Consider the following 205,208-nt stretch of genomic DNA (forward strand, 5'->3'; position numbering starts at 1 on the left):
GTGAAGTGTATAATGGTGCCTTGAATTTGGTTTCTGTTACTGTTTTTTCATGAGTCAACGCCTTCAGGACTTGAGGTGAACTTTACTTGGTCCTCATGTCTAATTATTTTTGTGGTTAATAGCCTTCACACACTGGACCTTGAAGTATTGTGCACATACGTGTACAGTCGGCCTGCATGGAAAACAGACATACTTAGGCAAAGTACAACTGTATTTGAGATCCACATTTGGTCTTAAACAACTGGTGGGTCAGACTGTCCCAGTTTATTATCTCATTCACTTTTATGGAAATTAACTTTGCATTACCATAATCAACTGCTCAGTAAACTTAGTTGTGTTGTTATCATTTTATTTATTATATATTGTTAATTAATGTATTTTGAGAAATTCCTATTTTTCAAGCTTTAGCAGTAGATAATTACCATTCAAAAGAAGACTGAGTGACTGTCCTCACATGTTCTTTTCACTCTGATTTTCCGGCCCAACAGCAGGTCTCCGCTATTATCCCAGTCTTCACTAGTACTCAATATGGCTTTTCCAGTTACCTGCTCCATTTTACACTCCGACAGTAAAGTGTTCAAGAAAATTACATTTGGCGACCCGTAAGGTGGGCCCTGATTGATTTTCATGTGATTATTGGAGTGTTTCCTGCTACTCTACAGTGCGAAGAAAGCCTGAGGTGTATTTATTTTTTTCTCCAGCCATCTGGAGTTTTTTTTTTCTGTCCTCCCTGGCCATCGGACCTTACTTTTATTCTATGTTAATCAGTGTTCCCTTATTTTAATTCTTATTTATTTTGTCTTTTTTCTCTTTCTTTATCATGTAAAGGACTTTGAGCTACATTATTCGTATGAAAATGTGCTATATAAGTAAATGTTGCTGTTGTCAAAAGCAGCTGTGTTTGGCCATGAAAAAGCAGATGTTTTCTCCACAGCCCCAGCACGTGACCATTTGGTGGGGCAAGGAAACCTTGGTTTTGCAAAACTGGCAGTTGGCACTCTTTTGTTGTGATGTAGTATTCTTGAGGCTCTGTGTCTGGGTGATTAAGGCTTGCAGCTCATTCTTTATGGCATCATTGGGAGCACGGGCAATGTCTATAACCTCAATCCTTTTAGGGTCCCAAACACAATCCTCCTCCAGACCACTAGGTACTGCTCTCATACCGCAATTTGGTGGTACCCAGGCAGTATCGTAGCCATTGCTGTGCCAGGTTTTCTGCATTGCGTTGTTATCAGTGTCGATTTTTTTTACTTTCCCCACATCAACCTTCAGCTTTAGGGACACTCTGTCAGTTGGTGGATTATTAATAGGATATCTGTCAGCTTTCTTCTGGTCACGGCTTATGTAGACACCAGGGCCAAGCATGCCATCCCTGGACTGATTAAACCCATTTCTGATGATGTGTCTTGCATTATTGACAGAGGTGCCATGGTACATTGTGTAGAGCCGTCCAGCCGTGGGCTCCTGTTCAGCGGTCAGATGCTGATCGTCATCGTATGAAACTTCCCAGCCATAGAAGTCCACTGATGTGCTATTACTCATCTAGTAATAAAAGGAAAAAGTGGTTAGTGGGAGGAAGAGGGAAAGTCCTTAGCCCTGTTAAGAAGTTTCAGTAGCATGTTTACATTACATTAATTTACTAATACATCACATAATTTATTTTTTCAGCATCTCCTGCCCAACTTAAGCTGTGCCCCTATAACCTTAAAAGGATGAAGCGGCCAGATGGTCTCATTCTGTCAATGGGCTCTTCCCTCCATCAAGGCCACTCCCACCAATCCAAAAGACGACAGATCATGCATCACAGTGGGAGCTCTTTATAATTTTAGAATGTTTATTTCATACACATGACTATTAAATTCTGTTACCCCATATGATATAAAGTAGCGACGTCTTTAAAGTGTCCCACATCTAATTAATTGTGTTGCTATCCAAAAAAGTAAAGCAAAACAAAAAATCCACAAAGATCTGTCGTCTGTGTTTCGCACAAATAAACATTTCAAATGATACAAATGTGAAACCGAATTGCTGTCCTAGTGTGATGTATGGAGAGGGGAGTTGTGTCCCCAGTGTTAAGGACCCCATGGGGTGGTAAGCGCCCAGAGACAAGGCAAGGCAAGAGAAAAAAAGAATGAAAGATAAAAAGAAGAGGGCAAAATTTGTGGCCAGAGATCAAGCAAAAAGTTACAAAACTACATTCCTAGCTTAGTAAAAATATGTATGTAAGCCAAAAATCCTCATGCTAGTTGTTTGGCCATTTTAAGGATAGGCAGCATTTATTTTTTTAAAAGGCAAAAGGTCAGGGACTCATTTATAAAACTTTGTGTGAATTTCAGCATAAAAATATGTTCATGCTGAAAAAAACTGGAAAATGTACAGCGGGGCTACATAGCAATGGCGTTTTCAATGTTTGTACTGAGTGCGTTTTGTTTCCATCGTCCCGTTTGCTGTTTATAATGTGTGCATCAGTGAATGTCGTCCCCGTAAATACAGGGGGATGGATGATGGAGAAAGACCGCAGCCCCAAGATGGAAAGCACCTGTTTACAATCAATCAATTACATCTGGCTCACTACTATATAAACAATCAGGAGGGAACAGAGGAATGAGAAAGGTGGAGATTACATTTCACCAAAACGAACCAATGTTACCTACCGTATTCCACATCACGCTTTTGATACCAGTTTGTTTTTCATTTTGACGGACTTGCATCAATTCAGTCATCGCCAGAGACCCCGGGGTTGGACAACATTATCTACCACATTCACGGTGAGGTTGCTTCATTTTTTCCAGGAAATTCAAACACATCACTTATCTGTTAACCAGTCATCCGTATTCAGGACAGTTGTATAATCGGACTCAAGTTCACTATCATTGACATTTTCCGTATTCATTCATTATTTGTGTTTTGTGTTTAGTATATGTTACTGGGACAACGGAGGGTTTGATATTGTATATATGGTGTTGTCACGTTGTTGCTTTGGTGGTGGTATATACGTATATATTTTCTACATGTGAAATTTGCATTTTTTGTTATTTTTTCATTTAATATGTTTATCCACCTATGTTTACATATCTGCTTTTGTGTGCTTATGTTTAAACCGTCGATGGTGGGGTGGGGAAATTTTTTTTTGTTAGAGGTACGGCTTAGTATTTTTGGATTAATCTCAGTAAGTTTATCCAGGCCACAGGTCTTGGAGGTGTAGCTGAGGCTGGGTAAGGGGTTGGCCGTTACAAATGTGTACACCAAAAAAAAATCAGATTTATAAAACCTGGCTACACACATTTCTACGTAATTCACCCTTTACAAATCACAAACACCTTGTAAATATATGTGAATGTGCCTCGAATGCCACCCTGAAACATCCATATATGGATTATGTTAATCAACCTCATACATATGCATTCACGATGACACAGAATTTCATTGGCTGGTACAGCAGCCTTGCCCTTAATTCATCGAGACTCCGCCACTTGCTTTCAAGAGCATTTGTGACTGAGAATGCAAGATCATCTGCAGCATTCTAGCCCCTCTCCTCTGCATCCTGGGGGTAAAGGTGTAAGGTGTCAGCATCTGAGCAGATAGCCACTATCACCTGGCACCTGTAATGTTGTGATTGCTGTTACAATAAATAGTACAGAACAATGAAAAACTGAAGATTCAGCGAGTCACCTTACCAACAAGCCAGCTGCCACATACAGGACCATCATGTCATTCTCTTTTTTTAAATCCCAATGTTTGCGTGGAAAGCTGCATGTGTTCATTTTGAGCCCTAATTTGTACATTTGCAAGCTTTATGAATGAGGCCCCCGGTGCTGAAAGTGACAGAAACTGTAGTCAAATGGGCTGAAGTCAAAACCAGGAAGACGATTAGCACCCAAAAATAACCAAAGCCCACCACATTAGTCAAAAGTCAAAGTCTGAGAAAATGTGCAAAGTTCTGAGCGCTAAGAAATTCTTTATATCTGCTGACAACACTTAAGGTTGTGTTACACTGCACAACTTCTTCAGCAATTTTTGAGCTACAGTCTTCATCTCCATGATATTAGCGGGGCAGGCACAGTTGTGTAGTTTTACATCCTCAGTGACAAACATCGACCAGTTTGCAACTCACCCTTTTGCCTTAAATTATGGGGTAGAATCTGTGTGTGTGTGTGTAAGTGAGAGAGAGAACTGACAACCAAACAGTGCTCAAATCAGACATACAATGCATATAATGCAGCTATGTGAAATAAGGAACACGGGTGTTTGGACCTCACAAACGGAGCAGAGGCTCCTCTGTTTAATATCTTGTGTTTTATATACCACGAATAAACGGAAAAGAGAAAAAATGTTCAGTATTACAGCTGAACTCATCGTAAACAGAAATTCGTACAGCACCAAAGTGGTCAGGCAGCACATCGAGGGGTGTCAGAAGAAGGAGTGAGCTTGCAATACAGTAAAACCTCGATTATCCGTCACTCGATTAACCATTAGTCTCCGTTATCCGTCAGGGCCAAAAAAAAAACACATCTCGTCGCCGCACTGTACGCTGCGAGCTCTGCACATTGGAAAAACTCTCCCTTGTGCTAACGTTTAGTGTTTTTTCTCCAGCACGAGGTGTCATGCCACATTTTGAAATCACAGTATCAGTTACAAATCTACAATTGTAATACAATCCCGTATATTTCTCTTTTGTTATAATTAAACTAATATGCATTGTTATTGGCGATAAATATATGCCTGTGATGCTGCAATTGTCACAAAAAAATGTAAACGTTTACACAAGGGCGAAAGTGCTTTAAGTATTGCTTCAATTTACGGAGTAGGAAGAACAACAGGGAACGATTCAAATGCCGACAAAATTGAAAAACGTGTCGAAAATGGAAAAGACTAACGGTGTCGTTATTTTGTATTAATGTTCCTCTGTACTGTAATTTTTTTAAATTCTGTTATATTCTTTTGTTGTTAATATATTGTGACATGCACGCAGCTTGTGAGGCGCTATGCGGGAGCAGAAAGGGCGGAATGTGGTATTGTGTCGTTCGCGAACGAGCCGGCTCGGGGACAGCCGAATCTTTAGCCGCTCCTGCTGTTGTTCTGCTGAGAATCCATGCAGGCAGGTGCGAGATTTTATTTTCAGTCTACCCATCCCTGGTTACGGTAACGGTAGGAAGACTCTGCATTGTCGCAACATCGGTCCCCTCAGAGAGAGTCTTCTCTGAAACAGGACAAATAATCACGGAGAGGAGAAATTCTTAAACTGATGTCCTCTTCACTGGGAGGAGGCGTTTGCAGCGATTGCCACACGGAATACAATCACTTTATGATATTCTTGCCCTCTGAACATTTAGAATGCAAAGATAAATACTTGATATCATTTTCATGATTAAATTCATTAAATCATGTATTAAACATGAAGGGGTGCACGGTGACGTGGCGGTAGTGCTGCTCCCTCGCAGTAACAGATCCCCAGGTGTACGTTCAGTGTACAGAACCTTTATGGCAGGTGTGACGAGGCTCCAAAAAGCTTAATGAATGAATGGGCATCGCACTGGCTTGACTGAAATATTATGTAAAGTTTGGTTTCGTGAGCTTGTGGTCGGTGACACGAACACAGAATTCAATGGATGCTCTTCTGAGCGGACTGTCTTTACTGCAGGAGTGCTGTCTCTGTCAGTCGTACCAAACCCAGTGCGATACCCATTCATAACCCAGCGCCACCGTGCTGCCCCCAATAAATCATTAAACAGTAAAGAAACCAAAATTAAACATCAATAAATCTTTATTTGTAATATATTATAATATAAACGGAAGTGAAGTCCCTTCTCTTAAAATAAGACTAGGATTTGAAAACTTTATAAACGCAGCACTTGAGCTGTCAGACCTCCTCGTAACCATTAAGTCTAAACTTTAGTTTTATGTGAAAGAAAAGATAATTCGCCGCTTTGTTTGGCCGCAGGACAGTAAACGATGTTCTTCCTCAAATCTCTCAGTATGAAGAACGTGAAAAATATTGTTTGAGCCAGTAATATTAATGTGAAAGAAACTCGCACGGGATACGTGGCAAGCTGACCCATGAACTGTCCATCTAAAACGCTTTCATTTTTGACACGTATAGTTAATAAAAATACAAAATTTTATACCTTGAGCTCGTGTCGTTTTTCCCGTTCTCTCGGCCGCGATCAGGTGTCTGAGCTGCTGTGCTTTCGCTTTCTTTTCTGCTTTGTGAGAACTGATGACGTACGGGCCTCATCAGGCTGACAAATTGGTGGTATATGAATATATTTGTATACATAGGAGAGATTGTACGTGACCGATCTGCCGCCTTATATGGATTGTGGAAGGAGCGCGACTCGAACTCGTGGTTGTGCGTTTAAAACGGGGACTTTGGAGTGCTGCTATGCGTAGAATTTAAATGTATTTGTTTTTTATCTGTAAGCAGCAGTTCATGTCATGAAATTCCAGTAAAGTTACTTGATAGATTATTTAAGGGAGGAGAAATGTGGTGGGTGGAGTAGGGAGTTAGAGGGAAAAAAAGAGAAGTGTTCTTGTGTAGCTCAGTGCTGTATCTCCACTGTTGTATTATTAAAGAAATAAATATAACGGGCAAATAGTCCACAAAACTTAATCAACCGCCGCTGCCACCAGTGTAAGAGTGGGTGTAAAGAGTCTGCTACTCTCCTTACCAGAATTTGGCGTCGGTTCTTCTTGGCTTGCAGGTGACCTCGGTAGCGTAGCCGACTGAGTCTTCGATGTGTTGAAAGGCACAAAGATGGCCACCCCAGTTTCGTGGACTATTTGCCAGTTATATTTATTTCTTTAATAATACAACAGTGGAGATACAGCACTGAGCTACACAAGAACACTGCTCTTTTTTATCTCCCTACTCCACCCACCAAATTTTTTCTCCCTTAAATAATCTATCAGTTAACTTTATTGGAATTTCCTGACATGAACTCCTGCTTACATATCTTTCAGATTTTTCTAAAAAGGTCACCCTATACAAAATTTGACATATTTGACAATCCCACCTCAACAAATTAAAAGCGGTACAGGAATACATTTAAAAAAGAAAAGAGGAAGCCATGCTGGTGTGTGTGATTTCCCCTTCATTCCCTTATCCCCCAATGTGTGTAACGGCACACTTCGCTTCCCGATCAATCCACCTGGCGCTCCATGACACCCGAGTCACGTCCGCTTAATTCTTCATCAGAATTCATATTCTCGACCAGAGTCGTCAAGGACCATTGAAAATTGGTAATTAAGGACAATCTTTAAAATATGTTGATTATAAGAAAGATATATATATATACAGTACAATAGCTAGGATACGCATGTGAAGACAATGTGTTGGCAATATATATGGCAAGTTGGCGCACCGAGCTGCGCTGCTGCCTCAAGAATCTGTCATTATGGGTTCAAATTGGCCCCGTGCAATTGATTTGTCACTTATTAGGTGCTTAGCATCTCTTTTAATTCCGTACGTCGAAGGTGGATCAGGATACCCAATGAAGTTTCAACGAGTTGCCCATACGTTTTAGAAAATAGCGGAGAAAAAGGGTGAGGGTTAGGTTCTCGAAGGTCAGGAGCTGGACGCCTGAGATCAGGCTCTAAATCCCTACAAGACCCCAAACACGACGCCACTAGTCCTGCGTAGATATTTGCGGAATGGGCGATGCGATGGACTGAGTAGGTATGTCAGAAATTCCACTAATACATCACCTTTTACAAGCGCGTCCAGTTATGGAAAAGTAAACACTGATTGCTGGACGCATCTTTCAAAGCGAACACACATAATTCGAATATGATTCAGAAATTGTTTGGTGAATGCTGTTATTTCGTGAACTCTTTTAACTCATCGTATTGCCGATCAAATCCCATATGTAGCCCTCAGCGGGGATCTGGTCGGTCTCGGCGCGGCCGAGATTGAAAGGCGCCCTTCCGTATCCATCATGTGCATTCATTATTATTAGACGTCGAGTACGGTTTTGAGGTTTCCCTTCGGAGTTCGGAGCACACTCCCCACGAGTTATCAAAACGGCGCCCCTCGGTGTCTAAAGCGCTTTGGGGTGTGGGGAATTTCCAGGGCACGCGCACGACACTTTCGTTACATAAACTGCGCCTCTCAGTGTCCCGAGCGCGCACCGCCTAACCTTCATAAACTGCGCCTTGGGTGGCCGCCTACGTCTGGCTCTGACACATCGACTTCTAAATTCACGTCCAACGCTTTACATAATAGTCCAGATTACCGTATTATAAGACATACAAAGAAGTAGCAAATTAATATTATGGGATATACAGTACTGTATTTAAAATTGCTGCCTTACAAAGGAGTCTGAATGTGACCCTGTAGTGCGCCGACTGCCTTTACGCTTTAATCCAAGTCGCATCGACACCGAATTTGAAAATCTTTTACTTTGGCCTTCAATTACAGTACATTACAATTACAATTACAATTGTGTTGAGTAGGAACAACCACACCTTTCTTTTCTGTTGGCGGGCGTTGTTACTAAAGGAGTGAAAAACGTAACATTTTAAACGCTTGTTGTGATCACCACCTAGTGGAAAGACGAGGAACAGAATTCAAATGGTGTGCAGGACTTTGAATGGCAGTCACGGGTGTTATTTCAAAAGCAGTTGGATCTTTCATTATTTCTTTCTTTTACGCATTATCATAAAACAGTAAATCTGAGCAACCTGATGATTTACAGTTAGTCATTAAGAGCGAGACAAGGTGTGTAAAAATGCTATTAGAGTTTTAGAAATATAATCTATATTATGTATGCACAGCAGGGGTGTCCACACTTTTTCGGCTTGCGAGCTACTTTTAAAATGACCAAGTCGAAATGATCTACCTACTTTAAAAATGTTATATATATACTGAGTATACTTTATACATAAAATATATGTTGTCGTACCTTGAGCAACATGGCACAATAACAATTCAATACATTTATGGTTACTATAGTACAGTATTTGGATTTAATAATCTTCATATGGGAAAAGGCTGACTCGCATAAATAAGTAGAGCCGAATAATGCAGTCAAGGAGGTAGGTTAGCTCTTGGAAGGACTTCTTATGCTTAATGATCGAGTGACTCACCCGGAACGATGCTTCAGTGTGTCTGCCTTTGCTTTTGAATTCAGCCGAGTGAAAATGACGGCTGTCCGATTAAATGCGATTTTAGTTCCCTCTCCTTTCTCTTTCTCTAGTTTTTATGAACAGTTCGAAAGTGCCTCTCCACATTTTCCTTCTTTGGAATAGCAATGATAGATTGACAGATCAGACAAACGCACTTCGATTGTGACATTGCGAGAAAAAAAATCCAATTCCACATCCAGCCCATACCCTCCCCAAACAATTTTTTAAGTCCCTTCTTTAGTCGATATAAATTGGAAGGCTAACTAGATCACAGCCGGAGTTTTGCAGTAACTTGCGCGTTTTATCGTGAGTGCGGGATGACCAGTGTGTTAGAAGAAAAGAGATCTTAGACTGGCCGCCCTGTATGTCAATCAAGTGGCAAATGCCATAGAGAGGATATATGATAGACTAACTTTTTTTTTTTTTAATTTTTAATGCAACGCGATCTACCTGCACTACCTTTCCGATCTACCGGTCGATCGCGATCGACGCATTGGGCACCCCTGATGTAAAGTATGTCTTAAAGGTGGTTTCAGGTGACCATATATAAAGACAATTATTATGTGCTCTTTAAAATACTTTGCCCAGTAAATTTTTTTTAAACCTAGCGTGCCAATCTGTCCATTTTTAAAACCTGTTTTTGAGGCTATTCCAATAGAGGTCAGTTGAAAGGATGGATAGCCATTTCAGAACAGGGAATACGCAGGGACACTCAATACAAATGGGTCAATCAAGAATCGACAGCTAAACTGCCCCGCACATCTTTGACACATTGCAGGATGCCAAAACCTGCATGGACAGTCAACAAGCTAGGATCTGAATCCCTGTCTCTGGAGCTGTGAGGCAGCAGTGCTAACTGGTATGCTACCCAAACTGTGGTTTACAGTACTGCATAACCGCTTGGTCAAGTAGCAGGGCCTGCTTAAGTATTTTTGCTGCCCTACAGCACCAAATCCACCCCAGCCAATCATATATCATAAGGGTTTAATGAAGCTCATATGTCATATAATGTATAGGATTGCTGATGTTTTTTTCCATTGATATATTGCCTATGTAAAATTTGTAATCTTGTAGCTTAAATACATTATAAACTTATTTATACATCCATATTGTGTTTATATACTAAAGGTATATATAAATTGTAATGAACGTCACAATTCTTGGTAAATGATGTGTGAACTGTGGACAGATCAGAGCAAGGCAGCAGGAATTATTTCGGTACCAACCCAGTTGCCCCGCTGAATAAGTAACAAAGAAAAAGGCAAAAAGTGTGCACATTGGCACAAGTGAAAAGACAGCTAACCAAAATCAGCCCACAAAGTTTTTTCTTGCGTTTTTTTATTTTCTTGAATCTCATATGGGAGCTTATTCAGCTTCAACTCCTGGTTGAGAATGAGATACCCCCTCCTGGAGCCATCCAATTTTCTAGCATTTTGACCAAAAAGGATGTAGTTTCATTTCATAAACAGAATACCAGTTGTAAAAATAAAATAATATGTTTATTTTAAATTCTTTATAGTTATATAAACACAAACTACTGAAACTCAAAAGTGCTTTTTTCTTGATTTAATCATTGAAAGCTTTGGAGCAATTTCATTGTTTAGGTGAGTTTGCTTTCTATTGATAAGGTTGCTGAGAGTCACATACTGTTAGTGATCATAGTGCTGCCAGCTGAGTATGGGTCATAAGAAAATAAAGAAAATTGTCTCACAGAAACAATAACAAAACATTAATTAAAATGACAACAGCGCACACATTGTTTTAAACACGACATAACATTCCAAAGGGTTCAATGCCCAATCACAGACTGGATTAAAGGGCTTCAAGAATATTGGATTATGAAAGATCTCATTTATTAACATTCAGTTAACAAACAATATCAGGGACGTATTGATGAATTCCTGAAATCCTCGCTGGATTCTTTGCTCTGGCTGGAAGGGCACGTTCCATAAATCTTCTTTCCAAAGAGGGTTTGGAATGACAGAATTCTCATCTTTCACATCCAGACTAATCAAATGATCCATGCTAGTACTGACTTCATTTTGGGGCTCACATCTTTAAGACTCGATAGGCGGTATGTTGTCATCTGTGGCTCTGATTAAGTCCTACATTTGTGTTTACTTTGGAAAGGGCAGATTGTATCGTCGCAGTTCCAGCATTTCTGCACTGGATGTAGTGTGTCCATCTCCTTTCCACACTTATGACATTTATTTGAAGAGTTTCCATGATTTGAATTTTGCCTCATCTTTTTAATCAGCCTCCTTAAACCATGTCTAGTTGCATCGTCTATGCAGAGTGCCACGTCCACCACTTTTATTCTCTTGGGGTCCCACACACAGTCTTCCTCCCTGCCAGATTTGATGGATGTAATATTACTATTTGGGGGAACCCATGCACAGTCGTAGCCATTCTGGTGCCAGGTCTTCTGAAGCGGATGACTGTCAGTGTCAATCTTTTTAACTTTTCCAACATTGACTCTGAGCTTCAGTACTACCTTATCATTTTTGTCTGTCTTTTGGGGATAACATTTGGCTTTTTCTATGTTGCGGCTCACATAGACACCAGGTCCTAACAAACCATCATTGGACCTCTGAAACCCATTCTTTATAATTTCTGCTGCATTACTGATGTGGGTGCCGTGGTACATTGTATAACCAGCAGCAGCCATTGGCTCCTGACCAGAATCCAAATGGCCCTGGCTACTTTTGATTGCCTCCCAGCCACAAAATTCAACTGACATCTTGGTTTACTTTTTAGGCAACAATTCACTCTGCAAAGACAAAAAATAATATGATTTTTTAAAAATCTTACACTTACCTGCCATCTTAAAAAGCCAGCTTTGAGATCAACTCTTTGAAAATGTTTACTTTTACTGGTTATATATATATATATATATATATATATATATATATATATATATATATATATATATATATATATATATGCTTTCATATTAATCTGTTTCATTAGCCAATAAAATGTGTCATTTTGTTGTTTACATCCGCAATGGCTACCACGGTACAGCGCCCAACTACCTTTGCTATTAAAGACTACTAAATAATCAGGTTGCCCTGATGTGCTACAGTATTACAGTGCGCGAAAGAAAGAAAGAAAGAAAGAAGTGCTGTGTTTTATATGAAAGTATACGGTTGATTTCGGTTCGTTAATAACACGGTGTTACTGCTGGGCTCGCATGCAGAAAAAATATTTTGAATCAGGATCACTAAACATCGCATTACATATTGACGTTACGTGTTTTTTTTTTTTTTTTTAAATGTTCTGAAGCCGAAATTACTTACTTTGCTCCTCACGTCCCGTGATCGGTGCTCGCAGACAACAGTTTAGTAATCGCAACATTCAACAGGAGAGGCACCGGTTTCCAAGTTTCGATTCTTGAATTCTTACGTCACAGTGCCGTTTAAAGAAGAAGATCACATAACACCCTTTTTGCATTTCCCGAAAGCAACCTTTGGCTAAACGAATATAAATGTACACTTATTATTTTATCAAAAACGAAATTATGTAAATAATGTAACTTAAATATCGCCCGCATGATTACGTGCAAATCCAATCCAAATCAGTCCCCCAAACCATAAAAGATTGTACTGTATATTCTAGTCTGAGGTTCAAAGCGCGTAATTTGTCGCATTGAGTGCATGGATTTTTTTTCCTCCATTTAGCAGTCGGCGTCTGTTTTGGTATAACTGAATAAAATTATATCTAAAAAGAAAACAAAACGGTTCATCTTCATGGCAGTTGTCTAATATTTTCCTTCGGTATTACATTTGGATTAGCCTGTCAAAAGAATTATTGTAACGACACTGAGTTCGTTTCCCGGGTCCTCCCTGCGTGGAGTTTGCATGTTCTCCCCGTGTCTACGTGGGTTTCCTCCGGGTGCTCCGGTTTCCTCCCACAGTCCAGTGACATGCAGGTTAGGTGTGTGGGCGTGTGTTGGCTGGGATGGCCTCCAGCAAACCCCCGTGACCCTGTGTTAGGATATAGCGGGTTGGGTAATGACACTGGTCTTTCAAGAAAATATGCAGGTGGAGCCAGACCTGCTGGAGTATCGTGAAGGATTGGGAAAGTGAGATAAAGGGCCGAGGGACATCGAGACTACCGGGAGTCACCCAAGGCTAACAGTAGAATGTGTCACGGACGGTGCCCGTCACAAACGAGCTGAAAAAAACGCCCCTTCCAAGGACCAACGGCTGCTCGTGTCTGTGTGTCAGTCTTTCCTCCACCACATTAGTATTTAAAGTATTTACAACGTAGAGCAGTGAATAACTTTATTGCCTGTGATGGACACAGTCAGACGTCCACGGGCCATCGTAACATTGAAAAAAACCTCTTAATCCTAGTCAGGGTCGGAGAAAGTCAGTACTATGGACGGACATCAGCCCACCAACCACACGCTCACATCGGCAATTAATAGAAAACGTACGTCTTTCAACACAGGGCGGACGTGCCAGCTTAGCACAATGAGAACAAACGCGAAATTTGAATCCAGAACGCTGAATACCTGTCAATCCATTCAATCCACCCCAATTATTTGACAAGCAGAAGAATAAGAATTTCTGTCAGTCATTTTCTAACCCGCTTAGTTTTGAACCAGATCGCGGGTTTAACGGAGCCTATCGGGCTCGGGTCAGGACGCTGATCAGTGCCTGACGTACGCAAATTTAATATATGATTGGCTGAAGTCGAAAATGATATTCACGCCAATTTTACTCCGGTCTGCAGCAATATCTACTTGGGACCATTGACACAGAATTACTAGACGCCGCATGACCAGCAGCATCGTACGTCAACGTCGCCGCCATATTGCGAGTGGCACTTCTGTGGAGTGCAGTAATGGATAAAGATTCCGCACGCATGTGTTGCTTGGGATTGTACAAACCGCTGCACGCTACAAACCAGATCCCGGGGGTTTACATTTCATAGGTAAGGCTGAGCAATTGTTTTGGTTATATTTGTCCATCAGAGAATCCCGTTTTATAATCTTAACTTTAGCTACGCTAGGCTAAGCTAGCAAAGCTATGCATTTATGTGCTCAAGTGAGCCTCCAAACAACGTTTTGGCTAAACGTATTTAGTCACTAACTATGTAGATTGTTGTTAGCTGGTAATGTATCTCAAACTTTGAATGTTTCCCAAAGAAACCCACCTCAGGAAGCAGTGGGAGGTAGCCCTTAGACGGGATTTTGAGAAAGCTGTCCTGATTCCTTCTGAGGGTACATTTTATTACAATCCATACAAAGCAATCGAGTTTTTACAAAAAGAAAAATTGAGTTAAGAACAGATCGATCCCCACCCCTGAGAGAGAGAGCAAGCCAAGCCGCGTTAAATTTTAAGGATTGTAAACATACCTAAATTAATAAATTCTCTGTGCTTTATAAACTTATTTTAAAATATTACTGATTAGATCCTGCCATGTTTTGAAAAAAGTCTGTACGGATCCTCTAACTGAGTATTTGATTTTTTCCAATTTCAAATTATATAACACATCGGTTTCCCACTGACTTAAAAGAGGAGAGTTTGGGTTCTTCCAGTTTAACAGAATAAGTCTGCGTGCCAACAGTGTAGTGAATGCAATCACAATTTGTTTGTCTTTCTCCACTTTAAGCCCCTCTGGAAGAACACCAAACACAGCTGTTAATGGGTTAGGAGGGATTGTGAGTCCAAGACTGTCTGAGAGGTAATTAAAAATTTTTGTCCAGAATAATGTTAATTTGGTGCAGGCCCAGAACATGTGACCCAGTGAGGCTGGGACTTGGTTGCAACGTTTGCAGGTTGGATCTCATCCTGGAAACATTGTGGAGAGTTTTAGTCGAGACAGATGTGCTCGATATATAATTTTGAGTTGTATAATTGTATGCTTTGCGCATATGGAGCTTGAGTGAATTCTCTGCATTGCTACTTTCCACTCCTTTTCTGATATATTAATTGAGAGATCTTTTTCCCAGTGTCCTCTTGGATCTTTGAAAGGGAGGGATTGTAAAATGATTTTATATATTGTAGAGATGGAGTCTAAGTCCTTGAGATTGAGCAATATTTTTTCCAGCATGGATGAGGGTGCAAGATGAGGAAAATCTGGAAGGTTCTGTTTAGCAAAGTTCCTGATTTGAAGATAGTGAAAGAAATTTATAGCTGGAATGTTAAATTTGGAATGTAATTGTTCATAGGGGGCGGCACGGTGGCGCAGTGGTAGCACTGCTGCCTCGCAGTTAGGAGACCTGTGTTCGCTTCCCGGGTCCTTCCTGCGTGGAGTCTGCATGTTCTCCCCGTGTCTGCGTGGGTTTCCTCCGGGTGCTCCGGTTTCCTCCCACAATCCAAAGACCTGCAGGTTAGGTGGATTGGCGATTCTAAATTGGCCTGGGTGTGTTTGTGTGTGTCCTGCGGTGGGTTGGCACCCTGCCCAGGATTGGTTCCTGCCTTGTGCCCTGTGTTGGCTGGGATTGGCTCCAGTATACCCCCGTGACCCTGTATTCGGATTCAGCGGGTTTGAAAATGGATGGATGGATTAAAAACTGCATATGTTTGTGAAGGTTGAAAGAGGTGGTTCTCTTGCAGGGGTGCCACAGATAGAACCTTCTCCGTCTTAAAATGCTTTCTACATTGGTTCCAGATTCTAAGTGAGTGGAGCACAATTGGGTTATTAGTGTATTGCCGATAACGTGTGTTTATTGGAGCGCAGAGCAGGGAATACAAAGAAGTACTGCAAGATTTTACTTCTATTGCGGTCCAAGCCTGTTTATGTTCTTCTATTTGTGTACAGGTTCTTATCGCCTGTATATTTGCCGCCCAGTAATAAAACTGGAAGTTAGGTAGAGTCATGCCGCCTTCTGCCTTTTGTCTTTGTAGGGTCGCTCTTTTGATGCGTCGATGTTTTGAATTCCAAATAAATTAAGTTATTGTTGAATCTAATTGCTTAATGTATATTGGGGTGTTTTGAAATAAAAAAAGGAGCTTAGGAAGAATATTCATTTTAACAGTGTTAATTCTTCCAGCTGCGGTGGGTTGGCACCCTGCCCAGGATTGGTTCCTGCCTTGTGCCCTTTGTTGGCTGGGATTGGCTCCAGCAGACCCCCGTGACCCTGTGTTTGGATTCAGCGGGTTATAAAATGGATGGATGGATAATTCTTCCAGCTAGTGTGTGATGAAGGGTTGACCATCTATGCAAGTCTTGTTTAATTTTTTCCATGCAGACGGCAAAATTTTGCTGATTAAGAGCTTTATGTTTACTTGTTATTAGTGTATCTTTGATCAATCAGTTTGTTCGGGCTGAGATTGGTTCAGATGATGTGTTTTTTCTCAAGGAGCACATTGAGAAAACACAGTTTGAAATTGACAACCATATGTTCATGTACTTTAGTTGTGTCTGTCTTCCACAAACTAAAGCTGCACCATATTGCCAGACTGAATACTCTCAAATTACAGGATCTGAGTGAGCGAGAGGGAGTGTAAGTCTGTAGGAGATCAGTGAGCTAGTGGGGAGCAAAATTGTGGAGAGCTTTAAATGTTAAGAGCGGTATTTTGTATTGTATTCAGTAGTGAACAGGGAGCCAGTGAAGTAGAGAGAGAATAGGTGTAATATGTTCAGTGGATTTAGAACAGGTTATTATCCTGGCAACAGAATTTTGAAGAAGTTGTAAGCGATGAATACATTTTTGTGGGATGCCAGATAGAATAGCGTTACAATAATCTATACGTGATGTGACTAGGGCATTAACCAATACTTCAGTACAATGTTTAAGAACAGGACAAAGTCGGAAATGTTTCGGAGATGGAAGAAGGCAGTCTGAGAAATGTTACTTATATGGGAGTAATTATTTAATAATAATAATAATAATAATAATTATTATTATTATTATTATTATTATTATTATTATTATTATTATTTAATTGCCATTATTAGTATATAAATGGATATAAATAATTGCATTTAAACGATTCGCCAAAATCTGTTGTATGTAAACGATACTGTTTTAAACATTATTGTTTTTTCATCATAAAACCTGGTTTCCACATCTACCTGTATTAGTTTAAATCACACTTTTGCCACTCGCAATATGGCGGATGCGCTGATGCATCATGTCGACTGGGCAACACAGTGAATGCAGCATCTATCTATATATGCCTATGCTTGGGATGCCAGTTCATCAAGACCTTGTGATGACGCCATTCAGCTCGCTCTGCCCCATCCTTTGAGTTCAGGCATGCGCAATAGCAAACACCGGTTTGTGCTTTCAAATCGGGATGTGGATCGCGTCCATGGGCCGTGGGGAAGATGATAAATATGAACCTCCCAGCGGGAAACTTGAAGAGAACGACTTGCCAAGTGGTAACTCCATTTAGGATAAGTTTTCAAAAAATCATTTAAATTAATGCCTTTATTTTAATAATTAATAAATACAATGTTAGAGGAGAACTGAATGGGGATGGGGGGCAGTTGTTTCCTCAAACATCTGAAAAAACATCGTTCAGGATATAAGTAATTAAGATGACCTCTTACAAGTATATTATTTTATTACTACCGTCAGTATAGTATACATTGTTTTAAACATCTCATTTCATTTTTGTTTTCTTTGTATAACCTGCTGTGTGCTCCACCCCAATGCAGGACACATTTCAAGGTAGAGGAGCTTTTCATCTGTTGCACCTATAAAAGATGATCACTTTTCAACGTTCCCAGACCTTATTGGTGTTTAACTTATTGAAAATGCTAGGGATAAAGATATGTAGAGATCTTTATATGGACAATGTATTTGCAACTTATGCAATTATGCTCCAAATTTACCTTTTCAGCGCTACACATTTTTTTCCTTTTTTGCAAATTAAAATTTTGTTAAAAAAACCTACCAAACTTTCCCGAACTCACACTCATGTCAATCTCAGATGCCACACTGGTTAGTCTTGATAAAGAAATTGGAAGGCTCTTTGACAATTTACATAAAAATGTCTCAAGGAATTTACCCTTCAAAGATCCTTGGGAGTGGTGCAAAAGGGACCTTTCATTTGGCTTCTTAGGAAAGGACTTGAACTCAGCCATACGTAGATGCACTCCAGTTGTATCTGTCAAGCATTCCTCAGTTCAACTAAAGGTTTTTATTGATCACATTTAGTTTGTTCAAATTTTTCCAAAACGTTCCCAGACCCAACCTGCGAGCACTGCCATTTAGCTCCAGCTTCACTTGGCCATATGTTTTGGGAATGCACCAAATGAAGATAATTTTGGATAAAATCTTTACACATTTCTGAAACAGCCTCAATGTTACAACCACTTGTCATCCATTGATGGTGATATCTGGAGGTATTAAAGTGCATAGGGTTAAATCGATTATAATAGCCTTTACCGCACTGTTATCACAGACGTATTTTGCTCAACTGGAAGAATCCCAAACTACCTTCTATAACTTAGTGAGTAAGCAACCTTCTATATTATCTCAAACTAAAAAAAAAAAAAAAGTCTAATTCTCTCTTAGAGGATATGTCCAATAGTTTTTAAAAACATGGCAAGAATTTATTAATATTACTTCAGAATAATAAAATGCTGAGCCTGTGATAAACTCTCTTATGTTATTATACATTTTATCTCCTTTACTTGGTGTGATGGACGTCCCTCAACAGAGGAAAGGAGCCTTTGCAGGACACTATATCACCCGGGGCGCTAGATGGCAGCTCCCCTGGATGGAAATGATTCCTCAGATTCCCGGATTATGGGACATGGAGTCTGTCTCTTCAGCCCTGTTGGGTGCCATAGGCGCTGCCAGGGGGAGCTCACCAAGAACCCAGGGAATATTACCGTGACACTAACTCGGAAGTACTTTCGGAGTCACGAGGATGGAAACCTGCAGTACTTCCAGGATATTTGAAGAAGGCGTTTGACGCGGAGGAGGAATACTTCTTGGTCAAAGACTTTAAAAGGATTGTGGGAAACCCAGCCGATTGAGCCGGAGTTGGGTGGTAGAGGAACGGAGCTGCTGGGAGTGGAGGATTGGTTATTGTGATTATTGCTATTATTGTTTATTGGAGAATTGTGGAGTGTAATCAAAAGAATTATTAAATATTATTCTTGGTGCTTTTAAACGTGTCCTGGACGTTTGTCTGGTGGGTTCAACGAGGCAACAGCGCCTCTAGCGTCCACAATTGGCGTAGTCGACAGAATTCTGGCCATCTGTTTGGTCAGAAAACCTTTGGGAATTAACGTGGACAGAACCCCCAGACAGCGACACACAAAACCGCCAGCCCCGTTTCAACAGTTTGTCATAGGGAAAAAATAAGACGACTAGACCGACCAACAGTGCTGAGAGAAGTCTGATGCAAGACAGCCCCTGCATCCATAAGGAACAACTGATCGACACTGTCATACTGGAAGACATTTTTCCAGGAACCGATAACAAAGACGAGGTATATCCCGGGGGAGGGATTGAAAACATATTTAAAATAAGCCATTTTGTCCCCTGCTCATATCTCGTAGACTGTGCGCACCCAGAGGTCATAATAAAAATGGCAAGTCATCCCAAAGACGGTTGTGCACTCTCTGAGGGGAACAAAAGCATGGAAGACTTCTGCATGAGGTCGGACAGCCACAAACACGTGACCAGCCCCGAAGCATCACGGGAAGGAGAAGGTCAACCGCGGTCCATAGGCTGGAGTCAGGACAACCAGACAGATGCGGATTTTCTGAAAAGGGAGGGTAAGGAGGATGAAGCATCACACGCCACAGTTAAAGGTAAGGAGTTTTGGGGAGTGATCAATCGATCTACCAAGAAATTGAGTCAGGCGTATGGCTCGCGGCTGGAGGGCTGGGTGTTTGAAAGTCCAAGCTTGCCTCCAGCCGATCAAGAAGGGGACTTTAATGTGCGGGAGCTGGAAAAACTATTACAGCCTGTACAAAGCTTTTTTTCAGGTCATCACTTCAATAAGAAAAGTAATAGAGGAATTAGGAGCAACGACCGAGGCACCTCTAAGGCGTGTGGAGGAATATTTACGCCACTGCGGACGGAAGCTTCCACAGATGACCGTTTCGGCAGTACAGGTGAGCGTATCTGGTACCGTACATGAAGTCGGGACTCAGATTACAAGGGCAGCGTGATTTTCTAGAATCGGCTGCCAAGTAATCTTAAGTCCCACAGTTGATGTAGGCATGATGACCAAGGAGATAATGCTGGCTTACGAGTGATCCCGAACCTTAAGACATCAATATTGGTCTTACTTAAAACTAAAGGGGTGCAGACAGTAAAGGGTCTATCTCTCATCCATAGGGAGACCCAAACTGTAAGCAAGCCCCAAAAGGAAAAGGAGAACCTGCAAGAAAAGCAAGGGACTCCTAACAAAGCTTATGTGGAGGGGACGCTCTCTGCAAGATATTAGAAAATGGGAGGAGGCTATGCTATGAACGTCCCTCAACAGAGGAAAGCAGCCTTTGCAGGACACTACATCCCCCCGGGACACTAGATGGCAGCTCCCCTGGATGGAAATGGTTCCTCTGATTCCCGCAGGGCAGTATGGGACATGGAGTCTCTTTAGCTCTGTTGGGTGCCATTGGTGCCGCCAGGGGGAGGTCACCAAGAACCCTGGGAACCCAGAAGTACTTCGGAGTCACGAGAACAGAAACCCACAGTACTTCCGGGATACTTGAAGAAAGCGTTTGACCCGGAGGAGGAATACTTCCAGGTCATAGACTTTAAAAGGATTGTGGGAAACCCAGCAGATTGAACCGGAGCTGCTGGGAGTGGAGGATTGGTTATCGTGATTATTGATATTATTGTTTATTGGAGAATCATGGAAGGTGCGGTGCTTTGTACACTTTATTCAAAAGAATTATTAAATATTATTCTTTGTGCTTTTAAACGTGTGTCCTGGACGTCTGTCTGGTGGGTTCAACTGGGCAACAGCGCCTCTAGCGTCCACACTTGGGTAGGGGTTGAATTTGTTTTTTTTGTCATTTATTTCAAAGTAAATGGTTAATATATGTTTTGACATAGTATGTTTGAGTAGTATGTCTTTATAATATTCTGGTTTGTGAAAATACATTAAAATTATAAATTAATAAATACATATTGTACATTCATAAATAAATCTCATTTCAGTTACACAACAGTGGAAACTTGGTGCCTGAGTGATACCAAAGAGCAAAGAAACAGAGTGGCTTCCTTTATGCTGTGTATTCACCCCAGACTTCTTCAGATTACCTGGTATTGCAGATACTCCATTTCGAAGAAACAGAACCTTTGAAAGGTTGTTTCATCAGAATCAGAATCACTTTTATTCGCCATTTCTTAATGTACAGGAATTTGACTTGGTAGATTTGGAGCTACTTATAATGATATATAAAATCACATGCAAATAACCTAAATAGCATAAGTTAAAAAGAAAAACTTCAAAGAAGGCTGCAGAATAGCATAATTATGATGATGTGTTTAGTGTGTATGCACACACATATATTTACATACACTGTGGTTGACGCCCAGCAGCTCACCCCGGCCAGGACACCCCTATAATGGAAGAATGGGGAGAGGCAGCTTTTTCAGGACAATGCCTCTCCCAAAATGCTAGGTGGCAGTTTCCCTGGGATCTGGCGGTGCCTTGGATTCCCGCAGGGCATCCTGGGACTTGGAGTTCGGTTGCACAGCCCTGTTGAGTGCCGCCAGGGGGAGCTGTAAAGGAACAGAAGGACTCATGCCATAGTTCATAGCCCGGAAGTACTCCCAGATCACAAGGATGGGAGTCTCGAAGTACTTCCGGGTAGAAGAAAAATCCATTTCTCCATCTGACCTGGAAGTGCTAACAAGTCACGCGAGTGGAAGAGCGAAAGAACTTCCAGGTCAATGACTATATCAAGGAATATTGGAGACCCAGCAAGTGAGCTGGAGTCAGGAGGATTTGGACAGAGCTTGCTGGGAGGAGTGGAGGAGAAATTATTGTGATTATTATTATTATTATTGATATGGGAGGGAAACAAGAGTCTGTACTGCGGCTGATGGCAGTGAATCGGACATTGGCATATACTAATATCTTTTATTTTTTGGTAAAGGCGTCTTTCACAAGTACCTGACAACCTTGGACATTACATTTATGAATGACAGGAGCCTTCTGTCAAAATGGACTCGGGTTTGGGGTTTTGGGGGTTTGGAATCCCATGGCCTCAGCAGCGAAAAAAAGACATTAAATAACAGAATTAATAAAAGTATTTACTGTTACATTCTTTTAGAGTTCACATACATATATACAGAAAATGTGACATTCATAAAGTCATTTTTGATATTTACAGAGCATAATCTATCAGTTTTATTAATCAACATTTTTAAAATTGATACATTATATACAGTCAGAAAGAAAGCTTTAGGGCTTTATTGGCAACCACTTGACACCTTTTTGGCAGTGTGAACCTTCACTGAAGGCAAAATAAAAATAAACCATTCCTCACACAATATCACATTATCTGAGAACCATTACTATAAAAATTACCAAATGCATTTGTTTGTAATTTAAAAAATTTAAGACTACCAAATAAAAGTGCTGGCACATTCACATATGGAAAGGTTTTGGCACAGAATTAGTAAAACGTTTTTGTTAGCTGATACTGTGTCTTTTTTAAGACATATCTGGCTTTGATTAATAGTGGTAATGATGGAAAAATATAAAGGAAATTACCACTTTAGATTTGTCATGGGATAAACAAAGCTTCATTTAAAGTCTTGTAAGTTACAGGGCAGCAGTAATTTACAAATAACAACTGGCGCAGAAAATAACAGATGTCCACTTTGTAGCCATTGTTTGAAATGCTACATCTAAACCAATACTTCCATTAGTTAGTTATTAGGCCAATGTTCCATCTTGTATTCGGTTCTCTAGTTTTTCTTTGGGTGGCTTCAGCTGAATGTCCTGTTTCCATTACTATCGACTATCCCCATGATCATCCTCTACCCATGCCACAATCTTTCCTTCCCAGCCTGGGATGATATCTTCATCATGAAAAACCTGGAACACAAAGAGCATAATGTTGTAAGAAAGCATATTCTTCTTGGGTGCAGTCTGTTTTGGAAGCATTCAATTCAAGTTCAAGCACTTTATTGTCATTGTGTAACACAATGAAATTATTTTTTGTGACAGCCCCAAGGTGCATTTAAAGAAAAGTCAAATAATTCCAAATATTTCGTATACGGTGTTAAGTGATCAAGTAACCAAAGCAAATTATTATTGCTCAAAGTACAGCAGCATAAATTGTTATTGTACCTGTTAATGAATAGTACATCACATATTCTATATTGTAATACATTAATATATTGCACATTACCAATATAGCTTATCACACATGTTCAATTAAAACTGATCTCAGACTGAGAAGATTCAGAATTCAGAAAGTTTGTGGCAGATGGGGAAAAAGCTATTTTTTAGTCTGTTTGTGCGTTCCTGACGGGAGGAGAATTTCCAGGATGAGTTTTGTCCTTGAGAATGTTTTTGCCCTTCTCACACAGCGAGTCTTATACAAGAGTTCGAGTGATGGCAGTTCAGTCCCAGTAATGGCCTCTGCTGTTTTTACGACCCACTGCAGGGCTTCTTTAGCAGCCTTGGTGCAGCTGTTGTACCTGCAGGCCATCATGCAGTTAGTTAAGATCTTCTCTATAGTGCATCTATAGAAATTAACCAGCAGCTTCTGGGGGAGGTCAGCTCTCATTAGCTTCCTGAGGAAATAGAGGTGTTGTTGTGCTTTGCCTATTATAGCCAAGTTGTTGTCAGCCAAGGACAGGTCCTCTGAGATGGTGACTCCTAGAAACTTAAAGCTGGAAACTCTCTCCATAGCATCTGCATTGATTGTTATCAGACTGTGACTGGTCTTTTTAGTGGTCCTAAAGTCCAGAATAACTTCTTTGGTCTTTTTAGTATTTAAGACCAGGTTGTTGGTGTTGCTGTCAGATTCTGAACCTCTTCCCTATATGCAAGGCCAAAGACAGTCGTATCATCCTCAGATTTAACAATAATGTTTGATTGGTGGATGGGTTGACAGTCATGGATGAAGAGTGCATAGGGAAGGGGACTTAGTACACATCCTTACGGCACACCAGTGCTCAGGGTAAGGGTGGAGGATGTGTGTTTGCCCATCCTGACAGACTGGGGGCGGTTGGTGAGAAAATCCAGTAACCAGTTGCATATGGACGGAGCAATTCCTAGTGCATAGAGTTTTTGGATCAGCTGGTTAGGTATGATGGTATTAAATGCAGAGCTGTAGTCAATGAAGAGCATCCTAACATAGGTGTTGGGCTTTTCCAGGTATGAGAGGACAGCATGTAGAGCCACACAGATGCCGTCCTCAGTTGATCTCTGTTTGACCAATAAGCAAACTGGTGTTGGTCTAGATCAGCTGGGATGGAGACTTTGATGTGGATGATTACCGGTCGTTCAAAGCACTTTGCGATGACAGGGGTGAGAGCGACTGGTCGATAGTTATTAAGACAGGTTATCCTCGGTTTTTTGAAAACAGGTACAATGGTTGTGGATTTCAGGCACAAGGGGACTACACCTGAGGAGAGAGAGAGGTTCAATATGTGTGTAAACACCTCCGCTATTTGGTCAGTGCAGGCCTGGAGCGCACGTCCTTGCACATTATCAGGACCTGCTGCCTTCGTTGTATTGATGTTTTCGAGTGCCCGCCGCACATCACGTATGTGTATGACCAAAGGCTGTGAGTCTCGGTCAGCTCGAAGCTGACTGGAGGCTGGTTATTGTCCTTGTTAAACTGTGCAAAGAAACTGTTAAGTTCCTCTGCTAGGTTGGCATTGTTATTGGCCAGTGTGTACTGTACGCCATTTTTCTTTTTGCAATCCATGATTAATCAGATGCTTTACCACCTCCGGTGTGAGTCTGAGTTACTGTCAAAGTCCTCCTCTATCTGTTGTTTGTACATTAGTTTAGCAGACTTGATGCCCTTCTTGAGGTTAGCTCTGGCACAACAACCATTAAAGGACAAATGAAGCAATACAACATTAATGACAGCATATGTTACAATTATAAAAGAAAGTAACGTGTAATTGACTCTTGAAAACATTAACACGTTGGCTGATTTTTGTGCAGTTATGTGTTAACCTATGGAGTACGCAAAACTGCTGTCTGTTGGTTGTAGGCTGAAACTGAAAAGAGGGTCACAAAACCTACTGTTTGCTAATATTTCATATTATTATTATTTTTTTCATTGCATATTTATATAAAACCTTGTCAGTGTTTTCTTCTTTTAGTAAGGCTATTTTAGTTCATTTTTTTTTAATCTGTTTTTATTTTTATACTGGTTTATCTGTTATTTAATTTTTATTTCGCTTTCAGATTTATGAGCTTTTGACCATTTATATTTTAGCGTTTTTGGAGGCATAACTTAGATTTTATTTAAGAGAATCATTTCTGATTAGGTTTTGTTTTAGCTAAAAAAAACTGGCTATCCAATAAAGATCAACAAATGCACGCTGTGCCTGCTTAGCAAAGGGTTTGTAGTAACATACAGACATGTCCAGTGAAGCTCTTTGGCTCCAGCCATCTCTACGGTTCATTTTCTGATTATTTCAATATCTAACCATGTAGCAATATTTATCTGTTGGCAGCATATTCAACGTTTGGATTAAATACTTCACAGCACCTTATCAAGGAGGGTGAATGTGCACACTTTCTTTTTGTGTTGATTGAACTGAATTAATCAGGCAACAGCTTTTTGCAGAGACAAAGTTAAAGTTTGTTGACCAGTGTGTGGTATGGCGGGTAAACGGCTTAACAGCAGGTGGCCAATTTTAAATGAATAATCACACCCAGAGAAGATGCAGTCTTCAGTCGGGTGGTGGTGTGCATGAGTGACCTTCACAGTTAACTGACGTACTGGCTGACCGCGCCACATACATGTGTAGTGGCAGGCCGATCAGTCGGGCATCTCGATGATGCCATGGAGGGCGAAGCTCCTTGCACCTACCAGTTATTTTATTTTTTTGTAGGTTTGTACTTTTTTTTTGCATGTCACACTCCTGAGCCTCTTTATACACTTCTTTATTAATGCAGTTAAATACATTTTTAAATTAATCAGATTCATTCCCTCTAAATGAGTTCCATAAACCTGGCTGCCATGTATGTAATTGAAGCACATGTTGTTCTTACAGTGAATGTCATGCTTGTAGTACGCCCAGACAATGCTGTGTGCCCATGTTCAGAAATATGTTTTGTCTAGGCAGCTGTCAGCTGTAATGCTCATTTGGTTGTAGCGGGGCCACATAAGTAGTGTTGTTGTTTATTGTGTTTGCACTCTTGTCGCGTCTTGTCACATGACCCGTTTAAACTAGTATATGTTTGTTTAAATGTCGTCCCCGTAAGAAGAAATGGGGAAGACTGTTGTGGGGAGGCAGTTAACACCTTGAAACATTAGAACGGGAGGTTTTTCCATTACATCCGGCTCATTATTATTTAAACGGAAAGGAGGAAAAGAAGAAAGAGGAGACAGAAGGAGATTCACCTAACCGCAGCTGATCATCAGTTTCTGCCTTCATTCACACTGTGTCATTTTTCCAGTTTGCTTCTCACTCGGCCGGATTAATGCAATGCATTCATCGCCAGAAACCCCGGGGCTGGACATTATTTTCCACCATCGCCGAGGAATCATGGTGAGATTGTTCCAGTATTTCATTCGGGAGAATCAAACACAAACATTTTGGGACAGCTATCAGTAATTTGGACAGTTATTTACCTGGACTTATTTTCACACTCATTATCATTTCAGTATTCAGTCGGTGTCATTATTTGTATTGTGTGTTTGTTATTCGTGTGCAGGGACAAGGGAGGATTTATTATTGTATATATATTGCCTTTCACTTTGGTGGTCTGGTGGAGGATATATATATATTGTGATGGATGGCCGGGGCCCATGCCTGGCCAGGACGCCCCTTCACCACATATACCGGGGGACAAGGGTGGGAAGCCCAGCATCTCCCCCTGGACGCTAAATGGCAGCCTCCCTGGGTTGCAGCGGTGCCTCGGACTCCCCCAGGGCTTAATGGGGGTTGGAGTTCTGTGCAGCTCTGTGGGGTTCTACAGGCGCTGCCAGGGGGTGATGCAACAGGAGCTGCTGGCCCCTTTTGGGCTCGGTTTCGACTTACCCGGAAGTGCAGCCGTATGTTGGCAATCAACCACCGGGAGCACTTCTGGTTACCCAATGAAAGGGGGCCAGCGACCACCACTCAGTGACCAGAGTCGGGCAGTGGAGGACAAAGATTGCTCAGGAGGAGTGGTGGTGAGAGAAGAAGGTGCTTGGTGATTGTACTGTGCTTTGGGACTGTGTTGTGGCTGGAAGGATTAAGGGGAAGATGTGGCCTCCAGCTGAAGAAAAATAAGTCTTTTTATTTTATACGTGCCTCTCATGTCAAGTCTGTGTCGGGTCATATATTATGCTGGGATTTTGTATTATTGTATTTTACATTTTATTTCATCTAATATAATTACTCCACTTGATTTACATTTGGATAATGTTTGCTTGTATTTAACCTTTGATTGGGGGAAAATATTATTTGTCAGAGGTACAGCTTGGTAGATTTAGGTTTACCTCAGTAATTTATCCAGGCCACGGGACCTGGTAGTGTGGCTGCCGGCTGGGTAAGGGGTCAGCCGTTACATGGTTATATAGCCATATAGTGCAAAAAAAAAAAAGGTTGGCAAAACTTGCCAGTTACTAGAGTTTTACTAGGTAGGTATGTAAGTGATAATCCATGAGCGAGTTTTGCTGGGCAGGTAAGCTAAGTATTCCAGTTCTTCTTCTACAAAATGTTTTACTGAGTAGGTAAGTAACAATCAATGTAAGAGTTTTACAGGGTAGATAAGTTAGCACTCTATTATACTCACATATAAGTCGGGTCTTGAAACCCAAAAAATCGATCATAAAATCAGACCCCGACTTATATGCCCGTTCAAAAATGCGACACTTAATTTTTTAATTATTTTTACGTCTTCTTGCCTCCTCCAATCTCACATCAGTTTCTCAGACGCATCGAATTTTGTTGCAGCAGTGCAGTTACCAATTTGTTTCGCTACTTCAATGACATTTAATTTAAAACCATTATTCATATTTTCTTCTGATCTAACGCTCTGTTGTAGATAAGGGATTCTCTTACGATAAAGATGTATTAGGGTGTGAGATACAAAAAACACAAATCAGTGCAAATGTTGCTTCAGAATAGTTTGGGTATTACCATGTGGTCATGTATGCACCAAGGTTATTATAGTCAGCGAAAACTAAAATCAAAACTGAAACTATTAATAAAAAAACATTTTCGCAAATCTGAAATAAAATAATTAACAAAACCGAAATGAAAAACTAAAACTAAACGAAACTATTAAAGTAGTTGGAAAGACTAACTGAAATAAAATAATAATTTACTAAAATATTTTTAGTTTTCGTTTTTGAATGAATATTCTTGCCGTTAGTCTTTAACCCTTGTAAGTTTTAACTTTAAAATAGAAAGTCATCCACCATGAGCTGCCCGCACATATTCAACCAGTGAACACCAGCTGGTGACGGAGGGCGGCTGTTCAACACAGCATTTGCGGTGACAGAGCGAGCTGAATGCGGGTGCGTAAAGTGTGTGAAATAGAAAGCGATTTACATGCCAGCTTTCTTTGTGCTTATTGTATATCAAGATGTAATTCAAATAGCTGACATCAGAATGTGCTGGTCAACAAAACGTTTACCATATGGACAGAAAAATCACAAGTGAGTAACGTTTTAGTTTATTTCTAGGGTGACTGCTTTTTGTTGACAGCAATTAACCTGCCACTTTGCACAGGAGAAATCGTTTTGACTTTCTCATATACGAAGTATAGAGAAAGTATAGTAATCGTGAAAAAATTTGACCTCGATAATTTGATGAATCTTGATGTTATAGACCTCCCAGAGTCCAAAAATAACTTTTTTTGGAATTGTGTGTGGGTGTGTGTGTGAATGAGTGTGTATAAACACGATAACTCAAAAACGCAACTAGATAGATGGATGAAATTCAGAATGTGGTAGTTACACCAGAATTGTACATCTGTATTAACTTTTGGGCCAAATTCATCACCCGAAAGTGGTTCTTTACCTGAACACATACTCAGTTTTTTTTTTATTTGTGCAGCTGCAGAGTCCGATTTATTCAACTTTACTTTTATAATAATTGTTCAATATATTATTCATTTGATTTGATTTGTTGTTGATGGTTCCTTAATGTACATAATATAAAAATATAATTCATTGTCTTGCAGTTTACTCCTCAAATATCCATCCCCATATCTGAATATAAAAGAAAGTCAGGGGAGACCACTCCCGGTTTTAGAAAATAAAACTGCACTGATCAAGAGACTGACTAGGTCATCATACAAAATCAGCATATTGTTACTGACAAATCACTTTTGCTTTAAAAACATTGTTTAACAATGAAGCGATACAAACAAAAGTAGGTAGGCCAAGTGATGAAAAACTAAACATACTAATAGGTTTTTGTATTTATTCTATATTTATTAATTAATCTTTTTTAGTTCATATTCACAACTCTAAATACCTGATATTGTGAAAGTAATCCATTAGCAGAATTATATTTTAAAATATTTGTCTCCCTTTTTTCAATATTTTTTTCTCTCTGTCAAAATAGATAGTTGAAATCATCATATTCTTTTTGTTCTTAACATCAGCTTTATCATACATATTGCATATCAGGAATTTTTCCTGCCTTACATCCAAACCTGCTTGGGTAGGCTCCAGGTTTCCTGCGATCCTACTCTGGATAAACAGGTTTAGATAATGTATATATTGTTCTTAATTTCAGATGCTGTCTGTTTTATGCCTGTCCGTACTCCTATTACCTGCTCTTGCTCTGATCATTATGGGTTTACTGTCCTTTATGTTGGGGTATTCAAGCCTCACTGACCCTAACCTCGACACTACATGCTTGTTTTATTTTGCTTCCCTCAATACAGCTAAGTGGGGTCTGCACACTGATTCAAGTCTAACAGCCCTGTTCTTCCTAAACCCCCGTGATTTTCATGAGAAAATATTTTAAAAAGTATACAATTGTGTAAAATTGTTCATATTCAGTATCTAGTTTTGATTATATATACAAAAATAATACAAGAAACTGAAAAAAATACTGCACCAACACCACCATTTAGATGTCTTCAAAAAAACAAAGATAGACGGCAGGAATAAGAAAATGTTTAGGCCTACAGCAAACTGAGTCTGATCCAGGGCCTGGGTGTTAAACAGTGAGATGATCTGTTTATCTTGATCCAGTCTGCTTCATGGTTCATCCCATTTAACATGCTTTGCATGCCAGCGCATGTTTGCACATTATATACAAAGTGGCTTTTTCTGATATGCATATTTAGTTACGTTTTTCATTTAATTTCTAATAAAAACTGTTTTTAATTGTTACAAATGTTGCCCACTTGCTGATGGACATAATACATCATAAACCACCTTCTTTGTAGCTCTGATTTACTGGCTTGAGATCAGACCAGACAGCAGGGCCTTCTTCTTCAAATCGGAGTTACCTGCTGAAATATTTGCTCAGTGAGCTTTACTTTTCTGTGCTTCACAAACCAGTTACTTCAAATCAAATTACTGACAAACTGTTTGGTCATTTTAATGTCAGTTTTCACAGGATTTGCCTGCAGGCTTTCCATGCTAAGTTTTAAAAATAGATTACTGGGTGGAGCATCTTGTGCTGTCCCTCCTTTGTAAACTTTCCACAGGGTGATTTACTAATCTTGCAGCTTTGTATACTACTAGAAAATGGTGTGTGCTAAACCCTAAGTTGTGAGCCTGCATTTACACATATATACCTCAAAGGAAATATTAATTAGCAGCAGGCTATTGGCAATTGGCTAATTAAAAAACATGTAACAACAGATTTTCATTTCCACCCTTTTTAAATTTATTTCATTTAGTGTTTAAATGTGCTGTATTCACTTTAAATTTTTATATTATACCCAGCTTTCAGTTTTGTTTTCATTTAATTAAACATAATGCTTTTTATCTCTTATATATATTTCTCTTCTGGTTTGTCCAGCTTCCTCTTCAAACCTGGTCCTGCCCACACGGCATTTCTCGATTCCTATTCATCCTCTTCCAAATCTTTCCCCACGCTGCCGGTGGCCTCCCATATACCCCAACGCTGCTTTTCTTGATTCCTATTCCTCGTTCGGACTACCGTGTTCCCCGCTCCTCTCTTATGACCCCATTGGTGATATCTAGCCTGACCGCATGACTTTTCACTTCAGCCATGACTGCACCTGGGAGTCTTTTCTGTAGCCTGCTACAGGAAGGTACTGTCTCGACCATTGCCATTGGTTTCGCTCCTTGCTATAAGTTTTGCTCCTTGCTATTTTCGTTATACTGCAACGGTTGTTTCCTAAGCCTTTGTTATGATAAGATAATGAACGACATTATCTTCTCTGTCGACAAGTTTTTGTACAACGTCATCTGTATTCCAGGATCCAGCAACTGCCTGTTCCTATCAGTGGGTTATTTCTTGACACAAACGGTTGACGAAGGCAATGCACTCTCACTACAACATAGGGCAGTAGATTTTGTTGCATCACAGTGGGACAGATTTGGAGACATTCTTCCTGTTATTCTTTTCAACGCAAGTCCAGTTATTACAACAAGTCACAAGTACTATCAATACATGGCAACATCTACAGTTTATGGTGGTGAAGCTGAAATTCAAGGTCTTTCCAAAATTAGATCTTTTGGCTCATTATCTGTCGTCTCCAGCAAAACACCTATTCACAACTACGTCTTTCAAGAAGTATTTCTTTCTTCTTGATTTCTGAATTCTTTTCTCACCGCTTTCCGTTCCTGTTCTTACACCATTATATGCTACGGCGGGCGTCCACTAGTATAGTGAAAGGCAACCTTTTTCAAGTTGCGGCGCACTAAGTCCAAAAATTTTCTTTTGCGGCGCACCAGAGGGACTGCCCATAAATAAAGTCGTGACGACACAATCTATGGACAATCGCCAATAAAAACAGTTCATTTTACAAGTTTGAAAGACATTTTATTAATAAAAGAATCAAAGGATACATCTTAAATTTAATTATTGTGAACGTTAAGATTGTTTTTCAGCACATATGAGATTGATGCGAGAATCAATTTTCGAAAGACAGACGTGCATTTTTTTGTCGATTATTTGAAGTCTCTCGTGTTTCTTAGACTTCCGTAAGAGTTCCATTATCTGTTTTTACAACATAATTTTTTTTTAAACATTATCTTTTTAATCAACCAAAAGTTCAAAAACAGTAGCAATTTGAAATATTTTACAAAGGTTTCCGTGTTACCCCTAGAAAATGCACCGGTTGCCCGACAATGCACTAGTATACAGTATTACAGTTACAATATTTTCTTTAACCATAATAACTTTGGTTACCAGGCACTCCAGTGCAGTAAATGATAAATCCATTACTTTTTCGTTCCAAAAAAAATAATAAACTTACTGTTTTAAAAAAATTGCAGTTTTGGTTATAGATACAGTATAGCTAAAGGGTTATATGTACCTTTTAATGGTTTGAGCCTATTTTTGGTTAAAAATGAAAAAATAAATTTAGATACTGTAGTATAACTCATTGTTTCCATAAAAAGTACAGTAAAAAAGCCAAAACTTTTAAACTAGAAAGCTAACATTTTTCTTTCAAATTTAGCAGACATTTCCTGTTGCAGGAGTAGTATGGACAAGTATCCTTCATGCAGTTTTCTAATGTATCTATGACAAGACAACTTATACTGAGTAGGATAAAAAATCAAAGTAAAATAAATGAGAAAACAAAGAAAAAAACAGATCCATACCTCCTCTTTGACTGTACCAAACTCGGGATCAAGTGCCTTGAAATGGTACCTGAAGTTACCTTCTCGGTCAATTGCTGCCTTGAAATCTTTCAGTGTTACCTCCCCAAGCCTACAACAAGCAGTGCAAAAACTATATGCTTAGTATTTGTAACACACATTACATTTTCAGTTATTCTTCGTCTTAGGGCTGTAAACATGTCAATAATTAGTATCTTTTCCAGGGACAACTGAACAGTTTTAGTGAATCATTTTCCAGAATATTAGACACACACAAACCATTACTTAATTTACTTGAGAGAAACTTGCTATAAATTTCAAAGTACTGTACCACAAAATATCACTAGCACAATATAAGTGTATACGTAGCTAGGTGAAACAGAAAGGAGAGACAAGCTAAAGGAGAGTTAAACATGATTGTAAAGAAATGTTACTTTTTCATTTAAAAAAATATCTAAATCAATAAAATAATTTAAAAAATAAAACCCACTTCTAACAATTACAAACATAATAAACCATGCTCAAAATATTTTAAGACTTGAGTCCAGTAACCTTTTTCTGATTATCTGGGCTCATCAAACTATCAGTTAATATATGGAGTCAGTCAGTGACTGGATAAGTTTGTATGATAATGAGGGGGTAATAGATGAAGACTGAAGTGTGAGCTTGAAAATGTAAAAGCTGCTGTGATCTAAGCTGGGTAAGGGGGTAAAGCTAGGAAAGATGAAAGGACTAACAGACAACAGTGGGTGCCAAAGACAGCCATTAGAGAAGACAAAGATAATGAATAAAAGGTTAACTGATTACTTAATGCAGGAAGCATACACAAGTGATGAAGCAGCTCCTGTTGTAATGGGTATGGGGAGTGTTTGTGTGAGGAAGTGACTACAGGTGGACAAAACTGTAGATAAGACAAGTGTGCATATGTTAGGTAGGTGTCCACTCTTCATGGAGTGAAACTGCAAACTTCTGTTGTGCCTATGGTGAAATTAAATGAGCCCACCAAACTGCAGTTATGATTGAACCTTTGAAAATAATACAGTTACAATATACAGTGTATGGTGTAAATTTCTTCAGCTTTGATGAGGTTTAAATAAAAAAATATAAATAAAAGAATAACAAAGATAAGGAAAAAGGACAAAGCACTATAGGAACAATAGGGCACCAGTAGTTTCAGTGGATAGTTACCATAGTTTAACTATTCCAAAATATGTAGCAAAAATGTCCTTGTTTCACACATAGCAAATTGTTTTCTTGTTTTCTGATTTTGGTTCCTATTTATTTCTAAAATATATTTTAAAGCAGTTAGTTGTCACAAAATTACAAATGACACTATATTGGCTTTGGGAGCGGCACAGTGGCGCAGTGGTAGTGCTGCTGCCTTGCAGTTAGGACACCTGGGTTTGCTTCCAAGGTCCTCCCTGCGTGGAGTTTGCATGTTCTCCCCGTGTCTGCGTGGGTTTCCTCCCACTGTCCAAAGACATGCAGGTTAGGTGCATTGGCGATTCTAAATTGTCCTTAGTGTGTGCTTGGTGTGTGGGTGTATGTGTGTGTGTGTGTCCTGCAGTGTACTGGTGCCCTGCCCGGGGTTTGTTTCCTGCCTTGCGCCCTGTGTTGGCTGGGATTGGCTCCAGCAGACCCCCTGTGACCCTGTAGTTAGGATACTGTCGGTTGGATATTGGATGGATGGACTATATTGGCTTCTACTCTTCATTATATACAGTATTTTATTTGTAGCTATGTGTATATTTTTAACTACAAGGGAGCAATATTTAGAAGATAATTAAGAAAAGAAGACAATAAAAATTAGGAAGACTGAATAGAGTCAAATATGCTAGACATCAGGAACACAAAATGATGCAGTTCTACTCTAATGCTGTCTTATTGAGTGTGTTACATATGCTTTAATAACCCACTTATTAACATAAACCTGGATTAAAAAATGCTATGTACACCCTTATTCCGGTTAGAGAAACCCAGATATTGGTCTCTGAGAAACCTGGTTAAGATACATATATTTCTTTGTGAGTAACCCAGTAATTTGGCCAGGTAAACCCTTATCAGAGTTACACTTAAGGATTTTGTAGTCTGCACATGTCCTTCGCACTCTGTTAGCCTCTACATGTCAGTGGGGAAAAAGTCTTTGCTTCGCACATACATCCACCACCCACAGGTAGAAAACAGTGGAAATATCCTCAAAGATGAATTTCCTGAGGTAAATACTTGGGCAATCACATTAGCCCTTCTCCGAGTTGTAATAACCTGTTTAAATATTTCAGAAACCACTAAATTTATATTGATAAGCTGAATGTACAATGCTAAACTCAGCAGAACAATCTCAGTAGCAGCATTGGTGGTAACATGCTAAAAGTAAAGTGTGTTATATAGTACAGTTACTTTTTAAAATAATGAGTAATTTACTACAATACATATTTTATTGAAATAAAAATATCTGCATTATTATTATCCCAACAGCACTGGGAGTAAAGCAAGAAGCAAACATACTGGTACGCCACTCCTTTGCAGGGCTCAATCACATAGCCCAACAGAGAAGAGTGTGCTGCATGCAATCCATTAACAGAAACATATTAATAAAGTATTAATTTAGTTTTAATAAAGCTATTTTGTAAGGTTATGTTGAAAAACATTATATTTTATAATAAGTAACTATATAACATATTTAGGCACTTATTTTAGTAAGTAATGAGTTATGTAATTAACTCATTTTTAGAAGTAACTCTTGCTCTGCTCAGGAGACACAGGCTGCATCGCTGTTTTTGGGTTTATGGCAGCAATTGATTATGTTTAATATTTTTAGTGCATTATTATAACACTGAAGAGCATTGCCAAATGAAAACTCTATAGGTGAACTCATACCAGTAAACAAAGATTTTTAAGAAAGCAGGGGAGTCATTTATAAAACTTAAATATGAAAATATGAGCACTCTACCTACGTGAACATGCCTCAAATCTTATCCTATTGTCACCCTGAAGCAGCCATATATGGTCCATGCCAATGAACCTCATACATATACAATCATGATGTAGATCTTCATTGGTTGGTAAAGCAGCCTCCCACCTGATGCATCCAACAAATGGGAGCTGTATTTAAGGAGTCCTATGGTGAGCTCCACACGGCATTGAAATGTCTCTTGTCTGCATTTTGGGGGTCAGGGAAAGGCATAAGGCTCCTGAGCAGGTAGCCATTATTACCTGGCACATGTAATGACATGATTGCTGTTACAATGAATAGTACAGGCTATTTGAAACACTGAGGGCTCAGCCAGTTGCCTTAATAAGAAGCCACCCTCCCATACAAGAAGTTGATTGATTAACGTTACTTTGCCTTAAAATAAATTAATCATGTTTTGAACCAGGCCACTGAGCCACAATGTTAGTCAGTCTCATAGTATTACAGATTACATGTGTATTAACAGAATGTAAATGCTTACAATTACCAAAAGCAGAGCCATTCTTCCTAGGTGCCCTTATTGCAATGGGAGTGCTGTCAATTGCCACACTTACGTTAGGAAAACCTAACACTGCTGCAGATTTCCTTTTTATGTTGGCATTTACAACAAACCATAAGGAAACTGAGTGTAGAGCCTCGTCAGTTTTTTATGGCTTCAAGCACAGCAGGCATGATGGTGCCGAAGATTGGCTGAGATATTTCTGATCAATTAGCCAGTTCCCTCTGGTAGGTGTATGTGGCCAGAAAGCCAAGCATTTTTAAAACCAGAATAGGTGAAGGTAGTGCCCAATTTCAGGCAATCTGCCTTTCCAATGCTGGGGCCAAATCAGCACATACTGTCATTTTTGAGGGAATGGTACTTAAAATTCTTAGGTGTTATTACCAACTTTCTCGGAAATTTTGCATAGAAATGGGACAGAGTTGTTGTAAAGTTGTTGCAAGATTTCCCATCAAGTGTTCTGTTATAAATCTGAACTATTGTATGGAAAGCTGCATATGCACATTTTGAGCCTCTTTTTGTGCTTACACAAGTTTTATAAACCTGACCTCTGGTTTCTGCTTTAACTGGGTTACTTATCCTGGATTTGTGTGGGCATGTAAATGCAATCAATAATGACACAATTGAATTAGTAGCAAGAAATGGCCATAGTGTTAGAATTCTCTAAGACTAACATGTATAGAGTGCAAATATGAGAGAGATTACACTCTGCTTCTCACAAGTATGATTATAGATAATTACTTTTAATTTTCTAAATTCATTTTTCAAAACTGAGCCAAAATCAATTTCTTACCTTTTTGGAATGGTGACCATGAAGGGAGTCAGAGACCGATCTGTGAAGTAAAGCACTTTGGTGGAAGCAGCAGTACTTAGTGTGGGGTTACTATGTGAGTGAGGCAGCTCTGTAATAAACAACACATATTTGTTTTAAGAAGACAATCACAGCAAAATCATCTGAATGTTGGCAGATGTTGGGAATGAGAACACAATCACAGTTTAGGTGTTGTTATCATATAAAAAAAAATTAAGGTATGATTTACCTTAAGCAATGAAATACATAGCATTCATCATTTCTAGCCCTTAATTTTATGCAGTTATCGATCTGAACCACATTGATATGACTTTTATTACAATTTATCTAGTATATTCTTACATCAGAATTTAAATGCATGTGACCTTACAGTTGGACTTATAGGGTATGTAAATAAATGGATGTATAATAATCAATTCTAAAGTGGATCTAACCCTGATTTTAGAATAATCTTTGAGAATGTACCATATACGTGAAACCTTGGTTACGATGACATTATAATGCTTATGTATGGCTTGCATACGCTCAATTTTGTTTGCTAGCAATAGCAATAAATGTAAGTTATGCTATGTTCTGCATGTAGCAAATAAGAACAATAAACTTACTTGCACTTGGGGGCCAAGAGTCCCGTTCTGTGGGCAAAGCTCTACGTCTGGGAGACTTTCCTCGAGGCTGTAGGTATATTAAAAACAAGTTACTAATAATCAGGTAACAGACAACCTTCAGAAGTAAACCTCATGATATTTACTATTGTCCTCAAAAAAGATCTTTGTAAAATGTCATAGAAAGCAACTACATATAATGGAATGAAGTGAGTGACATATTTCTTGAAATTCTACTAAGGTCCATTCCACAAACAGACACAGTTTATCAGTAAAGCAAAAGGCATATTAGCTCTTTATATCTCATTGATGGATACATTTCTTTCTGAATTCATCTAACCTATTAAATAGCACCTGAACAATGGCCAGAAGAATACATGTGAGTGCCCATATCCAGCTTCACCTGTCATCTAATTCCTCAACTGTCAGAGCCTACATCTAGGGCAGATGTATAATCTTACATTATAAAGGAAACAACTATGACATTTTGTGGAATATCTTTTGACATCTGTGTGACATAAATAACACTAATTTGTTACAAAGTTTAAACTAGCATAAAAGTACCTATCATAAATAGTAGAACTTTTTACTGAAGAGCAGGTTTGTATTACCTTTATTTCATCTTGGAGGTTGTTTTATTAAATGTCCCAAAGGCTAGAGATGCAGCCCAATTTATTCAACAATATTCGGTATTAATTTCTACTAGTATAGTCCAACATTTGCCAGAATATTAACCCTGAAATACTGAGGGTATTTAAATTGCCAAGAACCAACACTGAATGTGGCTTTTACCTATCATTCTGTTTAACAAAAAAAGAAAACAAATTACCCTCTTGTCATGCTTCTTTTGTGTTTCCACCAAGTGTAGTCGCTCCATAAGACTGGAGATACTCTGTTCCAGAGTATCAATGGTGTGATGTTGTGGATCATGCCCACTAAAACTGTTTCTCAGACTACGAAGAGCATCACGCACCAGCTGTAAATCATCAGGCTAAAATAAAATCAACCAAACATTAAGATTAAGCCAAATGAAATTTCTGACATGATGGAAATTCTTCTGATTGAGTGACTACCCAATCATGAGAGACAATCAGGCATCACAGCCACTCTCCTACTGAACATGAAATGATGGCTGATGAAGCTGAAATTTGGGGCAACTCGGAAAATCAGTCAGGAGACTGAACATCAGGTTTAAAATTGTGTCAGAATCGCACAGTGTGTGTATGTTGGATGTTTAAGACATCTATGCTGTGTGCATGTCTAATGTAGATGGATGAATATGTGATAAGCATTTTCAGTTGTTTTAGTGTGGAGGAAAATGCTTTCAGAAATGATGTGAAAATGCTAGAGTGGACAGAGATTGTTTTCATTTAAAACTGTTATTTGTAAATGAAAACTTAATAGTGTGGATGTTGCCTAAGAAGGGGTCAGGATTGAGAGAGAATTGGAAAGACAGAAGGGAGACTGACAAAGCAGCACTTTCAAGCTGGCTAAGTTTGTGAGCCACCACATTAGACAGACAAGTCCTCAAGACTGTATAGGGGAAGGCCCAGTGGGTCAGCCAATTCTTCTTTGGTTTGCCTGTCCTATGTTGTTTTTTTTAATAAAATATTGGCATGAAGAATTTTGGCTGTTAAATAAAAAGAACTAAGGAAATTAGTTGAATTGTAACTAACAATTTCTATCTGCAATTCATTATCCAAAATTCAATGTTGATTGTAAGCTTATTGTAGAAGATGATCTTTAAGTAATAGATTATTCACAGCATAAGAATAATATTTACTCTTAAATTAACTAAATTTATTAATGTATTGAAACATACCCCTCTGTGTGAAGATGAAACATTTCCTTTTATTACAGGGTGGGTATAACCATTGTTCTGAGAGCAGCTGGAAGCAGCAGACTGCAAACAAAGACAAAAAACAAAGTTTTAAAACAGGAAAATAATGTGCAGCCCTTGAACATTAAAGGTAAATGAGCAAATACTGTTTTCAGACATATATCTTTGTAAAAGGGCCTTGAGATGACAGGTGCTTTATAAAACATTTAATTTTTTGATATATTTAAGTCTAGTGTAAAAAAAGTATTTCTTAATGACTATAAACCTTTGTCATCAACAATCTAGTAGTATGTTTTTCCACTGCAGGAGAAAAAAAATGAACTCTGAGGGAGATCTATGTGAGTCCAAGTGGAACAAAAAAAAAACACCCAATAGTGAAACATGCAATACGTGACATCAATTGCAATAACTGCATCCCTGTAGACATTTGTATCATATTACATGTGTGTCCAATATTACAGAGTTTAACCAATCATTGAGAAAATTGATTTTTAATATTTCAGAATATGACTGTGAGTACAATAATTCTGAATATTGCTATTTTCAATTATGTTACACTCTCCTTTTAATAATGTAGATACTGTTTTCTCGTAAATTGAATTTTTCCACAGATTTTACTGTAAAGACTTTAATATTCATAAAAACTGTAATGATTAACAAATGGTATGGCAGTGCACCAGTTTGAGCTACTTCTGGTCTCTGAGAGACTGCATTTAAAATACCGCCAAGTCACTGTCTATGTACAGTTTGCATAATCTCTCCATCTATGTAGATTTTCTTATCCATGTATGCAAGTTGTCTTCATATAGTCTAAAGAAGTGCAAATTAAGTTAAATGGCAACTATAAACTTGACCAATATTTATGAACATGAATATGTATATAAATTTGCCATGTCCCATCCAAAGATTGTTCATCTGTAACATCCAAAGCTGCAGGAATGAACATACTGTATTTCCTCAGGAGCCTCATACTAGATTAAAATGGTTAATGAAATAGATGGACAAATGAATGAGATGTGTGATTAAAAAATGCCCAATCCCAAAGGATTTAGCAACTATGTTTTTATTCTGTTTATTGTAATTTGCAACATTGACTTTTTATATTCTCTTCCAATATTCATAGTTATGTTTGTAATCATTGACATTGATCTATCTATCACAGGGAGCAATGGACAAAAGTGAGAAACTAGCAGTGGACAGGATGCTAGCCCATCAGACAGCAAATGTAAACACACACACAATAACTTTGCACCTCAGTCAGTCTAACAGCATATTTTTTCAGTGGGTGGAAACTGTACTTATAGTAGGAAATGCACAGAATTTCAGATCAAAATATGAGATGCTGGGAATCAAACTGGCATTCAAATCATGAAAAGTCAACCTACTACCTAACATTGCCCCACAATTTTTTAGAATACTGGATTTGACCATGAAAAAAATAATTTACATAATTTGTAATTATATTTGTGAAAAATAATCCATTCTGAATGGAAATCTCCATACGATGAAAATTGTATTAGTTAATTCTACTTCACATACCTCATTAAGCTCTCTGTTCATTAAATCTTCAATAAGACTGCTTTTGTGATCTAGCTCTCTCTGGAGGTCAGCCTAAAAAAGGAAATCAAATTAAAAAAAGAACACTAGAAAAATGCATACAAGTAAACTTTTAATCCTAAATTGTTCAAATCACATTGACTATTTCCATTATGAGGGAAAAATGTATGCAGTAGGAAACAACCTTTTTATCTCATAATATATATACTAAGGCTCCTGTTTACAGGATTGTAAAACTTTTTTTTAAGAATTCTTTAACTTGAAATAACATGTTCTGCGGTGGGTTGGCACCCTGCCCAGGATTGGTTCCTGCCTTGTGCCCTGTGTTGGCTGGGATTGGCTCCAACAGACCCCCGTGACCCTATTCGGATTCAGCGGGTTAGAAAATGGATGGATGGATGGATGGATGGATAACATGTTTTCCTGGATAGAATTGATTTTGTGAAATTTGTCTTACAAACCACCAAAACAATTAGTCAGTTGACTTTCATCTTCTAAACATTAGCACAACCCTCAAGTAAATTTATTACAAAACTAAGCTGAAGAAATAAAGGACAATTTTAGACAGGGAGGATACGTTTTCCAAAAAAGGTCAGAGTGAATGAATCTGTAAAGATGGTATTTATTCGTAGCTGAAAAAAATCCCAAAAAACTCTCTTTTAAAAACCTTTAGCTACTATAGTCCAGGGGCCTCATGCATAATGCCGTGCGTAGAATTCACACTTTAACATGGCGTGCGGACAAAGGCGGAAATGTGCATACGCACAACAAAATCCAGATGTACAAATCTGTGCGAATGCCAACTTCCACGTTCTTCTGCTCCGTAAATCCTGGTCAGTGTGAAAAGTAACGCACGTGCACGCGCCTGCTGTCCCGCCCCAACTCCTCCCAGAATTATGCCTATTTGAATATGCAAATCAATATAAATAGCCCTTAAGCTCAGCCTTCTGTGAAAAGGCAATGACAAAAGCACGAGGGAAAATAGAAGAATTTCAGCGAATACCAAGTGGAGTCAAGGAAAAACATACTATTTGTTGGTTTAAACAGTGGTATAAACAACAAAAAGAAGTTGATTGAGTTACATAGCATGTCGGAGAAACTCGAAAGCTCAAGTTCACAAAGTCACACAGTGCACGAAATAAAAAAGAAGTTGTCACATATTAAAGTTGCTGTGAAAAGGCGAGTCGTAGCCCACCGTCTGAGTGTCATATGAAAGCTTATTAGGGTACAGAGAACAAAAAAGGCACACAGTGTGGAAAAAAGCATGAAATGTCAACTGTAATCTCTAAATTTCCACTTTAATCATGTAGTTTATTTTGTCATTAAAGTAGAATATCATAAACTTCATCTTAAAATTGTTTAATTTACTAGTTTCTCAAATCCCATCGTAACTAAAGTAGCACGTTAAATGCTTTGTTTTGTATTTGATCTTCTATGTGCTCTATGTGTGTAAATCACTACTACGGGCTTTCTCTTCTTCCAACAGGACACAGAATCCATTACATTCATGATATCACAGCTCTTTGAATAATTAAAATATTGATGATGATAGGAGTTAAAGCATGTTATTAAACATGGGAACACGGTGGTGCAGTGATTGTTCATGTCATGCGCGACCTTTGATTAAATCCTTTATTGCAGCAATACTGTCTCTTTCAAACGTACTAATCCCCAATTTCTGTCCTTACTTTTCTTTCTCCAAATACCCAATCGCCACACAATCAGCTCTGTAATAGACGTTAATCCATCTGTAAGCTTAGAACGTAGATTCTTCAAAACATTTAAGGAACATTGAAATATCTTCGTAGTACCTGTTTAATTATTCTATCCATCTATCCTTCCAGTGTCGCGCCAGCTCCAACAAGAATACAGCGCGAGGCAGGAACAATCCGTGAATGGAGTGCCAGCTCCTCACTAGCACTGTGGCACAGTGTCCTCACATGTTTAATTATTAACAATATAGATTAATTTAATAAAGTTAGTTTTATCTGTATAATATAATAAACATATTTTGCTGCATTTCATCTTAAAAATGATATTGTCATTATATGTAAATATGCGCTTCAGAAAGTGTCTCAGGTTGTGCAATATTATAACTGTATCGCAAGTTTACAATGAGGTAATTGTACTTATAAGTACAAACAGTTCTACAAGGAGCTCTTTATGGACATATTGTGTGCATTTATAGTTCTTGGGATGAAACTGTTTCTGAGCCGCGAGGAAAGGCTCTGAAGCGTTTGCCGTATGAGAGCAGTTCAATAGACACCACGGCTGAGGCAGCGTGTGCTTGATGCTTTATACCGATAATTCTCTTTCCGATCAGCTGCTGTACAGCTGTGATTCACACTCAGATACAGTGATATTAGTACTCCGAGTGGTGCAATGAGAGTAACAACGCTAAAGAAGCTATTGTATTTAAAATAGTTTGACCATTCTGTGGACCATTATATTGTTACAGGTTAATTACAATCAGATGCATTAAACTAATAAACAATATGCGGTTAATTTCAGTGTATTTATAAAGCCACGTCAGGGATGTGGATGTAAAAAAGAAAGGGACACAGGAACAGTAGCACTGCTCTAACGCTGGGTGCCGCCAGTTTGCAAAACCGAGCGCAGAACTTGCATATACCAGGGTATGAGCTACCGTGGAAATGTGTGTGGCTTTACACCAAGTTTAGGTTTTATACATTGCAATTTGAATGTGGAAACGTTCTTATGCAACATTTTTGTGCATACGCACCATTTATACATGAGGCCCTAGGAGTCCAAACATTGTATATGAATTTATCCTACCTTATCATTTAAGTTAAGTATTTGCAACCCTCTCCACAAAATTACATTTCTTTGAGCTAGCAAAGTTCAAAGAACAAAAATGAAAGTAATAAGTATAAATACCAAAATGATGTAATACTGCACTGCATTACGGCCACATTTACAGTACATGGTCTTGATGCTGAAATTTGAAATGGTAAAGAAATCCGATCCAATGTTTGTGATATTTACATTACATGGTATAGAAGAGCTTATGTGGACTCTATACACTGCACATGCACTGTGACGCAGGTAAGACTTAAACATGGATCCCTGCATATTTTTTATTTTTTTTACCTAGACTCTTCAATTTGCTAAAATTAGAAGTATAGCTCATTTTCAAAATATGGTAAGTAAGTGCAGAAGGGCTATGGCTTTTCATGCTTTAGTATAGTCTGCTGTGGTTTCCTCCACCTCCATTCATAGAAGATTCTGCACAGCAAATTGCCAGTCTTAAATGAACTGTTGTAGTGTAATTTAACACTGGCTTTTTTGCTGTATGGATGCATATGAGCAGTGTGGGACAGTATTGTTAGCTGCTTTAACTCCCAGTGGCCAGAAAACGTGCCAGTTAGATGAATAATGTGAAATTGTCTTTCTCTGCAGCCAGACACCCACTATCTCTTCCTAATCAAGCCACATCACTGAGAAAAAACTTTCTGTCAGTATTTAAACTCAGATGGGATATAGGCAATCTAAATTTACTTAGAATTTAGCAACACATACAACATAAGATATAATGTTTTTTAGGGTGTTTACACCAAAATCCAATCTGTATCAGATATGTAAATAAATCTAAATCAGTTCACATCAGGATGGCAGTGTAAATGCAAGATTGTGTCCTGTTCAGCATTGCGTTGAGTACCTTTAAGCGAGTGACATCGGTCAGCCTGCGTGCTGTCTCATCCAACCTGGTCTGCTGTTGTTGTAGCAGGCGATCCTTCTGAACTAGTTCTTTCTAGAAAACAGAAATTAATTGATAACAGATCAGAGAGAACTTCTTGTCTGTACTACAAGTTAAGTAAAAATAGATTTCCGTTTAACAAGTTTTAATCTTTTTACGGAATTCCAGAAAAATCATTTATCTTTTCATCCTGTTATTTACAAAATATGAATATTTCACTTCAGTTATCAATCTGTTTTATCTATTTTTGTCAAACAATAAACAGTCAACATCAAAGAGGAGTTAAAGTAATAAGTAATGTGACACAAACACATGCTGAACAAAAATAATCACAGAGCTAACAGCCATTGTTTGGGTTTATTGAGGTTGGCTGGGTAATGTTTAAATTGTCTTCCTCCTTTTTTCATGATGTTGGACATCCTTAGAGGTGAGAACCATTTTCCATATCCAATTTCACATATCTGTTATTCCTGTCTACAGATTCTCACTCCTCATTATATTCCACCAAGTAGCATTTGCTCACCAATTACTCTCTGCACGATCGAAAACCCCTAAACCCATTTCTCTCAAATACAGAGGCTTTTAGCTCCTTTTAAAACCCTTTAAGAATCAGATCCTCACTGATGCTGTTTATAATTTTTATACCCCAAAATATGCCTTACCTATTTTCCCTAAACAAACACTTGCCCAAAGACACTATTTCTTGCTGTCCCAAGTTTCAGACAGCAGATTTAGATTTCAGTAAATATTATCTAAGTCCTGTGTCAAGTTTTTATTTGAAAGCACATCCATAACATTCTCTAGAAGTTAATTTAGTTCTTTCATTCAGCATTAACCTAGAAGTCTACAGTGTGCTTTGTGGCAGTATTTTGTTGTGTTATGAAAGAGCTATTAAATAAAGAACAACTAAATGATTAATTGACTTTCAAGCCAGTGTCAAAGTTAACAATGTCTTTGGACCGAGCGAGAATCAACTTCAACTCCACAAACAGAAGCTCACCTTAAGCAGAAAAACAAAGTACACAAATATTCCAGGAACAAACACACACAGAAATAATGGCTAACTAACATTAATTTAAAAAAGAAATCTTTCTTAAATTCCACAGTGATAAACATTAGTCATTATATTTATGTAGTTGGCACACCTTGTATTCTCCTAGGAGTCTGTTTCTCTCTTCAACTTTCCTCAGGAGATCCACCTATAATCCCAGAATTAAAAAAAAAAAAATGTTAACAAATTCTTGATTGAAAGCTTTGTTCTCTTTAATACATCATTGAATTGCCTGTGTCACAAACATGCGCATGGCAGGCAGCTAAAGGGCTTAAGTAAGGGCAATTCTGAGTCAGACCGGGATGTGGCAGAGTGCACTGATTCTTTTTCTTGCTTTCCTGCAGACCATCCATGGGAGATTCCACCTGGCCCTGTTGACGTCACTTCTGGGTCAGAGCCTATGGAGGAAGACCTTGTTGGCTCTGGCCCCCTTGATGTCACGTCCGGGCTCGAGCCTATGGCTGAAGAACCTTATGAGCCCGACCCCTCTGACTTCACTTCCTGTCTTCCCCTTTAAAAGCCTCCACCTTTTCCTTACTCCCTCAGTTCTGTTTTGGACTCAGTTTTGTGCACATCAGTGCTGTATAACATTTTGCAACTTTGCAGCCAGGATACCAAATATATAGGTGGCTGCCCCAAACCTTGCTATGACTCTGTGTGAAGTTTCTGACACCTGGTAAAAGCTTAAAAAAATAATTGTCAAAAATATGAATTAACTTTCTAATAAATGAATTAATAATAATTAATTATTTCACAGCAAGGACACAAATGGCTGCAGTGTATCCCACTAGCACTTAGTGCAGTTCAGGAATCAACACTGGAAAAAGTGAAGGTCCAACGCAGAGCACATTGATTTACTACACACTAGTAGCACCTACAACTGGACCACACATTGTCACCACATAAATAACACAAAAAGTGTCATTTTTAGATTTATTTATTATTACTATCACTGTTATTTACATATTATGTATCTCTATAAATAGCTGTATTGAAGCCCAGCCCCACCTACTTTAATAATCACTTTATAACACAAAATGTTTAATAACATCTTGATAACCTTTAAAAAGCAGATGGAAGATGGATAGATGGATTTCACAACAGATAAAAAGCAAAAGTTTTAATATAAAATGTAATCCAATAATTAAACAAACTTAGGCCTATCTAAACAAATATACTTTGACAACTGTAAAATAAAAATACAGTTACATGACATGTGTAGGATTTGACTGGCTTATTTAGTATATCTAAAGATGAAATCATTACAGATTAAATGAATGTGACATTAAATAAAAAGTCTGAAGAACAAATGGTCGTGTGGTATGTTTTGATGCAACCCCTCTAAAATGTGCAGAATATTCTTACAATGGGATAATAAACTATGGTGGTATCTTTCCATATTCTGAGCTGGAAGAAAACTAAGTACAGTACTTACTATTAAAAGAAAGCAATATATTTTTTAAAACATATTTTGTTAAAATTACCGAAAACCTTTATAGGTGGTAATACAGTAAGATTATATCTCCCAATCTTTTTTTTTTTTTAAATGACATGATTTGGATTGAAAACTTCTGCCCTGCATATTACCATATTTTATGCTGTAAAGATATTGTTCCTTTTAAACTGAGAGTAAGTGAAGTTGAATAATCGTAGGGTACTTAAGAGTACAACTGTAGGTATAGTAGTATGAAATATTTTGTTTATGAAGTATGACTGGGGCCCAAGGCCTCATTTATAAAACATTTCATGATTTCGAGTGTACAAACATGCATACTCCAAAAACAGGAAAATGTATATGCCAAACAAAAAAAAAATCACATTTATAATATAAACCTGCCATACGCGTATTTGTACACAGTTAACCCTTTATAAATCAAAATCATATTGTAAATGTGCATTTGTGAACGTGCCTCTAACCCCACCTGGTTCCACCCTTAAACAAATATATATGAGCCATGCTAATCAACCTCATACATATGCAGTGACGATGCTGCAGACATTCATTGGCTGGTTGTGGAGCCACATGACACATCCAGGAGTGAAAGAAAGAAGTTACAGTCTCTAAATTAGAGTCACGCAAAGAACACTTATTTGGTGACCCAATTGTGGGTGACAGCAACAAGCGTATACATGTTGAACGGCAACATGTTACTGCTGCTGTAAATGCAATGAGCTCCAGCCACACCTTGCCTGAAATAAAAAAAAGGTCCAATCTCAAGCGACAAAGTGGATTGCTAGTGTGCGTGTAACAGGAGGAAGGAACAAAAAAACCTCTATGCTTTCTGATTTTGATCAGCAAATGACATGTATAATTGGAGGTATCTTTTTTTATGCAGAAATTTGCTAGAGCAATCCTGCCGACTGTCAGTCTTATCTTGGCATCACAGAATATAACTGCTTAAGGTTAACAAAAGCAGCTTCATTCTCGCTTGGTGCCCCTATTACAGTATGAGAACATTAAAGTCCACCGGTTATTTAAAACCAAAGCCAAAGCAAACTTTATTGTCATCTCAACCATATACAAGTATACAGATAGACGAAATTGCGAAGCTCAGGATCCACAGTGTAACAACATGAAGAGCAAATAATCAATTAAAAATAGAATTAAAATTAAAAGTTAAAATTCTGCAAGAAAAATGGAAACTGGGGAAAACTGCCTTTTTATGCTGGAAATGACATGTTATGTCTTGTGTATATGCATCCATTCCAGATGAAAACAGGATATAGCGCTTTGGTCAGTTAAAGGCTTTTAGCACTGCGGGCAAAATTGAGTGAAGCTTGGCTGAGATATTCCTGACTTGTCAGCCAGTTCCTTAAGAAATTACAACAGGTAGTCTAAGCCAGGGGTGAGCAACATTAGTCCTGCACGGCCGCAGTAGTTCTAACCCAGTTTTTCAAGTCAATTATTGCTGTTGAATAGGGTGCAAATGACATCTAACTCGCTTACATTTACACTTGTGTGTATTCAATGTGATCTATTTAGTTTAATCAAATATTATAGAAGGAAACTTAAGAGAAAAATGTGAAGGAGTGAGAATTACTCATTGGTTTTAGGCTTCCAAATCATTTGAATGATATCCCTGGAAATGACATAAGAATGACCTGACATAGTTGAATCAAAACACTAAGAAGCCATGAAATTAAATAAGATTTATTATTGTCAAGGAATGGGTTCTAATTAATCAAGTGGATTAGAACAAAAACCTGCAGCCACTTCAGCCCTCCTGCATTGACGTTGCTCACCCCTATTCTAAACTGCTGAAAGAAAACAAAAAAGTTCTTCAGTGCAAATATGGAGCATTGTTCTTCTTAAAAGGAAACTAAAATACAGTCTGTGCATCATTCATCACATTTGAACTGTAATATATTTGTCACGTCAACACACATTATAATAACAGCTCAGTGATATGAAATTATGTGTGCGAGTCATCATTTATCTGATTTGGCTGCATTTCACTACTTGACCAAAGGTGTTATAATTTCCCAGTTTCTCCGAAATGTTGCGAGGGTCAGAGCTGCTGTAAAAATATGCATGTTCCCCTGTTAAGGTTTCTTTTATAAATTCTGATGTTTGTGTGGGAAGTAGCATATACATATTTCGGGCCTCTGTTTGTGTGTATGCAAGCTTTATAAATGAGGCCCCTGGGCATTGTTAATCTTTTTGCTTTGCTCCCTCCCCAACTATAACCTATTGTCTATACAGGAGGAGCGAAAGGTTAAAGTTTTGTCAAAAAGGTTTTTGATAGATCTCAGCGTTTTAGGGTCCTCTGATACCGTCAGATACTGACACTGTCTATGTGTGTGTGTGTGTGTTTGTGTATCACAGTTTCCCGAGGACAGTCTAGAGCTAAAACAGCTGTATGAAAAACTCGAAACTTAAGATTTTTATGAAGATGTGCTGATTAATTTTTAAGCCAAATCGTGCAAGAGAAAGAGGCACTCTAGAAGAACCCTCAAATACTGTAATTTTGCAATTAATCATTAATTCTTCTCATTAATTGCTATCAAAATGACCTATTTTATGATCAGAAAGATCAGCATTAGAGTGGCAAATAATTACTGAAATGTTATAGAATAGTTTGGGTAACTTGGTTCCTAGGGCGCAAAGCCCACGGACGCTCACATCCGAAAATATTTATTAATAAATGTAATTATTATTTTTGCTATAAAAAAGAATAAGCCCTGAGATAAATATTGAATTAAAAAGAGTTTAATATCATTAACAAATGAAAAACAGTCATGTCTTAAAGAAATCTTCCATACAAACTCACATTCTGACTATGCAGTTCATCGTGCACCATGTTTGCTCGGAGCAATTCCTGTTTAAGCTGCAGAACAGCAGTCTCCTGAAGAGCCAATCGCTGTTGAAGGGCATCCTGTAAAAGCAAAACAGAAGTTAACATCTTGGTAGTAAGGGAGAGGATGAAAAGCCCGAGTACAAATTGGATCAAAGTACAACATGAGACTAGATTGATCTTTTTAATGCACATCTGCAAGTATGAGGCAGCAATATTATGTATTACTTTAATTTGTGGAAAAAATTGAAAACTTTTTAGAAACTAGAATAGATAATAATCAAAACATGACCCAGGAAAACACCTAATGTGAACAGTGTATAATTAGATAAAAAATACCTTTATACATACTGTATATTAGCATTTACAATTGCCTTTAAAAGCATAATTCTTAAATAATAAGTCTGAAAAAATGTGTTTTTTCAACATAAATAGTTGCACCACAACTAGCATCAAATTTACAGCTTAAAACAAAATACAATTGTACTTTTCTCACCTTCACTCCCTGAAGATTTCTGGTCTCCTGTTTGTATTTTTGTAGTTCTTTCTGTGGGATAAACAATGCAAGTCTTAAGTTAGTTCAACTACCAAAACCCAGAGGCTACAGCGTGTGCAGAACTGAGATCTGCTTGCAGCTGATTTGGCAGAAAGTTAAAAATAAATGAGAGTTCATTACTTAATAAATTAATATTTCCCACTGGAGCTTTAATGTCTTTGTGCACTAATACATTACTATTAATTCTTAGCAAACTAGTGTCAATTTAAATCTTAGGTTTTTGCAAATAACGTTAAACAGGTAGAAAATCACTAATTCAATAAGCTTTTTACATTTGTTAGGAAACAAAGGGCTGACTAGAATAGCAAGATCAATACTTTATTCATCAGTAATGAATATATTCATTGAGTCATTTTTACACATGAAAAGGATGAACGTCACACACTTGAAAGAGAACTGTAGCACTAATCAGCTCGATGAATTCTGCTGGCTTGTGTAAGGGTTTGACTGGCGCATACTGCCCTGTTTCAAATAACAACATGAATGTATTTAAAGCCCCAGATTAACACCCACTTTAATGTTTGAGGCTTATGCATTGAGAAAAGAAGAGAATGATGCTTGGCACCATAGAGGTATCATCTGCTTATCGAGTGTAATTTGGAAGTAAAAGACAATTTGTTTTGAATTTTTTATATAATGCATTTCAAAATCTGCATTAATTATATTTCTTATTTCTGTTCAAACTGATCAAACATTTAGAAGTGCTGAATGGTTAAATGATTAATGTAGACATTTTTTTTGAAAAATGGTCCCAAGTCTTCAGTAGCACTTTACAAATATTTCCTTACAAATATTTGCTATGGAAACTACCATAAATAGGAAATCTAGATTTTATGCAAACAAGTAGCTACATAACACTTAATATCCTGTTAGGTACCAAAGAGCTGAGAATATAGTATTTTAAACATGTAAGTACTATGTTTTATACTTCAATATTTTGCTTCACACTTCTTAGGATGGGTGCAGCAGTAGCAATGCTGCTTTTCAGTAAGGAGACCAGGGTTTGCATCCTGGGTCCTCCCTGCATGAAGTGAGCCTGTTCTCCCCATGTCCGTGTCGGTTTCCACCGGGTGGTCCTCCCACAGGCCAGAGACAGCAGGATGGTTGGTGTGTGTGTCTGTGTTCACCCTGTGATGGACTAGCACTGTGTCCAGGGATTGTTCCTGCCTTGTGCCCTATGCTTGTTGGGACAGGCTCCATCATCCGTGATCCTGCTCAGGATTATGCAGGCTTAGAAAATGTTATGGTACTACTTAGGATGTTATCTTTCTCAAAGAACAGACTGCAGTAAGGGCAACTATGAAAAATATTTAATCTTATGTCCACATGGAATTCCAAGAATGTAATGCTGTTTTTCATTTTAAGAGAGTAATATTAAAATTAAATCTAAGTCTGTTTGTGGAATTAACACTTTGGATTAATCTACTTAAAAGCAACTTTAACTATTTTATTTAAGGCAGCTGAGTCCTGTTTGGTGTGTATAGGTTACATGTAGATTTAATGTAAGATAATACTTTGTACAAACACAACTGGCACATTTGTAAAATGTTAGTAAATGTCATTTTGGCAAGTTTCTCTATAGCACATATTGTATTATTATTTCAAGTTCCAGAAATGTTTCAAAGAGTACATGTTTATGGGGGTCAATTTAAAATCTTTGCCTTGAGCACTTAACACCCTATTCAAGCTTTTTGTGTTTTGCTGCTTTTAGTACTTTGAAATGAATGATAAAATGCAATGAACAAGCAGCCAATTATCTTTACATATAATTATTATTTTGCAAATTCTTCACTCTGATACAAGGATATTAAGAGTTATGCCCTCTGTAAAGTCTCCAAAGTAATTACTCTCACCTGGAATTTAATGATGGAACGTGACATTAACAATGGCTTTTGTTTACAATCTTAGTAGCATGAGTTAGTGGGATGGCTTTCAAGACTAATTGGATCAAGCTCAATAATGTTAAATCCACTGACTTAAGTCTCAATATAATAGGAGTTACGGCTCTTACTAATTAAATAAATGTTTTCCATTATTTCAGAAAGAGGAATCAAAACAGTGTTTTAAAAATAGCATACTGTATTATCTGAAAATGTCAAGTAGCATGAATACACTTTTTAAAAATAAATACACTGCCCTTGATTATCTCTGTCTCTTAAAAGACTTGTGCAGATCAAATAATAGAATTTTTGGTTACAGGCAAAATAAAAAAATACTTCCACATGTTTTTAGAAGTATTTTAAAGTTGCAGTTTAAGAACCAATTTTTTAAATTCTTCACTTTAAAAACTAAGATTATCAATAACCAAATACTAGTAAAGCACCAATTGGGCACTGGTACAGGATGGGGGACAAAAGTAAGACCATATATATAATGTGAGAAAAATCCACACTGGCAACAGAAGTCCTTCAGAATGCCACTATGGGTATGCAGGACCCACCAACAATGGTGTCTCCAATGACTGCAAGGGGCTCTACAAAAGCAGATAATCCAAAGGAAACAGAATGATAGACACACCATAAGAAATTGGGAATCTTTCAGCCACATTCATCCAAGCTGGCAAAACCAAAAAATGCCCATTACAGGTGAAACCTCTGCTACTTATTACTGCTGTCAGGTAGCCTATAGAATGCTGTAAATGTTTATCCCTTTATATAATTGTAATGGATCAGGGACATCTGTGACTGTAAGAAGACACTCTAAGGGAGCCGCAGGATTTATTAAGGACACCTAGTACCCTAAGACTAGGAGCATACGAGCTGTCATGTGATGGTTCTCCTGAGGTAGATAAGTGGGAGAGACACCACATCCAACAACAGGCCCATAATGCTGCCAGAGTTTTTTTTTCTTTGTCTTCGGCATTACACTATATTATACTTTGTGTTTGTTCCCTAATGTTTTATATATTCTTCAGTTCTCATGGTTATGTTTAACTAATGAAAGTTGTATGAAGACATGTCCACCATCACTGCCATTATATACCTATGCCTGAGATCCTGTATTGCTGGCTGTCTCACTATTCCACAGAGTCAGTATGCATATTTGGTGTATATTTATTTAGCTTTTTGGCTGCTATTATCTGTATCTCTCTTCCTTTTTCTGTCCACAAAAAATATTTGCATAAATACAAAAATTGTAATCTTTGCATTTACTTACCTTTCACACAATAACTTGTCTGATATAACAACTAAAGGAGCATTTCTGAAGAATGTCTCCCATCACATAATCTTTCTTCACAAAAGGGTACTTATATGTTTCCACACAGTTATGTAACTTTTAAAGCATTTCAATTAAAGCAATGAGAAACTGGTCATTCAAACTACTACATTTTTTCATGCATGGGTAATTAGTAATATATACGTATATTAAGATTACTGTATATAAAATATTGAAATATTTCAAGTTATTTTATTGTATTCTTTTAATGAATACAGAAGCAAAATATGTCTTTACCTTAAGTTCCTGAGACTCCTCCATACTTTGATCCAGCCGACTTCTCACAATAACCTAAAAGACGACAAAACTTTTGCTATGACACAACTTCCACCTACAAGCTCTTCAGGAACAGGTGAGATGTCCAAGTTGATAACAAATGAGGCATCAGGACGAGAACTCACCAGCTGCTCATCCGGGCACGTTCCACTGTCACCAAGGGCAAATGACGCCTCTTGATCGTCCTCTGGCAGAGACCCATTAAGAAGCAAGGCCTAAGCACAATAGCAAAGAGAAATTAGATCCTCGGTCATGTGACCAAGCTCTGTGGGAAGTAAATCCTGCCAGGGGATCAGTTACAGAGTAACCAGTTTCTTAAAGTTACAAAGCCCTTCTTGGTTGATTCCTGCTTGACAATGTTTTGTAAACATACTTAATTTTGTATCCATTAATATGCTCCTAAATGTGTTGCAAAATATACAATCAAAAATTGCTATTTGTTAATGTAATGCATTCCATGTAACAGGATTTGTTAAGCTGGTATAAGTCATGGCCATATGGCTGAATTATTTGTTAATGCACTGCAAGACTAGACGAACTGCTTATAAAAAGCAGATATTCATGTTTATTTCAAGAAAGATTTGTACCAGCTAACGAGGATTCAACTAGATGTACAATAAAGGTTTATATCAATTAGCAATAATTTAACCAGAATGTCATTGTATCACTTTATGTCAAAGTAAACAAAATCTATTTTTACTTTATTTACCATTAACTCCTGTCCCCCACTCACCCATTCTTGATTATTAGGTTGTTGACTCCTTTCACACTCCATATCCATTTACTCTGCTTTATTTATTGCCTCTCTTGCATTATTGTCATTGCAGTCCTGATTCTTTCATTTTGCACAGATTTTTAATGTGTCCCTTACTTTCAACAAAGTTGTGCAATTCTTAAAAAAGTTGATTATTTTCGGGCTGTATAGTGTCTAATTTCTGTCAGAACTGTCTAACACTGCTGTTTTAATTCAGATAAACCAGTATGAAAGGTTCTTAAACTATTGGTGTCATTCAGGAAATTCAATATAAGCAATGATTTATTTTCTTCACAGGTTACATTGCAGTCTTTTGCTATTCTAAAGAACGCTTGAGATGTTTTTATTCCACATTACTGTTGATTTAGACATTATTGATCAAACCACTCGCCACATATAACTTAAAATTTATGACGTGCTGTTAAGTTATTATTTATGCTGTTCCTGAATACATTTGTACAAGTGCTTTATATTAACTATAGTTAACCTAGCATTTCCCATTTTGAACTGATTCACTGATGAATCTAACCTATTATTCACATGCTTTCTAATGAGACCCAGCTTCTGGCAGGAACATTAGTGGGACCACTTACCTCACTGTAAGAATTTTTCATTCATTGAAACAATCTATTTTGATAAAATAAATTGCATATGTTAAAAAATTGGGCCATATGGTTATACAGTAGTTAACCTGCTGCAGGAGACCAGGTTTGAGTCCTGTGTAAATGTTGCATTGTGACGGGGTCTATGTGAAATTTTCTCAGCGTACTTTGGTTTTCTCTTCTAAATCCTATATGCATTGCAGCTTTGCAGGTGAATTTAAAGTAGCTCTACATATGTAGACCCATTAGATTTTGTACTCTTCATAACATTACAACTGAATTAATAATTCTGGATATGAACTACAGAATTATTTTGATATTGTATTATGTCATTAAAAGTATTAGATTTTCCTTGTCGGTGACAGAGGTAAGCAGCTTCTATAACTGCAAAAAAAATCTATAAACCTTTATAGCAAAAAAGTAAAATAAATTAAAAAACATGTATAAACTTCAGAGTGTAGCTCTTACAATGTATCATATTATTTTAGCCTTGAGCCAACAGCAGAACAGAGCATGATGTCAAAGTCAGAGATCATTATGATTAATGCTGCAGATTCTCCATGATGTGTTTTGCAAAATCATCTTTAGCAGCCATCTTATTCCCCATTGTATGCTAACAATGTGAGTGTGACTCTTTTTTACTTAAAGCCACCAGATGATATAGTGCTTCCTCCCATCATGCCACTCTTGACCCCAGCAGGTAATAACAGGCATATTTTCATAGGAACAGTAACAGGAACACTAACAATAAGTGCACACCGGCTATATTGTATGTGTATTTCTGGGTTTGCATTTATGTAATAGTTTGCACTGTGGTAATATTTTGCACCATGACTTTATGACATATGTTACCACTGAACTGGTAAATTGGCAAGATGCTCCCACTAACTTTGTTGCTTAATTATACAAAACAATCTGAAAAGGTTTGACGTATAATGCAAAACATACTCAATCTGACATGCAATAAGCAATTGCCTACTTAATTTTAAAAAAATTTTATATACTTTTACATTCATAATAAAGGTCACAAAGAAATGGCATTCAGACGCAATAGCTGCTTAAAGGTTTGCTGAGACAAGGAACAATGGGCAATGTTGTCTTTTTTTATTCTCTAGTTTGTCACTTCTGTTAAAAATAGAATAATCTTCCGCATGGTGAACAGGCGACAACCCAAGCAACGTTGGATGGGAGCTGACATGTATAGCTTCTTGGCTGAACCAAATAAATCCATTTCTATTAGTTTTCCTATCATCATCTTTAACATGCTACTAGTCATATGCAAAGCTTTGAAACCATAACATCCCAGGATACAATGTTTATGCTGCTTTGCCTGCATATACTATACCTACTGTATGTGACAATGGATTATTAGAAAACGGACTTTACTTTGAAATTTTCTGCTAATGTGTGTCTGTGAAACTCATCTATTCAGTCCTAGCATTCAGGTTCAGAATACAGCAGAGCCTCTTCTCCAATACATTCTAAAACTTTAATATTCAAGTCTTTAATAAGCACCACTTACTTTGTGGGCTGTTTGATGCTCGCTTTATATTGTTTTATATTATATTATTTATTCACAATGCTGCATTGATCTATTTCGATTACTAAATACATTCAACATACTGATTACAAAGACAGATGGTAACTGCATTTCTTTTGTAAAGCACTTTCTGATGAAAATGAAAAAATCTTGATGGTGAGACAGCTTTAAACTGGATTTGCACTATTGAAACTGCCACTGAAGTCAGAAATGTGAAACCAACTACACTGATAACTGAGAATACACTAAAGAAATTGCTATAATAATAAAAAGGTTAGCTAAAAAAATCTTTTACAATATTTCCTTCCTTACACAATCTCACACAAACTGTACCTGCAAGCCAGATATCATCTTTCTGGCTTCTTCCATTTCCTTCTCCAATTGGTCCTGCTGCTCTAAGAGCTGCTCTTCCCACGAAGTGTCCAAAGATACACTATTAAGGCCTGTTTGCCACTCCACACATGCTGAAGTTTTTGTAGACTCTTCTATAGGGAGAGGAAATACTGATTTTTAGTGAAGCAGTCAAGAAGTATTGCTTTATAAAATAGTAGTTGACTCATATGAAATATACTCATTTTATCTTATTTTAAAGTATGTACAACCTTTAGGAAATCAGAAAGTACAAGTAAGAAAGAACAGTCCATATGTGTTGAGGTTACCAGTGGAGTCTCTCAAATATCTATGCTGGGATGATTATACTGTATTTATTATTTATGATAATGACATACAGTAGTTTCAAATATACTAAGTCAGCCTGTGAAAGTTTTGGCAGATTTCTCCAACGTATGAGAGATTACAAACACTCCAGAGGCAACACGTATTTCAAAAACACCAGATCAAAATTTTACCTGGACAAACACTTGCAAACTTTTAAGTTAATACAGGTATGTTGTAAAGTACTACATACACATACAATAAACGTTAATATAAATTCAAGAGAGAGCCTGATGCAAACTGTGAAAAAGGATGTGGGATTTACATTGACTTGAAATAGTTGGGGTTTGCAATCTCTTAAATGACTCTAAATTGGATTACATGGGTTTGAAAATGTTACAATATTCTTATCCTCCAGGCATACACAGAAGCAATTAAAACAAAAACAGGATGGTGTGATGGAGGCAATTAAGCTCATCATCACTATGACTACAAATATTTTTAGAATCTTATCGTTTATGTAAGCCTTTACATAATCTGCATATGTTAATCTGTTTTAAAGAATCCACAATAATTCATGTGCTTAAGAAGCTAAATAATTACAGATCAGTGGTGTTGACCTGTGTAATAATGAACACGTTTTAATGTCTGATTCTTCACTATCTCAAATCTGTCACAAATTCTCTCCTTACCCCATTATAGTTTGCTGATCGTGCAAACTGTTCAGTTGTGGATGCTGTAAACATGGCTCTCCACTACATCTTGCAGCATTTAGACATCTGATCTACTTATGGTAGAATCTTTTTTGTGGATTTCAGTTCTGCATTTCACACAATCATACCAGAGGCATCATTTTAGAGGGAGGTTGACTGGCTGGCCAGTTGGTGTACCCTTAATAATCTTAACTTGAATATCTTAGTGCTGATACAGATTTATAGAGTGGTTATGGAAAGCATCCATACTTTCTCCATACCAGTCTGGTAGAGCAATATACCAGCTCATTCAAAACTGGATGGATTGCATGGTCTCCTCTCCTCACACTAACTCTTAAAATAAAACTTCATGACTGTTCTAACAAGGATGACTTCTTGCATTTATAAATGTCTGTTTTTATCTTCAAAATAAATCATGTGCAGTATTAACTTATGGATTTCTATTCCACTTTATATGTCAAGTAATCTATGTTGGTGCTGATGTGCTGCCTAACAAAGCCACTGTTGTCCAAAGGCTTTCAGGTATGATAACCTGTTACAAGCTAGGCCCCTTTCATGCTATTTTCCTTTCCATCATGGTATGACAAACAAAACATCAAACAGTTGAGTCCTTACTCCATTTGACTTTATTCTATGCACTGTACATCTGGGTGAGTGCACCTATGACTTAAGACAAAATCAAACCTGCTTGATTTAGTCGGGGTGAGCAACAGAGCATTCTGTCTAAGTCACTGAAAATGTCAGCCAGCACAGCTGCTGTGAGTACCCTGATTCTCTTTGATCATGTTCATGGAGTCTCTAACTGTGCTGGAAAAACTGTGTAGTGCGATGATGCCTTAACACAACCATTCTCAGACACTGATAGTAAAATAAACAGCATCAGAATCTCAAACCACTAGACAAAGGGTGATCTTCTTGCATAATCTCAGCAAGCTATCTCACAAAAATGAACAAGAAAAGAAAAATGCAGGAATTTTGAGAAACCCTCATATATAGGAGCAATATGCTTTCTTAAAATTTAGAAGTAAAAGTTTGTGCAAAAGTTCGCTGATGACACTGCTATCGTGGGCTGCATCAAGAGTGGGCAGGACGAGGAGTATAGGAGCCTAATCAAGGACTTTGTTAAATGGTGCCACTCAAACCACCTACAACTGAACACCAGCAAAACCAAAGAGCTGGATTTTAGGAGACCCAGGCCCCTCCTGGACCCCATGATTATCAGAGGTGACTGTGTTCAGAGGGTACAGGCGTATAAATACCTGGGAGTGCAGCTGGATGATAAATTGGACTGGACTGCCAATACTGATGCTCTGTGCAAGAGAGGACAAAGCCGACTATACTTCCTTAGAATGCTGGCGTCCTTCAACATCTGCAATAAGATGCCGCAGACGTTCTATCAGACGTTTGTGGCGACTGCCCTCTTCTACGCGGTGGTGTGCTGGGGAGGTAGCATAAAGAAGAAGGACGTCTCACGCCTGGACAAACTGGTGAGGAAGGCAGGCTCTATTGTTAAAACAACGGGCACTGAGCAGGTTTCTGTCAATCATGGAGAATCCACTGCATCCACTGAACAGTGTCATCTCCAGACAGAGGAGCAGCTTCAGCAACAGACTGCTGTCACTCTCCTGCTCCACTGACATACTGAGGAGGTTGTTCCTCCACCACACTATGCGACTCTTCAATTCCACCTGAGGGGGTAAACGTTAACATTATACAAAGTGTCTGTTTTACCTGCAATTTTATCACTCTTTAATTTAATATTATAATATAATGTTATAATATTTATCAGTATGTTGCTGCTGGAGTATGTGAATTTCCCCTTGCGATTAATAAAGTATCTATCTATCTATCTATCTATCTATCTATCTATCTATCTATCTAATTTAGAAAAAATTCAGAAATTACCAAGTTATCATCTTATTATGTCATTAGTTAGTGTACAGTATGTTCATCCAACGTTTAACCTATTTAGTGATTAATATGATGATACTATTTTAAAATATAAAGATATCTTTGTGAGTACCAGAACATTTCTTAGCCTATAGGGATCACAATGATTTACTTGTGAGAAAACAAGGATAGTAAGATTCATATACTGCTACTATATTTGTGAATTGTTTTAACAGCTTAATAAAGGAGAAGGAAGTTAGTGGCCTAACAGATAAAAGTATCCTGTTATCTATGTACATCAGGTGTATTTTTTCAGTCATCTTTTGCTTAATGTTACACATTGAAGAAAATTTGTTTTCTCAAATTTAAAGTAAAACTTCACGTCTTTCTATAGCTGACATTGGTCATAAAATGTTTTCTTAAACAAGCCATTCTGAGTCAATAATTATGTTTATTTTACTAAAGTGTGTCCAAAGCTGTAACAAACAGTTGAAACTGACCAAAGTGATAACTGTAGCTCAATGGTTTGTAAAGACTCCCTTGCTACAGGATTTCAGCATGCTTTATATTTTGTTTATTGTGGAATATTTAATCATTCTTTTAAGCCAGTGGCACATTATGGGACTTCTAGGCAGAGGGGATGTCAAGCTTAACAACAGTAGGTGTTGATGTCACAGCCTGAGGATGTCAGATTCAATGACTAGAAATTGCAGGGGATGACAAATTAGATGGCTCAGGGAAGACATTCCAGCACAGATTAACATTTCCACAATATCATAATTCTTCCCCATTTTGTGATAGCCAATAACATGGTGCCTGACAAAGCCAGTGCTGTATGAATGCATTCCAGACAGGTTCAGCAGTAATCTCACCTTTTTTTTTTCTTTTGTATTCTGTCATGGTACATAAAACACAAAACATCAGATCCATGCGCCTTTCTGCTGATTGTGAGGGCCAAAACATCTCTATTTCCTATTCCTAGCAGATGCATTATATGTATGCTGACCAGATTTTCATGGTTCCCAAATTAATCAGCAATCCCCTGTGTGACTTGAGTTTCATGTGACTTGCAAAAAATGTGCATGAAATCAAGGAGCGAAGACTTTGGGGTAGTAGGGTCTCACCATGGATCTCTCAGGTGCCTTGCAAAAAGGTGCCTTAAATCGAAGAGCATAGGAATAAAAGAGCTCCCCTTAAACATTTTGGTCGGCTAAAGTTTCAGGATGAATGCAACATTTTGTTACATTCTGAGACTCTAAGAATAAAACGGAACATGATGCAAGAAAATGTGATTGTCCAAGGAAAAATGGGATGTCTGGTCTGCCTAATTATATGCATTGTACACTTGCATGCCCATGAGTCCGCTCTCATGACTTAATATAAAAATCATGTGTGTCTGATGTTTTGAGTGTGTCGCAGACTGGTTGGAATGTGTTGCCTGGTATGTCAGACTACACAACAGACTGCAACTCTCTAAGATAATGCAAATGAAGTCTGCAACTGAAACCACTGGAAAAGTCATGTGATGTGACTTTGTAATGTGTTTCTGGTAAAACCATTTATCAAACATTTATCTTTGTGTATGGAGATTGTATCTAATTAACACAGGTTTATTTTGGTATTCATTGGGTGGGATTCTGTTTACATTGTTATCTGAATATAGCAGTCAATAATACTTGAGTTAATTTGATCTAATTGTTATTTCTGTTAGCAGACCCATGATGGTGATGCTATCAGCTAAGCAGCACTGCACAGGCTTCTGACAAACACAAGAAATGCAGAGAGACAGAATTTTTAAAGAGCAAAAGACCTCCTGAGACTAAGCAGAAATGGGATGGGAAGCAAACATACTTGACTCCTGTAAGATGTATTTCTATTAAATATAATAAGTTTTAGGTGATATGATAGAGATGATACTATACCTTGATCTCTACTGATTGATTATAAAAAAATGTTAATTGAATTTAATTCACTTTTTAATGAATAAGAGCTCACCTATAACAAATATCAATATACACATTTGGTCACCATTAACAAGAATGGAGGAGTACTGTACATAAAATAGTGCTAAATGTCAATACTCAAAGGGTTCATTCTATACTGTAACACCTGGTGTGCATAAATAAATATATAGAATTAGAATAAAATAACTTCAAAACTGTTTACTTCAAAACAGCATCTTTCATAAACTTTCATAAAGTATATCTTCCAGCATTATTCTAGAATGAGACATGTGTTAAGCCCACAGCCTAGATCTAGGAAAATATGCTTAGTAAACATTAGATAGTCACATAGCTTCGTTGTTGGTTGTTAAAAGTAAAGTAAAATACATAATGTCCTCTTTACTTTTTGAGCCATTAAGAAAATGAGCTATATAGATATTAATCTTAAAATTAAGAAGATCTTGAAATTTCAATGAAATGAACTTTATTTATTCAAAAAGAAGAACTGTAAAAGTTTTGAGTAAAAGCAGCAAAAGATCAAGGTAAACTTTAACATCCACATTCACTTTAACATTCATAACAAAAACACTGATCGTTTTTGTGGTTACTTGGTTACTACTGAACAATTAAAATGTGTGCTTTTTATAAAATCTACGGCAAGAACACATTACATATTTCAAGCATCTTTACTAAAATTATTCATGTGTTTTATATAGGTCAAAAGAAAAGACATGAAATAGATTCAATTTCAACACAAATCTTTAAATTTGGAGAATGTCAAATAATTTGTAGGTCATACTCATTAACTCAAAACTGAAATTGACATTTCAATTAATTAGCAGTAATTACCTGTCTTAATTTCTGCATCTTCTGACTGGAGCCCAGGAAGCTTTGCTTTTTCTTCTGACTGGCTGCAGGTGGTCTCTGTGTTTACAGTATGCACTGGACTGGGAGAGCTGAGACTACATGAAAAAATACAAATAATGCCTTAATAAAAATGTCAACTGAACCTTCACGTGTAATGAGCAGTTGAGATCCTTTTTAATTTTAAACACAGAAATAAATACACTAAGCACAAAACAATAACCTTTCTTCATTTTAATAATTAAAATTCATTACACATAAAAAAAAACCTTTCTTTAAAAAATAAAGCTATACCAGAGATTACTGTTTCAGTTTCCACTGAGTAGGTTCAACAGTTAATGGCCTGGATGACAAAGGTCGATAAAATAAAACAAGAAAGTCTGACATACTGTATATCTATAACCAACTATATCTAGTGCACAGATGTCCTCTCCAAAGCATGTTCACCTTCTACATAACCTGGTATGGTTAAATGTCTTTATATCTGCATGTGCAGGGAATATTCTCAGTCATTATTATAGTTATGCACCATTTTTTATGTGTTGGATACTTTATGCATAAAAAACATACAATGAATAATGTATACTGCCCATTTTTCTCTTACTCTATATTGTTTGCATTAAAATATTGAGTTCCAGGTATCAATGGGAAAAACATATTTTGACATCCCTTGAACAAGTTTGAGCATTTTTGTAAAGATGTGTCTCTGAGAGTCTATGGTAAAATATTTTGTGCACACTGTAACCTGAAAATGAATGGACAGCCTGCACCTTTTACATTTTAAGTGCTTGATTGATTTTGAGTGATTTCAAACTATTCAGCATCAAGTTTAAATCAAAGGTTTTAAAAGCCAAACCACTACGACTCAGAAGCTCACACAATTTGGAATACTTAATTTTGAGTTCAAGTCAAAGCTGAAGGTCTGAGCTTTTAAAGTTCAAAATTTCAAATACTTTAGTCACAGCAGCTAATCTAATTAGAAAGAAACATGAATGAGATTTTATGAAAGAAACTGTAGCTGGGGATACGGGCACCTGGGCTGAATTACTTGGCTTGCGACAACCACGACCATCACCGGGAAAAGTGATTTCAGAAAATGAGAAGAAATTAGATGACATTTTATGCATTTATTAAATTTGTATATTAGTCTATTTGTATATAAAAATAAAAGTAGAAGGTGTTGGAAAGGAACCTGCTTGGATGACCTTAGAAAGAAGATCTTGCTCAAATTCCTCTTTGTATGTCTTGTTTTGTGCTCCAGTTACTGGTAATTGTTATGAATTAACTAGCATCACTCTCTCAAAAAATGGAACCAAAGTAAGAAATGCTTTATGGCAGAGATGTTGTTTTCCATTACAGGATAATTTCAGATTTTAGCCCTTTTTAATGTACACAGAGTTATATAATGTATTAGGTATATCAACATTTAGAGATCTTTATACTGACAATGTGTTTACACCCTTTAATCAGATCTGTCCTGTATATGGAATTCCCTCAAAAAAGTCTATTTACAAGTTAGAAAGTTTTTTAAAAGAAACCTGGCCTGCATAACATCTCTAATCTTCCATAAATATTAATATTTGAGTATATATCAGCTAGTAACAAGGAGAATGTTGGTAGTAATTCTGAAATATATCAATTATTGTCAATGTGTGTGTTGCTAGACAATCTTGCACAATGCTAGAAAATGGACTTCTCAGGAAAGGAGTGTAATTCAATTATTCACAATATACATTCTTTATCAATCTGTACAAAACACACTGTAATTCATCTTAATATTGTCAATTAAGTAAATTAAAATTTAATAAAAGAAATTTCACTGGCAAACATCCCCCCAGTTATCCATTTTCTAAAACTACTTAATCTATTTCAGGCTTGCAGGGAGCAGACGTCTATTCCACAAGGTAGGAAACATGACATCTGGTGAGATATCAATCTATCGTAGAGTACATTCAAGCACGTTTCCCCATTCTCTCATCAGGGACTGATGTATAAATTCTGTCCTGCCTGGGAGTTTGCATATTCTATCCATGTATGCCTAGGTTTTCCATTATATACTCTAGTTTTCTGCCAATACCTAAAAGACAAGTATGTTAAATTTGTTGTTGATAGTAAATTGACCAAGTGTGAGTGCGCCTTGCAATGAAGTGGCACGACATCCAGGGCTGATTCCTGCCTTGTGGTCAAAAATGCTGATTTTCTGGCTCCCCATGCACCTGAAATAGACAGACAGGCACTGGAAATGGATGGAATAGTTGATGAAACCCAACTTATATGCCTTTGGGTCAACAGAAGAAAATTCTGCAGATACATAAACCTGGGTGCTTAAAGCTATGCACTAGCAAGAATACATATAACTACAGAGCAAAGCATTCAAATTTAATGTCAAACAAAATATAACATTAAATTGTAAGAAATAGTAAATAATGTAACAGGAAAAATAATAAAGGTTAATTATGGAATTTACTAGGTTATGGCTGAGAGTAATGGAAATCCACATTTTAAGGCATCTATTATGTTACATCTCACAGTATGTCTGAAGAAGAGGTTATTCAGTGTTATTTGTGAGAGACTCATAGAAGACCAGAGAAGCTTAGCTGGTACATATCATGTATCTTGTAGTTGGCGTTTAATTTGATGTGAAACAGAACAGTGAGGCAGTCAAGACAGTACAGGGGAGGTGTAATGTATGAGTACTTTTTTGACTTTTTAAAGAGGTCTTATAGAATATTATCTTTGTCACTTAAAAATTATAAATTCGGAATTTTAGCATTTGGTGATTTCTGCTGAAACAGTGTCTATGATTACTGCTCCTTTTGGAAACAGCAGCACCAACTACATCCTCATACTGCTGAACTTAAAAGCCAGCCAGTGGCAAATTTTTGAAAGTAGGTGCCTGGAATTTTAAAGATAGCAACATATTTATTGTACATGGTCACATCAGAAATCTTTGAATACAAAACAGAAATCTTTCCTTGCATTGCCTTCTGAGAATGCAATAAATTAAAAATTAGGCTACCCATATACTAAAAGGTACAGAATCTGCTTTAGGCCAGATTCACACTTCTGCAGTTCCTTGCATTATTTCAGCATCTGCATACCTCAGGGAATGTGCAACACACAAGTAAAACAGTTATATTCTATGGTCCCTGTGCAAATGACTAGAGGACCACAGTGTGTTTTAAAACATTGTGGCATCCTTTAAAAGGGAAACGGGAACACTGAAGTTATTATAGACTAGCCTTTCCCTGCGGCTCTGCCCGCATAGTAGTGAAACAGGACAAACTTTTAAAATCAATAAACAAACTGGTATTGGTAGCTAAGTGGAGGCAAGATACACTTCAAAACGTGGCAAGAGGTAGACCGATTCAAACGGAGGCTGGCGCATGAGTGTGGAGGGCCCTGCCCGGCTCCCTACTCCTGACATCATGCTTCCCCCTCCCCTCGGCCTGCAGCCTCTGTCTTGGATTAGCGTGAATATATTGCTCCTGCAAGCAAACGATGATTCTTAGTGTGATGAGAGAAGTCGCAAAATGAACCAGAATGTTCAAGCAAATTATAGAAAAAAACCCCGATTTAAATCCGTTAAGTAGTTCTCTTGTTCGTTCACTAAGCAGATGTAAGGTGCACCCCGAGGCTAGCGCGTGAGTGAGGAGGGCCCTGCCCCCGCCCTCGGCCCACTGCGTCGTTGTCATTCCCCAGCAACTATCCTTTAATATTTCACGCTTCCTACAGATCAGGCCAAGCACAAGCATGCTTCTTGGCACCATGCTGATGTGGTAATGCACCTGCCAGACATTATCCATTTAAAGTTCTAAGACTAGTGCAAAAAAGCTTATATTTAGAACAGTGATGTGGGGGAGGTTCATGGCTGGTGAGGCGCTGACTCCTTCAGAGTCAGATTTACAAATTTATGAAACCAAAAGTGTAGCTTATTTACTATTCAACTGACAGCATGCACGTTGACTACTGGTTATGTTTCATATCTCATCAGCACACTTTAGTAGTTTTTAAATATTGGGTTGTTTTTCTCTTAGTCTGATCCCATTTTTTATAAAATTGAAAACTGTTTATAGTCTTTCCTTTATTTGTAAAAGAAGTCCATGTGCCTATCCTTCTCCATGAAAGTCTGTCACTTTCTTGTAAAAGTCCTCCTTATTTTCCTTTAGTTTTAAAAATCTTAATCTTACATTTTGGCAGTCAGTCGGAACAAAAAATAAAAATAAATGGATCGCTGAAGTGCACTTGACTTCCTGATATCGCTAACTTATTGACGCCTTGAGCCTCTGCGTAGAAAAGCAGCAGCAACAAGCACCTGTTGGGCTCACATGCACCCTCTTCAGTGAACCACGGTGCTGTCTGCCTCACCTTGTGCTTCTTCACTGCGGTTTTATGTCTGATCAGCAAGACTAGATATGTCACACACATTCACTAAAGATATTAACCAGACTGTGGAAAGTCAGGGTGTATAATAAACGTGTCTCTGTATTGGTGACATACAGAGAGACAGCAACAGGCACTCACCAATTGCATGCATCAACCCAATGTGTGAGGGAGAGCGCAGTCCGAGGTGAGACGAGGCTCGTCGCTACCGTACCTTGCGTTTCTCCCCTGTATTTGAACAGGGAATGCACCAATTCAGTGATTTTGACTATAAAAATTATCAAAATTATTGGAATCATACAGAAAAAAATTTATAGCAAAGACACCAGATAAATTTATTTTATGTTTTTAATAGTTTTTTTTTTTACCTTGCACGATGACACTGCCTTCCCTGACTACAAGTCCCTAATTTACAACAAACAAAGACACTTACCTATTTAAACAGTCGAAGTGCAACAATGAACTTCTGCAAATATTTCAATTTTGCACAGGCAGGAGAGAGGAAGTCAGTGGGCTTCAATAAATTCACAATAGAAAATGAGTTGATGTAGCCATGTGTGGTTAAATTTATGTGCACGTTCCCTGCTAATGTATATTTTTACATGCAGCCTAATTTTGGTTATCTGATGTCAACCACAGGATTAGTTCGTGTAGGCATATATGTGACTATTCTGCGGGGCTTGTAAACAGTAAACACTTATGTAAGAGCCGAAAGTGAAGTCCCAAAAATAGAGCAGGCCTCATAGTAACAGAACACCTGAAGCACAACACACATCTCAACAATATTTCTGCATGTGACAAGAAAAGACTCCAGTGTTTATTTTTCCCCTTAGAAAAATAATTTCTAACAAAACTGACAGGCAGATAGATAGATATATGCACATGAAAATACATAAATATAATGTGGCAAATAAAAGATTGTAAACCCTTTGGAAATAAACATTTATGTATGAATATTTCTTAAAATATGGCCTGATAATCATCAAAGTTACAATATTGAACAAATACAGTCTGGTTTACCTAATAAAGCACAAATTATTCTATCATTCTTGAACATATTGAATAAATTGTTCAAACATTCACAGTGTAGTCTGACAAAAGTATGTAAATTCCTAGGCTAATGATTTCAGCAAAAGCTAACTGGTGTCAGGAGGCAAACCTGAAATCCAATCAATGAAATGACGCGTGGTTTTAGAGCTACATTGACCAATAAAAAACTCACAATATTTTGAGTTTCCTATTCACAAGAAACATGATGATGTCAAGCATGCCTCACACAAAATAGATCTCAGAAGATCTAAGATCAACAACTGTTGATTTTCATAAATGTATAAAGGGTTATAAAGTAATTTCCAAATTTTTAAATATTCATTTGTCCCCAGTTAGGCAAAATGTGTTTAAATGGAGACGATTTAGTACTGTGGCTGCTCTTCCTAGAAGTGGGCGCCCAGCCAAGATGACTCAAAAGGTACAACGCAGAATGCTCAATATATTAAAACAAGCCTAGAGTAAATGCTAAAGGCTTGAAGGAACCGTTACAACATATCTGTTCATACGTCTATCATACACAGAAAATGGAACAGTTGTAGTGTCAATGGCAAGACACCAAGCAGGAAGCTGCTGCTTTCCAAAACAACAATGCTGCACGGCAGAATTTTACCAAAGACCACCATGACACTCCACAATGCTATTGTGAAAAAGTTTTGTGAACTGGTGAAACTAAGGTTAAATTGTTAAGGATGCATACCAATATGAAAACATCATTTCAATGGTGAAGTACAGTGGGGGGAGCATCATGATTTGGGGCTGCTTTGCTGACTTGGGGTCTGAACAGCTTGCCATCATTGAAAGGCAAGTGAATTCCCAAGGTCATCAAGGTATTCTATAAAAGTAATGTCAGGCTCATGGTTCACCAGCCCTGTAGCAGTTGGATGATACAACAGGACAATAACCGTGTACATCAATATAAATCTACTACAGAATGGCTTCAAAAAAAGAAAATACACCCAGATCTTAAGCCAATGGAGATGCTGTGGAGTGACCTCAAGAGAGCCATGCACACCAGATATCCTAATAATATGGCTAAACACAAACAATTCTGCAAGAAAGAGTGGTCCAACATTTCCCCTAAAACGTTGTGCAGATCTGATTTACAGCTACTGCAGGCTCTTGTTTGAGGTTCAGCCAGTTATTAATTCCAAGGGGTTCACTTTCTTTTGCCACAACACACTGTGAATGTTTGATGGGTGTGTTCAATGCAGACATAAAAGATTATAATTGTTTGTGTGCTGTTAGCTTTAGCTTAAGCATATTGGTTTTATCTACACTTGCGACTGAGATGAAGATCAGATCACACTTTATAACCTGCTAATGTAGGAAAATCAGGTAATTTTAAAGGCTTCACATACTATTTCTTTCTACTATTGTGTGTTAATGCTTCTTAAAAAATGTGTCAAAACACATGAAAACACACACGTGTTAAGTTTCATAAACATGTCCACCTCTGCATCTGCATAAGTGTTAATCTGGTCTTAGATTTGACCTAACTTTTATAAATAGATTGAGGTGGCCATTTGTCTTATGCAGCCTTGCCTAATACTACCTTATTATGTCATGATTTGTTACTTCTATAATCACCAACAATTTACTATTACACAGTGGTTATCATACTGGCCTGGCTTAAAGACTAAAATTCCATATCAACAATCAAAAACAAAATAACAAATTAGAAAAACAAAGTAAACATTAAAATTCAAAACTTCATGTAATCAATAAGGAGGGATAAAAAAGTGTAGATTAGCTGCCAATTTTTTGCTATATGGACACTCGAACAGTGTAAAAAATAGTGACTGAGTTTGCCAGTGGACACAAAGTGACAAAGCTGGGCCAAATCTGGAATCATTTCATAATGCCAATACTTCTACCATTTATTTTAAAGTTGTATGCTTTAGCTGAGATGTTGATCAATTAAAAATTAGCTAAAAAATAGTTAACATTCATAAACCTGATGAATATGCTTATGATAATAAACTAAACACACAGAAATTAAAAGAAGAAACTTATCAAAAGAATACTGAAAATAACTGTACTTTACCCTAAAATACAGTCATTGGCAGGGAGAGGGAAATCAAGTCATGTTCTTACAACTATCAAATTTTAAGCGATAAGGAATATTACATTCGGTTGTGAACGGAAATCCCAGATATGGCAAAAGGGAGTCTGACCTCCAAATGCTCCACAAAAGGCTTTACTGGCCACCTTTGCCTGCCTGGAAATGGACTCACCCCAATGAGGCTTAACCCGCACACCTGTGCAGCGCCACATGCTTTACAAACCATAAAAAAATAAATTTTTGCCAGAATAATCAGAATAAATAGCCAGGATGAGGAGGAGCAAGCAGTCATAACATAATGGTTGTCCTGTCTCCTGGGCTTCCATCCATAAAATACAGGAAATGGAGACACATTTAAAGAGACAGAAAACAAACAACAAATGGTAAGTGAAACTGGCAGAGATATCATAAAAACATAAAAAATACTCAAACTAACCAAGAACAACAATAAAGAATAAAATACACATAAATTCAAACTGATATATATAACACAATCATCTTTAAGTAAGCAAGCTGTTTTTGGGCCTGTGTAAAGACTGAGATATGCCTGACAGCAGCTACAGAATGTTCTATATGTTTAGGAATATACTTGTAGCATGAAAATGATACTGAAGCATTCTGTTTTCTGTTTCAAGATTTATCACTATACTAATGACTGCACAACTAAGGAGCCTTTTGTCAAACTCCACAAATATGCAGATGTCACAACTAACACAACTAACATTGGACTCATTAAGAATAGTGATGAGTTTGCATACAAAAGGGAGGTTAGCAGCCAGCTCTTTAGCGTGGTCAGAACAATCTGGAGTGAAAAACTTCAGATGCCCCACATTTATTATTACCTCCATTTTGCATACTTAAAAATAGTTTGTCAGTTGTGGAAAACATCATGTTTCTGGGATCTATAATGGCACAGGGAGACATGGGAGAACAACATAGATTCCATCACAAAAAGGCATAGAAGCAGTTGGCCTTCCTGTGACAGCTAATGGAGTACAATCTTCCACAGAAGCTTCTGATTCAGTTCTATTTAGCAATCATTGAGTCTGTTCTCAGTTCATCCACTACAAAGTGGTTTGGGTCAGCAACTAAACATGACAGGAACAGGCACAGACGATTAGCTAGGTCTGCCGAAATGATCACTGGCACCAATCTTTCATCTATACAGGACCTGTGCTATTTCAGTGTCACGGAGAGAGCAGGGAAAACCATCACCGACCCCTCATATCCAGGCCACAACCTCTTTGAACTTCTCCCATCTGCCATGCTTTATAGACTAAACTATGCTAAAACAAGCTGATATAAGAACAGCCTCTTTCCAGAAGCCATCAAGCCTTGTACTTTGTATGCATATGTTTACATTCTTGGTCTTGTATTTATCTCAAGAGAGAACTTATCAATTGTGTGTCTGTCTGCCATGCAACTATACTTGGAGGGTTATCAAATTCAAAGTCAAATTCCTTGTACGTGAGGATACTTGGCCAATAAATGTGATTCTGAGTCTGATTCTAATCTTGAAGAACACAGGCCATTAGGAAAGAATTTACGCCCTATCTGTTTAAAAGATTAACATCTTTTACTAGCAGAACACACTGTCCCATCACTTAGAATTTTACTTAAATGAAAGCTGACAAAGTTTTGTTTCTCTGTGTATTGTGTCAGCAGGAGGAGACCACAAGTGCATGGATAAATGCTATGCACACTACAAACTCTTGAAGCGATTCAAGGCAACAAGAGGCTGTGATAAATCCCTTCAACATTCAGGAAATATGCAAAGCCATTAAAGTGACTGATAAATATATGAAGAAGAACCGGAAAAAATATTGTCTGATATCTCAAGCCTTTCTTTCCTGTTTGAAGCACACAGTTATGTTCTAGTCAGTAGTAATGTTGTTAACAATGAAAATAAAACTACCCCAGCTAAAATAAGAAAAAAACACCATGATGTGTTCCCTTTTCTGTTCTAAGCAAGTATATATAATCTAGGTAACATTTGATTACAGATTGATAAATCGGCTACTAAATCTAGTATTAGTGAATAACATCTTGTAATCTCTGCAGTGGGTTGGCACCCTGCCCGGGATTGGTTCCTGCCTTGTGCCCTGTGTTGGCTGGGATTGGCTCCAGCAGACCTCCGTGACCCTGTGTTCGGATTCAGCGGGTTGGAAAATGGATGGATGGATGGATCTTGTAATCTCTGCCGATTACTCCATTGTAATTTTAAGATGAAATCAGACCATATTCTGAACCTGCTTTTTTCCACTATAGTGTTGCAGTGAGCACTCTAGTCAGCGGTATCACTGGATAGACACTCAAACACACATTTCCATGCACACGCAGTGGGAGAATGTTGTTAATTCACACAACTGCAAGTGTGAATTATGGTGGGACACTTGACTACCCAAACAAACCAAGCAAACTAAAGAACACCTAAACTCCATAAAAATGCAGTCTAGTTGGGAACCAAACACAAATCAAACTGCTATGAGATACCACACAAAATAATAAAAATACAATTCTTTCTTCAGTCATGGATATTCTAACAAGGACACAGATATGTATTTTAAAACTTCCACAACAACACAATGTGAGTTTGCAGAACAACTGGTCATAGCAATGCCCACAATAAACAGGAGACCCACCTCTCCACATATTGGAAGTTGCAATATTGTGGAAGAAGCAAAACTACGTCCGTTTTTAATTTACAATTTAAACTTTCCAATTTATCAATTTAGTTTCAATTTTAATTTAATTTTTTGCATTTGAAACATACTAGTCCATTGTTGATTTATTAACTGGTGGATTTCTAATGTGTTTATAGTCTAACCTTTGCTAAATTATAAAACAAGCTAACTGTATTAATATACTAAATGTGGAGAAAGGAAAAGCACATTTCATTAACTATTGCAGAGAAAATCACTCTTATTTAATCAGTCACCATTTAAAGACAAAGAATATATTAAAAAGATGTATACTTAACATCTCTGATAAAATGTAAAGTACTTTTAAATGTTCTTTCCAGCCACTAAAGAGGAAACAAAATTAAATTTTTCTCTTAGGAAAATGGCTGACTTATATTTATAAAACAGGAAGCTTACAAATATGTAACCTACTGCCTGAATATCGTGCTTCTCACTTACCATAAGGTCACATTCTCAAACCTGCCTAATTAAATTCAATGTCAAAATGAGACTCAAGCCTATTGCTATGATATTTTCAAATGAAAATAATGAGTGAAAATCATGAATATGCATGGTGCAGTGGAAGCACTGCTGCTTGGCAGTAAGGAGATTGTGAGTTTGCTTCCCTGGTCCTCCCTGCATGGAGAGCAGTTTGAGTAGTGAGAAAAGCGCTATATAAATGTAAATAACTATTATTATTAATATATTAGGGTAATACATGTATACAATGTAAACTATAAAAAGAATTATTCATTATTTTAGATGAAATTATACCAATTAATATGAGATTTACAAACAATGATTGCTTGTATACACAAATGAGACATAAAATGGACTTAAGCTTAAGTCCTTGCATTGTGCCTGACATTTCTGAGGTTGGACATACACTGCTGTAACAATGCAATCTAATATGAAGGACAGACTTCCATGCATCCATCCACCCATTTTCGTAACCCACTTTTTCAAGGCAGAGTTACAGGGAAGCTAGAGCCTATCCTAGCAATCATCAGGAGCAAAGCAGGAACACCAAATGGAGAGAGCACCAGTCCATCACAGGGTAAAAAAACACACACACAGATCAATTTACCAGCACCATTTCACTTAACCTGGATGTCTTTAGACTGAGGTACGAAGCTGGAGCAATCGAGGGGAACAAGTAAAATTCCACACAGGGAATTTTCTGGACAAAAAGTTCTCCTAACAGAATTTCAGAAAATGTTTCCCATGCAAAAATGAACCCTGGTCTCCTTATTGAAAGGCAGCACCACTATCACTGTGCCACCATTTCATACCAGTGAGAAACAGTCAGTCATTTTCCAACCCGCTATATCCTAACTAAAGGGTCACGGGGGTCTGCTGGAGCCAATCCCAGCCAGCACAGGGCACAAGACAGGAACAAATCAACGGGCAAGGCACCAGACCACCGCAGGACTCACACAAACACACACACCAAGCACACCCTGGGGACAATTTACTGTAGGATCGCCAGTGCACCTAACCTGCATGTCTTTGGACTGTGGGAGGAAATTGGAGCACCCAGAGGAAACCCACGCAGACACGGGGAGAACATGCAAACACCACGCAGGGAGGACCTCGAAAGCGAACCCAGGTCTCCTTACTGCGAGGAAGCAGCGCTATCACTGTAAGAACTTTTTTGTTCAAAAAATCCAGTTTATTTAAGTCACACTAATTAATATGAATCTTCCCTTTTGATGCATGAAAATTCTGAAGAAATATCACTTGGACACATCATTTATGTCCAGCCTAATAATTACAGCTTCTGAAAACAATGAAGTTTGAAAATATTATAAAGTGTATTTATAATTTAGGTTTGTTCTATTTTGTTTAAAACATTGCACATAAATATTTTTAGACTTGTCAAAGCAGGCATCTTAGTTATGGAAGGAGTAAAGCATTACTTTCTGTGGTAAGAATTCCATTCCATTTGTCTTTTAATAAGAGGCCAGTAAAATAAAAACAGCAGACAGGTTAAAATGTCTGCTTATGTGGGATGAAATGACAGTCTCCTAGGCAACCAGCAAAGCTTCTGATGCTCAGTGACCCAGCTAATACGCCTCCCCAGTTTTACAGAGTAGAAGCAGCTCAGGTTGGAAATCAATATACTCTTAGAAAATACAAAATCACACAATATGAAAAATTACATCTTCAAGAAAATATCACACATGATTCCAGAAAAAAAAATCTAACAAAAACAAATAATCTGCCTAATGATTCTGAAAAGCCTGAGTTTGAGGTTTTATATTCTACATTGTAATCATTTCTCTGTGTGTGAAAAACAGCGTGAGGCATAGAAGGATTGACTTCCTAATTGTCCCCAGTGAAATAAGCAAAACAAATGATGACAAGCACAAGCTTAGAGAAGCAAAACACCCTAAGTTTTGAACCTGACTCCTCCCAAACATAGGCCACAAACGTCCTGGAATTTGAAACTTGTCAGCTGGGAAATTTCTCCATATGGATACCAACCCACTAGAAAGGAAGCTTAAACCAATATTAAAATAACCACAACTATTTCTGTATACTCCTACACACAGTACCATGCATATGGCAAATATACAGTCACATACTGATGTGTACTATATGAATGAACCGATGGAAATATAGTGCAAAAGCTTAATTAATTTTTTAAAATTGCTTATATATGAAAAAAGAAGTTGTCCTGTTCTGTAAGGAAAGTGTGGAGTTTAACTGTTAGCTTCTTATTTTTCAAAAAGCCCATGACGTGAATAACATTTTGATGCACACTAAATACTGTACCTCCTCAATAAATGTAAATTTAACATAAACATACAATGATAATCAAATGAATGGTAATTAATGAGCTAAATTAGCCTATTTGGAAGGTGGGCACACTGGGAAAATACTGAATGCTGTTTTCTTCTCCAATTCCTCAGACTAGGTTTTAATGCCCGGCCAGTTACTGTTAGTTTGGAATTTGCATGTACTTCCCAAGTCCATTTAGATTTCCTAGTAGTCCACTTTTCTCCAACATTCCAAAGATATATAGCTAGACTAACTGTGGCATTAAGTTTGCACAAAATGAGTGTATAAGTGAGTGTGTCCAGTGATAGACTACTTTCTCTCCACAGTTTGTTCCTGCAAACTATCTGATGCTGACGAAATATGCTTTTGCACTTTATGTACCTATATTGGATAACAAGGGCTATAAAATGTACACGAATAAGGCTCCACACTCACTTGTCATTTCTTCTGACAACTACGCATGGAGAATGGCCATTTTTCAGCACTGCCGTGACAAAGTGAATCTGGATTATGCAACTGTTTTCTAAAAGAAGTACAGATAATGCACTTTGCATTATAGCTTTCTATTGCACAATCACACATCAACTTCATCTTCTTTATAAATATTACTTATTACAAAACAGGATCAATAACTTGGCACGGAGGCAGTGCCACTGCCTCACATTGGCAGGGCACCAGTACAATTCTAGATTGAAGAATCTGCTTTATGGAGTTTCCATGACAAAGTGTCAAGCTGAGTGGTGGACCTAAATAGTATGAATTTAAGCATACCCTTTGTAATAAATTGGAGTCCTTCCTGGGATGTTTCCTATAATGAACTCTTTTCTCCAGTGTTATGCTCTGGAAACTCTCAACAATACACTGCATTACTAAATGAAAAGCATTATGAAACCAATTCATGTATATGTGTCACAGATTTGTTTTAAACAAAAAGCAAACAAGTACAGAAAAGATGATTTATTAAGAATTCTGTTATCAAGCCCAAAGAATGTTAATCTTTCATTGTTAATTTTAAATCAGAATACTAAATCTCTTACCATTTCCCTGCCTTGTTTCCCATGACACCTGACCTCCCAGCCTCCTGATGCTTGAACGTTTCTTTTTCTAATTATCCTCGGCAACACACAATCCCATCACTCAACTCCACCTTCTGTGCAACAAGTCCAGTCTGCAAGCTGCCCTTCGTGTGAATGACAAAGCAGAAACCTCACTCAAACACAATTCATGCTTTCAAATGATTATAGTCCTATGTGCTGCTGTGGAGACAGCATATCATCTGGTCTTTGTTTTATGCACAGCTTCTAAAATCCTTTTTGCATCTTTTTAAAAAAAAAAAAACTCAGAATCTCAGGAAGGTGATAAAGCTAAGATTTAGCTGTAAAAAGCACCTCAAGGAACCTTTTCTAAGGAAAAAAAAAATTCTTTGCAAATTGTTACAGTGATTTGTAAAGAGAAGCAGTTAGAAAAGATATAAAAAATATATTTCCAACTTATGAAAATAAATAATTCCAGTATTTTCCATAATAAAGCAGGCAGTTGTTTACTTTCAGAAGTTAATGAAAAAAGGAAAATCAAAGTCCCTGCTTGTCCAATAAGTAGTTATCCAATAAGACATCTGATTACTCTTCCTTTTACGAATCATGTGCATAGTTTCCATTCCAGTAACCACTTCCTTTTAATGCCATTCCAGACTCTCTTTTTTGCCAAAGAGATCCTGATTTTTCATTTTTCTCCTTGATTTCTATGCGTGTATGTCAGCTCACCCTGTGTTTTCTTCATATGTAAGGCTCTGCACTCCCACCCCTCCCCCACTGACGGCGCTGATGGCAGATAGGACAAATTTAGCTATGGTTGTTTGGGAGGAGGAGCAGTCTCCTCCAAATTGAAACTGCATTAGTCAGCCCAGGCAGTTAGAGGGCTGACTATGGAGTTGTCCATCTCTTGGCTAAGTGTTTTCTGAATTTTTACATTTTAAACTGCTTTATTCTTTTTTTCACCCAATTTTGCCATTTGGAGGCTTAGAAATGTTAAAAAAAAAGTATTAGGATACTTGAGAACATTATGGCAGGAAAATATACATTTGGACAAAAAATAGACATACAGTATAGTTAACTTTAAAGTTCTCCATCAGTTTATTGAAAATAAGAAAAAGGATTTTTTTTTTCCTTTTATATTACTCTGCAATATATGAATAACAGACAAAAAATATAATAAAAAAATAAATAAAGAGAATCATTGAAAAATCATAGTAAAATACCTCAAAAAATAAGTGAAAACACCAAATAAACATATCATCCTGAATAAATTAGATTTAACAATGAAATATTTTGGTATTTGTGACAGATATTAATAATCGTCTCTCCATCACCGATACATTGAGAGGAATTCTATAATACAAAAAAAATCATTTCAAGACTCTCACTGTGTTAGCTTTGCTATACTCGTTAATATTTCCCATACACTACACCTGTCCTAAAAATTTTCCTTAAATATCTGAAGTACTCATATCAGTTAGTGAATTAAAGCAGAGATTCAGATTAAACAAATAAAATGCAGTATATAATACAATGAAAGTATTCTAAGGACAGAATTTAAACGTCATTAAAACTTAAAATGAACATTTTAAGATATAGAGTACTTAAGAAGGAAACAGTTTGGGTGTATTTAAATAAACCCCTTGACCAGTACACGCTTGAAGGGCACAGACTATAGGTATGAGTTTATGAGTATGCCAGTCATACATGGCAACTCTAAAGAAGGAACGGGAACACCCCAGACAAAACGCAGGATTCCTGAGATAATACTGTAAGTAAGAGTAGAATTATACCCACCACCGTAGTGACATTCCACATTTCAAGAGCAAGTTTCCAGTGCTAAAGTCCAGTACATTGGGATCTCACCAGATCCCCACCTACTGCCTGGTGGGTGTTAATCTTCTAGCAACATAGTGGTTATATTTGGCTTCTTTTTGCCAATCCTGAAAAGTCTTCATGGTTCATTTGAGATCATGTTTGTTATATTCTTGTTGTAGGCAATATGTACTTAATTACTGTTAGACTTATCATTGAAATATTCTTTTGAATTATTCTTTGCTGGCCTCTCTTTTTAAGCTGATGTCAAATTGTGCGACTTCTACTCATGGATTTTATCGGCAGTTGCTGATTGCTTTGCCAGACCACTTCAATTTACATGACTGAAAATCGCTGGCCATGGCACATTTACCAAGTTCGTGCCATCCTCCCAGCACAGTTGTGTGCGCCGCCTTTTTATGTGCCCAGTCAATAGTGTACTGAAGTTGCTCATGCTGTACAAAGGCTGAACAGGCATGGCTAGTTCAGCTGCAATCTCTGCCCATTCTGTTTTTGTGCGTGAAACATTATACATTAGACCGTTGAGTCTGTCTTCTGTTTGCAAAGTTCAAAACACCTGCAGTTCTTATTCCTCGTTGTTGCATTACGGTACATGCATTGGACTTCCAGATGAGTATTCATTGGCTGACAGCTCTCATGCACACAAGCCAGCCCTGTAACTAAAGACAAAATCGAATAGGTTTGATTTTGTCGTAACAAATCATGGACTAGTTGGAGTGAGCTGCTGGGCATGTCACACTATACTACTGTATTCACTGGAGAGCATTGCTAACTGCATCCAACATGTTATGATTATGTAAATGAAGGCTACCACTGAAAATTACTCGAAAAGTTGTACAATGGGACATGGCTTTTAGGTACTAAGCCAAAAAACTCTTTCTATATGCAATTTTATAACTGCAGAGTTTTATGTACTGTCATGCGTGTGCACATTGGGAACAGCTGAAAGGCTCTAGTGACTAATTTTACTGCCGCTCCAGGGATTGGCGCTGTGCCCTAATGCCTTTCTCTCCTCCTCCCTCTTTAGACCAGATGACTGACGGCTATAACACCTCTGATGTCACTTTCAGTGTCCGTCCACCTGGCCCCGCCGGTTCCAGCCTGAAGGACCCAAACCTGGAAGCAGCATCATTTGGGACGGTTCTGTTTTAAACTTGCGTCTGCAAAAATTCAGTGTTTATTCTGCAAAACCAATTATATGGGGTGACCAGGCAGGTACCCCAACTCTTTATCACTGTCATCTCTTTCTCTAACAATGCATTCATTCATTTTCTGAACATGAGTCATAGGAGAACAGAACTGGGCAGAATTAAGTTCAACTCAAGGAACAAACCCAGAATGGAGAGTCAGTCCATTACTGGGCATACTCAATTAAACACTCAGATTCACTCATATGTGGCCAATTCAAAGTTACCAATTAACATGTAAGTCTTTGAAGTATGGGAGAAGGTCTTTGAAGTATGGGAGAAGAACACTGAAAACTGTAAGTAGTGATAGCAAACTGAACTACTTATAAAAAGCCTTAAACTGTTTAAACGAGTGATTAATGACGAATGACCACTGCTTATATCACACTCTGAAACTGTACAGTCGAGGCTTATTGTAACCAGAGAATGTAAAACTACTCACTATGCTTGAAATTATTAGCAATTTAATTACTGATTTTATGGTCCACTCTCAGAAAGTAACATAATTTGAAAGCCGCCCAGTGGATACCACTGTGTTTTATCTGAGCAACAACTGAAATATCTTTAAAAGCACTACACGGAGGGAAACCACTGTCAAACCATGATTATCTGAGCCAATGTACTGTACTGCAGTTTCTTTGTATCTATTATAATCTGTTGGTTCAGGAAATGTATTGTCTTGTTTAAAAGGTGGTGGAAAACTCTTTCTACCCTACCATATAAATGTTGTGCAATTCAGTACTTTTTGCTAATATAATGTACTATGTAATATTTCTAAATTAACAAGCATTCACATAATTTGGTTTACAAATGGTAGGAAATGCAACACAAAATACATTTTGTTCAAACTGAAAGCAAGGAATATCAATGACTTGAAGAGGAGCAAAAGAAATGTGTTATGTGTGCTTGAGATGCATTCAAAAACACATTCTGGAGGTCATGAAATGGCAATGACACAGTGTCCTTGCAAGTACAGCAGAAATAATGATTAAAATAATGTTAAATAAAAATCTTAAATAAAACTCATTTTGATAAAAAAATTAGGGAGGCTGTGACTAACGTGTTTAAAAAGTTTTAACAACTTATGCAAGCAATAAACTTCAGTTGCTTTGTAACCTTTTATTTTTCATAATTTCTAAGGAAAATATTCTATGGCAATACTCTTATCACAAAATGCATTTTTTTAAATTTAGCAAAAAAAATAGATAAAAATACTTTAGGATGGGGGTCCTTAAATCATTCACCTATAGAATGATCTACCTGCAAAAATAAGGTATGCTCTGTTGGTCTTGATTTTTTTTTTTTTTGTCAAAGTTCAACTTTAAACACTGAAGGGAACTTGAGAGTTTTATTTAAAAGCGCAATACAGAGTATAAATATGCAAAAATAAGACATCATTGGGGGGTGTAGGAGTATAGAAAAGAAAAGAAGAAGCAGCATGTCTATACCCAGAATAACATTACTGGTCGCAGGGATCAGCAATCAGATCTTTTCAATGTTACAAACTGGCAAGAATTTAATTGAAAGCTTAAAAATGTAAATATACTGTATATTTTTTTTTTTTACTTTTTCCACATTTCATATATTGAGGAAGTATTGTTAAAAACTTTGATTTTTCCAGCTGAAAAACAGGTTTTGATAACCCAAGAACATATTTTGAACATTTTGAAACAATGAATGCCTGTGTATCACTGAACAAAAAGACTGATTCTTATGCATGTTCTGGACAATTTCAATCTTTACAGCCGATTAGGTTTTGGGTGAATTCTCACTATTGAGCCTTGAATCTTTAAAGTTCAAAGTTTATAAAGCCAATAACAACAGTTAAACCACTGCCCTGAAGTTCAAAAAATGTTGACTTTTGTAATTTTTGCAAACTTTTAGTTTTCTTCTTATAATAGACTAGCAAAATACCCGCGCTTCGCAGCGGAGAAGTAGTGTGTTAAAGAAGCAATGAAAAAGAAAAGGAAACATTTTGAAAATAACGTAACATGATTGTCAATGTAATTGTTTTGTCACTGTTGTGAGTGATGAGTGCTGCTGTCATATATATATATATATATATATATATATATATATATATATATATATATATATATATATATTTACACACACATAAACATATATATATATACATATCTATACATATACACATATATACACATATATATATATCTACATATATACACATACATATACATACACACATACATACATACACACACACATATATAAACATATATATACATATACATACATATCTACATATATACACACACAGCTATTTCGTATCAGTGCAATACGCTGCTTGTTAAAACGGATAACTCCGCTCTTACGTGCAAGTCTGCGTGGATATTATGAACTATCGTATTTGTTCAAGTTCTATTTAAATTTTAAATAGAAGGAATTTTTATTTAGTCGACAGAAATATCTTTGGTAGGAATGGTAAAAACAGACAGGAATATTATTCGTGAATAAATCAACTCAAACCTTAAATAACTTAAAAGAACAAACATTCAAATTTCTTTACTCTTATGTAAATTTATATAAAAAATAAACTTAGATTTTAAATATCCCAAAAGATTTTGCTCTCCATAAAAATATATCCTTTCAAAATTATACAAATTCAAATATGAACATGCTGCATAACAAAACCTGGAAATATAAATAAAATGTGTTCCTTTCAATAAGAAATCAAATCATTCAGTTGTCTTTGCTCATATGTCATTTTAGAGCTGGACGCCTGGCATCTATTTTTGGCAACAGGTTCGTTTCTGTTTGGTGTGAGGTTCTGTGTTGTGGAGATTCTCAGGATGGATTGCAGGTGCTCATCAGTGAGGCGACTCCTGTGTGCTGTTTTGTTAGTCTTTATCACTGAGAAGAGCTTCTCACACAGATATGTGCTACCAAACATGCACAAGGTTCGAGCCGCATGTAGACGGACTTTTTTTGTTCTTCAAAGTCACCAAAGCGCCGTGCAAACTCAGTGCGCCGGTTTATCAGCAAAGTGCGATTTGGGAACACCGTAGTGACGACTTGGTTTAACATTACTTGGCAACAGGGAAAGTTGCACTGGTGCATTTGTGTCTCCCATAAAAGCAACTTCACTTGAAATCACTTTGTGATTGTGCATGGGTAAAACGTCCGCTGAAGTGTCAGATTCTTATTTAATTCTTCTGCTTTCTGTATCTTCTGCATTGCATTCAGGTCTTTCAGCCTCACTGATGAGCACCTGCAATCCATCCTGAGAATCTCCACAACACAGAACTCCCTGATGTTTTGTCTCATAGTGCCGTCTTAGATTAAATTCTGTAATTACAGCCACATTAGCTCCACAAATGAGACACACAGGTTCAGTAAACATATACTCAGCCTCCCATCGGTTTTTAAAGGCTCTATTTTCAGAATCAACTTTTCTCTTCAGCATCATGTGAGCTAGCTTCGCAATAACTTGCAGCATCATAAGCTAGACTTGATTAACGCGATAAGTGTTGGCAAGGCAGCTGAAGCGCTGCATTATGGGATCTGTAGTTTATTGTGTTACCAGCGCTTCATATACCGGGCTTTAATAACAATAATACAGTATATAAAATGATCTCGCGGCGGATATAATTACACGCCGGGCGGATGTGGCCCGCCCTTGAGTTTGACACATATGGACTAAATAGAACTTGAAAAGATATATTTTTCAAATGTGATCGCGCAATTCAGATAGAGTTGACGCACTACAGCCTGCATGCCTCAATAAGTCATCCTCCCTCGCTCTTACTTTTTTACCGTTCATCTAATGATTACACCGAGTATGGCTTTACCAAAACAATCATTGATGGCGAATAAAGTATCCATTATTCGAGTATGTAGATCGGGATATATATATATACATATATATATATACCGCGTATGCAGCGAGAAGTAGTGTGTTAAAAAGCTAGAAAAGAAAAGGGAACATTTTAAAAATAACGTAACATGACTGTCAATATACAGTATTTGTTTTGTGAGTGTTACTGAGTGTTGCTGTCATCAAGGATTTGATTATCATTATTTCTTTCAATCAGGTTCGTATTTGTAGGATGTGTTGTGTTCAAGTTACATTCCGTGTTTGTCAATCGTTGTAAAGATGACAGGTTTCATTCATCGATTCGTTTCTTACTGCATCAATAAACAGCTCGTCTTCTTCTTTATCTGAGACCTGACACACTGCATGCACGGGTTTTTTTTACACTGTCTTCCTTTAGCGGGACATTGACTTTTTCCAACGTGTGCTTTGTTTCCGCAGTAGTTGGATTTATGAATATGCTTGTATGTATCAACGCTTCATATTTTTGCTGCCTTTTCAATTGTGTAATTCGGTTTTTGTTCAGCGCTCTTTGGAACTGTTGCTTTTTATCTGTGCACTGCGTCAGTTCACGTGAGCCACTCGGTGTACATGCATCGAAGGTTCCCAGCTGTGCTGGTGCCATCTCGTGCTATGTCCATGGCTGTATTTAATGTTACCTTAGTCCTGGCACTTAAAACTTTCTCTCGCAGTTTCGCTGAGTTTGTGTCAAACACCACCCTGACCATCTCATCTTCCTCTCCATAAGCACAGTCCTTCACCCGTGAATATTTACCCGTGGCAGTTTGCTATTGGATTGCCGCTGACGGACGGCCTTATATGGGTGGGCACTAAATTACAAACGCCAGCGGCAGCCTGTCTATGAACTTAATTTAAAGTGTAGGTTTACATCGTGCTTTGTTTCAGTAGCAGAACTCATGAATATGGTTGTATATGTCACTCGCTCGCTTCTTATTGTTTCGCTGCCTTCTCAATTATATAATGCATGTTTTCTAAAGCGCTTTTTTGAGGTCTTCCTGGTTTTCTATGTACTGCGTGATTACGTGGGAGGCGTGATGATGTCACACGAAACTCCGCCCCCACGGCGTTGAAGCTCATCTCCATTACAGTAAATGGAGAAAACTGCTTCCAGTTATGACCATTACGCGTAGAATTTCGATATAAAACCTGCCCAACTTTTGTAAGGAAGCTGTAAGGAATGAACCTGCCAAATTTCAGCCTTCCACCCACACGGGAAGTTGGAGAATTAGTGATGAGTGAGTGAGTGAGTGAGTGAGTGAGTGAGTGAGTGAGTGAGTGAGTGAGGGCTTTGCCTTTTATTAGTATAGATAAGAAAGATAGATTTTTATTTTTAATGGCTCGGCCTTTGAATTTGTGTATGTGCTTCCAATGTTGTGTGCATTACTGAGCAGGGTTTTATTATAGGATCCCCCTTGTTCAGCTACTGATGGTCAAGTTCTATAAACCGTCTTATCTGGGTGAAATTTTATTCAACCTCCTAATTTCATATAAGTCCAACCACCAACAAATTTCTGGCTACACTACTGGTTGCATAACTACTTGATAAATATATTGGGTCAGGTCAGGTTGGGGAGCAGGCACCGGTACAGCATGTTGCCGCACCCACCACACGACAAAACACCTAGGCAGACAAGTGGTACAGTCTCTCCCTCCAGAAATGGCCGTCTATCTGCCGCAGCCAAGTGTTATGTGGATGTCCCCTTGGCCTGGTCCAGCCACTTGTGTCCTCAGCAAGCTGCAAGCTTGGATCCTGCAAGCTGGATCACTCTCTGGGAATTGTGCCACATGGTCGTAGTGCCATAACTGACGTTAATTCACAATTCAGGTAACATGCCTCAATCAGAACTCTGTGAGCAATTGCTCGACACAAAATCAACTCAACAGTACAAAATGATTCTCCAAAGAGGCACAGTACCAAGGAGTCCAGTCTTCTTTCATGTAACTGGATAGCGTCTATGTCTGGCAACCTTATAGTAAAACAGGAAGCATCAAGACTCTAAAGACTTGGACCTTCTTCCTCTTGCAAAGATATCAAAAGCGCCACACACCTCTTTCCAGCGATCTCATGACTCCCCATGTTCTCCCAGTCTGTCTACTGACTTCATAGGTAGGGCCATCACAGACATGAATGTTGCTGCTGAGGTAAATAAACCTCTTGATGTTGTCAGTATTCTCTCCACAGACAGGCACACTGCTGATGGCTGTGCCCAACAGGTCACTACATGTTTGGATCTCAGTTTTTATCCAGGACACTCACAATCCCAAACACAGACTCCTCGCTCAGTCTCCACGAGGGCTCTAATCAGATCCTCCATTGAATCCATAAAGATTACAGAATCGTCAGTAAAGTCAAGATCAGTCAATCTTTCTACACCAACAGATGCCGTACAGCTGCTGGACCCCATGATCCTGCCGAACACCAAGTCCATGCAAGCACTGAACATAATAGGAGGAAGAACACACCCCATGAACCCTATGAACCCAACACATCAACCCCAGAATTAACTGGGAAGAACGCAGAGGTTCTGCCTTCACTCTGCACAGCACTCACAGTACCAGTGTACAGGCTGCTTAGAAAGGCAAACAGAATTATTAAAAAGACTTCAGCAATCCTACACAGTTTTTTTTCTCAGTCTTTCCTTGGGGCAAATGGTACAGGACCATTGATATTTGTACCCAAAGATTAAAGGACAGTTTCTATCCACATATCATAAGGTTACTGAACAGTGTGGAAGACAAATGTTCTCTTCGTTCCCTTGTACTAATTCATGTCTGAGAAGTAAGCTTTACGAAACCAAGTAACAGCATGCTTTGTTTTAGCAAACAGAAAAATGTTTGTGCAAAGGACTCAAGGTCTGAGCATTCCACACATGAGTCTGCCTTATCACGTTTTCCCTTAGCTTACATCTGAACACCATAACAAAAGGAGCCAAGAAATCAAGTTTTACAAGGGGCATTAAAGGGGCTCAAGGTTTGTGTATAATAAATGTGTTGACTGTTACATTTTATAATGATATTAAATCACACATTCTAGGGGTATAAAACTGGACCCCACCCAACAGACGGGGTTCAGAAGAGCCCTGACGCTGTCATGTATATTTGATTGTCTGCTTTTCTGAAACTCTTCTCACCGTGACTCTGAAAATAAAGCTGCTTTATAACCGCACCTGCTGTCGGGTCTGAGTTTTTGTCCACAACAGCAAGTCATAATAACTAATATTGCCTCAAAATATTGCATAAAAATATAATAGTAAATATACATTGCATATAAACTATTTGTTACATGGTATGTAAATTTATTTTTTTTATGTGTGTGTCTCTTTGTTGTTATTGTTGTTAGGAGACATGTATGTATGATTTTCATTATTCTATATACACCATGTACTATGGCAGTGAAGGTCTGTGATACGGTTTGCATAATTGTAGCCAGAGATCCACAAAGGGAGAAAATGAGTCAGATATCTTAAAAATTTCTTATTCCTAAGCTTTCAACAAAGTACCAGGTGCCATCATCAGAGGAAAATGATTAGACATCCAGGAATCAAAGTCAATACAGTATATGGCAGGTGAAGGTTGGGATGGAGTTGTAAGGTTGTAAGAGGGGGGGATATTAATAAGGTTGGGTTCGGAAGGTGTTGGTCATGGAGTCTTTTTTTATTATCTGAGTGTTCTTCTTTTTAAGCCTGCATATGTTGGGTTTGAGTCCAAGTGTCTGTTAATGGCATTTTCATTAGGGAGCCATGATTCAGCCAGCTCTCTGGCACTCTGTATTGGTCCTGAATTTTACTTTCACAGCATCCCAGTTAAATGTATGTCCACTGGAACCTGCATGTGTGTGAATCAGAGGCCATGGGTCTTTCCTTCTGATGGCATTGCAATGTTCCAGTATATGTGTTGCGACTCTTTTAGATATTTGTCCCAAGTATACTGCTGGGCATGCATTCCATGGAATGCTGTAAACTCTGTTTCTTGTCTCTGTGGTGGATTTTGTGCTTTTGGCATTGAAAAGGGCAGTCTGTAAAGTGTTTGCTGGTTTGTGTGCTATCTTGATCCCAGATCTGGACAGGACACGTGCTGTACTTTCAGACATGCTACAATGATAAATGGGAGGGGGGTACATGCGGTGAGGGACCAAGTTGGAGATGACTGTTTGCTGAGATCTGGAGGGTTATCCTTTATAGGCATTGTTTAATAAATGTCTTGGGGTAGCTGTTTGATGTGAACAGACGAAAAAGGTACCATCTTTCATTCTTTTTTGTGTCTATTGTGTTACAATGGGTGTTAATCCTTTTGAAAAAAGTCCAAACACAAAAGTGTATAGTATTTTGTCTGCATAACATATACTGTACATGAAAAAACATAGAATTTGAGACGGAGGAAGGAAAAATTAGTGTTTTTTTCCTCATGTTAAACCTCATGCTATTTTAACAGACAAAGCTAAATTAGCCAGATATGAATGTGAATGTGTGTTCACCAGTTCAAGGATGCCTTTTCCAGAGCTGATTTTGATCTCAAGCTAAGTGCTTTCTGTAGCTCCCCTTCCCCCAACACTGTAATGGAAATAGGGAGTTACGAAAGTGGATGGATGAATGTAGACTCACAACATTTTATGTTAATTTGAAATCTTTGTTGCACACACAAGCACAATCTCTGACCAGGCCAATATGCTATTGTTAATCAAATTGACAGCACTTCTTTGGACTGATAAGACTCGGTAAGTGAACTGTACATATCCTTCCTTGTCATTAAATACAAACAATTAGAATAACAAACGATGAAAACAGCTTTTACGGATCAAAAAATTAAAGGACTGCTTAAATTAAGAGTGAATTAAGACATCCGTTCCACCATCTCAAGGGAATATGTGTCAGATCCTGCCACTCTCCTCTTTTTGTTGCTTGATCCGCAGAATCAGCATTTATTGAAAAAGGTCAAAGGACTGAAAGCAGCTTGACAGCTTAAGGCTGGTATCCAGATGGGTAAAAGAATAATAAAAAGCAGACACATCTCTGTGTTGCCTGAATATACTCCTTGGAGAACACAACTGCCTACTCTTTTCTGGTTAATTGCTTTGGGGTTCATGGCAAGAACTCTCTTGACTAAACTCAAATCACATCTTGATCAAAATATATTTATATCTCTCACAACAGAAAAAATATTTCAGAGACAACAATGACATATCATTAATGGAGCACACATGGTACTATCATATCAATAAAGCCAAGAATCCATACAAACTGTAATGCAGTTATATTAAGTGCTTAAAACAGTCATAATGTTGGATTGGTGGAAATGGCAAAATGGCCCCTCTTAAAAATTTTAAATGGCAAATTTAACATTTATAGAAATAGTTTCAATCAAAAGATAAATAAATAAGTGGGAATGAAAACAAAAAAGAGCATACACCATTGTGAAAATCAACATGTCATTTATTAGATCATATATATAACAGCTGCTCTGATGTGCTTGAAAATTCCTCAGGAAGGGTTTGAATGTGTTGCTGGGGAAAGGGAAATCTAGATCATTCTGCTAATCTTGATTTCAAGAGCTCCTCACCAGGACAGAGCAGAACATGGAGAAATCAAGACATACAAGAACACCCACCAAAAAGAATGAGGAGTTAAAGAAATATTGAATATAGCCAAATAATATCTACATGATCTGGAATCAGCTCCCTGTTGAAGTGAGAACTACACAAAATCTGGACACTTTTAAAGCAAATTTGAAGACTTTTTTATTTAGGAAAGAATATAACAGCTGAGATTGTAAATTTAATCTAGTCTTTTAAACTTTTCAACTTTGTGGTTATTGCTCTTGTTGTAGCACTTTGAGATTTTGTCAATGAAAAGCGCGTTATAAATAAAATCTATTATTATTATTATTATGTTAAAGGCTAAACACAGAACACATAAATGAAAGTCTGTTAACTAGAAACACATTGTTCTACTCTGAAAAAAAAACAAAAGCTGACTTTGGCTGAATCTAAGTCTTCTGACGGTGGCCTCGTCAAATGACCAACAATCAGAAAACTAAACAATGTGACAGTCTACAGAAAACCTGCATTATACCAGTTCAAAGGGATGGTCACCTCACTATGTCAGTATAGGGCACATTTTACACCCTGTCACAGGTTTATTATAGGTCCAAGTTCTTTCTATAGTTAGATCCTTACAGATTAGATTTTCCTTCTTACGACTTTAATCACAGTTCCCTTTAAGTTTCTAGAGACACAAACTCCAAACCTTTAAATTACTTCAAGCTGATGGTAAACTGTATAAATAGAAATTTGAATTAATTGGTTAACTCTTTGCAGCTTATTCATATTGCTCACACTTTGTTTACTTTGAAATCTATAGGCTATTTTGCCACTGAAGCGTATGGAGCCACCCTGGACAAGACTGTGTGTTGGCTTGTTTATACTATTCTTAGCATTCTTTGGTTCAGTCTTGTGCAATTTATTTTTCTGTTTAGTTCTTTTTTTAAGAGTGTTCTTATTTTTTCACAACACAATGTGCATTCATGTTACATGTATATTATCATTTAAAGTACAAAGAGAGTTCTTCCTACATACTTTCTAGCGGCACTGATAAAAGATATTCCAGATGGGCTTGAGGGCAAGAATGTTAACATTACAAATACAATGTTCTTCTTTCAATATTCTTTCAATATTTAACAGAACATCTATTAGAAGACTATCTGATATAAAAGTCATCTGATGCTACACTGTGGTTCTGGGATGAACACCCTAACAAAATGCTCATTGAAGAAAGTCCTGATTTTTGCAAAATAAAAAAGGGAAAATATACAAACACCAGTACCAGCGCACTGCACGATAACATGCAGTAAATACACTTGACTTGAGCATTCATAGTTTTCATACTCTTTCTCTGTAGTTTTGCATTCGTTTGCTCAGAGGTTGATTCACTTCTTTTCTCCACCCTAGCGGCCCGCTTCTTCTCTTCTTTCATCGGCATCTTTTCGCGTTAAAACAGTCAGTTTTTGTGTTGCAATTAGTTAGTACGCTTTTTTAAAATTTTTCACTTAAGCTGACACTGAAGTCTTTAATCTGCCTCCAGATTGATTTAAGATATGAAGAGGTAGGGGAAGTGACGGTGAAGATGGTAGGGATGAGAATGGCACCCATACGCATGCGCCGCACGGCTGCCCTGCTGGCCGCTGCCAAGAGTTGATTCTACAATAGACAGACAGATGAACAGCCACGGTAACGTATTATATATAAAGATAAAGGTAGGCGAGATTTAAACTCAATAGTGTAATGGGTTTATACCATTCTGGTTGCCAGATATGTTCATCTTAAGTGCTTAAGCCACCATCTGCTTGATTCCTGGCACACAAACCTGACATTTTGATTGTGAAAGCAACAAAGAGATATATTTGGTGAGTGTTGCTTTGAAACATAATTGTGGGTAGTCAGCCAAACACTGATACCCAAGAATATGATCGTTTTACTGTCATTAATCGCCAAAGTTGCTGCCAGTAAGTGAACACTTAACACAGTACAGGAACAAACAATGTTGTTCAATCTAGATCTAATTATTCTCCAATCATGTGTAAGCTGACACAACAATAATGTTGTTTTATGTCGCTAATACAGTAGAGCGTATAACAGAATTCAGTACCTAGAAGCTTCTGAGTTGCTCTCATCATTCATTGTTTCCTTCTGTCCTTCGTATTGCTGAACCAATGCTCTTACGCTCCATCCTGGATTTTCAATTTCTTCATCCACACTGGAGTTTCTGGGTAGAGAAGAAAGAAGGAAAAATAAATTACTTCAAGTGCTGTATTTTAGTAAAAAAAAAAATGGAAATTAAAATTTTGTCACTAGTATTAATGCTATTTCTTTAAATGCTCATTTTTGCAACGTCTATCTTTAAAATTTGAATACTGTAATGAATATTTTTTATTTTTACTCCAGTTACTTTCGGCAGCCTTTGGCCCTGTGGATAATCAATGTTTCATTGTCTAGAAATATGTACAGCTATGAATGATTCTGTATTGTGCAAGACTGTGTTTGATCTATAACTATTTATTGGTCACTGCGGTGGGCTGGCGCCCTGCCTGGGTTTGTTTCCTGCCTTGCGCCCTGTGTTGGTTGGGGTTGGCTCAGCAGACCCCTGTGACCCTGTAGTTAGGATATAGCAGGTTAGATAATGGATGGATGGATGGATATTTATTGGTCAATTTATTAACTTGTCTATTTTCACCATAAAAAAATTGCTGAATTTAATTATATTGAGACTTCTACTGCTGACACAATTGCTTGCACTACAGGGCAACTCAAAACTGGCCACTATTTATGTACAGGGTGGGCCATTTATATGGATACACCTTAATAAAATGGGAATGGTTGGTGATATTAACTTCCTGTTTGTGGCACATTAGTATATGTGAGGGGGGAAACTTTTCAAGATGGGTGGTGACCATGGTGGCCATTTGGAAGTCGGCCATTTTGGATCCAACTTTTGTTTTTTCAATAGGAAGAGGGTCATGTGACACATCAAACTTATTGGGAATTTCACAAGAAAAACAATGGTGTGCTTGGTTTTAACGTAACTTTATTCTTTCATGAGTTATTTACAAGTTTCTGACCACTTATAAAATGTGTTCAATGTGCTGCCCATTGTGTTGGATTGTCAATGCAACCCTCTTCTCCCACTCTTCACACACTGATAGCAACACCACAGGAGAAATGCTAGCACAGGCTTCCAGTATCCGTAGTTTCAGGTGCTGCACATCTCGTATCTTCACAGCATAGACAATTGCCTTCAGATGACCCCAAAGATAAAAGTCTAAGGGGGTCAGATCGGGAGACCTTGGGGGCCATTCAACTGGCCCACGACGACCAATCCACTTTCCAGGAAACCGTTCATCTAGGAATGCTCAGACCTGACACCCAAAATGTGGTGGTGCACCATCTTGCTGGAACGTGCCAGCTTCAGTGCATAAAGAGGGAAACACATCATCATGTAGCAATTTCGCATATCCAGTGGCCTTGAGGTTTCCATTGATGAAGAATGGCCCCACTATCTTTGTACCCCATATACCACACCATATCATCAATTTTTTTGTTCCAACAGTCTTGGAGGGATCTATCCAATGTGGGTTAGTGTCAGACCAATAGCGGTGGTTTTGTTTGTTAACTTCACCATTCACATAAAATGCCTCATCACTGAACAAAATCTTCTGCGTAAACTGAGGGTCCTGTTCCAGTTTTTGTTTTGCCCATTCTGCAAATTCAGTGCGCCGATCTGGGTCATCCTCGTTGAGATGCTGCAGTAGCTGGAGTTTGTAAGGGTGCCATTTGTGAGTAGCTAATATCCGCTGAAGGGATGTTCGACTAATGCCACTCTACAGTGACATGCGCCGAGTGCTACGCTGTGGGCTCTTGCTGAATGAAGCTAGGACAGCCACTGATGTTTCTTCATTAGTGACAGTTTTCATGCTTCCACTTTTTGGCAAATCCAATACTAAACCAGTTTCACGAAACTTAGCAAGCAGTTTGCTAACTGTAGCATGGGAGATGGGTGGTCTCGTAGGGTGTCTTGCATTGAAATCTGCTGCAATGACCCGGTTACTGCGTTCACCAGACATCAACACAATTTCTATCCGCTCCTCACGTGTTAATCTCTGCAACATGTCAATGGCTGTAAACAAAGAGAAACTTGTAAATAACTCATGAAAGAATAAAGTTACGTTAAAACCAAGCACACCATTGTTTTTCTTGTGAAATTCCCAATAAGTCTGATGTGTCACATGACCCTCTTCCTATTGAAAAAACAAAAGTTGGATCCAAAATGGCCGACTTCCAAATGGCCACCATGGTCACCACCCATCTTGAAAAGTTTTCCCCTCACATATACTAATGTGCCACAAAAAGGAAGTTAATATCACCAACCATTCCCATTTTATTAAGGTGTATCCATATAAATGGCCCACCCTGTATATCAAAGGAGTCTGCTGTTTTCCTACATCAACCTGGATGTTGCTGCAAAAGCATCTGGTACCTTACAACTCTGATCTAGATTAAGTGGACATGAGGATGTTATGTTATAATTAACACTGGTTCGATACATTGGCATATTCAGTGCAGTCACTTTTTGTGAAAGAAGACATAAAATATTCTGAGTTGCAGTATTAATAGTGTGTTGGTTCCTCCTTTACAGCCTGTAGAAGCATGTATGGATATAAAGTTCTGCAATGAAGAAAGGAAACACATTCAAAATGGAAGGACATGAAGACTTTTGACTGGGTGAAAAACATACCCAGAGTCTATGATTTCTGACAAAAGGTGTTTTACTAAGTTGTGACTGACAGAGTATCAAAACCTATACAAAGACTACATTCACCTATTTTGTCAGTCCGTTAAGTTAGATAAATTATAATTGTTTATACATGTGCAGAGTCATCATATCTAAGTTTTTCGACACTGTACAGGCAATCTGAAATTCTCACTGTGTACAAAGATCTATAATGATTTATGTACAAAGATCATAAATTCACTTAAGGAATTAAATAAAATTCCTTCACTTTCTTTTTTTGTGATTTGGAGAGGTGATAGACTTGCTGGTCAACATATAACCAAAACACAATTACTTTAATATACAAAGCAATATCATTTATTCCTAACACAAAGGATTATAGGGGATGAATATATGTATGTATATGCAGTCACAGGTAAGTTAACAAACAAGACAGAACGTGTAAGCTGACTTAGTTTTTTTTATTCTCTTTCTATTAAAGGAGGGCACAGTTTCATGAATTATATTTCATCTTTTCTAACTCTTGTCCAAAGACTCTTATCCATCCACCCATCCATTTCCCAACCTGCTGAATCTGAACACAGGGGTCTGCTGGAGCTAATCCCAGGGCACAAGGCAGGAACCAATCCAACAATGCCAACCCACCGCAGGGCACACACAAAGACACCCACGGGCCAATTTATAATCGTCAATCCACCTAACCTGCATGTCTTTGGACTGTGGGAGGAAACCGGAGTGCCCGGAGTGAACCCACACAGGGAGGACCCGGGAAGCGAACCCAGGTCTCCTAACTACGAGGAAGCAGCGCTACCACTGCACCACCATGCCGCCCAAGATTCTTATCAGGAAGTACAATTCATTGTGTTTTTTCAACTTTTCACTTATACTGGCCATTTAAATTAATACATGTTTAGTGTATACATTTCTCAAAACCAAATGTTTTCTTTCTGCTTGCATCAGCTACTGTGTGGAGTTGATGCCAGCTGCTGTGAGGTGAGGAAAGAAGCTTACACTCCCACCAGTTTAGGTTTCCTATTATGTTTAGAAGAACAAAATTATAAAAGCAAAAGCTTTACCCAAAAGTAAATAGAAAATCATGGAAACCAAAGGAAAAAGTGAACATAGTTTCACTATTAAAATGCACAAAACAACAGAGAAAACAATACTTATAGCTTGAATGTCACATCAAATGACCAAAATAGAGCAAGACCTACAAATCAGACTGGCCAAATCTAGAAATCATTCCACATATGCCTCTGTACTTCTACTGGGACTACCAACAGAAACAATGTCTGCATTACTACAGGAGAGTGAAAGATAGGCTTCATGCTGCTGCCAAAGGAGACCTATCAGAAGCCCTCTGCTCTCAACACCTAGATTAGACCCTACAAAATGGCAATACAAGGCTCCACACATAGGTTCTGGTACAGCCTTTTCCTGCTTTCTTTCCATCACTTAATGCGATAGAATACCAATACATGCTCGTAAATCTCAATGGCTAGAGACAAGAACCTCTGCGTGCCAATAGCCACTAATGTCGTCAGGACCTTCTTCAAGAACAGAATAAGTTCTCACAACTGCAGATTCAGAGGCTCATTAGCTCTAATGAGCTAGAGATGTCAAGCAGTGGTGGCTGCAAGAGGCAGTCACACAAGCTACTAAATGACTGAAAGAAGACTGTTATTCATGTTCACTGTTGCCATTGTTTTCATCTTGTTTTTGATGTTGTTCTGTTTTGCTTTCCTATTATTTTAATTTGTTCATTCTTATTTAAGCAATAAAGGTTGAAACTTCAGTTCATTAATATGTGTTGTGTTTTCTTTTTCAATCAGCATGTATCTATGACCAACAATAAAACTTTTGTGAACCACATGCAGTTCTGAGGATAATGGAAACAGCTCCATTCTAAACAGCAGTGACTAACCTGCTTGCATTTCACTTTCCTAATATTCTATGCTCAAAACCACTTCTCTCTTGTTTGTTGAATCCATTTCTGATTGTATAGTTGAGCAAAAAACTTAAAATACAATTAGCAACCACTACATGTTTAATGTCAAGTAAATTCTTGTCTGTAAAAGAATGAAATTTATATCTTTAAAGATTAGCAAGATTTCTAAGCAGTTTAAATACAATGTGATTTAACTTGTCTGTTTATAGGAATTGTGTTTGGCTTCATTGTTAGGGATTTACAGTAGTTTCAAAATGTTATATAAAATTAAAATCCTTACATTTTGAAACACATTATATGTTAAAGCAATGATTCAATAAAGATTAAAAGAAATACTGAGCTGTTAACTCACGGTTAAAGTTGTGCAGTCTGCAGACAAGTCCATCCTAAGATCAAGTCACTTACACAAACTATCTGCCAACTGCAAATACTTGCAATATATCAAAAAATACTGATGTTACCTATATTTTTGAATGTTTTCCACAATGAAAATTATTTTTATAAAGTACCAATAGCTTGTAATATTGTTATTTTAATACAGCATTTGGGTCTATCATTTTAAAAGTAAGACAGTATTGAATAATACTGTGGAGAGATAGAGCTAAGCTCTAGGGGTATAAATCACACTTTGTCCTTCACATTATTTAATCACACAAAAACTGTGAGAATTTTAGTATAAAAGAGGGTTGTCAAAAGTATAAAAATATTGGTAAGTATCAATTGTAACACTGTTAAAACTGGCTCAGTGCTTATTTTTCACTGTATCGATTCTACAGCCCACATTGCAAATGCACTTTCAGTTCACTCTGGCTTTTGACGTTTGAGCCTGCCTAGAGTTACAACCCCATTTCCACCCACTCACATGTGTTAATAGGATGGTAATTTCAGCAGACTTGGTGCCTTCAGCAGCACACTTAATTAACAAAGAGGGCAGCCAAAGTTGTGTTTAGAAATACTTTGGAATTTTGTCAAATTGCAACAGTAAACCATAAGATGCATGCTAAACTGTATGCAAGACTTGCTTCTGCACAATGTCAACTAAAGCGGCTAACACAACCAATTTAGCTAAACACTTCAAGGACTGACACGTAAGTCAATGAAAAGAGTTTCAAAAGGTAGGTATCTTATTTCTAAACTGCCGAAAGATTAACCAGTATAAGCCTGTAAACTGTTGAGTTTGAAGTAGGGATGTAATGTTTCTTTTTATTCTACAGCTTAAATTATTTTTGTAATCAGTAAAATGTTTAAGGCATTAAGAAAGGGGTCTACAATTATTTTTAGGTGTGGGACATTTTTATTGTGTACTGTTTACTCAGAGGCAAAGCTCATTAGCACCTGTCTCTTCCTCAGTTTTTAAAGACACTCCACAAAGTGTGCTGCTATAGCATGTTACTTTCTTTTTATTTTATCATACAGTATGTAATTTTGAAAATAGTCTTCATTACATTTATTATATAATGTGAGGCACTATATTTTGTTAAGTGCATTACTGCATAGTCAGTAGTGCTATTCCTCTGTGTGGTCATTTACGCTGTGTATTACAGTAGAAATTGAATTGTGGGACGGTGACTAAAGTGAAAGTTGATTGGATTTAGCTGGCTATGATGGCCGCTTCACCGAAAAGGTCATGCTACTTATTCAATTAACATATGATGACATTTATAACATTTCATTGTACTACTTCAGTAACAGTATTTGCTTTCATCAACAAAAAAAAAACTGTTGACTGGATTTAAACTTGTTTACTTTTTATTGTTTACAGAACCATACTCTTACCTTTTACAAAATATTGTACTACTTGAAGTATTTACATGTAATGACTAAAACTTATTTTACTTGTTTGCATCAATGTAAAGATTTTAATGTATTCAGAATTGCAATTTGTTTAAACAACTGATTTATTGAGTTGCATTATGTACTGTATTGGGTATCGAAATGGAATTGAATTGCAATACTTTTCTTGACACAGTATTTGAAATTTTGGTATATGAGAATACTAGTATAAAATACTTTATTTCTTGTACAAAAAAATAAAATATGTATCTGTCTTTAAAACCTTCATTGAAGATTGAGGGGTGTCAGAGTCTATCTCAACAACAATGGTCAAAAGCCAACCACCAAACCTGTATGGAGCACCAGACCATCATGAGGGACATTAACACACACCAACCCTGACTGACACGGGGCCAATTCAGATACTACACACATGCCAGGCCTACCTGGAGAAAAACCCATGCAGACATGGACAGAATGTGTATCCTCCATTCAGACAATGAACAGACCAAAATTTAAACCCTGATCATTTTTAGCGGTGGAGTAGCAGTGTTAACCACTGCAACAGTGGGCCACCTTTAAATAAAGCAAGCAATTATGGCATAAACTACAAATGCAAAGCACAAACTGGTCACACACTTACATGCAACACATTAGAAGCTGTTACGTTCAGGTGTAACTTATGTAACTTTTTAGTAGGAGTTCTAGTTAAGCATTCTCCTTAATAGCTTATGAGTGGAGATATAAATAAAAAGTATTCTGAAACTAAATACAACATTTCACATTAGGGTTCACTAGTCTGATACAAACAGAACAGCCCTCAAGTTTTCTAATCTTTTGAATTATGTCTTCGCTGATTAAGCCTGGCTTGACCAAGTTGGTTATGACAAATCCTTTTCATCAATCTCTTTCACACAAATGCAACTTACCATTTACTACTACAAATTTCATTCAATCACAATAAATATTTTTAACATAACACTGGCTTCTGTGATCCAGAAAATGAATGATGACAGACTTTGGATTTGGCGTATAGGTTGTCATAAGGTGGTTTGGAACTGACCACACCATTACCCTACCCCCAAGTGTCATGGTTTTGTTGATGATCTGTCCCTGGCTTTAGTTTTGTCTATTTTTGTTAATAAAGTTAATAAAGTTTAAGTATGGGGCATTATCAGAAAACAAACTGGCAAAGCTGGGGCAGGCAGCCGTCTAAAATCAGCCTTAACAAGTAAGGCTCACAAGATTGAATATTGCTAATCAAATATAATTTGAATTTCAGCAAAAGCTGATATTCGAGTAGAAAAGAATGGTTGTTTGTTTTACCCGCACTAATTTTGGCATCAAGGTACACCAAATGTGCTATGCAAAGCTACAATATTTAACAGATCTACTTTTGCACTTCACTTCCATAATCATCCTTTTTGTCATTTTTAATGGTTAGATTGTTATCTTCATTAATAAAACATATAGTCAGACTTATAGCTTCACAACATAGTTTGGGACAGTTTGTTTTTCTTATCTCACTGCTTTACACCTTGATCTACAAGTCTACTTAGAAAAGTTTTTCAGTGCTTTTGTAAGTATTATTCTGCATCTGATCTTGTTCGAATTCACTCATAAATCTGAGACCCCTAGCTGTTGTTTAATGCTAAGACCTTCTAATTAAAGAAAATGAAAATAAGTTATAATTCTGATTTTCCTCTTATTACAATGCTTTTTAAAGTGCCTTGTTAGTATCAGTCACCTCACCATGTCCAACAATAGTCGTCGAGAAAAAAATTAGACTGTGTGGACCTTGGCTTGATACTGTGACATTCCTGCAAAACACACATGAGCACTTTTCCAGTTGAGTCTACAGGTATTCTGCCACTGTCCATTGCAATCCTCAAAAATAATAAAATAAGTCTGCTGTTACTTCTCTCACTCTTCTCACTCTGTTGCCGTCTTACTGACTGATCCACGTTCCTCCTGATCTCACACTCCTCTGCCTGTTTGGCATGAAAGCACTGCTACTTGCCCATCTCCTCCTGTCACTCAACTCTTCCTAGGAAAGGTGTCCTGTGCCTTCACAAAAAGTGTGTTTCCCTGGGCTCCACCCCAACCTTGCTTTCCACATCACACAGTGGTCCATACTACAATGTATTTGTAGGGTGCACACCAGCTGAGTGCTACAAACAGGACCCAAGCAGCATTGTTATACCAGCATGCTTTGCAGATGTATCATGACTAAAAAAGTAAAAATATTAAGAATAATGAAGTGAAGCACTGTGGATGTGTACTTGGCTTATGTGGCTGACTTTATGACTCGCTGTCCTGACATACAGTCATCAGTACTAGGGTGAAGACAAGAGGGTGGTGATAATGCTTTCATTTTATAGAGTGCACCGGTTCAGGACTGTAATGGGTCTTATATTTACATTCATATAAAAAACATTTGGGAACTCCTCTTAATTCTTTCGATTTTTGTTTATCATTGACTGAACTTTCAAAGTAGCAACTTGCTTTTAATATATTATATGCCTTATGGAAACAGTAGAATTTCAGCAGTGACATTAAGTTTATTGGATTAACAGAAAATATGCAATATGCATCATAACAAAATTAGATAAGTGCATAAATTTGTGCAACCCAACAGAGATATTTCATCAATACTTAGTTGAGCCTCCTTTTGCAAATATAACAACCTCTAGACGCGTCCTATAGCCTTTGATGAGTGTCTGGATTCTGGATGGAGGTATTTGTGACCATGCTTCCATACAAAATCCCTCCAGTTCAGTTCAAATTGTTGGCTACTGAGCATGAAGAGCCTGCTTCAAATCATTCCATAGATCTTCGATGATATTCAAGTCAGGGGACTGGGACAGATATTCCAGAACATTGTACTTCTCCTACAGCATGAATGCCTTTGTAGATTTCCAGCTGTGTTTTTGCCATTGTCTTGTTGGAATATCCAACCCCTGTGTAACTTCAACTTTGTGACTGATGCTGGAACATTATCCTGAAGAATTTGTTGATATTAGGTTAAATTCATCCTACCCTTGACTTTAACAAGGGCCCCAGTCCCTGAACTAGCTACACAGTCCCACAGCATGATGGAACCTCCACCAAATTTGACAGTAGGTAGCAGGTGTTTTTTCTTGGAATGCAGTGTTCTTCTTCCGCCATGTAAAGCACTTTTTGTTATGACCAAATAACTCACTTTTTGTCTCATCAGTCCAAAGCACTTTGTTCCAAAATTAATCTGGCTTGTCTAAATGAGCATTTGCATACAACAAGCGACTCTGTTTGTGGTGTGAGTGCAGAAAGGGCTTCTTTCTCATCACTCTGCCATACAGATTTTCATTGTGCAAATTGCACTGAATTGTAGAACGGTGTACAGATACACCATCTGCAGCAAGATGTTCTTACAGGTCTTTGGAGGTGATTTGTGGGTTGTCTGTAACCATTCTCACAATCCTGCACATATGCCGCTCCTGTATTTTTCTTGGCCTGCCACACCTGGGTTTAACAGCAACTGTGCCTGTGGCCTTCTATTTCCAGATTACATTCCTTACATTTGAAACTGACAGTTTAAACCTCTGAGATAGTTTTTTGTAGCCTTTCCCTACATCATGATACTGAACAATCTTTGTTTTCAGATATTTTGAGAGTTGCTTTGAGGATCCCATGCTGTCACTCTTCAGAGAAGAGTCAAAGGGAAGCACAACTTGCAATTGACCACCTTAAATACATTTTCTCATGATTGGACACACCTGTCTATGAAGTTCAAGGCTTAACGAGCTAATCCAACCAATTTGGTGTTGCAGCTAATCAGTATTGAGCAGTTACATGCATTCAAATCAGCAAAATTACAAGGGTACCCAAATTTTTGCACAGCCAGTTTTTCACATTTGATTTAATTTCATATAACTAAATACTGCTTCACTAAAAATCTTTGTTCGGAAAACACCCCAGTACTCAGGTGTTCCTAGGAAATGAAAGACATACAGTACCACTGTTATCTTATTTGTTGAAAGTAGAGTACATTATTATGCAGGCTGAGAGAGCTTCCCAAACTTTTTCATTAGACTGTAAATAATAGTTATCCAAGTACCGGTAGGATTTTTTTTGTAGTTGATGCTTGTTCTTGCTGTGGCCACCACTATGGCCATTACCATAATAGTAAAGCATAAAAAAGCATGTACAAAAGTACATGCAACTCCCAGAATTGTTAACCTAAGTCTGAATATATTCAAATATTCACTTGTTTCTAATTTCAATATTCAAATCTTATTTTTTGACTAACTTGACAGCCTTAACAAGTAGGGTACATTTCTGAATTGATTCTGGGCATTCTATATTTGGACAGATGAACTCAATTTGTTGTCTGATAATATCTTTTTAAAGTCCTGTTCCCAAGGCAGTCTAAGATTATGTAGGGATGAGTTTTTATAAATGTGCTGGTCCTGCTTAGAGAGGCTTCTTTTGTCAGTATTATTAGTAGTTTGTAGTAAAGCCTCAATACTCAATAATTAGTGAAGACTACTGTAAGGAAAATGGGCATATTTTATAGATTCCAATCATTTACTTGCATGTAATGGAAGAATGTTTTGTGTAAGTTTACACTTAGAATATAAACTGAATATATTATCAGAGGAAATATATAGTTAACTTGTAAATGTTGTATTGACAATACTGCAACTATCCTTAAATATGATCTGCACTTATACTAGATTCTCAGTGGTGTGTGGGAACCCATTTGGCTTGTGCAATGAACGGCAGAGAGTAAAAAGTGCAAGATCTTTGATTGTAATTTGTAATTGTACAGGTATGGATTTGGTCTGATATCCTTTATTCCAAAATTTTAAAGTATGGATGATCACCAGCAGTAACACTTGATCTCCCTCTGTTATGATTCTTTAAAAATTGTTTAGTCTGGGTCTTTTTCTATTTTTTCTTTTCTTTTTCTATTTTTTTATACTCAGTACAACTACATTCAATAAATGGTATAGCTGCATCCAGTTAAAATAAAAGATTTGTATATACATCTAGAGATAAACTGAGAAATGTATAAATACTTTTAATTAAATTGATTCTCCCGACTATATGAAAGCAAATACCAAGAACTTGTCCTATCATTGTATTCTTTTTCTCCATGCTCTAGAACGCTAAGAAATTTGAATTTGAATAGGTCTTTAAACTCTTGTGTTATTATAAGTCCTAACTGTGTAAACATATGCAAGGCAGTAAGAGGAAAAGTTCCATATCTGTTCTTGTGTACATAGGCATTCATGGGAAATAATATATTCTTGTTGGTTCATGACTCATCCATCAAGATTAACAAATTTGGAATCCATGAGGCTAGGTTCATTGAGAGTTCATCTTTTGTTAATGTAGACTTTGAAAACAAGACAAATAATTTCAGACCTCTATCAATTATAATAAGATCTTGCAACCAAACTTTTAGGTGAAAAATAAATAAATACTTTTTATGAAAAATAATGAAATAGTTATAAATAAATATCGTTGTGTTCTTGCCTCTGGTAACCTGTTGCCAACTGTGCAAACTTTCACAATGTGCTTGAACTTAAAAGGCACTTCATTCAAGCTTGGTTACTACTTTGAACTTGCGCCCAGTGTTGTTGAATCAAACTCCATTCCATCTTCAGCTTTACCATTCCATCCTCAGCTTCAACCATGAATTAACCACATTCAGAATGTGAATGGCCAATCCTCCATGATTGTACATTTAGTGTATATATTTTGAAACATAAATAATGTATGTTTAAAGCTATCATGTGATGTGTGTGTTCAAAATAAAATTCATTAAAACAACAATAATTATTTATGTATATTGTATCTTATTTGGTGTAGTGAGCAGAATGGTTTATTCAAGTAACCATGGGCTCAATGCAGGAAAAACTCCTAGATGGGTCATTTGTTAATAGAATACATAAGGATATACTCATAAATAACATCAGATTAGTGTTGAGTTTACAGTCAGCTTAACATGATTTGTTCAAAATGTGAATGAAAAAACTGTATTTGTATCCAAGCCCATACACTCTGTGAGTGGTCTGTATTTCTGTTAGTTAGGTTATTTGGTAACTTTAAATTAAGCTAAAATAAGCACATACTGTATGTGTGTGGGTTTGCCTTGCAACAGAATTTCATCCTAGTCTGGGTTGGTTTGTGCCTGATGCTGCCAGTAAAAACTCCAGCTTCACCCAGACTCTGAAGTGGAAAAGCAGGATAGAGAAAATAACATTCATTTATAACATAGAAAAGTAACCTGTTTGGACTTTTTACTAATTGCAATCAGTCTTCACAATAGCAACCAAGATAGAAAATCTATATTATTTTCTTGACATCACTATTGTCGAATGTGTGTCTAGACTCACCTCTGTCTCTCTTGCCGGTATCGAAAGATATCACGACCAGATCGTGATACATCTTGTCGGGCTGCTGCCAAAGTAGCCACTGCATTCTGTACCATTGCTGTAGTGGAATTTGGTCTATGACCTCCCGAAATGATAGGACGATTAAGTCCTATAGAAACTGCACTTCTGAAATTGGCTGATCTTCCAGTTGCTGAAGGCTTGAAGTGAGCAGCTAATGCCAGTATAAGTCTCATTATGGATTTCAGATTTCCTTCAACAATGTCTATTACAAAGAAATAAAAAAATAATATTTACTTATTTATAGGTTTTGCAGAACTCTCAACAAAGAAAACATTACCTTAAATGTCTATTTAACAGCTTTATATACTGAGTAAATTTAACTTTCACATAAAAGAGTTTGAGGGTAATCATGCATTGTCAATTGACAATATATTGTAGTTCGCATTACTATATATTATAAATTGAACATAACAGAAACACTAAAGGTTACTGTACATTTATTTAAAATAATATTTACTGCAAGTATACTTTTTCTATAGATGCATTATCATGTCTAATGAACAAGGGGTATAATGAATGCTGTAGCTCAAAGTATGTTTTCCAAAGCATGAACTTGCTTATCAACTTCATAAACACATTAATTATATACAAAAAGTTATCAATGAATCGATGCAGTTACATTTTTGTAGAAAGGGTTACGGTCATCATATTTTGAAATTTATCATATGAGATAGCACTTTATATTCTCAAGCACTAAAAACAGCTAATAAGGAATTAACTTATCATCAGAGTTCCTCAAAGCTGTTGTGATTTTAAAATGCAATGCTGTGTACACAAATGGTATTAGATTAAATAAGAAAATAAACCATCTACTGAAAAACCATAAAAATTACTTAAAAATATAAATACTCTGTCAAGCCATCAAACTATCATTAAACATTATTTAAAAAAAAAATCTTTTGTCATAGTGAAGGGACATGCAATTCCAATGGTTCCCAGAGCGATTTTTGAAGGAATCTTGGGTTCCTGATAGATGTCAAACTGATCTTAGGTGGAATGGCCCATGAACAATCTACAGTTTGACCCACAAAATAATTCAAACAAATACAAGGAGACCCTTGTCCCTAATACAGACACTGGAACCCACCCCAGGAATTAAGTCTGGTGGTACTGTTGACACCAGCCTGAAGAAGCAGCATTCAGCTACTATGTAGACATATTCATTTCCCAATCAAGGATGGGAGTAAAGCACCAGTCAGGTGTTGAGTATAAAAGGAAGAAATCAGTGCATGCTAGCAAAATGGCTCTTGGATTGTGGTATTTCACTTTATTGACAAGTCAGGAATTTGATCTTATGCAGAGATCAAAAAGTATCACCTTATTATATTTGAACTAATCTCTAAAAATGCATGCATCATTTACACTTGAACCAGGCTTTGCTTTAAATAGAGGTAATCTCTGGGAATCTATCTTTATACTGTGGCTCTTCCTTAGTGATTCTTACAGGAAAAATGCTAAGTTCAAAAAGAACCAAAAGATTGCAAGAGAAAGATGAAATTATTCTTTTATGTTTTGTTCCTTAATAAAGATTCTGAATAATGACATGGGGTATTTACAGTGATTTTGTTGTGTTTCACCTATGGTGTTGTGTATTTTAGTCAGCTTGTATGGCTCAATCTGAAAGCTTGGGTTAATAGACACTTCTCCTTTACATCCCATAAAAGAGAATGGAAATCAGGCTGAAAATTGAGTAAACTGGCATTTATTACATTCTAGTTACCTGTCTATGATGGGTAGGTTACTACTTCAAAAATGTAGAATTAACAATGTTTGATTTAATTTCTTAAACAAATTATTAAATACTTATTCCACGTTATAATGCATATCTATATTATATTTACAGAAATATTATAATTAAATTGAAACAATAAATATACTGTTATCTACATAAAAGTCATATCAGGTGAATAAATGTCAGATGTCAAGCCATTTGCTTCTTTATAAACATTTTTTGTTGTATTTTGTGGAGCATACTGTACATACAGTAAGCAAAGAGCTGCCTGCAATTTTCAAGGTTTGATATTTTGATTTGTTTAACATGTATTACACATATAATAAAATTTCTTATTTTAAATATGTGCTCTGTTTTACTTGTATGAATTAAATAAATTTGACTTAAAAAAAAAGGAACCTAATGCTTTTAATGCAAAAGTCGTTCTAGGTGGTATGTAAGTGTCAAACAAAAAAAGTGTGATCTTTTTGTTATTACTGTATGTTTTGTATTATTTTGACGGCCTTCTTACAGTGCATTTCTTCTTCTGTTTCTCTATTTATAACAATCATTTCAATAAAATGGCAATCATTTTTAGATGCAGTCATGTGATACAGAAGAGAGGGAAGCATATGCAAAGAGAAAAGCTGTTAATTGTTTTTACAGTTGATGAATGAAGCAGATTGCCTTTATTCATTTTATTTATGTTTCATATTCTCTCATCCTCTATGTTTTAGTGTTTTTATAGTTAATTTATTTTTCCACTTGTTTCTGTTACCTTTTTAATGCAGCGTGAAGCACACATTCAGTTCCTCGGCCAATAATTGGAGTGTAAGTAAAAAGCAGCTCAAATGGCAGATTCAAAATGGTGGCATGATAAAGATAGTTCTAGTAGATGAGGTGGCAGTTGCAAAATAAAGATGGTCACTAGGGATCTATTATACTTTATTGAGTGAGTGCTGATGCCTCTGCTATGACGTGGGGGCTAAAAGGCAGAACAATGTTTTGGACTCCTTTTACCTATCAATCTATCTTCTATTATTCATTGTAATTTTTCACAAGAATAGTCATTCTAAGATACACTGTGAACTTTACTTTTAATTATGAAACCTTGAATCTATTTTTGTTATAAAATTATTTTTTGGATAAGAAAGCATGTTGCCCCCTTTGTTTCTATATTCACCTCCTGGTATAAAACATTGTTTTCATCTTGCAGTCAAAGGTTGCATTGGCAGAGGCAGAGTACCTGCCTCATAAAATGTTGAATGATTCTCTTTCTACAATATGGACTACCACACCATTAGCCACAGTATAAAGTTCTAGAAGACAGTTTCCACACAAGATGCTGCAGATAAAATATCTGCAAATACTGTACAGAGAATAGCTATAATGGGGCTCGAATACATTTTGGATACCAGATTATTTTTTCCGACACATATCAACATTATTTTTTGATCTACTTTGTTAATGTGTAGAATTTCCAAATATAAACTATTAGATTTTAGTCTCAAATTAGCTTTTCATGTCTTTTCAATTTTTAATTACAAAACATTTTAAAATGAACATTGCAGTCTAAGATGTGTGATGAAAAAAGTATAATGTTACCAAGTAATTACACTTTACCCTGAGAAGAACTGTACCTAAGAAATAAAACTAGAGTAAAAGTGCAGAACATACAGTAAAGCATTTCAGGTTTTTACAAATTATGAAACAACTTACCTCTTGCAGAGGTCTGGTGCATACGAATGTGCTTGGATGCCACAAACTGTAAGATCTTCTCAACATTCTCTTTCATCTCTTGCTGTTTAGTGGGATGGTAGTGGATGTCACTCAGATGTTCACCAGCTGACACAAAAGAGAAAAAGCATTCAACTGCACATCATAGCACATGGAAAAGTAGAAGGCATACAGATCAAAAGTAAAGAATAGACTCCAGCAGCACTTACTGTAAACAGTCTAATGATTGCATACTGTCTCCAAGCATTATTCAAAGGAAGAGCCTAAATACTTGTCCCTAAACTTTTTTTTTCCTTTTTTTCTCAGTAAACACATCAGACGTGCCAATAACGGGTACCTCAAAGCAGTATACTCAGCTGCAACATTAATAACTCAATAAGCATGAGCTCATGAAGTAAAAAAAATATGAAACTGTATTCCTAATAATAAATGCAATGAATTTGGTAGTACTAGTGTATAATGTTTTGCAGGAGGAAATAAAATCCAGTAAATAAGCAACAACTTATTTAAAGGATTATGAACTCACCTACAATCTCAACTAGGTGTGCTAGGATCACCCCATCACGGAGGTCTTGTCTCAGATCCTGAACCATTTTCACCTCTGGTTTCTTCCTCAGTTGTGAGTTTACCCAGGTCACATATGCCTGCAGTTGTTGCTGAGTAGAAAGGGAACATGGCAGGGTTAAGAATTTCCATCCTTAAGATGCTTCTTTAAAGCAACAGATGCATTTGTAAATTTAATTGCAAAAAAAAAAACAAGAGCAAGAATTTTAAAAATCCTTTAACTACTACTAGGTTATGAATATCCATAATATGAGATTATGGAAGGAATCAGACAAAAATTCATTTATACCCACTCAGTTAGTTATGACACAAGAATGCTATAATCAATCCTCACCTTGCTCTGTACATAAATTACCATTTACAACCACAAATTAAGAAGTAATCTGGTAATTGAACATTAGAACATGGCATCAGGGTAGTAAAGTGTTCAACATTGAGATGTTACCAACAATTGTATCCTTACAAGACAATTATTTATTTGGACCATTTTCAAAGTGCACAATATTTAATATATGGAATACAATATACATATAATACATATATAATTGCAATATGTGTTTGGAAAAATGAACAAATGGACTATGCAATTGAAAAATAAGAAAATTAAATATCTGTTCAGAAATTTGGATGAATCCTTGTATGAACAACTGTGCCTCAAATATAAAAATACATGTCAACACATTTCATTTACTACGTTCAAGTTACAGATTTTGGTAAATGAATTATGCTGCCTTACAAAACTTCTCTGACTATTTACAGTAGAAAATACACTTTTTTAGCTGTTATAAAGCTATTTCCAAGCAATTTCAGTGTTTTTAAAAGAATGTCACTGGGAAAATGACCTTTCAATTACATTATTGCAAAATGATGAGAAGTCACAACTAGATAAAAAAAATACCACAGGTAAAAAAAATTCTGTTATAACAAATATCTTTACATTGAAATTTTCATTACAACGAAGTATTTGTATGGTCCCGACAGTTTCCCCATATGACGCAAGTCTATAGAAATCTCATTACTACGAAGTACATTCAGTAGATACTTTCATTATAACGGAATGCCCAAAAGACCTTGAAATGCTTGAATGAATCATCCGCAGAGCAGCTAGTTCTGTGGCCGCAGCTCAGTTGTACATAATGATCCCCAAACAGAAACAGTCGAGACAGATGTGCTCGATATATAATTTTGAGTTGTATAATTGTATGCTTTGCGCATATGAAAACATTTGTAATTTATTTTCTTTCTTAGAACTTTCCTCATAGTGTTTTTTTTTTGCTCTTTTTGTTTCTTGTGGTTTTCAGTGATACCTTTTGCTTATTGCTTGTCAACATTTAAAAAACATCCATTGAAATTTAACTCATTGTCACCCTCCTATAGAAATGGCAGACACGAAAAAACGATAACAGTTCATATTAGAAAAAAAACCTTTATATATTTTCAGTTCTCAATTGCGTCAAAAAAAAAAAAAAGACGTTGCCAGTGAATTCAGAATTTCGCCATCAACACTGTCAACTATCTTGAAAAAAAAATCTTAGGTTGCAAACGTATGTGAACTGCTGCATTTGAAGATGTTGAAAAAGTAGTTTTTATGTGGTTCAGTGATGCTCGTTCAGGAAACATTCCTATTAATGTGGCACTCATTCAAGAAAATGTGAGGTTTGCAAACTCTCTTGGGACCTTCCCTAACTGGACGACACACTGAAGAGCGTCCCGAAGTCTGATCTCCATGTCTATGGAAGACTGTTTATTTGTTGCCAGGGCAACAGCAGGCTCAAAGCTATGCTGTGTCCCTCCCCCAAAGCAAACAGAAAAGATATCGATGGGTGATGCAGCCTGACTGCTGTGTCTGTGAATAGCAGAGTGACAGATCACGCTACAATAAATAAGTGTGCCGTTCCTGTTTCAAGCTGAATAAAGTTGGTTTTCCTAAAGTACTGAGATTCAGCCTCGTGTTTTGGGGTTCAAGACAGGGACTTATAGCGTGACCTCGATCATTTATGATTTGCTTCTGTGTCACTTCACTGCAGTGCTATGAGCCTGTTTTTGCCCTGCCCCGGCAACGGACAAACAATCTTCCACAGACACTGCAATCACGCTTCAGGAAACTGTATTATGGCAAGGAAATTCTGAGAAAAATTCTCGTCAGCATAACTTGTAGGCAGGAGGAGATTTAAATTAACACAAAATAAGCTATTGAAATGATTGCAAACACCTGGGCGCAAGTTACAGAAAGCACTATAGTAACAAATACAGAATCTCATTATAATGAAATTTTCGTTATAACAAAATATTTTTTAGGTTCCTGGGAGTTCGTTGTAATAGAATTTTACCTGTATTACTATATTAAAATTGTCCAGTTCAATTTAAAACTGTGCATTGTACTATGTAAAACATATCTGGTCAAGACCATGCATGTGAGCAATGTTGGAGCCTCCTTCAATGGGTTAAATGTAAAATCTTTTCTTATTGATCAGAAAGCCTTAGGTACAATTATATCCAAGCCAAATATCTGATCTAATGTTTCATTTGGGTAAAACTTTGAACTTGTAATTTCCAATTTCCAGTTTGGAAAACACCAAGAGAATATGCCCCAAGAATAATTTAGAGGGGAACAGTAGTTAAGTATTTTGATTTGAAGTGCACATTGAAATATATAAGCATTTGTTTGAAAATGTCATGAAGGAAGCTATTGAAATGATTAAACAAGTGTACTAGGAGGAAGGTTGATGTAATACACAAAATAAACTAAAATGATGACTAGGAGATCTGCTGATTTCTGTAAACAAGAAGACTGGACAGTTTTTACATAAGCAGACATTTCAAGGGTGGTGGCTCAACCCAAAGGATATGAGAAGAACAAGAATATTATGAAATAGACTTTTATTTTTAATGAGCCATTTAGGTGTAGACCAATAAACCATCCAGAGTAAAGGTATGCACTTATTGACACAGTTATGTAAATTCAGGTTCTTATAAAATAGACCTATACCCTTAATATTTTGATCATTCTGACTATGCTATAACAGTCTGCTATGATGGATGCTTCCTCTTCAGCATGGCGCTGCAAGAGTAATAAGTGACACAGATGGACAAGCTTTCTCCTGCCTGATTATTGACTCTTTAATTAAGATGTTGATTTCCATCACACCTCTCAAGTCCAGCTTTTTTATGATGTCAATCTAAAATGTCAGCGTAAATTGTGAACAGAATGTACAGTTACACTTTATAGGTTTAATTTATTTATTACAAAAATTTACATTAAAATGAATCACCTTAATCCATAATACTGAATACTGAGAAAGTAAACATTAACATTATCAGCATGAACAGTAACAGACTAACCAATATTAGCTTGATGCACACTGCTGTTTGTACATTGCACTCAATGGTTGTTTTAAGCCAGTTTTTTAATTGCAGATTCTAAGCAGAAAGTATACTATTTATCGAGGATAATAGCAAAAAAAAATCTTTTTAGGCATGACAACATACATTTTGTGCCTTTCTTGCTCATTGGTTTCTTCTTCATTCTAGACTGTAGAACTATTTTTTTTATATATATTTATTTTATTAATTTTATTGGAATGCATACAAAGCAATCAAGTTTTCACAAAAAGAAAAATTGAGTTAAGAACAGATCGATCCCCACCCCTGAGAGAGAGAGCAAGCCAAACGGCGTAAAATTTAAGACTTGTAAATATACCTAAATTAATAAATTCTCTGTGCTTCATGAACTTATTTTAAAATATCACTGATAAGATCCTGCCATGTTTTGAAAAAAGTCTGTACGGATCCTCTAACTGAGTATTTGATTTTTTCCAATTTCAAATTATATAACACATCGGTTTCCCACTGACTTAAAAGAGGAGAGTTTGGGTTCTTCCAGTTTATCAGAATAAGTCTGTGTGCCAAGAGTGTAGTGAATGCAATCACAATTTGTCTTTCTCCACTTTAAGCCCCTCTGGAAGAACCCCAAACACAGCTGTTAATGGGTTAGGAGGGACTGTGAGTCCAAGTCCAAAGTACAATTTTGAGTTGTATAATTGTATGCTTTGCACATATGGAGCTCGAGTGAATTCTCTGCATTGCTACTTTCCACTCCTTTTCTGATATATTAATTGAGAGATCTTTTTCCCAGTGTCCTCTTGGATCTTTGAAAGGGAGGGATTGTAAAATGATTTTATATATTGTAGAGATGGAGTCTAAGTTCTTAAGATTGAGCAATATTTTTCCCAGCATGGATGAGGGTGCAAGATGAGGAAAATCTGGAAGGTTCTGTTTAACAAAGTTCCTGATTTGAAGATAGTGAAAGAAATGTGTAGCTGGAATGTTAAATTTGGAATGTAATTGTTCATAGGATGCAAAGACGTTGTCTATATAAAGATCTCTAAGCAAGTTAATTCCAATTTTTTTTCCAGATATTAAAAGCTGCATATGTTTGTGAAGGTTGAAAGAGGTGGTTCTCTTGCAGAGGTGCCACAGACAGAAGCTTCTCCGTCTTAAAATGCTTTCTACATTGGTTCCAGATTCTAAGTGAGTGGAGCACAATTGGGTTATTAGTGTATTGCCGATAACGTGTGTTTATTGGAGCACAGAGCAAGGAATACAAAGAAGTACTGCAAGATTTTACTTCTATTGCGGTCCAAGCCTGTGTATGTTCTTCTATTTGTGTCCAGGTTCTTATCGCCTGTATATTTGCTGCCCAGTAATAAAACTGGAAGTTAGGTAGAGCCATGCCGCCTTCTGCCTTTTGTCTTTGTAGGGTCGCTCTTTTGATGCGTGGATGTTTAGAATTCCAAATAAATGAGGTTATTGTTGAATCTAATTGCTTAAAGAATGATTTATTAATGTATATTGGATGTTTTGAAATAAAAAGGAGCTTAGGAAGAATATTCATCTTAACAGTGTTAATTCTTCCAGCTAGTGTGAGATGAAGGGTTGACCATCTATGCAAGTCTTGTTTAATTTTTTCCATGCAGACGAAATTTTGTTGATAAAGAGCTTTATGTTTACTTGTGATGTTTACCCGAGGTATTTAAACTGTTCTGCAATGATAAAAGGTAGGGTGTCTAATCTAATATTATATGCTTGAGAATTCACTGGAAAGAGTACACTTTTATTCAGATTAATTCTGAGACCAGAGATCTTTTGAAATTCTGTGAGTGCTGCTAAGACTGCAGGCACAGAATTTTCTGGGTCCGATATATACAGTACCATATCATCTGCATATAATGAGATTTTCTGTTCCAGTCCTTCTCTGCTAATCCCCTTTATCTGATCAGTATTTCGACAATGTATTGCCAGTGGTTCAATGGCAATTGCAAACAGCAGCGGTGACAAGGGCATCCTTGTCTAGTGCCACGTTCTAGTTTAAAGTAGTCTGAGCAAATGTTATTGATGCAAACTGAAGCTTCTGGGTTAGTATACAGTAATTTAATCCATGCACAAATGTTGGGCCAAACCCAAACTTCTCCAATGTAGTAAAAGGTATTTCCATTCAATCATGTCGAATGCTTTTCTGCATCCAATGATAATAATATTTCTGGGGTGTTTGATTTAGTTGGTGAGTATATTACATTAAACAGGCGTGAAGATTTGAAGATAAGTGTCGGCCCCTAATAAATCCAGTTTGGTCTTGTGATATTACGAGGGAGCACTTTCTCCATCCTTCTAGCTATGATTTTAGAGAGTATTTTAACGTCGTTATTCAGAAGTGAAATTGGTCTGTATGATGCACATTGTAATAAGTCCTTATTTTGTTTTGGAAAACAGTGATTAGTGCTTGGCGAAAGGTTTGTGGAAGAGATTGGTTATCTCTGGCTTCTGTAAATGTTGCTAATAGGAGGGAGCTAGCTGAGCGGAGAATTTCTTGTAAAACTCTGCAGGGTAGCCATCAGGGCCTGCTGCTTTTCCACCTTGGAGTGACTTTATAGCATCTAGTAATTCTGATAATGCAGAGGTTTATCAAGTTCCTCCACACTAAAAGCGTCTATTTGTGGTATCTGTAATGTATCCAGAAATGCATTAGATTGTGTATTGTCTTCTTTAAACTCAGTAGTATATAGGGATTTATAGTAGTCTCTGAAAGTGTGCATTATATTTTTGTGTTCGATGATTTTATCTCCGTTCGTGTTGTGATTACGAGATTGCGTTGCACTTCTTGCTTGTGAATTTGTTGAGCTCAAAGCTTATTAGCTTTCTCTCCATGTTCATAATAATGATGTCTGGATTTGTAAATTAGTTGTTCAGTTTCTTTAGTTGTCAAGAGGTTTAATTCTGAATGTAGAGCCTGCCTCCTCCTATGTAGAGTCTCGCTTGGTAGTCTGGCATGTTCTTCATCTATTTTAGTAATTTCGCTTTTTATCTCTGCTACTTTCTTGGCTTCGGATTTATTTCTGTGGGAAAGATATGAGATAATCTGTCCTCTTAAGAAGGCCTTAAGAGTTTCCCAGAGTATTCCTGCAGAGATCTCAGGGGATGTATTTGTCTCTAGAAAGAATTTGATTTGTTTGGATATAAATTCAGTACAATTCTCGTCAGCTAATAGAAGCGGTTGAGGCGCATCTGCGGGTGAGTGTATGGGGCTTAGTAATTTCAGCTCCAAGATCATAGGTGCATGGTCAGAAATAACAATAGCATCGTATTTACAAGATTTAATCTTAGGCAAGAAGTTATTGTCTATAAAGAAGTAATCAATCCTTGAGTAGCAATGATGTACTGGTGAGTAGAAAGAATATGTTCTTGAATTTGGGTTTAAAACCTCCAGGGATCTGATAAGTTGTGATCAGTTATAAACTTTGTAATTATCTTTGCGGTGTTAGATGCCGTTCCCCCTGTGGAGGAAGTCCTATCTAAAAGTGGATTTAGAACACAATTAAAGTCCCCAGCCATTATAACTTTATGAGTGTTCAGATTGGGAATGGATGCAAATAAATTTTGTATAAATTCCTTATCATCAACATTAGGTGCATAAACATTTATCAAAATCATTTTACAGTTAGATAAGTCTCCCATGACCATTACATATCTCCCTTCAGGATCCAATACTACATCTGATGCTACAAATGGTACTGTTCTATGTATGAGAATTCCCACACCTCTAGTTTTCTTTGTAAAACTAGAATGGAACATTTGGCCAGTCCAGTCTTTTGCAGCGGAACTGATCCTTGCTTAGTAAGTGGGTCTCCTGTAAAAATACTATTTTAGCATTTAGACCTGTTAGGTGAGAGAGTAATTTCTTTCTCTTTAATTTGTGATTCAGGCCTTTAACATTCCAGCTTAGGAGGTTAACTGTCCCATCATGGAGACACTGATTCTGAGTTTTTGATGTCATTTTATAGTCTTAACTGCAAGTGAGACAGTTTAGGTCTTAATTTCCTATTTCCCCAGAGTTGTTGCCATGCAGCTTATTATTACGTTGATAGTTATAATTATAAAGATTAATGATAGATTAGGTATAGATCAAGCCTGCTCTCTTTCTCCCCCTTAACCCCCCCTCCTTTTTGCCTCCCCAAGTGAGGCTAAAACCCACTTCACACAGTCCCAGTCCTCTGACATACCCAGAGACAGAGCACGTCCAAAGCAAAACAAGCCCCAATGCAGCAGACTGTAGAACTACTGTGAAATACCAACAAAACACCAGCTTTCATGGGGGCATCCATGTTTATTTTACCACTTGGGTAGCAAGAACATGCAGAGGTCACAAACGATGCCACTGCAATTTCCCAATTCTGCCATATGATGAGTACAGCATAACACTCGATGGGACATTCAATCACTACTAATGAACAATCAATTGTGACATCTTACGCTTGACTCCTAGCATGGCATCTTATCTTACTCAAGCCGAAGAATTCTCACCCATCTACCACACAATATTGCACAGTATTAAGATTATAAAAAAAATCACATTATGAGGAACAGTTCAAAAATTTTTTGAAATCATGCAGAAAATTATCAGTGTTGTCCTCAACTAACTGTGCATGATGAACTATTTCTAATCTATACTGTATTTAAGTGATTACTTCACATTAAAATAATTTTATTTCTCTGCTCTTTAAACGTGTAGGAGACATAGTGATGTAGTACAATATGACTTGAAATGAAATCCTTAAAATTAATGCAAATAAAAAACAACATTCATTCATTCATTCCTTTACTGATTCTAAATATTACATTTTAAAATCACAGGGAGCCTGGGCTTATCCAGAGATCACTGAGTATAAGACCGGAACCAACTTTGCAACGCATATAAGTGAGGACAGCACTAGGTCTTCCAAAACAAAAACATATTTAGGTGTGTTCTCTTATTATGCAAAATGCACCTACTGCAGCCAGATCTGTCTGTATGGAACAACCTGGCTGCCAACACACCGATTTTGTTGAAATTTGGCACACTTACTGTTCTTGGTATTTTTTGGGACAGCTCAGTTTCCATTGAGATATCTTGAATACAGCATGTTGAACACAATTGTTAATTTTCAGAATCTCCCTTTGAAAAGCACTGATTAATTTGCAGCCTTCTCCATCTTAAAACAGAGAAACGTTTTGTGTGACTTCAACTACAATTTAGTTTACTGTTTCAATTTTACCTTGGCAGCAGTTACCTCAACTTTTTTTCTTTTACTTATTTGATAGCTACTTCTTATGGATAAACAGTGCAACACCTGGAGTCAAAGGCCCTGAAACAAGAACACCTCTCTGTAGGACACAAGATGGGGTGGGGTCAGATGTATTTCCACACAAGAAAGGCATGGCATAAGTAATAACAATATTCTTTATTTATTGAAATATATATATATATATTTGCAATCTTATTGAACACTACACAAAGTACCATCCCTTACTGTAGTAGAATGAAGGGGTAAGTCTTATTATATGCTAACAGTCTGCTTCTGCCCCATTCCGTGCTCATCACTATACCTGCACCCTGTCTTATGCAAAATTCAGTCGCAGCAGCTCACACCTCCAGGTCAAGTGAAATTAAACAGGGTAAGTGACATGATGTTCATATTCATAAAAGTAAAAAAATAAAAGCAACTTAATTTATGTAGAAATGTACGGAAAATGGCTCGGTGACAGTTTATGCTACAGTGATTAAACATATACTCAGTATTTCCATACAGCTGCATTTCCAAAACTTTATAATGATTCAGTATTTCTCTGACACTGTAATTTATCACCAAAGTGCCACAATGATATGCTATATTTTATGTTTGGATATAGCCAACAAATTTAAACATTTTATATCTTCATTGGGTACTTCTATGAAAAACTTTGTTTAAGAAATTTTAACTACACTTAGCCAAAGACCTTCCCCATTCAACTACTAACAATGCATGAATTTTTTTAATAATTTGAGTTGGACATTGCTGTCTATGAATGCAATTTCAGTCACAAGATATTTTATGATGGTGTAAAAAACCATTTATGTAAATGACTAATACATATGATTGCATTCTATTATCATTCTTATTTTTGAATATGACTCACTTTTACAAAAATATGCCATAAAGAAAATTGTGGTAACAAACTGATGTAGTGGCTCAAAAAATGTAAAAATGCTCCAACTGTCAAACCAGCTAACCAGCACTATGAATGTACCTAGCTTTTATGCCATACCTATATTTTCTTACTTTTATAACATTGTATATTCCAATGAAGAGGCAGTGAGTTCTCCTTGGAGTACACTATAACCATTTACCAAGTGTGATTCTCTAGAAAGAGTCAGGTGAACATAAAATACATGTAACACCTAAGTTTTAAAAGTACTTGTGTAAAGTAGGACAAACAAACTAAATTAAAACAGGTTTACTTAATCGGTATTATCATTGTATAATACTATTGCTATTACTTCTTTTCTCTCAAGATACTGTAGATGTGGTGATAACAATACTCCTATATGGAATGATGTTTTCAATACAAAACAAATACTTATGGTACAAACATATTGATAGTAAGTGTTGTAAATATGTAGAAAAATAGTTTAGGATATAACTCACTATTATATGGTGAAGCATAACAGAAGTGAACAGATGTTCATTTATTCTGTAATTTTCCCTCCTGCCACTAGGTGATGTTAGTGCACTACATTTCACCTTTATTAGCTGCACCGGCAGAGCTTTTATTATGTACAAATAACTATCGATAACCTTAATTTTAGAATTATGCTGTATGGTGGTTCCTCAGTTCAGACCTATGAGAAGGCTTGTGTTGCTGGGTTTATTTCCAAACAAATTAAATAACTGGTGCTAACCTAGTAATTGCACTCCAATTATAGATATTATTGACTCTTTGTCTAAAATACCAAACTGGGTTTGAATATTTTTTTAAAAGTTGGCCAAAATTGTTATTGTTGTTTACAAAAATAAATGAATTCATGAATTTTAAAAGAAGTATTTTTCTGTAAACGAGCATAAATAATAACCACATAATCAGCTGATACAATTTACTCTAATTTTTAGGTTACATTATCAATCATCTGGCTTAAAGCCTCTTTGATAATTTATATATTTAAGAAAGGTTACTACTAACAACAGTTAAATGAACACTTAGAAAAGAAACATAAAACTGATTAAATAGTGAAATAGATCTTCTAATTCAGTAAACTGGATATCCATGTTAAAGCACATTTCAGCTGTCATGCTGTTTTTTGGATACAAAATTTGAGTGGAGAAAAGCATTTCTTGTACAGTATGAAGTTAAATCATTGACATCTGTGAAGAGTTTGCATGGTTGACTTGGGTTCCCTTGACAATGCAGAGACATTATGTTAGACTGATTTGTGGCACTGACTTACCCCAGTGTGGCATATCTAGGATTGATTCTTGCATTAAGGTCTCTATGACCCTGTGACGAGTAAAGTGATCAGTTATAAAATATATAAACTATTTAAAATAATTTGTACTTAGGCAACAGTAGTGAGCAGTAAGCATAATCAAGTAATAACCACTCACTGCATTTTATTTGTTTAAAATGGCTGCACATTCACATATGCTCCATTCTTAGTTATATTTAGAGACTTACGCATAGGTTTATCTTACATTGGCACTAAAATATTGAAGTATTTCAAGAAGATATTACAATTATTTGCAGCAGAGAGTAGCACAAGCAAAAAAAAATAATTTAAAGAAATTGCACTGTTTATTGGGCTATATTTGTTAACAATATCTGAATAAGTTAAATAAAGGCTAAAAAAATATTTGAATAAGTTTAAAAAGGGCTGCCATCATGCTCTGCCTATTTGTCTTTGTTTTAACAGTGGGCCCATATTCACATGAACACTGTTGAAAAAGCCACGACTTGGCAACAGACAAAAAATTCTCAAGTTTTGTTCAAGTTCAAGTTTTTGTCCATCACTGCCTGTTTTGAGGCAGGTGTGTGTGTGTGTGTGCTGGCAGATGGGCACAATAAAAAGAACTTACTTTCTTGTTAGTATTTCTTCCCTGCAAAATAAAGTAGGAGCTTGCATTGAGAGGTGACAGAAAGCATGTGCTCAGCAAAGTATAGCAATTCAGATTTTTGCTCCATTGCTAATAAATCTCAATGGAGAAACTACAACAGGTTAAGTACAATAAACTATATTTTATTTATGGTTTTGGGTTTTTGAGCAGATATCGAGGGAGGTGTGTTCAAGTACTGGTTAGTGCTGCTACTCACAGGTTCAATGTCTTGCATTTGAACCCTCTGTTGTCCTTTGTGGGATTTGTGTGTTCTCTCCATGTCTGAGTGGGTACTTTAAGGGAAAGTGTACTTGAAACGGCTTGCCTCTTTATATGCCATATGCCGACATCACTTGTACCAGAACATTTCAATTATAAAACAAGGTAATATCTGACATTTAACTTTATTACGTTATTCTCTGTTAACAGTTTTATATAAGTATTACTATTTTTTTGAAACAGATATCCATCTACCAAAGATTGTTAATAAACCAATCTAGGACACTACTTAATGTTTAATGGCATAAGGGGCGTTACTAGAATAAACCTTTTATCTGTGTGCTTAGTAAATTAAAATATATTTGTATGTTATAAAATGAACCTTAAATATAAAAGGAACTGTTCTATTAGGACTAACCAGTCATGCCATAGACAACAGTGCTGTTTTTAAACAGTTCATTTGTAATGATGATTATCTTCCATAACAGTTTTTGTCTTGGTACTTCAACATTCCATCCACATCCCAAAAACAAGTGTGTTAGGATATTTGGCAAGACAAAAGTGACCCTGTATGAGTGGACCTGCCCTGTAATGGAATGTAATCTCTTTGTATTGGTATACTGCTGCTGGATTATGTGAATTTCCCCTTGGGATTAATAAAGTATGTATGTATGTATGTATGTATGTATGTATGTATGTATGTATGTATCTATGTATCTATCTATCTATCTATCTAATCAAGTCCAGGAATGGTTCCTCTCTTGCATCTGAAAACAATCCAAAAGCTATAGAAGTGGCTTTGGTGCCTCCCAAGACTGAATTGTATTAAACTGGACAATGTAAGTTTCTGACCCGGGTTCGCTTCCCGGGTCCTCCCTGCGTGGAGTTTGCATGTTCTCCCCGTGTCTGCGTGGGTTTCCTCCGGTGCTCGGTTTCCTCCCACAATCCAAAGACATGCAGGTTAGGTGGATTGGCGATTCTAAATTGGCCCTAGTGTGTGCTTGGTGTGTGGGTGGGTGTGTTTGTGTGTGTCCTGCGGTGGGTTGGCACCCTGCCCAGGATTGGTTCCTGCCTTGTGCCCTGTGTTGGCTGGGATTGGCTCCAGCAGACCCCCGTGACCCTGTATTCGGATTCAGCGGGTTAGAAAATGGATGGATGGATGGATGTAAGTTTCTGTTTCAAACTCCGCCCATCCATCATCCAACCTGCTATATCCTAACTACAGGGTCACAGGGGTCTGCTGGTGCCAATCCCAGCCAACACAGGGCCCATGGCAACAAACAAACTCCAGGCAGGGCACCAGCCCACTGCAGAAATTAAACTCATATTTGAATGCAAAAAGTTAATCTTTAATTTTATAAGGCCATTAACACTCAATACCCAATTAATGTCCAAGAAACTTTATGCGCCTGGACCTGACTATATTGTCAAATATACAAGTAATGGTACTCCAAAAGTGAAACTCAGCAAATAGAAATAAAAACAAAAACCTCAGTACATGCAAATCAGAATACCTTTTAAAAGAATCTCCTGCAACTATAAGCCATATATGACCTGCAAATGTCATTCAATACAATCCAGAAGGCCCTTATAGTTTTAAAATTAGTTACAAATGCTAATAAAACTAAATGGATGTCTTTTACCCTCACATACTGTATAATACTAACTGTAAGGATATGAAGATTGAGACATGAAATGTAACCATCATCAAGCATGCAACTAGTTGTAAGCATCTCAGTATAGATGACAGGCTGAAACTCATATTGAGATACTAAGAAGTAGGATTAGGAACAAGTTACTCTTTTTAGCACCTGATAAGAAAAAAGCTTGTTCAGTCTACCTTTCTTTCAGGGGTGTAAACGCTCACACACTTCACTTTATTACAGATGATGCTTACTGAATTCACCAAAAGCAGGCTGCCTCATTATTTCGTATTTATTCATAAGAACTTATTAGACAATGATATGACAGGATGATATTCTACTGAATACTAATTTTGCTGCTTTTTTTTGTAATATATATATTGTTTATATATATTGTATATATATGTTTTTTATATATATACTAGCAGAATACCTGTGCTTCGCAGCGGAGAAGTAGTGTGTTAAAGAAGTTATGAAAAGAAAAGGAAAAATTTAAAAATAGCGTAACATGATTGTTAATGTAATTGTTTTGTCATTGATATGAGTGTTGTTCTCATATCTATATATATATATATATATATATATATATATATATATATATATATCTATATATATATATATATATATATATCTATATATCTATATATATCAAAATACCGCTTGGCAGCGAGAAGTAAAAAGAAAAGGAAACATTCTAATAATAATGTAACATGATTGACAATGTAATTGTTTTGTCATTGTCATGAGTGTTGCTGGCATATATATATATATATATATATATATATATATATATATATATAAATATATATATATATATATACACACATACATGTGTACATATATACACACACACATATTTATTTGGAGCACATGCATTGCAGCTTCTCAGCTGTGCTTGTGCTAAGAAAAGGAAACATTTTAAAAATAACGTAACACGATTGTCAATGTAACCTTTTGTAAGTAGTGCCTGGAGGATTCAGTGTGGAGAAACTCTAGAGACAGTGTGTGTATTAACTTGTGGATTTTTCTGTATTTGGTGGCAGCGTCACAAAGTCACTTCCGTAACGCTGTGTGCGTTAGCTGCGGAGCTCAGCTCAGAGCGAAATGAGGTGAATGGGAGGGAAGATGATGACGTGACTCCCCCCCCCCTTAACTGTCAATCCCCCACAAACACAGTCTCTCGGAATTTGCATAAGCACAGCCCTTCACGTGCAATTTTAACTTAGTTACAAAGTGATCAAAACTCTCGTTTATATCCTGCGTCCTCTCATTAAACTTGTATCCCGCATTACCCGTGGGCATGACAAACGCCAGTAGCAGCCTGTCTATGAACTTAATTTAAACTTTAGGTTTACACCTTACTTTGTTTCCGAAGCAGCAGCACTCATGAATATGATTGTATATGTCATTCGCTCGCTTCTTATTGTTTCGCTGCCTACTCAATTATATAATGCATGTTTTCTTCAGTGCTTTTTGGAGCTCTTCCTGGTTTTCTACGCACTGCGTTGACAGTCAGTTCACGTGATTACGTGGGAGGCGTGATGATGTCACACGAAACTCCGCCCCCCACGGCTTTCGAGCTCAACTCCATTACAGTAAATGGAGAAAAATAGCTTCCAGTTATGACCATTACTCGTAGAATTTCGAAATGAAACCTGCCCAACTTTTGTAAGGAAGCTGTAAGGAATGACCCTGCCAAATTTAAGCCTTCTACCTACACGGGAACTTGGAGAATTAGTGATGAGTCAGTGAGTCAGTCAGTCAGTCAGTGAGGGCTTTTCCTTTTATTAGTATAGATATATATATATATATAAACACTTTTTTTAACTATTTATTAAGAATTTCAAAAACAAATTACATAATTTTTCTACATAGTCACCTTCGTTTGTGTTGCAATTTTCCCAGCGACATACCAGCTTTTTAATGCCCAATTACTACTCCTCCCTCCTTCGTTTCTAATAAAAATATAAACGTGTGAAACTTTTTGAATGTCCCTCATACTGTATATGTATACTTTTATTTCAATACACATGTACTTTGGATTAACTTTCAGAAATTAAATAGATAGATAAGATAGATAGATAGATACACTACCAACAGCTGGTTCATTTTGCACATTTGAAATATACGGTGAATGAACTGATGTTAATATTTTATTGTTGATACTTTATTTTTATTTCTTGTGTTACTCTAGCCTTGACCCTGATGCAAATGACTATGTGGTTTCAGTTGTGTGTACGTGCAAAAATGATAAATAAATACCTGACAAATTATACAGCAGGTGCTCTCAATGTCTGAATTGTCTGATTATTACAGTTCAGTAATAATGAAAGCAATGTGTACTTCAGCTATTGATAAAATGACACATTTAAGGTAATGCTTTTAAAGCTAGCAGTTCAAGTTAGTTTCGAATAAAGTGATGGTATTATCACAGTGGCTAAAATGGCCTGTTGACAGTTGTAAAGACAAGGACAACAACGTGAGAGTAAATGGATGCACCTTATACTGAAGTGGATGTGATAGCAAAATAAGAACTTGACAAATACTTCTAGAGAGTAAAAAACATAAAAACTAGTGAATGATTGTGGATAATACTGTAATATGTGTTTTTTAATGCATAGACTAGCATTAGAATACCTTAAATATACAATAGGTTTATATGGAGTGATAGAACCAATACATTTGAAAACCTGCTCAATGAAGAACCAGCGCCCCCATGTTGGACTCATTTTTGCCTTGTGCCAACAACTTTTCAGGATGATTCAATGTTGAACAAGAAGCCAGTGTTGACAGAGCAACTGAGGGGTAATGTAATGATTATTTGGTTTTTCTTTTTAGTTAAAATTTATGCAGCAGAAATCTGAACATTTAGTAATCTTTACATATAAAGATTATTATAAAGAGAAGTGACAAAACCTTCTTCAGCATCATAACTAATGAGATTTTCCAAAAATGCGTGTTGAAAGTAAAGCTAGGGGAATCACGTCAAATACCCATGCCACCTCTACCGGCTGTTATTATTTGCATACTTCTAGACTGACTACTGCCACTCTATTCCTCTGGATATGTTTCTGAAAACATCATGCAGCATGATATTTTACAGAAAGGATAAACTGTGTGCTAGCACTGCAGAAAAAAGCAGACAAAAACTGGTCTTATTTGTCTCGTATCCTCACTCTGACCCTTATCCTGTTAAGACTAAGGCTTTACTGATCAGTAGCACCACTCTCAGTCCTTATGACAGCAGTAATCCCCCTTTAAAAAGTGAAAGCTTTCTGTGCCTGCAGCTGTCTGTTATCAGGGAAAGGCTCTGCCTGCTCTGCACTGTCAGCATGCAACACAAGAGACAACTATGAAAATACAAATGTAAAGGACAATAGATCTCTGCAGAGAAACAACTTTGTAGCATTAGGCAACTCCTGAAAAATACCTGATATCTCCTTTACAGTGAAGCCCTCTCTTGTAAAACAAACCACAATAAATTCTTCAATATTGGAACAAAGGAGTGTTGCTAATATACATTGTGTATACTCCATTGCTTTTCTTGACAAAAATATATTTCTTTTAAGTCACTTCCTAACTTAAACCGTTTTTGTTTCATGACTTGTTTCTCCTGTTCTTCTTATTCTGTTCTTAACTCACTCATTTTTCAAATCCACTTATTCCTATCGGACCTTATTCAGATGCACAGGAGGAACCACCTTAGAGACTATAGGCCAGTCCATTGCAGGGCACATTCAGACATTGAGGGCCAGTTTTGTAATGGCAGTTAACTTAATTCACAAATCTTTTGGATGTCGGAGGAAATCTAATTAACCAGAGAAAACTCAGATAGGCACAGAGGGAACGTAAAAGTTAAACAAAGGCTGTATCTGGGGCAGAATGTGAGCCTGGGTGTTCAGAGCCAGAAGGCAGTAGGATTAACTACTGAGGCATCATCTTTTAAATCCGGATTACCAAACTGTGCATTTTAATTTTCTATACAAATTTCACTTCTAGGAGCATTTCTTTTCTTCCAAACTTTGATTGTCCAAATTACAATCTTAAGTTAAATCAAATTTTTAATGAACTACTAACAAACACAGTTGGTACTGATTTAGTTGCCAGCTGTACAGACAACAATCTGAAATGCAACAAACAATAAAAAAAAAACCATAAAAATCAAAAGACTAATGACATTTAAGTACTGTGGCACTAAATTACTTTAAAAAATTATTCTTTGTTAAGATTGCATACAAAGTGTAATAGGCTATTTAAGGAGCTGGACTGAATTTCCCAAATTTTCAAATGCACATCCTTACTACTAAGTTGCTATGTGACCTTAGCACCGAGGTGAGCAAACTACTGGGGCTTTCTCGGGTTACACAGATTTATTCCCACGATCAGCAGCTGAATTTCACTTGTAAATGAGCCCCTTGTTTAATTACACTTCTTGGAGTGACTATTTGCTTTGCTATGGTGATACACCACCATTTGTTTAGGCTAACATAACTACCTTGTTTTACTCTCAGACCACTTTCATTTGTCATGCTTTCTCTAAAGTTGTCAATCATTATTTAACAGAAATAGGGTGAACATTAAAGTATGTATCAGTACCCGTCATTAACATTTATTATTTAATTAATAATAACCTTGCTTTTACTAATTAAGTGACCCAGTCAAAACTGATAAATAATTTTGTGATCTCAGACTTAATAAAAAATTGAGCTGATATTTTCCAGAAAGACTAATCTTGCTCCATTATATTTTTAAATGGAGATAAAGGTAAATGTAGTTTCATCCAAATCTCAAAGTGACTATAGACCAGTGCATTATCTAAAAATTAATCCTGCATCTGCAGCTTCCCTTCAGGACCAAGCATGTACTGTACATACAAACATTCTTGTAAGTCACTTTAACAGTCTGTATATTAAACACCAATGTATATAGTATGTAATCCTGTAGGTATAAAACTACACTTTAAATATCAAGTGCTTCTGGGTTGTGCTCATCAGGAATTGTGCTACATACATTCTATTCTTGTGTAACTGCCAAAACACAGGACACAAAAAACAGGAATTTACAAAAACACATCCTTGTTCATTTTTGGAAGGCTGTGCATACAAAAGATTATTTTATTACATTTTTTAAAAATGCAGTCCAACTTCCTGAGCCTCAAGCCAAATGCACCAGACACTGGTACTTTTAAAATATAAAATAAAATATTTATTTTGCAATGTTTCTGTCATTGTAATGCATAATGAAAACAAATGTTACTTTATATGTTTTATATATTTACTGTATATTAAACAGAGAATATGCAATACTATCTAGTTTTAAAAGTCAAACTGCCCTGTGGCATTTTTAAATACTATGCACATGGGTATTTTACTGGTTATATAATAATGCAAAGTTTATAAGTTAGCATTATAGAATTTTTTTTAATCACTTTGGATATTGGTGATTCAAATATCACAAGCAGATATATATAAAATAAAGACTCAAATTTAACTATGCAATGCAATGAATTCCTAAATCAGCAATCAATAAGTGTTCATTATTCTAAATCCATGTTCATTTTATGTAAGCCAGAAATGTTCCTAAGTATCCAAAAACTGAGTGAAATCATTTAAATTTTAATTGTAATAATCAAATTTCTGCACATCTGAAACTTTAAACTAATTTGCTTCTCATTTTTTAGCAACCACAAAATAGAAGTAATTGTGGTAACCAACTATAACAGTATCTTCAAAAAGAAAGTCTCTCTAAGAACATGTTTGACCTGGAAACTACAGGGGACTATTAGGATATTATGAGTTAGTTTGAACAAGTGTGTAATTATTTCCTCAGATAGGTGACATTCAGGAGGTAATTTACTTTGTGACTCTATTATTTGGATTGTCCTAGGCACCAACACCTTATCTTGTTTATTTTCCCTTGTGCAACTTGAAATTCTTGAAGAGAGAGGAGTAAAGCACCATTTCTGAAGCAGCTTACAGCACTAATAATATATCATTTAGCACTGTAAGAGCTTTTCCATTGTTAACAGCAGTATTAGCAGTATTACTGCTGCCTTGAAGTAAGGAAATCTGTATTCATGTCTTGGGTCCTCCTTGAATGTAATTTACAAGTGCGCAATGAATTTTCTCATCCATTTTTGAAATCAACAGAACTTAATTAAATAGAAATTACCAACATCTTTATTTATATGGAATACCTGCCACTATTATTAAAACAGTGTTGATACAATTAATGATTTTAATGTAATATTAATCTAAGAAAAGCAATGATTATCTCACTTGATTCTTCAAATCAATCCAAACAACAAGGTACAAACACAGTCCTGTTAACAGCTGTTGCCACCCGTTGTGGTGCTGACAATATCATGGGTAGTGAGTCGTTTACTTTTTGAGCAGGATGGTTTTTTTTGCTGTTTTCACTATATAGTAGATGGGTAATTAAAAAAAATAAACACCAACTGGAATATCATGCTCTACAAAGGTCATGTGAAATGACAATTACCTCTTGGGGTTCAATAAAATGTACCAGATACCAAAAAATACCAAAAATGTTATTATCATAGTGCTGACTGCAGTAACAAAAGTAAAGTGCCTGCTATAGTTTATACATTTTTGGGTTGTTATACTTGACTTTTTAAAGTTCTAGAAGATTAGATAACTCAAACATTAAGCAAAACCTTTTTCAATATTGGCACATCTGTGCCCTACAAGTAGAGTTAAATTTTAAAGCAGTGCAAGTCATTCATGAAGATAAGCTTTGTTGAGTTTAGAAACTTCATTCAGGAAAGAATTTCATTTGTGCAAATTAAGGAAGGAGACTAACCAGCAGAGCTAGAAGAAGTAAAGGAAAACAAACAAAGGAATAAATGGAAATCTTGTACATAAAGCACTATGTAATGGGGCATACTGTGTACAGTAGTATACATGCAAGTAAGAAGAACTATAGGCTATGGAACACAATGCAAGCCTGGGAGGGGTCTCAGCAGTGCATTTTAAAACCCACACTTGTGCCACCCTCTAACATGATATCCTGTGTTCGCTCCTTCCTCTCCTTTTCTAATGCTGAGAAACTTGTCAATGCTTTTATCACATCCCGCATCGATCATTGTAACTTGCTGCTGGCTGGTGCCCCTTCTAATCTTAAATCACAGCTCCAGTTTATTCAAAACTCAGCTGCAAGGGTCCTTACTCGAACCAGCAGCGAGCACATCAATCACACCCATCCTGCTCCGTCTTCACTGGCTCCCTGTGTGTTACAGAATCGAATATAAAATCCTACTAATAACCTACAAAGCCTTAAATAACCTCGCGACAAAGTACATCAGTGACATTCTCCATCACTATGTGCCTGCCTGCCCACTAAGGTCCTCTGATTCTGGCAATCTTGTTGTGCCCCACATTAATCTACACTCCATGGGTGACAGGGCCTTCAGCTGTATAGCGCCCAGACTCTGGAATGACCTACCGAAATTAATCAGGTCAGCTGACTCCATGAACCCTTTTAAAAAACAACTCAAAACTCATCTGTTCAGGAAGGCGTTTAGCTCTACTTGACTTTATTACCCTTCTCTCAAGTTACCTCTCTGTCAAGATGCTCATATAGCCTGTATGTGTGTGTGCTAGACCATCAATTATGTTGTCTGTTAGGCTTTTTTGTTTTTTCTCTGAATTCGCTGTCATAATCTTCTTTATTTATTTAATTGGTTTGTACAATGCTATATACTGTATACCCTGCCGTTCTTTCTTATATTCTGTAAGTGCCTTAAGCATGGGAAAGGCGCTATATAAATAAAATGTATTATTATGATGACTGTGCAGAAAGAAAAGCGCCACCATGGTATGACCTGTAGCTGCGTTTAGTAAAAATAAAAGAAAGAACGTGGTAACTAGAAGGGAAGGAACTACTATTACCCCCAGTCTTTAGAGGATGGGAATACCATGGCTTACAGGACACACACTTGACCCACAATGTTGTGAAAAAGAAACAGAAAGACATGAAGGGAAAGAATAATGTTAGCAAGTGAATGCCTGGAGTTGCCACCGGAGATCATATGACTCCCATAATGGGCATCTCGGCAGTGTTGTCCTCCCAACCAATCAGGCAGTGGACAGATTATTTTGGAGTCTTAGCCCTTTTAGGTATACACAAGTGGCTAAGCTTCTCTTATATTGGGAACCGACCAGGCCAATGCAAACATGGCCCAAAAATGCAGAGTCTTTGTTATTTTGTCATTCATGTAGAACTGTATGCTCTCCATTGGTTAACCCTCCATTGTATTTGTACTGTAATTAACTCATTTGGTTAACAGTCCATTGTATATTTTTGACTTCTCCAAGGAATATTCTTTTTAGCAGTTATCTGGATGGCCTTGGTAACTTTCCTGAGTATAAGTCTTGTCACAGCGTACAGTAAAGAGAGACAATGAAAGAGTGGAGAAAGAGTGTTATGTTCTGAATCTGTGAGTTACTGGAGTAAACCACTGTACCACATTACCAACCAAAAATATAAAGTACTTTATTGCATATAGAAAATACAAATCAGCACTTCCTATGTATTAAAGCTACACCTACTGTAATATACTCCCTGTTGTATTTATTTATATGTCCCATATTTTAGGAACAAATCTAAGTTTAATCTTGCATGATTTCTTAGAACTAACTAAATGCATACATGTTTGGCATTAGTTGGACAAGGACACGAGTACAGTATGTGGATTTAGAGAAACTCAGCTCTCTTTAAACCCTGCTTTGACTTGTTCACATGCACTGAAGCTTAAGGGAATATTTATTCATTTGAGATTCAATGCAGAGAAGAAATAACTGAATCTGTAATAAATCTGATCTGAACTGATTACACTGCAATTACGTTTCTTTTATAAAAGTCATAGATTTTTGAAAGAGCAAAGCCACCTGCAATTATGGACCCTTAGCATACCAGTTTAAAAAAAAAACAAACTTTAAAATGGTACGGTACCAGCATTTTAATAATTTCAGTAAAGAAAGTAGATGGCCCCGCAACCCTGTAGTTAGGATATAGCGGGTTGGATAATGGATGGATGGAAGTAGATGGTAGTAGTGTGATCAGAAATGCTGAATTCAAATCCCCCCAACCCTCGCCCTTCTCACTTCAAGGGGGTATTTTGTGCATTGACTTATGGATTATGGCAAGACAGTGAGGTGCTCAATCATGCAGCCAAAGATGAGATGAAGAGGTGATGAGGTGGGGTAGGAGTTACCCGCTATCTGCTTCAGTAGGGTTTTGGTTCCAGTATGGAGATCACAAAGCTGGTATAGATACCTAAGTCAATTTAAGTGTTGAACCAACACTACTACTGTACATCGATAATAAGTTTATAATGTCAATCAGCACTCAGCATTATGTACTTTCCATTGTGTATCATGTGCATGAATGATGAAAAATACTTTGAAAGTGAAAAAGGCAGAGAATGCAATGTACTCAATGTCAAATGGAAATTAATATTTATCTTGATTGTGAAGATGTATGTTTCTCTTGAAAAATAACAAACTTATCCTTTAATTTAATAACTATTTAGCACAAGGAGCCTCAGTAACCAACTAATTAGAATAATTTGACAAACAAAAATCATAGTATACTTTAAAAAGAAGCCAAAAGAAACCCAAAAGAATAAAGCAACTACATAAGAAATTCCAAAATCAAGAAACTTTATTTAATTTTACAACTACTTATTAACAGATGAATTGCCGAAGATTAACACACATAAAATGTAATACTTAGAAAAACTAACAAGCCTACTTCAAAAGTAAGGGAGCTTTAAAACATCCAGAAAGAAAAGCCTTTGCAAGAAAATGATGTTGGTAACAGGTATTCTTGTTAAACAAAACATTTTGCCAAATCTTACAAGTAGAAGACTAACCCAGAAATGGGGGAGGAAGACAAAAAGGAATGAACTTGAAGCCACAGCAATTAGACTACTACTCCAGGCCTGTTTAAATATGGGAGTCTCAGGTCTTTGCCTTTGCGGCAATACTTCTTCAAGATTAGCGGACCTACCCCTTGGGCTTCACAACTAAAAGCCAGCAAGGCTGGCATAATATCAGACAAATAAAACAATTGACAAAAAAAGAACATAAATATTAATATTGGAACAAAACAAAAGGCAGAGATGGAGCCTCAGTGTAGCCTGACAGCTGTCAAGAGGGAGAGCTACAGTATTTACATTGCAACGTGTAATACTAACACAGAGTGGCATAAGTGACATTTCCAGAACACTGCATTCAGTTAAAATTAGCTAACAAAAATGTGTGAATATGGAGCAAGATAAAATCCAGAGTAAGGTCTGTGAAAATGCCAAGAAAATTTCAGAGATCCGAGAATGTCTGTGGCAATAATTTTAAATTTAGTTTGCCAATTAAACTGAATACTAGTGTGAAACCAGCGTGAGTTTCTTGCCATTAACATCAAGAATACATCCAGAGAAAGCAACTAAAAATGTAACATAGGAAAGCATCTATTACTGGTTGTGTCAGTTAAAAACTCATTTAACAGAAAAAGTAAAAATTACAAGTGAATTTGAAACAAATAATAAATAAGTGAATGAATTTAACTAATGTAGACTAGTATGTTTAATTTCAAATTTGTACTAATCACTTTCTTGTAAAAGTATGAAAATCTTAAACTGGACCAAACCCCAGAGAGAGCACATAATTCATCATGATAGTGTCTGACAACCAGATAGAAACAAAATTGTTTTTTTAGAGACATTACTACTGCTGTTTACATGTACCTCCTCCACCAACTTAACCAATAAACAGGGATTTTCCCATTTGTGATTTTAATATTTCATAACTTCTCTCTGTTTTGTTGTATATAATATAAAATAGGGATATTTAGCAAAAATCACATATACGTCTGCATTACTAATTAGCATATAAATTACAGTGATTAGTTATAATTATATATTATAGATAAATAACAAGGAACTCCAGAACTGGAATGTTACACTGTCCAAAGCAGGGCTGGCACGTTATATAATGATGCCTGAGGCAAAGTGTATTTTTGCTGCCCATTCTGCCACCTTCAACTTGGCAGTAGTCGATGCACTTAATTCATATTCAGTACATTTTGCTATACAGTCCTTACAGCAGAATGCATTCTCTGAACATCAAACATAAAAACAGTATGTTATCTTTGCAAAAAATGTGAAACAATGAAAATCTTTAAGACAATAAAACAAAAACTAGGCATTAAAAACAATACAAATGTATAATATGAATCTGAATGCAACAAAAAAATAGCTGTATTGCTCCTGCACACCTCTCAAAATACCTTCGCAGTTTCAAAACTGTCCTGCAAGCTAAAAGATAACTGCACTTTTTAACTAAACACATGCATTGTGAATGACACCTTAGACTGACTCAAGTAATCAATAACATTTGACAAATTTACATAATTAGTATTAACAAATGCTATATGCACGGACACCAAACGTTGTGGAGGGGGGAAAAAAATGATGGGCTTACACTAAAATAATAATCCAGCAACAACAACAACAGCAATAATAATAATAATAATCCTGGAATAGCATGGGAGACACAGATGTGGTAAACTGAAATTAAACGATCAAATACAACTGTAGACTTTGAAAGTATTACTAAAGCTTTAAATGAAAGTACATGCATCTCTCAAATGAGCGTACATTAAAAATTGGCTCAGTTGTTCACCACCATCAATGACTAAATGATTCACACTCGTTTTTGCTACTGGCGTGCTAAAAAAGTTCTCCACAGCTGGTAAGGCTAACACTGTGTATTAGTTGGATGGCGATTTGCATTATTTGCATTCATTAATGAGGATATGGCTAACACAAATCATGGGTAAATGTTTACAGATAATCATTAGACTTCACTGAATTGTGTGATAACTTTAGGCTAGTAAGTTTAGTTTAAAGGCCTAAATATAATTTACATGGTGTCACGTGTGTGGGCATACGGGAGAGTTTAAGGACTCTGGAGATGGTAATTCTTGAGGAGTTGGCATTGTGTGATAACACCCCCTCTTTACCTCCCTCTGCAGACTGGAAGATTGATGGTTTTTCCACTACCTGTTACTTCCATTGTCCAAAATGCCTGGACCTTCCTCTTCCCACCGAAAGTCTACATAACCATAAGTTCTCGTCTGAAAAGACGATTCTTTAACGCAGCTAATTGCATCTTATTTTTCTTTTTTGAAATTCAATCATACAGGGTTTGCCCTAGGGTGCCCCAACACTCCTTATTGTGTCTTCTTGTTCTTACAATGGTTATAGTTCATTCATAGACCATCATCTTAGGAGACCAGAGCTCCACACCTTTTTTTTCTTAGCATGATTGTGCCCTCATTTCATTCTTTGGACATTTCCATTAAACAGAGCATCCTGTGGAACCCCAACCATCATTTATATGTTCTTTCTATTAATTTTAAATAAATACCAGTAGTATAATGGTAAACTTTAACTCAGAAAGAGGCACAGAATTACTCATTTTGCCTATGTACTGCTCTTTCCTCAAATCCAGACTTTTGTACAAATTATACACACCAAGTAAAGAAAAAGACTCTCAACTCTCTCCTTTAAAAAATACCTAAAAGACATACATTTACCAGCAGACAATATACAATAGCACAGCTGACAAAAAAAAATGCAAATAAAAGCAAAAATAAAGGCCAAAGTAATATTTTATGATTTTAATTGCCTTTAACTGGCTGCAACAAATTACCAAATATGATGGTGTCTATTTTAATTGTCTTAAAAACTGAGGAATTATGAAAATAAAAACAAAAATATTACAGAAACAAAAGAGTGGCTGCATGTAATTCACAGACCTCTAACCGCAAAGATTATAGTGAAGATACAATAAAACCTAGTTTGTAATCTACAGCAGTGATTGGACTTCGTAACCCAAAACAAACATGAAAAAGTCTTCTAAATTCCCTCCTACCTTATAATTATTTAGATTCTAGATATTTGTACATAATGTTATGGTAGTTCCCGGGTCCTCCCTATGTGGGTTTACTCCAGGTGAACTGTAGATCCTAAACTGGCCCTAGTGTGTGGTTGGGGTGTGTGTGTGTGAGCGTGTGTGTGTGTTGACCATGCGATAGACTGGCACCCTTTCCAGGGTTTTTTCCTGCCTTGTTCCCTATGCTAGCTGGATTAGGCTCCAGCATACCCCCGCAACCCTATTCAAGACAAAGCAGGTTGGAAAATGACTGTTATGATAGTTCTCTTGCTTGGACTCCAGTGCTCCTGACCCTATAAGAGAATGGATGGATGGATGGAATTTACAGTAGAAAGGATGAATGGTACAGTTGTTAGCACTGCTGCCTCAGTGTTTTGGGCTTTTGGGTTTGTTTCCCTGGCCAGATATTGTTTGAGTGAGGTACATTCAATTATACTGTAAAAACATACAATGATATGTCTTTGGGATTTGGTAGGAAAGCTACAGCAAACAGAAAATCCCACAAAAAATGCAGGAGAACTGCAAACATCACATACACTTTGAACAGCTTTGAATCCAGCTGCCCTTAAAAAAAGAAATCCATCCATCCATTTTCCAACCCGTTGTATCCGAACACAGGGTCACGGGGGTCTGCTGGAGCCAATCCCAGCCAACAAAGGGCACAAGGCAGGAACCAATCCTGGGCAGGGTGCCAACCCACCGCAAGAAAAGAAATCCAACTATGAATATAATAACAATAATGCATTAAACATTGAAATTAGAATTCCAGTTGACATGTTGTGTTTTTTAAATATAATTTATTAGGGATGGTGTGAATGTGAAATGCTTTATTTTAAGCAAACTTCCATCCATTCATTATCAAAACCCACTCAATCCATTCCAGGATTGTGTGTAGCCAGACACTTTCCAACTTACATCAGGTACAACACCATTGTAGAGCAAACATACGAACCTAAAATGCACCTCTTTGACATAAAAAACTAAGATTGCAAAGATAATCTCACAGTTACACACAGAAACAACATCATTTTTATGTGAATTTCCCCTCTTGATTAATAAAGTAAGTATCTCTCTCTCTCTCTCTCTCTCCATCCATCCATCCATCCATCCATCCATCCATCCATCTATCCATCTAGATTCTATCTCCAGACAGACAGCCCTTGGCTTTGATTCCAAGCCAGGATTCTGACGTTCTGAAGTAACAATGCTGACAACTGCACCACCATGCTGGCAACTCCTTTCATAGCTCTATCAGTTTGTGAATATAATATTGATTTATCCATAATTCTAGACAATTAGTTATGTTTTTAATATATACTTTTTAATTAACATATCTCTTAAAGCAACTAGTTTTTTCCTCACATACACAAAGAGTTGAAGTAATATCTTTCATGCCTTAATAACCATAGAGAGAGTAAGTTACTACTTTACAAACAGTAAGCTTCCTTTTTATCTACATGTCTGCATGCATGGGTTCAGTAAAAGAAATTTAATTTAGTTTTTGCAATGTACCAGTGATAGATTTGCATTAATTCAATAAAAAAGAACACAGAGTAAATAAAGGTTTAAACTGTCCAATCCCTGAACAAAGGTAGAAGCTCATATACTACACAATACCTTTTTAATTTAAAACAAACACACATTGTATGCAAAGGGATTATTTTTTATCCCTTGTAACCATCAATAATACTAAAGTGCCTGAAAAGAGTTCAGTTCTTTTTCACACAAACAAAATACTAAAAAGATAACAAAAGACTGTACTTCCCCTAAACACCTAACAGAGCTCCTCAATTTACTTGAATAAAAGCATATAAAGAGGTGTTAGCTCTAGGCAAACTTGTGAAAAATGCCTACTGAATAAGATCTCAGCTGAGGCAGTGTCATTGTAAAAATAAAAGGAAACATATCTTCAAATAAAGAGAAAACATATTTCAAATACTGTATATTATAAAGGTGAAAATTTGAGAACTTATGATCTTACATCAAAGTTTCAAATACTGCATATTAAATATGAAAAAAATATTTGTGTGCAATTACAATGTTAATATATATTTTTTTTAGTTAGTAAAACTAATTTCCTTTAATTTACTTAAGTGCATTACTTTATGTAATTAACAAGCTCACACTCCCTTTCTCCAGAACTGATTCCAACTAGTAGAAAGATTAACTATGACCAAGGATTGTGTACTTTAACATAGTTGGAATTGCTAAGATATATACAGTCATATGAAAAAGTTTAGGAAACCCCTCTCAGCCTGCATAATAATTTACTCTACATCGAACAAAAACGATAACAGTGGTATGTCTTTCATTTGCTAGGAACATCCGAGTACTAGGGTGTTTTCCCAACAAAGATTTTTAGTGAAGCAGTATTTAGTTGTATAAATTGAATCAAAAATTGTGTAGGGTAATATTGCGTCTTGTCCCCTTCTGGCCTTCCTGGCTCTTATGAGGTAAGCAATACCACTCCGGAATGAGAGGGGGCACTGAAGCTATCTGTAACGTCTCTATCCCCGTAGTTCCAAGAAGATTCAAAAGAAGGATGCCTAACCCTGACCACAGTGCCCAGAGCTGGCTCTGCCCCTTCTACCTTGAATATCAGGAAAGGTGAGACTCCTGAAGGTGGTAGCTCATTTTGGACTGTTCCCTCAACCAGATTTCTACAAAATCCGTCCACTGGGAGCTAAGTTGTTTCATGCAGACAGACTGACGGTCAAGCAGACAGACGTGATAACTAGAGTAGGTGCTTTTCAGATTATTATTAATCCAATTATGCTCCCAACCTCCTCCTCCTCCTCATTTTACAGAACAAATATAACTAGAATAACTCAAAGTCCTTCTTTAAATTTGTTCTTTAAAAGTGTGCAGAATCAAATGAAATGAATCTACGGATGCTAATCTTTAAATGTATTTGTTAAGGCAGCCAGCTCACACACAGTTCAAAGTCTGGAAGGCCCAAAGGCCCACTTCACTCTGACTAACTTTATTGGTTACCAACAAGTCATGCTAAGAGTTAAGATTTCATACTTGTATGAATTCAAGAGTGGGTTGGATTTATACAGGAAAATGTTTGGCACAAAGCAAAGATTCCAAGAGGCAAAAGAGGGCAAACTGCATACGATGAAAAACTTTGAATTTTCAACAACCTACAGGTCACCTGGACTTGCTCCTGATTTACCAGACAAAAGATTCAAAACTCTGAACTTTATAACGGTGACAGAAAACAGAAAGAAGAAAATAAACTTTAGATAGATTCATGTCTGACCCAGTAGTTATAAAAAAGAAACTTAAGAGTAAAATAATTAAAACTACTACATAATAGTGTGAGTACGCCAATATCACTTTTTCTTTATGCAATGCTTCCTCTGCAAACAATACACAGGCCTGCAAGGCTAAGTCTCATATAAAAGTCATTTTAATATAACAATATTCTACATAGTACTATATGTGTATCTCTGTTGATGTGTTTATTTTAACGTGAAAAAATATATTAGGATACATATTGCATGAGGTAAATTATGTATCTGGTCAGAAACAAAATGAATTTGTTTTATGATTTTAGCTGCCTAACAATATGTTCAATTAAATGGTGCAATTGAAAGACACAGATATATGTGTTTTAAAAGAGCTGACATTTAAAACTGGCACAAAAATGACATTACAGAACAAATAGCGTGCCAAGCAATGCTACTTAATTACATACAAATAAAAAGGTGAACACGATTTAACAGCTATAATTCATTATTTTAGCAACTAGCTTACTGAGAAGAGAAAGGAGTTTCATTTATGACACATAAAGTAAAAACAGCATTCTCACTCCACAACACCATCTGACAGGTGTGTCCAACTGGAAGTAATTAAAAAGATGTAGAAATGTAAAGATACAACACAATTTACTCATCTTTTAGGTATGCATAAACAATTTAGTGTGTTTAAAAGCTGCTTTAATTTTGAAAAAGCTTCCTTTTGGTTTATTCCAGGAAAATGTTGGTCTTAAAATGAAACTATACAACAAACTGAGAAAAAAAAATGTGATTTGCAAGTAATCTACTGACTGAAAAGTGTTGACTTGTCTTATGGAAGGTTTATTCAAAAGCTGACATCTGACAAGAACATGAAAGCTGCACATGTTTTTCAGAGTTTCATAACAACATAAAGAAAGAGGAAGTCCAGAAGAAGAGTAATATGACATTAACAATATGGCAAACAAGAATTGTCTGGTTCAGATGGTTTTGTCATGTGATTGATTCAAGGCGGATTACACATAAAGATGGGCTGATACACTAACAGTAATCTGAAAACAAGTCACAAGAAAACTAAAGCGATCAGAATCAGAAGATGTAGTAATTCTGAGAAAAGTTCAGCGGCAAGTTTTAAGAACCAGGGTGTTTGTTGGCATAAGCTCATAAAAAGTTTATAAATTGCATATTTTTTATAATGGATATAAATAAGGCAAGAATTGCATCTTTATATAGAAATTCTTTAGTCTTGGCATCTATATAGATATAAAAATAATAATATATTGACAGAAATTAATTTTTTCCTTAAATATCAAAGCCATGATAACTTGTTTTAACATTTAATCCTTTTATATTACCGTACTTCATTCATTCTAAAGGACATATTCAATCTGTTTTTGTCTTAAGTTGAGCATGGACTCCACATCCTGTTTGCCACCACGTCAAAAAGTAGATGAAAGAAGGCTAGATAATGTATTATAAGATCACATTCTAAGCATTAACTTGAACTCTTACATTTAAAGTTTCCAAATTCTGAGAACAAATATAAATAAATATACTGCTTACAGTGCAAAGACAAAAATTAGTAGTCTGTTCCATAGATAAAGTAAATTTTAGAACTCACATAACATACATAACATAGAGTATTTCAATAAATGGATTTTGTTGTTATTGTTTATAGTTTAACCATAAAAGCAAATTACAATGAAACAATTCAAGAAAAATGTATCACTGGACTAGTCAAAACTAAAAATAATTCTAAGAAATTATTCTAAGAAATAAAAAATAATAAATAACTATTTCAAATTTGTATCACCATCATAATATACTCTTTTCTCATGCACTACTCTTGAATAAAAGAGGACACATTACTTGCTATCTGCGGTGGGTTGGCACCCTGCCCAGGATTGGTTCCTGCCTTGCGCCCAGTGTTGACTGGCATTGGCTCCAGCAGACCCCCGTGACCCTGTGTTCGGATTCAGCGGGTTGGAAAATGGATGGCTGGACATTACTTGCTATTAAGAAAGCTCCTAGCCTTCTATATGCAATGCAATGGACATTTCCAAAACATGCTTTTATAAAAATCATAATGAAAAAAATTAGCAATGCATTATATTAAAACATAATTTTCTTCATATCCTGTCTAAATGTATTTAGAGGGAAACACAACTGAAAATATCAGTAACAGAAGTTTCATGTAATGTGCTTTGTTCCAAGTCCACAGTGTTCAGTATCCCTAAACAGATACAACTTAAAAAAAAAAAGTCACAGCCATCAGACAATAAAGCCAAACGTACAAGAATTGGAACACCTCAGACGAAAACATCAAATTAATGTGCATCCCTGGAAAAATGTCAGTTCGCCATTATCAGACTGAGCCTGAGATTCTGACTTCAGAGAGACAGAAATATAGATCGACATTGCTGATGCATGCTTTTAACAGGATCACTAAAAGGTTTTTTTTTTTCTATGTAATACAAGAATAAGATGTTTATTTCAATCTTCTCACATCTGAACAAGGGGCATCAGTGCCTAACCACTAAATATGACTGTTGCATTCCGTGCTATAGAGCAAAGAAAATAATGCTATTGTGCCAGTACGATACCAACCAGTCATTATGCATACAATACAAAACAAAACAAGAATCTGACACTCAATCCAAAAAACAATCTTCAGACAGAAAATGGGATTAAATTATGTCACAAAGACAGCAAATTGAATACACTGTAGGAAAAACGTGAATTCTAAAAGGTGAACCAGTCCTAAAAATGAAGTGATCATATATTTCTTTTTCTAAAGCTGTACTGTGCAACTCAGGATTAAAATGGAAAAAAGGCTTAGTATGACAATGTTTCTGAAATCAGCCAACAAATGAAGTTAAGATGCCCTAAACAATATGTTTAAAACTTGAAATCAGGGTAAAATAATAGGGAAAAGGAGTATTAATTTAAAAGACACAGCAGAGAGAACCTTACAAGGAAGAGGAGAATACAATTAGAATTATAAGAATCAGCAGGCAAGCCACATCCTGGCAGTCAAAGGCAGTCAAAGGCCAATGATTACAAATTAACACACACACTTACTATAAAAAGAGATGCACACAGAAAATATGATAACATTTACATAAATAAAAACACATTGGCATTGACAATTTTTCAAATGACTAGGTTTTTACATCTGTCACACTGATCACTACTTCAGAACTATACATTAGGCTTGCCATAAAAAGGCAAAAGTCAAACAGAGTGGATCAGAATGCTTAAATAGCAACTACAAACATTACAAACCAGTAGTTACAACATTTCCATTCAAACTGGACAACTGTTCATTGTTACATAATGTACAAGATCTTTATAGACCACAGTATGACAGAATATTGCAACCTGTTTACTCAGTTCTGCTGTATGTCTCAAAAGTAGCTAGTCCAGAAAAATAATACAAAGGCAGCAAATCCAGGACAGTGTCTCTTACAGATGCTCACATTAAGTCCCAGCCAGTAATTCAGAATTAATAACTAGGACTACATTCTCAGAATAAATATGAGAAGGTTAGTGGCTTAGAAATTCTGTTATATACAGTTAATATCTCTTTATTATATAAAAAAATCTTGGGACGAGACGTGACTTTCTCAGAGAGACATGAAACGAGCAAAGCGAGCAGGGGGCAAAGCCCCCTAGTAATATTTAAAGTATGAGAAACATATATATCATACTATGTCTTGCTAAGAGCAGAGTTGCGCAATACAATATTGAAAGTTATTCAATGTCTTAAACTCTTTGGTAACAATAATAATCAGATAAGGCATTCTTAATAAGTTATTTTGATTATATTGTCTATAGATTGTCAGAGGTGGCTGGGGTGGCGACCCAGCCGGGACACCCAGGAGGACCGGAGGAGGGCTTGCGCCTTCCCCAGACCATCTGGGGGCAACCGCCCTGGTTCCTTTGGGGGCCACGGGTACAGAGCTTTGAAGCTCCACCCTGTAGGGGCCTGTGGTCACCGCCAGGGGGTGCCCCCATGCCTTTGGAGCCCTGGACCTCAGCACTTCCGCCACACCAGGAAGTGCTGGAGGGGAATAGGAGCAGGGACACCTGGAGTGCTTCCGGGGATACAGCCGGCACTTCCGCCACACTGGGGCATGTCGGCAGGAAATTGCCGGGAAGCACCTGGAGCACATCCGGGTGTGGATAAAAAGGGCCGCCTCCCTTCATTCGAGGCGACAGTCGGGAGTGGAGTGGACTGAGCTTGCTGGAAGTGGCAAGGAGGCGGCCTGAAGAAAGTACGGCATTGTGTGGCCAGGACTTTGGGGGTTTGGGACTTGTAAATAAACGTGTTTGTGGGTGAAATGAACGTGTCTACTTGTCTGTGTCCAGGCCAGCCTCCACAAGATATACACAGGACTGATTTTTCTGAACCCTGCTTCCTCTGGCATTATTAGCATGGAAACAACTCCTGTCTCACCTGCATAACCAAAATTATGCTCCATGGTGCAAAGTATTATGGCGGGTCCCATGAGTCTTACTGAACCATCATCAGAATACATGAGTCAAGGTGACAATCAAGTGCTGTGTAAATAAATTAAAACCATTTCTACAAACCATTATCAACTGTATATAGTCAAAGACATGGGTGTAGGGTTTGTTTCCTGGGTGTGGGCTGAGCAAATAAGGGGAAGGAATTAAATATGACACCACTGCTAACTTTTGTTCTCTCTGTCTCCTTAGAATGGAGAAGGAGAAAAGCTCAGAGGACCAGTGAGGTAATTTCCTTCACAGTTTAAGCCATGTCCATTCTCAGTATAATTCACAGTCCCACTGAAAGTCGGTGCTCCCTTATGGATCAGCTTCTGAGGACCACAGAGCTCCAAGCCTTTTAAGACTTTTTCTTTAAAGATAGCATTGAACTAATTGTTTGTTTTGCACAAGTGTGCTTCCCTTTCTTTTTTGTAATACCCAAATTAAACAGGGCATCCTGTGGAAATCCAATTCTCATGTTTTTGTTGTTTCATTTTACAATATTTACTGTATGTCACTTAGTGTTTCTGTTGTGAATGACAGCTTTATTTGTCCTTTAAAGGCAGTGTCTAACGTATGTCTTAACCAATGGAATTCTGCATGCTACAATTTTTGAGAAACATCACTGCAAGTAAACAGCAGCTGGTTTCCTCTCACATCAATAACAATGAAACTACCATAATTGCCTAGGTCTGGATTTCCTTTTATACTTAAATAGGTTTAAAATAATACATTTTACAGTCTTGTAAATGCTGGGAGCTTTCTTTATAACTGTGTCTGCCATCATGCAACTTGTCAGTTATTTGGGTAGCACTTCCAGAATGACAGAAGCAAATCGACATTGACTGCTGTGCAGGCAAACACAACCTAGAACAGCATACTGTATTTTAATGACAATGTCTGATATTCACCATGTAACTGAGAAAAAAAAAAATAAAGACTTAATGATTTAAAGACTCTGGCAGTTAATTCTTAGTGGTTAGCAGTACTGCTTCACAAATCCAGCATCTTATTTTCAAATGTTGTACCCAGACTTTTTGTTTGTGGAGTCTGTACATTCTACCAATGTCTGCAGGGGATTCCTCCAAAAGAGGTGCAGGTTAAGTTAATTGGTGACTCTAATTTGGCCCCAGTGTGAGTCTGTCAAATGATGGACAAGTATCCTGTCAAGGGTGTTTCCCCCCCATACACTCTGTGCTGCTTAATTGGATTAAGAGGTTTTTAAAATGTATCATCTTCAGTCCTAATGGTGCTGTCTGGCATTTTGAAGAAACGGCAAGGGAGCGACACTTTCATTTATATCTGTCTGCAGATGCTGTCTGAAGGATCTACCCTCAGTTTGTTAACTCTTTCAGCACAGTTCAATGGCAAGTTCTACAGGCAAAAGGCTTTGGCAATCATTTCATGAACAAGATTAATACATTATACTAAACCCACAAAGCATCAGTTCTTTGTAGCTCAATCCTGGGGAACAAGAAAAGGTGTCCCATCTTACCTCTGCTCTTCATTTTTCCACTGGAGCTGCTTACTACACTTTTATGTTACTCACAATTGCTTTACCTTATAACTGTAAATGGTACATCACATAAAATATCTCTATATGCTACTGATATTTCTCTGTTTTTTGGGAATGTCTTAGTCAAATGATATCATTTTAACCTGTTTTATATAAATTAATAACTCTCTGGCTATCAAATAAATTGGAGTAAAATGGAGTAAGTCTGATTTTGAACTTACCATGGATCCTTCATTTTCATTCCATAGGAAACTATGCCTTGCACCAATAAATTAGGCTCTGTAATTTTTCTGAAACTTGAGGCACACTTAGGTTTTATGCAGAGATTGTGAACAAGGCATCCATCTTTTACAATAATGCTATTAATACTGTGCTGCTCTGCTCTAGGTATCCGTGTACTTGGTGACATATTTGGGTGTGAGGATTCCTTTCATTCCTCAACCTTTGCTATAAATTTTCTATGTCTTCCTCTGTCTTTTTCTTTAACCTACAGTTAAGGTCACTCCTCAAAACAGGCAGTCCTCCCTTATTTCAGCTTATTTCTTTTTCAGTTTGCCCATCACCTGGGTTCAGATTTATAAAACTTGAGTATGCACAAAGAGTCCTGAAATGTGGACATGCAACTTTCCATGCAAAACTCAGAACTTATTTAAAAAAAACAAATTACCGCAGCTCTGACTCAACCAGATGCAACATTTTGGAGCAACTTTGATCAAGAAGGGAAACGCAACCAAACCAGCTAAATGACAACTCACACATACGATAATTTATATCACCAAGCCATTATTATAACGTGTTAATGTGACAAATACTTTAAACCTCAAAAGGGTTGAATATGATGTACAGACTCTAGGACCAAGGCTTTGTGTTTGCTCTGAAGAACTTTTTTTGGGTTTTCATTCAGTTTATATTGGCCACGTGTTGTCACTTCTAATGGAGCTGACTGACAGGTCAGTATTATCTCAGCCAAGCTTCACTCCATCATGCCCACTGTGCTGGAAGCCATAAATCAACTGACGAGGCATTACATTCATTTTTCATATGGTTTGGATCAAGGTTATTATAGTTTTACCTTTTTATGTTAGTTTTTATTTCTATATTTTTTCTAACTTTACTTCGAAATTCGGTTTAGTTTTAGTTTTCCTTCATCATGTATTTTAGTTTTAGTTTAGTTTTTATTTCATAAAGACATTTCTATTTTGTTTTTATATCTATTAGTTTCAGTTTTAGTTTTAGCAATTATGGCATGGAGCTCCTACAGAGTTTAGTTTTGTATCACAATCAGACAGAACTGTACACTTAACAGATCTGGATACAAGTTTAATGTTAGTGGAAGCTTACTATACTGCATGGTTTACTATCTTGTTTTGTTTTTGTCTGATAAAAACAAGCATAATCAAAACTAGATACTGAATATGAACAATTTTACACAATTTTATAATTTTTAAAATATTTTCTCATGAAAATCCTGGGGGCTTAGGAAGAACAGGGCTCTTAGGCTTGAATCAGTGTGCAGACCCCACGTAGCTGTATTGAGGGAAGCAAAATAAAACAAGCATGTAGTGTCGAGGTTAGGGTCAGTGAGACTTGAATAGCCCAACATAAGGGACAGTAAACCCATAATGAGCAGAGCAAGAGCAGGTAATAGGAGTACGGAGGGGCACAAAACAACAGAGACCGCATCAGAAATTAAGAACAATATATACATTATCTAAACCTGTTTATCCAGAGTAGGATCGCAGGAAACCTGGAGCCTACCCAAGCAGGTTTGGATGTAAGGCAGGAGAAATTCCTGATATGCAATATGTATGATAAAGCTGATGTTAAGAACAAAAAGAATATGATGATTTCAACTATCTATTTTGAGAGAGAGAAAAAAATATTGAATAAAGGGAGACAAATATTTTAAAATATAATTCTGCTAATGGATTACTTTCACAATATCAGGTATTTAGAGTTGTGAATATGAACTAAAAAAGATTAATTAATAAATATAGAATAAATACAAAAATCCATTAGTATGTTTAGTTTTTCATCACTTGGCAGACTCTGTTTGCCTACCTACCTTTGTTTGTATCGCTTCATTGTTAAACAATGTTTTAAAAGCAAAAGTGATTTGTCAGTAACAATATGCTGATCTTGTATGATGACCTAGTCAGTCTCTTGATCAGTGCAGTTTTATTTTCTAAAACCGGGAGTGGTCTCCCATGACTTTCTTTTATACTCAGATATGGGGATGGATATTTGAGGAGTAAACTGCAAGACAATGATTATATTTTTATATTATGTACATTAAGGAACCATCAACAACAAATCAAATCAAATGAATAATATATTGAACAATTATTATAAAAGTAACGTTGAATAAATCAGACTCTGCAGCTGCACAAATAAAAAAAAAACTGAGTATGTGTTTAGGTAAAGAACCACTTTCGGGTGATGAATTTGGCCCAAAAGTTAATACAGATCTACAATTCTGGTGTAACAATCACATGCTGAATTTCATCCATCTATCTAGTTGCGTTTTTGAGTTATTGTGTTTATACACACTCACACACACACACACACACAATTCCAAGAAAAGGTATTTTTGGACTCTGGGAGGTCTATAACATCAAGAGTCATCAAAATATCGAGGTCGAATTTTTTCACGATTACTATACTTTCTCTATACTTCGTAAATGAAAAAGTCAAAACGATTTCTCCTGTGCAAAGTGGCAGGTTAATTGCTGTCAACAAAAAACAGTCACCTGAGAAATAAACTGAAACGTTACTCACTCGTGATGTTTCTGTCCATATGGTAAACGTTTTGTTGACCAGCACATTCTGATTTCAGCCATTTGAATTACATCTTGATATACAATAAGCTCAAAGAAAGCTGGCACGCAAATCGTTTTCTATTTCACATGCTTTACGCATCCGCATTCAGCTCACTCTGTCACCGCAAATGCTGTGTGAAGAGCCGCCCTCCGTCACCAGCTGGCGTTCACTGGATGAATATGTGCGGGTGGCTCATGGTGGATGACTTTCTATTTTAAAGTTAAAACTTACAAGGGTTAAAGACTAACGGCAAGAATATTCATTCAAAAATGAAAACTAAAAATATTTTAGTAAATTATTATTTTATTTCAGTTAGTCTTTCCAGCTATTTTAATAGTTTTGTTTAGTTTTAGTTTTTCATTTCGGCTTTGTTAATTATTTTATTTCAGTTTACGAAAAAGGTTTTTTAATAATAGTTTCAGTTTTGATTTTAGTTTTCGTCAACTATAATAATCTTGGTTTGGATGTGCATACTGTCACACACGTGCGCATGGGAACCAGCTGAAGGGCCTAAACCACTAGTAATTCTATGCCAAGCCAGGGGGTGGCGGAGTGTACTGACTATCTCTCTCAGTCCCTTGCAGACCTTTTCCGGGAAATCCCGCCTGTTGCCGGCCCCAAGGATGACGTCACTTCTGGGCACAAGGACACCACTCCTAGTTCCGGCATAGATGACATCATTTCCCTTCCAGCCCTTTAAAACTGCCATCTTGCCTCAGTACAGGCAGTTCTGTTCTGGACTCTGAAACTAAGCACATCATGCTATTTAAAACTACTTTTTGCAGCCGATTCAAATATACGGGTGGCTGCCCCAAATCTTTATGATGTCTCTGACTCATTCTTATCACAATACATAAAACATAACATGTTTTTGTCAAAATAAAAAGTCAATCTGGAGCTGTATCTGGATTTCCTAAAATAATCCAAGTACTTTACTGCACTCCTATTGCAATTAGGGCACCTAGCGAAAATTAAGCTGCTTTTGTTGACTGTATACAGTTATATTCAATTAATATATTAGTCATGTATGTTGCCAGGATGAGACTGACAATTGTCATGGCTCAGTGCCCTGGGTCAACTGATGATTAAGCTGGCAGATGGTACTGTATATTATGGCTGGCTTGTTGGTAAGGTAACTGGCTGAACCCTCAGTTTTTAATATGACCTGTACAGTACTATTCATTGTAACAGCAAATCATTACATCACATGTGCCAGGTAATAGTGAGTACTTGCTCAAATGGTGCCATCTTTTGTCTTTCTCAGACCACCAGGACGTAGAGGAGAGGAGCTACAATTTCACACATGCTCCTGCTCGCTCATTTGCAGAGTGCAGCATAGGACTTAATGCATCAGATGGGAGGCTGCTTTTACCAGCCAGCGTCAATGAAAGGAAAACTTGCACAAAGTTCAGAAACATAACCTAGAGTGAACTATTCCATTTGTGACAATATTCTAGAATCTGTCTTTCCAGAGCATACTTGTTTTTGGTGAAGTATACTATCCAGTTTTGCTGTAATTCTCCACATACTGTAATGATATAGCTAAAGAAACTGCTCATAAGTAACAGGCAGTAAGTAAGAATGTATACCGTGTATGCCTGATTTCTTAAACATACACTCCTGCTTGCAACATTAAAATTAAATCCTATTAACAAGGAATCATGTCAGGTTCCACAGGAAAGAAGGTTTCTACAGTACTTCAGTCTGCAAGTGCATATATCCAGAACTAACTGACAGAAGGTGCTGTTATTTCAGCTTTTTCCAATCTTTTTAATCCAATTCACAGCTGAAAAACTGAATGGATGATTTGTTGTACATGCACAATCCTGAATGAGGTGCAGGGTTTGTGATATTTTATACATTAGATTTTAATATGACTGTATTTCCTTTCTCAATACCTTTATTATTTGAATGTGAGGCTGTAAAATATTATCTCTTGCATCTGTTTATTATTTTACTTATATAAGGACAATGTTGTATTTTTTTCAGAATTTTTAAATTTGTTTAAACTATTGTTTCCAACTTTGCAAATCTGATTATTTTACGTGATTTTAATATATAGCCTAGATGAGTTTTTAAGGCTCATTGAGAGCCTTCTGCTGCTAGCTAGCTAGCTAGCTAGCTAGCTAGCTAGATAGATAGATAGATAGATAGATAGATAGATAGATAGATAGATAGATAGATAGATAGATAGATAGATAGATAGATACTTTATTAATCCCAAGGGGAAATTCACTAGTGCAGCATGTGAATTTCTCTATCCATTGCTTTTTGGACCTTGTCATTACAAGTGATTCGTTTTTTGGCCCTGGTCGTAGATATTAGGATTTCAGAGCACAGCCTCAATCAATCACCACTCAATGTCGTTTAGGAATCTGGAAGCTATTGATCCTATATTTTAAATCTGCTGTATATAATGCTCTTTCTTTGCAGCCCAGTGCATTATCATTACAGGAATCTGTGGATTTGTATAACTGTGTTTTTGCTCCAGAAAAGACACGTAAGGTGTCCTTTCAGCATTCCTCACCATTGTATTCTGACCAACCCTGTGCTCTTTAAAGAAATGGCTGTAAGCTACTACGTAAGTGGAAGAAGACAGGTTCAAGTTCTCTTCAACATAACTTTAGAGAGCATCAGCAACTATACAGTGGGATGCAAAAGTTTGGGCAAACTTGTTAATAGTCATCGTTTTCCTGTATAAATCGTTGGTTGTTACGATAAAAAATGTCAGTTAAATATATCATATAGGAGACACACACAGTGATATTTGAGAAGTGAAATTAAGTTTATTGGATTTACAGAAAGTGTGCAATAATTGTTTAAAAAAAATCAGGCAGGTGCATAAATTTGGGCACCGTTGTTATTTTATTGATTCCAAAACTTTTAGAACTAATTATTGGAACTCAAATTGGGGCTTGGTAAGCTCAGTGACCCCTGACCTACATACACAGGTGAATCCTATAATGAGAAAGAGTATTTAAGGGGGTCAATTGTAAGTTTCCCTCCTCCTTTAATTTTCTCTGAAGAGTAGCAACATGGGGGTCACAAAACAACTCTCAAATGACCTGAAGACAAAGATTGTTCACCATCATGGTTTAGGGGAAGGATACAGAAAGCTGTCCCAGAGATTTAAGCTGTCTGTTTCCACAGTTAGGAACATATTGAGGAAATGGAAGACCACAGGCTCAGTTCAAGTTAAGGCTCGAAGTGGCAGACCAAGAAAGATTTCGGATAGACAGAAGCGACGAATGGTGAGAACAGTCAGAGTCAACCCACAGACCAGCACCAAAGACCTACAACATCATCTTGCAGCAGATGGAGTCACTGTGCATCGTTCAACCATTCGGCGCACTTTACACAAGGAGATGCTGTATGCGAGAGTGATGCAGAGGAAGCCTTTTCTCCGCCCACAGCACAAACAGAGCCACTTGAGGTCTGCTCAAGCACATTTGGAAAAGCCAGCTTCATTTTGGAATAAGGTGCTGTGGACTGATGAAACTAAAATTGATTTATTTGGGCATAACAAGGGGCGTTATGCATGGAGGAAAAAGAACACAGCATTCCAAGAAATTAATTATGTGAATAAGATATCAAGCAATGCTGCCCTGCTTATAAAATTATACATTTGCTATTGCTCCCTGTCATTGGATTACACACTGTGAGAGCACAACTGAACCTCAGAAATGTGGCACTTGGGCCCATTTTGAACAAGATTAAGTACAGTCAGTGAAAACATTCTTACAAATCCAACTGGAAGATTCTATAAGAGATTAAATGGAGAGTATTGCAAATACTTTGACAAGAAACATATACTGTACCTCCACAAAACCTGAATGAAGAAACCACTGCATAGCAGTACCCAAAGGCATGACATACATAATACTAGTCTACACACATATATTAAATGAATCTTCACTAATTTTCCAAAACTTTTCAGTCAGATTGTCTGAGTAAAATCCTATCAATTCAAATGAAAATCAGGAAGCTACACCTTGCAAAGTGTGAAAGTCAGTGGTTACTGTTTAATCAGCCCAACATTCTCTGGCAACAGTTTAGAAATATCCATCCATGCCTGAGTAATGGGTGATGTGGGACGGCACTTTGTAGTAGTACAATGACTGGGAATCCTTAAGCTTATGGCTAAAGTGTGAATGTCTTAAAGAATAAATTTATAAGAAACACTGTATTCATTTGAATCTGGAGTAATGTGAGAAATTAAACTGTGACAGATTAAAAAACATAATTACATCTATCAAATCACGAGGTGTCCTAAAATCAGATTAAAACAGGGTGCTTGAGACCTTGGCTCACAGCCAGATTTAGTATTAGTTCCTTAATATGTTCAGTTGCATCGGGTATTACCATGTGGGATAAACCCCAGGGTCCCTCAGGCAATTGCATAGGCAAAGGGTTTTCAAGCTCAGCCCTGACAATTTGCCATGTTAATGCAGAATTTCATTTCAAAGCAAAAATTGTTTGGGATGAAAACTTGTAGCCACAGGGTGTGCCCAGATCTGAACTTCAAAACCCCTGGCATAGGAAAAAGTAGTAAGGTATTTGAACCTTTTAAGCAAACTCATGGAGCAAGGGTGTTCTGTGTTCTTATAAAGCTAGTTAGCTAGTTTTGCTGTGGAATAACTATAAATGTTTATCCAGTGACATGAGCTTACAACCTTTAATTTAAGAAAACATCAAGTTACCACTTACTGGCAGAAAGGAAAATTGCTTCACATCAAACAGGGGCACAGCTATAAATAAACCCATGCATCTCATAATCAAACAACCCACAATGCACTTGAATATAAAAACTATTCAGAAAGCATGTCAATAGCAACATAAATAAAAACAGGAGCATAAAACATGTCCAGCAAAGTATATGTTTATTTATCAACTTCGAAGTAAGCATCTAGACTATATTTACATGTTATTGTCTTTTGCTAAAAAAATTATTCAATGTAGCCAAAAGAAAAAATTAAAAATGAATAAGGAAACTCTAAAAATGGTGTATCAGCCTCTTCACATAATATCTTTCTATATCTGTCCACACATATAATGCGTTCTAGAAAACATAAAAGGGGGAATAAAGTAAAACAGACCCAAGTCAGATAGACTTAAAGACTAATTGGAAGATGTATCAATATATTCGCAAAACAAGAATCAGGTATGTTGATATTCTGTATGTTGAGCTCCACGCCTGTCATCATACTCACATAAAGGTATAGAGAGAGAACAAAGAGATACTTGACATTTGCAGAGATAGAACACTAAGGGGTCTCTCAAACGGGTCAAATGATCACTCTGACAGCAAACGTCTTAGGGATTGTTAGTGTGGCTACGCAACGATGTCATCATTCATTTGTACTCGGAGAGGCACAGCAGCAGGTCTTTAGGACAACTGAAAGATTATGTTGACTAAACACCTCACGTGAAAAAGGAGGCAGGCTAAGAGCCAGAGCAGGACAACTACTGTCTACTGTTGTTCATAAGAGTGAGTTGAGATTTTGTTTTGGAACTTTACTCGAACATGACCATTGTAAAAGAAAAATACAAGTAAAATAAAATACCCACTAGAACTGCAGTACCTTCATTTACAATCATGTTGTATCAATAACCCAAAAGTCTATTATTGCACACTGCTAATGTTGGTTTTTGGGGTAAAGGACATTTTAATTATGAAGTAAAATCCATCCATCTTCTGAAACCACATTTTTCATTACAGGATCACAGTTCAATAGGACAGGGATGGAACCAGTCCTGGATGGAGAAGTAGTTCTTCACAGGAGAAACTCAAACTTTCACTCAAGCATATTTACACATTTAATATAATGTGCATGTAGTTAGGGGAATTACACCAGAGTACCCAAACAATTTCCACACAGACACAAGAAGAATATGCAGACGCTACACTGAAACACAATCTGGGCTGGAATCTAAACTTTTAGTTCCCAGAGCAATGAAGCAACAGCACTAACCATTGTGCCATTTCTCCCATGAAATGCAGAATGTCCATTGACTTTTTTTAAACTCAATTGCAACTGTTCTAATTAAATTAGTCGTTAATCAAGAATGTATTTTGGTGTAGAAACTTTATACCCCAAACACAGTTATAGCACTCTGCTTTGAAGTGATAGAAACAATGATCACCTTTTTAGCTTCCTCTGGCCTTTCACCCATTAAATATCTTTTCCAGGCCATTGTTCTCTCTGTCATTCCCCTCTGTATCTTCTCTACATTCTACTCTTTAGGTCACACCTGAAGAACACTCAAAAGCTACAATGTGGTGCTTCGAGTGTTGTGTGTATTTACTCCTTTAACAGCACAGAAAATTAACTTTTTTATGCCATTGTAGGCTGATGCTGTTATACCCTCACTTGTACAACTTAACAATGTTCATTTTGATAGAGTGTGCACACAGTCTTTTCATTCTGCAACTTGAAGGTTATCTTCTAAATGCAATTTTCAAGCTATTTCCCTTTCACAAAACTGTGGTAATAATGTTCAATATGCAACATGTTAGGTCCTGTTTTCGTGCTTAGTTCTCTTGTAACTCTATGCCCGGTCGCTTCAGTTTCAGGTTACAAGCTTCAGTGAAACCTACAGTTCCCTTGCAAAGGATTATTTATGCTAAAGGTTGTACAATTTCCCCTTTTCATGTCAAACTAATAATGCATATATAATAAATGGAAATAAAATTTTCAATAAGACAACTCACACAGTAAGTTATATTTGTTATAAAGATCTGGTAAACCTCATTGCTATGTTATACTTTTGATGTAACTTTAAATGATCTCTAGAGTCACCATATGGCACGACTCAAAAACACCATGAAAGCTTCTGGCATTGCACGGAATGAAAAGATTTTAAAAAAATTAATCCATGAGACATTTGAAAGCACATCTGTTAACAATTACATAACTGGGTATTGTTCCCTATCAACTTCTACGCACGCACACACACACACACACACACACACACACACGTGTTTGTCATCACCAATGGCATGGCATCACTGGACATAAAACTAAAAATGCTGTCCAGCAATTGAAAACACCGCCAAAACTTTACTACAGCGAGCAGAAAGATGCTAGCCCAGAGTTGCTTTAAGAAGCTGTATTTGTTACCTCGTTAAATCCTTCCTGCAGCACGTCTAGTAGGTTTCCTCTAGATAAGGAAATCATAACTGTAATCCTTTAGACGAAAACGAATAAAATCGATGAGTAGCTCTCTGATTTACAAAATAAAAAATAAGTATAAAAATTATTAAATACGCAGAAGGTATTTTTTCCAGACAAAGACAGGCATAAATAGAGGAAATACCAGCCGTACGCTAGGCGAGGCACGGCTGTCCCAGTCAGCCTTACTCGATGCGTACAGCAGACAGCCCGTTACATGAAACAGGATACACGGAGTTCCACTGCGCGTGCTCGACACTCAGTGAGCGCGTGGAGGGGTAGGGGTGCCCACCGCGCGTTGCCATGGTGATCGTCTGCAGTGACTGGGGACGCCGGCTCTGTAAGCGAGAAAAGGAAGCGAGGCTAGGGGGCGAGAGGACAAGAGGCGCTCGCGGTGACTAGGCTTCAAAACCAGCTGTTAGTCTAGTCGCATATTTAAAATTAACCAATAGTAAGCTGCGATCGGAGCTCGAGAACCTCGACAGGCGGAACCATAACAAAAAAAGGTACGGAAGCAGGCAGTTTCATTTAATTCGGAAAAGTAGTGAATAAATGTACTATCGTGATATTTTTTTGACTAAAGCAACTGGCGCGTTTTATACCTTTTTCATCCATCGGTCTACAGTATACAGTAAGTGCCTGCAATTAACCTTCACCGTGAAGTGGATGTTTGATCTATGCACGGTCCATTCGTACCACATACTTCCGATTTGGTGTCACGTTAATTTCACTTATTTGCACTCCCTCACAGGACTGTTGTTTTTAAACGGCGTCCACAGTAGAACGTCACTCTCTCTATGTATTAAAATATACAAACCTGCTTAGAAATGAACAGCAATACCGCAGTGTTTTACTAGCCCTATCCACAGTTCCTTGCAGATCTCTCATGACTATATAATAAATTAAAATTATAATATGCGACAAAATATATTTTATTAACAAAAGTACATTTTTTAAAAGGCATGGGAACAACTAAAAATCCTTTAAATTACGAGGCAGCCCACTTGTGAATCAATTTTTTATTTTTTGCTAATTCATTTGTATATGGTTTGCATTTTTTCGTTACATTCATGTTGTATGACTGTCACAGTTCAACAATATGCTGTTAAAGTAAGTTTGTATTATCTCACTATGAAGTGGATGTATACTTTGATCTGCTTTGCAATGGATTGGCCATCACTCTGTTGAATCAATTCCTGCCTGGTTAGGCACCAGTACCCATGACAGTGTTTGGCACTTCAGGTCAAGTCAAGTTGGGGAGCATGCACTGATATAGCGAGATGCCGCACCTGCCATACAGCGAAACAGCTCAGAATCCTGGTTGGCAACCACCCAGGCAGACATTTAGTCCAGTCCCACCCTCTGGAAATGACCCTCTATCTGCTGCAGCCAGGTGTTACATGGGCGTCCCCTTGGCCTGGTCCATCCACTCAGTCCTCAACAATGAGGATCCTGTTAGCCAGATCACCCTCAGGGCATCTCGCCACATGGCCATAGTGCTGTAACTGACACTCGCTCACAGTGCAGGTCATGTGCCTCATTCAGGACTCTGTGAGCAACTGCTAATTTGATACGAAGTCAAACCAGTGGTACCCAAGGATTCTCCAAAGAGACACAGTACTAAAGGAGTCCAGTCTTCATGTCAGGTCACTGGATAGCATCCACATCTCGCAACCATATAGCAAGACTGGAAGCACCAGGACTCTAAAGACTTGGATCTTCCTTCTTTTGCATAGATATTGAGAGTGCCCACACCACTTTCCAGTGACCTAATGACCCCATGTTCTACCAATCCATCTACTGACTTCATAGGAAGAGACATGAATGTCACTGCTGAGGTAAGTAAACCACTCCACAAGGTCGATACTCTCTCTGCAGACAGACAAACTGCTGATGTTTGTGTCTAAGAGGTCATTAAAGGCCTTGATCTTGGTTATTATCCAGGACACTCGCAAGCCCAGACACTCGGACTCCTCGCTCAGTCCCTCAAGAGCCCCGATCAGAGCCTCCATTGACTCTGAAAAGATCACAGCATCATCAGCAAAGTCAAGATCAGTGAATCTTTCTTCAACAGATGCCCCACCACCACTGGAGCCCACGACCTTGCCCAACACCCAGTTCATACATGCATTGAACAGAGCAGAAGCAAGAATACACCTCTGATGAACCCCAGAATCAACTGGGAAAAATGCAGAGGTCCTGCCTCCACTCCGCATAGCACTCACAGTACCAGTGTAAAGGCTGGCCATGATATCCAGCAACCTTGAGAGGATTCCACGAAGTCTCAGGATGTCCCACAGGGCAGCTTGATCAACTGAGTCAAACACTTTATGAAAATCGACAAAGGCTACAAAGAAACTCTGCCAATATTTGCATTTGCACTCCATGAGAACCCTCAGTGCCAGGATGCAGTCGATGATAGACTTCTTAGGCGTAAAACCATACTGCTCCGGTCACTGGTAGGTGAGCAAGTGATCACGGATCCTATTTCAGACTATGCTAGCAAGTACCTTACCTGGCATCGAGAGCAGTGTTATCCCCCTGTAGTTGCCGCAATCCAAGCAATTAACCATTCTCTTTCCAGAAAGGGAAGACAAATCCCATTTTCCAGTCAGTTTGGATGACACCTGTCTCCCAAATGGAAGTAAAGATTGCTTGCAATGCCAGGGGGACAGCCTTACCACCAGCCTGGAGAAGTTCATCCCAGGTACCACAGGTCCCTGCAGCCTTCCCTACTGTCTGGCAGATTTGGCACTTGATGAGTTAAAAAAGGACAAATAGCTTGTGCGTTGGAATCAACATATATAAATGTTTTGTCATATTGTCTGTGTTTTCTAATTATTTTGTATGTTTTTACACTGTAATCATTATTTTTTTAATCAACAACTGCATTTGCTTTTGATAACAACATCTATTAAGCAGTGGATTTACAGTACATGGTGGGCCTCCAGAACCTGTGACATGTGCCTACTGGAAAATCTGGCATTGATTTCTGCTTAGTCCTCTGCAGAACAAGGGTGCTCAAGCTTGGTCCTTTGCTGAAATCTTATTTAATTATATGGCTTTTCATTCTGCCAGTCAGGTCACTTTTTTATCATAGAACTTTTCCCTTTCCAAGGATATCACCCAAATGATTTGTGGCCAAAAGCAGATACATAATGTATACGTAATGTTTAAGAATATAATTGGCTTCTAATTAAGAAATCTGGCTCAGACAAAAATCTTCCCCCACTCTAGCCCAACAGAAAGAAATTTCACAATCCTTGACATGGAACCATAAGAAAAAAATATTTTTTTTCATTGTGGATAATGTTTCATTTCTTTTTACTGTTTTTTTGTATACCTACTCAAGTCTGTCTGTTGAGCAATCAGGATTAAACAGGCATGGAAGTCTTAGGCCAACATGATAAGACGAGATGATAATAGCATTATTTTAAATACAGTATAAAGATGACCAGACAATACAGATGTTAGAAGGAAACACATTTGTTCAGTAGTTGGAATGAAAACCTGTATGATAACAGGAACCAAATGTGGTAAAGATCAGAAAAAAATAAAAGCAAACACCCTGAATAGGCTGAAAACAAAGGTCATAAACACAACTAAGAAAGCAGGCCGGTAGAACTTGAAAATTGTATTCAGCAACGGATTCAACAACAGAACTCACTATGTGAAAAGACCCCCTGATTTAAAATCAGATTGATAATCTCAAATAAGCCATAAGTAATTGCTGAGTTATTTTTACAGTGATTGGCATGGAGGTGGTGCAGTGGTAGCACTGCTGCCTCACAGTTAGGAGACCTGGGTTCGCTTCTTGGGTCCTCCCTGCATGGAGTTTGCATGTTCCTCCTCGTGTCTGCGTGGGTTTCCTCCGGGTGCTCTGGTTTCCTCCCACAGTTCAAAGACATGCAGGTTAGGTAGATTGGTGATCCTAAATTGTCCCTAGTGTGTGCTTGGTGGGTGTGTGTTTGTGTGCCCAGCGGTGGGCTGGCGCCCTGCCCGGGATTTGTTCCTGCCTTGCGCCCTGTGTTGGCTGGGATTGCCTCCAGCAGACCCCCATAACCCTGTGTTCGGATATAGCGGGTTGGATAATGACTGACTGACTGATTGGCATGGTCAAGGGTGAAGCATAACAAGATGATTCTTCTATATGTGCTATTTAATAATTACGGCAGAGAAGGCCAACTCCTTTACATTTCTTGGACACAGTATGACTTCTGATCTAATGTGTATGCAACACATCTTGTCTCTCTTTAATAAGTCTCAAAAGTTCCTCTATTCCTAAAGAAAAGCCCAGATCTCTCCATCTATGCTCACTAATCTGTAAAGATGCACATTGTAGCCTGTCCTGAATGGCTGCATAACATTCTGGTATGGCACCTACTCAGCTTAGCACAGCGAAACAATACAGAGGGTGGTGAAGTCAACTCAGAATATTACTGAAGTAGACTCTTTTCTATTCAAGGTACTGTATATAGTATACAACATACAGTATGCTGCCACAGAAAGGCAAACCATGTTATTAAAGACCTAAGCCACCCTGCACTGTCACGTTTCTGCCTCCTTCATTCTGGCAAAGCACACCAACCCATTAGCACTCACACTACTGGATCCAGGGACAGCCTTTGTTCACAAGTCATAAGGCTACTTCACAGCAATTTCTATTGACAAATACATGATTGTTTTTTTTATATACATGCTAGCGACTGGAAGCCCGATCGAATTGGGCTACAAATTCTACGTTTGTGAAATCCATACTTTCTCTGCAAAGAATTATTTGTTTTTTTAAGTCCTTGAAATGCTTTTTTTATCACGGCATTGATTTGTGCTTAAAATAGACCTTTCCGGCCAATGTAATGAAGAGCTTCCTGTTTAAACAGGGCTGCAAGACTCTTCGGCGCACCTCATTTGATTTTTTCCAGCAAACAGATTTTCAAAACAAACCATATTTTACGACTCTAATCAGAGTTGGAGTAATAATTATGTTGGCGTGGTAATTTTAGATCTGATATCGGCTAAAATTTAAACAATGACCGTTGTTAATACCCAGCCGTCATTACTCATTTTGCCAATAGATGTCAGAAGGACGGATGCCAAAACCAAACTGCCCAAAGATAGATTTCGACGTACCAAGCAAATGGCGATACATTCTAAATTACTTACGGTTCCAGAGCTGTCGATAGGTTTAAGTCAGTCAACGATGTTAGTCCTGGAAAGTACGACCCACCAAACCAACGTTCCAAAAACCAACCGAACTTACTGTTATCTGCTCGAACCAACACCGACTTACTATACTTGGCCGTCCAGCAGCGTCACGGAAACATTCGAACATTCTTAGCCAATCATGCAATACTGCATCCGCGTTTGCCACGTTATGTTCTAACTACAGAGGCAGAGTCCCATTGCATGGTTCTAACTTGTATTGAGTCGAAGTATTGACGCGAACACCATACATTCAGATAGTATCAAATTATATATAAGGATATGTTTTTATATTTAATTTAATACATGGTGTTATACTTATTGTCTGTGTTGCGGTCTTTGCTGTTTGCTGTTGGTTTTGTACCACTATCAATAATTTATGGGAGACAGGTAAATATGAATTTTAATGTGCTATGTACACATAAAAATAAATTTGAACTTAATACTGTCACTTGAGGCTGAATTCATTTTTTCCCATGTATTATTTCTGTCATAAACTGGCAGCTTCTAAGCACAATTAAGTCCCAATAATGATTTAAAAATGCCAATAGAGGGGAATGAAGCTGTCACACTCCAGCTAGTAAGCAAAAGGGCAAACAGAGAACCTTTATAAATAAAAATATTTATTATGCAAAAAGTTCTCTGTGGCAAAAAATAAGCTCAAGAGTCCAAAGGAGTTGCCTGAAAATATAAAGGCAATCCAAGACAAACAATGTCCCCCCAATACACAAATCCAAAGAGTATTCAAAACAGAAAAGCACCCAGATCAAAAATCCAGAAAGTCACAAAAGCACAATGATAATCAAAAAATCCAACAAAACTCACTAACATAAATGCATTAAATGAACCACAAGGGTTTTGTTTAGCCGTTATAGTGCTGAAGACAGTCCCTTGATGGTGATGGGCAGTGGCCCCGCTTCTTGGGGGCCCACCTACAAAACACATGGCACATAAAGAAACTAAATGAACAACAATGTTAACATAAAATTTAACAAAACAGATATAAAAGAAGGGCGGCACGGTGGCGCAGTGGTAGCGCTGCTGCCTCGCAGTTAGGAGACCTGGGTTCGCTTTCCGGGTCCTCCCTGCGTGGGGTTTGCATGTTCTCCCCGTGTCTGCGTGGGTTTCCTCCGGGCGCTCCGGTTTCCTCCCACAATCCAAAGACATGCAGGTTAGGTGGATTGGTGATTCTAAATTGGCCCTAGTGTGTGCTTGGTGTGTGGGTGTGTTTGTGTGTGTCCTGCGGTGGGTTGGCACCCTGCCCAGGATTGGTTCCTGCCTTGTGCCCTGTGTTGGCTGGGATTGGCTCCAGCAGACCCCCGTGACCCTGTAGTCGGATTCAGCGGGTTAGAAAATGGATGGATATAAAAGAGGGCGGCACGGTGGCGCAGTGGTAGCGCTGCTGCCTCGCAGTTAGGAGACCCGGGTTCGCTTCCCGGGTCCTCCCTGCGTGGAGTTTGCATGTTCTCCCCGTGTCTGCGTGGGTTTCCTCCCACAATCCAAAGACATGCAGGTTAGGTGGATTGGCGATTCTAAATTGGCCCTAGTGTGTGCTGGGTGTGTTTGTGTGTGTCCTGCAGTGGGTTGGCACCCTGATTGGTTCCTGCCTTGTGCCCTGTGTTGGCTGGGATTGGCTCCAGCAGACCCCCGTGACCCTGTATTCGGATTCAGCGGGTTAGAAAATGGATGGATGGATGGATGGATATAAAAGAGACATTTGAAGCCCAACTGGGGTCACAACCTTAGCAGAAACATAACAGTTTTACATGAAAATTTCAAAATAATATAAAATACACATCTGAAAAGTATAATTGTTTCTATAATTCAACGATTGAAAGACTGACTGGTGAACAGTTACACACATAGTGAATCAGTTAAGGAGTTTGAAAAGGCAGACCTTGTGGCTCAGTGAGTTAGCAACCCAAGAACATTGCCCTTTTCAGGTTCGCTAGGCAGTATGTGTTTTAAAAATACAAATTCAAATACTAGCAATGCAAACAGTAAAAAAGATAAGTTAAAAATAAAAATCCACATGTGTGCATTCTAGTCTTATTTATTCATGTATCACTGCAAATAGTGTGTATGTGGTCCAGATGCTGAGGTGTTGCTCTTGAGGACATAAGGCTGATGGCTCAACTCTCCCCTAATTTTGATTCCTTTACCTGCCAGTGTTTCAGCAGTATAAATCTATACAGCAGCTTTGACAGCACTGTAATCCGTGGTGAAAGGAAATTTATAGAGCAAACCTGGAAATACATTTTCAGTAAATCCTCCCAAAGTGGGTACAATGCTTGTTAATTTTGATTGCCATTTAAAAACATGGAAAGAGGACTTCTTAAGAAATATTTTCTCAAGCCCCAAGATTCTGTTGTGTATTCCTAGTGGTAGAATGTTAACACTCAGTATGACGGAGATGGGAGAAAGCATCAATAACTGTGTGTGATTTTTTTTACAGCATCTGGCTTGTAAACCGCACTAACTGAATGACTTCTGCTGTTTATCTAACAGTTTATGAGCATTCCCCATTTTTATGGAGTTAAAATTTAACATTTAGTTTTCGTAATCCCAAGTTTAAAAGTAAATCACTCCTGGTAATTTGGCCTTTATATATAAAATGCTGCAATATTCTGAAATCTACTCAGTCCAGTTTAGGGTCATAAGGGGGTTAAAACCCATTCTAACAGCAGCAGGCTCAAGGCAGGAAACAGTCCTGGGCAGCAGGAAGCTACTGCAAGTCCTTTATATACCTTGTCTAAGGTTACTTAACTTGTTTTAAGTCTTTAAAGAAGTGCTGCTTACTTTAATTCTGTAAAATGCCATTATTATCATTGTATGTATATTTGTGTGCTGTAGTATTTGTCTCATTGAACATTTACATATTGAAAAATATTTTGTTTGTTTATTCAGCCTTTAAAATATTGTGCCTGTGTTCATTTTCAAAGTATTTTTTAAAAACAGTAAGGCTACCAACGCTGACTTTTTTCCAAGCTTTAATTTGGTATTTGTTACAGATACATTCCCTGCATAATACTGTGATGTAAGTATCATTTTGAGAAGAATGCCTATTAGTAAATTTATTGGTGTGTGCAAAAAAAATAAATCTTCTTTTTAGCGAAGTATAACTTACACTTTCCTTTTTGCAACAGCAAGTGGTTACTGGAGTCTTTCACTTGTTTATTTATCTGCTATCACTGTGTGCTCTGATAATATAGATTCAACAAATACATCCATTTTCTCAGCCTGGTTTATCAGAGGCATATTCTGTTCAGGCAACATGGCAGGAAAAATCTTTGGGTTAGATACCAACTCATCTCAGGGTATACTGGCTGACACCAGGCCAAATGGGAGTTGCTGGTCAACCTGATGGTACTTTTTCTGGACTGTGAAAGGAAACCAAAGTCCCTGGAATAAATCCATGCAACATACATAGGAGATTCAAACTCCATAAAAAAGAGACTAGAATGGAAGACTGATTTTGGAAAAGCTGTTACAAGAGCAAACACAATTTGCATTTATAGTTAGAAAACATGCATTCTATAATATTATCCACACTGATTCTCAAAATGAAAGGTACTGTATATTAAGGGAAGACAACATACTCATGGTGCCTTTTTCTATACCCTGAAAAATGCCAAAGTTAATAAATTCATTAAAAATGATGTACTTTATTGTAATCATACAGCAGATCATCACACAATGGGAGAATATAAACTAACAAAGGACCAGAAAAAAATAAACCAAAAACCTGCACAACTGTGCTTTCCAGTCACAATTCTTTACTGTAACGTGTCTCCTTTAGATGGGGAGGCTTACTCAAATAACCACCTCATCTCTCCAACAGCCCCAAAGCATCCTCTATTTTCAGATTCTCCTCTCATTCTTTCCTTCTCTCTCTCTCTCTCTCTCACACACACACACACACACAACTCTGGGCTCTTCTTCCTACCACTAATTCTTATATTTCATCATAGTTCTCCTCCAGTTTCTACATAAAACTAAATCAACTAAGGTCACGTCTGGCTCCAACCTGAATTACTTTTGCTGTTAGGTCAGCCTTTCTTTGGCTGGAAGGGCAATAAGATAGATAGATAGATAGATAGATAGATAGATAGATAGATAGATAGATAGATAGATAGATAGATAGATAGATAGATAGATAGATAGATAGATAGATAGATAGATAGATAGATAGATAGATAGATAGATAGATAGATAGATAGATAGATAGATAGATAGATAGATAGATAGATAGATAGATACTTTATTAATCCCAAGGGGAAATTTACAAGAATTTCAAGAACAATTCATTATTAATCCCAAGGGGAAATTTACAAGAATTTCAAGAACAATTCATTACTGTTCCTTCTTGCAGCCTCAGGTGCCTCTGCACCCATAGCACTCCCATGGGTTTGAAGGCTGCACAGCTGGAACTTTTCCTTATAGGGGCAACATGGTTCCATTCCTTCCAGTCAGGGTTTGAGCACTGCCCGCTGGCAGCTGGATAGGAGAATACTATGTTGTTACAGTTTGCTCTGGCCTCACCCTTACAGTATATAAGTAACTTACTTGCCATTTATTGGCCAGTTTGATAGTTATCTACTGTATGACCTCTCCCTCTCTCTCTCTGGACTACCTCTGGAGTCCTGGATGGGGTCTCTTTACCTTTCTTCTCATAAACCACTATCTTTTTCTCTAGCCTGCTGTATTGGCCCTGGAGATGTCACCTTTAGAGCACCAGGTATTACAAGTTCCTTTGCTTGATAGTGGTTCCTGCCCTCCCTTACTCTCAAACAAAGGTTCCCTCTTTATTTTGGAGGGTCGTGGCAGGACTTTACCCATCCATGTGTTAAACTGGTGATGCTGGTATGTCTGCAAAGCTGAGAAGATCTGGTGTAACCAGGAGAAGGACATCATAGCAAAAACACATCAAAAGAGGGAGATTAAAGAAAACAGTATGTCTAGAGATAAAAAAGCAAATACTACGTCACTGACAAAAATGAAAGGTCTATACACAAAAGAATTAACCACAAAGATGTTTCAAGCATTTGAGTATGGTTTTTTTTTTTATTTATAGGCAGCTTGGATAGGGAAGGAGTGCTCTGCAAGACTTTTCATTCCATCCCAACTTGTGAACTTCAAGGACACACTCATAACAACCAACGGGTGCACAAAATCAATATGCGTAAAACAAAATGGTGACCGAGATGGGCCAAAAATTAATTTGCAATTCAAAAAAAAAGAAGAAGAAAGGAATAATTGTGGTAAGAGTACATCAGCCAAACAACCTTCAACTAACTGTGTTCCTGATGAAATGAGTTGATGGAAGATGTCATGTTCAGGTTGATCAGGAAAGAAAGAAAGAGATTAATCTAAATTCTAAAATGAGGTGGAAGACCCAAATGAAAAGAGACTGGACCAATCTTCTTTACAATTTTAATCCCAGATAGATGTTCTGTGTCACAAGCCATATCATCCTCCCTGCTTTATAGTTGGGAGGAAATTTCCTTCTCCTACCAGAGAATATTTAACTTTAGTAGTGATTCCCACCTTCAAAAAGTTCCTCCAATATATATTGTGCATTTCATTTCTATCAAAGCTTCTACAGGTATTCCAGACAATGACACCAAAAGAAAGAAAAATAATGGGGATTTTTAACAAATTAATTAAAAGAGAGGGAAGCTGGTGGAGGTAGAAAACAGACCATTTAAAAACATCCACATTGGGTAAATAATCTATCAGTTAGATTTTCTAACTCTTGGTTAACAAACTCCATTTGGCCGTTACTTTAGTAAAGTGAGGTTAAACTAAAAGCTCATCTTTATGCAAAATTCCTTTGGGGAAATCACATAATCATAAATATTCCCAGATTTAAATATCTATAAATTCACAATCAGACACTAATTTTTAAGACAACATACTGAGCAGCCTTTTAGTGTCTGTGCACTATAAGCAATACCCCTAGAGGAAGAGAGGTCCAGATAAAATCTTCTCATTGTTTTTCTGTTGGTGGTAATGGCTGGACAAGGCCATGATAATGCTGCAGGTTATTTGTAATAAAGTGTCACAGACTAGAACATACACCTTCACATCTTCTTTTGATGTTGATCACCAAAAGTATCATAAAATTAACTCCTGTGTCGTAAAAAATTTCAGGGTGCCCAGAAATCAATCCATCATGACACCAGGTTAACACCTTAACTCTAAGTCTGGAGTGGCACATATTAAAGAAGATAAGATGTCTGAGGGAATAGCGACATGTTTATTTGCTCTGGATATTTCTTTAGTTAATTGTCCATAATCAGTAAAAGGGATAGCAAAAATGAAATATTCAAGGGGGATGATATTCCCTGGCTTTGGTATGGATTTGGGTACATCTAAATAAGATAAGGTATTGTCATTCTTATAACCTGCATGGAAAGAAAGTACAAATTAAGTCTACTGAAGAATAAAACCGATGAACCTGTCTGGCATTTAACCTTTTAGCTGACTTAAGATACTGTATGTATAATTCTTATGATCTGTAAAAGTCAGTGATACGGTGTCACAGTACCATCCAACCAATGTTACAATTTTTCCAAAACGTAAATGATAGCCAATAATTCTGCTTCCCCTACATCATAATTTCTGTCAATGGATGAAAGTGTTTTGGAATAGAATGTAAATCGATGCAATTTATTATTTCTACCTACAATTATTGCCACCCCCGTGGTACTAGAGGCAACTATATATGTTTTATCAATTATACATTTGAGTCAGGAAGTGCACAATGAAGTGTATGTCTGCTGTTGTTTCCTGATTGCTTGTTGTAAGTAGCTGTTCCTGTGTGTAGAAGCAGTCAAAAATAAAATGAAAATAAATTGAGGCAAAAAAAAAATCAGAAAACCACCTCTATATCTCTTAACTGTATTGGCCATCTGTATAATAACCCATTTCAAAGTGAGGAGAAGAGATTGGTAAGTGAAGTGACAGATTTGGATTTCTGCAAGCCTAAGACTGCATGAATCCATTTTCACCTGCTTGATGCAAGCTTTCACAGCCACTTTATGTGAATAATAATACTTTTTTACATTTACATAGTGCTTGTTTCTTACTACTCATAGAGCATGGGGAGTCACTTCAATCACCACCAATGTGCAACAACCATGTGGATGATACGATGACAGCCATTTTGCACCAGGTACGCTTTAAGGGGTGATGGAGACAGCCAATTAGACACAAGGTGACTAGGACTAGGGCATGTAGGGCAACTCAGTCTGGACTATCATTAATAACCACAGAGAGTCAGAACCTCGGTTTTACATCTCATCTGAAGCACCATTTTCACAGTACAGTGTCCCTATCACAGCATTGGAGCATTGGGATCCATACACAGACTACAGGGTAAGCGCCTGCTGTTGGCCTCTCCAACACCATTTCCAGCAGCATCCCAGGCTGTTCCTGGATGGTCTCTCATCCAAGTACTAGCCAGACCCAAACAGTGTTAGTTTCAGGTGGATTACCTATACTGAAGTGCATGTATGGCTGCTGATAGCCTTGGCTGGGTGAGTAATTATACACTTTTTTGCTGAGTTATTGGATCCCAGGGATTGTTTCCATAAGGTTATTTTTAAACTACCTTTCCATACCTAACACTTGGCTATGGTAGATTTTGTGGCTTTCTGGCTAAAGTGGTCTTTACTTGACTGTGTGTTGAACATTAAATTCAAGATGGTTTTCTTAAGCAGTGATTGTGCATTCTAGCTCTGTGGGATCTATTTGGGAAAATTTTATTTCATGTTACAATGTTACTTCTCTAGCAAATCAAGTTATTAGTGCTTGATAGTGTTATTCAAACTACTGCATCTGAACTGCTCTCTTTGGCTCTCTTCTGAAGTTTGCACACTCTGCCCTGTCCTGGGTATAGCATCTTGCCCATGATATTTTCACTGTGGTCTGGGCCACAGATTTAAAATGAACAGTGCTCATGATAGCTGCATTCCTCCATTTTGGTGTAATAAAAGACTGAATCAATGTCATCCTCAGAGGCAGAACAGCACTAACTTAACATTCATTCTCTGCAATGACTATCTAAACTTGGCGTTATTAATCAGGATTTTAATAAGTTCATTATTGCCCTGAACACGCTTTCCTCTCCTGACTATATATACTTCACAAAGTATTGTAATTGTAATGGCAGCCTTTCTGTTGTTTCACATGGATACTTGTGAATAACAGTTACTACTGCTTTTGAATTTTTAGTTGGTTCTCTGACTACATCTGAGTAATTGATTAGGGATGGTCAATCTTCTGTAGCTGGTATTGCAAATCATTGAAAATTCTATTTCAAGCCCTCAAAAATAAACATGCAAGGGTGTTTTTTTTTTGCAAATAGGACTCAATCCCAATCAAGAACCCAATCAAGTGGATTATCTACAAGCAGAGAAATAACAAATGCTACTTTTAGCATTTAGTGTTATATGTCTGAGGCTGCTGGACAAATACTAACCTACATGGGTTAAGAAAACCACTGAACCTGGTAATGTTTCCTGGAAAAACGCAGGTTATTGGAATGTGTTTTGTAGAAGCTCACTAGTAGCTGATTCATAGACAGATAAATTCTATTTTTTATAAGTAATAATTTGAAGTTCATTACAATCTGCTTAAAAGAGTCTGATTATTCAGCGATCTGCTCCTTCATTATCCTTTGCTTTTTCTAGAGCTGTTTCATATCAGATAATAATCTCTACATTTTAATCTCATAATCCTATCGTTATGTTCTTCAAAACAAGTAACCAGAACAATGGAATTTGTTAGGTGATGTAATTCAGAAAATGAAAGAGAAATTAATTTAGATTTCTTTGTTAAGGGAGAAGACAAAATCAGGAGCAAACCATTAACAAAGAGGGGCAGAGTAGAAGCAAAGCAACAAGAATGCAAAACAATACTCATAAGTCAGAAATATCGATCAAAGGCATTAACCAAAATAAACAGGAGTACAATGAAGTCCTTTATTTTGAAACTATCCAAAAGCTACGATACAAGAGCAACTACGACACCATCTTTTATGTTCACTGAATGATGATGGTGATGGTGTTACTAATCTGGTAACAGTCTCCTTAGCAAGTGTCACGCATGTTTGTCTGTGGATCACCCTTCTGGCTCACCTTGGGTAAGCAATCCCACCCCAGAATGAGAGGGTACACTGTCACCAATGGTATCATCTTTTCTGTTCCCACAACCAGGAGAAGATGCCTAGAGAGGGCAACTGACTTTTCCCCTTCCAGTCAGAGGAGTATAAAACCGAGGCAATCACATACTGTAAGGTGGTGTCTCGTTTTGGAGTGACGCTCAAGAGAAATGGAGCTCCAAACCAGCATCCCCCTAATCCTCAGTTACATTTTGTAGAACTGCCATTGTGTGCCATTTTTGTTTGAGTACTTCAGTTTCTATTAAATAGGGTGACCTGCTAGCTCCCCAACCTTTCTTGGGATCAGTTGCATACCTTGCATGATCATACTAATGATCAATAATATACAGTAGTTGCAGCCATAGGAAAGCACAGCAAAAAAGCTGGCAGATAAACAGGAAAAGAATAAGAAAATGGCACAGTGATCAGCGTTTTATTGTGCCGGTGATATCTTTGATTTTGAGCCTTCTGCAATCCTGGACCTTCAATCATGCACACTGGGACTCCAAAATCTACACAAAATATTTGTTTTCAATTTTTTATAATATTGAAATAAACAAAGATAATTACACAGATTTTATTTAGACTCTATAAAAGTAGCTTAGATAATGTTACACCTACAATATCTGTTTTTTAAATGGTTGATATAGAAAAATGTGCACCGTCACTGTAAGCTGTTCAAACAGAATAAATCATTGGGTTAGTGTAGTTAAAAAAAAAAGGTTCTGGTACAGTGGGTATAGATGCTGACATGGAGGTTGAGAAATAAAAAGGAACAGGAGAGAGGCAATGAGGATTAAATCCATCAGACGAGTTTAAAGAGAGTAAAAGCTCCAATATAAGCATTCTGCACAGAGTGTGGACACTGAAACAATTTAATATCCAATTCAAATAATGATTTATGCAACCAATCATTTATATATATATATATATATATATATATATATATATACAGCAGTACAGATTTTATGTATTTATTAGGCCGATGACACAATTCAACATAGTAGCACTGTGCTCTGATGCCCAATATCGCTATTGTCATTGCACCACCAATACGCTCCTTGGCATTCACTATGAGTGCCAGGACCACTTCATTTACAAATTAAGCACAAGCGCGATGTCACCAACCTGTACATCATTCGTGAAAAAACTACATATTTATACAAAATGATACGTGCAGCCTAATTAAGTGCTCAAGATAATAGAATTCTTGACTGAGGGTGACCCGGCTTGCACAGAGTAACAGAACAGCAATAGCCAGTAGAATAATGGCTGAGTACAACAGTCCACCTTAATAAAAGGCTAAAAGTCTGTGTGTCTGTCTGTGTATTTGTCTGGTTGTTATTCCAAAAGACAGAGCATCACAAACATTTTTAGTAACAAAATGCATTGCATTAGTTATTCCAGTAGATGGTGCATCACAGACACTAAAACTGTTTTTTCAAATCCCATACCAAATGGCATATGCATGGCATGGTGCACTGAAAACATTAATGCTGAGGTCTACGCTTACTAGTAAGATTTCAACCTGTCATAGATGGTAACACAACTAATAGTGATTAAAGATGAATACAAGAACATACTGCTCAGCACATCTTGAAATGTATTCATTTGCCTGACTCCATTATCCAAAGTGACTTACAACATTTGAGATATAATTAGTTACATTTTTTTTTTTTTTTTCAATTGGAATACAGGCAGGTGAAGTGATGTGCTCAGGGTCACACAGTGTTAGTGGTGGGATTTAAACCCACCAGCTCATAGTTTGAGATTCAAAGCCTTAACCACTAGGCCACACTATCTACCTACCCTTGACATCCATAGACCTGGTAATTATTTGTTATCCAAAACAATCTCTCCATTTCTCAATCTGCCCCCAAAGGGTTCTCCTCTGCATCAGAGGTTTCTTAAGAAAAAAAAGTCAAACCATGTTTATTTGAACTGAATCTGACACACAGCTGTATCACCCAGTAAGTCAATTGTCTAAAATATAAAACAAAGAGAGTCTGGTCAGGTCAGGTTGGGGAGCATGCACCAGTATAGTCACACCCACCACATTAAGAAACAGCTTGGGATCCTGGCTGGCAACCCCCCAAGGCAGACACGCGGTTCAGTCCCACCCTTCGGAAGTAACCATCTATTTGCCTCAGTCGGGTGTTCTCTTGGCCTGGTCCAGCTGCTCAGGTCCTCAACAATGAGGATCCTACCAGCTGGATCACCCTTTGGGAATTCATGCCACACAGCCATAGGGCCATAAAGGACGCTTCCTCACAATGCATGTAATGTGCCTCATTCAGACTCCATGAGCAACTACTTGTTTGACACAAAGTCAAACCAGTGCTACCCATGGATTCTCTGAAGAGAAACAGTACCAAAGGAATCCAGTCTTCTTCTCAGGTCAGTGGATAGCATCCATGTCTTGCAACTATATAGCAAAACAAGAAGCACCAGGATTCCTAAGAATTGGACCTTTGTCCTTTTGTAAAGATATTGGGAGATCCCTCAGTCAATCTATTGACTTCATAGGAAGAGTCACCAGAGACATGAATGTTGCTGCCGAGGTAAGTAAACCTCTCAACAAGGTTTACAGTCTCTCCACAGACAGACACACTGCTCATGGCTGTGCCCAAGGGGTCATTAAAGGCCCAGATCTTGGTTTTTATCCAGGACACTCACAAGCCCAGACCCTCAGACTTCTCGTTCAGTCTCTCGAGAGAGACCCGATCAGAGCCTCCATTAATTCTGTGAAGATCACAGCATCATTCGCAAAGTCAAGTTCAGTGAATCTCTCTTCACCAACAGATATGCCACAGCTGCTGGACCCAGCTGAACACCCAGTCTATGCAAGTGCTGAACAGGGTGGGAGCAAGAACACACCCTTGACGAACCCCAGAATCAACTGGGAAAAACACAGAGGTTCCGCCTCCCCTCTGCACAGCACTCACAGGACCAGTTTACAGGCCAGCCATAATATCCAGCAACTTTGAAGAGATAAGGGCACGAGAGTGACTAAAGAAGAAAGGAATCTATAGTTATGGATTGGCCTATTGAAAGGGGTGGTACAATGAGACCCCATGAGTGCTCTTGCTGAACAAGTCACAGAATTTTAGTAGTTTTACAAGGACTAGATGAGGTACAGAATTCCTACACAGCTTGGTTAAAGAATGATCAATAACTATAGAGAATGACTAACTAGTGTCAGTTACTGGTACTAAAAAGAAGTTCAAGCAGCAATTACTTTTATACACCAGGTTGTGGATGCTGAAATTATCTCTTTAATAAAAAAATGAAACAAGCATAGACAATTGTATTTTTTGTTTACTCATGTTATCTAAATTTGAACGTTGTATTATTTGTAAACCACAAATAAAGCAACCTTTGCATGATGTGTAGCAATGAGGATAGGTGAGAGTGTATATTTTGTTGAATGCTTATTTTAGAGCAGAGTTCCTAAACCTGTGGGTTGCTGCATGCTCTAGATAGGTTGTCAGTGAAAAAAAATTAAATCAGCCCATTGCTTTAAAGTTTAAGGGTTGGCGAGTGATGGCAGATTTAGGTTCTGCATACTGAAGAACTGGAAAAACTCACATAGGCCCAGTTACAAATACATGACAACCTGCTATACACTGCATGCTTCAGTAAGAAATCCAATGAACATGGACAAGTTTCTCAAATGTCTGTAGCATTGCATATTCTAATCCCTTCCAATTCTGTATCAGCTTCACAAGATTAATACTAAAATCATAAACCAAACAGGAATGTTAAAATAACATACAACGCAGGTTTTCTGAGGTATAAATTTACTTTTACCATGATGTGCGGCAAGCAACAGGCATTGTGTGTCATTTGCAATGTGGTACTACCAAATAAAGCATAAAGCTTTCACCTGCTTTTCAAACATGCTACTTACACAAGTACTTTGGTCTATTTTCTTAAATGAAAAAATGTAAATTTTGAGGCTTCACAAAAAGCATTCTACAGTAGTGTGTCTGTTCAACAGACCAGCGGGCACTCTGGGCAACTTTTTTTTTACATGAGAATGTTGCATGTATTATCTATTATGTACACTTTGTTTAAAAGTTGAATATGTATTTAACTAGGGGGCTTTGCCCCCTGCTTGCTTCACTCGCCAACCCCCGGGCTGGCGCTACACACTAGCTACATTGTGGTTCAGCCGCTCGCATATGGGGATACGAATGTACAATTTAAACAGATTGTTATTTTCATGGGAATTGTTACATATGCATAATAGAACTAACTATTTTACATTACAGTGAGTAATTAACCATATTAAAAAATAGTAAAACGTAATAATTTGAAAGTAAATTATTTTTCATGTTGCGTTAAGAGTTATTTGTTGCGTTGTACAATTTTGTTCTGTTTGGATTTAAAATTAATTCACAAATACTTTTTGAACTTAAAGTTTTACTGTAAAACTTCAGTAAAAATCCATCCATCCATTTTCCAACCCGCTGAATCCGAACACAGGGTCACGGGGGTCTGCTGGAGCCAATCCAGCAGAATTAAAATTTTTTTAATTAAATTTCCATCAATATCACATTGAATTTTAATTATGTGTTTGGACTTACATCATGACAATGCAATGTATAACTGGCCGTAAGTGGATTTTGTTTCTTTCTCTCTAATAAATAAACCGACTTTTCCGAATGTTTGTCCCTGTCATTTGTTAATTGTCTTTGGAAAAGCTATTCTAATGGGAAACTGTTAACGTTTTAATACAAATAGCATATGAAGATCACCTTTGGCGTCTAATATTTTCGGGAACGATGTACTACATTACCTTTCTTTGATACATCCTTCTTTCAACAGTAATTCGGGCGGTGGAAGACCGGACGTAGTTAACGGTTGTAGATATTCTTCGTGATATTGTAAGTTTTTGTTTTCATCTTCCGCACGATCACCACCAACTGTTTTAGCATAGTCTATTGATATACATTTAACCAATCTGTCGTGTAACCAATCAACAGTTTTCACATTCATTTGTTTGACTTCATCATTTCTCTGTGCTAGGGTTGCCCGTGTACTCATCTTCTTTTATTGGGAACTTAAAGTGAGGAAAACATAATATCTAATTTATAAGAGCTAAGAGAGCGGGAACTGTGTCTGACAAAAGCATTCAACAACAACAACAACATTTAGTTATATAGCATATTTTCATACAAATAATGCAGCTCAAAGTGCAATCACATCAATGAGAGGTGAGAGGGCCGTGTGCGTTGTTGAATATGGTTGAGAAGAGGGCGTGACTTGAAATTATCTCTTTGAAAAAGTCTCGTCTCAGGATTTCCTTTTATAATAGAGCAATGTTATATGTTAACGTGTGACATTCAGGGGAAAATATTGGTAGATTGGTAGTATACATTAAAATTACTGGTAATAAAGGGACTTCAAGAACTTGCTATAGTGGATGTATTTGTTAGTTTTTATTATGTAACACAAAAAAACCTTTGTTAAGCTTTTGTTTGATTGGATTAACTGATGCATCTATGTAGCCCCAATTCTGAAGGAGGTTAGAATAGCAGTCTCTAGAACACAGTCATTGTATCTCAAATAATATACAACATGCACCACAGACAATGTGAACACTGTCATTCTCAGTAGGTATTACGGATTGCAAAGATGATAAAATGTGAGTAAAGAGTAAAGATGTGCATAAAACATGGTAAAATCCAAACTTTTTATTTATTCCAGAGGCATTTTACAATTCTAAGATTTAAAGAACATAATTGTATAAGGGCAGCAAAAGTATTTTGTTGTTATATTTTATCCTTCCCTCTTTGACTCTGAAATATATTAAGAATGTTTGAGGATGCTATGCTAATTTATCAATCCATCTACTCTTGAAAAGTGTTCAGTATAGTTCTGGGCCATGGGGCATAGCAACATCAAGTGCAAGGATGGAACAAATCCTGGATCGGATGCCAGTCTACCCCAAAGCTCACATATGCACACAAGATTTAGCCCTGCTGATTAACCTAGTATGCAAGTCTACGTTATGTGAGAGATGAAGCTCAGGCATTTTCAAAGGAGGCAGTAAATATGCAGGTACAATAATTGTATTAGATACTAAAAGTAACATAACATTCTCAAAACTGCTTAATCCAATTAAGAGCCATGGGAGGCCGGAGCCACTCCTGGCAGCAATGGGCACCACAAGATAGGTACCCTGTGAATTTTTTAATTATTATTTATTTTTGATGCCTGCATACAGACTTCTTATCCACAGAAACAAAGCTGTCAGAAAGAGTTAAAATATGACCTGAGCAAGCCATATCACAACTCCAGGACTGCTTTGGGAACTGTTTGCTCAGCAGGATGAACAGGGCACAGAGATGGACCTGGAGGAATACACATCTACTGTTCCTTTTAACATCCATAGCTGTGTAGACAATGTCACTATGGACAAGAAAATAAACATTTTTCCAAATATAAAACCATGGATGAACAAATAGGTGATACACATTTTAAAAGCATGTAACCAGACATTTAAATCTGGAGATCCCAAAGCCTATATTGTTACCATTTCAAACCTGAAAAAAGGTATAAAAATAGGACAGAAACATCTACAGAAAACATATGAAGGATCATTTCTACAACATTAAAAAGCATTAGAGCTATTACTGATCACAAAGGCAGCCCTGTCTCCCTCCACAGTGATGTCACATTGGCCGATGATCTCAACACATATTTTACCCGCTTTGAATCCAGCAACCCTACTCCACCTGTAAGGATTATAGGCAAAGAGGATGCCAAGTCTCCCACCTTGAGACTGAGCACATATGATGTACAGCACATGCTGCAGAGGGTCAATCCACATAAAGCTACTGGACCAGACGGAGTTTCAGGACAGGTGCTCAGCAGTTCACAGAGGTATTTATGAATACCGTTAATCCCTCCTTAATATTGGAAAAGGTCCCTGCATGTCCTAAGTCAGCCATTATTGTGCCAGAGCCGAATAAAACAAACTCTTGTAATATGAAAGACTATTATCCAATTGCTCTGTCACTGATAATAATGAAGTGCTTTGAAAGACTAGCTTTCTCCTACATTAAAGCCAACATCACTGCCTCTCTATACTTATATCAGTTTGCTTACAGAGCTAATAGATCTACAGAGGATGCCATCTCTCTAGCTCTGCAAACAGCCCTGACTCATCTGGAGGGACAGGGAACATATCTGATGATGCTATTTGTGGATTATATCTATGCTTTTAGTACAGGTACCCCCCAACCCAGCTCATCCATAAACTGCACCAGTTGGGTGTTACAATACCAGTATGTATTTGGATCCTCAGCTTCCTGTTGGAGCATCATCGGGTGGTACAGCTGGGCCCTCATCTCTCCTCCACCATATCCCTGAATATGGCCACACCACAAGGCTGTGTACTGAGCCCTATCCTCTACTTCCACTTTACTCATGACTGTGTACCTGTATATACCACCAATACCATCATAACATTTGCAGATGACACGACAGTGATTGGGCTAATTTCCAATGATGATGAATCAGCTTACAGAGTGGAGATGAAAAATGGTAAGATGGTGCTAAATGAACAACTTGTCCCTCAACACAGGGAAAACCAAGGAGCTCATCGTTGATTTTAGAAGATCATGTGATGTGGATCATGCATCAATTTTCATCACTGGGACAGGGTGGAGTGTGTGTGTCAAGCTTTAGGTTCCTGGAGATTTATACCTTTATGGGGTTTGCAGTTAACACCACAGCACTGCTGAAGAAGGCTCAGCAATGGCTATTTTCATTAAGAATGTTGCAAAAAGCTGGCCTCCCTCAACAGGTGCTGCTGACCTACTACTGCTGCACCACTGAGATCATTTTAAGCCATTGAATCTGTGGGTGGTATCACAACAGCTGTTCGGAACTGTACAGTGGGTTGTGTCAAGAATGCAGAGGATTATTTGGGTGCAGCTTCCAACCCTGGACAACGTTTAAAGCACACACTGCCTCAGGAAAGCCACCAGCATCTGCATGGATTCCACTCACCCATGCCACAGTCTATTTGAACTTCTCCCATCTGGCAAATGTTTAGTGCCTTTCCTGTACAAACCTCAAAGCTCAGAAACAGTTCCATCCCAACAGCTATAAACGCACTCAATCAGTCCATCAAGTACTCCTGGTAGAACTGTTTGTACTTATAAATACAATTACCTCATTGTAAACTTGAACTACAACTGTAACATTGCACAGCCTAAGCCACTTTATGAACCATTTGCACTATCTGCATTATATGAACATGTATTTTGTATTTATGCTTTAATATTGCATATTTTTTATTGTATTATTTTATAAGCAGATTAGTTTATGGAGGAGCTGCATATTGAATCTCATTGTACGAAACAATGACAATAAAGGAATTCAGTTCAGACAGGATGACAGCTTATCACTGAGAGAATACACTTACAATTGATGGGGCCAGTTTAGAGCTGCCAATTAACCTCACCCATATGTTTTTGGGAATGTGAAAAACTGGAATACCCAGAGGAAAGTGCACACAAATATGGTGACACACACATGCTGCAAAGTCCTGTAAAGCAACAGCGCTTAGCACTGCACCACCTGCCCAAGTGTTCTTGTAAATGAAGGTGTGTATCTTATTCATAATACATGCACTTGAACTAATTTGTGCTAAACAAAGACACATCTTCCAGCATTCAACAGCCATTACTGTTGTCATTTTTCCTATATAAAATGTAAGACTTTGAGCCATCTTTCCCTATTTAAATAATGCTCCTGAGAATGCTATTTCCTATAAAAATCAGCTAGCAGCTGGTGATGACAAAGCCCAGATCATTCAAAAATAGTCTGATTAAAATAACACCTAGTGTAAAGGTGAATGGTTACAACCTATGAATATAAATATCTTTCTCCATTCAATTATTTTCCTTTAGGTTTGCTTTAGAAATAAATATGTCACTGCACAAAATTCCTACAATGGCATTATGTCCCTAAGAATGCATTCTCCTAATGGTAATATGTGGATGACACCAGCACCTATTAATACTTGAAGCAACAGCCAGATGGTTGGCACAGGCTTTGTAACAACATCACAGATCGAAGCTTTGATCTGTGGTAATTAATCTTTAAACTAAATATCAGGAAGCTGAATAAATTAACTAATACATTTAATCAGGTGCTGCGGTGGGTTGGCAGCCTGCCCAGGGTTTGTTTCCTGCCTTGTGCCCTGTGTTGGCTGGGATTGGCTCCAGCAGACCCCTGTGACCCTGTAGTTAGGATGTAGCGGGTTGGATAATGGATGGATGGATAGATTTAATCAGGTGTTATTTTAATGTACATTTTGTGTGCTTGTTTACAATAAAAATGTTTTTATTTGCTATTTAAAAAAAAAAAAAAAATCAAACCAGGTTTTTTCAAGCTTCTTGTAGCTTTTTTGTACCTCTCACAATGAACACCATCGCAGCACTATTTTAACACTGATGAGTGGCTTTTGCAGGATCATTCACTGAGTCAGTCATGATGATTGAACTCCAGCCTAAAAGAACTACTAATTAACACGTGTCTCTCTACAGTCTACATTTAGACGGACAACTCTAATTCTTTCCATTTCTCCAATGACTTTCTTACTGCACTTAAATGTTTTTTTCTTTAATGTGTGTGTGCCCAGTCTTCAATAGCTGCTCAAGTGATCAATGGATTGTTCAAATGTCAGTGACAGCTGTTGAATTAATTTAATAATTTAATTTAATATATTTTTTTTTTGTATCAGTTTACTGCTGCTGGATTATGTGAATTTCCCCTTGGGATTAATAAAGTATCTATCTATCTATCTATCTATCTATCTAAAGATGTGAAATCTTGACTGTGAAACTGGCAATTCTGATTACAAAGAATTAGAATCATTTTACATTTTTACAGAACTAAAAGCAATCCTAATATTAAGCTCATGTGGTTTGCATTTGCTCCCCAGCTGGTATATCTGACATTTTAAAGTAAGGAGGGCTGCAGCTTTTCTCACACACTTGTGCAGCCAAGCTACCTGCAGCTCTGAAATGCCACTTCCTTCCTTCCTTCAGCATATTGATTTACAGCAGCAAGTGAGCAAAAGATGATGGCCACAAAAAACAGGCAGACATTGTTCAAGATGATAGGGTCAGTGGTGTAGTAACCCAGCCCAAAATTACCAATATGTTAAATATTTTTTAGTTTTGCAAGGATAACACCTACAATGCCAGCATACGGGTGGCACAGTGGCGCAGTGGTACCGCTGCTGCCTCGCAGTTAGCAGACGCGGTTTCACTTCCTGGGTTCTCCCTGCGTGGAGTTTTCATGTTCTCCCGTGTCTGTGTGGGTTTCCTCCGGGCGCTCCGGTTTCCTCCCACTGTCCAAAGACATGCAGGTTAGGTGGTTTGGCGATTCTAAATTGGCCCTAGTGTATGCTTGGTGTGTTTCTGTGTGTCCTGCGGTGGGTAGGCATCCTGCCTTGTGCCCAGTGTTGGCTGGGATTGGATCCAGCAGACCCCCGTGACCCTGTGTTCGGATTCAGCGGGTTGGAAAATGGATGTATGTCAGCATAAAATCCTCAAGGGCTTTTGTTCATAAAGTGGCATTTGTGTTAGATTTTCACATTTACCCTTTTCTTTACTAGAATTTAGAACAATTTTGACAAGAACAGGCCACTTAGCCAAGCAAGCATGCAAATCCAATTCTGATAATTATCTCTGAAATGCAATTGTTTCAAGTTTTGAGGGTCCCCAAGGTCCTACCGTCTACCACAATAATTGGTAATTTATTCCTTGTGTCTATGGCTCTTTGTGTGAAAAAAAATGTTTGTGTGAAATCCACCCTTAAGCAGTTTCCATCAGTGCCCCTGTGTTCTTATTAAAGAATTCATTTTAAAGTAACAGCTGGGATCCACTTACTTTACTTTCAGAATTTTAAACAGTTCCATTATGTCACCTCTTTATTTCTATTTCCTTAAAATAAAAAGATTTGATTCCTTCAGTCTTTCCCCATAGCTAATACCTCAGAGTCTGAAAATGTCTGTCTGTTCCGCTGATCAAGCCTTCTACTCCTGTAAGGGATCTGTAGGTGTCACAGCTTATCACTGAAGGTTAGCTGGATTGGCAGCTCTAAATGGTCAAAGGACGCACAAGAGGGTGCAAGAGTGATTACCTGGCACACCATCTGGGGTTGGTTCCTACCTTGTACTCAAGCCTTTAGAAAAACACTGTGACTCAATGCAAACCTGCAGGGGTTTGAAAATGAGTAAATAGATGGAAGAATGAACTGAGTAGCATTTAATTGAATTTAGACTGTAATTTAACTAAAGAATGTTGAACATTCACACAAATGTAGGAAAAAGTTGCTAACCCTACTCTTTCCATTGAAACAAAGCGTCCTCTAAAAATGGGTTGTGAAGTAACAGATCTAGTATATGATCTAACAGGTTCTGGATTAAAATAGACAGCTTCTTAATAAATGCATTTTTTTTTTTTGTAGTAAATAATAATCAGCTTAGGGGTGGCACGATGGCGCAGTGGTAGCGCTGCTGCCTTGCAGTTAGGAGACCCGGGTTCACGTGGAGTTTGCATGTTCTCCCCATGTCTGCGTGGGTTTTCTCCCACAGTCCAAAGACATGCAGAATTGGTGATTCTAAATTGGTGTGTTTGTGTGTGTCCTGCGGTGGGTTGGCACCCCGCCTGGGATTGGCTCCACCAGACCCCTGTGTTCGGATTCAGCGGGGTGGAAAATGGATGGATGGATAATCAGCTTAAATATCCTGCTAATAGTAAATATACCTCTCCTTGAAAGGTTCTGTCTGATAATACATTTTATAAACTTTATACTCAATAAATACTAAATACCTGATTAATTGATCAAAAACTCTTTCAATTACTAAAGGTATAAATACAGCAGGCTGAAAGAATTATTAAAATGTATGTTACAAAATAATAATCGCATATAATCACAAACTATTATATAATACATTGTAGTTTACCTGCATTTATACATGTTGAGGAAATTAACAAAGATTTACACAATATTTGGGACATTTCAGATGCAATATACTGGCTAACTGGCTTACTTTGTTCTTATATAGCAACTTTAGTCGTGTGTTCAGTGTCATAAAGTGGTCTGGCTTATGGCTAACACATTGGGCTGCAAACTGAGATGCTGAAATTTCAATTTGCACCATTATCTCACCAGATTTAACTAAAAATCTATTCAGTGGTACATATATAAAAATACAGAAACAATGGTACTATGTGCTTTTTATTTAATTATCTACTTTGAATAAATGTATTGTGTAAATGTTTTAATTTAAAAATTGTAATATTCTACCCATTAAATAAGCAGGTTAACTGACTTCATTGAGTGGTACAGTGTAGCACACTGAAAGTTTGTGATGAGCTTGTATTTGTGAATAGTTTAAGGTGAAAAGATTAATTGATTAGTTATTTGGTAGACACACACAACCAAGAGTATACAACCACTATTAAGTTAGGGCAAACTGGATTTAACCCTAGAATATTGCTAGACCGACTGATAGACAACGCATCATCACAAAATGCAGCAGATGCTCCTCTGTTCTCTGACACCATGTTTAGTATTCTTTAAAGCCACATAGCACAGTGGTGAGCAGTGCTGCTCCTCAACTCCAGGCCTTTCTCCACCCATGGGGACTTTCACGTTCTACCTTTGTAGGTGTGAAATTTCTCGGAGGATTCCAGCTACTTCCTATGTCCTCAAAACACACACAGTAGGGTGACTAGTAACACTGAATTGGCCTAGCCTTGCAATGGTCAAGGGTTGTTTCCTGCTTTGTGTCTAATGCTGCCATGATACACTCCGGCCCCTCAGAAGTATTATTCAGAGAATGAATGAATGTAACAGTGAAAGTTGCACAGATCAGCAATTCACTTTCTCACATTTGTTTTTGGAAAACCATAGTGTAATCGTCAATTAAAATATTCAACACAATACACTTATTTTTTAACTTCAGATTTATTTAATATTTTCTTGTTTCTTTAAAGGGCATGGTCTAAAAATATCAAAATAAATCTGTTTGCTTACAGCATCAAGTATTTTCTTGGGAACTTGTTCCCTACCCTGAGAACTGTCATTTGTTTGTTGAAGATTTCATTTAAAGCCCAAAATAGAATTCTTCCATTTGACACCACCTGTCAAGCTTTAGACACCTAAACAAAGTAGTCATCTCAACAATTTTTTTACACTCCAGCTCATCTGATAGTATTCTGAGACAGAATTGCTTCTACTATCAGTGGAACACTTTCCAAGTGATTTTATAAATATATTTTATATATGCTACTTACAGATGTTCCAGCTACTGCTCCATTGCTTGCCCCTTGTGTACCCATCTGTAAACAGTTAAAACAGAAGTGAGTGATTTAGTATATGTATATTTTAAACGTGGTACATATAGAAAATCCTTGCCATAAAGTTTTTGGCTTTGAAATCCACCTTTGATCTGATCAAACCAGCCACCAACAGGTCAAATTTTGTGGCAATGGGCATCTAAGGAAGAGGCAAGATGAGCAACATTTCCTAACAAACAGCAGTGTAACTGCAACATTTGCCTCTTTCGCAATAAATATGCAAAACTGTGACAGCACACCCCTGAATAAACTGTTAAGCATGGTGTGAGTCACAGAAAGAACGAAAGAAAGATCCCACATGTCTTTGTAACCAGGGCATGTGTGTTAAGACATTAGATCCCGGAGCGCCTGCAACATTCTGCCCCTACAAGTTTTGGCACCGACATCTTACCAAGTCGCAGTGAAATTTAAATGGAATCGGACTATGTGTCAATGAGATACTACCTATAACGTTAAAATAAAATTGCTTTGTTTCAAGCTTCCCGGTATCCTGTACAGTAATATTTGAATGTATTAGATTATTGAAAATACTTGCGCACCGGTGGTTGAATGCGTGTCGGATTGCAGATCAGAATAAATTATATTATTGTTTAGCACTGCAGTTTTGCTTTGAAGCAACTGTTCATTAAGAGCCATTCCTGACTAGTGTAACGGACAGGATGTGAGCAATCTGAGTAAACTTTATGCAGCGGTTGTGCCCAATAGTGCCGCCTTATTCTCTCATTGCAATTGTCCATCGAACTATGCCGATTCTATATCGAGAAACCTTAACTGGTAACGATTGTTTTCCAACAGCACCGTGTATCTTCGGTTGTTCCTGTAAATTAAACAACAACACGATTGCACATCTGGATGTTACTCGATTTCGTTTTTCCCCCACTGAAGTTATCCCGCTCCGGGCCAGGACGCCGATTCCGGGCGCTGCACTCACCTGCAAAGAAACGGTCGGCCACCTTGGTCACTCTTAGTAAGAGAACGTGTCTCCTAAGTCCACAACAACTTTAAATTGCTTTCCTCCTTCTATGGTAAAAAGGGGAACTTAGCCTTTCTCAGCTGTTGCAAACTCCAGTGTATCTCTCATTTTAGACAGCGTGTATCTGTCGCCATGGTAACTTAGCTACGCGCGGGTGGGGTTTCCGTCGCAGCGGGCGGCCCGCTCAAGAACTGCAAAGACAGAGGAAGAAAGGGTGAGAACTTTGGGATCAAAAGGCACCTCCCCCAAACCAGAGGAGCGTCCGGCGGATAAACACAGGGGATAGCGTACATGTCCCTAGAAAAAAAAAACAGGGCACATATAGGGCACAACACTTACCTTTTTAATCAGAGAAACATTTTAAATTTAAGAGAGACACAATTACAAGAAATCACATTGGAAGCCTAATTAGAAAAAGGGAGAGACGTCCTGACCATAAGAAAAAAAAACAAAACAGGAAACAGTTGACATTAGACTTTCCTCTTAAAGGAGAAAAGGTATGTGACGTAACATCCTAAGTCTAAGGATGTTAGTGATGTCCTACTGAAAAAGAAAAAGGGCAGTATCATTCTGTACCCAAGCTAACAAAAAATAAAGCACGAATATTTTCAACAACAACAAAAAATGTAAAAAAACATCCAGTTTTCCAAAGTAACTACAAACAGACCTCCGGCTACAGCCTACTGAAAAAAGAAGGTGGATATAATACTCCTTGGTAAATTGACTAAACATCCATCTTACTTCAAAACTAAAGCTATGAGTTATTGTATGTGGAATTTCCGTGTTCTTTCCACGTCCATATATGTTTATTCCGGGTACTTAGCTTTTAAATCCATTTATTAATCACACTTACATAACGTTTACCAGACATGCATGTCTTAGGATGTAGGGGGAAAATTCAAGGAAAAACATGACAATTTTACACAGACAGTGTCTGGGCTGGGGTTCAAAACCAGGAAGGCAGCAGTACTAATTACTGCGCTACCACGCTGTCTGGAATGATTTATAAGCTATTTGATTGAATAAAGATTAATTTTAAAAATAATAAACGTATCTATCTATCTATCTATCTATCTATCTATCTATCTATCTATCTATCTATCTATCTACGACTAGGAGAAATAAACAAAAAAAAAAACTGATGCAGACTTAGTCTGGAGCTTGCTCAGAGAGTTTAAAACTTAAATGATTTTTGGAGATTGGTAAGAGAGGTCGAGGGAGGGGTTCTGTGTTCTGTAAGGGGGGTGATTTGGCAAATAATTTCCGACTGTAATTATTAAAATTATTTTATAATAGATATAAAATATGCAAGGAGCAGGAATTGAAAGGTTGGAATCAAATTGGAAACGTTTTATTTATATTATGCCAGTCAAATGTTTGAATTTATGTGTAGTGTAAGAAGATTGTACTGGGGAGTACTGGTGGTGAATTAACTTATACCTATCAGATATTTAATTGAAGTTATCTGCAGAGTAGCAGGAGTGTACTGGGGAGTAGAGGTGGTAAAGTATTAAACTTTGGTTTTAATAATATGTGTGAGGGTATGAGGTGTGACTTACAATTTTTATTTGAAAGAAGGAAAAATTAATGTACTGGTATATGCTATTTATTAATAGAAATATAGCTTCTTTATAAAAACCAAATGATTATAGCTTAAATGAATATAAGGTAGTTTGTTATTCTTGACTGAACAAAGATTAATAAAAAAAAATAATTTCTGTCTCTCTATGTGTCCTTGTGTCTTATATAGATTTCCATCAGTCTTATACACAGGGCTCCTCATTTCTGGTTATCCAAATCTTAGTGATATTACATCTTAAGATTGTTCACCAATGAAACTACATTTTTAAATTCAAAATGAGCCACTTTAGCAGATTTCTTTGCTCAGCAGCTGTTTTTGTGCAGACTCTAGAAAGAAGCCTTTTAATTCAGCAATTTATTAGTTCTTGGAGAAAACCACTGTGCCAATTAGCGGAAGCTGGCAAAAGAGCTGCTGTCAGTTATAAGCTAGTTTATATTGTGAAATTTCTCGTGATGAAGGAAGCTGGCAGACATTACTGGGGTGATTGGTATTTTCCCATCTTCTGCTTTTGTGCTGAACATGCAAGCCAGAAACACTATTATTTTAAATATCAAATTGTCCTCAAGTAACATACAAAAATGCATTTATATATTTTGAGTATTACATTACAATTAAAAAAAATTTTTCATTACTGTTGGTGTTTAATATACCTGTAAATATACCTATATATTTTAATTTTGAGGACACATACACAGATTAACTATTTCAAATACAGAAAATACCAAGAAAGCCAACTCTAAACAGCATTGTTATTTAAACACTATATTTCAGCTTACCAGCTGAATACCAGCTTAAATATATATGCATATACACAGTGCATCCGGAAAGTATTCACAGCACATCACTTTTTCCACATTTTCTTATGTTACAGCCTTATTCCAAAATGGATTAAATTCATTTTTTTCCTCAGAAGTCTACACACAACACCCTATAATGAAAATGTGAAAAAAGTTTACTTGAGGTTTTTTATTAAAAATAAAAAACCTGAGAAATCACATGTACATAAGTATTCACAGCCTTTGCTCAATACTTTGTCGATGCACCTTTGGCAGCAATTACGGCCTCAAGTCTTCTTGAATATGATGCCACAAGCTTGGTACACCTATACTTGGCCAGTTTCGCCCATTCCTCTTTGCAGCACCTCTCAAGCTCCATCAGGTTGGATGGGAAGCGTCAGTGCACAGCCATTTTAAGATCTCTCCAGAGATGTTCAATCGGATTCAAGTCTGGGCTCTGGCTGGGCCACTCAAGGACATTCACAGAGTTGTCCTGAAGCCACTCCTTTGATATCTTGGCTGTGTGCATAGGGTCGTTGTCCTGCTGAAAGATGAACCGTCGCCCCTGTCTGAGGTCAAGAGCGCTCTGGAGCAGGTTTTCATCCAGGATGTCTCTGTACATTGCTGCAGTCATCTATCCCTTTATCCTGACTAGTTTCACAGTTCCTGCTGCTGAAAAACATCCCCACCGTGTGATGCTGCCACCACCATGCTTCACTGTAGGGATGGTATTGGCCTGGTGATGAGCGGTGCCTGGTTTCCTCCAAACGTGACGCCTGGCATTCACACCAAAGAGTTCAAAAAGAAACGTCCTGTGACTTTCAACTGTTTTTACTTTCAGTAAACTTAATGTGTAAATATTTGTATGAACACTAAAAGAGTCAACACCATAAGACATAAACTAAAAATGTTTCACAATGTGTCCCTGAATGAAGGGAGGCTCAAAATCAAAAGTACCAGTCAGTATCTGGTGTGGCCACCAGCTGCTTGAAGTACTGCAGTGCATCTCCTCCTCATGGACTGGACCAGATTTGTCAGTTCTTGCTGTGAGATGTTACTCCACTCTTCCACCAAGGCACCTGCAAGTTTCTGGACATTTCTGGGGGGAATGGCTCTAGCCATCGATCCAAATCGATCCCGCTCCAGGGTACAGGCCTCGGTGTAACGCTCATTCCTTCGACGATAAACACGAATCCGTCCATCACCCCTGGTGAGACAAAACCGTGACTCATCAGTGAAGAGCACTTTTTGCCACTCCTGTCTGGTCCAGCGAAGGTGGGTTTGTGCCCATAGGCGGCATTGTTGCTGGTGATGTCTGGTAAGGACCTGCCTTACAACAGGCCTACAAGCCCTCAGTCCAGCCTCTCTCAGCCTATTGCGGACAGTCTGAGCACTGATGGAGGGATTGTGTGTTCCTGGTGTGACTCGGGCAGTTGTTGTGGCCATCCTGTACCTGTCACGCAGGTGTGATATTCGGATGTACCGATCCTGTGCAGGTGTTGTTACACGTGCTCTTCCACTGCGAGGATGATCAGCTGTCCTTCCTGTCTCCCTGTAGCGCTGTCTTAGGTGTCTCACAGTGCGGACATGGCAATTTACTGCCCTAGCCACATCAGCAGTCCACATGCCTCCCTGCAGCATGCCTAATGCACGTTCACGCAGATGAGCAGGGACCCTGGGCATCTTTCTTTGGGTGTTTTTCACAGTCGGTAGACAAGTCTCTTTAGTGTCCTGCGTTTTAGAACTGTGACCTTAAATGCCTACTTTCTGTAAGCTGTTAAGGTCTTAACGACCATTCCACAGGTGCATGTTAATTAATTGATTATGGTTAATTGAACATGCATGGAAAACATTGTTTAAACCCTTTACAATGAAGATCTGTAAAGTTATTTGGATTTTTAAAACATTATTGTTGAAATACACGTCCTGAAAAAGGGACGTTTCTTTTTTTGCTGAGTATATATCTGCAGTGGGCTGGCACCCTGCATGGGGTCTGTTTCATACCTTGCGCCCTGTGTTGGCTGGTATTGGCTCCAGCAGACCCCTGTGACCACCCTGTAGTTAGGATATAGCAGGTTGGATAATGGATGGATATACTGTATAAACTGCTCAAAAAAATTAAAGGAACACTTTGAAAACTCATCAGATCTCAATGGGAAAAAGAAATCCTCCTGGATATCTATACTGATATAGACTGGGTAATGTGTTAGGAACGAAAGGATGCCACATCGTTTGATGGAAATGAAAATGATCAACCTACAGAGCCCTGAATTCAAAGATGCCCCAAAAATCAGAGTGAAAAAATTATGTGGCAGGCTAGTCCATTTTGCCAAAATTTAATTGCAGCAACTCAAAATTGTACGCAGCACTTTGTATGGCCCCTGTGTTCTTGTATACATGCCTGACAACATCGGTGCATGCTTCTAATGAGATGACAGATGGTGTTGTGGGGGATCTCCTCCCAGATCTGGACCAGGGCATCACTGAGCTCCTGGACAGTCTGAGGTGCAACCTGGTGGCATTGGATGGACCAAAACATAATGTCCCAGAGGTGTTCTATTGGATTTAGGTCAGGAAAGTGTGGTGGCCAGTCAATGGTATCAATTCCTTCATCCTCCAGGAACTGCCTGCATACTCTCACCACATGAGGCCAGGAATTGTCGTGCACCAGGAGCCACTGTACCAGCATAGGGTCTGACAATGGGTCCAAGGATTTCATCCTGATACCTAATGGCAGCCAAGGTGCCTTTGTCAAGCCTGTAGCGGTCTGTGTGACCCTCCATGGATATGCCTTCCCAGACAATCATTAACCCACCACTAAACTGCTCATGCTGAATGATGTTACAGGCAGCATAATGTTCTCTATGGCTTCTCCAGACCCTTTCACTTCTGTCACATGCTCAGGGTGAACCTGCTCTCATCTGTAAAAAGCACAGGGCACCAGTGGTGCATCTGCCAATTCTGGTATTCTATGGCGAATGCCAATCGAGCTGCATGCTGCTGGGCAGTGAGCTCAGGGCCCATTAGAGGACATGGGGCCCTTGGGTCACCCTCATGAAGTCTTTCTGGTTGTTTGGTCGGAGACATTCATACCAGTAGCCTGCTGGAGGTCATTTTGTAGGGCTCTGGCAGTGCTCATCCTGTTCCTCCTTGCCCAAAGGAGCAGATACTGGTCCTGCTGATGGGTTATGGACCTTCTATGGCCCTCTCCAGCTCTCCTAGAGTAACTGCTTGTCTCCTAGAATCTCCTCCATGCCCTTGAGACTGTGCAGGGAGACACAGCAAACCTTCTGGCAATGACACGTATTGATGTGCCATCCTGGAGAAGTTGGACTACCTGTGCAACCTCTGTAGGGTCCAGGTATCGCCTCATGCTACCAGTAGTGACACTGACTGTAGCCAAATGCAAAACTAGTGAAGAAACAGCCAGAAAAGATGAGGAGGGAAAAATGTCAGTGGCCTCCACCAGTTAAACGATTCCTGTTTTGGGGGTCATCTCATTGTTGCCCCTCTAGTGCATCTGTTGTTAATTTCATTAACACCACAGCAGCTGAAACTGATTAACAACCCCCTCTGCTACTTAACTGACCAGATTAATATCCCATAAGTTTCATTGACTTTATGCTATACTCTGATTAAAAAGTGTTCCTTTAATTCTTTTGAGCAATATACAGTATATATATATATATATATATATATATATATATATATATATATATATATATATATATATATATATATATATATATATATATATATATATATATATATATATGATGGGAGCATGGGACCGTAAGGAGTGTGGCAAAATGTCCAGTGTGACTTAATTACAATTTACAGAGAGAATGTCAGACATGGACTGCTACTTCTGGCCTGCTTCTCTTGAGTTTCAAATACCATGTCAATTGTAGGAGATCATTCACTCCTCTCACTACTTCAGTGTATTTCTTTGAAGTATGGCAACTCCTGCTTCCTGCCTCGGTATTGTCCTAATTATGCTTGGCTGTCTATCTAACCATCCATCCAAAATCAATCCTTCTTAACCCCAGGGTTTATGGAAGCGAGAGCCCATTCTGAAAGATCATGGGCAAGTAGGTCCCAAGGCCTGGACCCTTATCCATGCTGACTAATGCAGGGCTAATTAGCCCATTATATCCATCTTTGGGGAAATGACCTGGCCAAGATTTTAAACTTGGGATTCAGAAGCTGCATGGCACTGTGTCACTGTACTGACCTCTTCCAATATAAAAATCCATAGAATTGGGCTAAGGATGGGAAAAGTTCAACTGTAAAAATGTCCCTTTTTTCTTTATCAGAATTTGCCAAGTTGCATTACATTGATCAGGATTAATCAACCACCTCAACTTATGGTCTTATCGAGAATGTGAGGACAACCTCACATCCTGATCCTATCAAATGCAGTGGTCTGGTGGATATTACAAAGCCAATGAAAAGCAGGCAGAGAATTCAACAGAAACACAGTTTGCTTGTTGGCTGCTGATTTGATCTCCATTGTGTGATTCTGACCAAGTTACTTAATGTGCCTGTGCTCCGATCATAAAAAAATACTGATAATGGGAATCTACAGTGTAAGGCACCCTGTGCTCTTTATGTAAAAATCTTTATAGGAAATAGCAGCTTTGCAGGAGGCTTGGTGGCAAAATGTTTAGTGTTTCTCCTGTTTCACAGCTTCCAGGCGTCATCAGTGTGGAATCTGCACATTCTCCCCATGGCTGTTTGTGTTTTTCTCAAGAAGCTCATTTTTCTCTTCCACACCCGTAATGTGTAACGTCGATTCATTTGAGAGCTCTCAATTGATCCCAGGTGGGTGTGTGAATGAGTTTGCTTTATGGTGGAGTGGCACCTTGCCCAGGCTTGACTCCTGACTTGCACCTGATGCTTATGGTCCAGCCCGTGCTATTCTTAACTGGATGAAATGGGTTTGGTAATGGATGGAAGGATGTTCTGTAGGTTACAGTTAATTTTTTATTTGTGACTATAGGAACATGCACAGAAGACAACCACTGTGTTTTGCCAGTACCACGATCACAGTTTAACTATTAAATGTGATGCAAACCTCCAATCACTTAAGAGAAAGTAGGCGGCAGGTGGGATGCCAGTTTGCTGTCTGATTCTGAAGAGGTCAGTCCTTAGTTCCACACTACTGGCTGGACCACCTGGCAATAACTAATCAGCAGGTTGGCTTTCCAGTGACTTGGTTATCACAAAGAACACCACCCTCTGTTTGTGCATTGGCAGAGCATGTATTAGATATACATACAACTTTACAAAGGGCACATTTATTAAGACACACTCCAAATGCTCCTAAAAGGTCATTTGAGAAGAAAGGGTGCCACATTATCTTAAAGACTGAGGAGATTACTTTGCCCACCTCGTTATAAAGCAGATATCTACCCTTTTGGATTCATAAAGTATTCAGACCAGTGGACACATTTGCAGTTCTTGCCTATCAACCTACACTCAAAAACTATGGTAAAGTGAGGTCCACGGCTTATTGGCACCTTTTTAAATAAATAATTGCCACACTCGTGTCTTGGTAAGAGGGGGCGTGGTAGTGTGGTGAGATTGGTTCCCGGGCGTAATGCATGAGGGGGTCATGCTACACTAAATGCACAGGTGTAGGTCCATCTGTGACCCTAATTGGTGATGGGAGTTGCTAATTGTTACAGCTATGCCACATCCCCATTTTAAATGGGGAAATGCGAGTGCATAGAGGGGAAAAGAAAGGAAAACAACTGGAGGTTAAAGAGCGAAGAGAGAAGAGAGAAGAAGCCGCCAGTGTGCGAATGAATGAGCCGAGGAGAGCAGGGTTGAGAATGAGAAGTAAGGCAGCTGGGAAGGAGAGCCCCTTGAGTGGGAGCGAGAGGTTGACGCCTCGGGGCTGAAAGAGTGATTGCTCTGGCTGAGCAACTCAGGGAGCCAGAGCGATGTGTGTTAAAGAAGTGACTCGCCATTTAACAACTGGAAGGCAGCGGGGTCAAGAAGGCTTAGGAGGAGAGCCCAAGCGTGAGTATTCTGGCCGTTGGGGACCAAACTCTTAGACTGGTGAGGGAACCTGTCCATAGCCATGGGACAGCAGGCAGCCTACCTGAGGAAGGTCAGCTGCACCTGCTGTTAGGGCAATTCCTCTGCTGCAAGGTCCACATGGGACAAGTAGGGGAACCGCCAGTGTTAAAAGAAGAAGGCAATGGGTTTTAAAAAAGGAATGTTCCTACCAGTAGTTTCCAGTCTGTCCTTCCACCACCTGACCACAGAGCGCATTGTGTCTCAACTCTTTGCTGTGGCACTTGTTTACTTGTTACCCTCACTTTCAAGAGTGTGTGTTCTTATTTAGTGACATTCTCTGTAGTTAAGGTTTAGAATTTATTATTACAGAGTTAGAAATTATTATTAGTCAAGTTAGAAACGTGATTGGAACATTTTGCATAATTTATATGTAAAAATATCTTTTTCTTTTGTTTAAATTCTCACATTAAATTGTGAAGTTATCATGGTTGTATTTTATTGCTGTTTTCATCTATGAGCGCAGACATTTTGTGTGCTGATTTCTATGGCTGCTACAATGTTTTGGTCATGTGGTTTGTGTAATAAAGCTTAATTTTTCATTTTCAGACATATTTTATTTCCCTTTTGAACATTTTATGTGCATTTTTCTGTTTCATTTATCTTTATGATGGTGATGTCACCATGACAGCATATTCTATGGATGTTTACCATAATAACTATCAAATTTTGATGATCAGCATGTCTGTTAATAGTCACATTATGTGGAGGTCATACTGAGTCTTCTGTTTAAAATCATGGCACACAGAAGGTTATTAGGCGAGCATAGGATAACTTCTAAACAATAAAGTGTTGTGAGAATGATATAGTAATATGATAAATATGTACTTAAGAAATAAAATAATTCTTTGGAAAATTAATTGTTGTACATGCTACAATTTAGAAGTAGTATACATAAAATCACAGAAACTGAGTGTCACCTAGCCTGAGGAAATACAGGTGGCTAAGACATTAACAGGCTGGCAGAGGGACTATGTGGTTCAAAGCTATGCATCGATCTACATGCAACCGGTTTCATAAGATTAGTTTGTATGAGCTGCAAATATCAAAGAACAGGGACACTTCACATTTTATGAGACATTCTCCCCAAGAACAGCTGTAATGAAAGGGACAGAATTAGAATTTATGGCATCCCTTCCTTCTGCACCAGAAGCAAAGCATGTGCAGGAATGGGGGCTGAATCTGCCTGAGCGGAGTCTTTGGGAACTACTGTGCACACTCCCACACATGCAAGAGGAGTGTGAAGGACCATTAGAAATGGATAAATGAGGCCTACAAAGACATGGTGGACTATCTCTCTCTCTTTCTCTGCCATTTCCCATCTTGAGGAGAGGTCATCTCTTGTTCTCTCTGTTTTTTCTTTCCCCATGCAAATAGCATGCTGGACCAAGGGTCATGCCAGACTCAGCTCTTGCCAGAGACCAGTTCAACATACTACTGTAGGTCAGAGAGCCAGCAGGTAGTAAGCATATTGGACTTCAAATGAACTGCTTATTATCAGGTTGTATTATGTCACCAATGTTCACTTCACTGTATTCTGCTATTTTGGGCATATTATCTATAATTCTTAAATAAATGTGTAACTCTCTCTCCTGACTGTTTTAGTGCTATATCTTGTTGCCTGAGGTCATAGATATAAAAGGCAGTGTAATATATGACAGCTATAGCAGCAGTTTGGGCCATTTTGTTCAGGTCTACATAATAAAGAGTGTAAAAGGAAAAACAGGGTCACCATGGGACCCTGCCATGACAAAACACAAAGGCCGTTAGATATTGTTAGAGGAAGTGTTCTCGTTAGTGTTGCTTGTTTATATGGTGTCACCCTTTCTTTGTCTTTTGATTAATTTGATTTGATTCCCCTGACTCCAGCCACTTAAACTATGAATTTACCTGCTCTTCTGCCTCTTTCATTTGTTGGTCCTCTTCTTTGGCCACAGAGTAACTACCAGAACACCCTTCTTTGTCAAGTGTTTACAGCAATTCAGGTGCAATACAGTAAACGATAGTGGTATTCTTAAAAGGATGTCTGGACTTTATTCATCAATTAATTAAATTGATTTATTTGAGCTTGTTTACATTCTGTTGCTGTTCAAATTTGTTCCAGATGCATTGGCACTACCATTTGGTTTTTATGGGCGCAGCAGTTTTGTGTTCCTGGTTGTTGTCATGCTATGTATTTGATAGCAATCTGATGTAAGTGTCAAGTGACCTCTGACAATGATGTAAAAAATGGCCTTTTACATTAAACAGTACATGAACTTTGCAGCAAAATAAATGAATGACTTAGCAACAAAACACAGTTGTTGAACACTCCTCTGGTAATAAATCTTTGTTTAAAACCTTGCTTTTGTTAGTAACATTGAATTTAGAACTCTCCCTTTAAATGTAATCAATGTTCCCTTGACTTTTGGTGTTGAGTCACCTAAAATTCTTTTTGTAGCGTTCCTAATCTTTATGATTTTATTTCAATTTCATCTGAAATTTTCTGAAAACGCATGCAATAACAGCTACCTGTTTTCTCATTATGATTCTCATCTTTGTCATTACCTGTATGGATTAACCAAACACTTCCAAAACATACAGTGCATCCCGCATAGCCAGCATTGTTACTCCTGCTTTCAGACTGCCTGACAATCAGAAGGTTTAGATGGTCGCAGTAAATCATTTGTGCAGTTGACCATCATGGATATCACACCTAGGAATTTAATTTCAGAAAGCTGTGAGTGAAAGGATTTTGAATCAAATTAATAGGAGGATCATACCCTTGGCTATGAGGCTAGACTCTGTAGGCAGCATACTGCAAACACTCATAATGCTCGGTGCCTTTTTTTAACAAGCCGTTATTGTTTTGGCTTCTTTTGGTTACTTAGCAACAACCTTTGAGTTGCTTTTTTTAATGGTGTGTAAAGGAGCTGTGGCTGTTTACCTCTGCTCAGTCTCACGTTTACTGGAACTAAAGATTTTTAAAAAGCAAGCAGGAAGTTGGCTTAACAGAGACGAGACTTGGCAATGTTTGTCTTTTTTCTAAAATTAGAGATTCTGTGTTTCCTTCTTTGGTGACCCACTGACACAACTGGAGGTGCTGATGACTCACTCTTATTTTATTAACCTTTTATTCTGGTTATCAACTATAAATAGCTTAGACACACTGAATTCTTTTAATCTTTGTATTACTTGCTTGCATATTGAAAAAAAATCTCAGGTTTCTCTGACTTATCTTGCAAGATTATTACAGCCAGTGCTGTTATCCAGTCATCCATTATCCAACCCGCTATATCCTAACTACAGGGTCACGGGGGTAGGCTGGAGCCAATCCCAGCCAACACAGGGCGCAAGGCAGGAAATAAAGCCCGGGCAGGGCGCCAGTCCACCACAGGGCACACACACACACACCAAGCACACACACTAGGCACAATTTAGAATCGACAATGAACCTAACCTGCTTGTCTTTGGATTGTGGGAGGCAACCGGAGTACCAGAAGGAAACCCACGCAGACACGGGGAGAACATGCAAACTCCACGCAGTTAGGACCCGGGAAGCGAACTATTCAGACGGTGAAGCTAAGGACTTGCAGTTACTCATGTGGTGGTGCCTTTGGGTTATCTTAGGCAGACACCTACAGCCATGACTGTGAATTTGAAATTCTCTGGTCAGCTGTTTATACAGTAATCTGTAATTGGTTAAAGATTCAAATATGATGGCATGGTGGTGCAGTGGGTAGCGCTGCTGCCTCGCAGTTAGGAGACCCGGGTTCGGGTCATCCCTGCATGGAGTTTGCATGTTCTCCCCGTGTCTGCGTGGGTTTCCTCTGGGTGCTCCGGTTTCCTCCCACAGTCCAAAGACATGCAGGTTAGGTGCATAAGTGATCGTAAATTGTGCTTGGAGTGTGTGGTTGTGTGCGCGCAAAAGCCCTGTGGTGGTCTGGCACTCTATCCAGGGTTTGTTTCCTGCCTTGTGCCCTGTGTTAGCTGGGATTGGCTCCAGCAGACCCTGTAGTTAGGTTATAGTGGGTTGGATAATGGATGGATGGATTCTATAGATAGTAAGTTTAAAATTAAAAATTTTATAACTAGTGCCATAAACAAAAAAAGTAATAGGTCTTGCAAATCATACAACCCAATAGTGCTAGATGGGTAGTTTCAGGTAGTTCATAAACTTAGCCAGCTTATCGTCTGCATATGGCCAGTCAGCTTTGCCTGTCTGGAAACGGCCACCGAGAGAGAGATGCTCTTTTAAGGATGAAAAATGGAACCAAGAGCATGCGTTTGTAAGCCTCCTTTAATTGTTGCTCTGTAGCCCCCAACTCACCCATGAAATAGCTCAGGCATAACTCCTTCAGTCTAGCTTTATCAGCATTTTCTCCAGTTTCAAAGAAATGCACACATGCAGTTTTAAACAAACAAGAAAAAAGGGTCTGCGGTGGGCTGGCGCCCTGCCCAGGGTTTGTTTCCTGCCCTGCGCCCTGTGTTGGCTGGGATTGGCTCCAGCAGACCCCCGTGACCCTGTAGTTAAGATATAGCGGTTTGGATAATGGATGGATGGAAGAAAAAAGGGTAATTAAGTCGTTGTGCTCTTCTTATCAATGAATCTCTGTGGGTAGGAAAATCCAGTTTCTTTGTACTTTAAAACTAGACAGACAATTGTATAAACGTGTTGTTAGACAATAATAAAAAAATACTATCAACCAATATGCTAGATGTTATTCTCCATTACACAATCCAGCACACTCCAGTGCTCTCAACTCACTCGCTTAAACTCCCTTCCCAAACAGGGCAATTTTCAGGACAGTCTCTAGAGCCATGTGAGAAACGTCCCCAACAAGTCCTGTGGCCTGCTTCCTAGAACTTTTAAAGACCCCAAGTTTGCCTGCTTTCCTGAACCCACATACTGGTTTAAAGGGTTATGTATCTCCACCACAACAGAGCACAGGATTCTGCCTATCGCCCACTGGAGCCCTGTCATGGCTTCTGGATGTTTGGGAAAACTCTTCCCGTGATTGTCACAATAGATTATTTTCCTTGGAGTAATGATTACACTTCTGAGGACAACAGAATTGCCCAGTGATTTCTTGCCCACATTAACTCTTGTGAAGGCGCCTCTAAGGAGAAATGTGGCTGCCTACTTTCACCATATGAGTCATCTTTCTGATACATGAAGTTGGAAATCTGCCCCCTTGTGGCTGTCCATTTGTATTGCCGTAATTGTGAACATTTACTAACCATGGAGTTACATAACATGAGTTAAAATGAAATGAGTGTTTGAATTATATGAAAATGGCAAGCTGTTGTGAAAAGCAATCAATAATTTGGTTAATGTTTCTAATTATGACACAACAAAACTGCAAAAATTATATAGCTCACTTGCATATGTATTACATTTCAATGTAGTTAACATGTTGGATTGCATTTCATTTTGGCACAAATAAACTTCCAGAGCTGAGTCCCCTCTTTGCTCTCTGTCTCCTGGCACAGTCCAAGCCCCATTATTTTAGCTACTAAACACTGAGGTAGAACATTCACAAAGTAGGCCCCAAGAGACTAATGAAAACAGAAAAGGCACCATTTTTTCTACAAAAAATAACATCAAATTATTAAAATATTACCATGAAAAATCAAGAATGTAAAAGCATGCAAATGTAGCAATAAAAAAATTGTAAAATTATATATTATTCATGGGAAGTGCAAATAAAAACTTCCTTGTGGGGGGAAAAAAACACAAAAAAAAACTCAAAAAGGATACAAAAACATCAAAGTACAGGAATAGATGGCCTTGTGAATTCTTGTGAAACAAGACTGCCTGGTGACATCTCGGAAAGAGAATAAACACCAAGACATGTTAAAAAAGGTTAAATTCAAAGAGAGCAAGAGGAGGGAGAATTTGGGAGCATGCACTGATACAGAGTGTTTGCTACACTCAAAGAAGACCTCAACAAAATACAAAATAAGCCACCAATATGCTTCTTCTCCCAGAATGATAAAACTGGAGCATCCAGGTAAATAGTTAAGTGAACTGTAAGAACTAACTTAGTAGGACTGAGTGGGCTCTGTACCTGGGAGGTGCACAAGGACAATTTGATATTGATGAAAGATATAACAGAATGCTCAAGGGAAAGGAAAACTACATAGAGTAGATATACAGAAAGCATAAGATGCTTTAATAGCACGTATAGCAAAAGCTGCATTTGGTGACTGTTGCTTAAATGGGCTTTAAAAATGGCCATTATATGCGGAGGAATTCAAGTTCATGGGAAGCTATCTGAAGAAATTCCATGAAACTGATCAAGGAGTAAGGCAAGCTTCCCTCTTACTGGCCATCTTAAATGTGTACCGAATATAGTTTACAGATGTTTCGTTAAAAATTGAAAGAAAGGAAAAGTCAAGGAGGTTCTGACAACCAGAAGTGACAGAAGGGATGTAAAATGTGTGCTAGTCTGGGACAATATCCAGTACAGTACTATGTAAGGAAAAAGAAACGAGAAGATGACTCTAAAGCAGGGGTGGGCAAAGGCGTTCCTGGAGGGCCACAGTGGCTGCAGGTTTTTGTTCCAACCCAATTGCTTAATAAGAAGCACTTATTGCTCAAGTAACACTTCTGCTTCATTTTAGTTGCTTTGCTCATTAAGATTTGGAACCCTTATTGCTTATTTTAGTCTTATGACAACTGTATTCTCAGTTTTTAATTGCTCATTAGCAATAAGATGCAAATGACAAAAGAAACCAGCATTTCTCCATGTAGCATGTCTCCATTTACACCTGTGCATATTTATCGTGCACTATTTGGTTTAATTAAATACTTGGAAGGAAAGTGAAGAAAACAAAGTGAAGGACTGAGAATTACCCATCCATTTTAGACATCAAATCATTTGGATGATATCCTTAGAAAGGGAAAAAAAATCTTGGAGATAAGATTGACCTGACAGGGCAGAATTAAAACACTATCAAGCCATGAAATTAAATTATTGGCAAGGATTGTTTTCTAATTAAGCAACTGGGTTGGAACAAAAACCTGCAGCCACTGTGGCCGTCCTGGACTGACTTTGCTCACCCCTGCTCTAAAGATTGCAGTGGTTTTCTTATGAAGAATAAATGCCCTCTTAAGGGCTCTTCTCAGCTTAAACGTAATGAACAAAATACTACTGTTTTCCTTCCATCTATTTTCCAACTTAAATATCCAGTTTAAGATCACAGGACACAGTCTCTATCAACAGAAGACTCACTACTTCAGTCTAGCACAGTGCTTCTCAAGTTTTTAACTACTTGTGTTACCCAATAAGACGGGTTGAAATCTAAGTAATCAACATAGACCTCAGGGTTAGCATTTCCAGTGAACCATCTATCAAAGGTTTTTTTTGTAATTCATGCAGTAATAAAATGTATTGTGTTTGTAATTCCAACAGATGGTGGATCACAAACATTTGTAGTAATAAAATGTATTACTAAACATTTATTTTTCACCACCTGTTGGAATGACAAATGCAATGCATATGTCTCTGTTTTATGCCATTTGCTATGGGATTTGTCAAAGCATTTTTAATGTTTATGATGTGCCCTCCATTGAAAAGGCAAATGTAATGCGCTTTATTACTACACATATTTGTAATACACCACCTGTTGGAATGACAGAGTTATAGCAACTGGATGGACACACAGACAGACACACAGGCATTTTTTATTTCATTAAGGTGGATTGATCTCATTGTTTAATTGGCTGTCCTTTTAGATCTTCTCTTATTTTGCATTCAGAAAATTGCATGAGTATTAGATTCACATTTATATGAAATTAAGAAATATTTCTTAACTCTGTCATTTACATTTTAATACCCCTCTCTGTATCTGAATTCTGACAATTAATGGCAAGCATAACGAACACCAGGGGCCTCATGTATAAACGGTGCATACGCACAGAAATGTTGCGTAAGAACTTTTCCACGTTCAAATCGCGATGTATAAAACCTACACTTGGCGTAAAGCCACGCACTTTTCCACGGTACCTCATGCCTTGTCGTACGCAAGTTCTCCGCTGGGTTTTGCAGACTGGCGGCACCCAGCGTCAAAGCAATGGTACTGTTCTTGTGTGATTACTCATTATTTTCATGACGCGGCTTTATAAATACACCGAAACTAAACGCATATTGTTTATTAGTGTAATGCATCTGATTGTAATTAACTCGTAACAATATAATGGTTCAGGGAACAGCCATAGTATTCCAAATACCATAACTGCTTTAGCGTTGTTACTCTCACTTCTATTTCTTCTTCTTCTTTCAGCTCCTCCCGTTAGGAGTTGCCACAGCGGATCATCTTTTTCCATATTTCTCTCACTGCACGACTCGGAGTATTGATATGACTGTATCTGAGTGTGAATCACAGCAGCAGCTGATCGGAAAGAGAATTATCGGTATACAGCTTCAAGGACACGCTGTCTCAGCCACTGTAAAACGTTTTAAAGCCTTTCCTGTACGGACCTCGCAGTTCAGAAACAGTTTAATCCCTAGAACTTTAAATGCACTCAATCAATTGCTCCTTGTAGAACGGTTTGTACTTATAAGTACAATCACCCATACTGTAAACTTGCACTATAGTTATAATATCGCACAACCTGAGCCACTTTATAAAGCGCGTATTTACATATGATGACGATATCATTTTTAAGGTGAAATGCAGCAAAATATGTTTGTTAAATTATACAGATAAAACTTTAACTTCATTTAAATAATCTATATTCTTCACTAGGAGTGTCGTTAAGGATAGAATAATTAAACATGTACTACGAAGATATTTCAATGTTCTTTAAACATTTTGAAGAATCGGCGCTAAGCTTACAGATGGCTTAACGTCTATTACAGAGCTGATTGTATGGTGATCGGTTACTTGGAGATAGAAAAGCACTGACTGCAGTGACGGCTACGCCAATATATATTGAATATAAAACAGAAAGAGAAAATAACAACACAGCAAAAAACGCAGCGACAAATTTCGGCAAAAATTAAATGCTTGTGTCATGAGCACGAGGCGGCTATGCAGTGTCTGCAACGGACGTGGCCATCCACTGTGCATAAGCTACCTTACTGACGGGCGGGCGAAGGAGCCACCGATTCTTCCTCTGTCCAGTGCCACCACAAGCCGCCCCTGAGTACTGCTGCAATAAATTATTTCATCAAAGTGAAACACATGTTTAATAACGTGCTTTAACTCCTATCATGAAAATTACATCAAGTATACATCTCAGTATTTTAGTTATTCAGAGAGCTGTAATATCACGAATGTCATGGATTCTGTGTCCAGTTGGAGGAAGAGAGCCGGTTTAAGAAGCAAGTAGTGATTCACACACATAGAGTACATAGAAGATCAAATACAAAACAAAGCATTTAACGTGCTACTTTAATTACGATGTGATTTGAGAAACTGGTTAATTAAACGATTTTAAGATGAAGTTTATAATGTTCTACTTTAATGACAAAATAAACTACGTGATTAAAGTGGAAATGTCGAGATTGAAGTTGACATTTCGTGTTTTTCCCCACTGTGTGAATTTTTTTCTCTGTACCCTAATAAACTTTCATATGACACTCAGACAGTGGGCTTACAACTCGGCTTTTCACGGCGACTTTGATATGTGACTTCTTTTTATTTCCGGCACTGTGCGATTTTGTGGATGTGAGCTTTCAAGTTTCTCCAACACGCTATGTCACTCGATCAATTTCCTTTTGTTGATTATACCACAGTTTATTTGAACAAATAGTACGTTTTTCCTTTGCCTCCACTTGGTATTTGCTGAAATTCTTATATTTTCCCCGTGCTTTTCCCGTTGTCTTTTCACAGAAGGCTGCGCTTAAGGGCGATTTATATTGATTTGCATTTTCAAAGAGGCGTAATTCCGGGAGGAGTTGGGGCGTTACATAAAGCGCGTGCACGAGTGTTAGTTTTCACGCTGATCGGGATTTATGTAGCGGAAGAACGTGGAAGTTGGAGTACGCACAGATTCCTGCATCTGGATTTTTCTGTGCGTAAGCACATTTCGGCTTTTGTGCTTCCGCCATGCTATAGTGCGAGTTCTACGCACGGCGTTATACATGAGGCCCCAGGACATGCAATACTGACTGCTAAAAGGTAGCTATTTTACTGCTTATTAATAATGAGTGTCAAGAAATCACCCAGAAGTTTAAAAGAGCAAAATACCAAAAGGCAAACAAAATTTTGCACACATCTAAATGTCAACTTCATTGATTAAAAAAGAATAGCATAACCAGTTTGTCATTTCTGTATGGATGCAAAAACCACAAAATGGGAAGTGATAGCTTGCTTATTTAATGCAGGTGTCCAATTAAAAAAGAAGATTGGTTAGAATGACGGGTGGCCTCCAGAACTGAACCTGACATCCACTGCCAAACTGTTCTCCTGGCCATGGAATTCACGGATGGAAGGATTCAGTCTACTAAACAGACTGTGCAGCACTGCATTTAATAGTAGAGCACACTGAAAACATGAACACGGGTAAAAGTTTTTAATTAGTTCTACTTGATCTGACTTTAGATTAATTTCTAAAAGGTTTATTCAACATAAAACAAGATCATGTTAGTTTAATCTAATAGACCAGATTAAAATTTTCCTTTCATAAAACTCTGTCATTTTAGGTTCTGTAAACTCAGTTATATTAGTTTTAATAAAACAATTTCTTTGACTTGAATAAACCAACTTAAATTACTTGTTACCACATGAAATATACTTTATAGGTTAAGAATATATATACATATTGTCACACACATGCGAATAGGAGGCAGCTAAAGGACTTGAGTAATTCTAATACCAGGGGGCGGCAGGATGTACTGTTCTGTCTTTCTCAGTTCCTTGCAGATCGTTTCTGGGAAATCCCACCAGGTTCTGGCAACGGGGTGACGTCACTTTCAGTTCCGGCCCCAATGATGTCACTTCCTCTATGGGCCTTTAAAGCCGCCAGCTTACCTCCACAATTTGGCAGTTCTGATTTGGAATCGATCTTGTGCACATCTCTGTTCAAATATTTAAACTTTTGCAGCCAGGTTATGATATACAAGTGGCTGCCCCAAGCCATTATGATGTCTGGAGTGGTTGACTTATCACTATATATATATTGTGATATATGGCCGGCACTTTATCCCGGACAGTAGCCCCAAGCCGCCAGATGGAGCCCTCCCTGCAACGTGGAGGTGCCCCAAGTTCCAGCAGGGCATCATGGACTGTGGAGTTTTTCTTCACAGCCCTGCTGGATACCATGGGGGCCGCTGCAGGGAGGAACAAGGAATTATATCTTCCAGATAGCCCGGCAGTACTCCCTGACCCGGAAGTGCCATGAAATCACGTGGACTGAGGGATAGCAGCACTTCCAGGTCAAGTAGTATAAAAGGACTGTGGGAGAGCCGAGTTGGGATGAAGGGTGACTGAGCTGCTGGGTGGATTGGAGGATTGTGTATTCTATTGATTTATTATTGAGAATTGTGGAGGTGCTTTGTGCACTTCATTATAAAAATAAATTTATTATTGGGACTATTATCTGGTGTCTGATGTGTTGTCTAAGGGTTCGGGGTCAACAGCGCCCCCTGTCTGTCACAATATATATTTTGTGTAGAATGCCGAGGAGGAGGTGGGCAGCCAGCTGGTCTAAGTGTCCAGGGCTGCAACTGTCTGACTCCGTCTTTTTTGTAAGGTTGTGGGTTCAAATCCCGCTACTGATATTGTGTGCCCATGAGCAAGTCATTTAATTTACCTGCTGGGCTCCAGTTGGAAAACCAAACAAAATGTAACCAACTGTATCATAAATGTTGTAAGGGGCCTTGAATAAAGTAACTAAGTAAATGTATGTATACTTTTTATAATTAGATGTGGACCTCAAAAGGTTTATTTTCTCTAAGGATGCTGCTGACTGGAAGTTTTCTTTTCCTTTCATCTGTTATCAACTGACCATATCACAACAATAATATTAATGGACAAGGAACTATTGGGATTCATTTTATGCAATCAATTTGAAATTGCAAGTTTTATGGTATATAGTATTATGTATCTACATTATGTGATTTTTATAATTTGTAATTTACATTACACCAGTAATCACATTACAACACTCACAGCATATAATCAGTCAATCAAGCTATACAAAATTAAACAGAAGTAGAATATAATCTATGGTAATTTTGAACAACATAAGAAGAAAATATTTTAATCTTTTTCTTGTGAACTCTTTTATGAAACATTAACCCAACTAAATTTAAAGTGAAAAGTAGCAAAGACATTCCTAATCCCCTATTAGTGGTAAGGCTGTTAATGCTGTTGTGTGCAGCAAATATAAAAACTTTCTAGTATATCATTGTGACTTATGCTTTAGTCAGTTATGCAGACATACAAGTTATATTGTTATATTTGCACATACTGTAGATTTAGCTTGTATATAAACCGACACAGGAGTATTGTAGCTCATATTTGGAATATTTGATGCTGCACAACATAGCCCTTCTCCTATGTAAACATGCACAGAGAAATTAGAAAACAAAGAGCGCTGAAGGCTCGGAAATAACATGTTTCATGTAATGCTTGAATAAGATAAGAGCAGCTGCTGCTGTTTACTCTCTCAGTGACCTTATGTCTGCAATAATGGTTCAAAATCTGAGTGATGTTTTGTTGAAAGTACACCTGCCTTTGGAATTTTATTTAGAATTAAGCGCTCTGTACACAACTGAGCTGCAGACAAGGACCCTGCTCATGTTTCTGTTGTAGCCCAGATGATGATGTGCTGCCTCCATAGCTATTTGTTTCAGTTTTTCTCAAATGTTCGAGTGTTTTGTCTTCCCCACCTGTTTTGTGGTTTGAGTTTCTGAGGTAGTGTTAGGCAAAAGAACCTACTTCTCAGGCAGTGTGTTGAAAAATACAACTACTACACATACAGTAAGTATGGTCAGTGGTTATTTTACAGGAAACTATAGAACATTACGAAAAGCAATAAAAGATACTAATAAATTTTCACAAGAGAAGTAAAAATTCAAACAATTCTAAATTACCTTTTATATAGTATATGCAATAATAAAAGATAAAAATGTGGTTTACCTACTACTTCACAGTGGTGTGATGACAACAGTCTGACCCTTAATGCCAGCCAAACCAAACAGCTGGTCATGGACATTAGAAAGTATAAGGCAGACCACACAGCCATCTTCATTGTAGAGATGATGTTAAGAATGCAAAGAGCTTTAAATTTCATGGAGCGACTATTACTGGTGAACTGAAGTAGGCACAACATATTTCAGCTCTTTTCAAAAAGGGACACCAGCATCTAAGCAAAGCTCAGATTTTTCCATGTGTTCTCCTAAGCTTCTACAGGTGCACAATGGAGCCCATCCTGTTCCTCTGTATCACATTCTGATACAACACCTGATTGGCTTAAGATTGTAAAAGAATGCAGAGGATGGTGAAGGTGGCGCAGATATTACTGGCACCCTAATGCCTTCTGTTCAGGGCATATACAACACATACTGCACTCAGAAAAGCAGAAAAACAGTATAATTAAAGACCTCAGCCATCGAGCACAGCCACTTGTCTTACTCCTTCCTTCTGGTAAACAGTACAGGACCTTCAGCACTTGCACCAGTAAATTTAGCAGCAGTTTGTATTCACAGGAGGAAAGGTACTGCATAGCTAAACATAATAAATACTCCAACCTGTACTGTAACAAGCATCCTAACTGGGTAGGATGGTGTTTCTATACTTAGCCAGGAAGCCATCATTGATGGACGGGCATCCAAGCTGAGATAGTTGTCGTTTCCTTTCCCAGTCAGGAGTCCAGGATAATGGAAGAACAGGGGCAGATTCCATGCCATGGCCAGACTTAG

At 37.6% G+C, this 205,208-nt stretch overlaps 3 protein-coding genes across 5 annotated transcripts; all 3 read right to left on the reverse strand.

Moving 5' to 3' along the window:
• Positions 1–810: 810 nt before the first annotated feature.
• Positions 811–6,213, reverse strand: LOC120535810 (grass carp reovirus (GCRV)-induced gene 2p). Its single transcript, XM_039763900.1, has 2 exons — positions 6,126–6,213; positions 811–1,542 (listed from the first exon to the last, which is right to left on the reverse strand). The coding sequence occupies exon 2, from the start codon at positions 1,540–1,542 to the stop codon at positions 886–888; it is 657 nt and encodes a 218-aa protein (XP_039619834.1). The 5' UTR covers positions 6,126–6,213; the 3' UTR covers positions 811–885.
• A 4,390-nt stretch (positions 6,214–10,603) lies between these two features.
• On the reverse strand, positions 10,604–12,511 carry gig2o (grass carp reovirus (GCRV)-induced gene 2o). The gene is made up of 2 exons (XM_039763901.1): positions 12,423–12,511; positions 10,604–11,893 (listed from the first exon to the last, which is right to left on the reverse strand). Exon 2 carries the CDS (start codon positions 11,861–11,863, stop codon positions 11,222–11,224), a length of 642 nt encoding a protein of 213 aa, XP_039619835.1. The 5' UTR covers positions 11,864–11,893; positions 12,423–12,511; the 3' UTR covers positions 10,604–11,221.
• Positions 12,512–22,294: 9,783 nt separating this feature from the next.
• Positions 22,295–183,328, reverse strand: LOC120535812 (dixin-like). 3 transcript variants are annotated; one of them, XM_039763903.1, is made up of 22 exons: positions 183,250–183,328; positions 182,869–183,101; positions 181,875–181,919; positions 108,599–108,728; positions 108,055–108,180; positions 104,565–104,826; positions 91,821–91,937; positions 63,293–63,405; positions 57,577–57,728; positions 54,473–54,562; positions 54,309–54,362; positions 50,796–50,846; positions 50,276–50,380; positions 46,099–46,152; positions 44,915–45,007; positions 41,218–41,289; positions 39,661–39,741; positions 38,668–38,829; positions 37,842–37,908; positions 37,219–37,327; positions 32,959–33,067; positions 22,295–23,105 (listed from the first exon to the last, which is right to left on the reverse strand). In XM_039763903.1, the coding sequence occupies exons 3-22, from the start codon at positions 181,917–181,919 to the stop codon at positions 23,022–23,024; spliced, it is 2,076 nt and encodes a 691-aa protein (XP_039619837.1). In that variant the 5' UTR covers positions 182,869–183,101; positions 183,250–183,328; the 3' UTR covers positions 22,295–23,021. The 3 variants fall into 3 exon arrangements, with proteins under 3 accessions (XP_039619837.1, XP_039619836.1, XP_039619838.1); XM_039763902.1 differs by lacking the exons at positions 181,875–181,919; positions 182,869–183,101; positions 183,250–183,328 and adding an exon at positions 154,125–154,378; XM_039763904.1 differs by lacking the exons at positions 91,821–91,937; positions 104,565–104,826; positions 108,055–108,180; ... (2 more) ...; positions 182,869–183,101; positions 183,250–183,328 and adding an exon at positions 77,305–78,033.
• Between the last annotated feature and the right edge of the window lie 21,880 nt (positions 183,329–205,208).

The sequence above is a fragment of the Polypterus senegalus genome, chromosome 9 (assembly GCF_016835505.1).
Source record: "Polypterus senegalus isolate Bchr_013 chromosome 9, ASM1683550v1, whole genome shotgun sequence".
In the NCBI taxonomy this organism is placed as follows: Eukaryota; Metazoa; Chordata; class Cladistia; order Polypteriformes; family Polypteridae; genus Polypterus; species Polypterus senegalus.

Coding starts and splice junctions, on each gene's coding strand:
- LOC120535810 (XM_039763900.1), bottom strand. CDS start 1,542: ATGAGTAATAGCACATCAGTGGACTTCTATGGCTGGGAAGTTTCATAC.
- gig2o (XM_039763901.1), bottom strand. CDS start 11,863: ATGTCAGTTGAATTTTGTGGCTGGGAGGCAATCAAAAGTAGCCAGGGC.
- LOC120535812 (XM_039763902.1), bottom strand. CDS start 154,181: ATGATTTCCTTATCTAGAGGAAACCTACTAGACGTGCTGCAGGAAGGA. Junction 108,181..108,598: donor ACACCTAGTTGAGATTGTAG/GTGAGTTCATAA, acceptor CTTTTGTGTCAG/CTGGTGAACATCTGAGTGAC. Junction 91,938..104,564: donor TACCGGCAAGAGAGACAGAG/GTGAGTCTAGAC, acceptor TTCTCTACCCAG/AAACTCCAGTGTGGATGAAG.